Raw genomic sequence first — 275,500 nt, 5'->3', positions numbered from 1 at the left:
CCAAATATGGACACACAAAGCAAGGAAATAAAAAATTACACCTTTGACTTTTTACTTTCAAGTCTGTTCTGAGTTTTGGCTGCTGTTTATTCTCATGGCAGCACATTGCTGTACTTCTTCACACACCCTTCATGAGACTGGACTATTGTTGATTTACATATATTGGCAGGAAGGCCAGGTAGACCCCTCTTGGTCTCACCTCCCTGCTGATGCACCTATTTCTCCATGTTTCCCAACCAAGATTCTCCAAATCCTTTTTTTCTGGAATTCAGTGGGGCACTAGCCCCACTAGTTATTTCTGGTAACTTTTCCTCTAAGTGAAGGCTCATACTTCAGCTCAAGGTGTAATATAGCAGTTGGCACTTCTGCCTAATTTTTCAACAAAACATTTCTTGTAATGGTAATAATTCTGGTATTGGAATGAAAAGCTTGTTCAGGATTTTAATAAATGGTGTCTATGAAAATGGCTAAAGCACATGATGACTTTTATTGGTAAAATCAGATTCCCTAAAGATATCTTGTTTTTGTTAGTTTCTGAAGATCCACTCAACAGATGATGTTGCCTGTAACCAGTGTGGGTAGTACATGCTTGTCTCTTGTAAGAGGTAGTCAGGACAGCTATTCTGAGGGCAAGGACAACATCCTGCTCCTGTCAGCCAGAGTCACTCTTTCTCAGAGAGTGCAAGAGCACAGCATCTCTGATGGATACCTGGCAGTATCTTCTGACTGAACCATGCTGTTGTAGATAGTGCAGGTTTGTCCAGCCTCAACAGCTACAGGGGGTATATTTGGGTTTACAATTGCCCCTCCTGCCTTCCTCGCCATGGGTTGCATCCTGCCTCTCTCTCCCCAGCAGCAGCCAGCCCTCTCCCTGAGGCAGTACAGCAGTGCCTCCAGACTTTCCACACTGCACCAGCAATGAGGAACTGCACAGGCCCCATGGATGCTGGGTAGAATCCCTTGGACATCTGCCCCTCAGTAACAACTAATTCTGCCCCAAAAACACACACTTCCTGTCAACAGCAGCAGTGTTTTGGCTCTGTGTTGGAGGACAGGTTCAGCTGCTGGAATGTGCAGTTGTAGCTCAAACAGCAGTTCCCCAGCTCCTCCAGGGAAGAAGCTGGAGGGTTGGATGGATCAGAGCAGAAGCCTGGAGCTGGTCTTCAGGCCACCAGGTGGACCACATAGAACACTTGCAGCTCACATGTCTGATGGTGCCAAGGCAGTGCAAGGCTACCTCTTCAACTGAGGGCTTGTAACCACATCTGTAACACACACACAGCATCTAGTCAGACTTTATAAATTAGGCTTTTATTACAAAGTTCTGTTTATGAAGCTATTCTGATCCTTTTTTTCCAGGGAGAGGTTTTAAAGTTTTGCCTTTTCACACAGTGAAGAAAGGAATTATTCTCCCCTCTCCCCCTTCTTTCTGGCACTGCTTTTCCATTAACTCTTCTGCACAGCTGTGTCTGTCTGTTTGCATTAACTATTCTCTCAATCTTTCTCTCTTCCTGAATAATCAAAAAATTGTTCTGGAGAAAACCAGATTTGAACTGAAGTCAACAGAAAAGCATCAGTTCTGGGATCATGCATCAGTTTGAAGCTATCTGCCTAAGACTTATTCTAATTCCTTGGAGCAGACCTACTGATCGCCAAGACCAAATATTAATTTTCATCCTAGTGCTATGCATATTTATTACTCTTTTTTTTTAAATAGAAATTACTGTGAAGAAAAAGCAAAGCATACAGCAAAGATCACAATTACAGCAAATAATTAACCACTCGGAATTTAATACACCTCTCTGCAAATGTTTCTCTCATATAAAGCCCTTTGGCACACTGACAAGTGAGGTAAATAAAACAGCAAAATAGTTTGGTCATTACAAGGTGGGGGAAGAGGATTCAGCTGAGATGTAAATTCCAACTTCAAACTAAGGAACACTTTCTCTCAGCCTTGTAACATCACATAGCATATTTTAATAATCTGAAACACCCTAAAAGGCATGATTTTGCAACATCATCTGTTGAGTGGATCTTCAAGAACTAACAAAAACAAGATATCTTTAGGGAATCTGACTTTGCCAATAAAAGTCATCACATGCTTTAGCCATTTTCATAGACACCATTTATTAAAATCCTGAAAAAGCTTTTCATTCCAATACCAGAATTATTACTATTATAAGAAATGTTTTCCTGAAAAAATAGGCAGAAGCACCAACTGCTATATTACACCTTGAGCTGAAGTATGAGCCTTCACTTAGAGGAAAAGTTACCAGGAATTTTCAGACTTCTAGCAAGGTGATACTCTGAAATTCTTCTCAGTTTTAACACACTTCCATTATTGTAGAATAGTTCCAATATATTCTTTTGTTAATGATTGGACACTTTAAAATTGCTCCTTAACTATATAAAGAAATTTTTTTATATCTCCTCCTCTCCTTTTTGCCCCCATTCCAGTGGTTTTGCCATTGCTTGTATTGCTGATTGAGCCTTTTTAAGCACTTTGACCACACATTTGGCTCTTTACTTGATCTCTCCCACATCAGAACATACTGCTTTGGCTTTCAAACACAATTTGCTAGAAACTAAAATGGCTTAAAATATATATGGCTGCAAAGCATTAGATTAATACTGGCGTACAGGAAATCAGAAAGTTAAGTCTAATGAGTTAGCAGATGGTTCATGATCATGATAAATTTCTTACTTTAGTTGACACATTTTCAAATCTTAATGTCCTCTAGAGGAAATAACTGTATTGTAATGACTGGAATAATGGCTTCAAAGGTGAGCATTTGCCTTATTATTGTTTCAAACTCTGGCACTCAATGTACATAGGTGATAGGCTACGCACTTTACAAAAAGGAAATAATTATCACCGCATAGTGAAAAAAGACAAGGTTTACAGAAAAGAGGCTGTGAAGATCTTACTCATGGAAAGAACCTCCTTCATCAGTGTGAAGCAATAGCTAATCAAGTACTGTACATAACATAGCAGACAGGCACTTGCAGGCATCCCAAGAGCCACAAAACTCTTCAGATAATTGCAGCAAGTGTCTTGGTGGTTGTATGGCTTCGGCAGAAGTAAAACTCCTGTACTCTGCTTCCTCTGTCCCACCCTTTCCCCTCTACACTCACTGTGAACTGGTTTGCCCAGGGAAAGGAACGCAGTCAGACTGCACAAAAGAAACAAGGAAGAGGAAAGTTGTGCTCTACATTCAGTCTCATGGCAGACAGTAACCAATGCAAGACAGGCATGCACTGAGAAACAAGGACAGTTTAAAGAATTTCCATTTTTGGATTGCAACAAAGGATTTGGATTTTTTGTCTTGTGAACCATGGGATTACAGGTCAGGGCGGTATCTCCACACTTTGCCTTAATTCTCCCACATTCTCTGCTCACAAACATGAACACTCTCAAGTACTGAAGTCTAAACCAGCCTAAACTCTTGCACAACACTGAGAATACCACTACTCCTGCAGAGCCAGCAACATTCCCTAGACTTCTTTTTTGTGGGTATACACTTCCCCTCCAGGTATTTTCTCAATACCCAAAAGTTGCCATGCACAACCATAAAGTAGCATTCCCCTCTAAGGAGGCTGTTCTACTTGTCAATCCAAGTGGAAATAACCCAGTTTGCACCTAGTGATGATCCCACGGTTACAAATACATCCTTCTGTCCCCTTTACAGTGTCTTGTGTTTTCAATGTCATAATAATTTACGCCTTCCCAAGAAGGACAGAATCATCTGCTGAACAGCAGTCATGGCCTTATTTGCTCAGCTATTGCGTAATCTTACCTTTGCCCCCATAACATTTCTTTTAAAGTGTCCTCTGTCAAGAGTCACTCTGCAATCAACATTGCTGACCATGTGTTATTAATTAAGTAATTTTACAAAATTAGAAATACAAATCACATTGTTTTCAACCAAAATAATGACCTACCAATTATTCTGCCAACAGAAATGACTTGTAGCTTTTGGCAGGTCTTTTCCCTTTGGCCATTGTTTTCTTAGTTATTAACAAGGTTACAGTTGGTCCTTTTGATTAAAAAGCCTTTTGGCCAGAATCACTGGTATGGGAAAACAAAACCTGAAATTCAATATGCTTCTAGAATTCTTTTGAAATTCGATCTCAGTACCAATGGGGGAGGAAGGTGAGGAGGCCACAGGGGACATATTTTGTTAAAAAAAAAAAAAAAAAAGAGAGAGTATTTTGTGTTCACTAGTCTTCCTGTAAGGCACACACCATATTACTTAGGAGCTGATTGCAACAGCTTCAAACATCTAAAAAGTATAAATTAGGTTCATGGAGTTTACAAGCTGGGATAAGGCTACATAGTGAGATGTATCTTCATGACTCATTCAAGCTGCATTATCCATACAGACCTAGAAGATTCTTTCAGTTACTATAAAGGTAAATAAAATTCAGGACAACAGAATCCATGGCCTTCTTGAACCAGAAAAGAATTTATAAACATATACAATAAGCTATCATTTAAAAATTATTATTTTTAATATGACCAAAACAACAACATAATTTAAGAACTTAATTTCAACACAACACCTGATTCTGCTAAACATATCTACAAAATCTATCCTTATCCTTTAACATTTAGCACTAAGGGTGCTGTGCAAGTAATTTCATCTTAGAAAGATTACTTAGAAGGTAAAGTGTGTGCAACAGGGTAGTTCTGTACTCGCATGGGTAGAGCTTAGTCTCTAGGCCTCCAGCAAAATTCAACTTCTCTGCATATGAGAGCCTGCAGAAGTAAGGATGGGCTTCACCTTCTGTGCAATACTGCAATGAATTAAAAATTAAAAAAAAATTTAAAAAGCATAAGACCTGTACTTTGCCTGCCCCTTTCAAAAGGGGTTATTAATGCTGTAATGCTGTGAGGGTCAGCATCATAGAGAGGGACAGAAATATGCAGGAGCAGAAACACACAAAAGCATAAAGAGCATTTTCAGGTTTCTCTATCAACTGGCTTGTTCCAGGAACCTCAGATTTTGTGTTTAAGCAAGTGTGTTAGGCACTTCAAGCTTGGCAGATTTTAAGGTTTGTGTATAATTGACTAAACAATTCAGAAAATGGTGCACAGGGGTATCAGCTTCGCATATCAGCAAAGAACCTGCCTTTCTCCATTGTTTTGCTTTCTTTCCCAGAGAGAGCAAGTGCAAATAAAATATCCAAAGAGTAACCACATGAAAACATAATTTTCAAGAAATAACAGACTAAATCTTTAACAAGATAAACTAAAGGGGGTTGGGTATTATTTTTCCCTTTTAAATTTCTCCAACATTTGCACTCAGTGATTTACCCCAACTAAACATCTGACACTGAAAAAGAACATAGCACTATTTGTTGCAATTAGAGCTCTAGCAAACAGCACATTCCTGTATGCAAGTTACTTCAACAGCTTTCGTACCTCAACCTTTGCAGTATCCCACTAATAGTCCTGGTAAAGCTACTGTTAGCCATCTGAGAATTTTTCCCATCCTCAGTCATGCAGTTAGAATAAATGCCACCTCTTCTGCACTGACACAGTGCAAAGGCCTGGGAGTGAACCTAAAAATTCCTAACAAAACACTCTTCCAGAGCCAATTCACTCATGCCATTCTTGGCTGGGGATGGGGGGGAGGGGAGAGGGGGAGATGGAGGGAAACAAGAAAAAGCAAAACAAAACAAAACAATGCAATAAAACAATGAAGCCCTTCAAAATTAAGCCTTCAGAAGAAGACACTGAACAGCCAGTGTTGAATGTTACCATTCTGACTGCAGAGACAGCAAGGCTAAAATTAAGTTATGGTGTAGTCTTGCTTGACCGTAGAAGAGAAAGATCATGCATTTCAAAACTTCTCACTATTAGTAAGATTTATGCAATTCTGCACCAGTGACACTCACAGAATGTGCATTATGCTTGGCAATAGGCCTGCAATCCAGCTATTACTTCATCACGTGTTATAACATAGAAACAGAGTCACACCTGCAAGGCCTATGACAAATGACATTTCATTAACTTTGAAGACTGCTGGATCACTTTCCCAGGTTACATGTCAGCCAGGCTGTAATAGTCCTTTCAACAGTCTATCATGAATAGAAAGTCACTAAAATGTCCCAAATATTTCAGGGAGTAAATACTTGTCAATTTGTTAATGATGAAGTTCTATGTCAATTAGATGTAATGGGATAAAAGCCTATCATTAGAGGTCCTAGACCACACAAATTTAGAATGGTATTTCCCACTGCTTGTTTTGCCATTTCCCTACCACACTCTCTCTCATATTTATTAATTTTTTTACTGTTTCAAGTGACTAGCAGAGTGATCCAGTACATTTCCCACTATCTGTTTTCATGGCAAAGTCTTTTCTGGTGTTTCAGTCCCCTGATGATTTTGTGGGATCAACAAATCAAACTGTGAGGTTTTACAAACTTGAAAATGTCAACAGAAGAACATAGGATATAACACCTCAGATGCTTTCTTTCCAAATAAAATAATTTCCCCTCCAGTCTGTTTCAGCTTAGTTACAACAACCAAGCCCCATTTGAATCATACATATTACAGGTGTACATGGACACCAGTCTGTGCTGCCAATAGAGAAGGGATTATAAAACAGCTCTTTGTAGAACATATGTCCATGTTTCACTCACTATGGCTTTTGCTGTCCTGGGTAATTGCACTTCTCTCTGCTGGAAGGAGAGGTGGGGGTTACTCACATGTTGGAAGCTCAGCACATCTTTAGCAGCTCTGCTACACAAAGGCTCAAGACTTTGACCCAGACTTCCTTGTGAAACTCCATACAGCTCAGACCATGGCCTGCATTGGATCCCACAAGTGTGCAAGGTTCTGCAGGCAGCAGATCCAGGTGAAATTCAGCTCCTGAGGGCATTAACTGCACCCCACTGGTCTCACAAAAGCCTAGGGAGGAAGACAGCATTCACCCCAGTCCTACAATTATTTCTCCAGCACCTGAGGATCACAAGTCCTAGGGCACTCCTAGTGTGGGGAAACACTTATAATAAATAGGCAGGTCCCCCTTTTGCTTAGCCAGAAGCAGAACCTGCCTGGACACCTGCAAAGAGTCTCTTTGCAGGTCTTTGGTCTTTATGTGGACACACTAGTCCATCAATCTCCACTTGGGCTTATCCTGAAGAAGTTACCAGGAACACCACAACCCTTCACAGTTTAACTGTCCATTCTGAATGATATCCAGATGCACATCAGATCACAGGGTATACAGAACACTGTCAGAAACCACCTGTAGATCCTTCCACAGAAGGCAGGCTGGCCCTCTATGCCATCCCATTATACATTTAGATATCAGAGCCTGACCCTTGCTCTGGGCCTTGCTCAGCCGCAGAGGAATTCAATTAGGATTAAGCTGCATGAGCTGCAAAGTCAGAGGGCTGCCAGGTCTCTGTCGGTGCCTGTTGGCTTCTCAAGGAATCATGCTGGCACCATTTATAATTGTAATGAAAACCTATTTGCATCTTGAAAGCAAGAAGCAAAAAAAAAAATTAATATTCCCTAACTACAACCTCTGGGGCCAACTGAGGACATATTTCTCTTATGAGCACTCTGATTTTGAAGACACGAATGAATTTGACAAAATGTAAACAACTCATTTCTAGAGTACAGAAACAAAGAAATGCTGGTGATAATGTGTCAACATTATGTTGCTCTTCCCTAAGGAAAGCAAACTCCATGGGTAAAAGCACAGCTTTGCAATTGTAAATACACCTACACCTAAGATTCATACTGCCTACATTGCTCTGTGAGCTGCAAGTTACATCTCATAGCATTTGGAAAAAAATATCTGAAAGCAGCCTGTTATGTACAGATGGCCCATAAAAATTAGTCTTACATATTGTGCTGAGTTACTTAAAACAGGCTGTACTATTTTGGATTGGCTCTGAATGTTCTGCATCAAACACCATCACAATGATATAAACTAGGTATTGATTGATTGATGTCCTTTTACCTTAAAACATACTATGTCAGGCTTCATCCATTAATTTTGTTCTGTTTAGGAGTTTAGATTTGTGTGTGTCTGTATTACTACTGTATTTCAGCTACATATCCTACAGTAAATAATCTTAATGATCAAATGACAGCCTTCATATCTTTCTGAGCAGAGTTCATCTGATTTATTAAAGTGACACCAGACATTTACTCAAGGAGTAAACAGAGCTGACATTATAAGATGATCTCTGAGGGAAACACTCCAAGGTAAATACTGAGGAGAAAGAGGGGTTATGCATTCCATTCCTTTGTATTTCTTGCCTAATTTTTTACTTTGTTATTTTTGATGTTCTTAGTATCTTTTGTGATCTTCAGGCAACCATCTGCAAAAGGAAGCCCTTTTAAATAGTTTTAACTGTCAGCTTTAAACAGAAAAAGAGTAACTGAATCTGGAGAAGAATCTGAAAAAAACCATCTGGAGAAGCCCAATGCCTCTTTGTCTGAAATCATAGTCTCAGTTAACCTGTGACTACTTGCTCTGCAGTGGGATCCTGCCTTTACAAGGGAATCATTGAGGAATGCTGGCTGAACCTCCTCATCTCTAGTGACTACTTAAAAATAGGATTGTTGACTTTCATCCCCTCAAAACATCAGCCAGATTTCCTTGTTAGGATCCTGTATTTGTATTTGTTAATAAGAACAAAGGCAAACAAAAGGAAAAAGAGGGAAAATATATATTAAAACTGATAAGTCTTCCAGTCTAACCACAAGTCCAGAATTTTCTCTTATGACACAGACAAAATGACACGTGGATTGGAATGACCCGACCCAGCAATCCTGTCCCTTCTGTGAATGACAGTAAGAGGCTCTGTAGCTCACTTTGAGCAGCCAATTAAATTAAAAATTAAGATAAATACTCTGTTATTTGCACGCAAAATAAGCCTTACCCTCTTCAAATCTGAGACAACATATTCTGTTTCAAGGCCCTACTGTGGTGACCATGTATCCCTGCCCTCGAGAGCCTGACACTCGTAGAAGCAAAATGATCTTCTATACTCCCTAACCAAAGCCAACACAAAAGGAAATGCATGACTGTTGATTTTTAAATCACAAGCAAGAGCACAAAAGAGTAAGATGTATCTGAAGAGGGGAAACAAAACATCACGGCCAAGAAGGCCACAAAGAACTTCTTTACAGCTTTCAGTTTTACAGTGATGATGATCTGGTGACAGCAGGGAGAAGACAGACCCTCAGACAATTAAACAATACCCACAGGCAGTACAAAAGGCCAGGTCTGGCATAAGGCACAGAGCTGGAGAGGCAAGAGCACTGAGAAGGCAACTCTAGGTGGTCTAGCAGCATACAAGTATTACCTTCACTCACCTTTTTCCAGACATGCTTTGACAGTCCTTGAACAAAGCTGAAGCAATGCCAAACAGCTCTCACTCTGTCAAAAAGAAAACCCTTCACACTTGTACACAGAGAAGGGAGAAGCCCTTGAAAGTGCTTTATCTTTTCAGCTAAAATTTGGCTAAAAACCTGCTGAAAACCATAACTTTGCCTTTCAAGATTGTTCCATCTTGCAACATGGAGGTCCACATCTGCAGCTGGCATAATTCAAAATAATGCTCCTTCAGCCAGTAGTGATGTGAAGAGCACTTATGGCTTCAAACTTAAAGGCCTCACTGCCATAAACACTAAAGGCAACTAGAAAATTATATTTCACTATAACCAGCAAGTTAACCTGATTCTGTCATGAAAAATGTCTGTTTCCTTGACTCATCCATCATCAAGGCATAATAAACTTATAATCAAAATTATATCAGTTTAAATTATTCTGCCAATCTTTCCTTAATGGATTTAACATAATAAAATTTTAAAAATTTTCCATGCCTGCCTATAGTAGACAACAATAGTAACAATGGATTCACAGGGACTGTGGGAAAAAAAACCCAACCTCTTCCCCCATGGCAAAGTGCTGTGTGTATGAGTTGCTGCTGGGGAAGCATAGAGGGACTTATCCCCACAGGACAGAACTGAGCTTACCTGCCCTTTTAGGGAAGTGCAGGGAAAAGAGTTGACATATTCTTTTCCCAGTCCTATTTTCTCTGCAATTGGCTGGAATATAAGCCCGGGAGGTTTGTTTGCTGCTGTTTGAGGGGAGTTTGAGGAGTTAAAAAGGGTTAGGTCTCTGCACCTGTAAATAACATTGCAAAGTCACGAGCTGGCAAATGGCTGTTCCCCTTTGGCAATTTGCCTCATTAAAAAAAAAAAAAAAAAGAAAAATTTAATCTTTAATATCCTCCCTTCTTCCAATCATTCATGACGACGGGCACAACCCAGTGCTGACTGAAATTTTGGGCCTCCTGCTGAGCTTGAGAAAACTAATTACTTCTTTCCCTAGAAAATAGCACCAACATTAGAAGCTCTCATTAGTAGAAAGATAAATTAAGTTCTGCATTCATGGCAGAGATTCACCTCCAGATCCAGAAGACAGAAGGAAACTTATAATGGCAAAACCTAAGCCAAAGTCACTGGGAAATTTGCTTGGGACTTGAGATCAGAGTGCTAGTATGGTAGTTTCAGCACCTACAGACAGGTTTCTACCAGTTGTAGTCCTACTCCCTCCATCACAAAGCAAACCTATGAATAACAAAAATTGTAATGGATCAAAACCAGAAAAAAATCACTTCAGTTGGAGCAAAACTGGGTTTTCAATTTAAACTAAAGCAGTAGTTACACACAGGAACAAATGGCTTGTAAGTTGCACATGGGCACATTTTGGTTTGAAATAAGAAAGCTATCACTAAACCAACAGCTTCAGGAATACAGTTATGGAGCAACTTTCTGGGAGCCAATAAACCTAATTAGTTAGGGATGTTGACAGGATTTTTTAACAGAACTAGGCAACTCTAATGAAGTGCAGAAACCATGGTTGCCTGATGGAGGACTTCATGTGCCTGTCTTAAAATCCATCTTAATTGTTACACTGATGCCCTTTATGGTGATACTCAGGAGTGTTATAAGCAGAACAAGTCTAGACACATCATTTAAGAAGAAAAGGGAGGAGGAGAAAGAGTAAAAGCTCTTTTTTTCTCAATGGATTTGCATAAGAGTGTTTTCCCTTCTAAAAAGATATAAGGAAAACCACAAAAAAAAAGGGCTAAAGAGTTTGGCAGATTTATTCTTTACAGGGTTTCTTCTGGAAGCTGAGTATTTTGCATTCACTCTCCAAGATTCAAACAGGGAACTCATCTTGGAATTCAGCCAGAATAATCTTATACCAATAGGTTGATTCAGGAGCAAAATCTTCAAAGGGACTCCAACTGCTAAAATTCTGGACAGAAAAAGAGAAAAACCAATGTGCAGATAACTACATGGGTCAGTGGGCTGTGACTGAACTCAAAGGACTTGATTTTGCATTCCTCCTAAACTCAGCGAGCAATCTTGGGCAGGAGAAGTGAATCACCAAAACGTTTGCCTGTGGAATGTAAAACAGAACTCAAGCTCTATTGCCCCCATCAGGATTTCACAACCACATAACACCAGTGATTTCACTAGAGTCATACCTGATTTATTAAAAAACAGAATCAAATTTTAGGTTTAAGGAAACCCTTAAAATAAGTAATTATTAATATCTTAATATTTTTGTAGTGTAAATCCACAGGAATCAGTTAGGCTACCCAGGATTTATACAGAGGTATAAGTTAAAGCAAGATTTCAAACTTAACATAGAAGTTTCTCGGATCCATGCTGTGCTTATTTGCAAGTTTAGGCACAGGCATGAAAATAATTAGTGGCTAGAAGCTAAGCAGGGAATAAAACCCACGAAAATTAGACCTTGCCTCAAAAAGTCTTTCCCAGATAAAGTCTTAAAAAAAAAAAAGGTATTTGGGGCTACCATTCTGTGCTGGTGAAACTCAACACCATTCCATTACGAGAAGACCATCTATTTTTGCTGGCCAAGCCCTTGATCATCTTTTCCCATCCAGTGGGAAAGACACAGCTTTAATCTGGAGAGGGACAGATGTGCTCACCTCAAATATGCCCAGTGTGATACATCAGGCCAGCAGTAACCACCAAACACAAGGCAACACCTGCTTAGCCCTTCTGATAAAATCATTCCTTTCCCAAAGAAATGCAAAGCTTTTAGAGCCCCCAGATCACCATCTGGGGTCCTGTTCTCCAGTCTGCAGTGGAGAAAAGCTGCCCTTTTCCATTCAATATTTGCCATATGTCAGGATCCAAAGAATAAAGGACCTAATCTACTTCTTGCTTATACCACTGTAAATCAGGAGCAAAGCTATCCACATTAGCAGCCTTCCATGAGTATAAAACAGGTGTAAGTGAAAGTAGAAACAGGTCTATATACTCAGCTGAATTTAGAAGCCAGTGTATTACTTTCCAATTTTGCAGAGATAACATTACATTATGTGTGTACATAAACACACACATATACACACACCATCTTTAAAACCTCTCCAGGAAATCAGACAAACTAAGCAGAACATATGGAAATTTAACTGGTTGCTCATAAAAAGCTGCTAATATCTGCCAAAGTCAGAAGACATGGAGCTTGTTATAAAGAGGAAAGGTAAAAAACCCCAGCATTTTAAACTAGACTACCCGACGGGTGGAGTAGCAGTTTCACTCGTCTCAGAAATGCAGTATTTTTGCATTTTTAAAGACTTTCAGAGCTTGGTTTTTGGAGTTGGTTGGTTTTGTTGTGGGTTTTTCTTCTTTCTTTTTTTTTTGGGGGGGGGGGGGGGGTCGCGGGGGGGTCTGTATGGGGTCTTTTTTTTTTTCCCCACAGAACAGCGGGAGGAGATTTCTGTGACTAAAGCGCTTCTCGCCGCTGCCTCTTTGATGCTCCTTTGCTGCCACCACGTGGGAAAGAAACAGGGTGACAAAAACGTGCCGAAAGCGCCTGAAGCTGAAGCCAAAGGGCTCATTCTGCTGTCCCAGTTATCCTCTCAGCCACTGCCTCCTCCGGGGTTATCTGCAGGGATGGGGAGGTGACCAGGGCCAGGGTCACCGCCGGCAATGCCACCCCGAGCAGCCTCCACAGCACTCCATTCACGGGAAAAACTGGGGACACATAAAAAGATACTGTCACAATAACAAATACATGATAGCACTACACAGCACCTCTAATAGACACTGTAAGGAAGGGACTCCTCAGGGATTAAATGTATTTCCTCCGTAACGAGTCCCCACTTTGCTGCTCCTCCACTAAGGGACGCAGGTGTGCTTAATGTAGATATAAATGCAAGGAAAAGTAGATGTTTTACTTGCACTCTTTCTTGTAGAGGAAATTAAGTACTGGTCAACAAGTGCTGGGAAGTAAACAGCATATGAGAGGACTGCTCAGGTGAGGGGAGGTGCCCCTTAAGGTAGCACCACTAACCTCTTCTGCTGATGAGATGGATGAAGAGGTTAAAGGAACAAACATCTGTTTCATTGTATTGTGAACAGATGATTTTGGGGCTGTCCATAATAGAGGGGTGCATAGGACACTGTGGAGGCTGCTGAGGGAGACAGATGAAGATGCTCTCAAGGAGTACAGCAGTTCATACTGGTTTCCAGTGATGTTCACTGTTCACTTTTGCTTTTAACTTAAACTAATTTAACATACTATAAGATATTCTCCCCATCTTGTTTTTGTAGTAATTACTGTCTTTTAGGTAACACCACAGAGATGAGCTCAAAGAGCAGACAGTTGTGAGGAGCCCTGAAGAATTTCTGGCAGTATTTCTTTCATTCAATCTAATTTCAGAGGCAGACATAGAGCCACACAGTTGAATTATGTTGAAGGTGAATATAGAAAGGCAGCTGAAAGACTGAAAAAGAGATTAAATGGCCTTTAAGCACTAACATAATTAAACATGAGAATTTGCCTGCCTTCTCTGTTGTGCCATAATCAAACTGGAAAAAAACCCAACAACTTATGACTTACACAAGTAAGTTAAACTACTAAAATAAAGAAGTACAAGATATACTAGATAGAGAAAAATTACAAACTTCTAAGCTCATGATTGACTGTTACATTTTCTAGGTGCTTTTCAAAACCTAAGCTCTGTGCTCTGCAGTTATGTCAAAAAAATATTCAGATATTTTAGCAACATGGAGGTCACAAATGTGTTAACAAACACACACTGCCAGCAAAGTCACTGTAGGTAATAGCTGAGAATCAGCTTTCAGATTTTTGTTGTTTTTTTTCCCTGTTGTTGGTGGAATGCTTGAGTAGGGTAAATCATTACTAATCTTTGCCAGCTGAGGTACTGACTACTGAAGCTCCTGAAGCCAGCCAGCTACCCTGTGAAGGCTTTGTCTTAAATGACTTAGAACCTCAAATTCTCTTTGGACCAGATGAACTTACCATTATGCATTAACTGAAGGCTTGGCTCAATTATATCTTACCTTTTTGCCATGAGAATCTAAGCACCAGATAATTCTGCAAGTCAGAAGTCACTGCAGCTAATATCAGAATCTGGCCTTCTGCATTCTGAAAACTTGTGCAAGAAAATACATGGGCAAAATCTGGTCCTTAATTTTTCCCATAGTATAACCTCACCCAGCTGGCAAAAGACAAACAAAACAAAACAATAAGGTTTTTCCAAGCCTATTTTCTTCCTGTTAAATTGTGTAAGTGAGTAAAAAGTGTGCAAAGTGCATAAGTCTCAGTCTGGGCAGTTTGCCCTGGTTTGGGGAAAAAGTACAGGTACACCTAGAAATACCAACCTATGCCCAGAAATTACTCACTTACCTACCAAAGGTCTTCTGTGTAATTCTATCTATAAGGCATGAGGTCGAATTCTTAGTCTTTAATGATCTGAGTATCTTCCAAAAAAATAAGATACTTCATTCTACACACCACAAGAACATCTATTAAAAAGAATACTTTAAATGGACTAGTCTTCATTTTACCAGCTCAAGCAAGGAACAGCTCCCACAGCTTCAAAATGCACCTCCTTTTACAAAACAAATAAACTCAGAATGACAACTGTAACCCTTCTTTATGGTCTGAGATGAGACAAAATCAAAATTTCAGATTTTTAATACATTCAACACACTTAAACAGTGAAAAGAGGCATCCTTACACTGGAGTTACCACTTAGGGAGATGCCACATGTGAGTTAATTCCATCTTAGTTTAACTGGTACAAAACTAAATCCCAGCATGATCGTAATGTAAATCAATTAGATACATAAAAGAGCATCTGCGGTCTACATTAGGTATTTTAAAATCTGAAATAAATAAAGCTACATTAAAACAACACCATTAAAAATGGCAAAGTTTTACTAGAGCTGCAATTCTTCAAATATACTATGTTACAGAGCCCCGTCATCATTTGAGATATCGTGAACTTTAATTTTCAAGCCCACATTCCTCCCTCCGCAATTTGTGGCTTCAGAACTGTGCCGTGAGCTTCTCGTGCATGGCAAAACCAGAACACGAGCAGACTAAGGGCCAGTACCTACCAAGCAGTTTGTGAGGCTCCCCAGAGCCCTTATTTGGATAAATTTTCACTGAGATAACTTTTCCTTTTAATTTCCTAACAATTCATTTCGAATTTTCACCTCAGTGAAGGAGAGCTACAATCTTTAGAAAAACATAGTTGGAAATTTTGAGCTGACATTCCAATGTGGCCTGTACTTTACACACCATGTTCTTCAGCAACTGTAAGAACTACTCAATCTTCCTGGCTTTTGGGGAATTCACTCATGGCAGAGACCAAACATGAAAAAGTCCAATACAAGTAGTTAAAAGTTGGCAAAATTACAGACATCTGGGAACATATTACCATAGGAAGTTGAGGCACTGTGTGGGAGTACAAATAGTAAGCCCTGTATACACTAAAAGTTAAACAAAACTTAACAAATACTGTCAAAGTAGGGAGGGAGTTTAACAGACAAATAAATTTCACTGAAAGTAAGTATCTTAGTGCTGGTTTTGTTACATAAAGACATTCATACCTACATAAAGCCAAATTCTCAGTTCTTTTGTACTGGATTTTTGCTACTGTGACCTTAAAGAAATCAAGAGCTAAACTGACTTAAAGCAAAGAGAATTAAGCTTGTGATGTTATACAGAGTCTCCAACAATAGCATTTCAGTAACATGCACTTCATATTGTTGAACACTGAACTTCTGGACAACCAAGTGATCTAGAACACACAGGTGAATGTGTAATGTGTACATCCTCAGACAGCAGCACACCATGTGATTAACTGCCTTAAGGAATTGCTCTCTCCATGGAAACTTCACAGGAGAAAATGTTTTGTCTTGTGTCTGAGTTGGGGAGTAGGTCTATCAGCCCAGCGCAACAAATTAAAAAAATTGCTGATGCTATCCAACTTGTCAGTGTTTGTTACTAGGCATTTCTCCTTCTCACCTTTCAATAATGGAGACAGAAATTTTTTTACTTTAAACAATGACTCATTTGTTCCCATGGGGGCAAAAAACACTCAGGAGACAACGAAAAAAATCATTCTAGAAAACAAATGCTACACCATATTCACGGAAATATTCACACCATGTGAGAGAATATCAAAGACTAATTTTTCGCTTGCAGAACTCAGCAGTTGCTCATTTACTTTAACAGACTCTGCTGCCAAACTGCAGCTAAGAATTTACCCCTAGAATTAGTGCTCTAATAAGGCACATTTGCAACCACATTTGAGTTTTATTTCTTTCCTGTCTGTTCTGGATCATTGTTATGCAAGATATAGCACCATAAATTGGAGGTGATCCTTCACTTAAAAATTAGTTTGTGGTTCATGTACTCTTTGGATATGCTCTCTAGGTACCTTTGACACCAAGACAGTCTTGATGTAAAGTTGGAACAATATAAGCTGAATTAAATCCATTTTCTATCACTTAGACTTTAAATTTGTCAGTGGAATGTGTCCACACTAGACTCAGAAGAAGCCTCTTGGCAATACTGAATTATCATACTGAATTACTTCCATCAATTTGCTGGAGCCTGCCAAATTGAAATGATACATGTCAAGGCAACTCTACACTGAAAAGTAAAAGATAGCCTCTTAAATGTTCCATTTATAAAACTTTTTATTCACAGTCAAATTTACTATCCCTTCTGAAATATATCACTTTACAAATTGATACCTTGCCATTACAATATTTCCATGCCATATTCACTCAGCTTAGTAATAAAAACAAGCTTTTGCTATTTCCCCTTTGATATCGCTGATGAAAATGGTGCAGTTCAAGGTCTCCTTCTTAGATCACCAGCACTAAATATTCCATAGATCTGTAATCTTCTGCTACAGGAAAGGTTAAAAGTCAGCAAAAAGATACACTGTTGGTTTTATCAATAAAATATTACAAGTGTAGCCCACTGAAAAGCAGAAATTGAAGAAAAAAAAACCCAAACAATCACTAATGCTAAGTTGCTAAGAGTGCTCTACAAAACAAAAGCATTCATGTGGACTTTCTGAAACTTTGTGTAAGAAATACTACTCAAAGCAGATTAGGAGAAAGAAAATTACACCGTCCCACTGCAGAATATAAATGCATTTTTTAACAAATATGTATCATGTGTGATTCTAAAATGACAAATTGTATTTATTTTCTGTAACTGATGTAGCTTAACACTTTTTTTTTAGTCACTAGCAAGTGAATGTCTAAGAAAGAGAAATAATAACATAAACTAATAATGCCCTGTTTTGACATCTTTACATCTCAGTTTATGAGAAACTAATAACATGTGTACATTTGGGGTGCAACGACTTTCAATTATTTTGCCACTTCTAAGTTGGAAATCTCGTGCCACAGGAGCCACTTCCACTAATGCAACTCTACCCATGTTTCCAGTTACGGACTAGAACTTATTGTTGATGACTCCCAAAAGCTGATACAAATCTTGATCTAGGTAACCAAGGTCTCTCCCTCTAGTGCTGCAGAAACAGGTCACCATCACTTCCTGGGTAATGTATGTCATTTACTATGAAAACTAGGATTTCCCTTTACATTTGTAATATTCCCAGCCCTGCAGTTAAAAACTGAGTATCAGTCCACCCTCTTAAACCCAAGAAAGTTCCTAATCCTGAGAGAATTTTGTTTGCTTAGCTTTTATTATTCCAGATAAATATGTCTGAGGAGATTTTCAATATAACTGCAACACTGACAGTCTTTGACAAAGCTCTATGCTAGCATTGATTTTCAAAGCCAGGAAAAATAAGATGACTTAATAAAAAACAAACTCTTAGCAATGCAGTTCTCCAGGAATAAAAATACTGAAGGAGTAGAAATGAGCCTCATTGATATGTTGACTTCCCAAGTCATATGGCAAGCACTTTTAAGGCTGGAAATTTAAGCCCTAGGAAAATTCCCCTTTTGTTCACAGCCACAGTAAACTCTCTGTCAGAGAAATGTTTTCTAGGAGTAGATCTGTGGAAACTTCACACAGCTCAGAGAACAACTCATTTCTCATGTCAGATAGTCATTTTGTTACAGTAAAAATCTCCTTAATTGCTAGGACAGGTAATGCCAAATTGCTATTTTTATGTAGTTATTTGCCACTAACACAAGTGGGATTTAACACCCTGAGGTGCATTTTCACTTCTCTTTTGAAATATATTTTTGTGAACTTGGAAAATTCCTCATGCGACCTGACACCAAATTCTAGTGCCAGCCGCTAACTTCATATGCCGTCATGAACCTCACCACTTCCTTGGTGCAAAGAAAGAAAAGTTCCAAGAATTCATTAAATGTCTGAATCAAAACAAAATCTTTAACAAAGTAATCACTTCAATGATATAAAAACCACTTAGCATTCATAATCATGATTTCAAGCTTCTTTCAAATAGGGCTGTTCATGAATAATAAGCACAGGGTGAGGATTCTTAGTCTGTAGGGTATTTGTCTGTGTTGTGTTGTGTCAGAAAACCAAAGCTGCAATCCACACCATTAACAGCTGTACTGAATGATGCAAGGCTTTAAAAAAAATACAAAATTGCACATGCTATATCTATTTAAACTGTCCTATTACAAATGTCAAATACCTGCACATAATTAATTATGCCAGATGGACTTCTACCTCCGTAAGTCTCAGCTAATAGCCTTGCATTACTCTTGTTTAAATATTTACCAATGAAACCTGTGTACTTTACTGGACAATGAATAATGATCCTTTTCAGAAATTATCCTTTTAAAACAAAACCTATAATTGAAGCTTAAGAGGAAAATAATGTAATGGAAACGTCCTCCAATCCCCCTTTAATTAACAGCGCTGCACATAAGTACAAGCTGAGCTGCTCATTTCCTCAAGACGATGCCTCTCAAAGCAGAGATGCTATCTCCCAGAAAATTTCTCTATTAAAGTGCTCTGGTTTGTGCTACTTCAGACCACTTCTATCCTCCAACCGCCTTCCCCACTAGTCCAAAGAACACGTGACCTTTTTTCTTTTTTTTTAGATCAGTGGGTCTGTAATTAACATTTTGAACCTCATGCATGAGGTACATGCAGACCTCAACACTCACACCTAGTCCATAAGTCTATTTAAACAGTCTAACACTGCCATCTGCAGTGTCAGGTTGAAAGGGGTACAAGACAGGGCACACAGCCTTCCAAGCAAACACCATCCAGACCTATTTAGAAGAACTGCTTCACATAAATGTGTTACTTTTGGTCAAGGACACACTTTGGGTCTTTCAAATTTTAAACCTTAACTAAACAAAAAAAAACCAAACCCAAAAACAAACAAACAAACAAACAAACAAACAAACAAAACAAAAAAACTCTCCTAGTTTCTTGGACTCCCAAGTCCAATAGCTCTTTCATTTGACACAACCATGACATTAACCTGAAGAAACAAAGCACCGTCATTTTAGTTTTTTATAGGCCTTTGACATGTATACTCACATAAGCAGTCCTGTGGATCTGAGGCAGCAAGGTTAGGTACCCACATCTAAATAGTTCTCTTGTTAGATGGATTGAAGGCATTGCTATTTACCTGAAGAGCTTATTGTAAACAAAAATATGTAAATTCATACCAGTCACTAAAAAAGTTTCTAGACATGTAATGAGTTTAATAAACTTGTCAATGCATTGAATTTTTCCTTTCAAATGTGTATTTTTATATAACAATTAGGGAAAAACCTAATTTTTAGGGAATTAGGGAAACAATTAGGGAAAAAATTTTTAGATAACAATTAGGGAAAAACCTTCATTTTAATACCTAATTCAGTTTAGTTCACACTCTGCATTGCCTGCTGCAGTACAATGCCAAGGACAGCAACCATCCACTGAACATCATTCAGCTTGCAATACCAGAGCTTTGTTCTTATCATTTTATACTAACAACATTTCCCAAAGACTTGAATGAACTGCTACCCATACTGCATTTTTTTGAGCTAAATCTTCTATTTTTCCTTTGTAATTGTTAATTCCTTGCTAATTGTTAAATAGCTTTTGGGCAGATAACTGAGCTTTGCATTGCAGAATACTGAAAACTGAACCCACCTAACACCCCACCCTTCCTAAACAACTAATCTTCACATTTTGAGGAAAAATACAGTATTTCCAAGACAGAGCAGTAGCTTTTTTTGCACCTGAGGATGCTTTCCCTAATGAAGACTTGAGAAACACCAATAGATGGCCACACTCTTACCACCCCAGAGCACATTTCTCCCAGCATTAGCACTAAGGGAGGAGCACTGCAGCCAAAATTCGATCAAGCTCCTGCATGTGCTGTTTCCTAATACCCATCCCCAGCCTGCTCCTTTTCTTTCGACCCCACAAATTGCCTTAGGGGATATGTAACTTTTTCACTGACTAGACACAAGGGCTTAGAGCAGAATCCAGGGTGTTTGCTTGTGACCCTTGAAGCCCTGCTTTCTCAGAGGCAACAGAAGTAAGGAAATATTGCACACCTTCAAGTTGAAAAGAGTTTAATACAATGAATAAGGCTTACAAAACTCTAAAACTAAGGCATTTCACACAATGCTCTTTCATAAACACCACAGACTGGATAGCAGTGTTCGAAACTTTTTAATATTGAGGAGATTGATTGACAAAAAAGTGTCAACAAATCATTTAAAAATTGAATTCATAGGCATTATAAACAAAACATCACTAGTATTTATTACCAGCAAGTATATGTCAGGTTATTATCATGTGAGTAATGAAATGTCCAATGTGCATCAAATGGCACTTTTAGATACACATTAAATGTGATCACCGCAGTGACAAATGTTCTGGACAAAATACAATCCTGTAAAATTTGTAAGTATAAATTAATCTGTTATACAGCTCTTCTATGAGATGCATGCAGTATGCAAAACATTTCCAAGTAAGTTCTAGGTGTCCACAATTCTTATGAGGGGAAAAATAGATTTAGTCCTTTTGTCTCTTTTTTCCTTTAACAGGAGATTTGGAAGTATATTCATTTTCTGCATTTGGTTCCCAGAGCGCATTTTTTACAAATCTAGAAGCAGCTCCTTTATCAAGTTTGGATGCCTTTTTCTTGTCTGCTATTTCCTTGACCTTGTTCATGTATGTTCTTATTCTCTCCTAGGGAGAAAAAAAAAGGAAAAGTATTTCAAACCATTCTCCCAAGATTACTGCTAAAATGAATCGATGAGTAGAAGTTCTTCACACTATACACTTCTAGAACTATAATACCTAGAAGAATAGTATTACTTAAATAAATATACCAGGCCCTTTGCAAACTTGAGACTTTCCTTTAGCATATTTTCCATCACAGGTACCTACCACACATCTGCATGACACCCACTATAACAGGAACACAAAGTCCTACAGACATGCAGACTCTGCATTTAATTTGCAGAGATATGGGAACTGTCCTTGCAAGCAAAGTTAGAAAATAAAATACTGAACTCAGTTTGGAGTTTGACCTACATAAAGATGCCAAAATAATATTTAGGTATTTGACATATTTATGGATGCATTATACTACCTAACTACTGTCCACAAAAAAAAACAGAATCAGCAAGTCCAAGCAAAGCTAAAAAGGCATCTTACACAAAATCAAAGATGGTACAAGCATCACACATGTCTGTACCCCAGAAGTTTAGGGCTTAAGTTCCTGAAATGGTCAAGAGGTCTTATTAAAGAACTTATTTAGGGCAACCTGATGAATTTCCAGCCATATCAGAAGTTCATTTTATGGCCATAAATAACAATACAGGCTATTTCCAGGGAAAAGGGCATGCCTATATGACATATCTTAGCCTATCAATTATTTGGTGTTTATGGGGGGTTTTTTGACCAAACCACAACTTGGACTCAGCCCCACAGAAGTATACCCTCCCAGCTTAACAATCTCATTTATGTGCCTACTCATCCTCATCTGCTCCTGCAACAAATAAAGAAAATTACTTTGAGAGGGTAGTAAGCAGCTTTAAGATGATAGGAATCTCCCTCTGATAAGTGCCTGCTTCTCTTCACTGACAAGGGAGTACACTTACAGTAACTCTGCAAAATATTTAACAATTTGGTTTACAGATTTCAAGTCTACATATTTAGCCTAATATAGCCTTTAACTGTAGGGCCTTTGGATGTTATGGTCATACAAACAACAGTAATATATATACACATATATGTAGTGCTCTGATACCTGAATTATGAATGTGGATTAACAGAATATGTGTGGATGTTGCTAAAATAAATTTTGATATTTCTCACATTTCTCACAGCCATTGCCACCTCTTTGAATCTGGAACAAAAGTTACAAGACTTACACTACAGAACCGATTTTCAACTCTTCAGTGATCATTTTAAGCGACTGTCAAAAACTTGGCCACTCCTTCTGTATCAAAAACACAGCTTTAACAAGGAGGGCTTTAGAGGGTCTGAAATCATGATCGGACATAATATTTCTTTGGTGACTGAGATGGCTAATGAGAACAGATGGCAAACCTACATGTATTAACATGGGAAAAAGGAGCTGGAAAATGTCAACTTGACAAAAGAAATTAATTCTGATAGCCTGAGTGTGAGTTTTATTAATACAGTTTGAATACCTGTATGTACACAAGGAGAGCAATTCTACAAACAAAATAATCATGACAGAAAGTCTTTTTTAATTCCCTTTCCACATGAATAAGAACATCACAATGTCTTAGAAGGAAGAAATGTGCATTCATTCAACCTTGATACTTGCAAAAGGAAAAGAGATCTGAGTAACAAACAAGGCTATGAAAATATTCAATCTTTCTTCAGAGCTAAAACAGCAGTTGTGAAGCAAAATACAAAATACATAAAATACCCACAGCAGAAGAGATAAAAGTTCATAGTATCACTAAATTAACATGATATTCAAACACTACATGATATAGGAGGAACAAAAAACTGACACAAAGCTCACAAAGTATTAACTGATGCATTTTTTAATATGATACAGTCTAGACTACTGAAAACCTCGCAAATTTTAAAATAGAAGTATTCTTGTTATTCAGGCTAGCTTTCTACATTTTTAGTCCTCTCTCCCATTCCACTGGTAATGCAAGGATTATATTTAAGCTAACTATTTCACATCTGCTGAGATTTAATATTTTCATTTATTCAGGAATTAAAATGAGTAGTGAGAAGTTTGGATTTCTATTTTTTCTTCAGGCTAAATGATTCAGATTTTTAAGTCAGCAGAATTTTCAAGATAGCTGGCTTTCTTTACTGTAGTCATGCATCAAAATGGAATATAAAGACAAAACTAAAGATTTATTATAGGTCGTAAATATGTCACTAATGCAGAATTACTGGACAATACACATACAACTGGTGCCAAAAAAGCTTTTAGCTTTGTTGCGGAACTGGATTCTTTACTGCTGAGAAAATGAATTATTGAAGGGCTTGGAAGGGGGAGGGGGGCACTTTCCCGTCTTCACTAGTAAATCAACCACACTGTACTTTTAGAGTCATACAAAAGTAAGAAAAGGCAGCCTCAGAGATTAACATGATTCCAAGTATTTATAAGGAAAAAAATGCCATACTGGAAGTTATAAATTATTATCAGGCCTGTAACACTTTTCCATTTAACAGATACAAGTGAAAAGTTGCTCTGCACAGAATCCAATTCTCGACCAAAGGTGGAAAAAAAGAAAAGATAAGATGATATCATTCATCATCCTTTTATAATTTCAGCAGACTCTACAACTTTATTTTAAACAGTACTGTTTAAAAGTAAAAAAATTACTTTCTTAATTTAAAGAGCCCAGCAGGGCATATAAGTAGTTTATAACACCATGTAGCATATGCATGCTATTAGAGCAATGTATCATTTTGAAATGTAGATATAAACATTTTTAAACTTCCATTTGGGCTAACCATCCTACACAAGTAGGACACGTGTAGTGTACGCAACTCACCAGCTCTTGTTTCACTGGATGTTCCTTTGGATTGATTCCCTGGGTAGCCAAGTATACTACAAGAAAAAAAACAAGCTTGTTTTGAAATTGAAAGCTATCTATGACTGAAGACCCTATCAAGCAGTCACATAGGAAAACCAAGGCTTCCACATAAAATCATTAGTAAGAATTGTTAACAGTGTCATTAAGTATCTGACAAACTATTATTATTAAATATTGCAGCTAAAATACCCCCAACAACTAAAATGGTTAAAATTTAACAACTAAAATGGTTAAACTTTCAGTCCTTTAAAGAACAGAAAAGACTGCCACAAAGGAACCAGAAACATACTCACGCATGTACAAAATTAGCTTTTCTAAATATAGATTTTTGATTCAGAATTTCAACATCATTTACCCTATGGTTGGCAATAATGTGGGTACTCAGGGTAATTACAAGTTTTTAATTATTTGGCTATGAGATATGATTATTTAGTGTTTGTGGCTGTCTAGATGTTTGACTGCTAATCATAAATACTACGTTTTTCTTTACACCACATACTTACCCCAGAACATAGAATTTAATGTGTACACCGAAACCAGATCCAGCTTTGCTTGCTCAAGAGGATCTAACTAGAATGAAAAAAAAACCATTATATTTGAAGATTTTTAAGCAAGATATGCACAGATTGTGGTAATGTGCACATTTTATAATTGCAAATGTATTCATAAAAGAATACACACTGAAGGAGCATGTTTTTGCATCACAAGTTCACTGAGACTGTGTTTATGCCTTATTTCCATGCCATCACAGGACCATTCATTCTCTCCTCTCCAAGTATTCGTGTAATTCTCCCAGTCTGAAGTTAAACACCACAGTGCCATACACCAAAAGCACAATCCCTTAGCATGTATCTCTTAAGACTACTGTTCCCATAGTCAGAAATAAAGTCCCTTTTTTTCCACAGAAACTTAATTCAAAATAGTTGTTGCTATCAATGGAAGGGGAAAAAAAGTTTAAAAGTTGCTGAAACACAAACATCAATATACAATCAATGAATGTTAACATGACACATGGCAGACCGTGTCTTCAACGCATGTCAGAATACTTATGGATATAAAGCAAAGGAAGGATAAAGGTAATGAAAGGGTTTTTGTTTCCCTTGACTGTCTAAGTCAATTTATTATTTTAGTCCTACACGACTTCCAGAAACTCTAATAATATCATTGTAGAGCTCACTATTCTAACATGGATACTGTAAAAAGATCTGTGTTGTCAAGACCGTTTTCTTCATAATTTATTTGTGTAAGAAATCCTCACAGGATAAAGAAGTTCCCTCATGTGTTGCCTTTTTCTTGCCCTACAGAAATAAATTACACATTAGGCTTTAAATGTTATAAGACAGAGACGCTTATATGAAATTCTCAGGCACTACCTTGCTCTAAAAAAAGTCACATTTTGCAGACTTATAGCATAGCTAGAGGAGAGAGCTCAGGTTCTGCAAGTCTAGACTTCTGGAATCAGATCAATTCTCACTTCTGCCAGTTCACCTTCACATCCTGCTGGGTACATCAGTTCCATTCAGTTTGCTGTGAAGAAGTCTCAATCAAAAATGTGAGTGACCTCTCCATTATGGACAAGCATGTTAAGGAAGGTCAGGAATAAGCTATAATGTCCCTGAGCTAAATGTCTCACTGGTGTCGCGGTGAGGGAAACTTGGACGCTCAATATGAGTGTTTAGCAAGCTTCGTTTATTGAAGAGAGCATCATCAGACTTTTATGCACAACAAGTAATAAGCTCATACATATTCTGCAAGCTAAGCAATCTATTGGCTATACTACAATATCAGCTCTTCCTCATACCTTAGGGGTTACATCTTTCTTTTCTCATGTCTCTCTCACTACTTGTTATTGTACCACAGCTATGGTCAAGGACACAGTGTTTTGCAGGTGCAGGGACCCAGATTAGCTGCATCCTCCCGATTCTTGGTCCAGAACGTGGCCTCTGTCACGTAGCCGTTCTTCCACACACTGGTAAAGTTATCACTTATCAGCTTGGAAGAGCATGTGTTGCATTGTTGAGCTTGTAAGACCATCTAGATTTCTTAGAAATGTAAGGACTTAACAGTAAGTGTCAAGCGTAGGAGTGTCACTTTTGTTATTTCTCAGCGCAGTGGTTGGCCTAACAGACCCTGTTATTTCAGTTCAGGCTCTCAAGTATTTGTGTATTAACAAGGAAAAGAGTTTAAAAAGGAAGATAACTTACCTTTTGCAAAAGCTCACTCCTAGAAACTGACATCATTGTCTTCAGCATCTCATCTACAGAACCAAGAGACTTTTCAAATGCTGTGAGATAATCATGAATTTCAGTGGGGTATTCTTCCATGTTATTATCATCTTCTGACATTTCCATCTGGAAAGTGGAAACAAAAATAATAATCATTTCATTAAGTACCTACAGACTGTAGGTACTTTAAAGACTGCAATTTACAACACAAAGCATTAGCATTCATTCATTAAACATTATAAGAAATGCCTACATGTGAAGAGTTTCTTGCAGATAATGCCAGCAGCAACATTGTAAAAGGTTCTGCCATTTCAGGGATATCTCCTAACTCCTGTGCAAAATGGCATGACGGATCATTACAATTTGCACAACTTTAGTGCCTATTCTTGCAACGGTTCTAAAACAGTATTTAGCTTTTATAATCTGTGATAGAAAGAAATTATTTGCATGTTTAAAAGAGGTGTTCTATAAATCACACTATATAAAGAGCTACACCAAGCAGCAGGCAGGATACCAGGAAAAACAAAACCAAAACTATCTAACTAACAAAAAAAAACCCCAAACTACAAACCAAACCAATGGAGATACAGTCTCTCTTAGAAAGAGACATTACTTCAGCACCAGTTATGTCATGGTCAGTTCATTTAGCAGTAGATCCAAAAAATTCTTCTTGTGAACCCTGTATCCAGCTTTCTGAAGTCCCTATGGGGTATTATAATCCCCAATATAACTCTACCTGTAGCAAAGCTGAGTTGATTTTGGGATTTCAGAATACTCTTGCAATCTTGTCAACACATCAGTGCAACTAGGAAATAAGATGTGAAAAATCCCAAAGCACCCTTTTTTTGTTCCCAGAATTCACAGTACCATGGTATGGCTACTGCCAAGCCATCTGGCTGCTAGTTTATAATCAATATCTTTAATTCCTCTCGTATCATAAATCAGGTATTATCTTGGGGAGTAAATGTTACTTAGAGCTACGTTATTTTCTACAATATCTACTGAGCACCAACTTTTCGAATGTTCTAAGGAAAAAAGAGAAGAAATATGTTATTTTTCCTGCCTATTTGGTGAGCTGAATCAAGAAAAGTGGGAACACCTGGATCACTGCAGACTTTTCTTGGACTAAAGTGTGATAATCCCACTCTCCAGGTGCTGAGTACAGAGAGAAGGAACAGAAATCAAAGAGACTGCACTTTATCAATGAACACCAAGCCACACAGTCAGTACAAACAGCAAGAGCTGTCACATCACTGCAGTTTGTTTTAGATAATGATTTGATCTTTCCCTTTCCCTGGCAAGAGCAGGGATGTGTGAGAGAGGTTTATTTTTATTTATATTGTCTCTTGGAGGTCAAAAAGGAAGACAATTGGGAGAAAAAATGGTGTGGAGCTACTCAAGCTTGCCTGCAACTTCAGTTTTAACCACACCACGTGATTTCAGAAATATGATCAGGCAGTTAACAAGCCCAGTTGCACTGCTATTGTTTGCACAGTTAAGAATTATAATCCTACTCAGCTGCATGACTGCTCATCCTGGTCAGAGCTGGTTTTCACACTGAGTACAGAATCACAATGCCAGCCATGGTAAAGGTCCCCTCCCCACCCCAGCATGTAAGCCACACACCACATACATAAGTATTACTTCTGTCAGCTGTGGCAGACCCAAGGAAGAAAGCTGAGCTGGATCCACAAGATGCTGCCCACAGAAAGGCAAAATACCAATACAATTATTTCTGACATTCACAATAACACTTCTTGTGTTTCGTTCTACTCTCCTAACCACCTGCTTTATAATCTGCCATGTTAGGTTGATTAAAAGGGTTCAGAAACAATGTTTGTTATTAACTTTTGGTCATATAATACAGCATTAAAAACCCCTCAAAATTACAAAAGAAACTATATTTTCCTAGTTGTTAATACAGCCAAGTTTGGTAAGAAGGTGTCTGTCAACACATGTTACCTACACTTACACAAACAGGAAGAGGGGTAATCCAATCCAACAATCACTTACAGATCTTTCCATCACTGCAATACTTAACCTACTATGGTCTTGATTTGACAGGCAGGCATGAACACAGTGATAAATTCCAACTTCTCTCTCTCCCTTAATCAGTGTATCCAGCACCAGCAAGAACAAAAAAGAGAACTAACAAAAGCCTATAGCAAGTATGTGTTACCAAAATTAACTGGAGCTGGTTTACAAGGATAAGCAGTCACATATTTGAAATTCTTTTCAGTATACCAAGTTAGAATTAAGGAATAAGACAGAAGCAGAATAGGAGCATAGAAGGAAAAGATAACAAATACAGTCTGAAATACATTTTGCTATCATTGCTGTCTCACGAACCAGAAAGAATTATGCTTATCCTCATATTTACTGAATATTTATTTACTCAACACTATTAGCCAGGAAAGGGAAAAATCTGTCTTGGTTTGAAAGGCAGGTGTTTGCCAATGAAGGCAGGAACCTCCCTTGGAATGGAAAAATATGACCCACTTCCCTCCAAATTATTATAAATTTGAAATTAAGGGGATTTCAGGCAAAGATATGGGAAAGGAATAATAGACCTTTACTAGTATGTATACGGATAAGAAGGCAAACAAAAACAACAATGGCAGAACACAAAAACACCAAACAGAACCACAAACCCAGTTGGAGCCTCTCTCGGCTGTCGGGCACTTTCCCCTTCGGTGCAGTTCCAGCCACAGCCGGCAGGGGCGCTGGTGGCTCCCGGCCGGGCACGGCGGATCCCCGCGCCGGCAGGGGGCGCTGCGGCGCGAGCTCAGCCGCGTCTCCCTCACGTGGTAATGGCGGGCGGGCTGGATGGCGAAGAGGGCTGCAGCAGGAACCTCGGAGCGGCGGCTGGGACTGTAGAGGCAGGCACACCCGGGGGCAAAAGAAAATGTAACGGAAAACCCCGCAGCTTTAGCAGGAGCTTCGGGGAGGTCGGCTGGACACGGGGTGCTAGGTAAAAGTGTAGCAAAAAAGCCCGAGGCAGCGTCAGAAAACGGAGAGTCTGGGCAGCAGCAGCCGGGCTCCTCTGCAGCAGCTGCCACACGCAGCGGGGAGACGCGCCCTCCGGGAAGGGGGAGAGGGTCGGGTCCGGGTTTTCCCCTGAGGTACCCCAGTAGATGGTGAGGGTCCTTTCCAGCCGGATCGGGTGTTAATCAGGTCCCAGTTCATCAGCTGCTCTTACGAGCAAAGGCTGACCTGAGGTAGGAGAAGCAGTGGGAGGACAAAAGCTCTGTAGTGGCAGCAAATCCTCCGGGCAGCGACCACAGACCGACTGTTCCTCTGTCCCTCCTCCGATGCCGAGAGAGAGAGAGCCGGGGCGAAGCCCAGCCCCTCACGCCCCAGCCAGAATCTCACCATATCTCTGCCCTTCCCAAGAAAAAGCCCCTCAGGTAAGAGAATAGGCAGCCGCACCCTTCCCCCACCTTGGCCATTTCTTTTGTCTCCCATAAGTATCGGTTGTTATTGTCTCTTACAACAAATGGGACAAAATTCCATGAAAGAAAAAAGAAAGAAAAGGAAAAATCTTAACCTCCAACAACCGAACTTCAATGGAAGAAGGCTGCCCTTTAGCCTGTGTAAAGAACCATTCACTGATAAGTCTGCTGCTTCTGCCTGGGGAGCGGGAAGAAATTATTAAACTTGTGTTTTCTGTTCACTTCAACAGGAACTAGCAAGTTCCTACTCCTGCTGTGTAGAGACCTCTGTCTGTATTTCCGTTACACTGTTGTTTCAGCATAAGTAATCTCTAAACATGCCAACAATGAGGCAAGTCAACAGCCTTAAATAATTTTGAGCAAACTACATTAAAAACGTGTACACTAGAAACTCCAAAAAACTGTTTCTGCCAAAGTCAACACATGGGTTGTGTACTCACACCTGCACAATGACAAAGCCAAAGATAGCAGGGAACTCCATGACTCTCTAAACATACACCCAAAAGCTATACTGCCCTCAGTAGTTATGTTTCAGTTATTAAATAACAAACAAAATTTTCCTCAAAGTTCTTCAAGTGTTTATTTTTGTATTTTGAATAAGCAAAAACTTAAGTCAGTCCCTGAAGACAATGTTAATTAGACAGATTTTCTTATTTGAATTTATTGACTTTCAACCAGATTTTATTTGGGACTGAGTTCTCACTTTAAAAATTAAGGATAGTAGAAATATTCAGATAAGAGAAGTAATGAAAAATTCTAGCTAGGTAAGGCAAACAATGGGGAATTCTAAAGGAAATAAGATAGAATTTTCATTATCAAGCAATAAGACCTATGATGCATAACACATAACCTGTGGTTGTGCAATGGTAACACTTTAAAATTTTGAGAATGCAAAGAAAGGTTCATAACCCATAAACATAAATACAAAAGAAATTGACTACTTTGATTAAGGACACAGAGGCAAAAAAACTGATGAAAAATGTTGTACAACTTCCTAACACAAACTGACCAGAAACAAACTTCCTTTTTAATAACCCTGAGCTGCCATGTCGTTTTTGGGGAAAAACCCCATAAGAATATGTATTTGAGGAAGAAAAGGACTTTAGATTGCAAAAGTAAACGAATTTCATGAGAAAATTTATGCATTGCATTTAGGTCTGTTTAAAAAAAAATGTTTGTTAGTTTCCATAGGTACAAGATTTCTGAATATTCTGAAATTTCTGAAAAATTCTGAATAAATTCTCATTTATTCAGAAAGATGACTGCATTTTCTGCTTAGAACACAAGGAACACCTTGTTCTCTTTGCAGTCAACATATCAATATACTATAAACCAAAGTAGGTAATACAAACTGCAGAAAGGGAGGGAAATATCAGACATTATTAATGAACCACAGAAAAGACACAAATATGAAAAGGAGAAAGAGAAAATATGTCATCTTCTGCAGACTCGATAAAAACAACTACACAAGTGACAATCAAAAGCAGTTTGCTGTAGTGTTAACATGGCTATTAATCTAAGATACCTTCATATGGCATTTAACTTGGTTGTATTTTAAATAAAAACAAACAGAATACAGATGGTTGTGGACAATACTACTAGCAAACAGTAGTCAATTTTCAGGTGGCTTTTATGAATAATCTTTTAATATATCTAGAGGTGATTTAACACAAGCCTTAGAAAGCAATTGCCAGCTGCTTAGAAAGCAAAACCAAACTTCCCTCCCTGCTCACACCCCCCCCTCTGCCCCCCGCAAAGCCCCATACTGAAAGATATAAACTCTAATTAGGCCATAAGTACCTCTATGAGAGATTTTACTGAAGATACTCGGTGAACATAGTAGAAGCTACATGCATCTGTCAACATGGTAATAAGAAACCACTCGAGCAGAAATGAAAAATGCTCAGTGTTAGCATCATGCATGTGGTTTTCAAGTGGAATTAAAACTGCAAGTTTGGGATATTTCGTAACATGTAAACAGAAGACAAAAAGCGATTTAGCATTCTGCTAAATATTGCAATTTACTCATCATGTTAATTCTTGCCTATTCCTTAAACACTAAAAGGCCTTTTCTTCATACTTAGCTCAGATCCTTTATTTTTTCAGATTTTTCACCTAATAAAAATCAGATTAGGTAATTAAATTATTTCTTCTTTTCATGGATATTTACTGATTGCATGGAGGAAAAAAACAAACTAGAGAAAACAAAAACAAACCCAAAACCTTTCAGTCAGGACATATAAAACCGCTCTGAAATTCAAAATAAACACATGAACGTCATCGATATGACAAACCATCTCTGTCAGCTCCTGAAAACTGGCACTGTCCTCCCTCTCGTGTGTTCTGACTCACAACCTGCAGTGAATGCAGCTGATGTGCAGGTGCAGCAAAGTGTGTAACTTCTCTAACACTGTAGTTTACTGCTGTGGCTGTAGGGCAACAGAACAATGAGCATTTTAAATTTAAAGCTACCAGAGATGAGAATTAAGTTCTTTGGCCACAAACCTCCTTAGGGCAGAGAAATCCATGTTTGCAAAGTTCTGAGTCCAAAAGGCTGTAATCTGTGACAGACACGTATTATTGCTCATAATAAATAATTACTTGCCCACTAGTCATCACTGTGCCCACAGGCCTGCTTTGCTTTGTCCTTTCAAGCCTGCTTGGGGCAGCTGGAGAGCAAATCTCTACAATTAGAGAACTCTTGCAATGCAAACTCACAGTTCTGTTTGCAAGAAAGATTTCCATTGCAAAAGTAAAAAAGCCTACAATTAAATATCATGTATACACTAGTAGGCTTATCTTGATCCCCTTAAAAATATCCCAACTCAAGCCACGGTAGTTATGTGGGGCATAATTTGCACTATAGTACAACTGGTAAACAGCCCTCAAGAAATCCCTGCCTTCAAATCCAGGCTCCAGCCACCAAAAAATCCTGCACAGAGCCATCCTACAAAACAGCTCACACTTGTCAATCTTTTGCTGATGCCACTGAGTCACTTGAGCTTCAGCAGATTTGCAAAGTTTATTCTAATCTGTTTTAAAAGATTAAAATTTTAAGGGAGAGAATAGTATTATAGGCTCATTTATACTTCAGCCAATAGTGGATATCCTATGGGAAAACAGCTTGGATTAAACATCCCTCATTCACCACAGCCCCATCTATATCCACTCATGTAAAACTTCACTCCATCTGCAAAATTCATAAAACACTTTTACTCTGTAATCAATTGTCCCAAATTCCACATCTTGGATGACACAGTGGCTTAGTGGCTTCTTTTTATGAACAAATCCAATATAACCTGTTTCTTGTTCATCTCCAACCCATCAGTACAACCAGCATAGGTACAATTAAAAAAACAGCTTTCTTCAGGTATGTGCAGAACACTTCTTCATGAGAGGTTTTCATAAAAGCTCCCACACTCAGATATGCTGCCACACTTCAGTTCATGTTCACTCTAAAGTGACACTAAATTTGTGTCTCTAAACTGGTCTTTAAAACATATCCTTTTCTTGGCACTGAACCTACCAGGAACTTCTTGTGCAGCTAAAGACTGTCTCCTTGGACAAATCAGTTTACACACAGTGGGGACAACAATCAATAATGAATACTTCTGTCCTACCAAATTTCCAGCAAACAGGAAATTACCTGCCTGCAGTTTGCACCTCCCGTATACTTGTAAACTATGGAGAGTTTACTACTTCTTAAACCTGCTGCCACTCTCCACTGGTATCAGCACCATTATTATGAATATCCAGAATTAAAGCCAAGAGGTTTTTCCAATCCTTTCAAACTGCTGACCTAGTTTCCTTTAGCCACTGGTTCCACAATACATGTAAAAGCACTTCCCTTTACTAAAATGCCATTTTCTGTATTTGCAATTTGTGTAGTGCCTCTCTGTACCATTTTGAACAGCAATTCAAAATGTATTTTTGACTGGTTCTTATTTGGCAGTGCTATTATTTTTATTTGGCTGTTCACTATTAGAAGCATGTTTACCCATTTTTTGGTTCAATATAATTTAGTAATTGTGAGATGTTTGTGTTCTTAGCATCAATTTTACTGATGCGGGAAAAAACATCTACCTGGAGCTATGGTGGCCAGTCCATTCTGGTGTACTGTTTATTTATTTAGAGGAAAAGCAGATCACAAATGAAAAAACAATGCTAAAAATCTTAGGCCACTTCAAAGAGAAAGGCACTTATCATAAAGGTTTGTGTAACTTGTACACTGCTTTTGTGACATGAAGCCTGAAAATTCTACCAACTTCAAGTTTCTCACACTCTGGAGAAGAGCCTTGGGTTGAGTGTTTTCTCATTTCCTTACCAATGGTCATACTGCCACAGGATTAGCAATAGCCAGGTATTTTAGATTTGGCGTGGGTTTTTTTATACTTTTAAAACCAAGAAATGAGCCAGACACATTTCAGTGTTGATTCTAAAGTCCAGTTCTTCCATTTTTGTTTGTCTCAAAATGAGGCCTTTTAATTGGCAGCATTTAAAGTTTAATTTGCTAGTGGAAGTCCATTCCACAATGCTGGCAGCAACTAAGCTTGTGGTCAGAAAGCTGTGGCAAAGTGACAAGGAAGGGGACATTTTCACCTTAGCAGCAACATAAGAGCTACAGAAATTTCATTACAAAATACTCATAACTTTAAATACTACCTGCCCTTCGTTAGGTGCTGCTTAACTGTGCTCACGGCCGGTATATGCATGCTGTACCTTCTTTTTGAAAAACTTAGCAAAGTTCTCAAGGCTCCTCAAGTTCCAACACTATTTTCCCAATTTTTAACAGGAATGTAACTGTTTACTGCCTACAGAACGTCCATCCTCAAAAAATGCAAAAAAAGCCTGCAGTCCATGTTCTTCTTCTCACGTACACGTGAGCAAGTCGTAAACATGTCATATATTAAACATTCAAGGCCAGGCCGGATGGAGCTCTAAGCAACCTCGCCTAGTGGAAGGTGTCCCTGTCCATAGCAGAGGGGTTGGAACGACACGATCTTTAAAATCCCTTCCACCCCAAACCACGCTGTGATTCCATAAACCTCGTTTATAATGCTCACCAGCAACGCCTGCAGCGCCCACGACGCACGCACAGCCTCCCGACAGCACGCTTCCCCGCTTCCCAAGGCCTCGGGAAAGGCCTAAAGCCACAGGAAGTCGCCAGGGGCACAGCTGGGGGGTGGCCGCTCTTCCCTGCGGGCGGGCGGGCGGCCGAGCACCGCGTGCGGCTCCCGGGCACGGCAACGGTGGGGCGGGACCCGCGCCCGCCACCGGCGGTGACGTCAGGGAGCGGAGCGGGATGCGGAAGTGGCGGTCCGGCGAGCCAGCCTTAAGGGGAAGCGATTCCAATCTCGTAAATGCGCTTGGTCGAAAGGGAGCCAGGCAATAGGGCCCGCAAACAACCGGAAGATTTGATTAGGAAATCATGCACTCGGCATAGGAGTTGGTGTAAGTTAGTCCCGGACATGCACGAAAAGCGCACGGCAGGGGGTTTTGCAGAAAGGGGAAGGGGCACAGGGAAGAGAGAAAGGAAGAATTAAAGGGGAAAGAGAGAGAGAAAGAGAAAGGGATCCAACTAATGTTCAGGGCAGGGATACCTTTTTATGGATAGGTTTCCCTGCCCTGAAGACTCATTTCTCTCTTTCTATGTAAATTAGTTCTCATGCAGTCTGTTCTATCAAGGGTCTTGATCCCTCCTACAGCCCATGCCCGTCTTGGCCTCATTCCTCTGCTTGCATTGTGGTTTGTTGTGCTTATCTCCAAGAACTTAAGCAAGGATATTTATCTGAGAAAAGTGGTACCCTACCTCCTCATGACCCCCTTCTCCAGTCACAACTTGTTCTTCTTCACAGTGTGTTAATACCAACAGTCTTTTGCTATTACCAAGAATTCTTGTCTGATGGGATTCCTATCTGATTCATTGGTTTCACAGCCATCCAGTTATCAGCGTTTGAGACATACATTGGACCCTTATCTTCTGGGATTCTACAGTGGGGAGGGAGATGCTCTTTTAAAGCAGAAACTTGCTTTCCAGCGGCTGGCTCCTCTGAGTGGAGAAGGTAAACAGCCAGCATGACATATCTCCAGCTGTTCCCAAGCTCTTGCAGTTGCTTCCTGGAAAAAAGGAGACACAAACTGTGTATAGAGATGGTCTCCAAAAGCCAGAGATTGCATGGAGTCATCCCAGGGGATCGGCACTGGTTCCTGCCTGACACTGCACATCTTCACCTCACCCTCAAGTGAGAGTTGGTTTCCAGTTGTGTTATTGGCTGTGTTTTCCACTGTGTTTCTCCACAAGTCCGGACGAGGCTACCACAGGGATTGGAAAGACAGAGCACCTCTTCTACGAGGGAATTGATTGTTCAGCCTGGAAAAGTGGCTTAGGGGTGATCTATTTGCTGCCTCCAGTTCCTGAAGGGAACCCACAAGAAAGAGCGGGACATTTTACAAGGACATGTGATGACAGGACAAGAGGGAATGGATCCAAAGCAAGCATAGTTTTAGATTAGGTATTAGGAAAAAATTCTTGACCTGTGCGGGTGGTGAGGCACTGGAGCAGGTTGTTCAGAGAAGCGAATGTCCCATCCCTTGAAGTGTTCCAGGCCCGGCTGGAGGGGCTCTAAGCAGCCTGGTCCAGTGGAAGGTATCCCTGCCAATGGCAGGGGATTGGAACTAGAGGATCCCTAAGGTCCCTTCCAACCCAAGCTATTCTAGGATTCTATAAGATTTCAGCAAATAAATCTAGGTTCAAAATGCAGTGGATTAATATTTCTCCACTGCAAGAGCTCACTGACTGGAAGATTGTACCAACACATCTGTGGCTCCAAAAGATAAGATCCACATTTTACAGATTTACATTCTGATAAATAGTAAAGCAGAAGTCAGTATCTGCATCAACAGTATTGCCATTACTTGCCAAAGACCTCTTTTTGCCTCCTGTTCAGAAGCTCATCTGGAGATTATTGTAAATTACGTTTTGCAGCCTATCCCCTCCAAGATAAGATCACTGGAGTCCTTCATCATAGTCGAAGAGGGCCTCCTCTCAGCTGTAGGTTACCAGGAGCCTGCATATGGCTGACTAAGGTTTGGCTGGTTGCTTGAAGGAAATGTGCTGAGCTGGCTTGCTTAACAACAGAGTGTCTAGAGGAAGAGAAAAACAGGTCCTATCTGGAGAAGGACAAGTTCAAGGCTGGGGAAAGTAGAGTTATATCTCTAGGGGAAGCAGGAGTAGAACTTGGGGATCTTACCTAGCTTCGGTGCACTTCCCTGCACCTTCAATACTTTAAAAAATACCACAAAAGTGAGCTTCCTTTTAATAAGCTGGTTTACATCATCTAAGTGCTATACTGTGTCAATTCTAACTAGATCAGTGTGTACTGCAAATGAGAGTCTTTCTCCCTAGTCCCAGTTGGAAGCATATCTAAAAATCTTCAGATGACATTGTTACTTGTTTACATCTTGCCTCCTTTTCCTGCAAGAGATTTGAAAGTTTAACTTCTCAGTTTCAATCAAAAGTGGCTGCAAATGAGTATTATAAAAGCAGCAAACACAGGGATTATTTAAGAGCCTTTCAGCCATATGTGGGACACATACAGGTAGTAGAATCACTGGGGTAGAGAATGGTATCCCTACTGTATGCAAATATTTTGTTGTAATAATAAAATTTTTCACTGCATTTTCGTAGACATTTCTTATTTTCAAAAAACACAGTCTTAATTATTTCCTCATGCTCATTTTTACTAGTACAAGCACAAAAATATGCACTGTAAATAAAAGAGAATTTAGGGGAGTTTTCTTTTAAAAATATTCAAAAATGGAACAGTCTGAAGGGTAACAGAGAATTAGCAAGACCTGCACTCCTAAACAGAATAATACTTTGCAATTCTAGTATGCCAAATGTCTACAAGGAGGTTAGAGCACTTAATATATGTTTAGTTCATTCTTACCTCAGTATTCACATGTCACAGACCAGGAAATACAGATAGGGGATTTGATTGATAGACTAATTGATTTGCCAAATGTTGGGTAGAAATTGTTGCCAGGGTCTTATTTCCTAAACACAATATTTTGTTTCAATTACAAGATCAAAGGAAAATGCAACATGTGCTGATCAATGTTCAGATTCAGCCAACTCTGTTTGTAGAAGATTGTAACCATGTAGAGCATTAATGCAGTACAGATTGTGCTCTGCATTCCCATACAATGTGGCTCTGTCTCCTTCTACTGGTTTACATTTGTTGTAGATTTGCTCCTACTGGCTCTGGACAGATTTATACTTTTGTTCAGTTAACTGGAGTTCCTCCACTGAGTGCTTACATTGAGTGCCAAGTCTTGGAATTTCTTGAGCCAATTCAGACTCAGGAGATTATTAGGTATAAAAGCATTCATTTTCTGCTTAAAATGGCTGCACTACTTGTTTGGTTTTCTGGAGCAGTGAGTGAGGAGTTAAGAATTCACATTTATCCCAGCCAAAATCTGATTGAGATACAGCTCATATAATGCAAATGGTTTATGCTGGTGCCACTCTGAAAATATACTATTATTTTATATATGGATATCTATAGACAAGTCTATCCACAAAAAGCTGTACTGGCATCTGGTACTTAATGGAAACCATTTAATTTGAGAGGCTTATGAATGATTATTGATTTTTCTCGATCATTCCCAAAACAAGAGCAAACAACCCTGAATATTTTTGCTGAAGTAGTCAAAGTGACAAGCATCTTTAAAATAATTACTGCATTATTATGATGCATCTCATCCACTGCACATACAACGTAATGATTCCTGCAAAGTCAATGTTCTTTGTGGAGCAAAGTGGAGGCCAAATCCTGTAGTCTTGCCTCACTGGACTCACTATACAGCCTGGGTCATGCAAAGAACCAGAGCCTGATGTACAGACCAGCCATGGCAACTCCATCTCCCTGAAACAACACCACTGAAAAAGCTTTGGGAGATGTCATGCAGAAGAAAATGTAAATGAAAAAATTTAGCCTAGATTCTTCTGCTGTGAATCTGGTGTGAATATAACAAAGACTACTAGAAGCTACTTGTAACAAAAAGGTTAATAAACCATTGGCAGGATAAAAATACAGACTCTAAAATCAGACTAAAAATCTGACAAGCAGGCCAGTTTGGGAGATGTTCATGTGTCTAGTACACGTGTCTGAAGGGCACCTTGGGTCTTTTGGAATAGACATTTTGTTATTGTGAGGCCCACTTCTTGGCAGTGTAATCTAATGAATTTGCAATCTAATGAATTTGCAGTGTAATCTAATAAATCTGCAATCCCATGTGTGGGCAGACAGCAAGTTACCAGAAGAGGGTGTAGCAGGAATAAACTGAAGCACAAACATCCATCTGCTTGCCAGTATCACCTGACGTGCACTTGTTCCTTGGTGGATGAAGGGTGAGTACCCAATGTTTCCTCTGGTAAATCAGAAGACAGACATTCCTAAAAGGACAGTGACAGGCAGCTACCTGTCAATGCCCTGTTTATGGGAAATTGTCTCTGCCTGAATTCTTCTGAGACCAGATGTATGCAGGGAAGGAGGCACAGTTAGAGATTTTACAGTGATTTATTACAATGCACATGGTGAGACCAGAGAGACCAAGTATCTATCTGGCTGCCAAATTTGTTTTTCTTACTTGTTAGATGGGATGAGAAGGGGAAGAGAGTCTTGAGGCTAACCCACGTTTTCAGCAACTAAAAATCCTATAGTGGTGACATTAGCACAGTGGAAAAGAAATGCAACCTCCAAAATTTTCCATGTTCTGTTACACTTTGCTGAACTTAGGGGCAGCATGTGTGGCAGCCTGAGCCCAAGTGAACTTAGACTCACCTTTCAGTTAAAATGCCCTGGAAATGCCTTTTTTCTGCACTCAGATTGAATTAGAATGGCTTTAAATCTACTAAACACAGACTCTTTTCTCTTTTGAAAACATAAGATTTCTAATCAAAATATAGATGCAAAAGTACACAGAAAGAAGGAAACTGAGATTGATGTATCTTTGGTTTAGGGAGGAAAAATAATATAATTCAATAAGACTAGCTTAAGCCCTCTAATTACAGTTTTTTTAGCACAACAGATAGGGAGTATGAGATCTACACTAAGATAGTGATAGTTGCTACAGATCAGAAGAGCTTGTGTTCATACCAGCTAGATTAAATTACAGGATGTGGTGAAGTACCGGGTTACTTTACACACAAAGGCTGCTTATTTACTGAATGTATATATATATATATTAGCTTAAATACATTTCTATATGGAAACTGTAGAAATAAATTGAAAGCATTCTATCATGTCTAGAATATTTGTTCTGATACTATTCTAAGATTGCATTTATTCCAATTAGTATTGGAATAAATTACAGTAAAACTGTAATTTTTTTACACTATCTCTCTTTTACTAAGATTGGAAGCAAATTGTATTAGAAATTGAGGTTTATTTTTAAATGCATTAGAATTCCACCTGTCTCACTTGTTAGCTTTTGTGCCTAAATCCAATAGAATCATATATTTTATACTCTCTTTTAGCAGAAAGCCTAAGACAACTTTAGGAGTAAATTAAACTTAGGACCCAAATTGTAGTTGTCATTTTAAAGTGTTTTAAAATATTTATTTATCTGCACATGCCCCCTGAAGAAGCAGGATAGAAGTCTTTGGCCTAATCCAGTGTGGCTGCTGCTATGTTCCTTATGCACTCTGCAACAGCAGGATGTGGGAGGAAGGGAATGCAAATGTCAGGAAGGGAAAACACTGCTGGATATAAAGATGCCACAGGCCTATGCTATCACAGTCTTCTGCAAGGCAGGAGTGACTGTCCCTCACATCTGCCAAACAGGCCACAAAGTCCTGCCTGGTTGAGCTGTGCTAGAAAGAAACAAGGAGAGTTTCTGTCATCTCTGCAGGAAGACTGATGACCTTAAAAATGAAAGGTTTAGCATGGGAGGCAACTGAACTGGTTTCATTAGCTGCATCTACCTGAATTTTGCCAGTGGTGGGTTTTACTGTAAGTAGACACTCCAAAAGCAGCTGGGACTTAGGGAGCTAACTAGGAATTTACTTGAAGGAAAGAGTAATTTCAGCTGCAAAGCTGTAACAGTCAATCTAATAGTGAGCAACTGCTACAATGTAATCTGGTGAACAGGCTGAGCTACTATTTCTGATCCCCCGTCACATGAAAAGGTCCCATCATGTCTCAATTGCTGTGCAGTTCTGTGGGTTTTTACTGCTGTTCTGCAACCCACACGTCCTCTCACTTCAGAATGTTTTCAATGTTTCATAACCTTAAAATCACAAGCAACCTAGGAGAGCTTGCTTGTGCTTATTTATGCTGCTGATGGACTTTTCATAGTGATGAAAAATATTCAGCTTCACTGTCATTCTGAAGAACCATATAATCATACCATTGTTTGGAAAGGAATCCTTAGGAAAGATCATCAAGTTAACCCAGCACTGCCAAGCCCACTAGTAAACCATGTCTCTAAGTGCCACATCTACATGGTCCTTTTAAATACCACTAGGGATGGTGACTTCACCATTTTCCTGGGCAGGCTTTTCCAAAGCTTGATTACCATGTCTTCACCACAGCAAAGAAAGTTTTCCAAATATCCACTCTGAACCTTTCCTGGCCCCAGCTGAGGCCATTTCCTTATCCTGTTGCTTGTTACCTAGAATTTGCCAACTCTCATCTGGCTACAATCTCCTTTCAGAGCAATAAGGTCTCCCTTGGGCCTTCTTTTCTCCAGAGCTGGGGCTAGACAACCCCAGCTCCTTCAGCTGCTTCTTGTAAGACTTGTGGTCTTCTACTCAGGACTGAGGCAAACAAGGCAATAAGTACCTCAGCCTTTACTTTCATCCTTTGTCACTGTGTTTCCTCTGGCATCCAATAAAGGATGGAGATTCTCCTTAGCCCTCCATTTGTTGCTGATTTATTTAAGAAGGATTTTTTTATTGTGTGGTAGTTGACAGGTAAAGTTATATCTGGGCTTTGGCCCTTCTAATTTTCGCCAGCCATAAAACTTCATGACATTCCTGTCCTCCTGAGTTTCCTGCCCCTTCTTCCACAGGTCATAAACTCTCTTTTTTTCCCAAGTTCCAGCCAACACTCTCTGTTGAGCTGCACACTTCAGGAACCTTCTCAACTGCTTTCTCTCTGCTGTTTTTGGAGACATCTGTTAAGTTGAAGTCCCCCACAAGAACAAGGACTAGCAATTGTGAAATGCTCAGCTGCTTATAGAGTCTTTCATCTGCCTCTTCACCCTGGATGGTGAGCTCTAACAGATTTCCACCAAGTTATCTGACTTGTTGGCCTACCCCCCTGATTTTCACCTATAAAGGCTCAACCTTTCTGACACCATCATTAAGCTCTAGAAAATAAAAACACTCCTTAACATACATGGCTACTCCAGAAGGAAGTCAGGGTGTGAAGCAGAGAGTGTCAGCCTTGGATGGCCACCTGCACATTGAGAAGAGTGGAAAGAGACATTGTTCTGGGAAGGGAAACTCAATCCGTACATTCTGCACAGGCTATTTTTACTGCCAGGCATAACAGAAGAGGGAACTTACATGTGCCCTTACATGGTTTTGCACCTCAGCTCCCTCTGCAAATCCCCAGACATGGAGATGGTGACAGAAGATTTAACTAAGATTGTGGAGGCAGGAGAGTACAGGCAGGAGAAGGGGAGATCTCTTGGAAAGAGAGAAAGTACTCTTTGAAGAGAAATCTGTCCCAGAGGCTGTAGTTGTACTAAGCTAAACATCAGTGGGCTCACTCTTTGGCTCAGAGACTGACTGATTGATAAAATGTGCGACCATACTGTGAAATTGAGCTAGTCTCCAAAGCAGGGCTGCCACACACATATTGCTATTAGAAGCAGCTCCTGCTCATGCTATAGTCCTGAATCACACCAGCAAAGTATTGGGCCAGTTGGCCCAGATCAACCATGTAAGAATGTAATACTGAAGAATACTATTGGGAAGAGATGCCCTGGTGTGATCACCTTTCCTGCAGGATCCTGCAAAACTTTCGTGACAATTGTCTTATTGGTGGCTGAGGAGGAAACAGACCAGAATGTGGGGCAGCTACTCAGTGCCCTTGAGATTCTGGATACTCTTGCAGCCATCAGGAAACAATAATCCACGGTGTCCTCTGTGGGTCAGTGTTGTGCAACTCCCAAGGCAGACTGTGCTGTGGAAAGCAGGTCCTCCCAAAAAGGCCAGAAGTAATGGAAACATGTCACAGCCAAGTCTAGAACTGGTCACCATCACCAAATCACCGAATAGCTCTGGCCTAGATCCACAGAAATCCCATCTAGTCTTTCCTCTGGGCTGAACCTGCACTGCCAGAGGCAGTCCCACAGCCATGCTTGGCGCTGCACTCCAAGCACAGCTCTTGGCTCCTACCTGAGTCAACAGCTGCCCTTGCCCAATGTACAGGGATTTGAGTTTGCTGCTACACAATATTTGACATGTATAAAGGCTTTAAATACATGCTAGACCTACAGACTGTGGTCTGAACATTTTTGAGGAGTGGGCAGTTCTGTTTAAAGTAAATGCTACTGAAAATTCAACAGTAACAGCATCACGAGCAAGAAAATGCAGGATTAATAATGGGGTAAAAAAGCAATAAATCAGTGTATTTTCCTGGTGCTTTGTCAATACCAACTTTAGACAACTTTATTACAGAGTTGAATATGCAGGCCACAAGCCTCTTACAGATCAGTCAGCTTAACCAAAAATCCCTCTCTGCTATCAAATCTATTTGAAAGGAATAATTTGGGGAAGATGAACTGAACTGTATTGACAAGCTGTGTCTGCTATCTCTGAAGGAATCACTGAAGAGCACGTCTTTCTTTATTTTTCTGTGCAATTCCCAATCTTCCTTCTTTGTACCAATTCCATGATGTCCCTTACAGAATTAGTGGTTTTGAAGAGGCGAGAGCATAGCATTGTAGCTTCCCACACAGGGTTACAACCTGCCTTACATTGCTTAAAATTTGGTCCAAATCATGCTTCAACTGTAAATTACCATTTTTTTTTGTGATGAAAACTATATATTGTATGCAAATACTGACACCATGCATGGAAATCTTGGAGGGCTGTAATCTCCAAGGACCTGTATAAATGGTAAAATTCAAAAGAACTATACTGGTGTGAAACAGAAGACCCAAACCTGATTGATGAGGATCTGGGCAGCATCTCATTAAAAAAACACAAAGCACAAACCCAAAAGTGTGTAATATGTCCCCATACATGGGCTGCAGTCATGCCTGTAAACAGATTTTTTCTTCCATGAGCACACACGGATGGTTTGCACAGGAAGCAAGTGAGAGCTGCTAGGCAGATACACTTGTTAAATGTAGTCACTCCAAATTTGGGAGCACATTCCATTTCTGGGCCTTGGGTGAGGCAGGGGTTTTCCAGAGCACTCCTCGGAGCTGCGTCAGAGAGCATTTGGTCTGGGCATGACATCTCAGATGCACTGATTTTATTTAGAACACACTTCAGCTCTGCAGGCTGCAGAGGCAAGGTGCCACACTTCAGCAAGAAGGGGAAGGACTATAAATAGAGCAGGCTGGGCTGCCACAGGCAGCTTTTCCTGGTTTAGCCTTGAAGAAGCAGAAATCCAATCTGCTGAGGAGATGATGCACAGTACAGGCACAAGCAAGAGCTCTTCTCTCCAGACAGTAACTGCCTTTCATTTTGCAGGTACATAGGTACAGCCACTTACCTTTTAAGGAACAAGGACACACCACCTTCCATCTGTGCTTTCCTCCAGCTCTCAGTTTTTTGCAAGCTCCTTATATGCAAATTGTCATGTTTTCATGAAACTATGTGTTGCCCTCTACTCATGAGGGGAACACATTCCTTCATTTACAAAACAAGGAATAGCACAGAGGTAACATACATTTCATATTTTTGAGGCCTATGGAGCTTTAAGAATTGTTGTTTAATAGTTCTTGCTCTAAGTTGTATCCCATTAGGAGATCTCCCCAGAATTGTTTGAATTAAAAAGGGACATTTTTGCTGCAGGACAAGTACATAAAAATAGCACCAAGAGCCCAGTCCTATGCTCAGGAGATTTTTGTTTTCCCTTGCAGGTACCTACACTGAGAGTTTTTTCTTACGTCACTCTCTGGTTGATTCGGTTACTGTTAAAGAGAGAAAACTTATTTCTACCTATTTCCACAGCCTTTCACACCTTTCAGTGAGTATATTTTATTTACAGCACAAAGCTAATGGAAGCCGTCTTTGAACAGTGCATTTTAGACTCAAAGCACTTGAATTCTTTGAATTCCACACTCCCAAAGCTGCAGCCAAGAGTGCAGAGTAATGGTTCCCTCCTGCTGGAATGCACCCTAAGAAGGACAACATTTGAAATAATTTCAGAATATGCTCTCAATATTACACCATGCACAAAAGGAGATGGGGTTACTTGGGTCAAAAAATTCAGATACTAAATATTACACTTGAAAGCAAACCATCAAGTCTTAGGGAAGACAAATGAATCTCATAAATCTTTGTCTTCCACAAAATATTTAGCCTACATTGCCTGTGTTTTCATCCCTGCTGGCCCTTGCTAAATATGAAATACAAGAACCTAAGTTTGTAGAGGAGAGTATCAGTGACCTACTAAAACCAAGGACTTCCACAGACACACCTTGCTTATGGTCTACTGTAATGTTCCTCCTGCCCACCCTCTGCTACAGAGGCATGAAGGATTTCTCCATTCCACAAAGTTTAGGGTTTATTAGCCTGTTAGGTTTTTCTATACATTACTTCTCTAAATCTCTGGATGTTTGAATAATATACTTTGTTCATATTAAGAAAACACTACACAATTTTATTTGTAGAATATCAAGTTGAAAACAGATATAAAAGCAACAGAACATAAACTTAACAGGAAACCCAACTAAAATAATAAAACAGTGCATTTTACTCGATAGTTTAATTTCAGTATGATTTTCAATAAAAACCTTACTCCTTTAAACCTGAGTACTTTAGCCTTTGTTATGCTTTCTCCATTGTAGTAAAGAATCCTAAGTCACTTAAACAAACATTCTAATTAATAAATCCAGTAACACAACAAGTTTCTGTAGTGGTTCCCACTGCATGAATGCACATGGACAACACTATATCAAATAAAGCCAAACCATTTAACAAGCGTGAAGAGATTTGCAATATGAATAAACTGAACACAAACCCAAGTGAACTCTGCAATTACAGAGCTGTGTTAACACAAAGGCACATTTTATTTTCATTGTAAATTCACATTTCTAGAAGGTTAAATTTTGTGCCCAGGCAACTTCAAGTCATGACAGCACAATCAGCCAAACAACTCTGATTGCACGTATCTGATCTTTCAATAGAAAAATCTGGCTTCTATTTCTTTAATCTAGTTTTATTAAAGAAGAAATTAAATTAGAAATAGAAGGGCTCCCCCTCCCATACTTACAGACTGCAAACTATATTGCTTTCTCATCAGAAATTCTAGTTTTCTTGTCAAATTTTGTTAAGCTTTGTAACTATCAGCACCCTCACAGTTTGGTCAAAAGCCCCACAGACACAAAGTCCCTTTTTGTCAGGGCTCCAGTCCAGGCTAGAGATGGGCTGTGTTGACAGAGTCACATTCTGCAAGAGACTAAGAGACCCTGCCACGCCCATCTCAGATCCTTCTGAATCTTTCTTCGAGCGCTGGGCTGGGTACTCACTGCCAATGAGAAAATTAAACAAAAACAGCTACTTAGAAATGTATTGATACAAATACATCATCATCGTCTTTATTTCCTGCTTTACAGATAAGGCAAATAAATGTCTTAAAAGTAATGAATAATCATATCCAGCTATATCTACACTGCATACTTTAGTAGACATTTCATGAAAGAAAAAAGGATGTGGGAAATTTTGAATCCTGACACCCCTATCCTACAGATCTTCATTTTCTAACTGGTTGGCTTTTACCACAGCCAACTTTCATCACAACTGTGCTTCTGAAACTTAATGCACCAACTCATTGCATTTAAGACTATTAAATTATTTTTCCATGTAATGTAAAAAAATGTAAATATAAGAATGATTAAGTCAAGGCTTTCAATATTTTTCTCAGATGTAACTGCTACCATATTAGAATTTCAAGAAACCCATTTTTTTCCATTTTTCACCTTGTTAACCAAGGATACAATTAGATCTTCATTACATGAAGACAACAAGGGCAAGATTCACCTGTGCTGTAACATTCTTTTAGGGATTAATTCAAGATTCCAGATCAAGTACTGACACTGAAATCACCCTTTCTTCGGCATTTGTAAGCAATAATTTTAACCAGATATTCTGAGATTGGAAGCAGGACCCCACTCATCATTTTCAGGAAGATTCTTTCTTAAAACATTAAATGGTTGATTTCTTAGTCCTGGATGGAGAAGTGATCACTTACTATTTCCAGAGATGAAGGCTCCCAGATCCTCCACTTGTCATAAATATATCTCTGTTCTGTGGCAGGTGCCGAACCTGCCAAATTGTAGATTTTTGTGCCTAACAAAAGGAAATCAGCACTGTACAGAAGTCATTTGGAGATGAACTTCATTGGAAAGGACACAGAATCTTAAAACAGAGATCACTTGTATGAAAAGAGGCCAGCCTTCCCATAGTGGATGGTTAATTTCATTGTATGATATCTCTTAAAATCATTACTGGAAGGGACTATATTACACTGTGCAAACAAAACACACAGTCAACAACTCAAACCTCAGCCAGGGAACTAAGATCATATAGCAACAGAAATCACTTTGGGAAAAACCCCAACATGTCCTCTGACTTAATGTATATCTGTCTGCAAATGTCCACAAGGAAAAGCTTAAATGCGCTAAATGAACAACAAATTCTATTTTCACATTTTATTACAAAATTATTTATAAATAAGTAAGTTAAATTTATTGTTTCATTCTCTAAAAAAATTCTTTGATTCAGAATCAAGTACCTCCAACACCTTATCTGCTCTGAATGATAGCATAGAAAATACTAAGAGATACTAAGTTGAAAGTCAGCCTTTTCTAAAAAAGGGAAGTCCTAAAGAACTTCACCATAAAAGTGCCTTTTCTTGAATTACCACCAGATCTTGTTCACTAAGAAAACCAAACAAACAAAAAAAACCCAAATAAAAACCCAAAAACAAAAAAATAAGAAAACCACCACAAAAAAACCTGAAAAAATTCACAAAAAACCAAACCAAACAAAAACAAAAAAAAAACAAAAACAAAACAAAACAAAAAAAACACCAAAAAAAGCAACACCAACCAAACAAAACAAAACAAAACAATTATGAAGTAACCTGGGCATTTCTTACCTATTTGTACTACACCTGTAGTAATTTGACAGCATGAATTTAGAAAGTTTGTCTCTTATTAAGAAATTCTCAGTCTCCCCATACCTTCTCTGAAACAGAAGCAAAACCTTTGGTTGGATGCTGAGTTCTCATATCAAAAACATGGAATTTTCCCTCAAGTGATGTGGCCACCAGCTTATTCATATTTATATCTTTTCTGTCAAACTCCACACTGCAAACCTGGATATAGAACAAGATAAATTCAGTCTTGTAATTTAGTCACTGTTAAAAAAAATGGGTGTTTTGTGATTTGTAAATATGTATTAATCATTGCTTAATTCCACAATAATTTCATCATCAAACAGGAAATAAACACGTTGATCTGAAAGCATTAATCCACTGAAAAATGTCCTCATCAAGAATGTGAGGGGTACAACATGCTGAACCTAAAGAAAATTATTCCTTGGTACAATCTCAGCAGAAACATCTTCTGGGTAAGTTTCACACAGACAGAGTCCTTTTAATTTTTCCATCCTTCATAGGAGCTGGAATGAAAAATACTTTTGTGATTTCCTTACCCCATTCTTAATGTTGGTCTCCCATCGTAGTGACATGGTTTTTAAGTCAAACAATTTAATGTCCCCATTGTCATATCCGGCACATACAACACGTTCCTCTTGATTGTAAGCATTACCTGGACACAGAGAGAGAATTTACCAGAAAACACAAAACCTCTTTAGCCTGTAAATTTCAGAAGTTCCAGGCCTGCAGTTTCAACTTCCATTTATACAACAACAACAAAAAGTTGTTGGGATATTAAGATGTGCTGAACTGGATGATTTTCAAACCTGAAGGGTCTAGCAAAATCTTGTGTAGGACACAAGCAACTTTGCTCTCTCCAAAGAAAAATGCAGAGCTGACATCAAGCATTGCTGTTTTCTTTAACTTGCTCTTAAGCTTCAAGGGACTTCTCTTAAATTAACTCCTTAATGCTTGGTAGCTGCAACTACACTACAACAGTGGTGAGTTCCCGGTACATGGCAACATTTACACTCCTTCCGGACCACACAGCTAAATACACTATTTTTACATTTCTAGACACATAAATAAAGCTTGTGCAGCTTATCTGTGAAACCACAGAATCGTCAAATCATTTAGGTTGGAAAAGACCTTCAAGATGATCAAGTCCAACTACAAACAGTGACCAAAAGTGATTAGAGAATGAATCCAAAACCCACCTATCACAAACCCACAAAACTGATTTATTTTGAAGAAAAAAACCCACACATAAATTTAACAGTGTGGAAAAGTAAAACCTGCTACTTATGCATCCATGCAAAATAAAGTATTCCATAACATCCTGAAATACATTGACAATCATCAAAACACAATCATGTGAGAGGGAGGAATGGTCATAATCTGATCAATTACCAAATGCCACAGTCCAGCAGTCTCTTTTGCTCTCCCCCTGTACAGGTTCCATATTAGCCACAGGAGTGTCATTCTGCCTTGGGTCCCACACCTTCACAGTTCCTGGGAAAGACAACAGATTTTGTATTAGGAATACACTGTCATACTGTGTTCCCCTTCCCAGGAAAGCCCTTTGCTTTTCATCTTAATCATTCAAAAGACAGGAGCAACTCTTTCAATTCTAGCAAGCCGCGCTGTGTTTTGTGGACATAAGAAAGAACAACAAAACCAAACAGAAACAGAGTGAAAGCATTTGTTAAAGATGTATTTTCTCGAGCTGATATTTTGCATTTATCATGGTTTGTGTTCCTTCTGTCTCGTGTCCAGTGACAACTGTACCTTTTGCTTATCTGTGGCTTCTAGAAGAACTAGAGAAAATCGGTCCCAAGAAAGATTCAAAAGACAGTGTACAAAGAACTAGTTGCAACAGCTTGTAACTAGTTCAGATGGCAGACTATGCCCTGCCATCAAGAGCTTGCAGGCTCACACGTCGAACTGGGAAGACTTGCAGAGTTCACTAACTCACCATCTCGACTGCCAGTCACAATTTCTGGTGCACCTTCCCCAATTCCTAAGCCACCTACACCATCTATACTGTTTATGATTTCCTTATGACCTTTCACAGAATACACTGGTATTTCAGGAGCTTCTAAATTCCTAGGCAAGAAAGAAAAAGAACAGAAAACATGGCATTTTTCCTTGACACTCAGGATTTGTAAAAAAATGAAAGGAAACTTGAGCACAAATCATGAAAGCTCAGATTAATGGTGAGAACAAATATGGATATCATCATAAGAACCATGAGTCTTTGTTTGATTCCTTCTTTGGCTACTGCTTTGGACTTCTCCAAAATATTTGGCTCTGTTCTGGACCTCCCTGTTTGTAAAGGCAGTTGTGAGATTCACCACAGCAACCACTCAGACCCAGTTTTACACGCTGGGCTCAAAAATGAATCACACTACAGATCAAGATACTCCAAGTATCTTTACTTTCAGTAGGTCTATAAAATAATTTGATTCATTGATCCCCACCTAGCTCTGACTACTGCTAGAGTTTCATGGTTTCATGGTTCTTTCCCACTGATTCCAATTCTTTGAGAATCCTTCGGAATTTTATTTTACATTTCAACTAGTAGCTGTCTATGTAAGTCTTGCTATTCCAACAAGAACCAGTAGCTCCTTGACACAGGGCAATATAATAATGATAATAAAAAAAATCCCTTTTGACACTACTACTTTATTTGATCATAAATTTACCCAGACATTAATTATACCAGTAATTCAGGGACATAGAGGAAATATTTGAAATGTCAAGATTAAAAATATATATTTAATCTAGACATGAAATTTAGGTTGAGCACAACCTCTTGTTTGTACTCATGCATCCATTCAAAAGCCTCTATCAGAGGATAACCTCACAGAACTTCAACAGGTTTTTGTAGCTGCACACAGAAGATGGGAGTGAAGCAGCACTGAATTAAACACGGCGCAGAATTCTGTGCTGTTTCTACAAAACAGGCATGGTCCAAATACAACAGCCAGTGAAGCCTGCACTAGGTCCTAACCAAGCAATGGGCAGCATGGAGAGCATCTCATGCAAAATCCACAAACAGAAACCTCTGTTCAGACAGACATGGACAACATCAAGTGAAAATGCTTCCAGAAAATATCTGTGCTTACCATATGTTAAGGTTTCCATCGAAATCTCCTGTTGCTAAGTATCTTTGCTGCAGAGATGTAGCACCAAAAGTTCCACATTTTATAGGTTTGGGCTTTTTGATCTTTTAAAGAAAGGAAATGTCTGTGTCAGCACATGGAAAAGGCAAACACACCCACAGGCCACACAGTTCTCAGGAGTGCACACGGGCAAGGGTCAGCGAAACACACATGGGATATTTGGTGCAAAATACTACCAAAATGTTATTGAAGGCAAGCTGCACTTTGAGTTCAGTCCTTGTGCACAGAAAAGCAGAGGGTCGAGGTTACTGGTCTGGAAGAAAACACTCTGCTTGTGGCCTAGTAGGGCCTTATGCACCTGAGGAACTGCTACGTCTCAGAAGAAGTGAACACTCAAAGGTCAATCTGAGAGAAAAAACCAACCAAACAAAAAAGCAAAAAACCAACCAACCAGCCAAAAAACCCCAAAACCCAACCAACCAACCTAAACCGCCCCCCCCAAAAAAAAACCCCAAACAAACGAAATAACACCCCCAAAAAAGCCAAACACAGGCAGAAACCAGAAACCCATAACACAACACATGAAAACAACGTACAAAACACAGCAGTAAACAAAATCACAGAATCACAGCCTCAGTTAGGTTGAAAAAGACCTCTGAGATGGTCGAGTCCAACCTATGACCGGCCACTACGTTGTCAACTAAACCATGGCACTGAGTGCCAAATCCAGTCTTCCCTTAAACATCTCCAGGGACGGTGACTGCATCACCTCCCTGGGCAGCCCATTTCAATGTCTAATCACCCTTTCTGTGAGGAAATTCCTCCTAAGGTCGAATCAAAACCTCAGCAGCTTAAGTTCTGTCAGTAGTTGCCTGGGAAAAGAGAGACTCCCACCCGGCTACAACCTTTCAGGGAATTGTGGTGAGCGTTTCTTTTCAAGAAACGACAGGGTATCAGTGAATCAGCACATTTAACATGCAAATCAGCTCCTGTTTTTTATCGCCGGGCTCTGGACAAACGTCCCGGCAGCTGTTCCCGAGGGGACCGCGCTCACCTCCCGCAGCACCTCCAGACGGGCTCCGTGCAGCTCGTACAGCTGGATGACACCGGTGCCGCGGGCGGCGCTGCCCAGGCACATCAGGCGGGCGCTGCGGGGCACCCACTTGCAATCGAACACGGTGTAGCTCAGCGTCTGCTGGACGTGCGACACCACCTGCGGCCGCTCCGGACCCAGCACCGCAAACATTCCGCCCCACTCCTTCCCCCGCCCCGGCGGCTGCGGCGGAAGCGCCCGCCGGCCCCTTCCGGCGAGAGCCGTACCACGTGTGCTCCGCGGCCAGCATGGAGACCGAGGCGGCCGTGAGCGGCGGCTTCACCAGCGTCGTGTCCCGGCGGAGCCGGAGGAAGCGGCGGGCGGGCGGCGAGGAGCCGGCGGCGGGAGCTGCCATGGACACGGCGGAACCGCGGCCCAGCAAGAGGCCGGCGTTCCCACCCGTGGCCGCCGAGGCGCTCGGGGTACGTGGGGTGCCGGGGAAATGCCGCTCCCGGATGTCCGCTATCCCCCGCCTCACGGCCTGCTGCATCTCGCCCCCGGTAGGTTGGGAAAGGTGAGCTGAGGAAGATCCCAGTGCCGGCCAACAGGTACACGCCGCTTAAGGAGAACTGGATGAAGATATTCACGCCCATTGTGGAGCATCTGCAGCTTCAAATCAGGTTCAACTTGAAAACGAGAAATGTTGAGATCAAGGTAAGGGAAGCAACTTCTTGGGCCTTCCCCGGTAAGTGAAGGTTGTGTGCAGACCTCGTAGCACCTTCCAGTGTCTGAAGGGGCCTCCAAGGAAGCTGGAGAGGGGCTCTTTGTCAGGAACTGTAGTGACAGGACAAGGAGTTACGTTTACAAATTGAAAGAAGGAAGATTGAGTTTGGATGTTGGGAAGGATTTTTTTACTGTGAGAGTAGTGAGACACTGGAAGAGGTTGGCCGGGGCTACCCCAACCCTGGCAGTGTTCAAAGCAGGTTGGATAAGGCCTTGAGCAGCCTGGTTTAGTGACAGATGTCCCTGCCTGTGGCAGGGGGGTTGGGACTAGATGATCTTATGGTCCACTCCAACCCCTTACCGTTCTATGATTCTGCCTCCTGAAAAGCAGGGCCTCTCCTCATGGGTGTTCTTGGTCCACAGATTTAAGACTAGAGAAGTCGTAAATCCCATATAATGCTTGGAAAAATGGAAACCGTGTGGTGTCATCTCCCCAGGGATCACATCTGGCAATTGTTGCTTAGAACAAGTAATTACTGCAAGTAAAATCCAAAACTACAGATCTGTTCCAGAAGGAGCCAGCAGAAGCTGGGGGAGTGTTCAGTTTTTGTAGGAGAAAGTTATGTACTATAGAAAGTTATGTACATTAAGGAAGAATTTTCATCCATGCCTTAGATACGATTTTGTAATTCAATGGTTTATGGCTATTTAAGGTTACCAAATACTGACGTGACAGTAAACAGTATCTTTTAAGGGGGCGCTGAATCTCCTAATGCCTTTGTTTGTGGCAGATGATAAGGGCCCATAGTTTAATAGCATGTGATTTTTCTTTAATGGATTGCAATGGAATACCTTAGGGCACAGACACCAGTATAAACCTATAATTCTTGTAGATACTCATTCTTTATCCTTATTCCTCTTGAGGAATGTTCACATCAGGAATTTTTAAGGGCATATCTAAAGTTTTGACATACAACTCACTGTATTAGCACCACTGACATGACAGATCTTCCAATGTAATAGTGAAAATACAACAGAATTTTGCTTCCTAACCATGAAATGTTATCACAAGTTTGATGGCAGGAATTGGAGGAAAGGTGACAGAATTATCCCTTTACTTTACTTCCTAGAAATAACCTCATGGGAAAGGTAGGGAGGAGCAGGAACTCCTGCAGTTTCACTCCATAACTGTGCAGGAGAAAACCCTGGGATTTTAACACCTCCTTTTGATATGAAATGATGTCTGGTGAAAAGCAAGGTAGTTTTGTTCTTAATCAAGGTAATTTTATTTTGCCCATATCCATTATCAATATAAAACTTTGAAATTCATTTCATTCATCTGCTAAGGTATATTTAGAATATTGTCATTAGAATAACTCTCCTGACATCACCATCCTTCTCTTTTTCCTGCTGTTTGCTGTTACAGTTTAGTTGGTGGTATTTTTGGGTTTTCTCCACTAATAGGGTTCTACTCAGTCAGTGGTGGTGCAGATTTTCAGCAGCTTTTCTCTTCTCTCCCCTCCGAGCACAGGCTGATCTTTAAAGTTCTGATCCTAACTTGCCTGGTCTTAATTTGCAAACATAACTTCTTGTCTTGCAGACTTGTCAAGAGACAAAGGATCTCAGTGCTCTGACAAAAGCAGCTGATTTTGTGAAAGCCTTTATACTTGGATTTCAAGTAGAGGTGAGTCTCCCAACAACCAGATTGTGAGATTGCTCCAGTTTACTGGTCTGTTCCTGGCTTCTCTGCAAATTACAAAGAGAAAAATTACAGAGAGAAAAATCCTTAGCTGGTTTTCTAGAAATCAATGTTTTCTAGAAATTGTGACAGGAGTAGACATCCAGTTTCTTAAGATAATGCTGGATAAAAAAGTAGCCTACAAACAGCACATAAACAGAAAACATAGGTTGTGTGAGACAAGCATAAAGGAATAATCTCTCTCTGAGGTCCCCTGCACTGGTAGAGACTGCTCATTTTTCTTAAGCCCAAGCCAATAACCTCCAGTCTGTGCAAAACTCACAGAATCACAGAATTAACGAGGTCAGAAAAGACCTTTGACATCATCAAGTCCAACCTATGACTTTATCAACTAAACCATGGCACTGAGTGCCACATCCAGTCATTTTTTAAATACCTCCAGGGATGGTGACTCTACCAGCTCCCTGGGAAGTGCATTCTAGTGCCCAATCACTCCTTCTGTGAAGAACTTACTCCTAATATCCAGCCTAAACTTCCCCTGGTGCAGCTTAAGACTGTGTTCTCTTGTCCTATCACTGGTTGCCTGGGAGGTGAGACCAACCCCCACCTGGCTACACCTTCCTTTCAGGCAGTTGTAGAGAGTGATGAGGTTTCCCCTGAGCCTCCTTTTCTCCAGGCTGAGCCCCTCCAGCTCCCTCGACCACTTCTCATGGGACTTTTGTTCCAGACCCTTCATCAGACTTGCTGCTCTTCTCTGGGCACATTCGAGCATCTGAAAGTTCTTCTTAAATTGAGGTGCCCAAAACAGTAGGGGACATAATAGTCAAGGTATGGCCTAACCAGTGCAAAGTCCAGGGGAAGAATGACTTCCCTGGTCCTGCTGGCCACACTGTTCCTGATACAGGCCAGGATGCCATTTGCTTTTTTGGTCGTGTCGGTACACTGCTGTATTCAGCCAGCTGTCAGCTGAACCCCCAGGTTCCTTTCTACCTGGTTGCTGTTGTGGCCAAAGTGTAGAACCCGGCACATGGACTTACTAAACCTCATATTAATGGATTTGGCCCATCTATCCAGCCTGTTCAGATCCTTCTGCAGAGCCCTCCTAGCCTCCAGCAGATCGCCACTTGGGCTTGCAGCTTGGTGTCATCTGCAAATTTGCTAAAGGTGGACTACTCATCCAGATTATCAGTAGATACTAAATTGGACTGGGCCTGTTGGAGCAAACAAACCCACTTTTTTCAGTGTTGTAGGGGCTGCTCCTTGCTCTAGACCTGTACTGGATCCACTAGCACTGGGGAGGCAGGGCTGAATGCAGGGGCATCCAAACCTGTGTAGGATTCTCTAGATGGAAATATTTGTATTGCTGTTAAAAAAAGGTGGATTTAACTTTAGTTGTTATTTGCTAGGTTGTGTGTATAAAGAGAACAGCAGCTTTCAGCTGTGTTACTGGAACAAAATAACTGCTGATAACAGATCTCCTGCTCTTTTAGGATGCCCTTGCTCTCATCAGATTAGATGATCTTTTTCTAGAGTCATTTGAAGTTACAGATGGTAAGTATTTTTTGATGCAGCATTCAAGAAGTCATGTGTGCATCCTGCTACTATGGATTTGTTTTTTCTTTCCCTCTGCTCCACTTTTATCGCTTGCCCTCACGGATCAGGAAAGTCAGAAACATCTAATTTTATGTAGTACTGGGATTGAGCAGGATCTAAACCTGATCTACTTCATTTCTACCAGTGTTAGCTTGGTGCACTTTGATTCCATTTCCTCAACACAAAGTGCAGTGCCTTTCTCTGCAGTTCTAAAGGAGACTTCTGCGAGCCAGAAACCCCATGTCAGCACTGGCTGCAGTGTGCACTACTAGTCAAAAAAAAGCTGAAATCCAGATGGATCTGTGTTGACCAGTGAAGTTGGTTTTGTAGTACTTGGCACAAGTTGTTTCCAGGAATACACACCACTGCTGTTACCCTGGTCATGCTATTCTCATTTCAGTCAAACCTTTGAAAGGAGATCATCTGTCAAGAGCAATAGGGAGAATAGCAGGGAAAGGTGGAAAAACCAAATTTACCATAGAAAATGTGACCAGGACACGCATCGTTCTTGCTGACACGTAAGTACAGACTGACTTCCTCCTAGGCAAAGCACAACCCCTCAGCTAATCCATGTCCTATACCAGAAACAAAGATAACTTAAATTTTATGAAACTGTTATAGAGTAGTAGTAAGAAAAAATATTTAAGAGAATATTTTAATGAATACAAGTTATTTCACCTTTTATTATGAGAATGATGGTGTCACCAGTGCATCTAGAATTCAGTCACTCCCCACAGCATAAGAATTCCTTATTATGAATAATCAAAGTTGAACTCACCAACACAGCAGTGTTTTCCTCCTGAAGCTGCTACACTGTTAAATTTGCAAATGGTAAAATCTATTTTTAAAGGATTTAAAAGAGCACAAGTCTTATGTTGTAGGTTTTGCTGGTTTCGGCTGGGTTTTTTTTGTTTACAAGCGTAGAAAAGAAACTAGGACACTGATACAAAATTCCACATTTATCTCTAACTTCCAGTTCTCTATTAACTGTGCAATCTCTTAAGTTACTGTTAACTACTGCTACTTTTCTTTTACAGAAAAATTCATATTTTGGGATCTTTTCAGAACATTAAAATGGCACGAACAGCAATTTGCAATCTAATTTTAGGTAAGTCCTCTTATCTAATTTTCACTACATATAAATCTTGCAGTTTGAGAAACTGCTTTGTGGCTCTCACCTTCTTCCCTGTCCTGTCCACACCTATATTTGGAGAAAATAGCTTGCTGGCAGTTGGCTTGTTGCTCTTAAGAGAAAAATCTGGGGGAGAAGCAGGGAATCCAAGACTTGCTTTCTGGCTCCAAAACCCTCACCACATTGCAGAAAGATGTTCTGCATTTCGATTTAGCTGCAGCATTCCCTAAGGGGTCTCAAAAGACAGAGGGAGCAACCCACTCTGAAAGCAGAAGCTGAGCTCTGCACTTGCAGTAAGATGGTGACTGACCTTACCCATCCTTCTCTCCCTTTGGGTTAGTTCTCCACTTTTAACACAGGTATGAGCACAACACATCCATTTTTGTGACAGATTACATTTCTTGAGTAGATTTGTGCCTTTTTCTGCAGGAAGTCCTCCATCCAAAGTTTATGGCAATATTAGGGCAGTGGCCAGCAGAGCAGCTGAGAGGTTCTGAGCTGCACCACCGAGGACTGGGGCTGGAAGTCCAGGTTCCTGAACACAGGAGAAGCCAAGAGCTACAGAAGCCATCAGTTTTCTGCTGGATTTGGAAGCTCAGAAAAAAAACACAACTGTTCGTGCAGTCTGATTGACTTTGGCCATGTGGTCTGACTTGAACACACCTAATGTTTCTGTCTAGTCATTAAAAGAGGTTTTAAATTGTGTTTATGTCAAAAGTCCATGATTTTGCTTGAACAGCCTCAAACAAAAACCTGCTTCATTACGGATTTTCTGAATATCAGACTTAAGACGCTGCTTCTTCAGAAAGCCTTGGTGTTTAATGTTTCAAGCCTGAAGGAATTGGCAGAGTTAAGCATTTATAAGCACACATCATGTGTGCTGTATCTTCCTGAAAGAAGAAGGAGTCAACTGGAATGCAGGCTGTCGACTGAGTGCTGCTGCTGAATAATGCATCACATGAAAAGAGTATGAAGGGGTAAATAACATATTTGAACTGAATCTGACTGCACACATATAGATTTCTTAATTCCTACATATGATCTGTAAGGACAGCCTAGTGAAGCCAAGAGCCACAAGGTTAAGTATGTTCCAGTGTACCAGAGCACAAACAACTGTAAGGTCCTGTGTGTCTCCTTAAAATGCTACATAAGTAGCATAATGCAGCAAAAGTAGGGGCAGAAATTAGAGTGACCACTCCCAGTAAGATTTAAAAATGGACCCTCTTCTCCTAAACCTGCCAGGTAACCTTCTCCAAAATGTCTTGCAAAATAAATAAGTCAGGCTTAGGAATGAAAACAGAAATAAGATTATCAAACACACAAGCAAATTAAGTATTTAGGTCAATGTCCAAGTTTCCAGAATAGTGCTTCACAGTATGAGATTGTCACTACAGCCAAATTGATTCAAGCCTTCAGTTGTGAATAGATGTAAGACTTGCTGGAGTACCTTGAGCACACACAGTTTAGCAGTCTGAGCGATACAGGGGACAGTGTGTGCATTCTGAGCAACTCCAGGCACATGTACCTGCTCACTACGTTTTCTGTTCCATGGCTGCTTATGTCATTTATTTCAATTAGCTTCAAAGATAAAGGAGAGTGATGCAAGAGCACACAAAACTGATGTTTATCCTAAATTAGGTGCATACCTACACTGACCCAAAGCAGCAGAAGGGAAAGGGCAGCACACAATGTCTAAACACCTGCACCTCAAAGAGCACAGCACAGAGCTGCTGTGAAAGGTATACCTGTGCAAGAAGGGCTGGTGTCATCAATACAAAGCTCAGACATTTTCTGAGACATGAACTGCCTTTTATTCTCCACCTGCATTAATGTTAGGGGGGTGGTTGGTTTTTTTTTTAAAACCACTTTCCACTGGGATTTCAAACAAAGTAGGTTATCCACGTTGAACATTTAGCAAAGAGAACCAGATGTGCCATTAAACAACCTCAACATGTCTTGAAACACTGAAATGACCCCTGGTTGTTTTCAGCAGACTGCACCCTGTGGAGTTTTTCAGTAAATCTTAATAATCAAGGAGTGGACAAAAAAATATGAACAAGTTTTCTTCAGAGCAAGGTGCAGAGCTGCTTTAAGGTGAACAGGAAAGGTACTGAGCACCCCAGCTAAGGTTCAAATATTTTATTTTGTATTCATACAGTATGAAGGTTCTTATAGTTCCCACAATATACGATGTAGCATGCAGAGAAAAACTAAACATTCAACATAAATCTTTTTTCCCCACACAAACTGAAAAAAAACCTCAACCCTCCCCTTCCAGTCCCCCATAGGAAGTAACATTAGCACTAATTCCTATAATGCCAGCCAAGATATGCACAAGCAAGAAAAACTGAAAGCATTTGCTAAAATGTTTGTAACAAATACTTATGTACAAAAAATTCACAAAAGACTAATTCCCCCCCTGAAGCAGAGCACATGGCAGTTGACACTGGAACAGATACAACCACTGGCTGGGATTATAAACCACGTACTGATCCAGAAGAAGAAAAAAGTTACATGTAGTGGAGATTTTTGTTTTGAACATTAACATTTACCAAAGTTTGGCAACATTATCTTTTTAATTATGCAAATTATGTAAACAAGAGGAACATTTCAAATCGATCTACATGCAAAACTTCATGTCATGCAAGGACACTAAGCACCTGGATTTCTCTCTTACAGACAGAGCCCATGATGTGCAGCACTCAGTTGAAGGAACAGCTATGGCAGACAGGTGCTTGATTGAAGAGGTTCAGACAACCTGTACTTTCCACCACTCATTATAAAACTTTTTTTTAAAATAGAAAAACTACTATACAGGAAAGATGTACTGTCCTAAAAAATCTAGCAAATGTTTTTCTTCCAGCCAATAGTACCACTGCAGAAAAGGGAAGGGATGATACAAAGTTGTAAAACATGGCTCGCTACTTTTATGTCACACAAACAGATCAAGTTACCTTCCATTACAAATTATGATATGGACAAATTTAGAAAAGAAAAAAAAAATTCTCCAGGAAAAGGACTGGAGAACTGCAAGAGGTATAAATTTAGATAGTGTGAAGTTTTCCTCCTCTATGGCATACATTAACAAGATTCCCCCCCTGTATGAATCATATATACATATATATATAAAATATTACCAGTTATTTAGCTACCTGTAGTATTTTTTAAATGCAAGGGGGGAAACTATCATGGGTGAAACAACAGAATTTAAGTGGCAAGAACATTTTATAATCTAAGTACTGTATAAAATAAGTAGATGGGAATCCCGCATAGTTATGTTGATCCTAATTTCATTAAGCTAAGCACAAGAGAAAATTGTATATGCATCTACCACCTTAAGCAGCTGTATCTAAATTGAACCCAGAACAGCAGAGTTGTCTTGGCTTCAGGACAGCTGTAACTACTGCTCCCAGTTCCTAGCTGATGGAATCTAACAGCCATCAATGCATTCCACAGTCACTCTATGTACATGAGGACTACTTCTTGGCAGTAGCATTTAACTATATTCTCATATTAAGTAGAACTGAACTAAGTTATTTAGCAAAGAGACACGGTCCCTGGTAATATATTAACAGGTAAAAAGAAACTTAGTCTCCTGTGTTACAAAAAAACCAGTAATTAAGGTGATTTAATAAGAAGCAATGCTTTGTCAGCCATTCAATATATAGAAACATCTGAACAGTCACAGGAAAAGAGTTGACCTAAGACCCAGTTAAAACTTTACATTCTCCTATTATATATATAAAACTGTGTGAAATAAAAGTAAGGATGTATATCCACATATTGAACTGTTAATATTCTGCTTGGCACTTTGTACTCTAGTTTGTTTCTGAATCAAGTATATTAAATTAAAGCCCACCTAGCTACTACATATAGAAAGCTACATATATATCTATATATAAATACACACACACATATATATATATAGATAGATAGATATTTCCTTGTTATAAAAGATGAAGAAAAATAAATTAAAAAGCCAACCCCTTCCCTTTCTCCGCCACATTGATATGCTCTTTCCATCTTTGCTGTCCTTCAGACTTTAAAGTGCTACACTGAGTTATTGAGAGAATAAAAGTTCAATAACACTTAGTTGGCTTCATGAGGCTCATGTTGGAAAATGTGGCTTCACAGAGAAAAATACTTCCATTTAAATACACAGAGAGCATTGCTGGACGTCTTGAGCAGATCTTCAGAGATGGAGAAGAAAGCAAAAGTGTTGGGTTGTGCCCTACAGAGTCACACATCTACAACCATCTTTTTGTGGATATCTAGGCCTCCTACAACCTGAGAGAAAAAACAAGGTTCAGAAACACGAGAATTGAAAATTAGCAAAGTGCAAAGAACACACTCAATAGATGCACTGAGGTCAATCATAAAGGCAAGTACTTCCCTGGCCGCTCCAAACTGATTTACATTTCACAAGTACTGTGAGAGATTAAATTAATTATGTACAAACCAAGGTAGTTCAGTACAATTAGTACAACTTACACGCTTAAAGGCCTGAAAACCAGTGCAAATAACACCATTCTGGCATTCCTCTCTATCTCATATTATGACCTTGTATGTTTGTGCAGGTTAAATAAAATGGTGACTTCTAAAACACCCTGTAAAACTGTGAACCTTCCCAGGAAAAAGAAAGTACTTTAGGAACAGCAGCAGGATTTCTGACAGAACACACACTCAGGAAAGAACTACCAGTTTTCACAGGTGTGTGACCCATGCAGAGCAGAAGGAAAAGGAAAGGTGCCATGTCAGAGGAACATTTCATAATGCAGGAACAAAATTTAAAGGCCAAAGGGTATGTGCCAAAGACAACAAATTAAAACTCATTTTTGTAGATACATGGCACCAGATTCAGAGAGGGTAAAATGCAAGAATAAGAATAAGATGTGTAGAACTAAAAAGTGTCTTGTCATGAGGTCAACAAAAACTGAAGAAATTCAAAGTAAAGAAGAGGAAAATCCCTCAATAGCAGAAGGAAAGAAGCCTGGGCAGAAGCCCAAAGACAAAAGAAGAGGCAACATCACATTTGATGGATGGCTGGAAGATGACAGCCCAGTACAAGAAAAACAACTAATGCAGTAATCCAGGCATTTGCAGGCTGTAGCTCTAACTTCTTTGCAGACAATATGTTTTTTACATGATATCACAAAAATAATTAAACTTAAAAGAAAAATCCCCAAAATGAAAACAATAGAATCTTTTCACTTTAGTAGCTGGCAGCAAGGCAGATTTCCATCACCCTCCCTCCCCCTCTTTTTTTTAGAACTCACATATTTTTTGAGTATGAATAAGTTATGTTTGAACTGAAGTTGTAAATTCAAAGATTAGGGAAAAAAAGCAATGCCCAAACCATGCTATCAAGTGTATCTTCCTTAATATACCATTTAAAAATCAATGTGTAAACACTCATTATTGCAATTTTCAAAGGATCAAGATTCAATGTGTCATTTACTTTTTTTGAGAAAGAATTTAAAACTTTCTGTCAACTAATTAAACAAATATATCACATGGGTTAAAATCAACCCCTCCAAGTGTTAAATGCTACTTTAAGCATTCTGTTCAGTAAACCTCTAAGTTCATAAAAATGCACCTTTTAACTGTTTACTCTTTTTCCAGAGTAGCACTTCAGAGGTTTTTTTCTTTTCCTCTCTCTGTAAATGACCCAATTTTTCTTTAGAAGTTACTTACAGCACAAAATTCTTCAAAGGATATTCTTCCATCACCATCCTTATCTGCATTAATTATGGTTTTATCTACAATTTGCTGTAACTGAGTGTCTTTGAGATTGTTCCCAACCATCATCTTCAGGACCTGGAAGAGCTCTCCATTTGAGATATAGCCATCTTTGTCCATATCATAAATGCGAAAAGCAACTGTAGAAATTAAAAAAAAAATCAAACATAAATAAACCAACCATTTGGTAGCAACTGTGGCTGGAAAACAATATATAGTCACTTTAGAAAACACCTGAAATTGTTCTAACAGCAGCAGTAAAAGCATTCTGTGAACACCAAAAAAGAAAATCTTCCCCACCACAAGTAAAGCACTCAGCCAGCAAAAAAATTACAACCTCCCAGGAAACAGATGATTCAAAATCCCATCTGGTTACTTTGCTGCAAACAACTTGTCATCAAGACTGAATATATTTTTAAACATTTCAGGCTTAGTTATTTGGAAGCTACATCCATAACTGAACCTTGTCTCTTTTCTACTCCTAAAGCCAAGGTCTGGAGATGCAGTTCTGAAACAAGAATTTAATGCTTTCCTACTGTAATAGCAAATAATTGAGTATTATTCTTAGGCCCTGTAAGTTCACAGAACTATATAGCAAGCTGTTCTTAAATGAACTTACTTTTTTAAAAAAACAGAAAGCAACTGAAAATTCTTCAGCAAGCAACCAAATCTCCTCCAACCTTCCCTGCAGAAAAGAGTGCTACCAAATGTTCACAACAAATAAAGGACAAAATGTGCAAAAAGCTTACAATCTACTTTCATTATTTTCCACTCTTTACAACAATTTGAATTTGCCAATTTCTTAATCTTAACTTACAAAAGTGTATGTCTGAGGATCTGAAATTTTTTGTTAAGGAAAATCAAAATACTTACATCTCAACTTCTGTTCTTTATCTCCTTTGACACTGAACTGGGAGACTCCTTCTATAAATTCTACACAATGCAAGGAAAACATGTATAAAACCCACATTTTTTAATAAACAAAGAAGTCAACATTCAGAAAATTTTAGAAACTGTAAAAGCAATCTAATCTTTAAAATATTGCCTACTTTGTGATACCTAAATGTCTGTGTACTTTGATATTTAATGTTCTTCAGTGGGAGGAACCCCAAATCCAATGCAGCACTCACTAAACAAGACTATGTCACACCAGCATTTAAGTAATTTTGTTGCTGGACACCTTCACAAGAACCTGACAGAAAACTAAGATCTTTACTAAAGTTACTCCAGTTGAGACTCCAAATGTACAACTCCTCTCAATACTGGTTTCTCAATGTAAAGAATTACATTGAAACTGAAAACTGCTTTTGAAGAAATTCTAAAATATTTTTCTATAAAAGAAAATTGCTTTTGCCAACTTCCTGTTCCCTTCCAAGAGGTACAACTCTTGATAAGTGTTATTAATCACAGCTCAGTGTCACAGACAACATGATCATCATTGCTCATGACTATCTATTTTTTACAAGGGAATTTTGAATAGTTCCATGCAACAATTACTACTTCTGATCAAAACTCAACGTTCTGGTTGTACTGTAGATATCCCTATAGACATTAAATAGGTTTTGCAGAGGTTACCAGCTCTTGTATATTAATATCTTATTTAAAATGTCAGTCTCAGTATAAATAAGATTTAAGTACTTTCTCCAATTTAAAAAAATGCAAGACTGATTAACCTTCTTCAGTCATAAGAAATACTAAGTTTTACCTTGAACAGAAGTTACAAACATTATAATTTCAGACACTGTTTTAAGATGAATTAACGAGGAAGATTTTAATCATGGCCCTTTTAATCATGGCCCTTTTAATCATGGCCCTTTTAATCATTGAGAAATGTACTAAATCAAATCTTCTGTGTTGTTTGGATTTTTTTTTTCTTCAAGTGTCAATCTAAGATGTACCTAAAAATAACCCCATAAAAGAAGTATCAACAGAAAAACCTGGGCTCCTTCCTATTTTCTAAATACTCCAAAGGAGAGATTTCATTTGGACAAATACAACTTATGCAGAAACACATCACTTAGCCTACCACAACTTTCTTCAGTCTCTCCTCAGCATCAAAATTAAGAGTCTAAATTGGTGTACTTTAAGAGATATTTAACGAGTAGTCCTCAGTCAGCCTGACCTTAAAAGCTATTACTAAACAATTTGGTCCTTTAAACACACAGACGTGCCCTAATGCAGAGAAACTAATTTTACTGGTATTTAGTTCCACTAGGATTTAGCACCTTATTTTAACATACCTTCTTCACCTCTCCTGTGTCAGATGAAGAAAAACCCGAATTCTAAAGCTCTAGGAATTCTGAAGTACCACCACCTATCACAGAACACTGTGCCTTACCTTTAAAATCCACTTCTCCATTGCCATCTGTGTCAAATATATCTATTACTCGCTGTACTAACGGGTTCTGTTGCAATTCAGGTAAAGACATGAACTCTTCCACGCTCAGAGAACCAGAGTTGTCCAAATCAAGCTTCTTAAATCTCTTTCCTAGTCTTTTTATCTCATCAGCATCAACTGAAATGAAAAACAACCCCATACTTACTCTCAGAAAGGCTTCAGTAAACCCTTTGCAGTTAAACACAAGGCACATTTCATTGCTTTACTACAAGATTTTCTCCTACTTTATTTTAACTATGAAACACCTATAACAATAATATGAAATTCTGAAGACAAACACAATTTTATTTTAAATAAGACTTACCTTTTTTCCTCCCTGCACCTGCCATAATATAGTTATTAGCACTGTGACTCACTGAATACCACATGCTGACACAACATTTTGAAGGATTGAGGATGCTTAGCTAGCTACTTAGTCAGCTCTTACAAATACCAGATATGAAGAATTTGAGGAAAAGACCAAGTGTTCTCTGAAGGAAACAGCATTATGTTTACACTGGACTAACATAGTATGTCAGAAAGACAATTATATTCAACTTATTAGCAAAATTAGTGCTTTTTCAGCACACCGAACATGAGATCTCCTGGGATATGAGTCAAGTTAAGCAGGTTAACAGTCCTACCGGTAACCAGTTATCTCTCACCTACTTAAAACACCCCTCTTACTGACCTAAGATCATTTTTCCTTTCCATCTCAGATGGGAAACAGACACACATGTAGCCACAACTTGTATACAGCTTTTTTTTTGTCCCAGAAATTAAAGTAGATTCAGGTTCTGCAGCAGCACCTCTTCATCTAATCTGTTCAAATTTATAGAGAATCTCAATTAAAGCATATACCTAGTACCCTATTTTACACATCTGATTATGCCAAGAATAGCCTAAACCTGTGAATCTATAAAAACAATTAAAAGCAATCATGTACTTTGCTACTGCTGAAAAGCTTGAAAAATTTCTCCATAACAACCTGGAAATACCCTGTCAGCAGCCTCATTTACAAGATCCAAGTCTGTTCACATGTTGCTCACCCTTTTTAGCTACAAAGGAGCAACTGAGGTTCTTAGGAAGCCTAGAAGGGCCTCAGTACAGAACAAACCACAGCAAACATACCCTGCAGAACCTAAGACTGCAAACTCACCCACCAACCTTCTCCTTAACATGTGCAGGTCCCTCAGTATTTCTTAGCTCCATTTAGTAGTGTGTTTGCTCTAATAGTAATAGAAATTTTATCATATCTTCTACAAGGCACATACATCCACCTGATCCATTTCGCATCACATCAGTACCTTAGGCTTTTGTAAAAGTGCAGCATAAAATGGAACAGCTTTGAGTCTTTCCAATACATAAGGTCAGTCAACCTTCAGAGCTTGATGTCTTGAAATTGTAGCTAACTCAGAGACCTAATCCTCTACCAACAGTAACCAACTGCCACTTCAGTTTCTTGATATCCTTGTCTAAAAACCAGTAAGACACAAATAGAGAGTCCTCAGGACTGCACTATTTCAGAATGAAAGAGACCCTGACAGAAGTCCAAAGGCACAAAATTATTTTCTGCCATTCTGCAGTCTCAGTTACTGCTTGCAACTGCAGAGGCAAAGGGCAAAAACCAGTCTGCAGTCCCAGAATAATCTTCTCTTTGCTGTGCCAGAAAGGGACGGACCTGATTCTGCCTCTAGGGCTAAAAAAGTGAGACTAAATATAATTCACTTTCTTCAGTTTCTAGTAAGCAGTGTGGTATTTCACATAATTAACCTCTCAACTGCACTGAAATATTCCTTTTACCCCAGTTGGTGCAGAAGCCTTGACCGTAACTGGAGGTGTGCCCTGAACAGCACAACAGCACTGCAGTGGCAGCAGCACATTGCACACCTACCCAGGAACTCCTCCAGATGACACAGAAGGAGACAGAGCACCATATAGTAACCTGGATGTAGAACATCATCATGGGACTAGAAGAATACAGTATTAAAAAGGAATGGCAAAGCAGAGCTCCATGGGCAATTTTATGAGTTCTATCAGCACAAAATGCTGCTTCTCTCCCCAGTACACTGAAAGGTATTTGCCAACTTTTGCTTCTGTGCACAGAAACTCTTTTGCCCCCACTTCCAGTCCTGCCACTGGACAATTACTGGGCCCAGCCCATTTTAATGAAGACGGCACCTTGGCAAGCTGCAAATGTGGGAACTTCATTTTAGTGCAAGTTCTACTTCCGACTCCCATAGAAAGAACTCATACCCTCAAAAAAGCCTCACAGCACAAGCATTTGAAAAAGCATAAAAATAGCAAGGGTGACTTATCACACTACCTTACATAAGCACATTTCCCCTTGTAAAATAAGTACATGAATTGACATAATTTATACCTGCATTACTTCACTTTAAAACAACTAAACAGCAAACTAAAAATATTGTCTATGGTGTATCTAATGCACTGTCAGCTTCTTACCAGATCAGTGGAATCACACTTCCAGTATTAATAGAAAGACTAATCTTTCCATTTTGGTCAGTTCTAAAGCCTCCCAAACAACCTGAAATACTTCATAGTTCTGCAACTTCACAAAATCACAATGTGATTTTAAGAAGCATTAACACAGCTGGACTTCTTCTCCCTTGCCACAAAAATTAATGAGTTAATGAACGGCAAGTTCTATAACATTTCTAAGTAACATGTAAGAAACTCCTAAGTACCAAAACACAGCAATGACATTTTCACAAATTAGGACAGAAACATGGAGCTGCCTGAAGCAGGACTACAGACCTCTGATCATTAGGTAACACCATTTTCTCATAACCCAGAGGTCCCATTAAAGAAAGTCTTATTTCATTACTTCAGTTCCATTTCCTGGTTTGGGAGCTCAAGTCCATGCCATTTTTCCTCACAAATACACGAGCAAAGACTGAAAGTGACACCCAGAGTTCTGTCAATGCTCTGCTATGAAGTGGAGTTAATTAATTACCACATACACAAGTCACTCACACACGGCTACATAGCTTGAATTGGCACAAGCTGGCACAAAAGACCAGACAAGATTGTCTCTGCCATTGCTAAGAAATGTGCTAAGAAAACAAACTGTTGTCAGAAAAGTATTTTATCTCAAGTTAATATATCTCTAGCAGAACTACCAATATGAACTATAAAAAAGAACATTTTCTTGCAGCATTCAAAAACTGATCTACTGGACACATTGCTTGTGTTAACAAGCAATGCTGTTCTGTCATCATCTGCTGGGCACAAGAACCACTGCTGGGTTAACTAGCCTCACATCTGCAGTTAACAAGGTCCTTGCATTATAAAACTAGCAAGCGTAAGAGAAGAAATTTTTTTTTGTTTTGTTTTAAAGATGGTGGACAAGGAGGTCAGGATTATGGGTGATAAAGGTACGAATCAGATCACAGGAAGGGGAGGAGGTTGCAATGGGATATAAGAGTATTTCTCAACAATATTCATGTTTTGCTGAACTGTAACAAAGCAACAGCTGCCGCAATTATGAAATTAAGGATTTTGAAAAATGTTAATTACTCTTTCTCCACATATACACACATCCCATTTCATAGCTCATACCAGCTCAACTTCAATGCAGAGTCCAAATACAAATATCTGGCAGCAGTTTCTACTTAGAAATGGGATTAAAATTTCTCATTCCAAACCTTGAAACATTCAAGCAAATCTCCAGCCTGCACTGGAGATCTGAGAGAGGTTCTTTTCTTAACAGGAGTCAAAACAAATTAAAAAACAGTACTGAAAAAAATTAGCATCTCTGCCAAAAGCTGACCAAATAGCAAACTCTTCCTATATTTTGTTTCTGGCAAATGATACAGCACAAACAACAGTACTTGGAGGAGGAAATAATGAAAAAGCAAAGTAAATGCAGGGCTAAGAAAATTTTCTTTAATAGCTCATCAGCATATAAACCTCGTTCCTAACGAACATATCTGGATAAACATGAGATCACTGTGTTCATAACTGACTGTATGAGAATCTAATATCAGAATTACATTATTTTTCCTTAAATATATTGCAGGCACCTCACCTACCATTAAATCCTTTCCACAAGCTGAGTTTTAAAAAGCTTGAAAAAAATTTGTATTTCAGTAGTATCTTTGTCTTCATAGAACAGCTTTAAGAAATAAGAATACAAATATAAAATAAGGGATGAATACATCACAGTATAATATGTCTTAGATTGGCGTACCTTCTGTCTATTCTTTCTTCACAAGTCTTCATTTCTGGTGACTCTCCCTGCCTATGCTGAATTTACCTAAAAACTATGCAGGTTTTCTGGAGCTTAATGTTTGTTTCTTGGTTATCCGTTGGATTTTTTAAAGGAGAACAGCATACATTTATGTATAACAGCAGATTTCAATAATATCTTAGTAATTTTTTGCTTTATCTCCCAAAATGCACATACACAACAGTTCCTATCTAAGATGGATGCTCCCCTTTTTTACACGTCTGTATTTTCCTTGTCCTTATCAACAGACTTTCTTAAAATTCCACATAGCTCTCACTGACAAAACAGAGCACTGAAATTAATTCTCAGTGTCTGAACAAAAAATATGACTTCGTGCCCACATAAACTCTCCTAAGTTCTGCTGGAAATGCAAGGCACAAGATAGTTCAGCTCAAGGGAAAGCTGAGCTGAAAGGACTGATGGTGGCAGTAGCCAACAGAATTTCAGACCAGCTCAGGAGACCAGGCCAGATAAAAACACTAGGAACTCCTAGGAAGTCCAAGTCCATAGTAGTGTAAAAAGGGCAATACCACCACTAAGGAAAATCAGGACTGAGCTTTGTTTACACTGTTTGAAGCAGAGTTTGCCTGTGACTCATCACCACACTCCCAGCAACCCTGAGCATTCAGATCCAAATTAGCCTTTTGTGCTATGCTCCCCAGCTGACAGGGGGCTCTGTGCTTCCCATGCTTTTCGGCAGAACCAGACAGTGTCCCCTCACCTTGGCACTGATGTCTGAGCTCACAAACTTACAAACTGGCTGGAAATAGTAACTGCTAAGTGCTTTTCTTTAAAATGCTTATTGGCAGCCCTGCTCAAACATCAAATTCTGCACTGTTTTAAAACACTTAGAATTATTTACGTTTATTTCATAATCCATTCTGGATTTTGTTCCCCTTGTAATTAACATAAGGCAAGTGTTAAGTAGTTCTGGTACTACGGATTTTTTTGTTAAAGAACTATCAGTACTTTCAAAAGACTCCTCTTCTATCCAAGTATTAAAATTCTTAGGGCCAACACCTGCTTCATCTCTTGAATTCATTTGCATACATCTCAAAATATGATGAAACAGGTTAAAATGCTTCCAAGAAACTACATGCAAATGCTTTGCCTCACTCCCATTTTATTGCAGGAGTCTTATCTCAGTTGCTCACTTTCTAATATGCTAATCCACACTGCTGAGTTCCTCACTTCTGCCCCTCAACACAGCAGTACAGGATCATCCATTAGATTTTAAAACAATTCTGTTTCAAATTGTTATGCATGCAACTGATGCTCAGAAAAGATTGTAAAAACTATTCAAGTGGCAACTCAAAAAATTTAATTAGAAGCCAATTTCAGAGTGCTTTATGTTGAAAACAGTAATTTCAGAAAAAAAATTAAGTATATTTTTTACAGTTAACATAAACGTACACGGCTAACTTTTTATTAATCTAAGAGCCAAAAGTAAAGAATGCCCTAAAACCACAGATTTCTGAAATTCACTACATTCAGTGACAGGATAACTGCATATGCATTAAGAAGCATGGTACATCCATTGCTGCAGAGCACACAGTATACACACAGGCATCTGCAAAGGGTACAGACCTTAGAAAAGCTGTACATCTCTTAGCAATTCAGTGCTGAGCACTTGTGAAATCTAAATGTTTACCCCTGCATTTAAAAGATTGGCTTTTCAGATACTCTTAGAATACTGGTTCAAAGGTTTAACTAACAAAAGCCAGAACAGAGTGTGGTCACGGAGAGCCCTATTTCCACTAACTTTTTAAACACGAAATCATTATAGACAAGAATATTGCAAAGGTATTAGGAAAAATTTTGCAAATCAAACATGTTCTGAAATGAATTTTAAATGTTTCCAGACTAAGTTTCCCCCAGAAGAATGTATTGCAGAGATCTCAAAATAAAACAGACCTTCAGCAAAATTTGCACCTCTACCTACAGCCTCATCTGATTCACGAATATAACATTTCAGAGTAGCAACCACGTCAGCCATTTCAGTTTTGGAGATCAGATTTCAAAAAGATGATATCCTTGAGAACACATTCAACCACTCATCTTGTATATGCTTACACACAGCTGGCCTAATCCTTTTTATGACTTCAGATGTGTCAATTACAATTTCCTAAGTTAGGAAAGAGATACTAGTCTTCTTAGCTTAAAATCCAAACACGCTACAAAAGAGTGTTTATAAATTATTCTTTACTCTATTACAAAATAGTCTTCTCTACATGTTTTTGCAATAATAAAATTTTCTTATGGACAATTTGACAGATTCTGGCTGACATCAAATTTTCACTATGGAAAGCAGTGGTAGGTTTTCAGTAATTTCTGGCACAGCATAGCTGAGAAACAAAACCAAACCATTTTAAGGAATCCAACAACACTAATTCACCCACTGAGAAGAACTAATGTTCTAAAATGAAAGGTTAAAAGAAGATGCTTGACTATCTAATGGTGTGCATCCTCTCTGTGGTAGCCTGAATTTGCCTCGTGTAACTGCCTACTTTAACACAAAACTCTTCTTATGAGACACCAAAGTAGCAACTGTAGCACCAAGCAGAGGTTATGACCCAATGTCTCCATGCAAACAGCATTAATACATTATTACTAACTGGCAATCTCCAAAAGGTGAAAATTCAAAATCTGTATGCCCTAGATTGCAAGGCAATGTGTGTATTCTATTTGCCATCTGTTAGAGGTGTGGCAGTTATCTTCTGTTAATTAGGCAGTTTTCTTTATCTCTTCCACAAACGAATCCTCCCTCCGGGGAGACATCTGCTGTTAATGGGATATTGAGTGTCACTGCATGGCTGATAAAAATTACAGCATCCCACTGTGAGATGCTCTGCCCAGAGGGAGGAGCCAAGCATTCGTAACTGGATAGAATCTGAGATTTTGAGACACCAGAACAGCCTTTCCACCGGATTCCCAGAGGAACAGCTGCCTTTTCCACTGGATCTTCAGAAGAAGACTAAACCCTTCTACAGGATCACTGCTCCAACAGAACCACACCTGCCACTCCAGGAGGACTGCTACCAACACCCTGACCAACAGGGCGTCAGGTCATATTCTGATTCTGTCAGTGTTGTTTTGTGTTACTGCATTGCTAATTTTATTTTTTATTTTCTTTCCTAATAAAGAACTGTTATTCCTGCTTCCATATCTCTGCTTGAGAGGCCCCCTTAATTTCAAATTTGTAACAATTCGGAGGGAGGGGGTTTACAGTTTCCAGTTCAGGGAAGGCTCCTGAGTTCCTTAGCAGACACCTGTCTTTTCAAACCAAGACACTGTATCAGATGATCTACAAAGATATTGTCTAGCCTTGCCTTGAAAACTTTAGACCTGTCAGTGCAATTTCTGGAAGCAGGAGGGACAATTTAACACTTAAAGAACAATGTGAACATCTACTTGCAAGCTTGCTTCCAGACATGCAGCTGTGCACACCTGTGCCCAAAACCCCTGACTTTCAGAATACTGAGGCACTCAGGATCTTTAAGCATAGCACTATCATTGCAGTGGCTGGGCCCATCCAAGCAAAGGGACATTTTCCTGGTGTGTTATGCTGCCCAGGATACAGCCAACCTTCTGCTGTGAGAAAGGCCATCAGAGCAGAAGAACCTTTAATCATAGAAAACTTCACATTTAAACAACAGCAGCCTCAACGTATCGTTTAACCACAGAATATTATGCAAAAATCCTCACTTTCTCTGCAATAAAAATGAGCAAAAAAGTGTAATAATAAACCTTTAGGCTGCCCATTGCTATCAATTAATATAGTTTGTCCTAGAATCAGAAGTTAAGGATGGCAACACACTGCTTACAACTCTGACACTGACACGACTAGCTAAAAAAATAATTCTTCAGAAACCAGTTTGTCCATAACAAAACACTGACCAATGGAGCAGCAATTTAAGATTGAGATATATATATGATTCAGGAAAACACTACTGAAGTCTTCATCAAGTACAAAACTCCAACCATGTATTTGCATTTAAGAAAATATACTGAGAGCATTACACAGCTATGCACTGCTGTGGATGATATTCCCAAGTGTTTGCGAATTTATGACTCAAATTAGAATCCACGTAGATGTTCCCATTAGGCACACAGGACTTGCAAATTACCAGGTAAAGTCTCATTTCTCTGAAAAAACATATTTAGACAAAGATTTCTCCATGACCATTTATTTTCTATTACAGTTTGAGTTACAAGAGCCATAGGCCAGCACAAGCACATGACAAGCACTGTGAAAGGGATCTAGAAAGATCTGATTCACCCAAGATAAGGAATTTTATCAAGTGGTTCAGAAGACACATGCACATGTCTACACACACTTCAGGGCTGAAGAAAATAATTGAATAGAAAACACAACTAAGAATAGCTACACTTAGCACAACACCACAAGGACATTTCACAAGATAACCCTTTCTCTGGTCAGCTTTAAGCGAAAAGATCATCTGATACTTTGTCATTTTTACAGGGCAGACCAACCCCATGAGATAGAGCAATGAATTTTATTCTCACATGGCCAAAAGTAAGTAACACCAAGTGGGTTCTCACCTAACTGCTTGGCTGTACAAGGGGAAAAAAAAGCTCATTTAGTCCCAAACCTCTCCTTTCCTCTGAAGGCACAAAGCCAGTTTAAGCAATATACTTCACTCCTAACACAGCACAGACTTCACCATGACTGATCCACACCCCTAAGGAACTGGCATCAGGACTGATGGAAAAGCCCCACTGGTTGAACTACACTTCACCCTACAGACATCAAGACTATCATAAGTTTTTTTTTAATATATTCTGATGGAAGACTCAAAGAAAACCCTCAAACCTTTAACTGATTTCTATTTTAAAGATAGACTGGGTTTTGATTTTACAATCTAACAGCAAAAGCTGTATCATTTCCAAAGGTAATTTTTAACATTTTATTCTTTTAGTTAATATATAAACTACATAACATACATGAAACCTGTCCATATCAATCCCCAAACAAAATTGACTTCTGTAACAATACAGTGTAGCAATTAAGAAAAACTTACAGTGCGAGCACATTTCCAAAGGGTAGCTTGCCTCATTTCCCTGAAACACAACAAGAAAAAAAGAACAAAGTTGCAATTACTCCCAGATAAGCTTTAAGTAACTGTTTAAATTTCAGCACTGTAAAAATCTCTGGTAATACAAGTTACATTGTTATTTAAAAATATATAATTCAGACCCAACAATCATAGACTGTGTTTTATTTGGATAGATCTATGTTACCAAAACATACAAAGAAATATAAAACCATTAAGAGGTCTCCTTAAATAAGAACTCCCATGAAAACATCAGTTCACATAATTATGACAAGAACTTCAATCCCGTATTCTAAACTCAGAAAAACAAACTCACTACTTATATATTGAGCAAATGTTACTTTTCAAGTTAAAAATATTTAATTTCGAAACTTCACAAAACCTGCTTTACCATTTTATTTCATAAGCAGAAACAGACATGTCCTTATAAATTCCGATGACAAATCTTATTCAATTTGCATAAGAAAACTGTTTTCTCCCCTGAACCACCTGCCCAATCCCCCCAAAAAGGATTCACACAGCAAGAATTATGCAAAAGAAGAATTTTACATGACCAGAAACTCAGACATAACAGCTTTACATTTAAATATTTTTGTAATGTACTATGTTAATATGTTCCTGCTTTGTAACTGAATGGTAAGTCAAACTAAGACTTTAAATCCTTGCTACACAACAACAGAGTAACAGCACAAAAAACTTAAAACTTTGAGGGTATCAACAATTTAAATGTGTACTCAAGGAAATCAGCATGAACTACTGCAATATGAACGCCAGAAAACACTTAAACTTGGTATTTTCCCCCAGATGCCCCACTTAGAGCCAGAGATCACAATACACACATGCTTAATGACTTTTCTGAATCCATTAGCAAAGGAGCAGCCAGATAACTGAAGAGATGTATAACCACATTCAAAACAAATATTTTAAGGGAGTGTATTCCACAAGAAAACAAAACATATTTCAGATGAATCTAAGATATTCTATTCAGCAGCAATTCTCATATGGTGTGGAGCATAAGGGATTCACAGCTGAGCACTTGCAAAGAAAGGCTCATCAAAATGATATAAAATCAAACAGAAATAGAGAGATTACTTGACAGAAGGGGAAAAAAAAGAAAGAACTACGTTTAGCCTAAAAGCTAAAATGTGACTGCATTTCCTAATTAGAGCAGAAAGGAGCAGAACAAACATCAATCTAAACATGTCCAAGAGGAGACATGTTGTTGTTGTTCAGCGGAGTTGTTTGCATTTTTTTTATCTCAGGAACTTTTCACTTTGCTTATCATCCCCCACAACCCACAGGCTCTCTTGGTTCTTTAAAAAACGTTCACGCATTTGCTTTCTAAGTAGGGCAGCAAAAGGCACAGCCTTAATGTCTTCTCCAATGTCTACTTAGACCAAGACAAAGCAGCAGAACAGAAATGTAGATGAGGACAATCAGGCCATTAAAACCTCAAAAGCACATCAGGGATGTTCTTCAGACAAACTAACTGCACTGTGGCAGGGAATCCAGGAGAGTAGTGCCACATGGAAAATACTGCATGGAACCCAACCAAAGTCTCAGGATAAATAGCAAAGACCAAAATAGGTAGCAAAAGGCTAGTGTATGCATATGAATATAAAAGGGTAGGGGATCTAAAATGGGAGAAAGCAGAATTTTGAAACAAGAAGAAACAGGAACCAGGGGATCCAGCTAGGCTGCTCAAGACACGAGGTCATGAAGAGGCAAGAAAAACACCAGACTGGAAGGCTGCAAATTAAAGGAGAAAGTTGAATTAAAACCAGTGCATTTATGCACATGCACACAAATATACAATCTTAACTACTACTGTTCTGAGCATTTACATCCTTGTTCAGGTCTTGGAAGAAAATTAATTTCTGTTACAGGCTACCAAAATCAATCTGCCTAAAGACGCATAAAATGCTTCTGAAAACTGAGCAGGACAAAACAAAAAAAAATGGGAGTAACTGTTTTCAGTTCATGAATTGAGTAAGTGTAATGTTTATAATGAACCTTACTATGCATTTAGATGCACATGCTAAGTCATGAGTAAGTTATCTAATTGGAGTAGCCTACAAAATTATTTGGAGATCAGGCAAAAAAGTGAATAAACTTCAGCTTAGCTTTTCTTTGAAAGTGCTACTGCTAAAAAAAAAAATTGTTCAGAATACTTACCTATCCAGTACTGGATCTTGGATATCTAAAAGGGTAGAAAAATGTAGTAAATGACAATGTAAAAATTACAAGATTATTCAATATTTTCCATATAGTATTTAAGTAAAGTATTTTAAAAAGCACTTACCTGCTATTGATGCGTTGAATATTCATCTTCACAGGAGATCCAAAATTCTTGTAAGATTTAAAAGGATGTTGGTAGGGAGGGGGCTTTTTGGTACAAATAAACATCTGAATTACTCATGCCAAAATTCCTGTTTACACTGCTGTGACCCAGACAAACACAAAGATGGTACTCTATATGAAAGCTTAAGCTATATCAAAGATTAAGAGGAATGCTTTGGTCTGAGGAGCAGGCATTTTTAATCATATTCCACATGCGGCAGTACAAGTTTACTTACTTGTCCCCAAATACAATCAGAATGTGTATATGCTCTATGAGACAGGAGATAAACCCTGAAACACAATCGCTAAGTAGGCTGAATACTCTTCTTGCTTAAGAAGCAAGGATTGTTTAATAGACAGGCAGTAAGTAAAATGGAGAGTCTAGAGCTATATCCACATTTATATGCTCAGTAAAAAAGCAGGGAGCAAAGCACAGCTATGAGACATCATTAAGTATCAAATAAACCCTCTAAGAAAAGGGAAAGAAACTGGATACACATTTTCATCTGTACAGTTTTAATGCAAAGAATTACCTAATTTTAACACCAGATGAGGAAGCATTCTAAAGAATGCTGGAAAATATTCTTTGTGATTGAGTGCATAACAGAAAATTTGAGTTACTGAAAAAGATAATTATAATTATACCCCTTATTCATTAAAATAATGCTGCATTTACACTTTAGTTTATAGTTTTAAATTATACTAATCAATAAAGACCAAAGCCAGTGTAAAACTCCAAAGATATAATTTCATCTCTGATAAAAAAGTTCATTCATACAAATGCATCTATAGAGTAACAAGGTTCTGACACAGCATAAGACTGTCAATTTAAAAACCTCATTATAATCTTAGTATCTCCTGCCAGATATATACTTAGCATACCTCACAAAAAGTCCGAGTATCTGCTCATATACACTATATCAACACATTTAGAAACCAGTGACATGTGGTTTGTTGAGGAAACGCATCTTTTACAAAGTCAACACTCCACAAGAGATTTACTTGCACCTACGCCCAGTGGAAAACATGCCTTCCCCAGCTGCATCTGGGTATCACTACCAGGCTGCTGGAACTCTGTTCTCTCTCAAGCTGCACCAGTAGAAAAAGAAGCTGAAATATTACAGATACTTTGAATATCCTTATCCTTTTAGAACAGTCTTGAAATTTTCTTGAATGCTGTTAGGAGGCTATAGGTTAATTCCTAGTTAAACAGGCACAAAATTATGACTTGTTGACAGAAATAATTACAGATAAGGGAAAAGTCCAAAATCTACTAACTGAAGGTTGACCCAATTCTGAATACTGCAGAAATGCCAGTTTCCTAGAGAAAAGTCAAAACACATCAGTAAAGGAGTTGACATGACATGTAATGTGTTCCTTTAAGAACAAAAATGGGTTTTGCAATTTTCTACTGAGTATTCTTTTGTCTTTCAGCAGCTGTGCCTTTTTACTAGGTAAGGATAACCTCTTCATGGACTTCAGTAATTTTATCTTCTGTAAATTTTAAAAAAAGAAAAAAGTCTTTCCTGATTTTTTTTTCCCCTGGCAGTTATTTCAAATACTAATGACTCTTTAGTCTTAAGATCAGTTTTGTACATGCTGCTCCAAGGTACAATAGTTGAGGCAATTATCTTGACAAATGTCCTCTTAGTGAAAGACATGAAGATCTGTGGATAGAAAGTAAAAAAGGAAATTAGCAATTAGCAAAATTAGTAACAGAATTTCAATTCTTATCTGCATTTGTTTATACAAAACAGCTTGTACACAGACATCACACTGCAAAGCAGTTCTTCAGCATATATTAGTAGAACACTGTTTCTAGGTCTGATTATGCATAACTTTTCTGCATGGAGTGCATCTTTTTGTAAATAGTTCAGAGAGCTAAATTACAGCATCAGCCCTCAATTAGTTTTCTGCTTTTATAAAAAGAGAAAATGTGTTTAAATGTCAGCAGGCCACAATTTCATCCTAGGACTAATCTCAAATTTAGTCCTTCAAAGGGGGTGGGGGGTGTGTGAGTCACTAGAAATGAAAATTAATCCCTGGACAGTTTAAAACATAAGGTTCTTTCCACAGACAGGCAATTAATTCAGCAAGGGGCAAGAGTGGTCTCCTGATCTGTTTAGTACATGTACAGGAGTGGTTGTCCAAGATTTGCAACCTTCTGCAGCAGCATACAAAAGCAATGTAAGATGTTCATCCTTGTAAATGGCCTTAAAAATGCAAACCACCTTGTCACAGCCCTGGCTGCTCCAGCTCTGCACTAGATGTTCCTGCATTTGTGTTGTTGATGCAAGGGCACCTCCCGGGGTGCTGGCAACACAATATATGTTGTGCTTCTTACATCTTCTCCTGTACCTTCTACACTTCTAATTATCACTGTTAACAAAACCAAGAAACTTCAGCAGGCAAGTGAAACAGTCCAAGCCATGTCAGCTGGGGACCAGAATGAGGCATTATCAAGATAGTCAATTAAATTCTTAAATTACACAAAAAGCTGTTTTCCATCATCCCCTACCACAGCTTTAAAGAATGGGAGTATTAAAAAGAAAGATGGAAGCAGCTGGCGGCTCACATTTAGGAAGAGCCTACACGTAAGACCCTTCTCCCTGTTCCACAAACACAGAAAATGCTTCTCTTGTCTTTTCTCATTCTTCTCCACACCACCAAAATTAATACTGATGACAATTACCTGTTGCAGAGAATTCTTCCTCCTCCTTCGAGTTCATTTTCCACGTATTGTCACTTTCATAAAGCTTTAACAGTGAAGAACTGCTTGGTGAAAAGAAGTTTGATTTGGGTGGGGTTTTTTTTGGCTGTCAGAGGTTCATATTCCTCATCAAAAAACAGCAGGCAAGTAGTCAAACTAAAAATGATGGTATGTGTTTTCAAGGCTCTAAAAACTTCTGCATGACTAGAACATGCCACATAGACATAACTACAGTGGTTTAAAATAAATTTCACACAAAGCCCAGGAAGCTTTAAGCCATGTTAATATTTGAATTTCTGAATTAAATGTTGGTCACAAAAATATGCAAGATCTCACCTATTGTAATTTATACATTTTGTGAGGAACATATCAGAGAATTAAACACTAAAAGGAGTTTATCAAAGTGCAGATGAAAGACATACACAAAGTTTCTGCAGACACCACAAAAAATACGGCTTAAAACAAGAAAAGTAAGAACAAGATTTCAGTGCAAAAAAGCAGCAAGAAAAATACTTTAATCTACCCTGTTCAGAAAGAGTATGAATATACTTCTATTTGGCCTTTTCTGTTAAATTCTATGAGAAGAAAAAACCCTCAAAACCCCTTGAACAAACTACTCAACACAGTAATGTTGTTGTCAGTCCAAGAGGAATCTATGAATCAAGAAACAAAGTCACTCATTATCTTCTATTTAACAGGAATATCCAATTTATACACTGCAAAAGGAAACTTGTATAGGAAATGTAATAGATAAGATCACCAGGGAATTTGGCATTTGTGTTTTGACTTGGAGTATTTAAGTAACCTTTTAGGCTTTTTATCGCAGGCAGTGAACAAATCCACCTAAAATTTGAATATCCAAATATAGTTACCTGAAAGCAAGACATAACCGAAGAACTGATAAAATTGCAGACTAACTGCCAAAATTTAGAAAGTACCATTTAAAACAACTTGGTGACTTCTGCATTGTTTTATACAAACCAGCTACTAAGTATGTGCTTTGCTTGAAAGGATTCCAGGCAGAGAGAGTGCAACTCTCCTAAATACTTCCTCGAATTAGCAGTTCTTCAACACAAGACTTCCACTTAAAGAAAATAAATCCACCTCTGAGATTCTTACATTCATACTAATGTTGAGTTAGATTTTGTGATGCAAAAATTAAGCAAAGCCAAGAAATTAGAAGACACTGAATAAGAAGGCTTGTGGAAGTTCATGAAACTTATCAGCAGTGACAGTTTCACTGCTGATCCCAAATTATCTTCTTTTCTAAGATCATGTCCTAAAGAAGGAATTAAAGAAATACATAAAAATTCATGTGAGGTGACACCCACCTCACATTCAGTAAGATCCAAAATTAAATATCTCTTAGCAGTGAGCTAGACTACACTCGCCAATCTTGCATTATGTTTTCAGGTCACCAACAAGTCCAGTCTATCCTGAAGCTGGGACAGCATGACAGTGGTTTAAGATCCAAGACTTCCAAGCTGAATCCAGCTCAAATGACAATTCATTGAATCTTGAGGACTACACTACAATTTTCCCCTCCTCAGCTCTGCTTATGTTCCATTCATTGTTGTAACCAAAGCCCACGACATTCCATAGTTATTACCTTGGCTATCCAAAAATCCAATATATTTTCTGGCACTGGACTGTCCTATCTGGGCACCTGGTTACCCCTTTGGTGTGAGCTTTCCACATGTACAACAGAAAGAATTAAAGAGGGTACAAACGAGCACCAAATTCTTACAGGTTATACAGAAAAGTCATGGATTAAAGTAAAGTAAATAAGTAAGGAAAGACAGGAAAACAGAGAAGCAACAATAATGGTACCAGGTAAGTAGTACTGGCAAGAAGTATGACAGTAAAGGACTTGGGCACTCCACTGGTATGTAAGAGTTGCACTTCAAGTAAAACTTGCCATCAAAATCAGTAACTCTTGTTATGAACATAACTCAAATAGCTAGAACTAGCAACATATATTGAACTCACAGAATGGCACAAGTCATGAAAGAAATCTGTTTTGGTATTTCTTAACCAAATAAATCTTTCAATGCTCTGTATGGAAAAGAATTAACAGTATTCTTATGGAAGAGTATCCACCACTTTTTCTTTAATTCTTTAGTCAACCAGCAACAAGATGCATATTGCAGCAATATATTATAGTTATTTTCTCCTGGACCCCTGAGGATATAGCTACAAAACCAAGCCATGAAATTTATGAACTGACCTTAAATGCCAGTATTTAGATTATCTTGGGTATAATCACACAGTGCATGCAGGACAACAAGAGCAATCAGTGTCTTTATCAGTCTCAGTCAGCCTGGGTTCTTGCACGGCAGGCCCAGCTTGACCAATCTCCTCTCCTTCTATGGCAAGGTGTCCCACTGAGCACATGAAGGCAAGGTTGTGGATGTCGTTTACCTGCACTTCAGGAAAGCCTTTGACACTTGTCTCCCACAGCATTCTCTTGGAGGAACTGTCTGCACATGGCTCAGGTGGGCCAGGAGTTCACTGGGTAAAAGAACTCCCTGGATGGGCAAGCCAAGAGTGGTGGTGAATGGTGTTGCATTCAGCTGCAGGCCTGTCAGCAGCTCCCCAGGGCTCAGTTTTGAGGCAGGTCATATTCAATACCTTTGTCGATGATATGGACAAGAGGATCAAGGGTACTCTCAGTCATTCTGCAGATGACACCATGGTAGTTGTGTTCTGCTGGAGGGTAGAAGGCCCTGAGAGGGATCTGGACAGGCTGGATCAATGGGCCAAGGCCAATGGTATGAGTTCAACAAGGTGAAGTGCCAGGTCCTGCCCTGGGGTCACAAGCCCAGACAGCACCACAGGCTGGGGGAAAAGTAGCTGGAAAGTGTCCCAGCAGAAAATGACATGGTGGTGTTGACTGACAGCAGCTGGACACAAGCCAATGTGTGCCGAGGTGGCCAAGAAGGCCAATGGTATCCTGTCTGGATCAGGAATAACATGGCCAGCAGAACCAGGAACCTCATTCTTCCCCTGTACTTGGCACTGGAGACACCTCAAAACCTATATCCAGTTCTGGGTCCCTCACTTCAAAAAGGACATAGAGGTTCTGAAGCAAGTCCAGAGAAGGTTTGGAATCTAGGTCCCTGCTGAGGGAGCTGGGGAAAAAGGAGGTTCAGAGGGGACTTTATCTCGCTATTCATTTGAGATTAAAAAGAAATCTTACAGTTACATTTAGTTCGCACACTGCTGTCCAACTAATTTAAGGTTGCTTTTAAATTGGTAGAGGATTTATTGGCAGGCACAATTTCAAAGAGGCCACAACTATCTAGCATAATACATCCACAACTCCCTAACATCTCTGTTACAATTCCACCCAGTAGTTTAAAACCAGTGATGCAAGCCAGTCAACATATTCTTCCATTCCACCTTCGTGTTTGGAAATAACTTCCATTTAGATACATAAACTGTGTTCTCCCCTACAACTGCCTACCATCATCCATTGAAACTTTATAGTAACTTTTTCTGGGCGCATTCAGATACATTTCTTGTAAAGGTTACCAGAAATCTGATAAACAATTGAACTTGTATCAGCGCTCAGCTTTTATGTATGATCTTAAAGGTGAAACCATAAAGGTACAACAGACAGGTCTTACTGTTGTTAACAGGTCTTATTGTTGTTGTCAGCTGTTGTTTATATTCTAACTCAATACCTCACCTGTGAATACTAATCAACAGCAAACATCAAGGAAGGCTGTAAGCATTTTACATAGAGAAAAGAGAACACCTCAGGGGAAAAAAATCATAAACAAAACCACAAAACCAAACACAGCTTCTTTTAACTTACCTTGGAAAGAAGATTTCAAGTTTTAAATGTGTTACTCCTGAAGCAGCCTAAACTTTTAATCCTGCCTCTAAATAAAATACTCTGTGACCTTCAGTACTGAAGGAACTCAAAAAAAGATTAATACCTACTTCTTCAACATATTTAAATTGCCGACATCAGAGATAATGAACCAAGGCAAAGGGGATTGGTGGATTTGGGATTACAGTAGAGATCAAGTCAGGTTAAAGCTGTTACAGCATTCTGGCATTGCTTCTTTCAAGTATGCTGAGTGTTATAATTCCCTTTGCCACAATAAAAAAAAAGTCTTATTTAAAAAACCAACCAAACAAACAAAAAAAGCAAAAAAACACCCAAACACCACCAACTTATTTTAAGTAAGTGATGATTCCTTAGAAGAGTCTCCCCTTTTGCATGTATGTCAGGTTCTACCACATTCCCTTTCTGGATACAACAGGCAAGAAAAACTGTCCAAGTCTTAGGAAAAGCCCACGGTTTACTCCTTAGTCACCATCTAATCCAGTCATGTCTCTGCTCAAGCTTCATCAGTCATTTTAAGGGAAGACACTTGTCCCCTGGCTGGCAGTTGGCCAGTAACTTCTGCTATGCTTTATTTAAATCCTTCACTGTCCATGGGTCTCTTCCAATGTGAGATATTAATGGCTTAAGGCCATCACAGTCAAGTAACTATTCTAGGATATCACAGGGAAGCCCTAAACCAATGAAGCACAAAGCAAAACCAACATTAGTGATGGCTCCTGTTGCCAAAGCCTCTAGCAGACAGAAAAATTAAAGGAATCAAGAGTGTAACTTAGAAGAGGATTCAGCCTTTAATACACCATCTGGCTTTTTTAAGGGAAACATAACAATAAAAAATGCATCTACTCAAAAAGGATAACACCAACTTTTAAAATTTTCATGTTTTGAATTTCAAGTGTTCAGGACTGAAAAGCAATCTATGAAGTCTGTACACTCACAGCAGGGATTATATGATATATATTCATATACATCAATCCTATAGCATTCCCTATCTGAACTCCATTACACTTGCTCAGCTTCCAGCAAAAATCTAGACTTGCATGATATTGAAGGTATGATTAAGTAGTTGGTTTAATCATAGATCTCTACATGCAGACACAAACAATAATTACTCACCTGCAGCATCTCCCAGAAAAAAAAGTCACCCAAGACAGAATGAGACATACAGACCCAGCAGAAACAACAAAGAGCAGTTTGCTGAATTGGTTAATAAGAAAGAATGACCAAAGATAAAAGCAGTTTTACTGCAAAGTTCTTTTCCTGAATTTGGAGGACAAAAGAAGCCATGAGGTCAGAGCCTATACTGATAATATCATTTACTAGGTATGTATGTATTGCCCTAAATTACCTCACACAACTTTGATGCAGACATAATAAAAACCTAAATGATAACTAGATTACTATAAACTTAACTCAATTGTCCCATCTGTAATATGTGAGACAACTTATATCTTCTTTTCCATTTTATGATCTCCCTAATAGAGCTTGCAGTATGTCAGATAGATAATAAAAAGTGCTGGAAACAAACATAGTGAGTTTTTAAAACTAGGTAAGGCAGAGAATAGATTGTGCCACATTTAGAAAACTAACAAATTAATCTTGTTATTTGAAGGAGAAAAGCAAAACCTCATACGTATGAAAAACCACAGAAAACAGTAAGAGCTCTCATTGTAAAAACATAGCAATCTGTAAATAAAACTTGAGAGAAAAATAGTGACAGAACAAAAGTGTTAACTTTATGAGCTAAGGTACATTTCACAATTTCATTTCTGGCAGTTCCCAGCTGCTACTCTTTAGCAGCAACCACCCAATCTGCTTATCCAATCACTTCAAAGCTCACATTTCTTAAGCTTGCATCACTCTGAAAAATTCTCAGAACCCTGCAATTTTAAGTGCATAAATGAATAATGAACTCTCAAAAAGCCAATGAAAGGAGTTTCCCAGAAGGATTCTGAAGCAACACAACCTTTAGTAGGGGAACAATAAAATTCTGCCACTACTAAATGAAGTCCTGATGCAATTAAGAGTTCACGATGAGAAGGCTTTGGGATTAACAGTTTGTTCCTCCACTGCTTCTGAAGGAGTCACAGAAAAATTTGCAAGATAATAATTTATTTGTTCCACTTAGGTTAATATACTGGTTTCACCTACAAAACTTCTTTCTACTTTTACAACACAAAGTGAAGTTTATTCAATTCCCTTAGCTAAAGAGCAGACCATGGCAACTGGTCCTTTTCAGCTTTAAAGACAATCGCAGTAAAGTTTCTCAATCAATCCACCCCATGTGCTGTTACATGGACTAACCCACAGCTAGTCAAAATGAAACCGAGACCATACCGTCCAGAACATTTGTGATCCAAGCACAAAACTAGGTAGAAAATGCAAATGACTGCAAAAGAATAGACACATCATATACTTTGGAAGTACACAGTGCAAAAGCTTCTCTAAGGAGTATGAAAGGAAACATTAAGTGGGACTGAAGACTTTATCAAGTGACTGAGGTGTCCTGGGATTTTCAGAGTTAGGAGCAAACATCTTAAAAGAAATTGCATTAATTTACATTTAACAAGATATTAAAGAGAAACAAAAAACCAAAGCATATCACACTGATCTTGTTTTTTGGGACAGTGATGGATATAAACTGGATATCAGACACTTAGGAACACCAATTTAATCACCTCATTAGTAGGAAGGACCGTTTCCCCCTTTGTTGGTGAATATGAACACAGAAAATCCAAGCAACTGCAAACAATAAATTGTGTCACATTCATGTGAAAGAACAACTTCAGATTTGGAAAAGTAAACTAACACAGAGGAAAAAGGAACAAAACTTCATTCAAAACCTTAGGGCAAAACATGTAAGCATCACCAAGAACCTGGAGGAACTACCGAGTCCCACAATTTTCGCCAGAAATTAAGATTATACCCAAGCTGCTATTTAGCATATCATACTCTGTCAAATGAAGAAAAGACAAAACTACCCAGAAGAGTCAAAACACTCATTTTTGAAGGTAAAATACTCACTAGGTAATTAAAGCTCTTTCAGCTTCTCTCCTGCTCCAGAACAATTTGAAGATAAAATCAATTTTCCCAGAAAACTGACACTGCTCCAAACTTCTACTTCAACACAAAGCAATAATGACCTCATCACTGGCTGACCTACATATAAATAGGTACAGAACAATTACTTTACAAGAAGATATTAACTTGATCTAAGCCATATTGAAATACAATTTGCTATCTATATTCTCATGAGGCTGCTTTTAATTAGGCCAATTTAATTCTCAGCATTTCCAGTGACTATAAAATGAAAAAAAACCAAACTAGGAAGCTTCAGCAAGCAGCTCTACAGAGTAAGCCCCGTAAAAACTCTACCAAGTTAACTGGTATTCCAATATCCCTCCAAAATTAATAGTCAAAGAATTATATTCTCTGTAATACTTCCAAGTCAAGCACTCTTGCTACTGGATTAATGAGGAGTGTGAAACACAGGCTTTCTTTTCTCCGCACTGTTTTTCAACCATGTCTAGTAGATTGTGGAAATCACAGTCACTTAAGGTATAGGACTTGCTTGCAAATTTAAACTTCTTTTTGAGTAATCTTCAAAAACCCAAAGGCTATCAATATCTATAGAATCAAAAGTTACCTCTTAAAAATATGAGTTGTGATACTCCAAATACAAAAAATGAGTAAATTAAAGGATAGCTCAGTCTTCTGAATTTTCTGAACTTCTGGATTGGCTTGTACAAAGATGACATTTAACTCCAAAAGCCTGAACTCTACAGACAGGAAAAAGCCCAATATCCATTAGATCAGTTTCGTACTACTACACTTCAGCAATGCAGCGAGGATTAAAAAGGAGTAAGAACATTTCTCTTTGCAGAGGGTTTTTCCAAAAAGCAGAAAAGGAGCTACAGCAGTCACAGAACCCCAAGCAAAGAAAAAAAATCTCAACCCTAATTTCTGCAAGAAATGACTACAGATCCTCATGCCTGATTAGGCTGAGACAAATATGAAAGATAAGAATTTAGCTAGAACTGAAATGTAGCATGATGTCCTCTGACAGCAAGTAACGAACATACAAATTACTGTATTTGTTAATATATAATTCTGTAACTAGTTATATATATCCATTAATGTCACATCATTAATGTGTTTCTTCCTCCTGTAGCTAGCAAAGGTCCCTTGCCACAAACTGTTAACAAACTTGAGCAAGGAAAGTATGGAAGATCACTATCAGTTACAAAATAAGTTTAGGTGGCTTCTTTTTCTAGGGGAGTTTAGACAGTAGATTCACTGCAAGTGGTATTTATAGAGGGCAAAGAAAACACCAAAGATATATTAACAGATTATACTGCATCATATAACAGCATTATGATACTTAACATAAAAGACTCTACTGCAGTTCAACATATGTCCCTATTCACAGAAACAGTGAGGTTAGAAACAGTCAAGAACAACATGACCTGCATATCTTTCTCTACCAATTGATTTTCCTAAGTTTTTACATTTCAATAGTGTATTCAGTCATGTGTTAACCGTAAAGGGAAAGGCTTTAGGAACAGTTGCACAGGTTTATAAATTAATCTGAAAAGGCCTGAAGCAAAAAAACAAGATGATGCAGCTCTACTGCATACAACAGTTTAGTGGCAGTTTTAACAAACGCCCTTGAGCAGCAAAGTCTAAGTACCAATTCGGAAAGTATCAGTAATTCACAAGACTCTACCACAAGGTGTTAGAACAGAGTCAGGAAAGTCACACAGAGTCAGGAAAGTCAGCACTGCACAGAAACAGGCTGCACAAGCAGATGCTGTCACCAGCCTTTCTTCCCATGTAAAAACAGTTCAATACCACTTGGGAAGTCAAAAAGGGAAATCTAAGTTTGAAAGGAGATAAACATCTTACAGCCCAACAGCTGCCCAGCAAGAAGAGAGAAAGAGGAAACAGGATGATTAAAAAAAAGATGACAAAGCAGGCAAAATGTCATTCAGGCTCCATCACAAAAGAGACTGAAGAACATTGTGAAGAATTTTGAAAATGACACATACCTCAAAAGAAAAAGACAGTTCAAAAATGGGATTTGATTTCACAAACTGACATGAACAAAAAACAATCAAGGAGGCAAAGATGCAGAACTGAGCAAGATGTGCAAATCAAAGGAAGAACCAGTTTGTGCTGAAGGGGAACTGTTGCATAGAAACAGAATCTGAAATACAAAGATTTTTTGTATTCTCAACCTGTTAGCACTAATCTAGTTTTGTCTTTTGCTTTTTTACTAAAGGAGAATAACCAGAGCTTGCAGCTGTCAGCTAATAAATGGGAACATTTTAACAAGTTCTGGTTTAGTTTATGCTATTCAAGGATTCACAAAGAATAAAAATTAATCATATGATTTGAAAACAGGCCCTACCAACACTATGATCCAAAACAGAGGGATCAAATCCACTGTAATTATCAAAAAATTTACAAAACATTAAGCAAGTCTTTTTGGCATCACCAGCTTTTATTCTAAAGTGAATACTTAATTTCCAGCACTCAAGAATTTTCCACAAATTAGAAATTGGTGTTCTGAAGATGCATTATAAATTTCCAAAGTCTTCCAATTATCACAGATTTCCCAATAAAATTAAAGCAAAATGGAACATAATAAAACACAACCCCCCCCCAAACAAACAAACAAAACCAAAACAAAACAAAAAAACCAAACCAAAACAAAACCACAAGTGCTTTTTCAATTAAGGTTTTCTCCACTATGGAATATTTGAAACCTTCAAACAAGTTTTCTTTTTATGAAATGTGTCATAGAGAAAGTACTGACTATTTTTAGTCATAACACTGAGGTGATGTCCATTCAGGAGTTTGTTATATTAAGTAATACTCAAATGCTATTTAGAAGAATATTTTAGGTTAAGTTCTTCAGGACAGGAACTGGTTTATTTCTTACAAACAGGAATGCAAATATTGAGTATCACTTTTCCTATAAGCTAGTAATAGGGTACTCAAAGGATTACATTAGAAGTCCAAACCAATTTCAGTAGCTTATAAACATTCATGTCAAATGTTTGAAGAATTATCCAAAATCTCATTACCAGAATAGTTCTAAGATATCTAAACTAAAAATTCATAGCACTTGCTAAAGATTGCTTGATCTTGACAGAACTCAAGGCTTATTAATTGCTGTAATTGACAATACAACCATAAACAGCTGTCCTGAAGAGCCATAAATTTTCGTAAGTAGTGAATGTACATGAAGTTGTAAATGTATGTAAAAGCAAGCACAAGAGTACACACAGTGCAGGAGTAGAAAAATTACTGGTATTTATAGGGTCTACAGGTTCCAAAAGAAGTCCAGCAGATGCACCTCTGCAGAGCCCCAGGGAGCTCCAGTCATAATTACCAGTTGCTCACAATCAAGAATGCAGTCCACAGCACCATGGAAAGACTGACACAATTGTGCATGTAATCACAACCTGTCCACAGAACCACAGGCCACCATTTTTCTGCTATTCACCATCTTATCTCTTCATGTGCCATACTTTTAAAAATTTGCAGTTTGCAAGCATTAAAGGCAGTATATAATGCATATACATTTGCATACTAGTCTGTAATACAAACTGCAAATCAAAGAACGCTTGTAACTTTAAACAAAGCGGTTTAGCAGCTCTTTGTGAAACACTGGGCAACAAGATTTGACTTGACACAACATTTACTGCACTGCACAGATGCTACACAATACCTCTGAGAAAGTAGGTAAAACTAATAGTAAAACCCATCCTTTCTCCAAAACAAATTTTTCTGGAATCTTTAGTTGTTCTGCCCCCTGCTATAGACCAGTACACTATTACTTATGTCATTACATAAAAATGCCTACATCTAAACTCACCATTCTGCTCCATTTCAGACCCCTTTACTCACATGATTTGTTTTCTCACCACTAAAGGGCATCTGGCCACCTTTTAACTCATCATCCCATTTTTTCAAGGCCTCTCAAAAGAGGATTTTTCAGAACTGACCTTCAGCAAAACTCAGCTGCATCACTAGAGCTGCACTATAATATTCAAGAGTACACAAGATTCAAACTTACTAACCTTTCATATTTTACAAATTACATTTATCTGATTTTTCAATGCATTTTAATCAAATTTGTTTGTCTGAAAACAAATAAACAAACAATCAAAACACCTGACACCAGTGGTACCTCCTGCAAATGCCTTAGTCTAATTAATAAAATAAACAGTGTTTTGAGTAAAATATTTCAGGAAAACTAACACTGCTTTTATAACAATAACTCGACAAATTTAATAGGTGGCAAACAGGTATTTTAGTTGATACCTCTGAGAAGAAAAGTTATTAGAGTGCCAAGATAGTCTACTTGAGTCAAATATAAAAATCAAGTCTATTTATTCATCTGACATTTTTACTACTGCTGCTTAGAAGTTCTCTTATTTATCATAGATTTTTTCCTAGACTTTTTAGTAGATCTACATGCAATCAAGCTTTAATCTAAAAAAAAAAAAAAAAATCTGTGAAGTGTCACTTTAGCATTATCAACAAAACTAACCGATGACTGCTCAAATACCACAGTGCTCAAATACCACCTGTTAGCAGTGGCTCAATACTAAATTAAACTTCCCAAGGGAACATTTTATATACACAAAACTGAAAAGCTGTTCAGTCATCATGCCTACAAAATACATGAGTTCTCCTTCACAAGCTCAGGTCTGAAGCATAGCCATGGAGTTTATTGAAAAAGAAACCCCAACAACAAACCAAACTAAACTCCTTTTAAATCCTCTCTGCTAGCCATAGTGTCATTCAGCAGAGGGAATTCCAGTGACATTTTTCAACTTCAGTAATGCTATTCAGAACCTACAGAGTCAGCAGTGAAACAAGTTGGTTTAGTCCTTTACCACTTATTACAAAAAAACCCCTAAAACATCTCATAAATGCACACAGAGGAGACACTCACAGGGTAACAACAGAGAAGCGGTAGAAGAAGAGTCCTGTAGTTTCCAGCTGATGAAAATAAGGGGCAAAAATCTCCATATTTGTCACAAATACATCAGAGGAAGAAAATGTTCCACAGCATTTAAAGATGATACTAGGGTTGTATTCTAGTGAGAATCAAGCTGAATCCACTTTTCCAGTAGCATTGTTTCTTCCCAGAACATATCAACCCTGGGCTTCATTTCAGGGCTTCCTATCTGTTGTCCCATTCCTTCCTCTCTGCCACTCACAAATTCTGACTGAATTGCTTCCATAAATGTCTTACTACATTTTTTTTTAATTCCTACCTTACCTAAGTTAGGAACTATTGTAACTTTAAGCTGAATCAAGCTTCAGTTCTGTGCCTTAAGTTTGCTTTAAAATGTTCATCAACACAGACTTTGCAAATATTCACTGACACAACCTGTTTACAGCTCGAAAGATTTTTAATGGCAGTTCCTAAGAAATGCTGCCTTTAATCCAACACATTTAACAGGTTTCCAAGACTTCTGTAATGCAGTTAAGGATTATTTATATCACTAGATTTCTTCCTTAATTGTGGAAAGGAGTATCAACAGCAGGGCCAAATGACTGTCAAGTTACAAGTGCATCAGATATGGTCTCCAGCCTGTTTTGTATCATCAACACAGTTGCCCAAACAGTTAAAGTGCTTGTAGCAACATATAAAACACTGTCTATATGGAAAAAGCCTAATAAAGTATAGCTATCATATTAAAATTTTCAAGCTACACAAAATGTCACAATTAAGAAGAAATGACACTCCAGAAATTACTTCGCTTGAAAGACGGTGTTTATTCTTAGACACACCTGAAATTTAAAAAAAACCCAACTCTCCACAGACTTCTGCCATTCAAATTATATATGTAAGACCTGAATAGAGAGACAAGACATAATTTAGGCTTAGCCCTCGTTAAAATAATCTCAATATTACTAAATACATTATTTCATCCACTGACCAAAAAAATCTAGCCACATCATTGCATTGCATGCACAAATTGTATGCACAAATTCTACCCCAAGTAGAATATGCTGCTTCTAGTCCTGGACTTTCCCAGAATACCTGAACTGGTGTATCAAAAGATCTATCACAGATTAAAAGATGTTGGTGCATGTCCAAGACTTTCCCACTTCATTCAGCACATTAAAGCAATCTCTGCAGCTGATCTTTCTGACACTGCTAGTGTCAAGATTACTTGAGGCCACTGACAACTAAGAAACAGAGTAGCTTTTGCAAGATATTAAAGGCCTATCTCCAGCTCTAATCTCAAAAAGCAGTCACTTTAAGTGGCTAAACACTGTTACAATGTTGGAAGAAGGCAGCCAGTAACTACTGAACACCATCACATGCCTTAAGCCAAATGGGACAATGCACACAGCACATTGTCTAGTGGCTGCATTTCAACTCCAAATCCCAAGACCCCTAAATTTGTAACAGTTGGATTTAGATATATTTATTTTCAAAGCTACAAACGCACATTGCCAGTACCACATACTAATGCTAACTTCTAAACAATAACAAGGACCTAGGATAAGTTTATTACCCTGCCATGACCTCGACCTGTTCCATCTACAGAACAAGGCCAATATTTCCAGCTTCACAAGAGCATAGCAAGTTAAATTCTCACCGTCTTTGGGAAAGAAAGAACATATTTAAGTAACTTATATAATCATGTCAGCCAATAAAATTCCAACTGTTTCAAGAGTTCCAACTTTTCTATACTTCAATTAACATAGGCCTGAGAGTCAAACAAGATGCTTATTTTCTAATGGTATCCTGCTCAGAGGTTCCAGCTGTGTAACCTTTAAGCACAAGCACATTCTACTCCTCTTTTTATGCCGACATATTCCTCTCATCATTCCTTCCCCACCATCTCAATTTTTACTCCCCCATCCTCACAGTGCCCACTCCTCCAGCAGCAGAAGACTTGGATCATGACAAGTAGCAAGATCATCACACAGTAGCAATTTCTCTGTTTCTGCTGATTCTGGCAAAGAAATAGCATGTAGGAAGTATGGAAACAGCCAGTCCCCTTTACCCCCATGGTCCTTCTGTAAGGAACATACAGGAATAAACAAGGTCAGGAAAACAGAAAAATATATAGTCCAGAAGAAAATAACAATGGAAAACTGGAAAATGTGTCACTATATGAACTGGCTGCCAATGAACAAAGAACTGTTCTAATTTTTTATTAATCTGTCTCCTAATTACAACTTGACAAATGATATTACACAGAGAAAGGAAAACAGGCTTGGCAAGGAAGAGGAGGGGCAAGGAAATCGAGAGCAAATTGTTTTCAAGAAGTCACATATTAGCTCAAGTTACAAAAAATGTTTTTTCATGAAAACCATTTTTCATCATCATTTCATATAGTTACACCAAAGTCTTTGGAATCATGGAATTAGTCAGGTTGGAAAAGACTTCTGAGATCACTGAGTCCAACCTACAGAACTTTATGCTCAACTACCATTCAGATTTAAAATGTTTTAGGAGAGGATACAATTTTCTGTAGTGAAACACTGCTAAATACAGGCAGCAAAAATGGGGAGGGAACGCAAAACAATTCTTCAAACTAGAAGAATAAAAATCATAGCAATGTAAAAAATCTTATGCAAGATTAATTCATGAATTACAGTAGAAGAACACTATTAAGGACACCTACAATTAAAAAAAGCTATTTCTTCTATACCACTGCCAGGTAAGCACCAAATCAGCACCCAGATTAAGGGGCTGGAGTATCTCTCTTAGAAGGAAAGGCTGAGGGAGCCAGGACCTAATCAATGTGTATCAGTAACTGAAGGGAGTTTTCCAGAAGGATGGACCAGGCTCTGTGTGGTAGTACTGAGCAATAGGACAAGAGCAATGGGCAGAAACTGATGCACAGAAGTTTCACCTGAACATGAGGAAGAATTTTTTACTGTGTAGTGATCCTGCACTGGAACAGAACACCCAGAGAGGGTGTGGAGTCTCCCTCCCCAGAGATATTCCAGAACCATCTGGGTACAATCCTGTGCAATGCACTCCAGGACAACCCTGCTTGAGCAGAGAGGTTGAACCAGGTGACCCATTGTGGACCTTCCAACCTGACCCATTCTATGAGGAGGTACAAGCAGACAAAGAGAAATGGTCTGGCATAAAAATGTGCATTTCTGCCTCATCTCAGATGAGGTATCTGGTATTTCCTCAGAAATACCAGAATTACTGAATTCTCTTTTTCTGGCACTGATAGACAGAGGACAGTCCCATCTACTTTAAGATATGAGCAAACCCCACAATTTAGGTGTTATTAATCCACTCCCTTAAAATTTTCCTTTCGCCTGCTAAGCCAGATGCCTTAGGTGATGAATATACTGAAGCTTCTGAGGTATGCCCACCACAAACTATTTTCCCTTCAACTATTCAACTGTCATTCTCCCTATTGTTAAACTAATAGTTAAGCCATATAAAAACAGAATTCTACTTCTACCACAGGAATGGTGAAAAAATATCATTACTTTTTAAAAAGTCTTTTTCCCTCTCTACCAACAGGCTCTATCTTCCTGTTTAGGAATAACTAGCTTTTTGTTCAGCTAATAAGCAAAGCATGTAACATCCTCCCTGCTAAATAGTAAAGAATTGTTTAAGATGGTCTTCCGGGGTTGTTTTTTTCATTTTATTAAAAAACTGCTTAGGAGGTTCTTTACTCCAATAATGTAGAACCAGTGTTAGATCAGTTCCGGAAAATGCACCAGAGGCTCTAGTATTCAAGTGAAGTGAGTCAAAACAACTGAGTAAGAGACTAGTTAAGACAGATGCACGATGTAACATGTTTTGGGTGATTCCTGTAGAATTCTGGGGTTTCTGTACTACATCTATGAAGTTCAAGATCTGGATATGAACCAGAACACAGACCATCCCAAGAAGACAGAATTTATCTAAAACTAAGATCATTTAATACCTTTATCTGTGCTGTTTACCTTTTCCTAGAAAACACTACTCATAGGAAAAACTTGCTAAGTCAACTCTGACAAAAATAGCTTATCAACATTACTTCCAGCATTATGTAATGGACTCGTCATTGTATGCTCTGACAGATTATTTTAGAACCGGCTATACCTAAACATCCAGAAGAACATTCTTTGACGCACTAGATGTTTTTGTTTTATCTCAAGCTACCTACTACAACCACAACAATACATCCACCTCTTTTTTCATGATTACTGTCAGCTCTCTCATTCTGCAAGAGCATAAAAGAAATGTTGTTCTAGACTGTGAAAAATGAATTTCTCTAATACCATAAGGGTTGAAACAAGATGTACTCTGTTAAAACTGAACTCTTTCAATGAAAACATCCGCCGACTAATGACAAAAAAAATAACAGCAACTTAAATGCTGGGTGTGGGTTTTTTTGTTAATGTATCATTTTATATTGATTTTCAGACTAAAAGGCACCTAAGATCAGGTGGTACCAGAACCAGTGTAGTGATATAGCTACAGTAGTGCTCTGCTTACTTGAGAAAACAAGCACCTCTACGGGCAGAGATAACATTCATAACATAACATCTTTTTTCCCCACCATATATATTTCTACATTGCAATACATCATACAGAAATACTATTCAGGAAGCAATGAAGTAATGATCAACATGATTACATCATCAAAAGATCATAAGAAAGCTTTAATTACAACAGAATGGATGAAAAAAATAATGAACATAATAATACATGAAAGTTAAGTTCATTAAAGGCTCCTGACATGCATATGGGCATCATAGTTAAATAATATTTCTTTCCTTTTATACATGTTAGCGTGTCACATATGGCAGGTATTTGAGAACAAAATTTTCACAGACGATCCAACTACTGGCAGGATGAGCACAACTGTCGAGTGGAAAAGATCGCTGTTCAGGATGATCTATACATTCAAAGTAATTACCAGTACTGCAACCATGGCATAAGTGATAATAATTTTTTTAAGCCTCAAATTCATTAATATCTTGTTCGCAAAATATGAACTTTTCTTTTCCCCCCCAGTATAGATGTGCTCCCAACTGAAACCAAAGCTTTGTACACTTCAAAACACTTCTCCAAATGCACATCTATTAAAGTGAACACAAAAAACCAGCCTGAGCATGGCACATTAGATTCTGCCACAACTTTATTTTTTAAAGGAAAGACTGCAATGCCTGCTTAAAAACAAAAGGAACCCCATTTTTGACTTCCAGGCCCTGTGAGGTCTAACGTGCATTGTGATAACCAGCTGGCCTCGCTCTGAAAAGGTTAAAAACAACAACAAAAAAATTTAAATTACTTGTATTTCTCCAGCGGTAAAACCAAAATATTGCCAGGTCTTCCTGCAGCCAGGGTACTGGATAATTTAGGTTAAAATAAATGTTTATTAAAAAACAGGGCGTTGATTTCTTGGCAGCGGTGAAAAGCAGCAGACACCCCTAGTGTCGACGTAAAATACTACACGACTCCATACTGTATCTCCAGGTTAATTTTACAGCAGAAAAAAGGAAATTTAAATCTGTCATGATTGAAAAAACAGAGCGACTCTCGCGCACACACACACCTGGACACATCGCACTCCCGCAGCCTCAGACCCCGAGTACCCATCGTATGTGAAATGTCAGCTTTACCGCCCCAGCCCAGTTACAGCGCACATTATCCCGTCCATTGGGCTACGTGCATTACAGCTTTCCGGTCCGCATACGAACAGCTATTGCTGCTGCACCGGGGGCGGGGGGAGAACCCCGCGGAGCTGCGAAACAACCCCCGCACGGCAGCGCCGCCGAAATCGCCGGAGTTTCGTTTGGAAACGGCTCCGGGGACCGATAGTGCCTCCATGGAACAGACGAGGCGCAGCACGGGCGACGCGAATCCCCAGACCGCGGGTAGGGTCGGGTGGGGGTGAGGTGAGAGGGTGCTGGGGAAGGGAAGGGCCGAGCCCGACTAGCGCTCCCAAGGCGGTGGAGGGAGGAGGCGGAGAGCCAGCGGGGTTCCGTGGGCGGCGGAGGAGAGCGGGGGATGCAGCCGCCGCCGGGGAGAGCCGAGAAGGAAGCCCAAAGAGGCGCTCGCCCGCGGGAGGACGTGGACTGCCCGGGGGCGGGAGGAGCCGGGTCAGGGGCAGGGCAGCGCCGAGGCGGAGCGGTGGTGGGGCCGCGGGGGTGGGGGACCCGGCCCGGTCTGGAATATTCCAGAGGGAGGGGAGCAGGGAAGGGAGCTAGGGAGTGGAAGCGAGGGAGGGTCCTCACCATGGCGGCGGGTGGGTGTCAGGCGTCTCCCCCGCTGATGAATCCGCCGACCCCGGCCTCGCTGTGCGTTGTCCGGCGTCGCCGCCGCCGTTGACACTCCCAGTCCGCTCCTGATCCTGATGCCGATCCCGCTCCCGTCACTGCGGCAAAGGCTCCGCTGACCCGCGCACGGAGCGAGCAAGCGAGGGAGGGGGCGCGAGCGGCGCTAGCGCGGGGCGGAGGGGGTGGGGCTTTCACATCCGGGGACTCCTCTGAGCCGGGGGGTGGGGCGAGGTCATGACATCATCGGCGGGGTGGGGAGCTGCGAACGCGAAATGGCGGTGGGGCGGTTGTGAGGTTGTTGGGTTGTCAGGGGCGGAAGTGATTTTTGAGGTCGTTGAGTCCAACCGTCAGCCTGGCGCTGCTACTGTAACTCTAATCTCTAAACCACTAAACTACATCACCCAGCACCAAGTCCAGGCGCCTCTTAAACACCTCCAGGGTTGGTGACTCCACCACCTCCATCGGCAGTCCTTTCCAATGTCTGGCCACCAGAACAGTGAAAAAAATCTTTTTTCCTACTATCTAATCCCAATCTCCCCTGTCGAAGTTTGAGGCTGTTTTCTCAGGTCCCCTCACTGCAGGCAGGGCAGAAGAGGCTGGACTTCAGTTACTCGGAGAGAGCAATGAGGTCCCCCCTTGAGCCTCCTCCAGGCTAAGCTACCCCAGGTCCCTCAGCTGCTCCTCACAAGCATGTGGGGAAAAGGGGATTTTTGGGGCTGCCCGAAGGTCCCTTTTAGTAGACCTTTTGTGTTAAGTGTTAACTACAAGACACAACTGTTTTTCTTTTTGCTACTAAACCAGGACTGATCAGGCTGATGGCATACACTTTTTTTTTCCCCCTTGTATGATTTGACAGATGAATGTGTGATCATTTTCAGTGCTGGGCCTGGCTAAGTGTGACTCTGGGTCTGCAGTGAATGCCTTGAAATGTCTTGAAAAGGACTCCAAAGATGCAGATTTCCTGACCTGGGCAGCAGATATAAGTACAAAAATACCTTAATAACTCAAAGTTTATTGCTGCTACAGCTACTGGTGCTAACAATTGTTATCTTTGCTCGTTCAGGCCTCTGCCCAGGGAAAGGTTCCCTCAGGAAAACTGCCAGAGCTGCTGGTTGTCCTTGTTCTCCCAAACACCCTCTGCTTAGGCTGGTCTCCTTCAGCTGTAAACTGTATATATGTATATTATTATATGCATAATTATTTTATATATATGTATGCGTGCGTGTGTGTATGTATGTATTTTTATAAGCTTTGCTGCTTGAACTTCCTCATGTGACTTCTGTGTTCTGCAAAAGGGGAAAAAAAATCCACAGGAGGAAGCTCTGTGCAAGGAGGCATTTGAAAGCAAGCCTTTGAGAGGTGGCTGCTCTCTTTTTGTTCTGGCTGTTATTTTCCTCAGGTTTTTAATATTGTATTGCAAGAGGCTATCAAGGCTCAAAACTGCTTGGTAAAGAATCAGAGAGTATTTAGTGTTGGAAGGGGTCTCTAGAGATCATCTAGTCCAACCCCCATATTTAATAGATTTTTAGAGTATGGTGTTTCAATACTGTTAATAGTTAATGTTACAAAACTAAATAAATTGTGCAGTGATGAGATAATCCTTAAAAGTCTATGCATGTATCTTTGTTTCATGCCAGCTTTGTACCCTGCATAGTCTACAAAATAAAATGACTGAGTTGAATGCAAACTCAGATGAAGGATGTAGTCTCAGTAACTACTTTGAGGCAAGATTTAGGGCAATGCAACTGCTTGCATAAGTAAGGCTGACCCTCAGGGAGTGATCCCTATATATTGTGAAGTTTTAAGTAGGCCAGATGACACCTTTAAAAACCTCTGTAAAGGGTAAAATAAAATAGTTAATAAAGAGGGTGTGGTTCCACATTTCCTTTGGTGTTTTTGCCTTTCTCTGCTAAATGGGTTTATTTTGGACTGCCATGACACAGCACATAACACTGTAACAAATGAGACGGTGATGAGAAAATAGTAATTATGTATAGTTGTGTTGATACTGCCAAAGAGAAGACTTGGTACCATGTTGATGTTTTTCACGCGTTTGTTCCTTGGCTCTCAATAGCTAGACACTTTGGCAGGGAAATGCAAATTAATTCTGTCAAATTCAAGGTGAATGGTGAGCTAATTCATAGGAGAAGGGAAGACTGGATTGTTGCTTTAAAACCAGGTTATTTTTTTTAGGACCACAGCTGAGAGCATGAGCTTTCCAGTCTAAAATGGAATATCCTCTCCCTTCAGCTCCTTCTGGAAGAGGAACTGCCTCATCGCTGTTGCCCTATTAGTGGGAGTCTGAGCTGATCTAAGATTAGCAAAGATTACCTTTAGAGTGCATGGAGAAACCTGGAATCTTGAAATTAAATGCACAAATGCTAAGAGGAATGGGAATCTCCCATAGGGAGGTCTGCTCAGGGACCTACATAAATGAAGGGTGACTGTGGAGTTCAAAATAGATCAAAAGCTGTTCTGTTCTAGAAGACTGAAGCAAAGCAGAACAATAAATGTGCAGTTCTTAGAAACTGTTCATGACTGATGAATGTTCTGTTCCCAAACTGATATGCAGCAAGGGGGAAGCTTTAGCAGGAAGAACCAAGAGTGGGTCAGGCAGATTGCACAGAAAAGCCTGGCAAAAGTAACTAAGTGAAAGTGGTGGTGATGAGTGAAACTGAATGGTGGTGATTTGCACCAGAAGAAAACAAAACAAGCACTAAAACATAAGTGCAAGACGTGGGTTAATAACAAATCAGCAAAACAGGCTGGTAAGAACCTGGGCCTGGCCACAGTGGGAGGTTATACACCAGAAAATGGTCTGGTCCAGGGAAGGAATTTTCTGCCTGTTTTTATTAACAAATACAGATGGTTAGGATGTCTCTTCTTTTAAGGGGAAAAAAACCCTAATTGATAGGATGTCTAGGGATAAAATATTCCTAGATTTCACTAAAAGCTAGCATTAAAATTGATTGGCCTCTAGCCAAAAAATAATAACTTGAGATCTCCAAAAGGAAAAGGAATTCTGATATAAGTCTTGCTCCTTGCATCTCTGTCATTGCAGCTGTATCTAGCAGATGTAAATATGGAGTAAAAAAATCAGCTAAATGAAATAGAAGGAAGCTAGAATTTCTATTGAATAATATAATGAGATTAAAATAAACAGAAATGAGGAACATAATACCTTATTTGTTACTTTTTTGAGTTCCACGTAGACAGAGCCAAGAACTTAGGAAAATACAATTTTAATCTCGTAATGCAGTTATGTCACTGCTAATAGTTTTGAACCTCTAGATGCAGTACAAAGAAGAACTAGTGCACTTTTAATTCCCTTCTTTTGTTTGAATGTGTCCAAGTTGCTTTTCTTTTCTATCTAACTTCTAAAAGGAGTTAAAAATGAAAGATGGTGTTTATTAGTGTGTAGGTAAGAGTCTGTAGAAAACCATGACTTGCATTTGATGCTTTGCATTATGGTACCTGTATTTCTGACTAATATTTTTTAAAATATTGATATGTGATATTTTTTTTAGAGTAAGAGTCAGACATCTCTTTGTCATTTTTTGCTGGAAGTAAAGCTCAGCTGCAGCATAATTACAACCATTCAAACTAGGATCATAGCATCATGGAATCATTTGGATTGGAAGGGACCTTTAGGGACCACTTAGTCCAGCCAAGGGGCCACCTATGTCCACCATAAGCAGGGAAATCTTCAACTGTACCAGGTTGTTTAGGGCCTGGTCAAATCTGACCTTGAATGTTCCTAGGGATGGGCCTTCCACCACCCCTCTGGGCCACCTGTTCCAGGGTCTTACCACCCTCACTGTAAAAAACATTTAGATGGAAATGGATGTAGATGGAAACTGATAAGGCTACAGATAGGTAAATATGTAAACTCTGGATCTGTTTGGGATCTTCAATGTTGTTAACCATTGTGATGTGGCTTGCACAGTGCTTGACCTAATGCCTAGAAAACAGTTTCTGTGCTGCTGCTTATGTGTCTGAGCTCTAGCTCATTTCATAGCATGTTTCTTTGAAAGTGCTATTTGTGATGCTCTAACTGTCTCAAGGTTTTGAGGATTTTTTAATATCACATGTGTCTTTGATGTCCTGAGCATATTCCTCTTTGTCTTGCCTTGCGGTACTCTTCATATAAAAATTCCTGACTCACAAACCTTGCTAGATGTAATTTGTCAGCATTCTCCTCTCTGTTATCCCAGAGTTAGGGCTGCCACCTAATTAAATAATCTTCTATCCTGACCCTTAACAGACTGTAAGCAGCTTTCCCAGCAAGGCAGGTAAACTCTTGGGACTGAGTGCAATAAAGCTTGAAATACAGTATTTTTAAGCATGTTTGTGTGTTCATATGTAGTAGTGTTTTATAAAAATCAATCATCTCTTGTTCTTCTGTAGTTCTGTAAAAGGAAGAAAGGAAAGCAACTTATGAACTGGCTTTGAGAGAAAGTGCTTTCAGTTACTGTGGGCAAGGGAGAATGTACTTTATCAGCAAAAGAGGAAGCCTTTTCAGATAGAAATTAAAACTGTCCTTTCTCAGCATGTTTGAATTGCCCTGTTAGTGCAGGTCCTGAGCTCTTAATATCTGTAAAACCAATGCACCATATTGATTTATCATTTTAATTGCAATAAACCAATAATAAGCACTTCTAAAGATACAAAACTGACTAGAACTGACAAATGGTTGGAAGGATAATGTGCTTCTCATCGATCTCTCTTACTCCTACATTTGTCTTTTCAGGTGAAAGAAATCGAAGGGAACCTATCCTTATTTTCTGGCATTTTTGTGAGAGCATGTATAAAGTACCAAGACTTGAGAGGAAAGGGAGATGATACTTTTCAGATTCAGTAAGGCACAGCTGAAAAAACTATCTAATGAAAGACTGGAATAATGCTGTGGGGCACAGAAGCTTGTGAAGCTGTAGGTCATAGGGTGAGTTTTAGTTACCAGTTGGTTTATTTTGTGTCACTGTGGGATGCTGGATTTCAAATTGCTAGAAGGGATGGAGATGTATGGTTGTCTCTTGCATACGTGCATTTACTGAAACAGTGCTTGTTAATGCTTCTGATCTGTGGATCTTGCTGCCCTAGGTGCTGTGAATTAGATGACTTGATAGTAGGATTATTTGTTTTCAACTTTTGTTTGTCATTAACATGAATTGGCTGACTGCTCAAAGACCTTGCAACAAATAGAAGCAAGTGCTGGAGTAGTGTTTGATATTTTGTTTTCACTTATGTGCTTGTTTACAACCTTTTCAAAGTCTTACTTATTTTGTTTAATTCTGCTAGAGATTTATGTGTGTCAGTCTGACTTATGAAGTTCTTACCTTCCTGCAGTAACTAACAAAGGCTGTAGAGACTGCCTGGCACAGATTGTTAGTGAGCTATTAATGTACATAACTCCAATATTGCAGAAACAATCTCTTGAATTACTGTTTTATCACTGGTCATGTATTGGCTGACTGGTTCAGGTTTGGGCCAGTGCAAATTCTGAAGGTGATGACTCAGGCAGTAAACTAGACCAATGATTTAATGGCAAAACAACAATCTGAACTGAAACTATGCCAAAAGGTCTTTGTTCATTGTCTTTCTTGTAGCAAAGAGAAAACTAGGGAACTGCTTTGTTGCTGATCCTCTAAGTTTGAGTTGGGGACAAATTTTGAATATCTGTTAGTAACCTGACACTTTCAAAACTAATTAACATAACACTATCAAAACTAATCAACATACATATTTTCCTGTGGAGTACCTTTTAGCATATCAGTATGTGTTGTAAGGAGTTAGTTAGTGCAAGGTTCTGTGTCCATGATCCACTTTTTGTTGTCATGGAGGACAAAAATAATGGCATTAACAAATGCTGTCTGTGGTGTGATATGTTAAATTGCATCTAGCTTAGTTGAGGATTTATTCTACAGCTTGTACTGCCATGATCTTTTTGCTCATGTAGTCTGTTTTTGTTTGCAGTGCTGTCAGCAGTATGAAAAATTAAGTAGCATGTTAGAGTGTTCAAGGAAAACATGATGCAGCATGATCACATATATTAATGTAAATGTTCAGAGCCCTTTAGCTGAGGCAATGAGACCACACTAAGAGTCACTTGTGTGTGGAATTCTCTGCTCAGGGCTGCTGTTCCATGCAGAGACTCTTGGAAGTGCAGGTTGAGGACTGTGTCATTTGTCACTGAGGCAGTATAACCCCCTATGCCAATAAGATATGTTTGCCACAGGATGGGATTTTTTTCTTTCCCAGGGAATTCAGAAGGTGATATTCTTTTCTCAAGGTGCAAAGCACCTGGCCTATCAACTGTGCCTGTCTGTCAGTGTTTGGATCAACATTGGATACCACGTTTTTCTTTTAATGGTAGTACTCAGGTATTTTGCACCTGCAGCACAGCACTAGAAAATCCCCTCAGCTCTTTAATGGTGTGTGGAAATTTCAGTAGAAAGTGAAATTGCACTCAAGCTGCTTGGATGGGACTTCTGTGTTCACATAAAGCAGGTTCAGGTCCTGAATCCCAAGCATTTAGACTTCCTAGGCTTTATGCTTGCTCTTTGTGCTTGTAACATGGTATAGTTAACCTAAGGAATCATAAATAGGTTTAGCTTCCTGGCATCCTCTTCCTCCTTAGAGGTAAGTAATAGACTGCAGGTAACAGACTGCAACATTTTTGCAATGTGTGTGTGTCACCAAAGCTACTGGGAGCTCTTGCTTTGCACTGAAGTCAAAGAATCTATTTACAGGAATTAAAAATTGGCGGGACTTGCTGTTAATCTCTGTTAATCTACAGATTTTGAGTGATTTAAGTCTTTGGGCCTTCATCTCACAGAAGACTGTCTAATTAAAAGGAGCACTTGCCAGGGATGGTGTGCAGCTTGTTACCCTGGAATGGTGTTAAGTCATGGTGCTGCTGCCTCCTACTTATTTGGCAAAGTACCATCAAGTTTCTGGTGTGGAATTGATTTATAACTTCAGTACATATAATATCAGCTTCTGATCCATCCTGCTGTTTCTGAACTCTCCCACAAGAAAAAAATAGAAATTTTCCTTTCCTGAAAGGACCTGCAATGTTTCTGGAGGAGATTTCAACAGTCAGAATAAAGACATTTTCTCTTATTTTCCTATCAAAATTCCCCCCAGTTTTGTCTCCCTGCAGACAAAATGTATGCATAATGACAGTGAGGTTCCTAAATAAATACTATGAATTTTTGGGTGTCTTAGTCATACAGTGCTATTTTTCTTTCCTCTGTCAATAGGGAAGAATACTGCTCTCTGAAAATTGTGCATTTTATTTTGCAGCCTGCTTTGCAGGCTGAAAACAATTTTCTGGTTTTGTACTGTAAAGTACCACCACTGGAATTTTGCTGAAGCCCAAACAATTTTCCACTGGATGATAATATCCTTAAATGTACTGTCCCTAGTTTATGCAGCATATATTATACAAGAAGAGATACTCCAGGCTGTCCTCAATATGAAATCTAGTTTCAAAAACCCCACTTCTGTAAGCCTTGTCTGTGGCAGGAACAATAAGACCAGTAATGATTCTAATGCTTTTCAGCTGGTGAGGAATGCAATGGAACATTTTGGATGTTCCATGACCTTGGATCATGTATTTATGCATAAATAACTTAAAAGAGGCTTAAGAGAACAATGTCAGAAAAAAAAAAAAGATAGTGCAGATTTAGTTATCAGGATAGTACTAATGAGATGAGACTGTGTTGGAAAAATGGTATTATCTTTTAAAGAACTTCAGGTTTGTCTTCTCCCATTCAGTTGAAGTTGTCATACGACTCCTTCTGCAGATTTAGGAACAGCTGGTAAATTTGCAGAGGAGAGTTAATGCCCAGGAAAGTAAGATATACACTTAAACCTCACAATGCCATGAGACCTTTGTACTGCATGTAAATCTTGGTATTAAAAAAAAAATGGAAACTTGTTCAGTGTTGTAATAAGCATGTTACTAATGCTATGACTCCATGGGTTAGAATTGAAAACATTTACTGAAGTCCAGTTCTGCTGGACCCCTGGGACCCAGTGTTCCCAGGGTAAGCACAGCCTGTGGATGAGGCACTACTGCCGTTCTGACAAACCTCAGTGGAATTGCAGTCAGTGTATTTTTCCTGATATAGCTCACACCAATTTTGGACTAGAAGAAACAGCACTGTAGTGGCTTTTTGGTCAACATAATTTGCAGTTTTCTCGCTGACTTGTGCTCACAGGAGTATTTTGCTACCTCCCCAGAGCTAAAAGTGTAGGATGTGTCTGGGAAATGTTTATGTTGTGTCCCTCTTGCAAATAGAAACCATTCTGAGCAACAGCATCATAGCACAGTGAGGCAACATGCTACTTCCCGATTCTGACATCTGTAGCAAAGAATAAACGCAGGTTATCAATACTCTCTTGTGCTGCTGGATATGATCTCTCCAGTGCTAGCAGTAGTTAAACCAAGACCTCAGGAGCAGGCAGCTGAAAGCTTTCATTCTCTGTGTCTGCATCCTGTAATCATACTCTGGGATGTAAGGGACTAATTAATGCCTGAATACCAGGGAATACATACCCAGTCTTTTGCTGATCAAATGCAGCAGCAGTTAGCACTGGATTTAGCCTAAAGTCAGGGAAAAGAGAAGGGATGCTGTTAGGGTGAAGGAGTAATCTGTAATCCTCTTGGTGGTGAAACCCAATCTGCCTCTCCTGAACAGGTCAGTCTATATGGGTAGCAGACCAGGTATGCCCACATCTGGTACAGTGAGAGAATTTCTCTGGTGTGTATGAAGGATTCCACTTTTTCTCACATGTGTAAATGAAGATCTACATTTAATGTTGAACAACTGCAGCCCTTCTTGTGTGGGCTGTTAGCTTTAAGCACTGCTGTTCTGAGTGCAATAAATAGAGCATATTTTAGATTAATTCTACAGAGAAATAAATTTCAGCATAACCTGGTTTTCAACACTCAAAAACCTTTGGGTATACCCTAAAGCTGTCGCAAACCCTGGGAGGTAAGAGCCTTTGAAATAGCTTTGTGGAGTAAGCAGTGTTTTAAAAACAAAACAAACACATGCATCATTGAAGCAGTTAGGATTCCCCCTTTAAGAGTATATCTTGTTTTTACAGTGTTCAATTATGTATCTAGTTTGTATAATCATTAAGAACTAGCCTCACAGTGTAAATCCTTTGGTTTTTCAGTAACAGACAGCACACATTTTACTGCTCAAATGGTTAATTTGTTAGTGATGATTGTTCTTTATCTTGTTCTGAACATGTGGGTGGTCATTCTGACTGAATGCATACACATGTAGATGTATGTTGTAGGATAAGATGAAAGCTTACAGTACTCAGTTCTTGGCATCATAGTAGCCAGTTTAAGTGTTTGCTCAAGATCTACATTCATGCGTAGCCAGCTTTGAGGGTTCTCCTGTGTATCTCATGATAGTTTTGGGATATTTCTATTTTGAGAGAGTTTGAATTGAGGTGACTCTGAAGATAATCTCCAGTTAAGATATAAAACCAGTTTCCCAGGAATTTCACTGGGAGTGAGTCTAGTTTCACTGAGCAGTGAGGCTGAGCTGGAAGCATGCTGCATCCCTGAGGAGACCAGTGAAAAGCTGTTGCTGTGGGCAGCCCCTCTTGCTCAGTCCCTTAGAGCTAATGTGTAGGCTCCACAGCATCCTTAATTGTCCCTAGGTGGTATGTGGTCTTGTTCGTGAATCACACCTTGATCAATGGTGTCCTCAACTGTAGCAAAGTACTCTGGCCTGCTGCTGTTGTGCTGAAGACCAGAGAACAGGTCCAGACATTGTTATCTGCACAAGGTTTAGCTTCCACCCTGTTATTTCTCTTCTGGTTTATGGGATCACTAAGCGCTTGAGTATTAAGTTTCTTGTGGAGCTTGGGATGCCAAATCTTGGTCATGACCACAGTGATTTTTTGCTACAACTATGAACAAATCCATTAGTTAAACATCAGTGAGGTTGGTAAGTGGTAATCCTGATGTCTAAGACAAGTGTTCTAGTGCACATGCTCTTCTGGATGTCATTTTGGGAACACCTCCACAAATACTCAGTTTACACCAGTGAGCTGAAATAGAGGATTTTTAACAGATTTGTCATTCATTTTCTATGTGACCTTACACAGTAGGTATCTCAGATGGATGTGTAGACTTTAGGCCTCTTTTGAAATGTCCTTTTTGAAATGCAATAGGCGGAAGATTCAGAAATTCTCATACAAATTCATAGTGTATTTATATGTCCATTGTTATTTACATAGTATAATCTATATTTAACTTACTGAAAAGTACATGATATTAAAATATGGTAAATTCGACCTTCCTTGATATGTCCAGCCTAAATACTTTTTTGTAGAGGAAAAATGGAAAGAACAAAAGGATTCTTAATGACTTATAAAAGTTTCAAAATGCAATGTCATCAGTCTTAGCTAAACTTCTGTATCTGATTAGAAGAAATAAACAGACCAGCTCACTCATGATATTTCAGGTCTTAAAAGCATGACGAATCTTAAAAGCTGCTCCTTCTTTGCCTTTTTTTTCTTTTTTTTTTTTTTTGTGCTACAGCTTAAATTGACAGTGGTTCCAGTAAAGGTATTCAACTAAATTCTTTACTGTCTTTACTGTTTCATGTTTAAATGAAAACAGGATCCTTAAGACTGTGTGCCATAGAAGTTGGAAACAACTCAAAATATTAAAGGTATTGATAAAAGAACCCCCACTTTGAAATTGCTTTGCTGCATAATAGTCAATTTATCTGCTATTTATCTGGCACAACCAACAGCTCTAGTGTCTGTGTTTGGGGATGTCTGGTTCCTTGCTGTGGATTATCTTGTAAATGTAAATTAATGTTTTGTGAATTAATAATAACACATCTTTTTAATGATAAAAGAACATTTAGTTTGACTTAATTATCTAGTTACTGCCTTTTGCAATAACACACTGCTTCCTGCAGCTAAACACTCAATTGAAAAAAAGATAGCTTATATAAATATGTAACTGTTTATCACTTAGAACTCTCTTGATGCTAAAGCTGTAAACCTTGGTGTTTGAGAAGGTATTTTAAAATTTGGGCGGTTTCTGAAGAGATAATCAGATTCTAAGCTGAGTTTCTTCCCTCAAATACCTGCATTGTCTTCAGTAATACATTTGCATGCAAACTGGAGGAAGGCGTTTGGCCTATTCTTAGAGCAAGTCAAAATTATGTTCTGCTTCTTCATGATCAGCTGTACATCTTCCCTTTATATCTTGCGTGTCAACAAGTGCAGGGCACTGAAGAAGCTCTTTGCCTTGGAGGAACTTACAGCCTACATGTTAAGGATAACTAAATGTTATTCTATGAGTTTATTAGGGTTAGAAACTCACTATTCCTTACCAGTAGGTTGTAGTGTGTGGGTAGATAGCAGGTGTGTGTATTGGCTCCTGCCATGCTGCAGGAAAAGGGAATATACCATTGGTTTTGCCCTCCTTATTGGGAGTTTTCCATGTATGATCTGCTTGTATGAACCTGCACAGGTGTGCTTCCTCACTCAGTTCTTAAAATTTTATCCCTCTTAGCTTAAACACTTCATGTAGTTGAAGTTTTTCTAAAGTTAATTTATCAAGCAGTTGGGCTGGGGAGAGAATACACATGCAGTTAAGTTGGCAGACCGGAAAATGATTAAAAATTTCTGCTAAAAAGAAAAGAGCTGTATTAGGTGCTAGAGCTGTATTAGGGACTAGAAGCCTCTTTAGTTGCCCACTGTCACCAAAAGCCCATCTCTAACCACCAGTCAGTCATTGATGCCTGTTGCAGTGTGTCACCATTTCCTGTCCCACCTATGCCATCCCCCTCAAGCATGCCAACCTTTCCCATCCCCCTGTGCCCTCCTGCCTGCACCTTCCAGCAAGGCGTCGTGTGATTGGCAGATGCCCCCCCAGGCCTGGGCTCGTTGGTTTGTCCCAGCGTCCACATCCCCTGAGCCTTCCCCTGCTCACACCTGGTTGGCCCTCACCTGTCCCTCCCCTCCCCCTGTCCCTGTCCCCGGGGCTTAAAAGGACACGAGACCATGCAGTTGGGGTTCTGTCTCTGCCGTTCTGCCTGTCTGCCTGGAGCTGTTGCCAGATTCAGAAATCTACCATGCTACAATAAAACTCTGGATCTAAGCTCCTTGGCAGAACCCGCTTCTTTTCTCTTCACTGTTGCCTGAGCCTTTTCCACCAAAGGTAACTGAGTTCCTGTTTTGCCTGGACTTGTTCTGAGCGCCCAGCTGCAGCACCCAGCCAGCCACAGGCATCTCTGGGGTGAAAAACGCCAAAGCTGCCGCCTTTGGTCCAGCAGCGAGGCCAGACGAAGCCAGGCAGGACACACCCCGAAACATTTGGGGACTAATATTTAATAGATGCCCATTGGGTGGATAAAGCTTGATTTCATTATCACACTTGAGACCAGGGTTGGAACTGGGTCAGGCTGAGAGAGGAGTGTAGTGTGTATGGATAGGCGAGAGCTGGTAACGGTTTCCCTAGTGGGAAGAAAGAGACAGCTCACCAGCTGGCAATATTTCTACTGCATTTTGTCAATTATTTGTTTTTCTTTGTGGAAGAACTCTGTGTTTGGTTAAGTTTTGTTGTTATTTTTTTTGTAGTTATTGATCCTAGGAAATCATCTTGTCTATTCTGAACTTAGTATTCCTTAAATTTAAGGCCATTTTATATCCTAAGTAATATGATTAGTGCTCACATTTTAGGACTGTATTTTCTTAATCAAAAAAAAACCCCTCAAGTTACACATAAATATTTTGGTAAAGGGTTCTCCAAAACTGTGAGCAGAATATTCATCTTTGTGGCAGATGGTTCTACAGTAATTGCTGATTCATAGTCTTTTGAAAAAGGAAGTAAGCTACCTATGATTTTATGGACTAAGCATTTTGACTAAATGAACTTGTTTATATCAGCATATGGCTTTTGCAGTAAGCTTAGAGTTAGAAAATACTGCTTATATTTTACAAGTAGGATTGACTTAATTTAGTGATTGCATGGATTAAAAGGATTCATACATAGTTTTTCATTCAGTAAGTATTTTTTAGGTTTTGTTAAGCAAGAAGATAGTTTTATTATTCATCACTGTTTTTCTTAAGCAAAACCCTCAAATGTTTAAAACCAAGCATTAGCTTATTTTGTAGGGCATTTACAGTGTAGTTTTGAGATGGGTTTCTCATAGACTAATTTTTCTCTTTTTTTTGTAGTTCTTGTTATAGACTTAAGTTTTCATTAGCTCGTGGATGAATAGTAGTGATTCTTAAGCTTTAAAATTTAAATTTGTTTTTATATCTATTTAATTTTAAAAATATGAGTAGCTGCCTGTGAGGACGACTGCTTTCTTGAAGGGATAATTTAACTAATTATGTATAAACATTTATTCCATGCTTATCACCATAGTAACTGACTCCTTAAGTCAGTGTGCTTCGCTGAGCAGTGTTGCAAATGCTGTAGTGAGCCAAGGCCTGAACTTCTGTGTGAAAATAGGGTTTCACATTTCACTGAGGCACAGCTAATCCCTGCTACACCTTTTTGACCTCGTGCCATTATTTGTATTCCCAGGGCTGCAAGCATGGTGGAAACCTGGGAGTTAATGTGTCTGAAAATTAACCTCCCTGAAAATTAGTGTGCACCAAATCATCCTTCTGATCTGCTCAAGCATGTCATTGTATGGCCACTAGTAAGGCACTGGGCAGAGTCAGGAACATGTGATTGTGATAAGTATGGAGAGACAGCTACAAATTAAGCTGATTACAAAGCTGCTCTGGAAGCCACTTGTTTAGGGCCTGACTATGCTGTAGCTGAATTTGTTGAAAAATTGTTGGGTTGGGAGTTAAGCCAGTTTAAGTGAGGAAATTATCTAACTGATATTAATTTGAAGTGCTTTTCGTGACTTTGGAAGTATATCCCTGAGCCAAGAATCTACTTAGTGCTGTTTTGAGAATGGAAGATGCTGTCAGGATTGACTTTTGATGTCTCTTCCATATGCTGACCTCTGACAGCTGGCCACGGAATTTCATCAGAATGTTCACTTCAGAGATTCTGTTGCAATTAACTTAATTGCATCTCTTTATTTTCACCTTCTTTTTATATGTACTAGACAATTGCTGTCAGAGAAACCTCATCTTTTTACTTCAGCTTTCATTTTAACAGTAGCAAGGGCAGTACTAGCTATTTCTGTAGCCTGTTTGTAAGTAAATCTCATGCATATTCATGCTTCTGATGCTCCCTCCATCTTATAAAACACGGCAATGTGTTTTATAACTACAAAGCTTTAGAAACTCAGACTTTAAAACTCAGAAAGACTTAAAAACATTTATCCTAAAAACTTGATGAAGGTTTTTAATTTTTATCTGTTACATTAACCAGGCCATCACTTTGAGCCTTAAAAATTACACTGCCATTGTATTTTTCCAGTGCACTTTAGATCATCACTTCGCCATCCAAGGTCCTGATCCCATGGAGACTTGCACACTTGTTTAATAATGCATCTTTCAAACAATACTACTGATTTATTACTCTTCATTTACTGTTACCTGATTTGGAGACAATCAGATACTGGGGCATCAGCATTAATTCTGTAGTATTTGCGAACAGAGAAATGATTTGCAGGTGTAGCACAGCACAGCAGTTAAGCACACTTGCAAACTGCAGTGTGAAGTGTGATATTGTATAGCCATTTATAGCCTGAATTTTTAAGAGCTGTAACTCTGCTTTTGGCTTGGCTAACTTCCATGGCTGTTGTAGATTACATTTGCAATCAAGTTGTTGCCAAACTTCCACTCTATGTTGGGGTCATGTTTACTACTGCGCAGCTGCATGGTGAAGAGTTGCAGTAAAAACAAAATAAACTTAAGACTATTTGAGGAGCAGTTCCCTGTGGGACTGGAGAGCAAGTGGATGTTGGGCAAAAGCTCAAATTGACTGTAGACCAAAGCCAAATATTTTTGGCAGCATTTAAATTTTACTGTTTCATTATAGCTGATGTGTTCTTGTCTGCAGCTCTAATAAAAACAACTTGTGCATGTTCTGAGTACTGTTTAAAACGAACATAGATGTAAGAAAACTGGAGTCTGCTGCTCTCCACATGTGGTGTTAGAATGGTGCAAGGTTTTCATCTGTTAGCCAGAGTAAGGAGCCTCCTAAAAGCCCCATGCACATTAAATTTCTGGAACAACTCATGAGAAGAGTGCTGTTGGAACTCTGGAGGACCTGGCTAAAGGCTAAATGTGGTCCTCCCAGATGAGGCTTAAAGTATACTACAAACTGTAATGGAGCTTTCATTATGATTTAGCTGTTTGGGATAAGACACCCACACCTATATCCCCCTTTTTTTTGTTTTAAAATTGTGTAGATAGATGCGTTTTTGCTGGTGTGAATTCCAGTAACTCTTTGAGCTTAAAAAACCCCCAAACCCAAAAACCATGGTTACTGCCACTGACATTTTGACAAGCCGTTTCTAGCTTGCTTTAAGTGATGAGGTATATGCAGTGATGATCAGCTGCATTTTACAAGCAAAATTCTCCAAAATACTACATTTTCTGTGTGAAAACAGACTACAGAGCAGAGGAGAAGGATTTTTATATTACATGTACTCCTTACATGAGGAAAGAGATAGGTTTATATCTTTTCTTAAACACCAAAAATCCATAGAGGACCAACACCTTATTGTCCCACTTGTATAAAAGCTTCAGCTGGAATTCTCAACTTTTTTAAGATTGGTCAATCAAATACAGAATATTAGTGTGCAGGAAACCAAATTTCTTTATTTCTGGTAATATAAACATTTTTTTCCTTTTCTGAAAAGTTGATTTTGATGCTGGTATTTGGGGATATGATCATAGTAGCTTTGTGAGGTATTGCAAATACACGTGCAAAAGTTCACAGAACACTGTTAGAATTGGAAATGTAATTGAGTTTTGGCCTGACTCAGTATGGGCTGTGTGCTCTCAAATCTCAGTGAACCTGGGTGGGGTCTGAAACCTTTTTCTCATACCTGGAGTCAGTTCTTTTTTCTACTGTAAATTTTTGCTGATCTATTTTTGTTTTAGTATTATTTCTCTTTATAGACATGATGACAACTAATTGAAATAATTCTTATTGTGATGAGTTTAGTCTGGCTGAACACCAGGTGCCCACCAAAATTCTATTTACAGCCCTCCTCAGCTGGACAGAGGAGAGAAAAATATAACCAGAGGCTCATGGATTGTGATAAGGACAGAAAGAGATCACTCACCAGTTACTGCCATGGGGAAAAAGACTCAACTTGGGGAAAGCAATTTAATTTATTAGCAATTGAATCAGAGTAGGATGATGAGAAATAAAAAATGTTAAAACACCTTCCCACACACACTCCCTTTTCCCAGGCTTAACTTTTCTCACAAACTCCCAAGATGCCGCAGTTTTGCAGTCTCCTGCTCCTATTTGCTGTACTCAGTAGTATTGAAAGTATGAACACTTTTGTGTCCATTCTATTTCAGACTCAAATTACTCAGAAATGGCAGTGCATCACATAGACTGTTATAAGTCTCTTTTACCAGACAGGCCAAATACCTTAAGGAAAGCCATTTTGGATTGTAAAACTCTTAAAATTATTTAATGAATTTGGTAAAGCTGAATGTATGTTGCAATAATATCCAGGGATCATATGAGTATTTCATTTTCCATGGCAGTGAGCTTCCAAAACAATGTGTTTGTTTTGTTTCTGAGATGGAGGCGCTGTAGTTGCCCAAGTTCAGGTTTCAACTTCAAACAGAAATCTAACTGAAGCAGAAGAGTCCTCATACCATTCTGTTTTTCTGTGCTTGCTTCTTGTATTTGTTTTGCCACGTACGCATGTCCTCTGTAGACTGTGGTTCAACTCTCCAGTCAAAATCCTGATATGCCTCCTATGCAAGAGTAGCACAAAAAGGAACCATACTGGGATAAAAGATCTGGGACACATTAATGTTCAGGTTTAAGTAGATATGTAGTTTAGGAAGGATTGTACCCTACAGTTTATTTTCACTAATTGGAATAAGAAAGGGTTGAGGCAAATCAAATCTTAGAGAGCCAAATGATTATTTTAGCCCTTCATCTTGTTAGAAAGTAATACTTTGAAGGAAAAAAAATCACACTTGATGTATATCACTTATGTCTGTGAGCCATAGTAACTTTACAGGTATGATAGAGGTAAATAGTTTATATAATTTACTTAGTTATACACAGTCTTAGTTATTAAATACTACTTACAGAGCTCTTCAATCAAAACAGGTTTTCATAGAAAAAAATTTTGTCACAAAATTTCCATCTTCTAGATCAAACAAATTAAGCATCCCAAAATTCCAGCTGACTCTTTGTGTGTATATATATTTCATTTTCATTAGATCTGCTTGAAAATGAAAAAGTTTTTTGGTTAAGGTTTTCGTTGGTGTCTGTTTTTCTAGTCTTTTTTTGAAAAGTAATTTTTGAAGAATCTTTCTTATCAGGTAATGCTTTAAATAGCAAGAGACAATTTTCCTTTTTCAGAATGCTCCAAATTTTTCCTGTCTCTTACAGCTTCTAATATTCTTTTTTCTTTCAAGTCAAGTAAAGCAGTTAGATGCTTAGCAACTCTGAAATTCAAACTATATATCTGGGTATCTAGTTTTGGTTAAAACATTGTGGATCAGTTTATAATATTGGAATTTAAGTGAAACCAAGTAATTCTTGTTTCCCAGACAAGTTCTAATTAGCTACTTTATACTCTGTCCTTTGCCTTTTTATCTTTGAGTAGACTCTAGCATTTTGTGTTTCTCAGTTGCAGTTTCAAGTTGTAAGAAAATTACTGTTTTCAGAATCTTCAAAAACTTAATAATTTCTTTTCAAATGCAGAGAACAACAACAACAACAAAACCCCAAACAATCAAAACCCCAACTTAAAGAAAGAAAACAGAAGTCATAGAATGAATGTAATTATTGCCATTAGGTGACTACAGTCCTACTGGAAAACTTGATGTCAAGTTCACTTTAAGTCCTTGCAGTCCCAGTTAGTCAAGTGAGTGCTGATACACATTGTCCCTCAGTAAAGTTTTTACTGGACCTAAGAAGATTTTCCAAGATGATATTGGCTATCTTTCAAAATGTATCACTGAGGATGCTTTTTAATCTACTTTCTATGTCCAAGCTTTATCTGTATTCACCCTGAACTTTGAAAAGACTCCTCAGACATTTAATTGCATGGAACATCAGCAACAGATGTAATTACGATGACAAAAAAGGGACGGCTAAGGTGGCTTTACACAGCTGTCCCATTTCCCTCTGGGACTTATTAATGTTAAACAAACAAGATTCTGGTTGCCTTTTCAAACTATGCTATCTGGCCTGTATTGTTTCATTATTATTATTTGTTTTTTAGATTTACATTTACCATATAGCATGATAATTTTGCAGGGTTAATTACAGGTGAATAGGAACAGTTTTGCTCTGAAAAATTACCTCAAGCATAGAGTGTGACCTGATGTGATCTGTAGATTGCAGATATTTTAGATAAGGCTTTGATTAATGAAAATTCAACATTACAAAGTTATCTGTCAGAGCTGGCTTTTCTGACTTGACGTTTAGCCTTCTGTGGAGCTGACCACAGCTTGCAGCTGAATCTGTTTTCACTAGGTGTTGATTATGTGTAAGCCAAAACACAGTCTGCATGATTATATCATAGTTTGCTATGAAATGGTAGCAAGCATTTGAAGACAAGGAAGATTTGTAATATTGTTTTTCACTTATGACTTTAATAGGAGGAAGGGGTTCTGAGCAGCATGGAAGACCTTTGGAACAGAAGTTGTATTTTGTCTAATCCTTTCCATCTCATTTTGCTCCACAGGGCTTTGATCTGGGATTAGATCTGTGTGTATAGATCTGTGTATATATAGCAATTGCTTAATTAGGGCAGAATGGTTTCTTGAAGTTCCTGCAAACCTGGAAACAGGGTGGGTAGGGTGTCTCTAGTTCTCTGAGTGTGCAAAGCCATAATACACTCTTCAACACAGAAAATGATGCCCAGACTTATTACCTATCACATATGTTTCCCCTGATAATTTGAAGTTTGATACTACAAGAGGCCTCAAGGACTCCTTGTCCCCTTTGTGTACTTGTGTTATTCCCACTGTCAACGATAGGAGTTAGCTATACACATCAGGAGGATTTACCCATTGGACTAAACTTAGACAGCAAGGAGTATGAAATTCTCTCTTCTCTAAAACTGGACAGCTTAAGCATCACTCTTATCTCTGCATTTTGTGATTTTTTTTTTGCTAAGGAAACAGTTGTGGAAGTAGCAGCTGGGAAATGTGATGATAGCACAGTGTTACCTTGATGGAAATTGCAGCTCAGAGCTGTTTTTCTGGAAAAAGTAGCCATTAAGGTTGACCCCAGTAAAAGCTAACTGTCACTTATTGGCTTCATAAATAGTTGACCAAAGAGAGGATTCCTTCTTTTTGTGTTATATAAGATATATTTTCAAGTATTCAAATATTATGTTCAGTGATTAGGCCAGATGTTAAGTTCTCCATATTATTGTGATTTTTTGTCCTCTTATACTACTATCTGGATAGCTGATACTTTTAGTGACATTTATATATCAGATACATCTAGACATAAATGGTGTTGGATTTGATGTGTGCTCAGGTTTTTCCACTAAGTAATTGCATCAGGGGATAGTAATAGTGTGATATAAATAAGGGTGCAAGAAGGGTTTAGCTTATAAATGCTTAATCTTTCATTTTATGGGGGGGGGAGGGGGTTGTTTGTTTGTTTGTGGTTTTTTTTTTCTTTTCCAGTTTTTGAATCTTCTGTGGTAATCCTGTGTGGAAGCTGTCAGGCGTGGGGCACTCCAGCATGTTTAGAGCTCCTACGCGTTTCCAAATTGAGAGCTGCGACAGACTGTCATCTTAGCAAGAGAAAAGCTCCCTCCTGTGGAAGACATGAACCTCTGCTGTGACAAGGAGCAACCATAAGGGCATCACACCGTGATTTTAAATTAGCAGGAAAAAGGGTTACAAGCACTGTGGGACTTTGCAAATATTGGAATGAAAAACCCTGCTCCCTGTTATTTTTTTTCTCAAAGTAATTTTTTCATCTTTTGTATGATTTATAACTGAGATACGGTTTTAGAAATAACTGTTTGCTGTAAGTAAAACTGGATCATTTAAATACTATAATGTGGCCACAATGGACTCTTTAATGTTAAAGGGATCTAAAGCAGCTGATATTTTTTCAGATTTTACTTTCTGTAGCTCTCTGCTGAAAAACCATTGTATTTTGGACATTTCTGTCAATTTGAGTTTGTAGAGCTTACTTGTAAAAAAATTGTTTCCTTTTTCCTTTTTTTTAAAGTTTGATAATCTGTATATCTCAATGATCTGTATTAAAATGATTTTGACTGTTGCTGTGATTGGTGGTCCTTGGTAGAAGGTTCTGCTGAGCTCAAAGCCCTGTGTGATTTGGAAAAGAAAACTGCATAGAAGGCATAAAGATGAAATTGTGATGGAGGGGCTGGAAGTAGAACTTGATATAAAGTTCCTGCTAGAAACAGTACTTTTACCTTTGAGCTGAATATGATTCATGCTTATGATCTGAAGGTAGAAGGCTCTAGCTCATTAGCACATTAATAAAACCCTGAGGCATTTACTTCCATAAGTGCTAATGTTATTCCCCTGAGAATGAAGCACTTTTGGGGAAGGGGAGATGGATCTTCAGTTCTCTAGTGGAGTTTTAATTTTGCCAATTCCAATTCATTGCCAACTAGAGTGGACTGAGATAGCACCGAGTGCTCTGACCTGCTGCAAAAAACTGTTGTGTTGAGATTGGGTATTGGGATCCTGTCCATTGGCCAAATGGTAAATTGTCATCTTGTTCAGAGAGAGCTGGGGTTCTAGCTTATGGCACACAGTAGCTTAAGTTTGGTTACAAAAGCATGGGATTAGCAATGGTATGTAATGATGAAGTGAGATTTAGTTCTGTCTTTAGAAATGTTATGGTGTACCTGCTTATTTTGATAGAGTTTGGAGTCGTCTTTGAAGTAGGGAATGGTTGCTGTGTTAAGGTAGTATTATCTTTATTTATGAGAACTGTTAAGATGTTATAGTTTGGGTGAGCAGTCCTAATGATTGTGCTTTCAAAGAAATGCAAGCTCCCAAACTTGTGGGCAAGCAGAAATTCTCATGAGGCTGCATATTACAAAGGCTCAAGTCAGGGTCATGAGAGATGTTGGCAGAAGTGCCTTATCAGTGAGGTTCAGTGCTGTGTGAGCTCCCTTGGATCTCTCTGATCTCCTTCTGGACCACAGAGCACTCGCTGGCTGCTGCTCTTCAGGTGCCAGTTTGGATTTAAAAAAATCAGCAATAACAAAGGGGAGTCCCTCTCACATAGAAGTACTTGCACTGGGTTCTGCAAGGCTGGAGTGTTTGTGTGGGAGGGGAAGTGGTCTGTGCAGCTCAAATGGGGATGGGGAGGCTTTTACATATGGCTTACAGCTCACTAATGGCTCCTAGGATTGAAAGTTGCTTCCTGGTACATATGAGTCACCATGCCTGGAGGGATTAAGATGTGTAGACATGGCATTTGGGGACATGGTTCAGCGGTGCACTTGGCAGAGTTAACAATTGGACTGGATGATCTTAAACATCTTTTATAACCTAACTAATTCTACAGTTCTATATTTCCTGTTAGTAGCTCCCATCTATCGATTGGCTGGAGTATTTCTGATTGCTGCTTTTTTTCCTATGGCAATTTTTCTCTGGTTTCTTAAGAAATTGAAGCTTGTATTGAGCACACTTTGTCTTGCTCTTCTCCTTTCTCTGCACCCCTCCACTCCCAATATTAGACTTTTTTTTATGAAACGTTTTTTTATGAGTGTCCTTAGTTTATGAAATTACAAATCTGAACACAGTACACTGGATGAAATTAGTTTCCCTAATGATAGAGAGGCTGCATCATGAGTTGAACTCTAATGTTATAACACCAGGGAATCCACAGGAGATGGACAGGAAATTAGTCTCTGTAAGTCCTATGGTTCACCATGACACACTAAGAGAATAAAAATAAATTTTTACTGTTTTTAGTATTCATATGGCAGTGATTTCTGCAAAGCAACTGTGACCTGGAAGAAATGGCTTTAACTCTGAATCCTCAGCAGTTAATTTTCTTTTCTGGACCTGTGGGAATTGAAATAATGATAAAAATACAGAGGAGAAAACTTACCAGAGCTGGACATTTACTCTTGACCAGAATGACTACTAATTTGCACCTGCTCATTTTAAATGAAGCAGTTTGAAAACTTGTAGACTATGGTGGAAACAATTTCAGAGATGTTCTGGTATTTTTGAAGTAATTTAAAGCGCTGGTTTGTATCATCTATTGTAGATTGCATCAAAGCCTTTTCCTCCTTCCAGGAATTCTGCATTAAAGGGTCTAAACAACAGGTAGCTCAGAGCTGGTCTGAGATTTGACAGTCAGCCTACTTTTTCCACTGCATCCTGAAGACCATTGTCTCATTTAATTTTTCATTTCTATGAGATTTTAAAAAAGGCCAAGGTGGTAAGAAGGAGGTGGGCTAAAACTGATTCCACCCTTTTTTCTCCTCAATTGAAATTTTTTTTTAAGTAGTATAAAACCAGCTTGAATGTTGTTCAGTAATATGAGCAGCATGCTTGGCCTGGCTGAGCTGTGCCAACTTCTACTTGGAGTACTTCCTCTAATGTTTTGAGGAGAGCTGCTCCACAGGGTACTGATGTACTCAGTTGCTATGCCCTCTGTGTTGGAGGTATAAGGGCTTCCTTGCTCATTCCATACTATGGAATATAGTGCTGCTTCTTGTATTATTACATTAAAAGTTCCTGAATGACTGAGGGCCCTGTACTTTGGAAATTGCCATTTACTCCAGAGCCTTCAAGGAAAATGAGTGATAGATTGAACAGCAAATGCTGAGAGAAGAGAAAGGCTTTTCTGTCTCTCCGTTATGGATGAAAGATAAGAGAGAGGGGATGTAGATAAGCAATGACAGGATGTGAAACTTGAGAAGCTTGAGATTAGTATGAAATCTATGGAAAGTTACTGACATTGAGCTTAATGAGCCAGAAGCTTAAAGCTACTTACCAGTAAAAACCACGGGGAGTTTAGTAGGAGATTTTGAGTTAGGAACCGTCTTTCTAGCAGAACTGAGAAGAAGTATTAAAGGTGACTAAGATGGAGACTACCAAAAGAGATTTTTGAGAGTTCTCTGCTAGTGTTATATTTTCATATGGAGACTCCTAGTGACTGTTTCCCCCCATGCCTGTGGGTCAAAAGCACACTCTGAGATTCTCCTGTCTCTTTCTTGTACCATGACTCCAAGCCCATGCCCCTCCAATGTTTTCCCTTTAGATATCTGGATGGAAGCTGATGTCTCTGATTAAGGCATGGTTCCTCGTGGATTTGTAGAATGGAGTATAAGGAAAAAATTGTGTACTTAGCTGTCCTAGTCATGGTTGTCCAAGAATAAAGGCTATAGGCAGACTGCAAGGTGGCAAATAATCTCCCTTTCTTGTGCTGTTTGGAATATCTCTCAGTTCTGGAGCTAAGTATATGGTAGCATTCCTTCTTTGCTTACTTAGCTGTGTTTGAGGGCTGCTGCTGGATTTGCAGGGCTGAAGCAGAAAGAAGTCAAAATTGATAGCTACTTTTATTAAGAGAAAAAGACGCAACCCTTCAAAAAATTTCCAGCTTGTAAGTTCATTGTACAATTGATTCTGTACCTGTTTCCAGGTGCAAAATGTTAGTTCCTGCTTCCTGGAGAAAAAGAAATATATTTTCTAAGATAGGGTAAATGATCTGTAGAGGAAATCTTTTCACTGTATTTATAGCCAACAACCTCCCTGGAAGTGTTTCCTCAACTTCTTTAAGTTATACTTAATCTGTATTAAAATGATTAGGTCTAAATTCTTACAGTTCTGTTTTAAGCAAGGGAAGTTCATTCACATTTTAGCATATTAGGGCAAATTTGTCTTTCACGTTTACTCCATATGTTTTGGTGGAACTTTGTAGCAGTAGTGCATTTGGGACTTTTGTTTTCTTAACCATCTACCTCCTACCCCCTTAAGGTAAGCAAAGCTCAGTGTAAACATTGTGAATTTAATTCATTGTGTAACCAGCACATTTATATCTGGCTAGTACCTTGTCCTGATACACAAAATGCTGCCAGATTTGAACAGAGTAGATGCACGATACTTTTTCATTTGTTTGTTTTAATGCTTTTCAAATCTTTGGAGGGCAGTCATATAGTTTCCATACAGAACAGGGATGACTGCAGTTGTATTTTCATACCCTGGTGTTTCCTACATTTGCTCAGCTTACCTGTAGCATAGTATTTAGCCAGAGATGTCTCAGAAGCCAGAAGTGAAAGTATACACTTAATTTAAAAACTCCAACACGCAGCAAATTAAAAAAAGGCACCAATTCAGACTATATATTCTATGCACAGAATTGGCCACAGCTTGTTCTCTCCGGTAAGTCCACAGCTTGTTCTCTCCAGTAAGTCTGAAATGTGGGAAGTGCCTGAGGTGAATCTGTTGGCATAGCAACTTAGTGAGCAGGAGAATGCCATCCATCACAATCAGAAGAATGTATGTTGTGATATTGCACTACTGTCACTTGTTTGCAGACCCTCTTTATAAGTTATTAAACTCATAAAGATTCAGTTCAAACTTCTGAGAACATTTGGTCCCTGTAGCACATATACTGTAGTTTCATGTGGATATTACTGACAATGTTGTCACAGTCACTCCTGTAACAGCAGGCTCCCAACCTTGTCTTTACTGTGCTGAGAATGAGCAGAAGGTCCAGTTAACCATCAGGACAGTCATGTAGTTCTTGCCTTCATCATCATGCACTAATAGTTTGCAATTTCTTCTCCCAGGATTGTTCAAAGGCTGCAGATCCTAGATGGGATACAGCTTCTCACTATTGGAATAAAGGAAGTAGGAGTGCCTGTTCTCTGGGGGAAGGAAACAAAGGTGTTACAGAGAGCATGCAAAGCACTGGTACATGGATTGCAGCATCAAGACTCAAGTTTGTCTGAGTGAGGACAAACAGAATATCAGAGCCTTGCACCTGGTCAATGCAGACATGCTGCCATGAATTGTTTCTTAAAATTTAATATTTTTCAGCATATTAATGCTAAAAAGAGAGGCTGTCTGTCATTGCTTTTAAGCCACGTCTCCAATGGAGATCTGTTTGTCTATGTGCTCATAGTGCAATTCACTGTGTGTCAAAAGGTAACAAACTTCAATGACTGCAGTGGGATAACTCACAAAACCTTACAGTAGTCACAGAGAAACAATGCAGAGAGAACTGGTTTGTCTCTCCCTAGCTTGATGCCACCTTGTCTTCCTAATGCTGAAAGCTAAGGCTCATAGGGATTTGAAGCCTTAAATCTTGCTATCAGAGAGAGGGGGAAAAGGAAGCAGTCCAAGAAATGCTGGTGACAGCTGCCAAGCATGCAGCAGGGAAGGCCTATGGGCAGGAGTGGGTGTCTCTCCTGGCCAAAGGTCTGGATCAGCTACACTAAAGAGGACTTTGCAAGTCATTGCTTGTGAGCTTTGTAGAGTTAAGGGAAAACATGAATGTTGAAGGACTTGTTTTTCTGCTGCTTTGTGCTTCAGGGTTGACGTAGCTATTAAAGCAATGCTCACTGCTTTGAATTTTGAAAGTCATTGCATTTGTTTCAGATCTCAGAAAGTGGTTAGCATTTACAACATGCCACATCCTTATTTAATCAAAGCTTTGAATGAGGCTTTAGAAGAATGGAGCACACTGCACATACATTAAAATTTTACATAGCAAGTGAGGGCAGTGCTCTTAACCAAGTGAAAAAAAGAACCTCTCCTGGCATGCAAAAGCCTTGTATTACAAAACTTACACCTTTATTGTACAGAAGTTCTGTTCACATCTTTTATACAAAGAATTACATAAATGAGGTCCTCTGATTCTTTGCTAGTCTGGAATCAGTAAGGGTCACTGCATTTGCAAACCAATGGACAGAGCTTCAGCTGAAGCCAGTAAAACCTCTTTACCATGTGAAAGTAGAGCATTGAGACTTGAGGTGTATTACTTCTGTTTCATACACAGTCAGATTGTAGGAGATACCAAAGTCTGTAGTAGCTGCACTAAACACAAAGTGTTGTGCAAAATCTAATGATCTAATACAAAGCCCTATGCAGGATCACTACTGTAATAGTCATGACTAATAACTTGCTTTTGAATCCTGTTACTCAGCAGGATCAAAGAGCTATCTGCTACCTCTAAATATAGATGAAAAAGTGACACAAAGATTTGGAATGTTCATTTCATTTTTCTTATGAAAATGACAGCTGGACATTTCATGACAAATATCTTGAAGTCTCTTATTTATAAAAACTCCAGCTATGAGTGCTTTCTGGTTTCAGCTGGATTGACACATTGTCAGCATTTTCTGACATATATATTTGATCCTAGTGTACTGTGTCCTGAATTATAGTACTGAGTTCTGTATAAAAATGGAAATATTAATTAGAAAAAGCTGTGTAAAGAACAAACTTGTCCAGAGATTTAAATGCTGCTGACTGAATAATGCATCCAACTGTCACAGCAGCAGTTTTGTAGTGACTCAAATTCTATGAATATTCAACAGAGTTGTCCTGGATGAAAGCAATGAAAAACATTACTTTCAGGAAACGGCTGAAATCTTGGGTCTCCTTTATTAGGAGCAAATGTTTATTTTGTTAGCAAAGCACTTGATGAGCAAGAGGAAGTTGATGGGACTATTTTGCTTTACATGTGTGGAGTATCAGAGATGGTGGTATGGATACTCAACCAACATCACATGAATAATCTTCTATTTAAGAATAATGCAAATCACATTTCTGTATGCTTAAACCTCACCTAGGGGAGGACATAAGAGCTGATAAATGCCATTTACATCTTCCACAGAGAAGTGATTAACCAGTTCTCATCCTTTCTATCCCTGATGCTGTCTATGAAAAGGGCGCTGCAATCCTCGGCAGCAATGTTCAGTCTTAGAATATGGGACCTGTACAACAGTTGCTCTTGCTGATCTCTCCTTTCTTTTAAAAGCAACTCGCTCCATCTGCAGCCTTTTTCTTGAGCATCCTCTCAACTGAATTGCTACAGGACCTGCTAGGTTGTAAGTGAAAATATTCCCTATTTGGCATTAATGTGGGCATGAAAATTTGCCTTAGGAAGAGTATACTTCCAGCTGGCTGAGAATAACAATCCTCCTGTGCCAGGATTGGCTGGATTTATTCATTGCAGCATTTTTTAAATGCTGGAGAGCTAGGACACTGTGGATCTTACATATTTTTTACTAGGACAGAAGTCTGTGAATTTATGTGTCATGTATTGTGTGCCAGTGTACATATGTGTTCGTATGTAGAAACAAAATGAACCAAAGTATGCAAATTATTGGAGAATAAAATCACTTTTCTAACAATGTAGAAACAGAACTGATTCACAGCTGGAAGTCTAGAATAATTAAAGCATGTTATCTGGAAACTTCTGCTAAAATGCTGGCAGTAGTACTTCTGCCTGAAGTGCAGATTTCAATTTGTTCAGTTTTCTCATTTTGAAGAATCCCTGCTAAGAAAAGTCTAGGAAAGAAGTTAATGGAGAAGATTATTTCTAGATTTTCATTTCAGTAAAATTTGCCCATATAATGTTGCCTTAGAATGGAGATGCAGCTGACTAGCTCACCATTACACAGCTGGATTACATCAGTGCCACTGTCAGTTCTTTTGGCTGTAGAAATCTAGTAAAGCTAGAAAACTAGTAAAGCCTTTTGATTAATAACTCAGTGGAAGAAAATATTTCTTTGCTAATTAAATTCTGTCCTAAGTCTTTACTTTTCACACTATATTACTGAAACTAATTGCATATTAATAAGCTCTTCTGAGTGTTATCACATTAACCATCTGCATTTTGGCACACTGGATCTGTGTTTCCTAGAAACAGTAGCTTTGAGTGAAGAACAGAAGGTGCTTTGGACTGCATTCTCAGAAAGCACTGGCTGCATACGACCTACCGTCTGATTCTCTAAAACCACTGCTTCTTTAAATACAATGTTTTCAGCTCATTTAGATGGCCATAGTAGAGAAGAAATTGTTTACATCCTTTATTACAAAGATCAAAAGTCATGTTTACCATTTACATATACAATTTACAAAGTATTCACAAAGGGAATAACAGATATGCAGGAACTGACAGCTTACTTCAACCCAAGCTGGGGACAGGACAAGTGTAGTTGTTTCCTTCCTTCCCTGTCTTTACAGAAATAAAAGATACATCTGTTTTGTGTTGTCTGTTTGTGTTAAACACTGATCTAGTGTTTATGAAGCACCTTTAGTTATAACTATGCAAATGCTTGCATGCTTATCTTTATTTGAAAGACTGCAGTGCATGTATAAACATGTCCTGGGATCTGCACCTTCACACTACTGAGTGCTTGTTGGTCAGAAATCTTGTCAATAAATACAGTGGTCAGGCTTGAAAATGTTGATTTGTAAGATTTAACTAATCTCATCAATGTGCCATTAAAATAAAAATGGAGTTCAATATCAGAACACTTACTCTAGGAAATAAATTAGGTATGGCTGCTGTATCTCTCAAGGATACTATATGATCTTAAGATAGGTCTTAGCCATGTTGTTAGATGTCTTGGATAACACAATGGACTTATTGCTTTTCCTTCATCATGTTTTATACCATTTCCTAATGCTATTTCAAAGACTGGAAAACTTAACAAAAAATAATCCTCTTTAGGAGATTTGGTAAATTAGCAAACTTCACAGAATATCTTACAGCACTTAACAAAAGGGAGAATGAGTTCCCAAATCCCTTGGTATGAAAGCATAATACCAACAGTGCACTAGCTGCCATTCAGCTAAACCTACAAGTAACCATATTTTTAATTTTTGGTGTCCACTGGGAAGACAGTACAACCAAATGCTTGAAGGAACACACTGATTTTGGAGCAAGCACAAATGTAAATACAGAAATCACCAATGTGATGTTAATCCAAATTCTAAGCAATGAAGCAAAACACTTCACAAAAGTTGTTACATCTAGTCAGAATAATCCAAATACTTACAACAGTATTATGATATGACTTCCTACCAAGCTATCAGATAATCCTTTACCATGAACCTTTCAGTATTCTCAGGACGACAGATAAAGAATGTTGCAGATGCCATGGTAAACTTAAAATACAGTAATAGGCAAATATTTTAGTGGCACCACCTGTATATACAATATAGTTGCTGGAACCTTATGGACAAAGCAGTGTTACAGTATGCCTTTATTAAGGCTTCTTGCTGGTTTAAAAAGGTAGATTTTTTTTTTAGGGAGATTGTCCAGCCGTATTGGTTTCACATCTCTTCAGTGGAAGGTCTCTTTATTGATCCACATGAGACTGCGTGTTTCATTTGGTTTGCATTCGTACTCAATACTGCCAAAGCTGTTTCCCCACTGGCAATGATCCCGTTTGTGGTAGTTGTAGAATTTGACTTGCCAGACTGTCTCAAAAACTCCAATGTCATTAAACTGTGAGGAAGAAGGAATACCAGTGTTAGTGAGCTAATTATTTTGTTGGTTTCTCTCTCATCCTGAGAAATAACACTTATGAAGCTGCAGAACATAAAACACCTGGTATAAGGATCATTGTTCCTCAGATCAATAAATTGAAGACCTGTAAAACCTGCTCTAGCAATCAGAAAGTCTTTTATATGTAGCCATACATACTACATAAAGGATCAGATCCTGCATGTACTGTCCTCTTGCACTCACATCTGGGATAGGCGAGGGAGTAAAAATATTCAAGTTGCCACATGGATAAACGTTACTAACACAAGAATCAAAACCATAATCTTTCTTAAGATGACACAGCTTGTATATACTGTAGATCATGTAGTAGTGATCTGCAGTGATACAGACTATCACTTTACCTCTATACCATACCTAGTGACTGCAGTTGGGAAAGATTCTTCTTTTCCTCAGTCTGAAACTTTTAATGTATCTGCATTTTGGAGTCTTGTATTTGTATGTATTGACTGAGATGTGCTGCTCTTGCACACCACTTACTACTTTCCTGGGATTTTATTCCACATTTTAAATGAGACTGGAGCAAGAGAATTTCTGTGTGCATATCTGTAACTGTTAGTTGGACTGTGATAGTGCAGCTGAGTAATAGGAGCTAATAAAAAGATAATCTGCCTGTTTAGCAGATAAGTGTCTAAAACAGTGAAGAAGTGAGAACTGACTTTAAATTCTCTGTGCATGCAGCTTTGAAGTGAATGAGACTGTGGCCTCATTCATGAGAAATAAAAGTGTGGCCTCATGAGAAATAAAAGTTCTATGGCTATAATAAAAAAGTTCTGTAAAATAAAGTTGTTTGTTATTTTTATTTTCTTTAAGTCACTCCTAGACACCTGTACAACATCAGAAAAACCTCAGTGAAGCTTTCAAGCATAAATTATGATTTCAGTCTTAATGGTAATGGAAAATTTGAGTTCCTATGCCTTGAGACATTGCAGAGAATCTCAAGTGTGGATGTGAAGCCTGTATGTATTGCCATTGGCCTTAAGCCAGTATGGCTTGTTGATTGTGTTATGTTGTTAGAAGATACTAGATAGTGAATTAAGTGCTACTGAATGGCACTATTCTTCAGTATTTTTTCCCTTTCAGTATTTCCATCACTCACTTTAATGACAGCTTCTTCACTTGACTGTTTTCCATTCCTATCATGTGCCTCGGAGCTGATCTTTGATCATCTGCCTGCTATAATCACACTTGCAAAGTCAGTATGAAAGCCCTTTTACAGAGAAATTGTTCCTGATTTACAAGCAGAGTCTTCTGTATCCAGATTTTTCAGGACACATTTGTCGTTGTTTTTTTGAAATTAAAAATGTGGTTTGTAAGGTGCTGCTGTGTAACAGACATTACTTTAAACCTTCTCTCCGCCCACCCTGGTAAGTTAAATTTAGCCTTGACAATAGCAGAAGCTGCTGTGTGCTGTAAGTGGAGGGGTTTTATTCGGCTCCAGTTACAAGTGTTACCTTGAAGGAGTAACAGAAACATTTCTGCCACTTCCTTTGACTAAGAAAGAATCAGATGTACAGGCTATTTTATCTCTCCCAGTAACTAAAACCTTAATTAAGGACTTTTTTTTAATCAATCATCTTTGATAGTGGTCCCGTTACACTTATAATGCAAGACAGTAAAGGTTAAGCACATTGGATATTGCTGTGCACAGTCCACAAAACTTGTCAGAGAGGAGAATCGGGCACCCTCACTGTGGAAACTAAGGAAGAAAAGGCATTTCTAGTAACATTTTTAGAAGGTGATATGACACAAGAGCATAATTTCATTTCATTAATGTATGAAGGATCTGAATTTCAAAAAGATAGATGAAGAAAGCAAATTTACTTTTCCTTAATGACCCAGTTTGCTGAGCTACCCTGAGTAGTTTGACTGCTCTGGGTTTTCAGGAGAAGGAAAAAATTAATTGCAGAGCTTTCCTACTACCATGTGCCTCCCTCAGCCTGGTACTCAGCACATGCAGAAGCTCTGTGGCATAATGAACATTCTGCATCCTTAGGGCTCCCCTGAATTCCCATGGCTCCTACAGCTGAATCCTGGCTACTCCACTGAGCTTATATATGGGCATCCCCAGGGAGGGAGAATAGCCCTGCTCTTTGCAGGTCAGGCTTCATATTAAGTATATTTCCCTGTCTGCTCTTCTCTATCATCTGGTGCTGTAGGAGTAAATAGTTATTTAATCAGTCCCTCTACATTTGCATGCTGAGATGATTTTGTAGTTATTACTGTGAATACAGTTCTAGCTTCTTTATTCAATCTTAGACTAGTCTGATCAAGAATAAAATGAGGCCCAAAGGCAGGCTTCTAACTTAGTTTACACCATTTGCTAGACAGTTTAGCAGTTTCTGGATAGTCTGCATGATTGACCAATCAGGTAACAGAAACATAGATTCTGGAATTCAGAAACAGGATTGCTGTTCAACGTGTATAAACTCTGGCTATCATGAGTCAGATTTAACTAGCCAGTTAAAGCAGCAACACAAGAATTATTTGTTAAAAGTTTCAAAGCAGGTAGGAAAGAAGTTCTTATGGATCTTAATGGACCTTAAGTCATTCGGACACTAGATTGGCTATTCCAGACTTGTTTTTGATTGCAGGACTGATCTCACAATCTATTTCTAATGTGAATTCAGTTTTTATGCCTAAAATAGTGTCCTTATCACCATAGGATGCATCAGGATTCTGTCTGTTTTAGAAAAGGAAGTGGAGGCAGAAGTTCCTCATAGTTGAAGGAAATAGGAAAATCTAAAGCTCTCTGCAATAAGCTCAGTTTTGAAGGTTGAGGAAGTAGGTATCCAAAGCAGTTTTCAGACTGGGGTATCTGAGGCTTGTTCCCTAAATCTACTACAGCTCCATTTAGCTAAGCAGCTAAATGATGAGTTAAACATATAAACCCCTGTTATCTATATTTAATACTTAAAAGTATCATTTGTGGGTATCTAAGTCTGTACTGATGAACCTATCTATCAAGATCAGTTCCTAAAAGGAATTAAAGACTTGCTTAATGCTTGCAAATCCTATTAGCTTCATGGTTAATATCCCAGGATCTGATCTGTAAAAGCAGCTCTTTGGGAAAATATTGTGGCTTCTCATTCTGATGCTGCAACAAACCATGTCAGAGCTTGTCACTGAAAGTCAGAACCTCCTTATATTTCACCTGTGATTTGACTTGGTTCTCTCCAAAGGAAAAGTTAAATTTCTAGATTTTCAGAGTTCACATCAGTGCTGCACTTAAGGGTAAAAGTAACCAGCAAAACAGGGATGCCTGAGTCAAAGCAGATGGTGTTTTGGGAATGCTGTCCTTTCTCCTCCTGGTGTAAGGTGAAATATAACTACAATGATCAACAGTAGCATCCAGCAGCTATGTTCAGCTTTTTGTGAAATAATACTATGTTTGGTTTTCCTGGGTGGTGGCTGTATATAAAAGTGATTAACATAATACTCCATATTAGTCTTAATAACCTACGATTATGAAATAGTAATGTGATGTGGATCTCCAAAATTAAGTTTGGCACATTGTAATTATTAGAAACACCAAATGGTTAATGATGTTACAGTTCTTATTCAGAAGAGGATTACCCTACTGAACTATGATTCCAGAAAAAAAATACTGAAGAGCAATATGAAATCTTGTGTGCAGTAAGAAAACATCATAAAATTCTGAAATTTGGTGGGCTTGTTTAAGCTGGAACAGACTCTTAAGAGAGCTTCAGATGAAGATGGCTTACTGCCTTGATTCCTTTTTTTTTGGTGGAGAAGACATGGAATAAACAGCAGGAATCCCTCACAGCTATAATCAGGAGAAGAAAAAAAACCGCCAAAACTGAGCATACCACCCAATGAGTGCTGTGGAAATCTGCCTGTCTTCATGTTTTCTGTTAGCTCTGCTGCCTTGTGGGCTGGAGCTTTTGTCATCTCACTTTGGGGCCATGGAGCCTCTCTTTAAGACTGGGGTGAGGAGCCACTTAAATATGAATTTAGGTTTGTGGGTGCAGATAATGGAAACATATGGGAAAAGAGAGAAGACAGCCTTGGGTGTTCTCCTGCATGCTTCTAGTCTCTAGCAAGTCCTCAGGCATGCTGAAGGTGACAGATTAAAGGGGAGAGCAGTCACCCCTTGCTTGGCATGCTCTGTGCCAAAAAAAATGGTGCTACCTGGCAAAAGAGGGTCCCCTGTATGCCAAGGGATTGGATCTCTAGCCAAGAACCTCAGTGGGAGCTGCCTGATATGTATAGTATGTCCTATAGAAGGGGCGGGATGTTCCGCACACAATTCTTTCTGCTGCAGCACCCCAAAGGGTTTTGCAGGTCTCTAGAAAACCTTATACTTCCTCCTGGCCCTTGCTGTTTTCTTGGGAGAGAAGGCAGCAGGATTTGTATTTTCCAGCTATGTTCTGGCCAGCAACCTTAGTGACACAAAGCAAAGAGGAAGGCAGTAGCTGCAACTAGGCTTTGCCCTGGAATATTTCACCACACTCTCTCTGGGAGTCAACCCCCTGCTGCCCTCCCTCATCCTCTCATGCCAGGCTTGGGGAACCACATACCTGCATGTTGACTTGGATGGGCTGTCTCTCCCCACTTTTGGTATGGGGCACCCCCTCGGTGTCATAGATCCCTGTGTAAGAGGCTACTTGTGCATCACGTGATTTTTCTTCCAGTGGGACATTAACACCGCCGATGCCCATGGTCCTACAAAAAGACAGGATCCAGCCTTTCACAGCCCTGAATTCCCCTTCCTTGGTAGCTTGAAGCCAGCACATGGGTTTGCAGCTTGGTAGCCTCTGTACTGGGAAAAAGCTTCAGGCATTTTAGCAGACCTGCATGTGCTGCTGACTCATTGGGGCTCCTGAAATATGCCAGGGCTCTGCAGTCACCCAGGGAAGGAGTAGAAAGGAGTGGCAGGCGGGATCTGATTTCGAATGGATCGGGAGAGGTTAGTCGAATCTCTTCGGCGGGGCCGCCCCTCCACCCAGAGCTGGTTCCCCATCTGGTCCCTGTCTCTGCTTTGCCACGCCGCAGCGAGGCTTGGGCATTGTGTAGGAGGGACTTCTTCCTCCAGCGAAAGCCGTGAGGAAGGAAGGAGAAAAGAAGCTGGGCTTGAAAAATCTCCGGGAGAAGGTGGGGAGGGAGAGGGAAGGCAGCGATTCCCAAACGTGGCCCCCCCCCAGGCCAGCCCGGCGGAGCACAGGGAACAGCTGGCGAGGGACTCAGAAACGGGGCCACCAAAGTAAAAGGGCGGGGAGGGAGAAATCACGGAAACCCCGCGCTGACAGCCTGCCAGGGAAAAAACATTAAACGTCTAAAAATAAAGCAGCAGGGAGGGAGCGGAGGGCCGGGGGAGCCGCCCTGAGGAGAACGGCCTCACTTACGTGGCCTGGACGGTGCCGGGTCGGAGGGACACCTCGATTTTGTACTTGGCCCCGGTCAGCAGCTTGATGGTGCGGTTCTGACCGAAGCGCTGCCCGTCCACCTTGAAATACACGGCCCCGTCGTTGGGCTGGATTTTGAGGGAGACGCTGATTTTCACGAGTCCGGGGATGTCGCCCATCTCTTGCGGCCAGAGGGGCCTGTGGGCTCTGCGCGCGTCTCGCCCCCTCCGAGGAAAGGCGGCTGGCCGGGAGCGAGGGAGAGGAAGAGGAGGAGGGAGAAGGAAGAGGAGGGGCTGCCGGATCCCAGCCAGCCCAGCCCTTCCCAAAAGAAGCGGATGAGATACTTGATTATTTATTTTCCCTCCCATTAATCACGGCGTAGCATCTGGCGGTTGATGTCTTTTCCCCTCTTCTTCTCCCCCGCCTCCACTTCATCACCTCGCCCCATGTCCTGGTTTGGGGGACATTTGCAGCTGCTCAGATTGCTGCCGGTTTCCAGGGAGTTAATCCGGCCCCGATTACTGCAGCCTTAATCCCGCAGTTCGTCCCGGAGGAAGCGGGACGGCCTTGGCTGGGCTCCGCCGGTTCAGCACCACAGGCGCGGACAGCGGCAAGGGCAGGGAGCGCCCCGCGGGCTCTCCGTGGGGTCCCGGCCGAGGGGAGCCCCCTAAACCACCCTCCACCCCCTCGCCTGGGGGGAGACCCCCAAATCACCCTCCGATCTCCCACCCGGGAAAGGCCTCCCGAGGGTTGATCGAGCCCTCTGGGTTGGGCTGAAACATCTGTGTGGTGGCACGGAGGAGCCAAAGCTGCCTGAGAGAGAGGGGAGGGCGGGCAGCAAAGACGTGGTTTTCTGGTTCTTCTGTCTCCCGGTGCAGCAAAAGGTTTTGTTGAGTCACCATGCCTGGACTGAGGGTCACTTCCTTGACTGTCAGAGTCACCATGCCTGGACTGAGGGTCACTGTCTTGCTCCCTGAGGTCAACAGTCAACATCAGCAGGCCAAGGTTTCTCTTGGGATTATTTCAATCACTTCATTGCAATCCTCTTATTTAAATAATAAAAAAAAACCCCTACTCTCTAACTGCACTGTAAGATCAGAATGTTTTGTCTTGAAGTCTAATACTACTCTCTACATATGGCTGGTGCTCTTTGTTCTTAAACAAAGATCCTTGAAACTGAACAATTTACCATAATTCAACTCAGCCTGTCTCATTCCCATCTCTAAGGAGATTACTTTTAACCCAGGCAGGTTTGTGCCTATTTTCCATTCTTTTTTATTTTTTCTTGTTTGCTGTTAAAACTGTAGCACCCTTATGTCTGACACAAGCTTTGGGCCACAAATATACTTTTTGCTTGGACATTATGGCAGAGTTAATGGTTTTGTTAGGAGAATTTCATAGGTCCATGTTGCACTGTACTAACCTGTTCTTTGTTTCTCTAAGGCTGGGATATACATGTAGTGGTGCAATGTGAAAAAAGCCAAATTGTAGATACAGCATTGCCCAGCTGCATTTTCTTATGCATGCAAGTTTCAGTGATTTAATTTTATTAGGAACTTTAAGCAAAATAATACATTCTGTTGAAAACCTCTGCGAAAAAAAAACCCCAAAACCCCAAAATCCTACTGAATATCCCTTGCTTAGAGTCCAGCTAAACACAGCCTTCATAATGTGTTCAGCCATTCAGGTTTCCACAAATACAGGGGCAGGATATGATCCCTGCTTCTCAGAACTGTGTATCTCTGCAAAAATACTAAACAAACAAACCAAAAATAAACAAACAACACCCACTCCTGGTGCATTTCTCCTTATCTCTTTTCATCACTGAAAGAGAAATCTCATTTTGCATTGCATTCTGCAGAAACTGCTGCATTTTGTAGCTTGTTGGAAGTTTTGCTGGCAGTAAATGCCCTTTCTGTAACTTTAAATGTAATTCCGTATGAAATCACAGAGGCCTAACCTGTGGAGAATGTGACTCTATCACTTAAAGTGGTGTGTGAAGAGTAATGGCCAGAGATCAGATTTACTTGCTTCATGGGCCAGACGTGACATGTTGTAGTAAATTGTGTGTAGCTGAAGCCATTGATTGCAATTAGCTTCCTAAGTACATGAGAGGTCAGATCTATAACGAGGGGTTTTTTTCCCTCATTATTTCTGCCTGAATGATTATCTTTCTATGGACACAGCTCAGACTGGGACTTTATCCCTGAACAGTATTAGGCAAACATGAGAGATAACTAAAAAAGCATCATATTATGGAATGTGTATGCATAGTAACTGTCTTACCATATGCAAGTGTAACATGGTGAGAGTAGAACATTTCTGAAGAAGAAATTCTTAATTTAGGCAATGACCTTCTTTTGATTGATCTAATAATTTCACTTGTGTTAATACATTTACTTATCTGATCCAACCAGATGCCCTTTATCAGTATAGATCAAGGGAAGGAGTTGCCTTTGCTAAGCCCTTCTGGGAGATTAGTTTTGTTGCTGCCCACCTTAATGGCCCTGACCAACGTCACCTGAGGCTGCCCACATTTAGTTTTGGTTCCCATGCCCTTCCTGAATTATGCTTAGGACAGCTGTTCTCCAGCTCCACCACTGACATCTCCAGCCATGGATGCCCTTGACCTCACCCTGCATGTTGAGTACCTGGCTTAACCTCAGCCCAAGGATGGAGGTGCTTGATGCTGTGGAATGGGCCCTGGCTAGAGAAACCAGGCCCTTCCAGTCCCCATGGGGATTTTCTATGGGTCCCAGATCTCAGGCTCCTACATTACCTGATGTTAATAGCGTGATATTCTGTAGGGAGCAAAATATCTGAAGGAAGAAGAGTCGGTGTGGTTTTTCCAGGAGCACAGAGTAAACATGCCGACATTTACAAGATTCAAAGCTAAATAAATAATCATAGACTTAGGACAAAGTCCTATTTCTCTAAGCCACAGCAGCAATTTGTTTCTGGGAACAAAAGGATAAAGTTGTGTCAATTCCTCCATTTTCTACACCTACATTTGAAGGGTGGGCTACAATATTTAATGTCTTTCTAAACTGCAAAACTGTTTTTTCTATTTGTTTGTTTGTTTGTTTGTTTTGAGGGGGTCATTTGGGTTTTGTGTGTGTGTGTGTCTGTGTTTTCATTTGGTTCTTTTCAGTCCTTCAAATCTACTTTTCATTCCCCTGGCAGCTGAGGCTTCCCAGTCTGTTCTGTGGAGTCAGCAAGGTACATTAAGCTATATCCCTTCCCCTTCGGTATGAAGATTGGAGCATTCATCTGTGCCCTGGCAAATGCCTCAGTGCTTTTGAAAGGAGTGGTAAATGAGTTGTACCCAGCAGTTCTATACCTCTTTTTCTTCCTAAGACTATGAAAGTTTCATACATCCTACAAGATGTGTGAACTACATACAAACTGCATCCTCCAAGACCTCTTTATTGTGCATAGATCTTCCCTGCTGCACCAGCATAACCCACATGTATTACTGATGGGGAGCTACTGTATGGGAGAGGTGAGGGTGGATGTGTTCAATGAAAGCTAAGAGATAACATGCAGATGAACCATGACCTATACTTTAAGCAGGTCTGAATTATCTAGAAAACATTCTGGAGAGATGTTTTCAGTCTTTTGATTGCACATACTCAATATGATCTCTCTAGGCATGATATGTCAATTGCATAAGCTTTCAAGTATTAACATTTATGCAGACCTTCTCACTAATGCTCTAATCCTGCTGCAAAGCTCAACAATCATTAAATATATAAAATGTACCTCGAGGCACAAAAAGATAGTTCATTTAAGATGGCCAAACCACAGCATTTAGATTCTAAGGTGCCATGTGATACCTGTATTAGCCTTTTTATGCTTGTCCCTCTTTGATTAATTTCTTAACACAGTGCTAAATTTGGAAATGTTGTGGTTTGGGGTTTCTTTTCAAGAAGGGCATGCAAAGCCACAATCTCTCATGCTCTAAAAATAGCCATATGTGTGATTCTGTATGTAGGGAATTGTGCTAAGGCTTGCACCTGCCAGCTCTCAATTTAAAATTTTGATTCTTTTAAGCCCTCTGCCTCTGTGCAGAATTAGAGTGTTTTTTTAACTGAAAAATCAGCTGGACAGTCTTTATCTTGTTTGGAAATCACTTCAGTGTATCATCTTTCCCATAGAGACAATAATTTTGAACATATAACATTTGTTATAATTTCCCCTGCAAATGAAGCTTGATTTGCTGTAGTGACATATACTTATGGATAGGTCATGTGTTTTCCTGCAGATTAGGTGGGTTTGTGGCATTTACAGTGCAGCAAACATGTTAGAACCATCTCTGCAAGGGCTTGTGGAGCAGTGGAGCGGGTGTAACTGAGAATGTTGCCTTCCTTGCAGCTGCTGTATGGTTCCAATTTTTGGTATAAACACATCTTAGTCCCACTTGCTTAAATAAATGTGGTTGATCTTTTTTTCCCAGTGTTTGCAGGAACTTGTATTCTGAAGTAGCAGAAATAAAGAAGAATTTTCTGAAGAAATACAGCAGTAACTTCTCCTGTACAAGAAGAGTAAACTGAGCTAACATATTCAGTTCTGCTGCAGATCATGATATTGTGACAAATTCTGCTCATCTGACATCATGCACCTTTATGTACTTGAGACAGAAATGGAGAGGACATAGTAAATTATAGCAGATTTCCACATTGCAGGTTATCTTCTCTTTCTGACAAAACTCTTCCTCCCCTTTGTGGAGAGGTAAAAGAAATGCAGCTCTTCCTCTCTCTTATGCCTGATGCTGCTCTTTAGGAATGGCTGGACAAAGAAGACCCACATCCACAGTCCATACTCCCTTGCACCTGCCACAGCTACTGTGTGTTTAAGGACTATTTTGCCTCACATGAATGATTCAGCTACATCAGCATGTTTCTGTCTGGGGTGGGGGGGGATGAAGTGCTGATTTCCCTGCAGTAGTGTGTGGTAAATGAAACCAAACCTCAGCATTAAAGAACAGGATTGCACCAGACTTGTAAAGTGGAACAGCAAAAGGACCAGCTGAGCTTTAAAGATGAAATAGAAACAATATAGAGAAGTGTTATAAAAGTGGTTGCCTTCAGCTAACATTAGATGGAAGTTATTTTGTGTTTTGACACTGAGTTGCATAAGTAGTAATGGTAAATTCTGGAGCGTTTGACTAGGTGCCACTGTGTTTAGACTTACATTTCATACCTCCAAAGGCTTTTCACACAGATAAGTGAGAAGAAGGAGTTTTTGTGAAATTGTGGAGTCACCATCCCTTTCTGTTTTCATTAAACCACTTTTTAGTATAGGGATATATAGATATTCTATTGAGGAGTACCTATCCCTGGTCATCTCATATCACCAATTTATTGTGCAGGGCCCTGTCATCCTGATTCAGCACAAACACTGAGTCAGCAGGAGCAGGTAAGCAGGAAAACCTGCACAAAGGATGCCTGCACAGAGCAAAATACTGGCAGGTTCTTTTGTCTTTGCTCCCCATAAAGCCTTTCAGCTCGGGAGGGGGCTTCCTTTTCTCAGACCTGAGGTGGGGGAAGCAAAGTAGGGACAGAAGGAAGAGCTAACTGTGATCCTGTTCTCGGTCTTTAATCATAGCTCCATGCTCTGAAGCATCATGTCCTCAAGGCAGGTAATAAAGGGATAATTTGGCTTCCAAATTACACTTCGAGACTTACTGTTGTCTGTGACCGGTATTTTTGGTTTATCTAATTGGAAAAAGGAAAAAAAGTATCTTTTTCTGAAGATAAAACCACAGAATGAAAGGGAAGAGAAGGAAACAATTCACCTTTGTAGAAGGATTCTTGGCAGAACAAGGGCATGCTATTCTCCTACAAGAATTGGACAACCCTGACCTGCAGATTACAGAGTTATTTTGAAGATCATGTACTGTCTTTGGAACAAGAGAGACCATGTACCGTCCTTGGAACAAGATAGACCATGTACCGTGCTCAAATAGATACAAGAAAGAAAAATGAGCATTGTGCCAGGACGAGGCCAGATGCCAGGCATGTTGTGGGAACTGCTAATTTAGCACACCTTAGCTAAAATGCTTATAGCATGACAACCAATCAGCAAATAACATGTATGTATGAATGCAGCCACTTAACCAATGAACATTAAGCATTAGTGGTGTGAGACAGTGTATAGAGAAAGATAAATATGCCAAAGTTGCTTAATAAAGTAGAAGGACATGTAGCCCCATTGGTGTGATTGTCATTACTCGGCTGACTCCGTGGTACCCTCTTCACGCCTTCTTAAAGCAAAAAGAATTAGTGACCAAGAAAGACATTATACAGGAGGATTCTACAAGCTCCTCAGTCCATCAAACATCCTTTTAAAACTTCTGGGGAAAGAAGAGAACCTTCACAGAAATATAACTCAGAAGTCCCATTAGATCATCTCTGCTCTGGGAATCCAGGGCATCTTCAGTTCATTCCAAGTCCTAGACCTGATGGGCAAATTTTCTATTGTAAATGTTAGACAAGGTTTTTGATCACTTTTTAGTGGTAAATTTTTACTTTTAGTTCCAAGGACCATGAAGTTTTATTAGGTCTGTTTGAGCTTCTGTCTCTAATAATTTTAAAATCTATTTGTTGAATTCAAGTATGCTTCACAGCTAGAGAATACATGGAGTCTTTTATTTGAAAACTGATGGATGATTTTCTTCATCAGCAACTAGTGCCTCTAATAGCAATAAGATCCTTACAACAGTATGACTTACATGAGCAAAGGAACAATGTACTGGGACTGCAGGTTTTAGAAACCCCAAACAATATAGTGATAGATTAAATCATCACAAAAAGGTATGCTTTGGACAGAATGCACCATGACATAACCAGAATGTTTCAGGTTAAAGTGTTTAACCTGAAAAAGATGGTACAGACAGGTGCTCTGCCTGCACAGAGACTGGATGTGTCATTTGAGCAGCAACTCATTAGGAAAGACCTGGAAAAGGAAAATCTCTATTCAGACATTGAGGAAAAACACCCAGCACCCAGCAGCTGGGATAGATACAGATAACCAAGGAAGGAGTGGAGTCCCGTTTGTGAGAATACCACTAAATAGGCATCAGTGAGGAATGTCTAGGAAAGGTCTCTGAAGGCTCTGCTAACCTTCTGGTCCCCTATCACAGACCTTGTCAGACTTCTGAGTAAGACTTCCTTTGGAGTAAAGGCTGAGACAGAGAGTCATATGGAGAACAGGAATTTCTGTCTGTGAAAAAAGTCCCTGTTTAGGAATTTTTAGCTTGGCAGACGTGACAGATGGAGTCACTCTGGGCTCAATCAACACTTATCTGAATGAGGTTAGCTGCAAAAGTGACCTGGAATCTTGTGCTTGAAAGAACACAAGAGGCTGCTTCAAGACACCATGAAGCAGCCTCTTATTGCTTCCCATATACCCCCACTTTTTTCTATATGGGGAAGAGGGATTGTGACTCTGGTATGTATAAAAAACTATGGGTTTGCCTTGTCTTTTCCCAAATAAAGCCAAACAAGCTCTGCAGCAAGTAAAAGATGATTGTAGAAAGCATTTTGTGGTCAGTGCTCTATGTAATGCACAGGTCTAATCCATTTGTGCCTATTTGACAGCTGACATCTTTGAGAGGCCTCAGCACCAAAATCCAAATCCTGATTAAGTCTGGTAAACAAATTTCTTATGTCAGCAGAGGGCGCATCCTTGTTAACGAAATGAGGGTCCTCCACCTTCCTGCCAACTTCACATGCTTGCCCTCATGGAGCCAGGTTTGGAAGCAGGGTGAAGTGAAAGCATTGATGCATTGAAAACCTGTCTCTGAAATCATTTGGCACACGCCAGGCAGCAGCAGCACCATGCCCTGTGTGTTATGGTAGAGCTCATGTATTTGCAGAGCAGGCCCAGTTTCTTGTGACTGAGCAATGAAGTGCTTATTTAACTTCCCAGGACTCTGTCATCAAGGCTGGCTGTATTTGAGATGATGGAGTGTTTTGTCAGGCTGTTGTCTGTGCTGTCAGAGACAGACTATAAATACACACGTACTTCTGCATTTCACTATCTCTCACTTTGTAAGAGGAAATGGGCTTGCGATTAGCATTGAGAGGAACTTGTGAAATGACACAGTTGTACTGTAAAAACACCATCCCACAGACTTTGCTGCCAGAGGAACTCGACAGCCAGCACTGATAGAGCTGAGAGCAGGATTGCCCAAGCCATGGAGCGAGAGCCAATGCGCATAAGGGAGGGCTACTTGGTTAAGAAGGTAAGTGGGGTAGTTTGGGATTGAGTGGAAGAGAAAACTAACTCTGAACAGGTTGGGAAGATGCAGGGAAACATACTGTGGAATCTTGGCAAAGAGGCAACAGGAAATAGCCACAGCCTACTCAGTTGCACTTAATTGGGTTAAACATCAAGGAAGAATAGTGAGATTAAAGAAATCACATCACCTTGCCTCAAGACAGTGTGTGGGGCCACAGGCACATCCAATCTTTGGGAAGGTGTTTGCCACTCCACAGCAACCTCTTCTTCGGAGTCTTTTGTAGTACAGCCCATAGGATAAAGCCTTTACTTTTATTTAAATCCACAGTGACCTCCACTGGCAGAGCAACTACAAGGGGAAATAAATGGTGGTCAGAAAAATAACAATATTTAACTGCATAGTCAGATGGGTGAGGCTGTGGCATGTTCTCCTTGAAACACAAACTGTAGTTATTTTAGCATCAATCAGGCACTCCCTGGAAGCTCATATCTTCCTTGGGTATCACATGAAGAGTGTTTCATTGAACATAATTTGTGATTTATTGATGCAGGGCAGCATGTTTAATACCTGGAAGCCAATGTGGGTTGTGCTCTTAGAAGATGGAATTGAATTCTACAAGCGGAAGGCTGATAACAGTCCCAAAGGGATGATCCCACTAAAAGGAAGTACTATTCACAGCCCATGCCAAGATTTTGGCAAAAGAATGGTACGTACTTTTTTTACAAAAAGAATTGACAGTATACTTATACTTCTGGAAGCACTGAAAAGGCAAAAGGGTGATGGTTGCAAATTCCTGGCACTCATCCTAGCGGAGATTCTTACTTGCCTTAGGAGGTCACAAGCAGGCTTGGAATTGTGCGCTATTTGAATTCAGGACACTTCAAGAGGAATAATTCAAAAAGCACTTGGGGGTTGGTTGGTTGGTTTTTAGTAAACTTCTGAATCTCTCAGAGAGCAGAACTAAATTTTATTGGTGTGAGGATGTTTTGCAGCTGAATGGCAACAACTCCTGTATAAAATGTAAATCTAAGTGCCACAGAAAAATGGTAGTGGGAAAGTATTTTGTGAGCAGGAGAAACATTTATTTTTTGTCAAGGAACAAATTACTTGCTCAGACAGGAAGGAGATAAAGGCTGTGACACATATATTTTTAGGTTACAGGGTTACAGGGTTCCTGAAAAATAGTTGGTAAAACGGGATTTCTCATATGAGCAAAGAAATATATCATTAGTAATTTATCATTTTGTCCACTCAATTTCATCAAATAGGCATGATATCCCCATGAATTCCTCTGACAAAGGGGTGCCCCAGAATCTGGAACATTATTCCACCACAGTTAAAAAAAATTTACCACAGGGATACCTGACTAAAGATAGAAGTCTCTGTGAGAGTATTAGAAAAATGGAAAGTGTGAGACACAGCTGAGTTGGTGAACTTTACTTTTTCATATGAGTAAAGTGAGGATACTTAAACCTGTCCTTAGGTTTGGGAGTAAGTGGAATCAGGATCCCTTGTGTCAGATTTGGACCTGCTGGCTTTGCTTTTTCCTTCTTTTCTTTCTTCAGCATTCTTTCTTTCCTTTTCTTTTTTTTTTTTTTGGGGGGGGGGGGGGGCTGTGGTGTTGTTGTATTTTTGTTGTTGTTGTTGCAGAACCCATATTTATATGAAAAAAACCCACCCTGATCCTTACTAAGTCTTTTTAGACTTACATCTGTCAAGAGAAAGGGCCTGTTAACTTCCAAGCTGTCTTTAAGACAGTATAGAAAAAGGATGAGGCAGAGAATAAAGATTGCTGTTAATCCTGTGCTGATTATCTTATTAACAAGCCTCACCACAACACTCCTTACTCTATACATGAGGTATGAAGGGTACTATGCAAGAGTATCACCGACCTAGATTATAATGGTAAAAATTAAGTTTTTCTCACGAAGCATTCTTCTTCAAACAGTTTTGTGTTGGGTTTTGGCTTTTTCCTTTAATTTATTAACTCTCAAAAAGGCACTGCCATCAACATTGTTTCACAGTAGTTGCTTGAAAATGTCAGTAACATACAAAACATATGTGCATTCAACAAAGCAGGCACAGACGTCTGAAGTATCTGATGTCTGCTGAAGACAGAGTGAGAGAGAGCCTCACCTGCCCAAAGCTATCCTTTGGCATGCACCAGTCTCCAGAAGATGCATTGTATCTTTATGGAAGGGTGACAGTCTCTGAAGATCATTCCTTTGGCTGCACTGGGTTTTCTGTTATGCTTCATTTTACATTGGGTGTTTACATAATGAGCTTTACATAATGTTTCATTTTAGTTCCTGGGGCCTTTTCTGAGGGATAATAAAGACAAAGAAAGACCCAGGGGTTGAGGCATCCAAAATAGCTTTTCACAAATGAGATATGCTGCAGGGTTTGCTGAAGTCAGTGGAAACAATCCAAATTACTTCAGCAGGCATTGGAGCAGATCCTTCATATTGAGGTGGTGAGATTGTTCTGCAAGTCCACAAACCAGTAGCCCCGGAGATGGATTTTCTCTTAAAATTTCAAATAGTCAAAAATTGAACATGTTTATTCATATGAGCAAAGCTATCACCAGGATTGTTCTTACAAGTACTGCCTAATATGATTATACCTAGGTTCCTACATGTATTCCTTGAAAACGTAGTATCTTTATTTTTACATCTTACATTTTACAGCTTTACAGTACTGCTGAATTCAATGTTTCTGCATTCTGCTCTGGCTTCTCACTAGTTACACGTCAAAGCATACGGTTATTCCTCTAATGGGAATTACTCTGGTTCTTAAGTTTATATGGCTAGAAATGAAAGTATATTTTTAGGACAGGAATTCTGTATGGTGAATAGTGGGATAATTCTCATTGGGTCTGTTTTAAGTATAGTGTCATCTGTCTGGGCCCAGTTTGGAACAGGGACTATTGGGCCACAAACAAACTTCCATATTTCTCTGGTTAAGTTTTTAAATCAGCTTGTGTATCTGCACCAGGACTTCATTTGAAAGCTCAGAGCACATCACCAACATGCTTTGTTTACTACATCAATTGCAAATTGCAGGTGCTGAGGGGAAAAGAACCAATCTTGGATTTGTTAAGCACAGGTAAAGGCTGTTCAGAAGGGGCTGCAACTGCATATTTTGAGATTATATTTCAAAATGCATTCACTGCTGTCTGCTGTCCTTGATTTAAAGTTTGATCATTGTTTAATGTAACATAAATTCTGATATTCTTCAGCTTTTTCCATTTCCCCCATGGTTTTCTTGTGAACAGCATTATCCTGTTTGGTTGCTCATAGTAAGATTCATCTCTCCCAATTTAAGTACGTAAAATGTTGGTATTTAGTTTAGTCGAATGGTCTAATTTTCTCAAAAACACAACCCGATATACATCATCAGAGGGAGGCTTGGTCATATCTAGGACTGGAGAATCAACCTCTACCAATTTCAGAGGAAGCCTGGAAGTCCATCTAACTTACTAGCTTAACTTTGTAAATGCTAAAAAGAAATGGCTTTGCCAGTCTTTTCTGTGTGCTGGAAGTGAAAACCCTTCTTGGCATTTCACTCTAGGTTCCTTCTCAGCTCTTTGAAAAGGCTATTTTTTTCCTTTGGTAATAAATTTCATCAATGCTTTGGTATTTCATTCTATTAATCTGGGGTGTTAGCTTGACTGTTGAATATTGGGATTTGGATACATCTGTCTGTTTACTTTTGTCATACATTGTGCATTGATTTTTAGTGTGTAAGTCTTTCCTGCATAACAGAAAAGGTGAGTATTGCTGGAAATATGAACAGTATCAGATAAGAAAAGGCTACTTTTCTATCTGAGATGGACTTTGATGACTTGTTGCTTTATAAGTTTGAAATGTATCTTCCATGAAATTCAGTTGGACTTTGCACAATTTCAGGGTGTCAGATTTTTTCCTATTGGCCATTGTTTGGAAAATGCTTGTGAGGGATGTTCAGAAATGTATCATTTACAAACGTGGGCTTCAGCAGACTCGTTCAGAGTGCTGATTTCACTGATGTAAATTTACTGCTCTTTGACAGAGGCCTTTGCTTTCCTTGCAAGTCGTGCTGTTAGCTTGTGGCTTAGCTTGGCATTTTTAGACACATGCTGAGTCAGAATCTGTGATATTTATTATAATACAACTACAGAACAAATTAGTGTCACTCATGAGGAGCTATATTTTAGAGGAAGTGGAAACCTGAATAATTAGATCCTGATTTTCCATCCAGAAGATCACTGGATGGAAATTAGTTCAAACAGTGTGAACTTTGTTGGATGGTTTTGGGGTTTGTTTTTTTTGTTTTGGTTTGGGTTTTCTTCAGCTTATTGTTATTTTTTCTGTTTACAACTACCTCTAGGTGATCTATTCTCATTTTTTGGGAAACACAGTCTTTCCATTGTTGCTAGTGTGTTTGGATAGGTGATCCTAAGGTGTAGCCAAGGGTTGGAGGTATCATCTCCCTACTAAGCCATTAAAGTTTACTAGGCTGCAAATATACTCAGGTAATCTCTAGTGTATGACCTTTTCTCCCCTTGTGAGACAGTAGCTGAATATGATGTGAGGTATTTTTCCTTCTTCAGACTGCTCATGTGTCTCTAAATATTAAAAAAATTTACATCCACTGTAAGCCTGCAGGGGCTGGGTGCTTCTGATGCCTTAGGGTTTTAATTTTTATCTTTTTCAAATCCAAGTGTATAACTGTAAAACTCCATATAAAGTGTTAGCTATTGCTTCACATTTTGGTCAGACAAAATGATTCTCTAGGCCTGAAGCCCAAAGACACCTCATTGTTCCAGGCCCTGAAAGTATAAATAAAAGTGAGTTGGGGGAAAGAAACTGGGGGTACATGACTTCATTTCCTGAAGCTGTAATCGGAATATTAACTTCTGATATGTAAATGGACCAAACTTATATCTGTCTGAAAAACTCATGACCATTGTCCATCTTGGGTGTAACCCCTCAAAGGCCTCTGACTGTCCAAAGTGTACCTATTGAAGGCCTTTAATAAATACCCACTTTTATTCTCTTAATCTTGTCTAGCCTCTGTTCCAGGTAGCCACTCCAAGGAATCACTTCAGCCTTTCAGCTGTGTTGAACTTCTCAGCAAAAGTTAGAATCAGTAGCTGTACTGGTCCCACATACTGTTGCTATTGGGTCAGAAACAACACAGATAAACAAGTGCCACACTCCATGCATTCACAGAAGACTAAATAATTTTATTAAGAAACCCATTCCTTTTATACTCTAGTTCACTACAGGTGGACTTGATTGGTCCTTTAATTAAAACACCGTCACCATCAGCTAATTAAGAAACCACCCTTTTGGAAAACATATCTCCATAACACATTCCACATATTCACAACACCAGGTGCAGCAAGTTAAGATAAGAATTGCTTATAATTCTTCTCTCGGAGCTTCTTACAGCCTTTCCCAGAACAATGCCTGGGAAAGTTGTCTGTTTCTCTCTGTGACTAAAGAGCTGCCTCACAGAAGACTTTGGATGTGCTGATGTCAGCATCAGTGATGGTGAAGTAACAAAAGGATTCAGTTACATGCAGTGCTTGTTCATGGTTTTCTTCAGAGTTTCTATCATTTTACTGTGTCTCTAAGGCACTTTCTATAGTCCTTAGGCATAGGTAGGCTGTATGCTGTGGCAGCTTAATTGTGCCCAACTAGCTACACAAAAGCAACTTTTAAAAAAACCTCCTGTAATTTATTATTCCAGTTTGTCTTCAAGCTCACTGTGGCCAAGCAGCAGGACCACTTTTTTCAAGCTGCCTACCTGGAGGAGAGAGATGCCTGGGTGCGGGATATCAAGAAAGCAATTCATTGCATAGATGGAGGCCAAAGATTTGCCAGAAAATCCACAAGGAAGTCCATCAGATTGCCTGAAACAATCAATCTGAGGTTTGTTCTCATGGCTCTGCTCTCCCATTTACTTCCATCTGCAGTCAGTGTGTCAGACATGTAACCTTGGCCAGGAAGAACAATGAGCCTGTCTGTCCATGGATTCTCTCACAGCCCCTTCTGCATGACTAAAAACTTCAGTTTGTACCATGTGTCAGAAATGACCTGTCAATCAGAACTGGAAAGATCTTTTTGAATATACTATCATTTACCAAAACATGCTTGTTTATCAAAGATTTTTTGCTGATAAAGAGATTCCTGGGCATAATGGAGTGCAAGAGGATGTGCCAGCCAAAGTGTGACTCTTCCAGGAGAAGCATTTTATACAATAAATCATTTATTACAAAAAATATTTTAGACCTTTTGTTTGCTCTCCATCTTCTCTTCTTCTGATGTTGGCCTAGTTTTTGGATGGTGAGGGGACTGTGGTGCCTGTCAAAGAACATGAAACTGGCAAAGGGAGAAGAAGAGATAAAGGGAAGCAATCTGTTAGTACTTTTCAAAATCAAGGATGACTTGTTTTCTGCCTCAGAGCTGTAAATACCAAGATAAAGATGAGCCTGAAGTGTTCTTATAAGACAGTAAAACTGCACACAGGGTGAAGATCATCTGAGAGCATGCAGGCTTTGGGACAGGGACAGGTTTTCTGCTCAGCCCAGGAGCTTTGGGTGAACACAGAGCACAGCAGTGAACCCTCTTGCTGAGTCTGTGGGGCCCTGTGAAGGTCTCTCAGCAGTGGGTGTTCCTCTCTTCATGCTATAGTCACCACAAGTAGTTGCATTCTCAAAATAGGGAGATGTGGTGAGCCCTTTGTGCACTCTGCCCTCTGCTCCCACAGCTGTGAAGTAATGTAGTGAGACCTCTAGGCTTTTGCAACTTGAATTTTTCAGAAGATGCAAGAGATGAAACTAAGCCATGTTACAGCTCTGCAGAGAGCTGAACATGATGACAATGATATTGTTGTACAAACTGGCAAAACCTTTTTATTTGCTAACAGTTTCTGTGGTTCTTTTTATGCACAGTGCTTTGTACCTCTCAATGAAAGATCCTGAAAAGGGAATAAAGGAATTGAAGCTGGAAAAAGATAAAAGAGTGTTTAATCACTGCTTTACAGGTAAGGAGCTCCTGTCCCTCTATTCTATACAATAAAGGGAGCACAGAGTTGAAAAACTAAAGAGGTGAAACAGCTCTAAGCTCTGTAGAGCACATAGAAGTTTGATTTTTTTCTTGACTAATCCAGGAGATGCTCAAAGGATATATCTTGGAAAAGTGTTCAGTTATGGCCATGGTAAACAAAGGAGAATGATGAAATTTTACTAGTGTCAGAAAGATTAAAGTAATCTTTTGAGCAGATTGTAGTGTGAAACACTTAAATACAGAAGAATTACTCCATTCTGGATTTTTCATCACCAAATGGTGTCCCATTGTAATTCCCGTTTCACTCAAAGTCAAATCTGTATTTGTGCTCAAAAACACATAGATGTAGCACTTGAGGACATTGCTTATGGGGGGACATGCCAGTGTTGGGTTAATGGTTGGACTGATGATCTTGGAGGTATTTTCCAACCTTGGTGATTTCCAACAGCATTAAGTTAGTAGCATAGCAGCCTGGATCCAGGCTTGGCTATCCTCCGTACATCCCCAGTCTCTGCCTTTGAGGCTTCCCAGCTCAGCCCTGTGTCCCCTCCCAGCTCTCTTCTCCATCAGGAATGGTGTTTGAGAGTCGTCCCGGCCCCTGCCATCAGCTGGAAAGGCTGTACCTCGTTGGATGGCCAGGAACCTCCCTAGATTAACTCCCCATATTGTTGCTAAGAACATTGTTCAGGAGATTGATGAATACATGGAGTAGGCTTGTTTCCTGTGTACTTTTAGGCTTTTTCATGTCTCTCTTGGTTTGTGGCTGATATTTTGTTCCTTTGTAACCAGGCACATGTGTGATTGACTGGCTGGTGTCCAGCAGCTCCATCCGAAATCGCAAAGAAGGTCTCCTGCTTGCCTCTTCCCTCTTGAGTGAAGGCTATCTACAGCCTGCTGGGGACACATCCAAGGCAGCTGCAGAGGGACTGTCAGACACCCCCTTCCTGGATCTCAGTGATGCCTACTATTACTTTGTGAGCATTGATTCTGGTTTTTATTGTCTCACTTACTGATGCTCTGCTTTTCTCATGCTTCTTGTTCGGCTTCTTAAATCCTGGAGGAAAGATTGTACAGAAGTGGAGAAATATGTCTTAATTGTCTTTTTCCTGTGATGCTCAGAATGAGCCTGCTCACGTTAATAGTTGTAACCAGGATAGACTTTTTTTTTTTCTGGCACCTTCTAAGTGTGAATTGAGTGCTGAGACTAAGTGTGGGAAATGAATTTTTAGAGCATTCTCAAAGCGTGATAGAAGGCTCCCATAGTATGCATCTTTAGGCTGGGTTCTTTTTAACTTAGACTTTGTTCCTGGTAATTGTACTGGTGACCAGAATTTAACCATCTGTTTCCCTGTTGATTCAGTGGAAGAGAAGAGAGTAAATCATTCTCACAGGGCCTCAAAGAGTGGCAGAAGCTACAAATCCATTTTTGTGCAGAGCCATCAAGTCTGACTCAGCGTGAGTGTGCACACACACAGCTTGCCCGTGAGCAAAGAAGTAAAAGTTTTTAATATCCCCCAGTAACCTGTCCTGGGTGTCATACCCAGCCTTCTCCATTTATTACTTCATATTGTGTGGCCTGATTTGGAGAACTTGAAATATCCCAGTCAAATACTGTTTGAAAGATATTTGGCTTATGGACTTATGCTAACAAAAAAGTATGCCTTCTATAAAGTGGAAAAAGTAAATTGGTATTACAATTCTGTTTATATTTACCACATGGAATCACTTCGCTTCAGCAGAATGACTCTCCCACTACTCATTTGTTTTCCTAAATATGTTTGTGCTAGGGAGACTTTACCTGTTAGCAGAGACACTCCTGGTAAAGGCAGCCTTGTGGCCTCCTGGGTGCTTCTTGTAGCAGCCCATGTGTGACCTGCTTGCTTTTGGATTATTTTTAGATTGATTCAATGCCAGTGTGGTGTGAGGAGGCCATAGAAAGTCAATGTCTTGATTTGGTATCTTAGAAGTGTGGTTCCACCTCTCACTGAAATGTGCCCATGGTGATTTGGAGAGCTCCTCAACTTCACTGGGAGGCTCTTCCAGTAAAAGGTTCGAGTATTTAACAATAACCATAACAACAACAACAACAATAATAATATCTTCTTTGGGGTGGCAAAAAACAGCACGGAGGGAAGCAAAAAGATGCCAGCTTGGTACAAGTACATAAGCATGCAGCAGCTGTGTAACTTCTGTAACATTTCTCTTGTGGTCTTGCAGCCAGACAGTGGATTTTTCTGTGAGGGATATTCCAGTGATGATGACGTGGTCCTAAAAGAAGAATTCAGAGGCACAATTGTCAAACAAGGATGTTTGCTGAAACAGGTCAGTGCTGCCTGTCACTAGGATGATGTTCCATGGGTGCAAGATTACTCTTCTACACTTAAAAGCTTTAGATAAGAGCGAAACTACCCTATGGCATCTCCACACTTGGCAGGTTTCTTCTCTGTCTCTCCTGCCTTTGCACAAGGAACACTTGCTGCAGCACAGCAGCAGGACTCTGGACAAATATTGCAAGGTTAATTGCTCTTACCACAAAAGAAAACAGTTGATAGCTCTAATTAGGAAAGAGTCCTACAGAAGATGTGACAAGTCATTGGTACAATGCAAAACTGAACTCAGGTAAAAAAGCTGTCACTCTGTGTCCCTCTGGACACAAAACTGGATTCAGTTGCCAGTTTTCATGGACTTTTTCAGCATGCTTGAGCAAAGGAGTTGTTTCGGTCACTAATATTTGACGTGTAAGACAGAAGATAACAGAATACCTTCATTTCCAGCAAAACTTTAAGCAATACAGTGAATGTCATGTTTCCAAGGCCATTGCAAGCAGATATCAGTGAACTGAAGGCAAAATCAGGATTCTTCAATGAATAAAATGGATCAGGTGGGAGGGACCTGCAACAATCCTCTGGTCCAACCACCTGACTGCTTCAGGGCTGACCAAGGGTTAAAGCACATTGTTAAGGGTTTTGTTGTCCAAAAGCTTCTTACACATTGACAGACATGGTGAATTGATCAACACTCTAGGTAGCCTGTTGCAGTATTTGACCACCCTCTCTCTAAAGAAATGCTTCCTAATATTGAGTCTGAACCTGCACTGTTAAAATAGTCTTTGAGGGCCTAAGAACTTTTTGGTGGTGCTAACAAGTATTTCTCTTGTTTAATCAGTTTACTCAATGGAAGAAATTAGACCCACGCCTTGCTGCTCTTTTACTCTGTCACGTTCTTACCAACCTAGTTAGTAAGAGCTTCCATGCAAACAGGAGGTAATTGAGAAACTTGTATTTTGAAATGCCAGAGGAAGTGATTCATGACAATCTTCCACCAGTGTTAGTCTGCACTTGGTCAGCCTCAGTGAGTTGTGGGTCATTGCTTGGGAGGGTCACTGCTTCTGCTGAAAATGCTTCCATACCCATCCTTTTCAGTCATGAAAATGGGCCATGAGGCACTTATGTCCATATGTCTACCTGAGCTTCTCAGCCATGAGCCCTCCAGGGTGTTTAAGCCAGATAAGCATTTTTTTTGTTGTTATCTTTGCAGGGACAGAAAGACTTTCAGCTCATCCATGCCAATAATTCAAGGTACCTTCCTGCAAGGCACTTTGCAGCCATGTCTCTAGCAAGTAGTTATTAAACCCAGTTCTTATAGAACTCATGTGCATGTCATAACTACCAGACTGTGTGATATGTTTAGAGGAATCTCCCATGTTGAAGCTCCTCTGTTTTGCACAAAAAAAAAAAAAAAGAAAAAAAAAGAAGAGAGAGAGAGAGATAAAGCAGTTTGATAGCCCAGTTCTTGTGCAAAAGATTGGAATGTAGAAAAGGCAGATTTAATTCCTACTCCAGTGAGTATTTCCTGTCCAGAATATTCAGGTTTTTTCCCTTTTGTGTTTGCCTGTCCTCTCACACGTGGGTAAGATTTGCATGCAGGCCAAGCAGCTCTGTGACACTCCTGGTTTTGAATTTTCCTAGGGACATCGGAGGAAGAACTGGAAAGTGAGAAAGTTCATTTTAAGAGATGATCCTGCATATCTTCACTATTATGATCCTGCTGGAGTAAGAGAGATTCGGTTTATTTCCCTGTTTGTTTTGAATCCAGTGCACTGTAGAAGTACTTGAAAGTAGTATTTGCATGAGAATGTGACAGGGAAGATCAGGCAGGACAGTGGGACTGTTCTTCCATGGCCTAGCCATCCTCTGGAAAAGGAGAGTGAAGGATAGTTTCTGGGGCTGTAAAGTCAGGGTGGCAAGTGCCACCCAGACCTGGGAATAAGTAACACTAGTCTGTATTTCACCTCTTATTTGTGATTAATTGGAATTAATGTGTACTCTCACTTGATCAAAACAAATTAGGTCCTAAGTGCAAATGAACACAATGCAGTAATTTTGCAGTTTATATTTGAGGTATTTGCCGTGCTAGGCTGAGACATGGCATCCTATTTCTTGTGTATTTCTAATGGGCCCATTCCCATACTACATACTCTGCAGATCCTGAATTCTAAATCACAAGAGATTCCCTATTTATTTAGGGTATTTAACCACACCCCTAACCCTCCATGTTGACACCAACTGAAAATTTTCTGTTCTCTCAGGTGAGACATACTAAGTAATCAAATGGTTTTGTCTCCATTCTGGAAACGTAGCCATATGTTAGCATGCTACTGGCTTCAGAAGTGTTGCATTTCATTTTGATTTCATGTCCTCCCCAGGGAGAAGAACCACTGGGAGCAATTCACTTGAGGGGCTGCGTGGTGACAGCAGTGGAAGATATGCCAGACAGTAAGGAACCATATTGAATGAGCTCTCTAATACATTTTTGGTACAAACCCCTCCTTTCAATCTGCCTAAAATCACAAGTGTTTTTTATTCCAAAGCAATCTATGTACAATAATTCAGTAATTCTAATAACTGATCTCTCTCTTTCTGTCTGAATTACTGGGGAAGGGCACTGTGGTAAAAGTAGCAATAGGGAATCTTGTATATTGTCAGCACTTTGGGGAAGACTGATCAAAAGGATGACACACACCCTGTGTTAGGAGAACTGGCCTTTAGGCAAAGTAAACTGAGTTTGATCTCTTTAGTTAATGAATTTGGGATGGAAGCTTCATGTTAGAAATTGTTATGCCAAAAAATTGTTACTGTCCATCTTCTCTTCCTTCCCAAAGCTAGAAGTTGTGGGAACAGAAAAGGTGCTGCTGCAAGGACCAAGAAACATTAATTTCATGCATTGTCCTCTCTCCACATGAGAGGCTGGCTATCATATCCAGCAAGAGAGTTTGTTGGCATCTCAGAAAAGAAACAGATATGACAAACTCAAACATCTTATTTTTGTAGCTGGCAAGGCATGGGATGGTTTGGGGAATAGGATCTGTCTGCAGGATTGCAGATCCATTCATGATTTGAGACCAACAAACCTGTGACTCCTGAAAGTGAAATGTGCAGAATTCATGAGTGGTTTCGCTGAGAGAGAGAGACTCATGTCTTGGACCCAATGTTTGTGAAGGCCTGATCAGGCTCAGCTGTAAAAAAAAAGGAGATCCCCTTACAGTGTGTAAAGGAGGAAATATTCAAAGTACAAGACTTTTTTCTCTCATACCTGACTTTCTTATTTTTTCCCTGTAGCCAAGAAGTATGATGCTGACAACATCCTCTTTGAAATCATCACAGCAAATGAAATCCACTATTACTTGCAAGCAGCCTCATCCACAGAGCGTACAGAATGGATCAAAGCAATCCAGTCAGTTTCTAGGACTGGTAAATGAGGACGATCTTCCAACAAGACAGACAAATTAAATTAGTTACTCAAAGCAAAATTTAGCATTTCCCTAAGAGAAAGCAGTATCATCCCAAAGGGCTTGTAACTTGGAGTTGAGGACTGGGTAGAAGTTTCAATTTTATAGTGGGCACTAACAAACTAACATTTTTTCCACTTGTGTTATGGTAATATTTTACTAAATTATAACATAGAATATGCCATATTAGTGTGTTGCTTAGAGTAATCAGTTGACCTTGACAAGGTTGTACCTGTTACCACAGCTGATTCTGCGAATCTCACCCTTAACAGGGAACACAGTCATGTCACTGACAGAGAGTACCTCAATTAATCACTCTCTTCAGCCCGTGATGTGTTTCAGGATTTTCATTGTCTTCTCCAGACAAGTTTTACACTTTCTTCTTTACCACATCTTGTTGCTGCTTGTTCACTTATACAAATAATGCCATAGATATAAGGAAAAGAAGTCAACTCATTTGGAAACCTGATCCACTCCTTTCCAATCTGTAAGCATTAAGGGAGGGAAGAATGTATAGCTATGGAAACACCATAGTATAACTCCATGGAGTTATATGCTATGGAACCAAGTATAACTCCATGACAACAATATGAGGAAAAGTCTCTTCCCACAGTATTTCAAACACAAAGGAATCTCACTCCAAACTCCGTATCACCCAATTTTAAACATTGCCAAACTTCTCCACAAGAATCTGCCCCGGGACCATTGTTTCCTTTTATTTAGGTCTACAAAGCAGATGCTGGGTTGTTAGGTACAGCACTCTATTTGAATTAAGAATCTTGCAGGAAAAGGGCAAGGATGCATGGGTTGGTTATTTGAACTATTGATTGAAGTGGTTTCAATTAGGTTTTCCTTTTTTAACCTCCAGCAACATACTCAGTCCTTGATTCTGTGCCTTAGCAATATAAGAGAAACCTTGTGCTTGTAACTCAAATAAATATTTTTATTTGATAATCAGTTCACCTGATTAATCCTTGCATTTTTGTCTGACTGTATATCAAACAAATTTCTAAGTCTTAAAATCTAAGGAGGAGTTGAAAATCAAGTTAATGTCAGATGGTGCATGTAGTCTGTTCCTGGTACAGACTGATGTTTGAGTGAAGGAGACTTCAAAATCTTTAAAACTCTGTTCATAGATCTAATAAGGTACCTTATACTTAAGAATTCTTATTGGGATCTCTTCCATATAAAAATAAATGCAGAGCTAAAGCTTCTCTCCAGTTGTGCTTAATTGTACCTGTAGCTGAGCTAATGAGCCTGAAGCCCTCTTGCCTTGCATTTCTTATCCCAAAGAAAACACAATCTTGCAGGAGCAGCAGGCTGAGACACTGCATCATCATGTCCACTTCAGTTGGCCAGCAGAAATCAGTTTCTGGCAGGCATTTCCTGTCTCTCATGCAAGCTATCGGGATCGTTGAAGTCTGATGTGTCATTCTGAGGAAGGAAGACTCATGGTAAAAAGACCCACTTTTTGCTCAGCCTGCTTTCTTGATAATTGCTGCTTGTTGCTGCTTATTTTGCTTTCAGAGCTCACTAACCCAAAAATACCCAAGGGCACAGGAAAAGAGACAAAAACACGCCACACAACCACATCACAGGAACTTGTCCAGCTTACCAAAGGAGAGACATGACTGCCAAAATTTAATAAAACTAAAATGTTTTACCAGTCCATGACCTTATCATTTTAACTTGTGCTCAGTCCAAGGTATGGCTGTCCACCTATAAATGGTGTTTTCTTAGGCAGAGAATGATAGTCAGTGTATTTATGGGAGAGCTCTTATTTGTACCATCCTATATTGATGGGGTCTGTGATCTCATAGCTGGTGCTTCAGAAGACACAGTTCAATGGTTTGTAGGTGCCTCTGCTTCTTGGCAGCAGTGAGATCTTGTCCAAGGGAATTTAGAACTAAAAAGCAGCTACATGTCTATCAGAGATGAGAAGGCCAGCTCAGTAACTCAGAAGGCATGGAAGAGGCACAGATCATAATTACCGGCACAAAGAAGAGAGAGACAGCTTTGTGCAAGGAACTACCAAACAAAAAGGAGGAAACAGAAGAGCAGACCTACATGTGTCATGCTTCCTCTAACTTTCACCCTCTAAATATTTAAATCACACTTCTACCACACCCTCAGCAATTACTACATTAACATTGGTTTATTTTTTACTATAAGAAAGACCTAGTCTAAAGGACAACAAAATAAAGAACCCATTGTAGATAAGGATTGTATTTATTATCTTCAGTCTGAAAGACTTGTATAATATAATCTTATATAAATATCCTCTTAAGTTCATATTTGTCTTGCCACAACCTGCACTGAGCAATTTTCTCTCCCCTGGAACACTGCCTACGTGCTTACTACAGTCAGAGTCAGATTTTTGGTAATGTTGCCTAACCATGCACTCATAAAAACACCCACACAGACACAGCGCTCCTACTTCCATTTTAAAATGAAGTTTAAAAGAAAATGGTATGAAGCAAACCACAAACACAGATGCTGAAAAAATAATAACTTCAGCCCAACAAGCTTTTAGTTTGAGTCAGTGTTAGTACTTCTTATAATCCAACAGACAACACATATGGATGTAGTTTGGACTCAGTATGTCTCTAGCATTTTTTTCAAAGAGCTGTTTACTTTCTCTGCCCCACAGCTTTCTTCTGAAGGGTAAGGTGATATAATTTGTTGATAAGTGTAGTTTTTTTTGGTGCTTTTTTTGCAGTGTGCTGTCTTTGCTTTTTATTTGAAAGAACAGTTAACAGAAAGTGTGAAATGTCTACTGAAAAGGTGTTTTAGTAATAGAACAGTTTACTTAGTAATATTTAATCAAAGTTGTTTCATAAAGACAAAAAACTCATTAAGACCTCTGAGGTATCTAACTTTTACTGTCAAACCTCTCTTTTAGAAAAGTTTTTATTTTTATTTCTTCTCGCAATATTACCTATGACTCTTCAATGTAGTAGTACCTCTTCTGTCTTTGGCTTAGAGTTCACTTTACTACAAACATTAAACACCTATTTTTCCCCCCTAATTTGTTCTCAAATATTTGAGAAGTTATTTTAAGTTCAAACTACTTGCTTCACAGGGCTCTTGATAAGTGCTTTTCTCTTTTTGAAGTGTTTCTCCATTTGTTCTGAGTTCAAGCTTGGGCAACACTGAAATCCAGAAAAAATTCCCTAAATAATCTTTTTGGTCGGGGGCCAGAAACATTTAAGTAGGGTGGGACTTTTTGGGAGGAGGGCAGTGGGGTGGGAATGGGTTGGGTTTTTCAGTTGTTCTTTTTCAGTTTGTACCTTTTAAAACTGTAGGAGACTGTAGGAGGAACTTGAAAAAGGAAATGAGTAGATAAGAGTCCTCTGCAGGTTGTTGGTATTTCTGTGGATGCCTTCAGTTTGTGTTTTGAAAAGTGTAAGTAATTTTTTTTGTGAGCGGTGATCTTCTTGGTGATGTATAGAGATTTTTCTATGCTCAAAGTGAACTCTGACTGAAAACAAAGTTCTTCTTTTGTTGTTACTCATCAGACTTCTTGAAATAGAACTTCTTTTTTTTGCTTCAAAATAAGCTTGGGAGGAGGGCTTTGATTAGAACATAGCACTTCCTGCTTTGCATTTAGAACGAAAACTGCGGCTTTCCACACTTTGTTTCTGGTTCTTGTAGATTGCTTAATCTTTTTTTCCTTCCAGTGCAGTAAAAGGGAGACTTAGACTGTAAGAAAAGTGAATAAAATGCTGCTTTTCATGCTTCATTGGCCATGTTAAATTTTTTGGGCTTCATTAAACCTCTTTGCTTTCCTGCATGGACTCTGCCTTTGTTTTAAGATGACAATGTCTTTCCCTCCTTTTCTTCAACTCATTAAAAGATGACTGAGCAGGCGGGAGGAAAATAATCAAAAGGAAATAAAATAATAAATAAAATAAAACTAATGGAACTTTGCTTCTAGCACTTGAAAGGGAGAGACATGATGTTAGTGTTGTTTAAAATTTGCCTTCAGTACGTTTTTCACCACAATTTTGAATATTAATAAACGGGATCAAGGGAGAGGAAAAAGACCTGGGGACTGACTAGTTCAATTAAAAAATCCCAAACAACTAGACATCCTAATCTTCCTACATTCTCAAACTCTGATATAAAAAGGACATTGAGAACTCTCAGAGTATTGCCATTAGCCTCTCTCTCTATCAAATATACTAGAACAGCCTATTGCAGACTAATAGAGTATCAATTATGTAAATCAGTGTATGATCATGTATAAATCATAATCATAAATCAGTGTATGTCTTTTCATGTACCTGCTTCCATATCATAAGGAAAAGTCTGAAAATCCTTTCTTAATCTCCGAAGTATATCAAAAGAAAATCAAGAAACCATCTCTTTTGTCCTCTATTGCTTCTGCTATATGTGTATGTAGGTATCTTGCTTTTGAAAGCTTAAGTTGCTGTGTTTCCCAAGTACATGATGGTTATAGTACAGTAACAAAATGATTGCACATGTGTGAGACATTTTTGAATAATAGGAAGAGTTATTTAGATCAGGCTTTTAACACTCTTATGTAGCTTTTTGCTACAAGGAAGTCTTTAATGATTCTGGTGTACAAGTGATAAAATAAGATTGGCTTGTTGGTTTGGGTTTTTCTCAATTAATATCTTTTACTTAAGGAAACAGTTTATTTCCCAAGTTACATCTTCATTTTTCCCTTTCTTCTCTTCTGCCCTCCCCCATATCCTTCTTCTTATAGGTATTTTGACTTAGACATGCTAAAAGGTAGCTTGTGTTTCTGCTTTTAGGCATCATAGAGTGGATCTTGGATGAGAAAACATAAATGCCTAGTGTCATTTCAGAATTGCTACAACATAACATGTGTTCTTTAATCACCCCCTTAAAACAGTAAAAACTTCCTCTCTTCTCCTCATACTTGTGGGCTGTACATACACATGTAACTCCTTTATGAGTATTGGGTCCCTGTTTGAGCAGGTCCCTGGTGTTGTTATCTCTAAGTACACACGTTGATGAGCTGCATGTTAAAATTACTTTAAAGAGAAGTGTAATTTAGTGAAACAAACTGTCTAGAGACCAGTGGTGTTCAAAAATAAAGGTGCATTAGAAAAGCCAATTTATTCTGGTCAGCCATAGTGGGTGACTTTTGGCACGTTTTTGTCATTGGCTATGCTGTTAAATGTCTATATAGCGTACCTGGTGAAACCTAGGTGTTAGGATATCCCACATATATTTGTTCAGTAGCAATGTGTTCTTTAGCAATGGGATGGAAAAGTAGTGGAAACTATTGAAAATATTCCTTCAATGGAACAGACAAGTAAAGCTCTTATGGGGTATTGTAATATTTCATTTATTAGTTGCTAGATACTGCTGCTGCAAAAAAACCACTTTGTCTTTCTCGACTTTTCCTTTTCCCCATACAGGATTAAAGGCTTAAGGTGGCTGGTTTGTTTGACTGAAGTTTTCTCTCTGCTCCCAGCTTGCTCAACCTACACCTTCAGTTCAAGTCTTCAAGCTGAATCTTCCAATAGGTAGCTGAGAGCATCTTTTGGTTTTGGCATTCTGAGACCATGGAAATGTTTAAAAATATTTGGTGCTATGAGTGATACATTACCTCATGGCCACTGGTGTCCTGTGGCATCTGGAGAAGCCTTTGTGCATAGCTCTGGTATCTCAGCAACAAAACAGCTCATGCAGTCAGCACCCCTGGATTGACAAAAAGCAACTCCTTTGCCCCTTAAGGTTTTTAAAGTTTTTAAAAATGCAGCTTTAACAACATTTTTTAAATGTGAGCTGGGGGAGACTGCATCAAACTGTGCCAGTACATAGAGTTATCCTCTTAGGTTTCATCTTGGTAGGTTATCCAGGATCTCTGAGTCTGCAGCCCATCACCTCACTCCTTCCCTTTCAATCCACGGTTGTAGCTTGGGTTTTTTGGTTTACCAGAATGGCAGAAGTGGGTCTAGCCCTTCATACTGAGGTCTCAACCCCTCCCGGTCCCCTACACTCAATTCTTAGCATTGTGCTGATCAGAAGCTGCTGCTGACTTAAGGTGTTAAATGCAGCAGGTTATTTCTTCTGTGGTTTTGGAGATGGACTTTTCTAAACAAGCAATATGGTGAAAAACAGCTGTCAAGTGTCAACGTGCTCTTGGGAGCCCAATATACCTCATCTCAAGTTCATTTGGAGGGAAAATAAAAAAATAACACCGCCACCACCTAAGCCCTCCTAGCTGTATCCTGTCAGCTCTGGTGGACTGAAACAATTGATCCCAGTCCTGAACTCAACTGTTCTGCCTTCAGTTGGGATAACTTTGTCACTGGGTACCTTCCAAAGATGATCAGGATAAAGACATGACTATCTGCACGTGTCTGCCTATTGGCAGAAACACTTGACAAAATTAGCCTTGAAATTTGAGTGGTCTGATTAAAAGTCTGTGGTGATTAAATATCTCATGCATACTTTTTCATTTAGTCAGTTAATGGTGATGGCCCAAAGCCACATCCTGCACCATGATGAAATAAAGCCACGCTGTCAGCTAGTCATTTCAAAAATGGAGCACTGCAACAATGAGTAGTTGCAAAGAAGGTTCTAATGCCAACAGGTGTTATTAAAAACACCACAGGTGGTTTTGGAGATGCAGAAATGAAAAGTTGACCTGGGGGGCCCTACAGTTGAGCTTCAGTGCTGGTCTTTTTGATATCTAGCTGTGCAGCACCTCAGAGGGTTTCATGCAGGAGAGAAGACTTTTTTCCTCACAGAAGCCTGGCTGGTTTAAGGCCTTGTTGCGTAGTTGAGTTGTGTGGGCAGAAAACATGTGCAAGCAGCTCTGCACACAAAAACTTCACGTGCTTTCTCCAAAGGGCTCTGTATCCAGGGAAAACCAGGTGGGTAGGATGATGAATTGCAGGAAGGCCAGCCTTGTGAAGGCTGACCTAGAACAGAGACTAGATGGAGCTAAAGAATAAAGTACATATTTATTAGAAGGCCTCAATGGATACACCTTGGGCAGCACAAGAGCCCAGCCAGAACTACACCCAAGATGAACTCAAAATGGTCACAAAATGGACGACCAGTCAGGGGGTCTCACACTTTTATAAGCTCTGGTCCTTAGCATATTGGAGCTAATTGTCCAATTATAGCTTTAGGTTATGAAGTCCCATCCTTATTTTTCTCTCTTCAGTCCACTGCTGTTTATGCTTTTGGGCCTGAAATTTGGATCATGTGTCCTTGGTCTTCATCTGGAGAAGGAATTGTTTTGTCTACCTACTCTGTGAAGAGAGCCTACTATCCCCTAATATGAAGCTCAGAAGTACACTCTAAAGCAGTATAGAATTGGAAAAATATAAAAGCTAAAACCTGAGGCATCACAGGTGGCTAATGGAAAGCCTAGGTGATGGACACCTTCGGCACCTTTCTGCAGCTGACACCTTCCAAGTGTCAGAGGCATAAAAATGGCATGACAATGGAAGGTCAGTGGGGTTTGCAAAAGTAGAACTTTGCACTTCAGCAAAAACGTGTGGGTAAGAGGCAAGCACTGGAGCAGAAAAAGGTCTTCACCAGCCAAGGTGTGAGGGCAGCTAATGTGTGCCCCAGGTGGTGTGGGCTTTACATGTGTGGTTTTAGCTGCTGAGCATGCTCTCTGGGGAAGGACACCCACATACGAATGCTAATTTAGGCATTGGTACAATCTTCCGAATTCTGGCATTTCAGTGGCTTCTGTTGGCAGACAGAAGGGGCAAGAGATGAGCCCAAACCAGATGGTGCAAGGAGTGCACCACTGGATGCTGCTGGGATGTCCTTAAAGGGAAAGGAACACATCCATCCTGCAGCAGAGATGGGAGGCTGAGTAGATGGTGCAGGGGCAGAGACGAGTAGAATAGATGACCAGAACTGATGTAATGAAATCTCCAGGCCGAATTAAAACCCTTAAAGGAAGGAGTCAGAGTAGGTAGAGGAAGAAGACTTTGTTTTTATGTGGATTTGTACTTAAATGTATTTTTTCTCACTAATAGATTTTTCACAAGAAATATACACCACTGTTACTCTAGCTTTAGAGATGCAGGCCTTGTGTATTGCATAGCTGCATGTTTAATTCCTTGTTTTTAAAGAGGCACAGCTATCTGATCTGAATAGAGGCAGAGACACAACAGATACTGGGGATTCTTAATGCTCATTCGAGAGTGGGGAAAAGCTACAGCCAAGTGCACAGTGAAGTAACTGTTTTAGGATTCATACCTGAATATTATTCTATTTACAAACTGTATCCTGAGACAAATACATGAGAACTTACAGCATAAGGGCATGAAAGGAGCAGGAATAGGGGATAAATGTCAGGGAGTTACAGACTAGAGGTAACAGTGAAGGCTGGATGAGAAAAGTGAGGAACTAGATCCATTATTGAGCAGTTTCCCTCTGCTATGATTAAAAAAACTGGGCAAATTTGAGGTGATGAGAATGTACTGCTAGTATTGTTTTCATCTTGATTAACTTAGATGCACTTTTTGCACTTCTAGCTGTCTTAAGTCAGGGTAAAATGTGCTGTGAGCAGGGAGTGAAGCAGTACCCTCAATGTGCTTGGGTATGCCTTTTTGTGGGTTTTTTTTTTTTTTTTAATTTGAGCTAACTAGATACAATCTTGGAGCAGAACAGCTAACAACAGTGGAAGCAGTGTTTGCAATTCATTGATTTTTCTGCTACATCCTCTATATTTAGGAATGCTCTTTACTCTGAGTTACACTTGTTGGAGGTTAGGATTTTTCTTTTTTTTTTCCTTCTCCTTTTTTCCTCAGGGAATTTTTTCCCATCTGTTGCCTAAGAAATGATAACGATGGTATTTAAGAGAGACAAAACATGTAGCCAAGAGGGAGGGGGAGCAGCTGGCTGCAGTCTCATAGGTGAGGGGTTTTTTTTCCTTGGAAAGGGCAGAGGTACAGCGAGGGGGTGAGGGGCTGGGTCGCTCTCTCTCTCTCACTTTCGGCTCGGAGGGGAACGGAGTGTTGCTGCCCAGAGGATTCTTTCTGGTGTCTGGATTTGTCCCATCCCCAGCCTTCCTTTGTGGGCTCTTATGTGCTGCTAATACGATACACTTCATGTTGAAAGGTCAAACACACCTTGGGGTTTTTTGGGGGTTGGTTAGGGTTTTTTTCCGTGTTTTTTTTTGGTTGGGTTTTTTTTGTTTTGTTTTTTTTGGGGTTTTTTTTTTTTTTTGTTTGGTTGTTTTAATATAAAAATTATCTCTTCCAAAACAAAAAGTGCAAACTGAAATTATAATCGGCATATTTTTGACAGTGCAGTAGAACATTACAAGTATAAATATAAATTACAGCTGAATATTTAGTTGTTTTTAGAATTTTACATAAAATTAATACAGTAAAATGCAAATTAAAAAAAGACATCCATAACGTTTTTTTGGAGAAGTTTTCATCATAAATTCATAATCAGTTCAAAACCAGTTTCACAACTGCTGAACAGTGTGTCTGCTATTGGCAAAAGCTATCTCAGCTGCAAGAATCAGCACTGGTTTATCATCTCTCAAGTTCTGCTTCCAAGATTTCTCCCCACGTGTCGACATCCATTGGATACATGCTTTTCTCTGGCAAACTGAATTGTGAAGGAATGTTGCTGTATTTCCCACTAAGCCATTGTTGCTTCACTTTGCTTTTCCAGTAGTTTCTCAACAATGTAATCTGGTGGAAAAACATATAGTCAGATCTCGGAAAGGAACCAATTTAAATTGCATTCAATATAACAAGTTTACACTAGAAGAGTAGTGCTAGAAAAGGGATTTGGAATGTGCCTTTGGATATCTAGACATTAAATCCAGGAAAGGGCAATGCTGCCAAGAAGCAGACCTTTTCTGTTCCTGCCTCAATTCTTTGGTGGTCAAGATGAAAAACCCAAACCAGGAATTTGTCTTACGGCTTAAAAAAGGCACCTTCCACTTTCTATTTAGGCTGTGACCTTTCTTTTGTTCGGAGGCTGTCTGGGTTCTTCTCTTCTACTAGCCTTTAAGGGCAAGAAAATGAAGACTTGGTGTGTTTGTAGCTTCTATTTCAAATCCCTTCCAGATAAAACAGATAATCAGTCCCGGGAGCTTTGGAAATTGCTGTGCAAGAGTAGCAAGATCTACACACTGAAAGGGTAACCACTATCTGCTCACGGCTGTGCCTCACACTGCAGAAACTTTACTGAAATGTCAGAGTCCAGCGGCTGCTTTTGTTTCTTTTGCTGCTGCTTCTCTCTTTTCACCCCTCCAGTGCTCTTAAATACACCAGCTAAAATAAGGTGGGAGACTACCCTATAGCTGGCCCAGAGTAATCTGTGGAACCACCTATCTGGTCTACCTGATCGGGTCCTGATCTATCTCAACTTCCAGGCTGAGTTCAACAGTGAGAGATCATTCTGCAGGTTCTGGAGCTAAACCTGCTAAAACTCCTCAGAGCAGTCTGTGTGTGGGGAGAGTTTCTAAACAGTTTATAAAAGCTCCTGCTCATTTCCTTTTTTATTCCCCATTTTTTTTCCTCCTGAATGTGTGTCACTTGAGGTGTATTGAGACAACACTATCCAGCATGATTTTTCAGGAAGACATTCCTAACCAGCAGATCTATTCCCACAAAATACAACCAGAGCGCACACATCACCTATCGGAGTTCTGTTATCTAGTCCCTATCGGCGGGAACGTGGGTTTTGTCTCGTGTTAGGGCTTGTGTATGACGAAGGTCAGCGCTGAGGCTGTGCGGGGCAGCAGGAGGACTAATGCCGAGCCGGACAGGTTGTGTCTTGGGTAGGAAAAGGGACAGCTTTGCTTTATCTCCCAGTGTATTTTACCAGATGTCCGTCTGCCACGCTGTCACCGCAGTCGTCCCCCCTCACAACCATGGGATGGGTGTGACAGATGTCATTTCCTTACATTTTTCTATTGGCCCCCAGCATTCTCGTTTATGTCACTGCCGCTGTTCAGCCGCTGGAGGTGGATTTACCTTCCAGGAATAGCCATTCCCTCGGTCGCAGTCGATTTCCCGCTGGCAGACGGCGCGCACGGCCAGGCAGTGGTGCCGCCACAGCCGCTCGTTGCTGTCGATGACGCGGTGCCAGCCCTTGCACGTCACGGACGCGTGGCACAAACTCTCGACATCCAGCCCACTGAAAATCCGGGAGATGATCTCGGGAGGAAGGGCAGACACGAAGTCACCCAGTCCTCCTCTTCCTCCCTCGGCGCTGTCCCGGCCGGCAGCGCGCTCCGCGTCCATCCCCGCGGCCTCGGGGTTGGGAGGCGTCACTGCGGCCTCTCTGTGTGCGGGCGGCCGCCGCCGGCAGCGCTCTGGGCTGGGTGCCTGCCTGCCGCCATGTCCCTGTCGCCCGCCCGCTGCGGGTGTGCGCGTGGGGCACTGGTTTCGGGGCCAAGCTCCGCAGTTTCGGGACCGCGGAGGAGGCGCCGCCGCGCGGCCCAGGGAAGTTGCGCGTCACGGGGCGGCCGCGCGTCATCAGGCAGCGGCGGTTCCTGCCGGGCTCGGCACCACCTCCGTCCCTGTCCCGGCGGCTCCGGCAACCTCGAGGTGAGGCCGGCCCAGCCTCGCACAGCCGCGGGCCCGAGGGAGCGGCCCCCGCTCCCAGGGCCGGGTTGGTTCGTGTCCGCAGCCTTGCGGTTCAAGGAGGAGCGTTGTAGCCCCGCGACGGCTCTGCCGTGGGTGGAAGGGGCGGGGAAAGCTCGGCTCCAGCGGGAGAGTGGAGCATCTCTCGTAGGAGGAAAGGCTGGGGGAGCTGGGTCTGATCAGCTTCGAGAAGAGACGGCTGAGAGGAGACCTCATTCATGAGTATAAGTATCTAAAAGAAGAGTGCCGAAAGGATGGACCAGCCTGTGCCCACTGGTGCAGAATTATAGGACAGGAGGCAATGGGCAGAAACTGATGCATAGAAGTTCCCCCTGACTATAAGGAAGAACTTCTTTACTGTGCCATGGCTGCACATGGAGTAGGTTGCCGAGAGTGGTTGAGGAGTGTCCCTCAGTGGGGATATTCCAGAACCATTTGGATGCCATCCTGTGCCATGTGTTCTAGGATGACCCTTCTTGAGCAGGGAGCTGGAGCTAGATGACCTCCCGTGGTCCCACTGAACCTCCCCCATCCTGGGATTTTGTGAGCCCCTGAAGAGCTGAAGGGGTGAGTGCAGAGCTTAGCCTTTGGTGTTTCTCTTCCCAGGGTGACAGAGAGAAACTTCAGCTGGTCAGTGTGCTATCTCTGCAGTGCAGAAAGTTCTGGAAGGGTTGGCAGAGACTCCCCAGTGATTCTGTGCAGGGAATACTCCAGCTCTTGGACTTGTTTTTCCCTGATTATTTGTGCTGGTGAATTGAGTAGTGAAAAGACAATGTGTTGAAGGAAAAACAGTTACAGTTTGGGTGTGCTTTCATAACCTAAAAAGCTTTTTAGATGTAGTGACTCTGGACTGTGGCTTTTGAATCTAGCACCTGCGTATCTAGTGTCACTTCGGTGCTGCAGGCTTATAGCCTGTAGTGAGAACTTGCTGGGAAGTGCTTGATTCATTTGGCATCTGATCCTGAAAACTGCATCTTAAAATTGTTGCCTGACTTTTAAAGTAGGATCAGATTTTGAGGAGTTGTGCAGATTTACCATAAAGCAAATTCTAAGATGGAGTTTCAGCTTTCTCAAAGTTTTGTCATGGCAGCAACCAGTGTAAATTATGTACTTAAGCCCCAAAACAGCACAGTCATGGTCAGCAGTTATTAGAGAGTCTATTGTTCAAAACCCTTTAGGTATGAGGTAAAAAGGAAGGTGCATTTATTCCCTCTGTAAGCTGATGTTAAGATGATGTTGACGATCAGTTTCAAACTGCATTTGTTAATGGCAAGCATTCAGACCAACTTTTGTGTTTGAGTCAAAAGTGCATGTTTATATTTGTAGTGTGTGAGTAGATAAAATTGATTTTGTTTTGTCAGAAAAAAATCAGGAGGCTGATGAAAAAGCACCAACTGTTCATGCTGTTGAGATGTCCTGTATTCCATTGTTAACGGAACCAGCATGTTCCTGCTCTGAGGTACAGGGAGCCACAAAAACAAGGAATAATGATGCTACTTCCAGATTTTTGGTGGGTGTTTAAGTTTTTAATGAAGTTTAATATTTGTAAGCATGTGTTGAAAGTTAAGGAGGTGTTATGTTCTCTATACAAATGAAATGTCAGCCTTTGCTGTAGTTGAGATCCCTGGGGTGGACTGGCTCAGGAAATTCAAAATGATAGTGTTGTTTTCGGTAAATAATTAATGTGACTTTGGTGTTTTTGCATTGTTTTTACAGAGATTTAGAGTCTGGTTACTTTCTGGGGAAATAAATTGTAGGAATTTAAGAAAGACTTTTATGTTTGCAAGGGTTTGTTTTTTTTTTTTCTTGGACATATTTGTTAATGTTAATTTGACTTTTGTTAAACTTGCTCTTTCTGTTATATCTATGTAGGGAAACTCTAGAGCAAGGTGGTCGTAAAGCTCTTCTATGAATCTTTCAGTTTGTAGCCTTTTAGATATTTATTCCAAAGATCTAAGAAGTTCTGTTTTATTTTGTTTTGTTTTTACTGCATGAAGGTTCCTATAAATGTTGTTTTTCTGAGTGGGTGGAAACTGCAAAAAAAATTAAAATATTTGAGCAATGGTCCCCATACAAGAAGTAGGTGGTTACCCAGACTGCTTTTGAAGGGCATAACTGAGTACAAACTATGGTCTAGTTTCCCCCCACTCTTCTGTGCCTGGATAAAGGAACTAAACAGTAAATGTTCTTTCAGGTTCCTCTTTCTGACAATAATGAAAGCAAAGAGTCAAAATCTATTCAAAGAAAGAGAGTGCTTCCATCTTGGATGCTGGAAAGAGATCTTCTGGTGCAGAGGGTTTCCAAGCCTGTTACGACAGGAGGTAGGTTTGCAGTGTGATAATGATTGCATTCCAATATGCATTTCTGTGCTTTGATATACTTTTAAAAATTATAATGGTGGTGGTAGGAAGTATTAATTTGCTACTTCTCTTTCCATGCTCTGTGTGGGGCCAGCTGACAAAGACTGACTTCTGTTGTCTCCTTTGTCATCAGTCTTATGGGTGTGATAGAGCTCTTTTTCATCAGTTAATTTTCTTTCTGTTCTTTTTGTTTTTGATGCTAGATAATAAACTCTGTACAGCTGAGCGTTGGACGTTCAGGAGCCCTTTGCTATAAACTTTCCTATTTTGTATGTAAATTCTAAGTAGTTTCTGTCTCTTTAATTCCTAGAGTTCTCCACACTTAAGTCACTGATGTTTTGCCCTTCTAAATTTAGATTCTTAATTTCACAGGTTTTAAAGGCAGAAGGGTTTGGGTGGTGTTGCATGTTAGTTTTTTAATCGTAACTGAATCAAACTTGGTTATTTAGTCCAAAGTTAATTCCTAGGAGGAGCAGTTCATTACAGTCTGATAGATTCTTACCAACAGAAGGCTAAAATAGTGTTGCATTTCCTCCTGTTCTTGTGGGAAAAGAAATTGCTGGATGTGTTATGTGCTGCTGCTGCCTAGCAGCAGTGACAGCAGCAGAAGGCTGTTTTCAGTCACTGTCAGTGGGACACACGAGGTGCCTATGCATTGGCACAAGCTCAAGAAGACTTTATAACATGTCTGCCTTTGGTCCTGGGAGCTGTTAAAATGCCATTAGACAAACTTTCTACATGGCATTTATTGCCCTTGTGACTTCTATTGATGGAACAGGAGGGCCAAAGAAGTGAGGGGGAGAAAGTATTTCTGTCACTCCCTGTGCTGAACACAGCACACCCCACCCTGTTTGCCCTTCTGTGGGGAGATGTGAAGTGGTTTGGGGGCAAACTTGAGTTTCCTTTGCTGATCAGTCCAAGTATATGAACTGTGACTGGTGAGTGTGTGTCTGCTCCCATGTGCAGCAGCTCTACTCTAGTGACTCTTTTCAGCTGCTCTTTCTACTGAGATGCTGTTATGGATTTGGCTCTAAATATCCAAGCAAGCCCACAGGAGTATGTTAAATGCAGTGTCTGGCCAGTTGCTTCTTCCCTCCTGTTGTAAATACAGGTGTCTGTGTGCACTGATGAGGGCAACTGTGGCTTTAAAAACCTCAATCATGTGCCATCCACCACACTACCTATTCTTTTCCACAAAAGCTAGTTTGGAAAAAAATTATAAGATGACAAAGAAAATCTGTGTTTCCGTATTTTTTCTTTCATCTCCCTTCTAAATCTAGACTGTTCCTTCCTGCCATATTTATATAAAAATTGCATGGTGTTGAGTCCTGTACTGGTGTAATAGTTTTCTTATGTTTGTGCTTTTGTTTTGTATTTTTGGGGGGGGTGGGGTTTGTTTGTCTATTTGTTTGTTTCTCTGCCAGTACTATAACATTTGCTATATGTGTGAATATAATGTTTATTTCAAAGACTGAATGTTTTGATTTTGTCAGTGTTGAGATTAGGAGCTGTGTGGGTGAGTATCTCAAGCCCTGATATTGGGGGAACTGGGGATACATGCAAACATTGGAACTGTTTAAAAAGTCTTTTTCACAACTGCTGCCATTTCTCATGCCGTGTGCCCAGTGTTCTGCTTTAATAATTTCTAGTGTCAGGATTTCACTAAAAAATTGCATTCCAAAAGTACCCTTTTTTTTAAGGTAGTAGAAAGAAAAAAGGCCAAGGAAGGGGAGAAGATCTTACAGAGTCATTAAAATCAGAATTACATGTACAGCAGAAAAAAAGATTACCTTCTGAAGAAACTATAGAGGATTTTGAAGGTGGAGAGCAAGATCAAGGGAAAAGGAGCTGCCTTGCAATCCCTGTTCCTTTATCTCAGGTAACTTTTTGGCTCAGGGCGCAACCATGATATTGCAAAAAATGAGAATGTAGTTGGCATTGTCATGTTGAAGGTTAGGTCTACAACATAGCTTTTTGTTCTCTGTGTTCTGATCATGATTTGTTGTTTTGAAATACCAGTCTTTTGGATAGCTCTGTAGCAAGACTCATGGAAGCCTCAGAGATTTGGTTTTCTGCATTTCCTTCAAAGGATCTGGGACATGGGCCCCAAATGTCCCATGGAAGTACCAGACTGAGAACTTCACAGCAAGAAGCAGGAGCACATGGGCCAGAGCACTGCTCCTAGGAGTGGCTGGTGCATGTGGCTTCTTTTTCTGAGAACCTCTGGGGATAGATGATGGTGTGAAACTGATGCAATGCAACACTGGGCTTTGCCCAAGCTATTGCCATTCTGGTAGGTTTATGGTCAGATGAGGATGGTGTGTGGCTCAGCAACTGCTGTTTCAAAGGAAGGTAGCATGGAGTGTGCTTATGCCACCATCTCAAAATCTGAGTCAAAAAAAGGAAAACAAAGTAACCTGAAACCTAAAACTATTTGTGGCAATGAGTGAACAGACCCTTTGGTCCAGCAGGTCAAGTCTCTCTGTGACCTCACAGTACAGCTGCATTTATAGGCAGTTAAATCCTTGCTAACAACATCCTGCAAGTGGTGAGAAGGATCATTGCTAAAGTCAAAGAAAGCATATTCTGGTGAGAGCAAACAGAATTTCACTGACTTGTTTTCTTTAAGTGAACCACTCTGGAAGGTGTTTTTAATGACTGGCATTAAAATTGCCTGGGTGTGTTCCAGGATCTGATAAAATACTTAAAATGCTTCTGACACTGAAAATTATTGGGGTTTTGGTTTTAAGGTTAATCGAAACAAAATGTGCATGGAGAGCAAGTAGTAGTAGTTTTGGTATAACAGTGGTCCACTATGTCCATTAATAACAGCTGCTATTTTCTCTTTTCCTGGTTATAAAATGAGTGACTATGTAATTAATTATTCAATTTTGCAATTTGTACGTAGGAAGCCTTACTTGTTTTCACCTAATAATTTCATAAATCATTTTAATTTCAAGTACAGTTTAAGAAATTGCTTTCAGGACTTTGCAGAGAAACTGATGTATTAGGGCAAGCAAGAGTAGTAACCATAGAGAGCTCTGAAAGACTGTAATTTGGATAGCAGAGCCTAAATCGTGGTCCTGCTGTCGTGTTTAGGGCGATTGAGAAAATGTTCTGTAGGGAAGAAAGCAAAAATATCTGAATTGTTGTGGCTGGCAGCAGCCACCAGAGGCTGTCCCAGTGCTGAGTGCTGGTGGCTTTTGGTTTCCCTGGATCACAGCCTGGTGTGTAACCAGGGAATTAGTGTGAGCTTCTGTCTCCTTATGTACAGTACAGGCAAGGGGTGGAAATACATGGTAGAGAACTCAAAAGTGGTGTTGGCAAATAATAGTAATTTATGCTTTCTTTTGCAAAGAAAGGCTTATTTCCTTAATTGCAGTTGATTGCTGAGCTGTATTTTAAGAGTTGTCTTTGTCTCCTAGTTGAGTCACTAAATGTGCTTCTGTCAGGATCATCTGATGTTAATCCTGACTTTCCCTTTCTTAATCAAGTTGCTGCTCAAATGTAGTTGGTTTTGGATAACATTTCATGGGACTTGCTTGGAAAGGAACAAAATCCAGTAGGAAATCACTGGTTGATTTTCAAGCTCTGCAAAACACACCTGTGTAAATTAAGTATAAATTTACTGGAGGGGAAACATAGATAATAATCTTTAGAAAGCACAGACATTTGAATAGTTCTATGATGTATCAAAGTAGTTCAGCCTTGAATGTAATATGCTTCCAGGTGATGTCTCAATTGTCAGGACAGTGTTTTTTCCTCAGTTGTGTATCTCAGATTCTTTTTTTAAGGAACACATTTCTTATTTTAAATGTACATTTTTTTTCCAAAATTTAAAATGCAGTTAGTGTCAAAACTGAAATATTTGCTTAATGGTGTCTATGACAGACTGTTGTGATTTAGAGTCATGAGCTGAAGCATTTAAGATGTATCAGTGTGGGATTAACCTCAGGGTATGTGTCCTGAGTTCCCATATATCTTCTATATAGATAAATACAAATATACTCCATGTATCTGGGTGCTTAAATTATTAAGAAACTCATTAAATTAGTAAGTGATTCCTTAATAATTTACATTGATTCATGGGTAGGAGTCTGTCCGAATTACATTCTTCTACAGTCTACTACATCTTCACCTGTATAATCCCCATTAATTTTTCAGGAGCAGTAGTTTAAATTGTAAGTCAATTTAAATTAGTTCTTGGACTGTTCACAAACTGAGGTGATGAGAGAACAGGTCATGTGAGGGAACTGAAGCTGAGGAAGGAAGCTGTTAGATAAGTTTTTCTTTTAAGTTTTTCTTTTAAGATAAGTTTTTCTCTTTGTGTTTTCTGAACTTGAGGTTTTCATTCAGCAGCTGTGTTTAGCAGTGAACTTGAGTTTAGGAAGTGGAGTAGAAGATTTTTTAAGTCTAGAGCAGATGAACTTTCAAGATCCTTTCTAAATCAGGCTCTTCTGTGACTGATTTTGAAAGCAGGGATGATGAGGCACAGTTTTACTTCAAAGCTTTTCATTCTGAGGAGTGTAAATTTTCAGGTTCTTCAAAATGTAACCTTGTTCCACAGAATACATCTGGATTTCCTCTTGAAACTACCATGAGAGATATGGAAGCAAGTGGCAAGACTGAAACAACAAACCCTGGAAATTCTCTGGAAAAAAATGATAGGCAGCTGCATAGCAAATGGTCTAAAAGAGAAGGTCAGATCTCCATTAAAGACAACAGAATTGAGGAAACAGAAAACAAAGAGCGCATTGCTGGCTCTACAAGCCGACAAGCTCACTGGGGCAGGACTTCCCAATATCTTGGTGCTCAGGAAAGGATTCTTGAGCCTGATGCAAATCTGGACTACAACCCTGAGATTTCTGATTCAGCTAGAAGTGCATATGCTTCAGAAAGCTCCAAACTAATGCGCCATAAGAGGACACCTTGCAAGTATGGAAGTGGCTGTTACAGGTAAAGCAAAATCAATACTAGCTTGGTCTAGCCTGTTATTCAGAAATAACGTATTAGCTATGGAAGAGAAAACTGTAAAGTTGTTATAAGCTTTGATTTGGAAAAAAATCTTTTGTTGAACAGGGATCTGATGAGAAATAAATAGCAGAACACTAATTTTAGAAGGATAAAAGGAGGAGCTGGGATGTCTTGCTAACTCCTAATACAACCCAAACAAGGGATGAAGTATTTGAGCAAACTAAAAGATGAAGTGTTGCAGGAAATAAAATATAAAGGTCCATTATAAAGGGAAAAGAAATAAAAGACCTGTGTGTATGGTATGAGGTTCTAGTAGGGAGAAGAGGTGTAAAAGGTTCAAATGCCCAACACTGACCCTGTAGGTTTGTTTTTTTAGCAGATGAGACTTATATGAAAGATTACTGTATTTATTGAAGTTACTGCCTGCTTTGTGATCTGAATGTTTAAAATACTTACTCTTTGTCATCCATAAATAATCAAGAATTTATCTTATTATAACTTGATGTTTCTGCAATTTTTAAAAAGCTTTCAGTCACCCCTAAAACCAGAACAAAGCATACTTAGAATTTGAGGTTAACTCTTATCTGGACAGTCTTTAGAAATACTGCAAGTGAGGAATAACAGGGGCTTTTCCTCTTCTTTTCACTCATATCCTTTCAAGATGGACATGGTAGAAGATTTGTCATACCAGAGAAGTTCCAAAAGTTCCAAGTTCCATACCAGTGCTGGGTGCCTGGCTTCCTGCTAGTTCTTTCTGCCCAGAAAAGATCTGTGGTGTTCTGTCATGTTACATTAAATGGAAGGCTGAAATCTAGAGGTGCTCTTGAGTCTAGAAAATGCCCACTGACCTGTGAACTACATTTAGGAGAAGGTTTTGAGCTCTAGATAATCCCTATAATGTAATTTTTTTGTAAATTCAAAAGGCTAATCCAGGAAACAGCAGATCCTGTGACTTTTTTTATCTTCCCCCAAGGGGCTTCAACAATAATAAAAGCAGTGAGTTTGGTTAGGAACTAAACAAGCACAAGTGACTGGCTTCCTGTATGTTTGGTGAGCCTGATGCTGAGATAACTGAATATCAAAATTGTAAAGCTGTTGTGTTCATGAGCACATCACATGTTGATTTTCATGTAACTTTGACATATCTCATTTTTTCCCCTTAATGATTATGACAAAAGTATGTCTTATTAGACAGTTCTGTTGATGCAGTGGTGCAAATGCAGCCTCTGGTTTGCTCCAGCTACTTTGAATATTGCTGAGACAGGTTTTGCCCTGTGTGGGTATTAAGGAGATTCAATGCTCTGCTTTGAAGAAATATTCTTATCTTTAGGAAGGCAAATCTTAGGTACTGGTAGTAGGGAGTAGGAGTCTATATGTGCACGTTTCTTCCTGGGTCTCTTGATTGTGAGACATTTGGCAGCAGTACTTTTGGAAAGTATTGCTTTATAAAAAGAAAAGAATGTTCTGAAATTACAAATAGCAGTCTTTGTCAGATAGGGAGAAAAAATAGGGAGAATTTTGTAAATAGGTAGAATCAAAATGTTAGCTTTGATCTTCAGGAAATATTATGAAACTCAACTTGTTTGCTTGCAGCAAAAGAAATGTGCTTTGTAGTCTATCTTTGTATTTGCTTTTAGTTCAAGGCCCCTAAGTAGTTGTTTCAGTGTGGTGGCAAAAGTGTGTTAGAGCAAAGATTAAATGTTAGATCTAGTTATTTGACTACATTTCTATTAGCCTGTAGCGAACATTTAGCAAGTAAATTTATAACCCATAGTTTTGTTTCTTCATTTATGAATTTGAAAACACTGCTTTTGAAAGAGTTAAACTTGCACACCTCTTGCACCAAGGAGTCTTCTTGTCACCTTCATTCAGTGTCACTTTCTGAGGTGGCCAAATTCAAAGGAGTTGCTGTTATCATCAGGAGACAAAGTGCTCTGTGTATGTTGTAGCTGCCTTTATTTGTTATCGAGGAACTCACCCTCTGAATGCTGTCACATGTTTTTGTCTGCTTCTTGCTTTTCTGAAGTTAGCAGAGTAGGGAATTAAAATAAATCTACCACCACCACCCTTTTTAAGGGCCACCATAGAAGAGGTATAGTAGACCTGAACTCTCATGTCTGAAACAGTGTCGTGGTTTGAAAAGGAAGTGAGTTTTTTTGGGATGCTGTGGTAAACCAATAGGTACTCAGATTTGAATATTGGCACCTTGTGTGGCCACTGAGGACACGGTTATGCCTCTGAGGATACAGGGGGTTAAAAGCAGAGAACTCCCAGGAAAACTTTCTCTTGGTTCTGGTCAGGGAAAGGTTCAGGCCTCTCCTCTGCCCAGCTGCTGCAGCTGGCGGGGGAGGGGAAGACATGTGGCCAAGCGAGGTAGGCCAGGCCCTGAGGATGGAAGGGTGGAGGGAGCACCAAGAGACATCGGGCAGCCACCCTCCCCGCAGGAGAGAGAGAGAGAGAGAGAGAGCGAGCTGGTATCTATGCCTGGGCCAACTTGGAATTTCATAGCGGGCCGGCTGAGAAGGAGAAGGGGGAGTTGCGGCAAGAAGGTGCCAGCAGGGCAGCCGTGGGAGTTCTGGACAGGCAGAGCCTGAGATTTTTTTAATGCTTTTTTTGGATGATGGAAACCTTACAAATGCTGATCCTCTTGGAGTTGAATGAGAAGAGGGATAGAAATGAGATAAGAGGAAATGGGCCATGAGAGAAGTTGAGAAGAATCTTGATGGCATGGATGATGGAGTGGCCTTTGGCTGGACTTTTCTTGTATAGCCATGGACAGAACCATTTTTTCCTGTGACACAGAGACTGCATTTAGGGGGAGGCAATGGCTTGGAGCCAAGAGAGTGCAGTGATGTTATGTGAAGGAGTGCGTGAACAGAGACGACGGGTGAAGAGGATGGTGGTGCCCTCTGTCCTCAGGGAAGAAGAAGACCTCTGTTCTCGAGACCCCTCAGCCCCAGGGGGTGAAATTTGGGGGAGACTGGTGTCCCAAAAGTGAGAGGACTGTGCTTTTTTTTGGAACTGGGCAAAGCATCCTTAAAAGGGGCTCCCTTTTAAGTTGGAGCCTGCTTTGCTCTATTCCTGGTCACATCTCACAGCAGACACCAGGGAACATATATTTTCATGGGCCACTGGCATCGTGCCAGTGTCAAACTGTGACACATGGCAACCTTGATGCTTTATGTATCTTGATGTAGGAGTAAGAATTAAAATTAAATCAAGGAATATCAGTTGCTGCTGTATCTCTTTCAGAAGATAAATTGTATTTCATGTGACTGAGAATTCTTGCTATTACTGCAAGTATGTTAGTTCTGTGCATTAAGAAAACAAAGTGGCAAACGGCCTCTAAATGATTTGGTTTCATCCCATTTATTTTAATGGGGAAACAAGTAGGCAGCCAGTCTGAATTTGCCTCAAGAAGTGATGTTTTATGAGAATTTGTTATAGAATAAAAGACTGCAACCCTGCAATAGTTTCTAGTGAAACGTTATTCAATTGTCCTACAGTTTGTAGAAGCAACAAAAGACCAGGACAAGAAGCCTATCACCTATGTAACTAGATCCAAGGCATACTGGATCTTTGGTAAGTGGCTTATGGAAGAGTTTATCTGTAGCTTGCTTGTGGAGTTTCCTCAGTGAAACATACCTAGCAAATGGAGATTTAAAGAATTAATACTAAATAGCTGGTATTTCTCAAATGCTAAAAGGAAGCCTGAATGGCCAGCAGAGCTCACAGTGTTTAAGTCATCCTTTTGTGAAAGCTGTAACAAATTCTCTTTTGTTATAGTGGTAGTTGAAATGCTGAAATGAATATTGACTTTCCTCTGTGAAGTTCAGAACAGGTACTTGTGAGTTTAAAGGAGTTTCTCTGATCAGTGAGGAAGTTGCTGTGTATGGAAGTGGCTGCACACATCCTTGGTGTGTTCCATACCTGCTTCTAAATGCAGCTGTAGCAAGTCCAAGCTAAAGCAGTAACTACTCTGTAGCTGAAAGTTGCTATTCTTCCTGCTTGAGGCAGGCAGCTCACTTTTATAATTTGCACAAACACACTAGAGATTATGTACTCTGGGAATGATTGAGGTAATCAGTAAAGTATTTTGCAGATGTCTTTTGGAAAATAATTTATTTAAACATCTCACATTTCTTGCTTCTCAGTATTACACTTGGAAAAAAAGCCTACAGGAAACTATAGGGAAAAAATAGATTTGCTTTTGCTACTATTATGTTAATTTTGATGTAATTTTTTTAGCCTGTTTTGATCTGTCACATGAATTTCTCCTGAAGTGGGAACTTGATTTTCTGTGTTCTTCTTAATTCCACTTACAACAGTTCTAGAAGGAAGAAACTCTTCTTTAAGTGATGTTTATGACTGCCTAGTCTTGAGTGGTGTGTGTACAAAGCTCTTGCCTAGAAGTGGTAGAAATGTTCTTTCAGTGATGCATAAATTTATGTTCCCTACTTGTTCACCTCAGATTAAAGTGTTGTAGAGCAAGAAGTTGTGGATGATGGTCTTGTGCTGTCCTCACTAACATTGGTGTGACTCAGCTACACATGAAGTTGTTAATGTCTTATGGTACAACTTCATGTCAGCATGCTAGTTTGTAATTCAAATAAAGCCTTTTGTACATGTGTTGGAGGTCTGAAACTTAAAGCTGATGGGAAATAGGAAAATTCCTGGTTTAACTTCTGTTGCAGCAGGTGCTAAGACAAAATTTCATCTGTTGTCCTGAAAGTAGGTCATACAGTCTGCATCAAGTTAAACATTTAAAGCTCCTCTTCATGTAACCACAGAAAAATGAGCTGTCAATGATTCAGTAACATGTTTTACATGTCCTCTCTTGTGTTGAAATGGAATAGTCAGTTTCAGTGCATATTTGTCTTTTGCAGGAAGAATCCCATTCACTTCCAGCAATTCAGTCATCCTAATGATGATGACTATCACAACATGAAGATGGTGGCTCAGGATGATGATGACAGCCGGCCTGAGTGTCCATATGGAACAGCTTGTTATAGGTGAGAAACATGTGCACAGTGGCTCTTCTTGTGTCAGGTTAAGAATGTTCTCCTCTGCAGTTGCAGAAGGACAGTAGAATAATGACTAATTCTTGATGTATACATTGGCTGTAGCCTTCCGAAATTTACTGCAGTCAGACTTCTACCCTTAAAGCACCCAAGTCTGTGCATATTTTTAACACTGACACAGTAAAAATCACTATTTTGGTAATTATGTCAGTTCTCAGAGCTGAAAACTTGACTGCTCAAAGAGCCTATTCAGTGACCTGGAGATCAACACTGTATCTCTTTTCAACATTCAGTAAATTGTTCTTTTATATAAGCAATTTATTGTTACATGTTGTTCTTGATCTGTAACTTTTATTTAAATTTTGGTAATGTATTTGTTGTGATTTTGCAAAAAAACTATTTTAGTCAGTACTTGATTTATTACAAAGCATAATTGAGGTAACAGCAATAAAATCCAGTTTATGGCTGACTGATGTTTCTTTTAAGCACTGTTGATTTTCTTCAAAATATTGTTGTATTCCATTGTTTTTCAGTATCTTGGGTTTACATATTTAGCAGACTGCATAATTATCACAATGGACAAGAAGATATATTTTGAGGCAATAGGATTTCTATGGGAGCATATTGAAACTGGTGGCTGCTGTTAAAGATTGTTTCTGCCCATAAACACTTTCTCCTGGAAAGTGTGGTTGTCCTAAAAAGCATGATCTCCATGAAATGTAACAAAATGAGGGCAGCTCTTAGGAAAAAGCCTTGGTGATACTCAGCTAATGCAGAAAAAGTGGCTCTCTTAAAAACATGTATGAGATGAATTTTCTATCTCAGGCTGAGCGATACAGACTTGTATCAGTAATGAAATTGCCAACATGCTTCTCAGGAGTACAACGGATGCTTTATCTAAACCCCAAACTGGCTCTCCTTCCAGATGAGACAACCTCTGTGTTGCATGAGTTAGTAATTTCTTAATCTGTGTTTCATTATTTGGGGATAGAGGAAAGGAGGCACCCATGAAAAATTGATCATTCTTTTGATGAAGCAACAGATATAATTTGAAGGGGTTTTGTGTTAATTTTTTTGTCCTTATCTGTTGGCTATTACCTGACTGATCTAAATGCTGTGCCTTGAAAATTATCCATAAAATACCAGGGAATTCTGCACTTGTGAAATGTGATGGAATCAAGCTTTTACTGTTCTTTGCAGGAAGAACCCCCAGCACAAACTGGAATACAAGCACAGTGCACCTCCAGGTAGGCCAATTTATTCAATATTACAGAATGACAGAAAATTCTGAATTGGAAGGGACCCACAAGGACAATCATGTCTATCTCATTAAAATGCTTTAATCTCCCTTTAGGAAATAAAATTGCATTTATAGCTCCCTCTGTATTAGGATTTTTTTTTCTAGGATTTTTTAAATCAGAAATTCTCAGGTAAGATAAAATGTTAAAATATTCTGATGCTCTAAACAAAATACTGCAACCATATCTGTCATCTTTTCGTGCTGGGTTTTTTTCACCAGTGATTTTCTTACTGTGAGAATTAATTTTTGCATGTATGTTCTCTTGAGGCCTGGAGGGAAGATAACTAAAACTGAATTTGAGTTCCTAATCTAACACTTTGTAGTCTTTTCATATTCCAGTAACTTGATTTGGTGAAGAAACACAGGGGAATGTGCTGTTTACATTTTGTTTGCTCTTAAAGAATTGAAAGAGATACTTCTTGGTTTTATTTTTTTGTGGTGCTTTCTCTTGATTATTGGATTGGAGCTTTTCCACGTGAAATCCCAATGCTAGAAACAGTAGTTTAGAGCAGAACACTTAGGGATCTGTCATGATAATGCATTTTGCTTTGAAGATTCAGGGCTATGACATTATTAAGTTAGAATAGCATTTATGGAAACAGTAGTGTAAAATATTTAAATGCCCTAAAATATTCCAATTTCCTGCTTAAAAACTCCCAGTCAGATTTGATGACATTTGTCTACCGATGGCAAGGGTAATAATTTTAAGAACAGTTTATCTGGGTAATCTCTTGGGAATGATTCAAGACAAAAATGGTATTTTTGAGGCATCAGAGTAGCTTTTATACCTGTAAGTACAGCACAACCATTTCAGCATTTGTTTAATAGGTCAGTTTCCTGTTGTAGCAGCTCTAAGAATAACCCTTATGGCAGGGTTCCCTCTGTCCTGACTGACAACTTCCCTTTCTTTAGTAACTGGAAGAGGAACACGACAACGAGCTTCAAGCAATGGTGAGTGTATTCTGTAGTTATGAGTGGGCACATCAACCTGGGACACCATTGGTCTGCTGTGGCTCTTTTGGCATTTAATAGTGCTGGAGATGCTTGATAATACTTAGCTGAGGAGAAAATAGTCATTATTTTAGTAAAATCCTTGTTTTCTTACAAGTAATAGTCCTTCAGTTGTATTTGTGCCAGTCTTCCTGGATAATCACACCTGTATTTTCCTAGAAGCAGACAAGAAAACAAACATATTTTAAGGAGAGACACACATGGCTAAATGGTGTCTTCCATCTTCACTCCTTACACAGCAGCCATAATAGGATTAAAGGAATCCAGTATTTCATGCGCAGCTAGTTAAGGTTGCCTTATAAGGAGTGATTGCTCCTGCAACATGGAGATACTCCCTCTGACCTTTAACTAACTTCCAGGTGATAATCTGTGCATGTGCTGATGAACTTGCTTACTCTTACAGTGAGGTACTGAAATTTCAGGGCTTGTTAGGATCAAAGTATAGAAGTTTATGTATGTTGGGGGCACATAGACTCAAGTTTTAAACATGTTGTCTTGGTTTGAAAAGACAGGTGTCTTCTAAAGAAGGCAGGAGCCTCCCTTGAAATGGAAAATGTAAACCTGCTCCTTCCGAAATATAATTTTGAAATTAAAAGGCTCTCAGGCAAAGACATGGGGATAGGAATAACAGTTTTTTACTAGGAAAACTAAAAATACAAATGCAATAGTACAAACAAACAAACAAAAAAAACCCCCACTGACAGAGTCAGAATGCAACCTGACACCCTGTTGGTGAGGGTGGCAGCAGTACAATTGAAATGGTGGCTGTAGTCCTCCTGGAGTGACAGGTGTGGTTCTGTTGAAGCAGTGATCCTGTAGAAAGGTGTAGTTTTCCTCTGAGGACCCAGTGGTGGTGTAGATGGGCTTTGTCTTCCTCTGGGAATCTAGTGGAGAAGAAAGCTGCTCCTCTGGGAATCCAGTGGGAAAGGGCTGCCTACGGTGTTCCAAATCTCAAATTATGTCCAGGTAGGAATGTTTGGCTCCTCCCCCCCCGGAGGAGCTTCTCACAATAGGATGATGTAATTTTATCAGTCATGTGGTGACACTCAATGGCCCACTAACAGAAGATATTTCCTGGAGAGAGGAATGGTTGTGGAACAGATAAAGAAAACTGCCCAAATAACAGAAGATAACTGTCCCACCTCTAACAGATAGGAATAGAATACTCACATATCTTACAACCCAGGACACATGCTTAGGTCTGCTTCCAGGATTCTTTTTTGTCTCGTCTTCCAAATGTGAAGCTTCCTATGTTTTCTAAAATTAAAAGTGAGCTTTGAAGAGCAGTCTGAAAGTCTGATGCTGTGCAGTCTTCGCTTTCAGTGACCAGAGTAAGGCAGGAGGGTGTAGAACTGTTTCATTTTGAGTGGGAGTGGGAAGTGGCTTGCCTTCTTTGAGATCACCAAGGAGAGGCTGGGAATTTCCTAAAGAAATCTTCAAAATAGATTTGCTTTCTACAGAAAGTAAATAAAAGTGCAAATAGTTGTAGTTAGCTTTCTAGGCAAAGTGTTTTGACCTCTATTTCTGTTCTGTATGAATGCAGGAGGTTGTTTTAAACTTTCCACTGAGAAATTTCTTTGCCATATCATTTTCTTATCCAGTTTGTGTGCACTTTGACTATCACCAATATTTGCTATGCTTATATCTGTGCACCAGCATATTTTGAGGCATGTTTGTTACCTGTGTGTTTTAGTGTATCCTGTGATACAAGTACCAGCCCCTGTCGTGATCAGAGGTCCGTGGTAGAAATTTGTGTTGCAGAGTGTTGAGGCATGCACTGAGTGTTGAAGATTTTAATATGAAGCAGGCTGGGCTGTGTGCATATCTAAAAGTCCAAATCTATTCTTGAAGGTTTTAAATTGCAGCTCTGCCTCTCATAAGAGCACGTTCCTTATCCCAATAGTAGGGTGTACGCTACCCCTTGTGTGTGCAGCTAATGGTCAGGCAGGGGTGACTCTGAAGGAAGAAGTGCTGCTCTTGTAGCATGTAAAACTTGCACACAGAAGTGAAATTCAGTCTGTCAAATTCAACTCTTCTTACTAAGAACAAACTGTGGAAGAGTTGATATTCTGCACACACAGGAAAGAAGGGAATTAATTTATTAAGTTCTGTTTATATTTACTATTAAAAAAATTGTAATGTTTTGTTGACTGGTTTACTTAGCTCTGTGGAGGGCAAAGCTTATAAAAGGTGGTGCTCAGCAAGTTCACACCTGAGGCCATTATACCACATCCTGCAGGGTCAGATAGACAGTAAGAGCTCCATTAACCTTTATTTTGTCATATTTGGCACAACTGCACCATTAGACACAGCAGGATTAAATTCCCTACAAGTGTATTTAAATTCCACCAGCCAAGAGAAGAGGGGAACCCTCTACATGACAGTTAACATGTTTAGCTTTCAAGTCTAATTGCTGCCAGAATTGCCTGTAGAGAATGTCTGAAAAATAAGCTGAGGCAAATTATTGAGGAATAATTGTAGGGAAGGATTAAAAAAAAATGTCAGAGTTATGCTGTTGTTAAATTGTCACTACCAAACGACTTCTTTAGGTTGTTGCTACTGAGATGAATAACACCCTGTAGCCATGGATTCTCCTACATACTTTTGTATAGGTTTTCTAGAAAGCTGATAAGCTCACTTCAAAATAGAATGTTTTGGAAGGAGCAGTCAGCAAGCTTTTTTTCCCACATCAAGGAGATACTTCCATAGAAAGTTTCAAGATCATCTTTATAGATAGACTACTAGAGAAAAGGCCGAATTAAGCTTAATCGTCAGCCTTAGGGGCTGCAGGGCTAAATTAAACTACAGCAGAAAGAAATGGAGAGGAAAGGCATAAAAGGAAGTGCATCACTCACTGCTGAAATCAAAGTGTTGATATATGAGGAGGGAGAACAGAGTATGCACTTCTTACATTTTTAAGAAGAATATGAAAGTTATCAGTATTTTGCCAGCATTCCTGCTTCTGTTGTAAAATACCACTCACAGTGCTGTGAAAGTGGCAAAGGGCTTTTCTTTGATAAACAGCTCTTGGGCTTATTATTCTCATAACCTTAGTCTGAGAAGGGGGATTTTGTTCTTACTTTATTCAGCATCTTCATTTTGACCCCTCCCCTCCAATTCTGCAAGGACTATAGTCTGTCATTCTGCTGAGAAATTCTGCTGGTTATGGGCTAACACAGTGTCTTGGTTTGAGACAAACTGGGAGGAAACATCCTGAAATGAATATGCCCTCCCAATTATGGCATGATTAATTTCCTGTGAAGTCTCTTAAACAATAATGCATAATAAGGAAGGTAATTCTGGAACAGGAGTGTTCCCAGTCACAGAAGAGTTTGACTGAAAGAGGCTGTAGTCTGGCTATGTGAGGTACTGGTGGTGGTGTTTATGCCTGGAGGTTTCAAGAGTTTGCTGAAAATTGTTTATGGTTAATTTAAAGAGTTAGGATTTGGGGGTGGTCTGTAGTTAAAGAAAAAAACCCTCATATTCATAGTTCCATATGAAAGCTGGTGACAACTGCTCAACAGATAAGTTAGCTAGACTGATTACCATTGCGTGGTTATTTCTAGATAAGGTAAGAATGCAAAACTGGGAGGGAAGCTGAGGAATGAACATGATTTTACTCAGAGATATGACTTAAAGGTAGAATAAGACATGATTGGAATATTAACAGGCCATAGCTAGTTAGAAATTTTGGAAATTTAAGATAAGAGGTGTCACAGATATTGAGAGAAAGGTTGAAATACATCTGCCAAAATGCATTTCTGAACGAAATGACTTTCAGAAGGGAAACACAGACTATCCAGCATGAAGGCAAGTGGAGAACATAGGAGGTGAGTGATCTAAAAGATTTTATTCTCTCATGTGAACGAAGCTTTTAGCTTCCAAAGACTAAGAATACAAAGGATGGATGGATGGGATGGGATGGGATGGATGGATGGATGGATGGATGGATGGATGGATGGATGGATGGATGGGTGGATGGAGGCAGAAAATTTAGGTCATTCTCTCTTGTGAGGAGAGATGCTTTACTATCTGGGCTCTGGGAGTGATCTTGAACTCTACATTTATTGGTCATGAATACATGACATTTTTGTCCCTACAGGAAAAAGGGCTGTGAAGAAGGATGGTGTCAATGATGGTGAAGCCAATGAATATGACCTCAATGACCACTTTATAGATGAGGAGGAGGAGTGCGAACCTACTGATGAAGTCTCAGACTGGGAACCAAGTTCAGAAGAAAAGGATAATGAAGATGTTGACACACTTGTGCAAGAAACATGTAGATTTGTTAGGATCAAGAAATAGCTGCTGAGAACAGCCTTATAAATGTCCAGTGCGGTTGTGTTAAAACATGGTTGCACAGAGGAGAGGAATTGGTTTGAAAATTTTTTTCTCCATGATGTAGGCAGTACAGGAAGATAATAATAGGGGTGAGGGGATTCTGCAATGCCTTTCTTATCCGTATGTATTATTTTGAGGGTGGTGTGGTGTTTGGTTTTTTGTTTTTTTAAGTTGTGGACCCAGAGGATAGAGCTCTTAAATTTTTGGTTTTTTCTTTTTTCTCTCCTTTTTTTTTTTTTTTTTTTTTTTGCAATGCCATTGGTATCTTGTATTTTGAAATACAGTTTTAAAGGTTGTTAAAACTTCATCTTCCTGTGCTTGAAAGAAATATTGGTAGGAAAGCCTAAGCCATTTTTATTGTTGAGTTAGTGCAGTTTTAAACTTTGTTATTCTGCCTCCATCTTTTCCAGATGTTGTTTTGTTGATTCTCTTAAGGTACAGTAGTTAAATACAGGTTGTCTAAATCACTTGAGAGCAGGATCTCAGTGTATTGAAGCATTTGACTGGCTCAACAACAAGTATTATTTGCTCTGATTATGACATCACTGGAACTGTTTCTAGTTTTCAGCAAAGTCTTGATGACTGTATTTTTGCACAGTTAAACTTGTAACATACAGTGGGAAAAGCATGTAACTGTTTCTCTGATTTCTAAAGACGTTGGAAGATCTTGCCTTCAGTGTGTTCATCACTCCCCTGAGCTTCCTGGAAAGCAAGTTAAAAGGTTTTGCTATATTTTGGGACAGATGACTGGAGCCCTGTGAATTTGGCACCTTTTTTGGTCAAAGTCCTGAAGTTCAGCAAGAGAAGCATTCTAGTATAGCTTCAAGTAGGCATCCACATACACACCAGCTGGTTTTACGGGACTTTTCAGGAGGACTTTGTGGATGTGCCCTCTACAACTCTAATGCCCTGGTTTTTGACTGAGCTTGTGTGTTTGTCTTGTTGTGAAGAGGCTCCTCTTACAGGAAAAACTGCCAAGGGGGAATCAAACCAAGCATTGCCCAGGCCTTGCCACTGCTGTGTTGAGCTGTGTGCAGACTCAGCTCTCAGCAGCCCTCAGATCTCCTGCTCCCATCACACTGGGGCTGTCTTGGGCAGGGAAATTGCCCTGTGAAGGAAGCTGCTGGCCTCAGGGGAAGCTGCCCTGATGGCCAGGAGGCAGGAGAGCACAGACCTGGCTTGAGCTGGGCTGTGTCACAGCGGAACTGTCTCAGTCCTGCCCAGGAGGCACGTCTACAAGCAGGTGCATCCAGCTGCCACAGGCTGGAGCAGCGCTCCCTGGAGAAGAGGAGGAGGGGGAGCCAGCCTTATGTTGAGGTGTTGGCAGAGGAAGAAGCCACTTTCCTCTGGGGCACAGGAGAGGTGTGCTCCAGGCTATGGGATGCAAGATGGGGCTGAGCAGCCTCAAGTCCCAGCAGTTCAGAGGTTAGGCACTGGGGATGGACCTTGTGAACCTCAGCTGCTGCCCATTTCTACCTCAAAAAACCTCATTATACACACCCCCTTGGCACTTGGAAACTTTCATTCTTGGAGGGTCATCTTGGTCCTTACAGATTCTGCTGAAAGGGGAAGCATTCTTTTTGACACATTTCTCAGATAAAAATAAAGCACCGATGTGGCGATATTATATCTGAGAACTGTTTCTTGGTAAAGAAAGAATATGGACTCAACTAGTGTGGGATAGAAAAGAGAGCAGAGAGGGAGAAAGAGAGACAGAGGAAGAAATAGAAGACAGGGACAGCATCACTGCCAGGACACAGGGGCATCCCGCCATAAGACATAAATTTCTCATGGATTAATTTTCCTGACACCTCCATTTTTTGCCTCCTTATCACATGGTCCATGTTAAGGTTCCCAGCATGTCTAACAGCCCCTATAGTAATTTTTCACCCTGTGTATAACATATGTTGAGACAAAAAAAAGTCAAATTGGTTCCTTTCAGGTCCCTTCCCTCTGCCAAAAGGGAGGGCATTCCCACGAGGTGAATTTACTCAGTAGGGCAAAGGGATTCCTGTCTGCCTCTTAGGTACAGTGCCATGTCAGGGCCTTGTGGTGGCACCTGGCATTGGGGAAAAGCTGCCATGGGATTTGTGCTGCTTGTGTGTCTCTTGTTTGTTGGGCACACAGGGAGGGTGAGGTGAGAGTGACCAGAAAAGCACAGATGCTGATCCTGAGTGAAACAGGAGCTCTCCAGGTCATTTGAAGGGGCCACCATGTATCTTGGCCACAGAGGGCCTAGTGTGAGTTGCAGGTTGCTTCAAAGGCTGAGAAGTGGGTTGTGCATTACAGTATGTACTGTACCATGTGGTATTTACTGTATTTTTTTGTTAGGAAAATTAATCCACAATGCCAGAGGTTTATATTCTAAAAGGAGACAGAGTCCTTCAACTTTATTCAAATAAAGGGAGAGGCCATGGGACATTTCCCATGAGGTCTCTCAAATTGCTGGAGGATGGAGCTTCTCTTTATCCTCATTTCCCTGCTTCATTTTCCTCTTCCCCTTGGCTGAGGTACTTGAGAGGTACAGACTTCCTGAATAGCCTAATACAGAACCCCTTCTAATGTGTACCCTCCCACCCCGTTCCCCCGTTTTTCTTTGTATTGCTGTTCTTTTTCTCTAAGTCCAGGAATTTAGCACAATCTTGGATGAGCAACTGAGTCTATGTCAGTTAGGGGGATTCCTTGGAATTTATGGTTCCTTCCATTGTTTCTTTCATCTATCAGTATCTGGCTTTATCTGCAAGCAGACCCACGGTTTGTTCGTAAAGACACATCCCTCTCATTCCTTTCATTATGGTCCTAGATGTGTTGTGTGCTGTCATTCATGTTTATTGTAGTTTACATATTTTGAATGTATTGCAGAGTATGTACTGCATTATATCATGGTTTCTTGTATAGCTATTGTAGCATATGGTACAGTATTGTATTGTATTCTGCTCTGTATGCATTGTAGGGTTTTATTGTCTTGTGCTCATTATTACCCTGCAGGAGCCAGTTCTTTGCCACTCATAGGAGCCTCTTTCCCTTGTCAACCTTCATGGTGCCATTTCTCAGGAGCCCTTTAGCCTGCAGCCCCACAGGAGCCCTTTTCCTTGTCAAGCCTGAGGATCCCTTTGAGCGACATTGAGTGACTTTATGCTCAGTTATGTTTCTTACTATCCATGAGTATTTGGTGACTTTTATACTGGGATTTGTTCCACATTCTTTTGTTCTAGCTGGTTTTACGAAGGTCAGTTTTGAAGCTGCAGGAATTCCTGCCTTGTCAGTGGTTTTGAGGAACAGCTGAGGGAGTTGGGTGTGTTTGGCCTGGAGAAGATGGGACTCAGGGATGACGTTATCAGTCTTTACAACTACCTGAAAGGAGGTTGTAGCCACGTGGGGGTTAGTCTCTTCTCCCAGGAAACAGGAAAAGAGGACATAGTCTTAAGCTGCACCAGGGGAGGTTCTGGTTGGACATTAGGAGGAATTTCCTTCAAAAAAAGGGTTAGACATTAGAATAGAGGTGGTGGAGTCACTGTGTCTGGAGGTGTTTCAGGAAAGACTGGCACTCAGTGCCATGGTCTAGTTGATATGGTGGTGTTTGGCCAAAGGCTGGACTCAAGGATCTCAGAGGTCTTTTCCAACATAATTGGGTCTGTGAGTTAGGGCTTATCCTGGCAATGTGGGTTATAGTGCAGCCAATAGGACAGGATCCTAACAGAGTGTATGAGAGAGCAAGATCTCGGTGAGTCTGAGGGACAAGTGTCGATCTTGCCTCAATTCTGCTTTTTTCTGCTCAATGGTGTGTGCTTTTCTGCACTGGTGGTGCAGAATACTTAGAAAGGGGACAGCCCAAGCATCCAGCATCTGTCACAGCCAACACAGGGAGAGGGAGAATGCAGACACTACAAGCATTGGATAAGTGCCTGGGTACCCAGCTGTCAAAAGCTGAAGCATCTGTTGCTACTTGTTGAAGTCACAGGAATCCTGGGAATACCTACTTGACACCATTCCCATGGTGTTTGATGTGAGCTGATGCAGTTTGTGGTGACACTGTGCTGCAGAGGCAGCAGCTGGAGGGTGCTGTTGCCACGGCAAGGGCTCAAAGAAGAAGGATCACAGCAAAGTCTTAACTCATGAATGAGTCAGTCAGTCTCTAGGGAAATTTTCTGTGCTGGCTACTTTGATGTATGCTGGCCTGGGATCTTGCAGGTCATCCCCCTTTTGTAGACGGACAATTGCTTTAATGACATAGCCTTTGTTTTCTCGGTTCCTGTTGCTGAGAATAACTGCTTTTTCTTCTCCTAATGCTCTCTTTCAGGTCACTGTTTTAGCTTCCAGGTGCACCCGGCTTTATGTTTTTCAGCATGAAGGAGCAGAGACTGCATTTTACTCTCAAGTTATTTCTGGAGAAACTGCTGTAGAAGGAAGTGAGGCTATGGTTTTGGAGCTGTGCTGCAGGAGGACAGCTGAGCAGTGATCTGGTGTGGTAGCACCAGTTTTGCATTTGGCAGCAAAAATTTGAGCTAGCATAACCGAGACATGTATCTGGTTGATTCACTGCATGGAGATCTAAACGCTGCCAAAGGATCTCAGGTCCCACCCACTCCTCATCCATGACACATGGCACAATTCTTGCCATGTGGAGCCCTTATTGCAGCTGTTCCCCTACAGCTTCCAGTAGGCAGCTTCCAGTAGGCAGGAGTTGTGCTGGAAAGGCACAACTTTCTCCTCTGAGACAGATGCTGCCTTCTTCCCAGCTTGTGCTTGTTTTTCTCTGTTTACAAGCAGAGCTCCAAATAGGTGCAGTCCATATTCAATTCCCTCTCTAAATGTTGTCCTTTAGTAAGTTGTGAGGGTACAAAAAAAGTCTTTTTGTTCTTTTCTTCCCTGCACAGCTCACATAAGCCCTAGGGAATGTGGGGTCTGGTCCTCTCTCTCAGACCCTTCCCTGCCTGCTCCCCCCTTGCCTGAGGGTGCCACTTGAGTCACAGCCTGTTCCCACTGCCTGCACACTTCAGGAGTATTCGCAATAGTTTTTAAGTGACTTTTGGTCCCCCTGCAAAGCATTGGGCCTCTTCTTGCTGGAGCTCAGTTTGGGAGCAAATACTGTCTCTGAAAGTGCCCTGTTTTGGGCTGTTTGGAGTTGGTGCCAACACAGGCTAAGGATAATGTGACTGCTTTGGTTTTGGATCAGGGAACAGAACTGTCATCCTTCCTCAATGGGAGTACCCCTCTCTCTGTGGATGCAGCTCACAACAAATGCAGTTGAGGGCAAAGCATGACTTCTGCACTATCCAGAGGTTCAGGCAGCAACAGTGCTTTGCTGCTTGGAGGACTTCAAAATGTCAAAAATGCAGCAGTCCCAAAACCTAAATCCTCAGCAGGGGCTGTGGAGGATGCTGCATTAATATCCTAATTCACAGGAATGAGAACAGTAGTTAGGCCAGACCACAAGAGCTCTCTTGGAGCTCTCAGAGTGATTTCCTGTGTCTTAAAGCAATTATTTGCCCCAGATTTTGTTCAATACTATATTTCTTGATGGGAATTGGGTTTTTTTATTAACTCGGCCTTAGATAGATTTCCCTAGTGTGGAAATTGTCAGTTGAATTTGTTGCACCAAAACCATGCAGGGAAAACAGGTGGAAGGAGTATCACACACTCTAATAACAGGCAGTAATGTTAGCTAATCCCTTACAACTAGGGCAGGTTTCAGAAGAAACCATGAGATTTCAGGTGAGATTACAAGATTAAGCCTTTTGATAGTGAAATACTTAAACTCTCCGGTCCTTTAAATTTCTGTGGCAGGCTGGAAAACAAATGAATTTAGTATTTACCCCTGTTTAAAACTGACATTTTGAAGGATGATTTCAGTCATTATTTTGCCTAACAGCAAACGATGTATATTTAAGAGCATATATTTAAGAGCAGCTTTGACCATTTTAATGGATTTGAATATCCTTTTGCCCTTTAATTGGTCAATTTTTCTTCAGCAGCAATGGGATCATTCACATTACTCAGTTGGGTAAGAAAGTGATGGCTAAGAGAAGACAAAAAATAATTCAGAATGCTTATACTGAGGTCATATTTTATTTGCTGCTCACTTTAAATTCTCAAATAGACAAGTTATTTACCAAAACCATTGACTCCAAAAGTAAGCACAACCACATACGCATTTGTCATCACAACAGAAAAGATTTTATTACTATACACAGAAGTCTGTTATATCTTATGTGTAGTTGAAATGAGTATGTATTACTGTCACCTGCTTTGTCACAATTATCATTTTAGAAACATCCAAACTGGAGTTGCACTAAATCAGAACAGTAAAAGAGGCACTGCAGAAGGAAAAGCAGAATTCATCTGGAGTTGAGTCATATCTGAGCAGACAATAAGCTTCTCAACTCAACCAGAGGCTGGGTTGCTGAAGCCTAAGCCTGTCTTGCTCCCAGAAAGATGGATGGATCATCTCGGGATCTCCTTGATATTTTGGTGTTGCTTATCCTTTATCGTGAAGGTGCACACAGACTTGGTAAGATGTCTGGTTGGATTTTACCCACCACCATGCTGTAGGTTTATATGGATCCCACTGACAAGCAAGGTAAAACACATGAAACTCCATCTGAATGTAAGAAAACACTTTTTCACTGAGTGAGAGCTGTTGAGCACTGACACTGGTGATCCACAGAGACTGTCAGCATTCCCTGGAGTCAGTCAAAGCCTAGCTGGACACAATCCTGGCTAACATGTGCAGAAGGATGGGCTAGACAATGTGGAGATGTTATTCCCAAGTCCTACAGTTCTGTGATTGATTCTGTGAGGAGCTCAGCATCTCAAGGCAGCAGAAGCTGGCCACAGGGTGCCTGGAGGTGAGGGAGTAGATCCTTTTCATATATATCTGTGGCATTTCCAAATGCATAACAGAGTTAAAACTCTCCATAAAAATAAAGAGTGGAATATTGATAAAGCATTCTTAAACAAGGTGTAACAGGAAGAAACTTGAGGTTTTCACTTGACTGTGAAGCAGATTTTAGCTTTCAGAGCATGTGCCTTTCATAAGAGCATGCTGTGCGTATTGTCCAATGACAATAGAAAGCTGGTGGTCTGTAGACTTCAAGAAGCTTCATCAGGAAAGGTAAACGGAGAGGTTAAAAAGTGACTGGAAGCAAAATGGGCTTTCTTGGCATCCTTTCTCTTCTGAGCAGAAAGAAAAGGACACCAAATAGCTTAAAGGTACAAGTCATAAGCTCAAAGGTGTTAAGAGGTTTCTCTTAGGAAACAAAGAAGCATCACTGCTAGGGTCAGCACTCAACTTTTCCATCATTGTAGTACACTCTAATGTATTCATAGACTTCTTTGTTCTTATTAAACAACTATAAAATTAGTGTCTACATCCCAAATTGACAGATGTATGAACTGAAGCACAGCATCTTTTCAAGTGTAAGGATTATCCAGCAGACCAGTGAAAAGAATTCTGGTGGGAATGCAAAGTAGGCTGCTTTTTTGAGGGCTCTCACCAGTGAGAGGGTATTCCCACAGTCAAGGAAGAAGCTTCTGACAAGGTATTATTTCCTCTTTGCCCCCTCTCCAAAAAAGGTGAGATTAGAACCTCAGAAAATTTATTGTAGTTTTATGCAGTCTACTTCCTCTGTGATTGCACTTGTTCTCAGGTCCAAATCTATGCTAGATTTGCTTCCCTTATACGTTGACCTCCATCTGAGTAGCATGATCTTCTTGAAGTACTTCATAGTTTTGTTTTTCACGGTTATGAAACATATGGTGTTTATCATGCTGTTACTCATGGTGATGCACCTGACTATGTAAAAGGCAGTAAGATAATGCTTCTCTTTCACCAAAAGGGTGGGGAAGAAGTCCCGGACAATTGTGAAGCCATAGAAAGGTGCCCAGCAGAGAACATAGGCAGTCAGAATGCATATTAGTACCATAACAGTTTTCCTTCTGCACTGAAGCCTCTTTCTGATTTGTTTCGTCTGAAATCCTGGGACAGTTTTAAACCAAAGCTCCTGAGAGATCCTGGCGTAACACAAGGTCATTGTAATCACAGGTGCTACAAATTCAATGCCAAAGATGAAGAGAAAGTATGATTTATAGTACATCTGCTGGTCAACTGGCCAAATTTGGCCACAAAAAAATTTCTTCTGGTTTTTAACTATAAACAACACAGTTTCAGTAGCAAAGTATGCAGATGGAATAGCTACAAGTATGGAGATGACCCAGACCAAGGCAATGAGGAAGGTTGCTGTTTGATAATTCATGCGTGGTTTCAGTGGGTGAACAATGGCCAAATACCTAGAACAGAAAAATATATTCAAAATGAAGTCTGAAAACACTGGTCAGAACACACTTCAGAATACAAGCAAACAGAATTGGGCAGGAGGAAATTGCTGTTATTCCTGAGGGGAGAGCCTGAACATACTTGTCTGTAAGGACATAATCATCTGTAAGAACATGTTGTGAAGTAGCAGCCTGGAGCTGAGTTACAATTTTGTATCACAACTTTTCCTTTTAAACAGGAGTAAGAGTTAGAAAAATGCAGTATTACACATCTAGTCAGGTCCAGGGAAGAAAACACAAACATGTAGAATCAGGAAAATGTTTTCCCTAGGCCGAGAGCTACTTAAATAGCTCTTTTTACAAAGAGGTGAAATATAAATCACAATGTTTTTCTTATTTCTGTGGTTATTCTGTGGGTTGCAAAGACCTGAAGGTGATGCTAATGTATGGTTACAGGTGAACATGATTTTAAGCCACCAATAGAATGTGTATCTATTTTCTGCCCATGCAAATACTTTTTAAGTGTATTCTGGAGGTGACTATTGCTTATTCATCTTAAATAGGCAGTATTAAGTAATACGGCAAAGCAGAAAACTTGAGTTAGATATTTGCACTGCTGTAAAGCTGCAAGGTTGTAGTATTCCTGCTAGGGGGAGATTTTTATCAGAGATCCCAGTACAACTGTATTTAACCCAAAGTATTGTTTCAAAAAGTGGAATTTCTCATTCCTTTGGAGTCTATTACCTCTATATACATTCAGTATATAGAATAGCATCCCTAAGATATATTTATTCTGAAGTAAAATGGAAAGTCAGCAGCACTTTTCATCAGCCAGTTATTGGAAGCAGATAAATTGTTCATGGCTCTTAATAGTGCAGGGTAAATGTCAGGGGACAGCAAAATGAGTCAGCGTCCTTGTGAAGCAGAAGGTTAACATTTTTAGATCAGGTTCCAGGGAAGTAAGTTGTGGCATAATGTATGTGTATGTATTCATAAATGTGCATATCTGCTCAGCAGAACATTTGACTGGATGGGACTGATCTGTCCAATAGATTCTGGAGGAAGCTTTTGTGGTGGATTTTCTGATTGTCCTTGCTTACCACGGCTGTTACTGTGCAGCGGTTCTGCAGTTCACAAACTGAATTCAGATGAAACTGTCCTGGAAGCTGTGCTCCTAAAGTGTACATAAAACACACCAAATGCCAATGGGTGTTTGGTCCAGGGGACCCAGCTAAATATTTGCAGTGTGGATATTAGACCCTTACCACGCACTCTTCTTCTTCAAATGTTGCATTTTTGTAGTGTAGGTGTGGCCTTAAAAATGTGAAATTTCTATTTTTTCATGTGAATAGACATGGATGAAGAAGAAAGAGAGCCCTCCCTAAAGAAAGTCCGCAGTGGGACAGGCTTACTCACTTTACACAGCCGATTCCTTTTAAATGATCTAAACATGGGAAGACTTTTGTTAGGAGTCTGATCCTTTTAGAGACTGAAGTCAACAATCCACATGACATAACATGAAATAGGTGATTGTTAAACAATGGGGTTTCTCTCTGTTTACCAAACCAATAGCTTGCAAAAAAAAAAAAAGAAAAATAAAAAAGAAAAGCCATGAAACCAAAACATGGTGTTCTTACATCAAGCTTCAGTGATTAATCTTGTTAATCAGGCCTGTTTTTAAAGATGTGTGGGAAGATATGCTATAAATCTGATTTCTTAGCAGACATAAGGGCGCCATGACCCGTTAGTTCATCAGCCTGGGATGCACTGGCAGAGCTTTCCAAGAAAACCTTGTTAAAGCTGAAAAACTGATAGAAAATGGTAATGCATACATGATAGTGTTTAGAAGCTTTACCCTGAGTCCTCAGCTGCTGTTGAAAGCCTATTCTGTTAGATGCTTGTTAAGGATTTGTTTTGTAGGAGCTGATCGTCCCTTTGCCCACACCAAGGAAAACACCTCTGAACTTCTCCAGAGTCTCTTCACAGACTTCCATGCACACCAGGAACAGCTGAATCAGCCATACACAAGCTGTATCTGTACAGCCCTCAGCAGGGCTAACTACTCCTGAGCTGACTTTTGCATCAGGGACTGAAAACTGCAACACTACACTAAAGTTTGAAATGGCACATGAGAGAAATTGGGGAAAAGAAGAGGAAGTGGGAATCACATATGTATGTGCATAGGGTCTACAGAGATTTGTATTGTGTTTGAACATGAAAGAGATCTTGTTATGATGGCCTTTCTGTAAAGAGTTTACTGAGCCAGCCTCTGGCTGTGAGTCAGTCATGTCAGACTTAGGTCAGCACCAGACTGATGCTCAGTGTCTTGGTCTGTCAGACTCCGTGGTGCACGAGGCTGAGAAGAGTCTTGAGAAAGGATACAATTAAATTAAATTGTTAAAATTCCTGGAGTAAAAGGCAGGCAGTCTCTCAGGACTGCAGCACAATTAGAAAAAAATTATTCACTGAATGAGTGGTCAGGCATCAAAACATTCTACCCACGGAATAGTTCACAAAAAATGTGGATGTGACACTTGAGGACATGGTTTAGAACTTTGGAAGCTGTGGCTACATCTTTGTGCAGTCATAGCATCCCACTTACCTGTCAACAGCTATAGCCAGGAGAGCATTGGTCGAAACATAGAGGGAGACAGTTCGTAGGTAGTTGACTGAGGCGCAGAGGACATGGCCGTGCTCCCAGGACAGCTGCTGCACCACATAGTAGTCCATCTCAAAGGGGCAGCACACAATAGCCACGATGAAGTCTGAGATGGCCAGGTTGGCAATCAGCAGGTTGGTGAGGTTTCGCAGCTTCTTGTAGCGGGCAAGAGCAGCAATGAAGATGAAGTTGCCAATGCCACAAACCAGCATGATGCCAACCAGAGCAACCCCAATCACAATTTTGGCTGTGAAGAAGGTGTGGGTTTTGGTTATGTCTTCTTCACTGTCCAGTGGCAGGTCATAATCACTGTAAGTGAAATTGAAAGGGAAAGAGAAGTTTCTCAAAGAGGTGAAATCCCCATTATGGATGTTGTAGATTGAAGCAAAATTGAGGTGCGCAGTAGCATTTAGGTTGCGTTCAGTTTGCTCCATGGCCATGTCTGTCTTCTTTTGGCATGTGCAGCTTGGCTGGCACTCAGTGTTGTGTTAGCCCAGTGTGGCAGGGCACAAGAGTGGCAGGTGAGAGACCTCACCCAAAGCTTCCTTTTGAGCAGTGAGTAACCTTGTCTTTGTCCCAGAAGATTATAGGACAACAGCCTCATTTATCTCCTTCTGTGGGAACAAAAAGAGGAAAATGTTTCCTGAAAGGAAATTACAGCAAAAGTACTCATCTTGAAGGAAAGCAATAGCCACCTCATTGCCCCACAGATCTGTTGCGGCATGTGCACAGAAGGAAGAAATACCCTGTGAAGGGATGCTTCTCACAAAATAAATGCTTCTAGTTGCTTCATGCACTGTTTGTTACAGCAGTTACAGTTTTATTTACCAACAATGAAATTTTCACCTGGCAGTGAAATGACAGTCTAGGAGGAATGTAAAATCGAGTTTAAAACTCTACCAGCCCGCAAGCCCATGGTGCTGTCATCATCGTGCAAGGTAAAAGACACTAAAGTGACAACTCAGTGTGCTGTAAAGCATTTTATGTGCCTTTTGGACAAAGTTTATGCTTTATTCTCATTGTTTCACAGGGATGTGGTAGAGGACAATGAGAAGAGAACTGATGCTCTTGCTTCTAAATACATTTCTTAAGTAGAGTAAGAGTTGAAGTAAGAGTTGCAAAGGCCCAAGAAAATACTAAATCCAGCACTTCCCTTTTGGCAACCATTAATTGAGTACAGGACAAAATTTTTCCACCAGCATAATCCATTATCACTTCTGTCAAACAGGTTTGGCAGAACTCTGCCAATTTGCAAAGACAATAATTTTGTCCCATGAACTTGTAGAGCTTAGCTGTGAAGGCAAATCTGCCATTCACAGGGAAAGTGTTTCCACAGAGAGTGAAAGGTGAAAGATAAAATCTTCTGTAAGCAAGACAGAGTACCTTGCATTTTTGATGCTGGGGAGGAACAGGCTCCCCTCTTTGTACTGCCAGTTGTACCAAATATAAAAATTTTTTTTTTTTTTTTTCCCACACAGATGGGAAAAAAACCATTTCATCTACTCCTTATTTTTGCCTCTCTGCATCAAAATGCTGAGAGGGCATCTTCTTGTATCTTCCCATGGTCCATCTAGGAATCTTCACACCAGACTCTTAGCTGTCAGGACAGTCTCACCTCATCCAAGCAGAGGATCAGGGAGCATTACTGCTTTTTCTGCCCTGAAGCAGTAAGTCCTCGGGGTGTGAAATGCTACTGAACGAAGCAAGTCACGGCTACAAAGAGTAATCTGCATAGTGGAGCTGCTGCTCCCTTCTTTCCCTGGAACCACGCTCAGACCCTGATGTACTGACACTTAACAAATATCTGTCAGAAACTCTGTTTTACAGCTTTGGTCACCACATTGTTTTTTAAACTGAGCATTGCAGAACAGAATAACAAAAAGCCAAAGCCTGAAATGAAACAGTTCTGACAAGGGACTGCTTCAGGAGACACCTCCACAGCTGCCTGGAAAGGTAAACATTCATTTAAGAGAAGTGCTAAATAAACTCTCGGATGCAAAATCTGTTGGCCAAAGGAAGGGGCAGTATCTGTGTCAGATTCCACTGCTAAATACCAAAAGATCTGTAAAATAAATACAGACAACACAACCATCTACAAACTGACATAACACTATCAGCAAAGTGTACCTGCAGTTGTGCTCATCATCTTGGAGGTCTCAGGCATCCTGAGAGAGAGCCAGGTTTCTTCTCTGGTGAGAGCGCCGCCAGGTTTCTCCTCTGCATGTGCTGCTGTTACTGGAGGAGAGAAAGGATCACTGGAAGTAGCGCAAGGACTCCACTGAGTGCTGCTTTCTCTCCCATTAGGTTAGCCCTGTGCTCAGGGGAGGATGGCTCCTCTGCCTCTGTGCCTGCATCCAAAGCCTTTGCTCAGTGGGAGGCACCTTGGAGCTGTCCGTGCATTTCTGATTTTAAAGAGGCAGCACGATCTGAAGACAATAGACCACAGCCCTTTTGGGGTTCCTCTGCCTTAAACCCCCTGAAATGCAGGAATGGAATTGGCAGAGTGTCTTTGTTAGCAAGCCTGAGCATGGGACATATAAACCCTGGTCTGCCCTTGCTCTTTGGGTTTTGCCTGTGCTAAGCAGTAGCAGCCTGCACATGATGTCCCACAGAAACAAAATACAAACCTCCCCCTGGAAAGTAGGGGGAGAAAGGAGGGTGATGTGCTTTCCTGGGAGCCTTTCTCTGTGTGTCTCTGGCTATTGTCTTTTGGAGTGCAGCTGCAGTAGCTCCAGCAGGAGAGACACACAGTGAATAGCTGTAAATCAGAGGACCCCTGACAGCTTTCCTTGCCCTCTCAGGGAATTACTCAGAGCAGAAAAGTGGCAGTGAATCCTTAAAGACTTGGTGTCCTTTGCTAACGCTGTCTCCTCACTGCTCTAAATCACGCACACTTGAGGGAGCAGTTCTTTTGCTTTCTAGTTCTCCAGAAGGAAAGGAAATGTGTGGCACATCACCAGTCGTCTTCACCTCCAAACTTGTTCACTTAGCTGACATTTTCCAAGGTGCATAGACACCTTGGGGACACATTACACAGTCCCCAGCAGATGAGACCATCAGAGGCTGTCAAAGGTCATGAAGGGTGTAGGAGGTTTGCAGAAAACTTAGACTGTGTGTCCCGATGCACATTCACAAGGCTCTTGTGAGCTAGTGGACACTTAGCTCTGGAAAAAGAAGGTTAAGGAAAGAAACCTGTGAATATAAAACATGTCTGGGGTAAAAGAGCCACTACTGTGGCATTCCTTTCAGAAAACTTGAAAAATATTGGAAAGTCCCCAATGTCTGCAGATAGCAGAGAGCATTAAGAATTTCACAACAAATACTTTGCTTGGTTTTGTTTTGAACAGCCAGTTTAATATTTGAAAATACACTAAGGGATTTTTAATGTCCTAAAAGGGTGCAACCAGATGAACAATGAGGAAATCAGATCCAGTGCACCTGTTAAATTCTGTCACAAAAAATGTAAATATAGTAAGTATGGAGAAAGAGGCAAAGGAAACTGTGTACATCAGAGCCGCGTTAAAATGATCCCTAAAATGGGCCACATAAACCATAAATGCCCCTGAAGAAAAGCTGATACGCTAAAGGGAGCTTTGCATTCAGAATGTTCATGATCTCTTTAAGACTTTGTTCAGCTATTTCACATGAAGTTATCTAGTGAGCTAATCAAGCAATATGATATCCAGATATTTATATTCCTTTAGGCCAAAACCTCATCTGCTGCAGAACTCTCTCCCAATTGACTCAAAGCAAGTTCACATCAGAACCCTGATAACTCCAGATGTGCACTGCGTGCTCAGTGAGAGCTTCTGTACAGCAATAGTTCATCTCCTGTGCTCCAAGGAATTGTGCTATATGTGTCAAATTGTTTCTCAGAGAACACCAGTAGCACTGTGAACCAATGTGATTTACATGTGCTGTGCAAGGCAGTGCTTTGTAGCTGTTGACTGGGAGTCACTGAATAGAGAACAAAACCAGTGGTGCTGGGAACTGTTCTTGGGCAGGGTGGAAGTTCAGGGGTGAGTCTAGAGCCTCAATGACTGTCCCAGCACCCTGCCCCACTGCAACAAGGGGTAGTGTGGTAGTCTAAGGGGTCTAAAGCCATGGGGTAAATGCAGCAAGTGTATGCATATGATTTGGGTATACGATTTCTGCAGAGGACCAGGTTTCTCCTTAATAACATTAATTGATGATTTCCCAATGGTGTCACAAAATCAACACAGTATCACAAGGCATTTCCTGGGACCAGTGTTACCAGTGTGATACATTCAGGCTGAGAAAGAAAAGTTGCTACTGAAAACTAGAATGGAAAATACTGTGTTGGTTTTGTATGGTCTAGTTTTTGGTAGCGGGGGGGGGGGGGCACAGAGATAGCTTCTGTGAGAAGCTGCTGGAAGCTTCCACCATGTCCAGCAGAGCCAATCCCTGATGGCTCTGAAGATGGACATGCTGCTGTCCAAGGCTGGGCCAAATAGAAATGATTGTAACGGCTCTGTGATAACACATTTAAGAAAATCAAAGCAACAGGGGACATAGTTTTTGGTTTTTTTTTTTTCCTAGCCAAAGAAGAGGAGGATCTTCCTCTGAGAATATGTGAAGGAAACAACATGGAGACACCAAGGTCAGTGGAGAAGGAGGGGGAGGAGGTGCTGCTCCAGGTGCCAGACCCAAGATTCCTCTGCAGGCTGTGGTGAGACCTGGTGAAACATGGTGAAAGCCATGGTGAGACAGCTGTGCCCCTGCAGCCCGCAGGGATCCCTGGGGGATGCAGAGATTCACCCACAGCCCATGGGGATCCATGGGGATCTGCAGGAGATGCAGAGATCCACCCACAGCCTGTGGGGATCTATGGGGAATGCAAAGATCCACCCACAGCCCATGGGGATCTATGGGGAATGCAAAGATCCACCCACAGCCCATGGGGATCCATGGGGGATGCAGAGATCCACCCACAGCCCATGGGGTTCCATGGGGGATGCAGAGATCTGCCCACAGCCCATGAGGATCCATGGGGGATGCAAAAATCCACCCACAATGCATGGGGGAGGTGCCCATGCGAGAACAGGTGGGTGACTGGAAGAGGCTGTGATCCAGTGGGAGACCCAGTGGAGGGAGAGGGCCCTGCTCCCTGGTTGGAGCAGCCTGTGCTTGGAGTACTGCACCCCATGGGAGGAGAACCATGTTGCAGCAGTTTTGGGAGGACTGCTGCTTGTGAGATTGGGCCCATATCAGAGAGGTTTGTGGAGATGTGTCTCCTGTGGGAGGGACCTCAGAGTCTCAGGGAAGGACTCCTCTCCTGGAGCAGCAGAAGAAAATCTTGGGTGACAAACTTACCAAACTGGAAACTGCCGTTTCTCCCTGCATTGTCAGTGGGAAGAAGTGAGGGTTTGGGGAAAGAAAATATGGTTTTAAGGGCTTATTTTACTCCTCATTATCTTCCTCTGATTTTGTAAGTAATAAATTCACTTTGTACCTCTAGGCTGATCCTGTTTTGCCCTTGGAGTGTTTTCTCCCAGTCCTTATCTCAATTCATGAAGCCTTCATTAAACTTTTCTCTTTCCTCTACCCAGCTGAGGCAGGGGAGGCTGAGTGAGTGATTTTCATGGGTGTCTGGAATTGGGCCAGCATCAAATCACGACAAAGATTCACTTTCCTGTTTATTTGTTTTGATCATTAGTATGCTCACAGGTTGAATAGGGAGGTTATTTGGAGGCTGAATGATGCAAAAACAATTGCAGTGCAAAGTACTTGTTTGGAGACTTTGAAATCATAAAGTACTAAATCCAGCATTTAGCCTGGGAGCAGACCTGAGGACTCAGGCCCTTCACTTCAAAACAGCAAACTCAGGTACTGTCTAATTTTTCCTAATTGCTAAATAAATTGGACTCTGAGTGAAGTAATTAATCTTACCTAAGCTTTGCATAAAGCATAGCTGGGGTTTTCCAAAGGTTACTAATTTAAATCAGGCAGTGAAGTGAGACAAAGCATCACACTTGTGATTTTCTGGGAAAACAAGCAAACAGATGATGCAGGCACACATGGATTACAACCATGTGTATTTTTGCTCAGTATTCCCACCATTTGGCCCAGAGGCTTTACTCAGTCTGAGAGTCTGCAACTGATGTTAATGAACCCTACATTTGCCTGGAGAATGTCAGGTATATATATATATTTTTTTTAATATATGGAAATGTGCCTTGTGGCACAAGAGGAAAGTGACTTTTGGATACAGTTTGGCAAAAATACTTGGCACACCGAAGGAATCCTACCCTACTCAGCTGTTCCAATGGTAACTTGGGATGCGGAAATGTCCTGGAAAGGAGTGAGTAAAGAAGAATTTGGACTTTTTTACTGGATTATGTCACCATGTTAGTTTCCTTTTATCACTTCTGCTTCCTTAGTGAGTGTATATCACTTTGTGGCTTGGGAAAAGGCATAAAGCATGTGAAGGAACCATAAAGCAGGCTGTCAACACCACAATGACACACTACCAGGATGGTTGTCAGCACTGCAGGAACAGCAGAAGTGGCACTTTCATCCAAAAGGTCTTCTCCTTTCAGAGCAGCAGAGGTTCTGTGGACAAGGCCATTCAGGTGGCTCTCACAGCCGAATGACACAAGATTTAGCTAGTCTGCTCAGGGCTCACTTCATGTGCAAGGTGACACAGGGGCAATCAGCAGCTCTTTTTCAAGTAGAAGCTTCTTTGTTTTCACTTCTCTGGGTTTTTTTCCCCTACTTTATAATTTTCTGACAGTATCTATTTCCTGCTTTCTTCATCTTTGTTCAGGCTTTTGTGATTGTGTAGGAAAATTGTGTTTATTTTGCTCATTTCAGCTTAGCATGGAATTTTGCGAGAAGCACCTCCTGCCCTCAACAACAGTGTATGAAATATGTAGAAATAGCTCTAAGAAGCTGATGTTCTGACTATTGCTTGTCACCCTCACTAGAGAAGCAAACAGTATTTGGGACAGGGTAGGAAACAAGGACCAGCCCAGGGACTGTGCATGAGTCTCGATGCCACAGTATATGACATGAGTGACCACAAGAAAAATATTTCAGTCTTTAAACATTCCACTTTTTGTTTAATTATTAACTATTCCTTTGAGGGTTTTGAAAGTATTTTTTAGGCTTTGTGTGTTTATTTTTTTTTTTAATCTTCCTGCCTTAGAACAAATGTCTGTTAGCACAAACCCTTCTCTTGAGCAGGCAGCCTCTGCAAGGCAAATGTTAAGAAATCTCAGGATTATTGTCTAATCTGTACTGCTGTTCCTGGGCTGTGTTACATATACACAAATGTTGGGGTTTGGGATTCTTCCTCTTGTAGTATATGGTAGAGATAATTCATGCTATTTATGTACAAAATATTGTAAAATCCAAGCTATGTCTTTGACCACCCGGCTGGGAGCAGAGACTTATGTTTATTGAATTAGTTCCCGGACAACTTTAGGATAATATCAAGTCTGTTAATGTATGAATGAAACCTTCTCGGGCCATGATTGCTGACTTCCCTGGAATGTCAGAGACACTCACGAGGGACCTGCACCTGGGAGATTGCATCTACCACACTCAAGCACCTGCACCACTCTGCTACATGTGAATACAGACTGTTCCTCTTCCGAAGTGTTCAGACAACCATCTAGACACCTGGACTCACTTTTGTCTATTCCTGCACATGTATGGCCCCAGTTCTACATGTGAAGGGACACAAAGGAACATTCGGTCATTTCTGCCTCAGGCAGAATAAACTGTATGTAAACTTGCTGCATGAAGCAGTCGGGGTGAACCACTGGGGAGATGCTGACACTGTCGGTTGGATCCAGGTTCACCCAGAACCGACACCCGGGGTTGACGCTGCCTTGGCTGTGGTGGTTTTTTTCTCAGAATTCTATTTTGTTAATGATCTAATAAATAATTGCTAAATTTTCTTATAAATTTGGTTTCTGATTTGATCACTTATAACACTCTTGCTTCTTTCTCTCAGGGAATTTTCCCCCATATGTATTGCTAGGAGACAATAATAACCAGGAACTTAAGAGAGATAAAAGCAGTTGCCAACCTCAGAGGAAGAGGGCACTGGCTGCACTCCTCTTGTCTGAGGGTTTCTCTTGGAGGGGCAGAGATACCAAAGAATTTGGGTGGGGAAAAGGGGGCTGGCGCAGGTGCTAGGGGGCATTCCTTCTTGGTCTCTCAGCATTCAGAGGGGAAGGAGGCTGCAGTCGCTGTAGGAAGAACTCACCACCACTGTGGGGTTCTGTCTTCTGCTGCCTTCTACCATGAGTAGAGCTCTGCTCATAAGAGCGGCCGATGCACTAGGACCTTATTAACACCTGACCTCACTAAACAAAGGACCTGTCACCATCTCCCTGGGTGCCTTAGGGGACATCCTGGGATCTCCAAGCCCCTTCACCCTCCACACGAGTCTCTGCTGGCCCTGTTTGGGAGCCAGGCAGCCACTGCCCAGACCCCACTGTTTCTCTGCCACTTCTCTGAGGTTTTTTTGCTGCACTGTAACCACTCACCTCCTGCCCTGCCAGGACCTCTCTGATATATCTCACCGACCACTCTGGGACTTTGCTCATCCCTGCCTTCTCAGCTTGCTACTCCAAGGTTCCTGCTACAGCTCCTTTTGCTATCCCAAGGGGGCATCAGGATCGGCTCCCCCTGTGAGTTCGTAAAGGAAGCCTTTTCTCCATCCGTTCCTGCCGGCTGCGGCCATCATCATCACTGCGCGCAGAGACACGACCGAAACTCGTGTCACAGCGCCCCCTGCAGGCGCAGAGGAATCATCGCACCCGCCCTGCCTGGCCGGGAGCCACCAGCGCCCCTGCCGGCTGTGAGTGGAACTGCACAAAAGGGGAAAGTGCCTGCAGCCCAGAGAAAGCTGGGACAGGGTTTGTGGTTCTGCTGCCACAGCTACTGTTGTTGTTTGTTTGCCTTGTTATACATACTGGTAGAGAACTTGTTTTCATTTTCTCATATCTTTGCCTGAACGCCCCTTAATTTCAGAATTATAATAATTTGGAGGGAAGGGGGCCATATCTTCCATTCCAAATGAGGCTCCTATCTTCCTTAGCCGACACCTGTCTTTCAAACTAAGACAACAAATAATCTTTGAAAAATGCTGTCCTGGCCTAATGGCAGGTAAGTTTTTTAATGTAGAGCTTATATCTTCTGTATGAAACTCTTAAATGTTTCTTAGCTGCTCCAGATAGAATTCTAGTGGTCCTATTTTAAATTCCTTATTTTACTATATCTGATCCATATCTGAAGTGTGCATTTGGCCTCTTCTTCAAGGTTTATACAGGTTTATAAAGCCTTTGAATTTAGAAATATCCAAAAGGAACTAAATATGTCCTATATCTCATTCGGGCTTGTCATTCCTTTGGATTTTCAGTCTTTATTGACTTTGGATCTTACTCAGAGACACACTTGGTTTCTCTTCTCTTTTAGTGGGTGCTTGGAGCTGTGGAATGTTTTTGGAAATGAACCAGCTTTTTAATTGAAGTGTCTCAGTAGGAGATAGATCCTTCCAAAAACCTGCCAATTCCTTTGGTGGTCTAGGTAGGAAAAATTGGATGCTGCATTAATTAAAAAATTAAGTGTTATTCATTCCAGCTACAATCTCAAATTTAAGCTCAATTATCAGCACTTTGCCATTGCTGTTCTCTGTTAACAAAGTGATTATCATCACTGCAGCATCTTTATTCTGCTCTTTGTATTCAGTGATCATTACTTTCTGTGTATTTGCTGTGGACAGAATCCTGCTCCTTCACGTCTCCTCTTTGGAATATTGTGGTGGATTTGCCAATGCTATTTGTCACTGACAATTTGGTATTTCACCATGGCAGGCAGAATGGTTCCAAGATTTTCTTGAATTCTAATTCAACAGAATTATGCTTAATGGTGGTTTCATTTGAAGCTACCCAGAGCACAAAAACACAATCTTGGTGTCAGGATGAGTCATGAAAAGATGGTGTCACCTAATTTCTAACATAAAAAAGGCCTTGTGGTACTTCTGATATGGTGTCAAAAGTGCAGGGCTTCATCAGCTTCCTTCTCCTCATATTTTTGAAGTCTGAGAGAAGCATTGTAGAAGGGACAGGAGATAAAAGGCATGCCCATGCTCCCCAGACTAGGTGGAGATTAGGAAAATCCATGCCAGAAGATGTCCATCCATGTTTTGTGATGCAGTCTGTGTCCGCCCAGGCACTCCAGGGCTGACTGCTGACCATGTCGCTGGCAGAGTGGTAGAACAGGCTCTTGTTCAGGGCTCTGTGGAATATGGGTTATTTATGGTCAAAAGAAGACAGATACTGGTTTGTCTGAGCGTACAGCTCAGGGGCATGAATGTTAGAGCCAAGGGCTCAGCACCTGCCTTTTGGTGTGACACATAGACTGATGTAATACTTTGGGGCAGGAATGACCAAGGCCCCACATTGCAAAGGGAACCACTTTACCATTTGTTAGTGGTGAGGAGGAAAATCCTCCCTTCTCTCTGCTGGTGGTCACAGTTGTCAGGCAATTATACTCCCATGTTTCTTGTCTTTAAAAGTGTAGCCACACGTTCTTGTGTAAAAAATCCTTTTTGTTCAGTAGTAGGATTGATGAGTAGGATTTGAGAAAATCCTGTTAAAGCTCAAAACACTAAAGTGGGCAAACCTTCCTATGGATGTCCGTCAGGATGATGTGCTTGGAGACCTGTTGAATAAGGTGCAGCTCAGAGGTTCCGCCTGAGTCAGGTAAGATTATCCATGCTCTCCTTTTTGTCATATTAGCTGTAATAAAAGGCATTTTAGGTGATAATGTACAAAGTTTGAATGCCTTGCTTACTGGAATAACAATGAATTAGCACCTCCTTGTTCAAAACAGTGGTGGTATTTTCCCCAGAATATTTAGAAATGCTCTGGACAAATTAGAGGCAATAGGAGAATGTGGCATGGCTAGAGCTGTGTGGGAATGGGTATCCCTCAATTCCTGAATTGAAAGCTCCTGAGGAATAAAATGCATGGTAAGTCCCAGCCTTTTCTAAGGGACTTATTTATAAATTGTTTCTATTTGGTAGAGACCAAAATCAGCAGGGAATTGCCCTTTTGAAATCAGACCCCATTAATTGTGATCTTAAAAAAAACCCAGGGGCTATGGCACAGTGCTACAAAACTAGCTCAGGAGGAATGAGCTGTTCAGCCCAAAGTCACATCTCTCAGCATTGGGGATGTCGTGGTTTAACTCCAGCTGGCAATAAAGCCCCATGCAGACACTCACTTACTGCCTGCCCCCTCCCAGATGGATGGGGAGAAGAATCAGAAAGAAAATTTAAAAAACTCTAGTGGGTTTTTTTAAGAACAGTTTAATAATGGAAGCAAACTTAAATATAATAACAACAACAACAAGAATAGATAACTAAATACCAAGAAATACAGCTACTCACCACTTGCTGACCAAAGCCCATCCAGTCATTGGGCAGTGGTCAGCCCCTCTCATCCAACTGCCCCCAGTTTATGTACTGGACATGAAGCTCTGTGGTATGGAATATCCCTTTGGCCAGTTCTGGTCAGCTGTCCTGGCCATGCTCCCTCACTTGTGCTGCTCCTCACTGGCTGAGCAGGAGACACTGAGAAGTCCTTGACTTAGTGCAAGCAATGCTCAGCAACAACCAAAACAGTGTGTTATCAACATTATTCTCATCCCAATCCAAAACAGAGCCGTGTACCAGGTGCTAAGATGAAAATGAGCTCTATCCCAGCCAAAAGCAGGATAATGGATCAATCGGCTAGAATACAATCTCCAGATTTTTTTAGGAAGAAATTTAGCTGTTCAGAGGTCATTTGTATCTCCCCTTCCCCTCCCCTCCCCTCCCCTCCCCTCCCCTCCCCTCCCCTCCCCTCCCCTCCCCTCCCCTCCCCTCCCCTCCCTTGGAAAAAGTCATCCCATGGCATATAATGCCCAAAGGCCAGGATAGTGGATCTTATGCTGTTTGTGAACTAGAGCATAATTGAACTGCTGTGAGAGACACCTTGGGGGTGTTTCTGTCCACATGACTGCAGAAGGAGGCAAGGGAGATTATCCCTTCCAGACTGGTAGTTAGCTCCCAGGCCATGGGATGCAGTAGGATGGCCTGCTCTTTCCCACTATTCTGAGCAAACTTGTATTTAAATGAGCTTGGAATTTTAAGACCAAAATTCTCCCAGAAGAAATACTTAATCAGAGCCCAACTGGCTTTTTAAAATGAAATTCTTTATTAACTGATTTGTTGTCATTAGTCATCAGGAAATGCACTTGTACAGACACCAGATTAAAAAAAATATGGTTTCCCAGTACTCTAATTTAGTGTACCTTAATTTAGGTAATTTTGCTGTAGGGAGTTCACTTGGAAGACAAAAGGATGACTGACCCATATATTTGCTATATGAGTATATTTGATTTATGAGGATATTTGACTACTATTCAGAAGGTTTTTTTCTCACTTCTCATGCAAATGCAATCTGAAATCGTGTCAGATTCTTTTCTATCTAATAGCTGATCCATTACTTTACTCCACTGGAGATTTTTACCATTTTACTATTTTCTTTTGCAGCTTGTGGAGCCAGCTGCATCTCCACGATCTGTAGCCCCTGTTGAACCTGAGACAGCCTTTAAAGAAAGGTAATGATGAAAAGTCACCCACTTCCTAGTACTCACAGACATTACACAATGCTCTTTCTGCCAGGGCAAATGGATTTTTTTGAGCTTTCTGCATTGGTTTCTTGGGCAAAGGAACATTTTTTGCTTGGGTTTTGTTCTGTTTGGCTGATTAAGAGGTTATTTGCTAAAGCCCACAGAAAGCTAACACATGTGTAAATTTATTTTAGCCCACTTAGTGAGAAAGATACCAACATGTTGGTGTGAAAGGCTACCTTTGGGATACAAGGAATCTGCTTGTGTCCCCTGCTAAGAAAGGGCAATTCCAAAACACGCTCTGAAACTCAAAGAACCAGTGCTACCCAGAAGACTTTGTCTGTTGTCTTCAGGGTGTGCATTTTTTTACAGTAAGACACAGCATCCTCCAGCCACTGCACACTTGACTAAAGAGATTTACGTATACCTTTGGGATACAAGGAATCTGCTTGTGTCCCCTGCTAAGAAAGGGCAATTCCAAAACACGCTCTGAAACTCAAAGAACCAGTGCTACCCAGAAGACTTTGTCTGTTGTCTTCAGGGTGTGCATTTTTTTACAGTAAGACACAGCATCCTCCAGCCACTGTACACTTGACTAAAGAGATTTACGTCAGTAAATTTAACACCAGGCAGATGGAAGTGTGCCAAGTCTGCTCTCTGGAATGGAAGCACCTCCTCAGCTGTATTTGTATCAGCCATCGGAAAGTCTGCAGGTACAGCTGGCAAGGCAGCAGGAGATGACAAGAAAATATTGAGAACCCTTAGCTCTACCGATAACAGGTCTTAAAACCAGAGCCACTCCTTATTCTTTAGGTATGTTCAGAACACACTGCAACAGGTTCCCCAGGGAAGTGGTCACAGCACCAAGACTGACAGAGTTCAAGGAGCATTTGGAACACCACTCTCAGGCACAGGGTTGGATTGTTGGGACTGAAGTGCAGAGCCAGGATCGGGGACTTTGAAAATCCCTGTGGATCCTTCCAACTCAGGAAATTGCTTGTATGATTCTAAATGTTTCAGGTATTTTTCCCTCTAAAATTATTTTGCCTGGGATAATAACACAGTATTCTGTCCTTGAGATTGAGCTCAGTTCCCACAATATGCAGAAGTAACTGCTTTTTCTTTTGAAAGACTGTGGAAGGAAATCTGCATAAGCTGTTTTCTTTAAGTTCTTCATGGCCCTTCAAAGCTTTAAATGATATTTTTCTATTGAAATAGCTCTTGAAAGAAATTTCTTAAGGGAACTATGAGTGACTTCTGCAATGAGCCTAAATGAGCTGTGAAGAAATGACAGGATACTTTTAGAGGAAACATTGTTCAACCCCTGGTAGCATGACAAGTTGATGAGATTCTCTGACGTAAATGCCAGTGATTTGACAACATAATTCTAGAACAATTATTGGAGAAGACAACAACGAAGTGAATTAAAAGTCAGGGCTGAAAACGTGGCACAAGGACATACTGATCTAGAAGAATATGGTTCAACTGTATTGCCCACACATAAGATAATCTCCCCCCACCCCCCCGCCAAACCCCTGATTAATCTTTTTAAAGCTTCACATGAAGCTTTAAAAAATACTATAGAAATTAAATTACTTGTCTGCAAAAGAGCTATAGGAATTTGGCTGACAGGAGAGCTACAGCTGTTCTGAGGAGAAAACTGAGCAAACAGGAGCTAGTGGGGCCAAATTCTGTTCTGAATTTTACACTTGTCTGAGTTTGAGAGACAATTTAAATGAGAACATTGGAATGAGTGTCATCTCCTCTACAGGGTTCTAATAATCCCTTTCCACCAATAGGAAAAGAATACCAACAAATGACAATGAAAAAACCCCAATGCTTTATTACGAAACAGAATGCTCACAAGCCAAGAGAAAAAAAAAAGGCAAATAACCATTAGATATTAAGCTGTCAGACCTTACCCCACATGTGAACACTTGGGAAAAAGACCCAAAAGGCCAGAGAAATACCTGCTCACAACACATGGTACAAGATGGGGCCTTTCTCTCAAGGAAAGGAAAAAACCAACCAGGGGCTATGACAAAGCAGATGTAAGCCCAGTGTTGATCTCTTCCCCATGGCAAGGCTCCACAGAAATAGCTGGGCTGAAGGCTCAGTGTGTTTTCTTGGCCCGCTTGCAGGGCTTTGGACCAGAGAGGTGCCGCTTTGCTCCTGCCTGGACAGAGTCCCAAGTCTCCTACACAGCAGCTGCTCTGTTCACCTCAGGGCAGTTTAAGGCTCGCCACTGCAGCCTCTGTGCATCAAGGCAAGGAAAAGCTTGGGCCAAAAAAAAAACTTTTCAGTCAAGCAAAACATACGTTGCCCAGAGACATTAAATACCTGGGGCAGTGATGCTTCAAAAGGCACTCCCTGGCCCCACACACAGTGGTCCCTGGCCTTAAAGATACAACAAACATTTTTTGGGCACAAAGCAGATGGTTATGGAATACACTATCCAAGAATACACGGAATCATGGAATACAGTCACTCCAAAACAACACTTCATATTAATTTACTCACGGTAAGAAAAATGCCTTTCCAAAATGTGTTGCTGTGCTTTCATATTTCAGACTGTGAGAAATGATACTCCCTTTCAAAAAATTTAAAAGGTTTATTAAAACCTCATCAAAAATACAATAGAAGACTGAATAAAGAAAATATTATGTTGCTGGGAACAAAGGATTTTTCCCACCATGTGCTCATCCCCACAATGGATATTCCACCTTTTAACTCTTTGGCCCCTCCTAAGGTTCTGTCCATCGACTCCTTCTTTGCTGTCCAGTGGTGGCGATCACTTCCTGACATCTTGATTGGAGGTCAGGTGTTGCCATAGTAATGAGCCAACCCTCCCAAATGCCCTAGATTCCCCAGCCATCCCATGAGAACAATGCAAAAGGGGGAAACATAACTATAAATCTATAAAACTTCTCTTAGCATATAGATAATATTTGCCCTTTAATTATGAGAATCAACTATTTCATTACTCATTTATCACAAGACCTTAATTCTTTGTTGGGTTTTCTTTTCTTTTGGGGAAAAAGTATTGACAGAAAATTATTTTTATTTAGGGGGGAGAAAAAAAAGCAAGCTGTGCATTTCAGAGTTTCATCTTATGCTTTTTATCAGGTAAAGAACTTAAGCTAAAAATGTTTTCAGCAGCCATTCAGTCAATTAAAAAACCCAAAAACAGTATGGCAGCTTCTGTAATTGTCAGGAAAATCCACAAACACCAGAGATATATGTCTAAAAAGGAGACAGAGGAGTCCTTTATTCGAATAAAGGGAGAGTCCACCAGGCCAATGCCCACGGACTTTTCTCTCTCAGGGTTTGGGAGGGCGCAGCCTCCTTCTATCCTAAACTCCCGAACCACCTATCACATATCCCCCCTGAACCTACTGTTTTATCCCAAAGTTTAGCCTTGTGCAGACCCCCCTACCTGTTTCAGGAGCCAAGATATCTGGGCTCTCTAACAAACCTGCTGCCCAAAGTCAGCAGAGACATTAGGACCCATTTCAAAGATGTAACAACCATACCTTCACGCATCAATGTATTTGTAGACATTAGCACACATCTGTCCTCTGGACTGCCAAACAAGCAAAATTATAGGTGATTGTAAAAGGCTTCATTGGAGCCAGGCAGCCAAAAAATATGAATACATGGAAGAAATTCAGTCATCTGCTTTTGTTGGGAGCAGGTAGACAGAAAGTTGTTTAACCATCACTAATATTAAAGTGTGATTTGTTAGTAGTAGGTGTATTGCAATATTGCAAGGAATTCTTACAGTGCCCATGTGTGGACTCCATAAAATTAAGATAATACTGATAGATAATGGTATTTAACCCCTCATCATTATTTTGGTCTTTTAAAATACTTTGCTTCTCTCCAACCTAAATTACCTTCAGATTCTGGCATCAATACGCTTTGACTCTGAACATGCAGCAGTGATTACGAATGTTGTAGGAGGGCTTGGCTGATTGAAATAGTTGGTATAGACATATGGAAATAAGGGGAGCATTCACTGTACTGAAGATCTGACCTTCCTTTGCCTATTTCAGAAAGAAGGGTTAAAATTCTCTTACTACTAAAAGAGGTTAGGGTATGCATAAATGCCAGCTCAGAAAGCTTCATGAAGGTCAAAGCAAATGAGGTGTCTTGGGTTACAATGTAACTAAAAGTACATATTCTATTGCTACCTACATGAGCTGTGGACCAGTATTCTTTACTTTTTGTATGACTCAGCCCTGATAACTCCCTCTGGGCAAGCAGCAGCCAACCTGGGGGGACCATCTCTGCTAATGGGCCATCAAGGCTTCCCAGAATTTCTCACAAAATTGTATCATCCCATTGTGAGATGCCCTGCCCTGGGAGAGGAATCAAACATTCCTACCTGTATATAATCTGGGGCTTGGGACACCACAATACCACCACTGGAGGAGAAGAGCTCTCAATAACCGCCACTGCACCTCCAGAGAAGGACCAGACCTTTCTACAGAATCACCACTTCAACAGGACCACATCCATCACTCCAACAGGACTGCTGCGACCACCGTGACCAACAGGGTGTTGGGTCATATTCTGATTTTGTTGGTATAAGCCACTGTTTCTGTGCTATTGCCTTTATTGTAATTTTCCTATTAAATTTTAGTTCTGACTTGGCATCTCTCACAATATATTTGTGCAGAGTTAATTCCTCCTGCTGGTTTGCCATCAAACCAGTTCATGAGGATAAACAGAAAATAAGATTTGTGCTCTTTTGATAACATGATTTCATGAAGTGCTTTCCATACTGCTTAGACATCTGGCTGGCTTGTGATGACCATGTGTCCTGATTGTGACTGTGGTGCTCTTACTGGCATCTGGCTGTGCAGATGTGTGTGTCTTTTCCTCCTGGCTGAAAAGCTTGCTGCTCTCATCCCTGCCTCAGCTTCATCAGTACACTTGTGCTGCAGTTCACTTCAGGCTACACTTGGATCCTTCTAAAGATAAATCTTGAAAGAGAATATGGCTGTTCTTAACACACTGTCAGACAGCAAGAGCTCTGTCATATTGACTGACTTGATGCTGAGGAGTTCCAGACGGATGTTCCAGGTGCCTTTACCTCTATTTGCACTTAGACACTGCTCATTTTCTGGCCTGGGAATAGAATTTGAGTAGATACTCCCTTTATTTTTAAGAGAAATGCCACTGGAAAGGAAATCTCCATGAACCTCTTTTGAACTTGGCATTTATTCCCATAGCACAGCCAAACTAGTCACTCAGCAGAGTTGTGGGTGGAAGCACCACCGATTTTTTGAGATTCAGTCTGTACAAGAACAGACATTGCCACAGTACCTGGACAGATCTGATGGCCTTGGTCACCTCTGTGACCATTTGCATTAAATGATGGATATTTTTTGTTGCCGTTGTCCTTTCACCAAAGTATGAGCCAGTTAAGACTGTGCCATGAACACACAACTGGCAGAGAAAGTGTGCAGGGGAAATTTTGCATTGAGAAATTGTGGAAAAATTGCCCCAGCAAGTCCTTTGAAACCCATGCCAATCTTCTCTAGTTTGAAAAGAGCAGGACTTCTTATCAGGGAAGTGTCCATTATGTCAGAAAAGCTACTACAAAAAGGAAGCCGGGTATGTGGGTTACATATTTCCATATAGTTTCAGTTCTTTCACATAGGCTGTAATTTGTTGGAGTCTGGCTGAAAGCGCAGTTCCAAATCATGTCCATTTAGTGTCTTCTGTCAGAAGGAAAGAAGCAAGGGCAGAACCTCCTTGGGAAGAGAAGCCTTTCTGGAGCTCCCAGCTGTGCTGAGACCATGTGTTCTCCCACATGCTTTCCCAGGATCAGCACTTGCTCTCCCTCATCTCTCCTGAGGGTTTGTGTTCACAAGATCCCTGTGAGGAAATTCTGGGTCCTTTGGCTGTGTGAAATGAGGCATTATGTGGAATGTTTGATTGTGCTATTGTTTTTCACTGTGAATCTAAGAAACTTAACCTTCATCCCTGTGTGGTGCCTATGCCAGTCTTCATAAAAAGCCTCAGTCATCTTCCTTAACAAAAATGTGTAATTTGCTGCCAAGTAATCACACCTCTTGTTATATACTGAGGATGACACTGCTTTAATCTGTGAAAATGCCACTTTGGAAAGCACGTGTCAATGGATGAACTCACTGAACTTCTAATTCTCTGAAATCCCCTTTATAACCTCTTTTAAATCTGATTTAGTGGATTGTTTGTGAAAGGCACATTTCAGTTTCCAAGGGCCCGGTGCTGTGATTTCATTGCCTGTCTGTTCATTCTGCATCCACACAAGTGCTCTCAGGGAATGTTCATGTAATCAGTACAGCCATTTCATGCAGGATGGATCTTGGAGGATCTTGTGAGTTTCGTTACATGTACAAATAAACTACTCAGCCTCTGACTTCGGCTTTCCATTCAGTAATGCACTGTGTATAGTAAACGTGCCACTGCTTTGAGTTTAGTCAAGCACCTGTAACACCTCTGGTAACAATAAAGTAGGATAATTAGTCTAAAATTTAGTGTTTATTCCTGCTGTAAAAAAAGCAGTGGCTCATCTCCTGATAGACAGATCTCTGTATTTGTTACCTCTCAACTGTTTGCAAAAGTGTATGTCAAGTTTTTTTCAAAACTTAATCAGAGGAAACACTTTTCTTTCTATTTATTTAGTGTCTTAGAACAGCTGCTCTCATAGATTACATGATAGTCAATCAAAGCTGAGGCTAACATTTCAAATCCAGATGGTTTTGGCAGCAAATGCTAGTGGGTCGTTAAATGCTCTTACCCTGGGTTTCATATGCCTGAAAGCAGTCCTATTTGATCATGGAGGAAACAGTTTTCAAGTCTGCATTTACCTTGTGTTTATCATTACTCTTGCTTAGACATTTGAGCTCTCAGAGATTTGCAGTGCCCAGCTGTTTGCAGCATGCAAGGTAGAGAAAGAGGGATAAATCTTCAAGTGGTGTAAAACTGTGTTGATTTGTTCAGTTTGCAAAGTCAAATCTGTCCACTCTTACCAAAACATATGGGTTTTATTACTGCTACTTTTTTTGTAAGGGATTCCTGAAAATATGAACAGTGGAACAGGGCTCTGGTTTTCCCTTGAGGTTCAGGATTTTCACACTAAAACATGGTATCTTTTTATTAGAGATGTGTCACTTAATGCAAGAAAATCTATTAAATGGAATAAAACTTTAGCTTTTTAGCAAGGAGAATATGGGCTGGGTTTCATCATGCAATAATTTCTAGCCTTTGGGGGTGGTGAGGCTTAGCTTGGTCACCTTCTACCTAGGCTTTTGGAGGTGCTACGTTAACACCATTGCTGTGCAGAAATATTCTCCATCATCTGCCAGGGGAGAAAACCCAACAGTGGGACAATCTTCCTTGGTTTCCCATGTTTTTATAGCTTTGCCTTCCTGTATTGCTAAAATTTCTTACTGATCTTGTTCCTGAACCTCAATGCATAGGCTGGAAGCTAGACATAACAGTAAAAATCCTTTCTGGCTTTTCTGCATCTGTGATAGAAAATGTCATGTTCAGCTGGTAATGCTTCAAATTATTAGAGTAAGAAGCTGTAAAATAGATCCTTGGTAATGCATCTGTGTGAATTTAATGACTATGAGTAGATTAACCTTGATCCAAAAGAGGTGACAACCTTGTCTTGATTTATAACAAGCAGTTATGTTACCAAAGAGAGATAATTTGAACATTCTCCTTTATAGTGTAAACATCAAGTAGCCTCCAAAACAGATAGCTGGCTCCATTTAAGTCTCAGTATTTATCTCACATGGGAATATCTGATACAGGTGTTTGATAACTGCTCACTGTCTATCTTCCTCAATAAAAGGAAGCTCTATACATTCAGCAAGAAGTTGTATCTATTCAGGGCAATTATGTTGTGTTAGCACTATTGTGACCTGGCTCTGAAGGAATCTTACTTGGAAATTCTAACTCTTTGATTACGCAAAATACTGTAGCTACACAAGCAGTATAGAGGGAATATATTTGTTAGTAATAAATACTCATGAAAGAGTGTAGGAATGTGCTCCCTGTTACAGAGTGAAAAAACTATCCCTTGTCCCCTTAAAAAGGAAATAAGCCCAGAAGTTTCTCTCCTCGATTAGGTGAAAAAGGCATCTCATAGGCCTGGGGGCCTTCACCTAAAACTTAAGGATAGCTAATTGGACAGGAGCCAAAAAGTTCCACCTGGGCAATTTACTAGAAAAAGAAGAGAACAATGAAACTAATCTCTTTTGTGAGGTGTTTTGCCAGGGGCAGGAGGGCCTCTTGCACCTGGATCAGTTTTTATCTGTAAAGAGTTTGTTATTTTGCCTTTTATTAAAACTTTTTTTGTTTCCAACGCTGCAACAGAAGCAATCCTGCTGATTTTATCCTGCCTCCAAAGGTAGCTGAACTATCTTGGGTGTGAAATAGACCTCCAAGAGCTTATGAGACCTGGCTCGAGGAGGCTCCTATTTCAAAAGAGAGCATTGAAACCAGACATAAGCACTAGAGAGCAGATCTGTTAACACTGAGCTTTACAAGTGTCAGAAGGCACCTGACAGTACTAGTGCTGCATGGCAGCTTATATGCTTAGTGACCTCTAGTTTTAAGTGGATTTATGAGTTTAGAGGCTAAAATAATTTCATTGGACTAAATGGGCTATGCTTTGAAACAAAATGTTAGTGCCTGTCTTGCCATATCTTTACAATTGGGAACTGCTAATGGCTTCCATGTCCTCATGTCATTTTCTTTAATTCTGCATGTTGAGAGGAATAGCAATAATGGGAGAATATCTTGGGCTCCTGGATAAGAGATGAGAAGCTGTTATTAATCTCTCTTAATAGCTGTGTTTTCAAAGCTCTCATTTGTTGAAGTTCAGTGAAGGACCAATTGCTTTAAAATGGTAGGAAACAATTAGAAATACAATCTTTATTGAAAGAAATAACTGGTGATAGATTATTTCAGTGTTCTGTTTTTACACCCTAAACTTATAATACAGATGTTATAGCCTTGCTCAAATTGAAAGGACAAAACAGCATGTTTGGAGTTTAGCTTTGAGTGTTGTTCCATATTACCTGAAAATAAAATCAAAGATCTGCACTTCAGACAAGCTCTCATTGAAATTTCCATCTCTTCTGCATAGCAGATTCCTTGGCGAGAGGAGTTTGAAGTTGCTAATTAGGTTTGAAACTTGGCTTTCCACTGCCAAATAGATACAGTAGGGCTGAAATTCTATGCCTACACTGTCACTCCTACAGGATGTGGGAAGGAGCAGTGTCCTGGATTGTCAAGCAAATTGTATTCTATTTGCCATCTGTATGGCAGTTGTCTTCTGTTAAGTGGACAGTTTTCTTTATCTCTTCCACAACCACTCTCCCTCCGGGGAGACATCTGCTGATAACAGGCTATTGAATGTCACTGCATGGCTGATAAGAAGTATAGCATCCCATTGTGAGATGTTCCGCAGAGAGGGGAGAGCCAAGCATTCTACTCAGATATAATCCTGAGATTCCGGAACACAGCATGGCTTTCCCCACTGGATTTTCCAGAGGAACAGATGCCTCTTCCACTGGATCTTCAGAGGAAGACTACACCTTTCTACAGGATCACTGCTCCAACAGAACCACACCTGACACTCCAGGAGGACTGCAGCCACAATTCCAGTTGGACTGCTACCAACACCCTGACCAACAGGGTGTCAGGTTATGTTCTGACTCTGTCAGTGTTGTTTTAGTTTACTGCATTGTTTATTTTATCTTTTTATTTTCTTCCCTAGTAAAGAACTGTTATTCCTGCTCCCATATGTTTTGCCTGAGAGCCCCTTAATTTAAAATTTATAGCAATTTGGAGGGAGGAGCTTTACATTTTCCATTTTAGGGGAGGCTCCTGCCTTCCTTAGCAGACACCTGTCTTTTGAAACCAAGACAAGCAGGAATGGAATATCTGGAAAGCTGGATTGTGATTTTGCCCCCAAATTTTAAGGATCGGCATGTGAGAGGCTTGCATTTGTGAGTCTGTTGATGAAAGGTCATTAAAGAGAAGTGCATTCCTCAGTTTCCTGCATGACCACAGGAGACTCCCAGTAACACCTGTTTCTAACTCCTAAATTCTCTTATCCAGAGTCTCTCAGAGGCCATCTGGCAGGAAGACAAAGGATTCACCAGCTTCGTCTCAACACTGGTCATAGCTGAGCTACTTTTTAACTGGCTCTGAAATAAGGTCTTTGTACCTTAGTTCTTCTTATCTGTACGCCAACACATCTTCCTATGGATGGCTGGCCAGTAGTTGTATTTTAATAGCTTAATGTTTATGATCTTACTGGTTATTAGTTATAAATCTATATATCATGAAGTTTTTTGCTCTTCTCTATCTGCTTCACAGTTGGCACCGTATCTACCAAAGAAGTAGTCTTAGGTGGAAATGCAGCACTGCATTTTTGCACTGCTGCAGAGATGTAGTGCAGAAAACTAAATTAACTTCACCACTTCTCCTTCTGCAGCCTCGTTGCTAAAGGCCTCCCTGGCAGGGATTGAATTCAGCGCAGAGAAGTGACGGCTCAGGGTGATGCCTAATGATTTTTGTCTTTTTTTTAATATATTCTCTGTATTCTTCACACATATATTTGTAGCTTTTTAGGCTATTATTGCACTCATAGCTAGATTTCCTAGTACTTTTCCCTACCCTGATATGCAGAAAGACAAAACATTCCAAAGCCTCTATCCTGTCTTGGTTCTCCTTAGCAACCAAGGCGAAAAACCAGCTTTTTGAGATACATTTTCATCAAGAATATTTAGGTCTATCTGAGGGGGGAGGATTTAGAAGGGACTTGGACTGGCAGGGGAAATTACATCACCACTTGTGTTCCTAATTGGTGATTTTTGTCAAATATGCAAATTTCCCAAACCTATAAAACTGTATTCGCCCCTGTGGGGGTGGGCTTTTGCGGACATTTTTCATATCTACCCCTGGAAGCCTCCAATAAAGATCAACCTTTATATTACCTCTTATACTAACATTATCTTGAAAGTGTGTGTTGTTTCATTGTTAGGTTCTTAAGGCTTCATGGGCATTGTGATTGTTGGGCACCAGCACTCAAGGCAGACCTAAGTTTTCTGAGCCTTCTTGTTTTTTTTGGAAAACAGATTTATCTGTGATATAAAAGAGAATATTGGAGCTTAGCCAGATCTTTAGACACAAAGGGCACAAGTCTTCCTTATTCTGCAGTTATTTAAGAAGATTTTGGGTTTACTGGTAATGCAGATGACTTGCAGAACATCGCTTTTCAATAGCACTTGTCCTGCCAGTGAGTCTCTGTCATTCATCAAAATAGCAGGAAAGAAGTTCTCTGTCTTTGGTAATGCTTAAGCTACAAACTAGAGGGGAAATAAAATTGCAGGCAAACTGCATGTTAGAAGGGTTATTTTTATGAACAGCTTTGATAGTAGTTTAGAATCTGCTTTTCTTCTGATGTGGAAAATTGCAAAGGATGTGCAGATGGAACCTTTTCACAGCTGGATGTAGGCACAGCACACTCTGTTAGCATTTCTGTCATCTGTGCAGCCTGCAGGATAGCTCCTGTGTCCGTGGTCAGGGCGCTGCTGCAGCTTTGACTGGCTGACATGCCCTGCAGTAGGAATGGGGGGAATCCTTGCATCCTGACCTAGGAATCACATGGGTACTTGGGAGGTGGCATCAGCACAGGCTCTTTGAGCCTCTTCTAAGTAATTGCCACTTGGCTGAGCAGAGCAATGAACATCTCATGCTCCAAAGCATCATTTTGTGATAAAAATAATTAAAATAAATTGAAATTTGCCTACTGTGCAGTTGTCTGGTTGCAAGAAAATCACCATTCATTTGTTGGCATATATGAAGGCATTCATAAAGATGTTCTTTGAAGCCCAATGATCTGGATTGCTTGTGCTTTAGGCATGGAAAGCCCTGCAAATTACCTGGTTTTGAAACTGAAGGGGTAATAAATTTATGAAAACCGGTTAATGTGGCCTAAGATAGTTAATGTTGGAGCAAGTGTGTTTCACCAGTATTCCCATTTTTCTGCTAGGATCTGTGAATTTAACTAGGATATTGTTGAAAGAGGCGGTAATTCAATCTGTTGACAACTTTCTCAATAACACTTTTTCCATGCTTGGTTTCTCTGTCTGCTATATTCACTAGTCCAGTTACTGCTGATGGGATTGCAAGGTATGAGGAGAAATCTGGCTATTTGAGGGAGCAGAAGTAGTGTTATGGGAAGAGAAAGGCAGCACTCACATTAGCATTATAACTGTGGATGTATGAGTGCCACTGGAGTAGCAGAACACCTGCCTCACAGGCATTGCATCAATGGTTTCTTCTGTCTTTCCCTTACTGTCAAAACCCCAGGAACTGGCCTTTGTTTTGGCATTTTTAACTGGATGACATTTCTAACTGTTGCCAAGTGTATGCTCTGCAAAACTTGAGAAAAAAAAAGTGAATCGCTAGGGTCAGTTTCCTGGTAAAAGAAACAATCATGTGGCTGTAGAAATGTGAGGTTTTAGTCAGTGAAGAAATCTGTTTAGTAGTGAAAACCATGATAGTTTAGTATTCTTAAGTTTCAGAAATAATTTTGCCCTGATCAAATAAGAACTCAATTATTCAGTCATAAGTTTAAAAAAACAACATAAAATCCGTGCTGGCTGCATGGTCCATATTGGACCATGAATAATAGATAATTATTCTGAAAATTGTCTCAAAAGTCTAAGAGCTGAAGGCTTATGACTAGAATATACTTAATTATATGAAGATACATTATTTAATAGATACTCCAGGAGTTTATTTGCCACTCTTGTCTCCAAAGAATTGTGCAGAAAGGACAAGTTGGTATTCAGTGTTTACTCCTCTTTAATCCATACAAATATTGTATATTGGTGGTGAATAATTTGTTTTCATACAGAAAACACCCCAAATGAATGGTAACATGTCTTTGTTTTTCCTGGGGAGGCTGAAGCTCAGCACTTCCTATTTACCCAGCCCACTTTCTTGTACTGATCTGATTGCTGTCATTACTTGTGATTGTCACGAAGGATGCAAATACAAATAACTATAACCTGTGCATTTGGAAAAGACATCTGTTTTTCCCTGAGGTGAGAACAGATGCTTAAATTTTAACATAATCTGATACTCAGAAGCAGAGAGCCTTGAAGTTATGCCTGTGCCAGACAAATTGGCATTTGTCTTTTGAGATTTGTATATACTGTGGACAGAAGCACGAGGAGGATGAGCTGTCTAATGAGGGAGACTGGGAGGAATTGTGAGTTTCCTGTGGGTTCTCTTCTTCCTAGGGGAAGGGAAAGATGTTTTCAAATATACCCTTAAACCCTTGAAATTTTGAGCTTTCATATTTTTGTTTAGGACTCTTTCGCGGGTGTTATAGGGGTGTTGCATAATAGCTATGAGTAGCTTTCCCTGGAAAAAAACTAGAAATACACCTGGCTGAAATGCTCCAAGTTGCTGGGATGTTATTGTGCCTCACAGACTGTTGTCAGTCAGATCCTGTGCCCTGAGGAGCCTCTTCTGTGGACCACAGAATACTCTCCATGGATCCTGACTTTGACAAAAAAGACATTTCAGATCTTGCTCATCGGAAATTCAGACATGAGGATTTTCTAAGCAGCAAAGTCTGCCATGGTGCACATTCAGTCTTAAAAGCTATTTTCTTTTTTCTTAGTTAGGAAGAAAGCAAAGAAAATATTCTCAGTCCTGAGGAAACTCTTCTTCCTAGGAATGCCTAAGAAAATCCAGTGGTACAATGTAACTCCCAGTGACTTTCTAATTATTAGCAAAATTTTGATTTTAAACCTGAGAATTGCTGGTGTTACAGACAATTTTTTTTTTTTTTTAATTATTCCCACAATAGTTTTTCTCTTCAGTCCCCACATTGTATTGTCATTAGTGAGGACAGACTGGAAGGAGTGTATCACAAGCTTTTGTCTGGATTTATAGGGTGCTTGTATTCAACACACTGAAGCACCTCAATCTGAAACTCATACAATTTGGAATGAATAATGTCGGAATTATGCATGAGCTTCATGGTAGATGTCCTGCTATTTCCAAGAATTTCAGTCTTAATGTCCTTTTTATTGAGAATGATATAATGCAGTTATTTGACTGCATAATTAATGTTCTTTTATCATCACGACAAAGAGTTACCATTGGACAATGCTGAGAAGATTTAAGGTTATTTTATTGACGTTTTTGTCTTCTCTGCAGTTCATGACTGTGAAACACACATGAACTTCAGGAGCACTTGCATCCTGCATTTAGATGAAGACAACTTATGCCCTCTGTTCAGCTCACGAGTTTTTAGACTCAAGCTGGATGATAGATGCAGGAGGAGGGTGGGAAGCAGAGAGGAAGCAGAAATTCAGGGGAAAAAATACAGGTTCAAAGCAGTTTCATTTCTCAGCAGACACTTTTATTGACAACACCTGAGGGGTTTTGACAGCATGGAGTTCTTTACAGAGGAGGAGTCCAAATTATAGCTTGACAAATGTGTCATTGTAAAGTGGAGCCAGGGAATCCTACTCTTCTGATAAAGTCTTTCTGTACCATCTTTATGTGGATAAGGTCTGTACAGAAAAATCATGGGCAAGGTCTGTTTCTGATGTCTTCAGCTGCCATTACAGCTACTTTGTGGGAGATCAGTTAGAGGGGGTTGTGCTGAAGAAGGACAAACCTTGGTGGAGTTTTTATTGTGGCAGAGGTACACATGTGAACACATGAATGTGTGGTTTTATTTGTTTGGGATTTTTTCATTGAATAGCTGCTATGAAAAGCCCCTCAGGGCAGGAGCTGTTCTAGTGTAGATGGAGAAAGGCTGATGGTTTCTGGGGGGCACCCCTATAATAGGGCAATAATAATGTGCACAATTCAGGAATTTTTAAAACGATGAATGAGATATGGCAAACTTCAGTGCAGACCACATGAATTGCATGGTGTTTACCCAGTCTAGTATTTTTTCTCCCATAAACTATCTAGTTTTGCATTATTGCTCAAGTATGTTGAATGATCATCTAATTACATAGCGAGATGCCATTTAGAAATAATGCTACAGCAGACCATTAAAAGTCAACTTGATGTCCTTTTTTCCACTGTAAACACTAATTGTTGGCATTGTTTTTCTCACTACCACCTCCACTGTCTGAGTGACAGCAGTACAACTCACCATTTTCATTATTTCTCTTCTGTCTATATAGAAGAAATGCTGGAAAAAGCCACCTGTTATTTTAAAATCAGCATTGAGGAGTTCCTACTGTGCACATATGGAATTAGAGCAGAAAAACTGTAAAGGACAACACAGCTGAAGACAGGTCCAGAGCAAACACTCAGTGCCAAGCAGTCACTCAAGAAACAGTTGTGGGAAGCACTGAAACAAGAGACTTTGCAGGCAAGATTATTGGCATAGCCTTTGAAAAGAAGGTAAGATTATTTGGTTGGGGTGTCTTTGCCCTTTCAGCAAATAATTTATTGTACCCTGAAGTGCCTGTATTTCCAGCAAAAAATACAAGCATGGTTCTAATGAGTAATGAAGGTGTTCAATGATGTGTTAATGTTGTTTTACAAAAAATTCCTCAAATCTCAACAAAAAAAAAAGTAATTTCCAGGTGTCTAGGCCAAAACACTTGGTACTTCTCATTTACTGGAGTTTTCTAGTAGTGTGAGGGTTCTTTATACATGATACTGAAATGTACTGAAACAGGAATGGTTTTTCCCCCTTTACTTTGTAATTGCCATTACTTATGTACTAGTAGTCTTCAATTTGTTTGACGAGTCAGCATTTTAAGGCTGAGTGTATTTAAAGGGGGAAATCTGTAAGATGTTTATCAAAGAAGCACCAACCAAAATTTTGATTCATCCTCATTTCAGCCAGTGTGAAGTATTGCAATAATACATACAGAGATGTAAAAGTGGATATGAGATACATTGTCAGGCTTTACTTGTACATCAAAAGGGAAGTAAAGGCCTTTTCCATGTGCTGGTGGCAGGGTGAATAGATTTTATCTAAGCGCTTCCAAGTCTGCACATCTGACATAGGCTGTACCTTTTTTCTCTCCAAGACTTGATATTTTATATTGTGAGTTATCAGATAGATTGACTGAATTTATTTCTACTTTCAAGTGAAAGAATAATAGTTTTAGCAAAAGATTTGAGAATATAATTGTGAATAGAATGCTTATATAGAAATGCTAATTACACTTTTTAAATTAACATCCGTGTGAAAAAAAGAAATTCTTTCTGTAAGTGTTTCTAGTAACAGCAGCACATGGATTTTGTGAAAGTGGATATAAAGGGTGTTGTTTATACAAGTGTTTCTCTGAGGTGAGAAAAGGTAAAATACTGCTTCTGTTTGTATTCTTGTATCCCTTCAGCAACGTATCTAAGATAACTCTTACAAGTTAGGTTTAAACCATCTTGATTTGGCTAGTGGATTGATCTGATGTCCCTTCCAACATAAATTATCCTGTGATTCTTACATTTATGTGACGTTCCATCCCAATCGCGGGAGACGATCGGCACACGCACCAGGAGCGGCTCGTGCCCCACCTCTGCTGCCGGCAGGCAGGATCGCAGTTCGGCCACTGGCTGGGGTTCTGGATGGCCAGGAATGGCCGATAAATGTGGACCTACGCTGAAGGATCAGGATAAAGGAAAATGAAGGACTATTTGCTTGCTTCTTTGAGCTACTTTATTTCTTTCCCGCACAGGAGCAGTGCCAGGGCGGCGCCGCAGGGAATCGGTGGCTCCACATGGGTATTATTCTTTCCCACAGCAGGAGCAGCGCCGAAGCAAGGCAGGTGACACAACACCAAGTGGGCAGTGCCTGCGCCAGTACCGGCAGTGGCAGCAGTAGCGGCAGTGCAGGTGATCTTCCTGTGGCAGGAGCCATGCGGGCAGCAGCAGGAGAGAGGCAGCTGATGCTACGCCACATGAGTGTTTGCTGAGGATGCAAACTGCTGAGCTGCAGCGCAAAGGTGCCAGTGGGATGTGGGGGCTGGTGGCTCAAAGAGGTGGCAGTGGCAAAGAGCAAAAAACAGAGAAAAACAGCGGCTTTTATGGAGGGGGGGTGGAATCCTGGGAGGAGATTGTCTAACAAATCAATGGCTAGATAGGAGCGGTCTAGGGGGACAAATGTAAACATAACAAGTAGTGGGAAAGTCACATACCAGTGGCAGAAAGGAAAAATCATAACTGACAGTGAATTTTCTGGGTAAAAGGGTGTAACAAATCATGACAGACAAGCCACAGGGGCAGGATTTTTGAGGATATACAGGGAAAAATCTGAAGTTATTATAACTGCCACGGAGAGGCAGGTGGTAAACAACTTTAGACATAGACTAAACATATGATCTTCAAATCCCCACTGCTATAGGCAGGGAGAGACTAAACCTCTTCAAATCCCCACTTCCACAATTCCCCCTTTTTTGTTTAATTTTTATGATAGCGTTAAGGGGATGATGGCAGTGGCAGTTAATTAAACTTCAGATTCTTCCCACTATCGCTGAGGGGGAGAGGTTTTTGGCTGGAGTTGGTAACACTTTTAACAGTTTTTTACAAACACCAGTAACAACAGAAATTAAAAACAGAATTAAAACAACCAAACAAATGTCTTTGATGACAGATGACATCCATCCGGACAAACCCCAGTTTTTTCTACATGTTGTCCGGTACAGATGTCACTTGAACATAAAAGAAGGAAAACATATTAGGGAAACTTAACAATAACTTTCATCAGGGAATAAAGAAAAGAAATATGGAGTTCTGAGTCTTCTTGTTCCTTTTTCTTCTTTCAGTTGGTGGCTACAGCCACATCAGCTGGGTCCTCCAATGGCGATGGGGTGATAGTGTGGTGGTCTTTTTCTTTCTCTGCTAACAGGTACAGCCTGACCCACTTGTGCGGGATCCCCTTTGTACCAGAGGATGTGGACACGCAAGTGTACCCACTCCCTCAAGTGATCAGGTTGAAGGGCCCTTGGATTTGCTGCGACTCGGGACCTTTTATTAACACTGGCGGTTTTTCTTTGAACTCTAACATGTGGTTTTGGTTAAAGTGTCTCACTACTGGCAGGTTTAGACTTTCAAAGGAACAGTTCGAGAAGCTGAGGCTGAACAGTGCCTTTGAAAGCCTGAGCTGGGGGGATAATACTTTGGCATCAGCCTTCTGGTGTTCTAGGGTTTGTTTCAGGTTCTGATGAGTTCTCTCTATTATTGCTTGGACGCTGGGGGAGTATGGAATTCCAGTTCGATGTTCAATTCCCCATTCAAGCAGGAAATTACCGAATGCTCTGGAGACATAGGCTGGCCCATTGTCATTCTTAATGACTTTTGGAACCCTCAACATGGAGAAGGCCTATATTAGGTGTTTCTGTGCATCCAGTGCCTTCTACCATGTGTGGGCTGAGGCATAGACTGCACCAGAAAAGGTACCCACACTAACATGAATATATTTAGATCTGCCAAATTGGGGCACATGGGTTACATCAATCTGCCAAATTTCACAATTTTGGAGACCTCTGGCGTTTACCCCTGCCTCCAGTGATGGTAATGCGGGCCTCCTGGCATTGTGGGCATGTGGCCACAATCGCTCTGGCCTGGTCACGCAGTAGATGGAATTAGCGGACCAAACCAGGTACATTCTGATGAACTGCTGATGGCTAAGTTTGGCCTGATGGAAGGTGTTGCCTTGGCCAGCCAACTGCAACGGTGCAGGCCAAGGCATCAGCTCTGTGGTTGTCCTCTGCAATGAAACCTGGGAGATCAGAGTGTGATCTCACATGCATGATGTAAAAAGGTTGCTCTCAGTGGAAACCAGCTGTACTAATCTTGAGAGCAACTTGTAAATCACCAGGTTAGAGACTTCTTTGAGCACCGCATGCTCGGCCCTAAACACCACCCCTGCCACATCGGCCGAATCAGTTATGCTGTTAATAGGTTCGGGAAATTTTTCAAAGACTCTAATGACAATGTCCAACTCAGCTACATGAGGAGAGCCTTCAATGATCTTGACATCGGCTTCCCACTACTGAGTCTGGGGGTCCTTCCAAGTCATTACAGACTTGTGGGAACCCCCGGACGTGTGGGTGAAAATGGTTAGAGCCTTAAGTAGCTTACGACTTTGAATTTCTTTTGGCACTAGATGGAATTCACTATTAAACAGTTTATGACCAGGTTGGAGAATAGTCAATTTCCAGGGTAACTTCTAGGGCAAACTGGAGGTTCTCATTCTCTTTCAGTAGGTGTTTCAAAGTCTCATTATTTAATCTTCCGGTGGACAGCCAAATTGGTACATGAATGCACGCAAAATCAGACCCCGCAAGAAACCGCACGCGTGCCCTAGCCTTACAAACCAGTTGGACCATCAGTTCTTGCGGCCAAGTGATGCTTTTGGACAGACTGAGGCCAAGGAACACCCACTCTATGATCAAGAGGGGGTCCCTCTGACCTTTGTCTCACTGAAAAATCAACACATGCAAGTGCGGCCATTTCCCTAAAATGATGAAATTGAAAGGGAGTTCAGGCTGGCAGCGGCGGGCCTGCCAATTTTCCAATGCTAATTGGATCCTTTCTAATGCAGCTCGTGCCTCCTGGATTAATGTCCTCAGGGCATCCATCTCCTCCCCTCCTTTTAACAAATTGAAGAGGAGATAGATCATCCGTGGTTAGGCCCAACCAAGGCCTCACCCAGTTTAAGGTTCCACACAGCTACTGGAGATGTCGCAGGGTTTTGGGCTGATCTTTGATCACCAGCTGCTGTGGTGTTATCGTGCGGTTGGTGATTTCAAGGCCTAAATATCTCCAGGGCAGCAGCATCTGCACTTTTTCATGATTTAACTCAAATCCTGCCACTGACAAAGCAGTAACAGTATCATCAAGAACCTGTGTGTGTTGTCATCGAGGGCACATACAAGTACATCATCCATGTAATGATAGATGATGCATTCTTCTGCTTTGGCATGCACTGGGGCGACATACCATTGGCAGATGGTTGGTGAGTTCTTCATTCCTTGTAGAAGAACACACAAATGGTAGCGTCACACTGGGGCCTCTCAGTTGATGGAAGGAACCGAGAAGGCAAAATGTGGCACACCGACTGGGTGTAGGGGAATTTGGAAAAAGCAATCTTTGATGTCAATGACTGCCAATTGTCAATTTTGAGGGAGCATTGATGGGGATAGCATACCCGGCTGGAGACACCCCATGTCTTCAATTATATCATTAATTTTTCTCAAGTCATGAAGGACCTGCCACTTGTCCTTCCCCAGCTTTTTGATAACGAATACCAGGAAGTTCCAAGCACTGTTGGTCTCTACAATGTGTCCTTTGACCAACTGTTCCTCCACATGTTGATTGAGCACTTTTAATTTCTGTTTATTGAGTGGCCACTGATCTACCCAGACTGGTGTTTCAGTTGGCCAATTTAACTTCTGAGTAGGGTGCTCTTTCTCAGTGGCCACTGTTAAAAACCCTGAGGGGTCGACAGTTTTAATTTGGCCCCCTCAATGGGACATGCAGTTTCTCTGCCATAGGGTAAACTTGGTGTTCAATACAAATAGGCATATATTTGCTAATTGCCCATTGGGCCCCATAATTTCCATGATGCTCTTTGATTGTTTTGCAAATTGTGTGTCCCCTACACCTAAAACTTGCAGTCTATGTCCTGCAGTTCCCACTGTGATGGCCATTTGTGCAGTGGAATGACCATCACGACTGCCCCACTGTTTATCATCCCTTGAAGTTGGACGTCGTGCCCCTTGCTTTTAAAGCTGCACCATATAAGGGGCTTCTCCTCTCCTACCACTTCAGTATAGTAAACTGAAAGGTCCTAGTCATCCCATAAACATTGTGGCACTGGAATGGCCAGGGTGTTGACCTGGCCCTTTGGTAGGAAGAGGAGGGGATGGACACAGCATGCCATGAGAACGAGACACACCAGGATAGGTGGTAGAAGTCCTGGTGCAATCTCAATCTCACAGGGTGTATGCTTTGTGTCCCCTACAACAAGGTACTCACATCCCTGCCCATAGCGAGACTGGACCTGTTTGCAGAATGTGATTTCCAGCTCCTTGTCCACGTAAAGTTCTTTCCAGTTTGCGTTGGTAAAAGTCACAGATTGGGTAAGGTATAGCCTAAAAGGCTCGGTCACGTCCTGGGTGGAAAACAAGCCAAAGGGGCTATTAATATTATATTGTTCACAATCATCATCCCCACGCCCTGCCCCATTTATTTTATTGCACGGAGCAGTACTGCGCTCACGCACTAGTTTTTTTGTTGGCTATTTTCCTCATGCTCGTTTCCTTTCCCCCTTCTTGGTGGAATTGGGGGGGCTTTACCCAGATAGGGACAGTCCCTTATAAAATGTCCCTTCTGCTTGCAGTGAAAGCAGGGATATAGTCTTGACACTCGTGGTGAGATGGGAGGTAGTTGAGCGTCTGCTACTGCTGTCGCCCATTCTTGGATGGTGACTTTTCAGCGCTTCTACTTAAGGAAGTCTCGCCCTCCTGGTGCATTCTTCCGTCATTAAGTATAGTGAAGGAAGGAAGGCTGAGGATGACTCTTTTGCAGTCTTCACATGCACCTTTCATTACAAGGTCTATGGTGATGTCATCTTGGGCGTTTGATCTAGGAATTCTCCTTCCTACAACTTCTCTGACCCTGTCTACAAAATCTAGAAATACTTAATTGGGTCTCTGTTTTAAAGAGACAAGACTGGGCAAAGGATCTTTAGTGGGTTGGAGGTTAAAAGTTTTTTCTGCTTCTTCTTTAATTATTTCTAAGACTGCTTTAGGAATTTTTTCAGCCTGAGTTGTCAGTTGCTCCCACTCACCCTCCCCCACAAGATGTCCTATACAAAGAGGTTTGTCATCTTTGTCATTTGCTGTTTCTTCATTGCTCCATAAAGTCAGAAGGAGGTTGACAAGCTGTTCCCGCCAGGCTTTCATCCACAGCCTATATTCTGATGGACCACATAGGCTGGAAAATATTTCTTTCAGATCCCCAGGAACTTGGATGTTTGCTGAAAGGGTGGTCCTTAGAAAGCCTTTAAAATATTCACTTGACCGACCAACCTCCTTTGAATAATTCTTTGATGTTGTTGTAGGGAAAAAGTGCCCATTTGGGCACTGTAAGAAACAGGTGCTGCAAAGATGACTGGGTTGCTGTTGTCCAACATCTGGTCTTCCACTTTGTCCTTCCTTTTTTCCACAGTACTATGGGAACTGGAAGGAGGAGTGTGGGAAACTGGAAGTAGGAGGGATGGCCCCGAAGGGTGAGGGGCAGAGCCAAGGCAGGGAGCAGAAGCATCGATAGGGGCAGTGGTTTGATAAGGGGGAGAAGCAGAGGGAGATACAGGGGCAATGCTAGGGTATTTTGAGGATGGGAAGAGGAAAAGCCAGAGCACAATTGAGGGTTTTGGGACGGGGGAAGGAACAAGGGAGAAAGGGATTATGGAAAGTAGAGGGAGAACCACAAGATGGGAACAAGCCATGTGGTTTCCACCATTTTGAGATTCTAGGTAAGGAGGAAGGGAGCAAGGGAGAAAGGGATTATGGAAATGTTGCACGCTATGCCTCGCCTAATCTGTGGGAGTGCCTCCACCCGACACCCAGGGTACCCCAGTTGGATCCTTCCCAGCCACTGGAATATTCGCAAAACCAAAGACTCCTGGAAATGAAAGTCTCGGAGGTGGTCCCCTATCCAGGGGAAAGTTCCCCTCATGTCTGGAACCGGAACGGAGCGGGTTAACTTTCCTGCCCACCAGGAGCCGCAGCAACCAAAATGTGCACGGTTTTGCTGGCGGCACTTGACGGTCCACGAACTTCACAGGGGCAGCCGCACACCCTGGAGACAGCTCTTTCCGTGAGGTCTTGCTCTCTCTGCCCTCACGTTGGACACCAAGTTAATACTGTGTCCCAATCGTGGGAGACCATCGGCACAGGTGTCAGGACTGGCCACACCCCACCTCTGCCACCGGCAGGCAGGATCACGGTTCAGCCACTGGCTGGGGTCCTGGACCACCAGGAACAGCTGATAAACTTGGCATTAGGATACTTGGATGGCAGCACTGTAATGATACTGAATTTATTAGGTCACTCTGAGGCTTCCTTGCAATCAGTATTATGCCACATGAAGAAAATTTCTGTGACCTTAATAGAAGTCACTAAATTGTTTATTTGCTATGGATTTCCTTTCATTCCTCTGATTAGAGAATATTATTTCATAGAAACAAGTTCTTCATATTCCTTCTCAGTCTTCTGCATTCTTGTTTCAAAAAAAACCCAAAATAAACCAAAAACCCCAAAACCCCAACAACAGCAACAAGAAAACAGGAAAATGTCCCAAGACCCAAGACACCAAAACTAAAACAAAGCCAAAAAAACCACCACCAACAACATAAATCAAAGGATGGTGTAATTCTGATTTATATCAAAGAAAAGGAAAAAAAAAATTACCAAGTTGTCCGTGCTGCTCTGTGTACATCACTTGGGAGCAAATCCAGTTATAAAATATGTGCTGTTTCATAATTACCCTTTCTGCCATAGGGCCAGCTCTGACCCCTGCAGGCTTAGCACAGTTTGGGTGATGTGTAACAGCTAGGTTATCTGCCCTAGCATTTTTTCCCTTTGGAATAAGGTGTGGCCAGTAGATAATTTGCCTGAATCTACCACTAGTAGATTCTTTTGCCAAGTGTTGACACTATGTTGCTCTTTTCAGTCATATGGCCTTGCCTGACTGCTCACTGGATGTGGGAGGAGTTCTGAAAGCTGAATAAAACTCAGGTAGTACCATTCCATGTAATCCTTTATTCAAGTAAAAAGACAAATTATTTATATGATTAATAATTTAAGAAAATATATTCATTATCCTTCTTCAAAAGCTTATATGAAAATACTACTTCAATGATGAATTCTCAAAAAAACATAGCCTGTAGGGCCATAGCATATTTTAGACTAAAGACAACCCCGTGACACTTAAGTTCACAAATATTAAATTTTCCATTGTTGAACACGTCCCCTTGCCAAAATCAAGTTTTCTCCAATTCTGCTCTCAACTGTCACATATATATCAAGACTACGTGTCAGTTCTTAAAAATATTCAGGCACCTCAGTAGCTTTTCTGATCAAAACCCATAAGCAGGATGGACAGCTGTAGGCTGATGATGGTTTTATTTTTACTCAGCCCTGCTATCTCTGTACACTTGGATGATAAAAAAAGATGTTGGCACTTGAGGGGATTTTGTGCTTATTTGTATGTGCATGGCATCTGATTCTCAGGCCCTAGGGACTCTGCTACTACAGTATTATAAGAGGCCTTTATAAATTACTACCTCATTTTGATGGATTGCCATAAAAAGGCTAGGTTGTAAAGGTGAATCAATTTTGTTCTGCTGTTAGTGGGATTAAGTTGCTATAAATAAAAGAGAATCTTGTCTTATCTTCAAATTTGTGTAGTCATTAAGAAGGATTTTGGTTTGTTTGTTTTTTGGGTTTTTTTTTTACTGCTGAGAATGGATTCTCACAGCCTCTACCATAGCAGCCCACATCCTGCAGTCCTCTGCCTTTTGCTGGGCCTGTGCAGTTCTTTGAAAAAGTAATTTTCTAGCACAGAGGATTCGGAAAATAGTTGAATCAAGTTTGGGAAACTCAGTGTGGTAACCCCTGCTTTCTAGATATCCAAAGCCTGTGCTCACAACTGAATATGCCTTGTCCTGCAGAGAAGATAGGAAAGTGTATGCAGTGGTGGTACCAGTTACTACTCAAAATTGGCTTTGAGTGGTCTTGTGTGTTGCAGAATTTCTTCCCATCCTTGTGCTCTGTTGGTCGTGGTTAGGACCAGTGTTTGGCTTTTGGGATGTTACTGAGTGGACACTGTTAAACTGAAGGGGTTAAGTGGAGGAATCCTTCAGACTAGCTGGCAAAATATGGGATGAAAAAGCAAACCAGCTGAAGTTTATTTCTATTTGGATAAAGTTGCCACCCCTGCAAACAGGCTAAGGATTGGAAACCGGATTGCAAAAAGGCAAAAAAAAATGTTGCTATCAGCTGGTTGTTGGCAGTTACATGAACCTTTGAGTGTCTGTAGAACGTGCTTTTCTATATGGTTGGAATCAGCCTTTATTTTTAGTGAAAACAACTTACAAGTACTGTAGTTATTTTCTTATTATCCTGATCAATGCTTCTCCCTGGGATCACTTCCCTGGTTTCTGCTGTGTCAGCTTGACTGCTGCTAGGTTAAACCTGAGTCCCTACACTCCAAATTTGCAAATTTGGGGGTTTTTTGTTGTTTTTTGTTTTTTTAAATGCATACTGAGACAAATTTAATTGCAGAGCAATGCAGAATGATAACCACTGAACACCTCCCTGAACAAAGAGAACCCCAGAAATCCAAAGCCCAGCAATGTTGTTTTAGCAATTTCTGACATACCTGAGAGAATAAACTACATTTACTGAGATACGTGTAAAGGAGTCGAATTTCTCTTTTGTCCTGAACTTAATGACATGAACAGTCACCACTCAGTATAGCAGATACAGAGAGTGAAGTAAAAACAAGCAATCAACTTCAGGCAATAAATATTTTTCGTTTTTTCAGTAATTTTATGCATTTGATCTTTATTTTCTAAACATTCTTTCATGCTGATATTAAACATATGTTCACTTCTTATGTTTGCACCAAAGCACCTCTGTTACTATTTTATATGAATTAAAATCTTTAAACCTTTACATTTGCAAAACTGATCCAACATTTTGTATGGCTAAGATACAGATCTATTTACAACATATTATTTTATCTATTCATATACAATGTTTTTTTTTTTAAAGAGAGAAATATTTATTCAAGGCTTTTTGTATACTTCAGAAGATGTTGTTTTGAGCCTTGTATTGACATCAGGGAGCTCATTTTCATTTTCATCATAACAACAGTGATAACAGTGATAACCACTTTATGTCTAATAACAACAGCTGACCAGAGTGTTTTGTAAGTATTCAAATTTTTTTTAAAAGCGAGTACAGAACAATGATTTTCATAGACTTTTCATTGATTTTTGTCATCTTTCAGACAGCATTTCAGTTCATTTCATTCACATTTGTCAATTCTTAATTTTGGAGAAAGGAAAACAGTGACATTCACTGTTATGGATGTAATGAGCTGACTCTCGGAGAACCAGCACATCAGAGCTGCTCTGGGGGAGCTATGCAAATTCTTCTGAGCATCATCATCCATCAACAAAAGTCAAAACAATCCTGATTTTTGAAGACTTTGTTTCTATACTCCCTGATTTCACAAATTTCACACACAAACATGTTGCAGTGTTTTAACTGCTGATTGTTCTCTCAACTTTGGAGTTTTATCAACAATCAACAAAAACTGCTGACTGCATAATTTTAATCTACTTTGTGGAGATGTTTAGCAACTTTTGGAAGAAAACATTATTGTTTGGGCTGAATGCATGTTTACTTAAACAAACTGACAGCTGCATTGCCAGAGTGAAGCCATTCCTCCAGAATGCAAAGTGCACTTAAACAGGCAGGAGGTTTCCTCCTGCATGAATACTGTCCTAATCTCCTTCAAATCAAAACCTTTTTTTGATATGTTACTCTGGATTCAGGCACTTTGAAATTACCTTGTTTTAGAAGCCACTTCAGAGCTGAAGTATCAGCACCTTAAATCTTAATAGTCAACTTTACTCCCATTCTTTATTCTGTATATTTCAACTGTATTGTTGAAGGACTTCCTTATACAAAGCTCTGCATGGACCAAATGTCACTCAGTTCATGGAAGTTGCCCATGCCACATTGTGCTTGTGAGGAATTCTGTGTCTTTCATCAGCACCACAGTGGAAGATACCCGTGAAAGCTCAGGACAAGAACATCAGTACTCTTTGGCAAAATAACCCAGAAGTAAAGATGTTTTGATCCTGTGTCCTGGTTTGAAAAGGAAGTGAGTTTTTTGGGATGCTGTGGTCAAACCAATAGGTGCTCAGATTTGAATATTGGCACCTGGTGTGGCCACTGAGGACATGGATACGCCTCTGAGAACACAGGGGGTTAAAAGCAGAGAACTCCCAGGGGGAAGCTCTCTTGGGTTCTGTCAGTGAAAGAGGTCAGAGCTCCCGTGCTGGCTGTGGGCTGGGTGGGGGAGGGGAAGCCATGCGGCTGGGTGAGGTAGGCCGGGGCCTTGGACAGAGAAGGGGGGTGAAGGCCCCAGCGGGATGGAAGGGTGGAGGAGCACTGAGACCCATCGGGCAGCCACCACCCCCCTCCCAGGGGTGGGGGAGAGGGTGGGGAGCGGGAGAGAGCGAGAGCGAAAGCGAGAGCGAGAGCGAGAGCGAGAGAGAGAGACGAGAGAGAGACGAGAGAGAGACGAGAGAGAGAAGGGGAGGGTGCAGCAAGAAGGTGCCCATCAGGGCAGCCCTGGGAGTTCTGGACAGGCAGAGCCTGAGATTTTTAATCCTTTTCTTGGATGATGGAAACTTTCAAATGCTGATCCTCCTGGAGTTGAATAAGAGGAGAGATAGAGATGAGATAAGAGGAAATGGGCCATGAGAGAAGTTGAGAAGAATCTTAGGTGAGAGGGATGATGGAGTGGCCTTTGGCTGGACTTTTCTTGTATAGCCATGGACAGAAGCATTTTTTCCTGTGACACAGAGACTGCATTTAGGGGGAGGCAATGGCTTGGAGCCAAGAGAGTGCAGTGATGTTATGTGAAGGAGTGCGTGAACAGAGACGACGGGTGAGAAGGGTGGTGGTGCCCTCCGTCCTCAGGGAAGAAGAAGACCTCTGTTCTCGAGACCCCTCAGCCCCAGGGGGTGAATTTGGGGGGGACCGGTGTCCCAAAAGTGAGAGGACTGTGCTTTTTTTTGGTGCTGGGCAAAGCATCCTTAAAAGGGGAGCCCTAGAAGCAGCTCTGGTCCATGCGCAGTGGTGAGAGCCACTGGGCATGGAAGGAAGATGTTACAATGGCAAATGATCTCCGAGCAGTGCCACATGTAACATGGAAACACAAGAGGTTTCAACCATGTTTCTGGGGGAAGCCTATGGTACAAGAGGGACTCCTCTCTCCTTGATGAACTGAGAATTGATTATCTAAAGGGTGGTTATGGACTGAGAGTTGATGATCTGAGGGGTGGAGGTATTGGAAATTTGGTGGGGGGACGAGGAATGTTTTTGGAAGGTTTCCATTCTGAGTTCTGTGTGTGTTTCTTTTGATATATAGTTGTAGGTTAATAAAGTTTCTCTTCTTTATTTTAAGTTGGAGCCTGCTTTGCTCTATTCCTGGTCACATCTCACAGCAGACACCAGGGAGCATATATTTTCATGGGGGCGCTGGCATTGTGCCAGTGTCAAACCGTGACATCCTGATAGTTCTAATCATCCTGATCTTTATCCATGGTCATGTTTTGGGAGTTTACTTCTGAAAAATTGCTTTTTATAAAACTTCATGTTCTAGAACTGAAACTTTCCTTGGAGGGTTTCCCAGAAGACCTCAGGGGTCAGTATGGAACATTTCCCTCATTTTATGGAAAAATTCAGGTGACTTATGCTGACTTCCTGTAGTTCCTTGTGATAGGGCAGTGACAGAAATCAGATTTCTGCACTTTTACTGTCCATTCACCACAGACCTGACCTTTCCTTAAGGCAATGATCTTGACATTATTTCCTTACGCATGAATATTAGGAGAGAAGAAAAAAGGAGTAGTGGAATGGTGGAAGATAAAAAAAAATAATTTTCTGGAAAAATATTCTAAGGAGAAAGGTTTAACCGGGATGGTCTTTCTTGGGAGCAATGAACCAGCAGCACAACAGCAAGTGTCTTTCAAGTCCATAGTCAATAAACACAAGAGATGACAGTTTGGAAGAAGTAATTTCAGCTCTTTGGGCACCTTACTGTGTGTTCCATTGATGGCAATATAACAATATTTGCAGTATTAGTGGCTCCTTAGCTGGGAAGGCTGGTCACGCAGGCAGCAGCCATCGAAAAGCAACAACGTAAGAGGATGCTTGCAGGGTGGGAGGAAGATAGCAGAGATGTAATGACCTGAAAGTAAAATATTTGAAATATAATTACATGAAGAATATTAGTTTTTCCCCCTTGGATTACGTGTGAATAATGAGGACTGTAGCATCTGCAAAAGAACTGAAAAGTAAATAGCAGCCAGGGATTTGTTTTCTTTAGTCTCAAGAAGGAACATGATTTGAAATGCAGTATTTGATTTAAATGGTGTTGCTCTGAATTTGAGAAGTAAGGAAATAAACTGAAATGTGTTTACGTCAGGGGAACCAAATCTCTTGTTGGTGCCTTCATAGACGTACTTCTAGTTCATTTCAAAGCAGTTGTTTTGATTCATTCCAGCTGTGTTATGCAGGAGTCCCAGAAGCACTGGGCTATCTCACCTTCATGTTGGGCATGATTTTTAGTAAACCACCCTCACGCATCTCCAGTGAGGGAGTGATATTTACCCTGTGGCATTTGGACCCAGGCTGCCTCACTGAGAGCAGAGAAAGCCCACATGGTCAGGAAAGGATGCATTTTACAGGTTTCTTCTCTGGCTCAAAGCACCATCACCAAGCACAGTCTAAGCAAAGAGCACCTTTTGAATAAGGTGCTGATTGCCCAGGGACTGCTGTGGTGCACAGCTAGTCTGGAATTTGCTGTAAGATTGGTTTAATTATATAAAGTATGCTATTCTGATATACTAGGGTTGCTAAAAGACAAAATTCCCAGAAGATAAGTTGGTCTTTAAAGTGAATGACTGAAACCAGCAATTTAATTAAAACTTTAGTACTTCTGGGAAGGTTTTTTGATGTAGGCAGAAGGACTAAATTTACTTTGTTCTGATCATTTTCCCCTAAACACTGTCTTGCTGGGACTGGTGGCAGCTGAATACCCTCTGCATCCCACACAAATTTCCTTCAGTTGTCCTGCTCATGTCCCAGCTATGTCCTGAAAATAAATGTATAGCATAGATCCCTTTCATTTCTAAGGAGGATATTGCTTTTTCCTGAGGAGCCATGAAGCTGCAATAGATTTATTGCTTTTTCCTAGGGAGCCATGAAGCTGAAATAGATTATGTAGCAGGCACAGGGCCTGCAAGGCCTCTCTGGCAGCCAGTTGTTTAAGATAAGAAATGCCTGGTCACGATGACTGGACCTAAGAAACCTCTCTTCTGCCCTCAGGCCCTTGTTGTCTCTCTGTAAAACTATAGGTAATTTTCACCTTGACCCTTACTATTGGACTGTTTCCCAAAACTCCTATACCCTATATAAACTCCTATTTCTGCCCAGTTCGGCAGAAGAGCTGTCATTGGGACCCTTCACAGAAGATACCAATAAAGACATCTCTGTGGAACCTCATACAGGGCTTTTCCTCTCTGTCCCCGTGTCTCCCAAGGCACATAGCAAGCAAAGAGCTGAAATCAGTAATGAGCTGAAAAATCACAAAAGAGCCGATCTCAAGAGCTGAGGAGCTTGCTAAGATTGCCTGTGGCTCTGGAGCCTGCCTGAGGGCCCCAGACAGGTTATGCTTAACTGGACTTCGCTGTCTGGGACACCCATGGCAGCTGGTGTCGGGGAGAGCCCGAAAACCGCGGAGCTGCATTAAGATTATTTTAAAACTAAAGCATTTTCATCCTCAGTCTGCTCCTAGGTGCCACTCAAATACAAAAGGCAGAAAGTGTGACATGCAAGTTGTCCAAAAATGCCACCTTTAAAACCTCTCAATCTGTTTAATACTCAAAGGCTATCCTGCCATTTGACTGCAACTCACAGTGGTGCTTCAAGACTGAATATTTTTTTTAAATTCCAACCTCTTCCCCAGCAGACCCAGGAAAGCTTTTAACCACTGTAATTGAGGCTAGTGGCAAAAATGATAACTACAATTTTCTGGCAATGTACACATTCCTTAACTTTACTTTCTAGTGTATCAGTAACTTTCACCCATTCTTCTGGGCCAGTTCAGGATCTTGACATGCTCAGTCTTTTGCAAGAAAGTGAACTTGATTGTACTATGGCTTAATACAAAATAATGAGCTTTACTGGTCTTATCCAGCCTTGCCACAGGTTTTTGTGCTAGAAATTTCACTAGATTGGAGTGAGAGGGTTTTCTGCCTGAATGCACCTAAATGGGTATCCACCCCAACATTTGCTTCCTGTGTCTTTTTCTGTCAACTCTGTTTTGTTATAATTTTGCAAAAATGCAGAGGAAGAAACTTTAGATCCAACAGATTAAATCAATAAGGATTTCAGCGTAGAAACGCTTGTAGCTAGAATTTAATACAGGGCTCAGATCACAATGACTAAAAAGAAAGGCATGGAAGGGATTTTTTGGAGGCTGGAATGTGTCCGTTTCTGGAGCTTCTTATTCTGTGTAAAAAATTTAATCATGATAATTATACAACTACAGTACTACAGCTAATGATAACATATAAGAATATCTAATGAAATTATACTAATGATATTTGAAGGCAGCTTAGGGGCTCTTTTCTGCTTTCCTTATGCAGAAAGGTACATCTAAACTCTGCAAACCTTCTGTTAATCGTGTTAAGAGGGCCTAGAACAAAGCAAACTCCTTTGCTATAACAGTAAAAACTGCTGAACATCTCTGTTTCTGTGATGGATATCTTGCAAGGTCAACAAGGGTTAGTCAGGTCCATTTTGCACTCAGTCCAGTCTGGCAGATCACACAGGCCTCAGGGTACCATGGTGCTGGATTTCTTCTGCCCAACTAGCTCCCGACACTGTCAGTGAGAGTGGGCGGCCCCCCAGATAGCTGTCAAATCTGGGGTGCAGCTGTAGGGCACAGCTGCTCTAGGGCACAGGTGGACTGAGTTGGGGATAGAACTTTGCTGAGGGTAGGGACAAGGAACAGGGAGAAGTTTTCTGTATGTTTTCCAAAGATATTTACTCTCCAGAGGATCAGGGACAGAAAGATACTGACTCAAAGGCATACACCAACTTATAAACAGGAGAGATCCCAGGGGCGGATAGAATCTTTAGCCAATTGGGAGAAACTGGGGGGGAATACAAGGCGGGGAATACAATATTTAAACCAATAGAGGACTACAGGGGAAGAGAACAACTTAAACAAACCAATGGGGTTTCAAAGGATACAAAATTTATAGAAAAGTTTCTAAAGAAAGGGGCAGGCTTGGGGAGGGACTTACATTCAATGGGAGGAGGAACAGGAACTGAAGGGCATGTCTTTGGGGAGATGGATGACTAGGGCAAAACCAACAACACAGGGAGGAAAGGAACAACCCATTGGTAATAAAATATGCTATAACAATACAAAATGGGGGGAGGGTTATAAAACTGACTACTAGGACCGAATTACAATCAAAAACATGCACCCCAACATCAGGGCATTTAGAGCTCTTGCAATAAAGGGTCGTATACCTCCTTATCTCCTGCATAATGTCCTTAATCTCTCTTCACCAAATAAATGCCATTGCTCTACTTCCCACCAATCTCATGCAGCAAAAACCCTTGACCATTGCTGGGGAAGCAGTTCATATGACAGTAAGAAAACAACTGTGCATTCTGTGGTCTTGCATTTCTTTCCCTTTGAGAAATTAAACAATTTTGGTTTCAAAACACATTTAAAATATTTCAATTAGAAAAAAATCTTTTTCTGACTTATAAGCACACAATGAATATATACTTACTGCAGCCCTGCTTGATACCTAGCTGCAGAGGATCAAGAAAAAAATTACATTAGTACTCATCCACTGAATAGCTAGAATATCCTCTGCTCAGCTAAAGCTGACCTTAGAGTCTAACTTTTTTTTTAGTGGCACATTTCTATGTTGTTTATATCAGTGTGTTCTTTGGGTGTGGCCTATCCTGGACAAGTCCCCAAGACTGTTATGAATGGCATATGACCAGCTCTAGTGATTTCAGCTTTATTGGAAACAGTCTAGGTAGGGGACCCATGGGGGTGTTTGCACACCACTGCTGCTCCCAAGATAGCGTGGAGGAGGAGGATGTCAGCTCTGTCCAGCGGAGCTGGGTCTTCTCTCCTCATGAGAGTCTCTCAGTAGATGCCATTTGGTTTCAGGTTCATAGTCTTTATACTCCTCTTGGCTCGCTCTGGTTAGAGTGATGAAGGTGAAAAGTTCTGACCAGGGTCTTAATGTTGTCTGATGTTTTCTCTGGTCAGAGGTGTTAGTTTAATTCTTTATTTGCATGGTGGTTCGTTATTCTAGGGGTTTTTGCTAGGTAACCTTTTCTGCTAAGTATTATAGGAGTTTCATATTTGCTTATTAGGTGACATAATCTTCTTCTTTATGGTCTCGGGTGGTTTGCCATTTTAGATAACAGTGGGAGCAGCGGGGGAAATACCCAACGGTAAGGGGGATTCACATAACTACAAAACATCTAACAAGCAAAACATCTAACAAACAATACAACTACAGAATATTCAATAAACAACTAAGGGGGATTTACATAACTATAGAACATTAACTAACATTGGAACTTTATATTAACTCTTTTAACAATGACCTTTTTATCAACTCCTTTAACAATGTATTCTCTACAGTACTTTTGGTTTCCACCAGTGAAGAGTTCCACGACTATTAGGACATGCAAGAACTAGGGAATGGATTCTGGAGAAGCCACTTTAACCCTCTGATTACACATTAAAGTCTGCTGGATGGAATAGGCCCTGATGTCCCAGAAGACAATAGCACCATGATTTTCGACAGAACAGACTGTGACATTAAACAGGTACCTGGGAATGGAAAGATCAGACAATGTCTTGCAGCTGGACTGCTGGGTGCTGAAGTACCTTTTAAATTGCAACCCATGCTTGAGTAAAGTATATCTTTTTCCATAAGTAGAACTGAAAGTTCTTTGCCAGAGTGGAAAATGCCAGGGCTGCTGAAAATCTTAACTCCAGTTCTTGTTTCACTCTCAGGGTAAGGTTTGGGGTCTTACATCCTCCAGAGATCAGGGCACTGAGGTCAGGCACCGAAGCTCTCCTTCTTGAGAAGGAGAGGTGTTTTCTAATGCCTCTCCACAGTTAGCATTTCCTATGGACTGCTGATAAGCCTGTAGCTCCTCCACTTTGTGTGAATTGCAGACAGAGACTCCAAATTTCTGGAGGTATATATAGACCAGGATCTCCACTCTGGGTTGTGGTAATGTGGATTTAAAGAGTGTTTTAAGGGTTAAATGCTAGCAAAAAACAAAAAAAAAAAAAAAGGGGGGGGGGATTGCAATTTGCAAAACTAATGTCACCATTGTACTAAGCAGATCAACACTAGCAGATGAAAGTGAAAAAAACCAACTGTTTATTGACAAACAGAGTGCCAACACGGCATGGGAAAAAAATTGTGAAAAAATGCTGGATATTGAATTGTCATACCTTGCCCTCCTGTGGTAGGTTCAGTGCTGACCAAATCATCAGTGCACCCACTGGAATTATTTACTCATTTCCTGCTGTGAGAAAGGTTTAGGAGGAAGGCAAAGCAGGATCAAACTTTGAAGGGTATAAAGAAAACTTTTTTAACAGAATTAAAAGAAAAATGGTAAGAAATCAGCATAAGCCTGTCAAAGACTTCTCCTCCCCCCCACACCGTCTTTTCTTTCCTACTGATAACATAAAGAGACAAAACCTAGGACTTTCAGTCAGTTTACCACCTCTAAAATTGTCTTTCTTCAGTTTCTTAGGGAGAGGAGTCTCTTTTGCTATGCCATGAAGACTTCTCCACAAGAAAAAGTTTTTTTGTGACTTTTAATTTCCACAAATAGCAGCCGCCTGGAAATCTGCAATTGTGAAGTCCCCCTCCCATCTCATGCAGCCTTCCCAAAGGTGCATTCACAGGCCATGTCAAACTTATGGGGTACTATTTTAAGGATGAGCTGTTCAAATGCAAAGGTTCTCTTCATCAGTCTCTGAGATCATCTTCATCTCTGGGAAGAGAGATTTTCTTCTTTCCCTGGGGTCAAAGGGTCTTCACTCTTACTTCTCTCTCCCTTCAAACTTCTCATGGGATCACAGCTGCTTCAACATTTGCTTGCTTCAGCACAGATGCCATTGCTCATGTCTACAGTTTGAATACTCCATCCCCCATGGGGTTTTTTTATGAATTAAAGGGATATTCTAGTGTATCACAGTCTATCACCATGGCCTTACCAAAAGAATTTCAGTCTAAAACTAAGGCATGTCCTCATTCTCCTTCCATATGGGACTTGACTCCTTCTTTACTGACCTTGGTGTCTTCATGTTGTTTCTCTATGTGTCTTCCCTCTGACCTTTTCTTTCACTTGAAAGAGAATTGAGGTCTGCAGGTCTCATTTAAAGAGTTAATATCTTGCTCAGAGCCTGCAGATGGTCATATCATCCCTGACGAGCACTCACGGTGATAAATTTCAGGCCGCGTTGGGAGGAGAGTGGGGGAGGGCGGTGCCTGTGTCAGAATCTCAGGGGGCCTGGGCCAGAAGGACAACGGCTGCTCTGGCTGCATGGCTGGTCTTTTGTTTTCTGTTGTGCTCAATTTCAGCTATGGGCTGATGGCTTCTCCCTATTTCCGGCAGTTCCTGGTGAAACTCAGCAGTAGTAGAATTTCAGCCAAGCCACAGGCCGGTCTTGCCGCGCTAGGGGGGGAAGAGGACCGGCTTGGCAAGCGCTACATCAGAGCATGGCCTGGCCCTGCCAGGACAGAGCCTGGCATGCTCCCCGGGAAGGTGCCTGGCCCTGCTGGGTTGCACAGGCTGCAGAGCCGCCTCTGATTTCAGCTGCATGATTTCCTGCGGCGATGGGACAGCCCCTCGGCCAGATGACTCGGCATCTGGTGCTGGCGTTGTTCATGGCGGAGGGGTTTTTTCTGGCAGCCGTGCTGGGGAAGAGAGGGGTGGCAGTCAGGATCTCAGCGGCCGATGACCTTCCCTCCCCTTGCCGAGCAGCCGCTGAGGCCCGGCCCGGCCTGGCCCCTCCCTGCCGATCCGTGCAGGCTGCAGCCAAGCGGGCCCGGCCCTGACTGCATTTCGTCACCTGTTCAAGGCCGGAAGAAGAAAAGAACCTCCCGGCCTTTGTTCGCCTTTACATGTGTATTCACGAGGTACATCTGACTTTTTCAGTGGATTAATAATGTGTCAATATTCAAAACTAGCCACTGATTATTTTTGTCAGATCCAAAGGAAGCTGCTAAGGGAATCACTTTCGTAACTGATGGATTTTTTTTTTTTAACTAAAAACCAAGCTAAACAACAATACCTCCTCATAGACACACTCATACTCTAACAAAAGAAAACCTCAAAATGCCAGGGAAAGAGAAAAACAACATCTGACCATATGGTGGGGAGGAACAAAATGGCACCTGGCTTCTTCTCAGGGAAGAAAAAACCCAATAGGTTCACACAGTAGCTCAGGGAAGAAAAACCAAACAGATAGGAACCTGGTGAATCTCTGATGTTGGTCTCCTCCTCACAGTAGATTAAGCTGGTGTATTTGATGTAGTTTCTCTTGTGAGTTCAGCTTTTCTGAGGTCTGGTGCTAGGATGGAGCAGCTCCTTGGCTCCCTGCTAGTCCTCTGCTTCTCCCATCATCTCACTGATGTCAGACCAAAACCAAACTGAACAGTTCAGGAAAAAAAATAACAAAAAACTGTGGAAGGTTTGCTGTCAAAGCCTCCAAGGCCAGGGAAAGGAAAAAACACTTAGTGCCTAAGCTAACAAAAACCAAGCTAGCTAAGCAAAAAAGTCTGCCTGTCTGCAGGGAACCATGGATGCCCAGGAGTGAGGCTTTGATGAAAGCCTGCACAAGAGCCCCCAGGCTCAACCTTAGCCCCAGTGCTCAACCTCCACCCCCAGAACCACCTTAAAACTACATCAACAATTTCTGGGCATAGAGCAGATGATTAGGGAATAGAGTATCATCATAAAATCACCCCAAGACAGCATGGAGCAGGTAATGACCAGGCTGTTCCTTGTTGGGAACTGTCTTTGCCAATGCTTGGGCATCTGGGCATGCCTCTAGTGTAAATCCTTCATATTTATTTATTGTTTCCAAAGCATATCTGTTCTTCAGGCTCTTAATTGTTTTAAAGAACAGCAAAGCCATTAAGAAGTCCCAGAATGCACTGACAATCAGTGGGATTCAGGGTGTGCCTCTAATTCTGACAAGGACATCTGAGCTTCTTAATTGCCAAGCGTATCTGAATGACATATTGATTAGGTTGTCACTGAAGGATACCCTAGATATCTAGGCAGGGCAGGACTGAGACACTCTAAAGAGCCAACTCTGATAACGTGAAACATGCCTAGATTTTTAATGAAAACCCAAGAAATAAGTAAACCCATTATAAACCAACCAACAAAAATTGTACCACACACCCCATGCCCAAACAGTCCCAGCTGAATCCATCTTTAACTAATAAAGGAGTTGGTGAGCAAAGCATCTGTCAGCACAAGCTGGGAACTTTCTGTGCCCCAAGTCCTGCCTCTGGCTCTCAGAGCTGGTGCTGGTCTTCAGCAGACACCAGCATTTTGAGGCTAAAGAAGATGCTGTAGTGTTGCAGTGTGATTATTTCTGCCCCTGTGATGTATGGAGAACTAAGGCACAACTTGCATGGATGCACCAACCTGGGAATGTCCTCAGGTCTGCAGTGCTGCATAAAGGAGTTACCCAGTCAGATTAACAGCCTAGTGGGAAAAGTGTTTGTCACACTTGCAAATCTTGTTCTTCTGTGTCTCACTTAAAGACAAAAAATCATCCACAGTCTTGTGAGAGCAGCTGCCTGCACACCACCACCTCTGTGAATGGAGCTGAGCTGGTCTTTATAAAACCAGAATTTTAAAAAGTGGGAATTATTCCTAGCTGACTAATACTAGGTTTCAAAATTGTCACTTCATAGCTAATATCTGTAAGCTTTAGCCAGTCTTTTTAAAAGTCCTTTATTTTCCATTTCAAATTGATGTTTTTTATGAAATGCTTTCATCACTTCCTCCTCCCCACCATCTCCACAAATGGAAAGACAGATCTCTGGTTCATTGGAGACCAAATATCCGTCAATTCATATTTCACAAAGTATTTTGCATGTTTTAATGGAGTAGGTAGAAATATTTTTCTTGGTTTATGACATTTTAATTGAAGTGAAAATCCAGAGCTGAGCATTTTCATAAAATGAAAATTAAAAATATGTGCTAGGCTTGAAACATTTTACTTCTAATCTCTCTCATTTATTACACTTGCTTTCTCTTTTTTTAGAAAGTATTTCAAAGGCAAAAGGAAGCAGAGTACCAGAACTATGAAAAGAAGATACATAGCATAAAGCTCTAACAAGAAATTCCTCAAAACTGATTTCTACCATGATTATTTTACTAAAAATAAATCAACATCTTCCAGTAAAAACTTTATATTAAAGTGATTCTGACCAGAAAAAGTATCACAATTTGTTCCTGCATATAGTCTACTGTTTTCTAAAGGCCTCCGGAAAATTTTGTGTGTTGTTTTCCATGGGACTCATTCCATGCCTATTTCAGATGCATTTTTCCATTGATGCCGAATTGATTTTTGCCTTTATTTCATATATGTTCTCTGCATTCTTTACAGATGTATTTGTAGCCTATTAGTGCTATAAATAAAGTTAGCTTTTGTAGGTAGGGTTATGAATTGTTCATTATTGTAATAAATTCTTATACTTAATTTATGTAATAAGTTATGGAGTAATAAGTTATGGAGTTAAATGTGCTGTAATAGGAAGGTGTGCCCGCAAGAGGGGGGGTGGTGATATCTGGGCGAGGGAATTTTCTTGAAAACTACCTCATGAGATGATGACATTAATATGAAATATGATTGGAAGACTAACCAGCCAATGAAGCCTCAGAACTCTAGAATGATTGTCCAGAAATGCACCATCTTATGGACCAACTGATTGAGAGGGCATCAACCCTGTCACTTTAAGAGACTTTAAGACCCCTGGGTGCTGAGCACCTGGGTCTTTCTGCAGAGCTGGTGTCCAAGGAAACACTCCATGTAGCACAGTTTTGTTAGTTTGAAACTCTGACTTGCCGCATAGGCCCCAGGCTTACCCTGGGGTCTCGTCTTCATAACATTAGTGTACTCATTCTCCCAGTGCTTTTCCTTACCTTTTTGCCTGGACAGAAAGATAAAATATATTCCAGAGCCAACACAGGGTAAGAGGTACAGTTATTACTGGTTTTATATCTCTTCCAAATCATAGGATCATAGAATGGCTTTCATGGGAACGGCACCTTAAAGATTATCCTGTTCCAACCCCTCTGCCATGAGCAGGGATGCTTCTCACTAGACATAATTGCTCAGAGCCCCATCCAGCCTGGCCTTCAACACTTCCAGGGATGGATCGTCTAATACCTGGATAAGAAAGTTGTCCTCTACACGTTCCAGGAGTGCCCTTGGTTGCTTGCAGCCAGCTGTATTCCTTTCTCAGTAGATGTTGGTGAGGTAGGTGTTAAAGAATACATTCAGTGCAGGTAACTCGGGATACAGCTGCAGTACAAGATGCAGGTTGAGCTCTGGGGGGGGCAGGAGCCCAAGCCCAAGGCAAGAGGCCATGAACTACCCTTTGCATTACAAACGGCAAAGGGACCTGTGGGGCAGCCAGGGGACTCAGACACAGTAGGAGTTGATGAGCCCAGACCTTCATGACCTTATACAGTGAGGGGATAAAAGCACAGGAGTTTCTTTATTCAAGGTTCCTCCTCAGAGGTGCCAGCTTGAGTTGTTATTTTGTTATTTAGTTACTGAATCATGATTAAACTGTTTTGAGGATCTGGACATCTGAGACTCTGCTACGGGAAACCCAGGGTTAAGCAGGTAAGGAAACCTAGTCTGACTGCGTGAGAGTGAGGATACAGCTGCGAAAGCCTTTAGTCCCACATGAGGTGATGTGAGAGTGACTCCAGAGTGGCTCTTGGGTGGCTGGACAGGGAAGTTTCCTTAACACTTCCTAGCCTCTTGCTTCTGAAAAGCCCATAGCCCTCAGCTGCAGTGCAGTTGGGGAAGTGTCCCAGCTTGCTTCCATGATATCAATTTGATCATAGCTAGGTTTGGAAGGGACCTAAAAGCTCATCTGGTTCCAATGCCCCAGGGACATCTTCTACTAGACCATGTAGGTCAAAGCCCCATCAAGCCTGGCCTTCAACACTTCCAGGGATGGGGCAGCCACAACCTCTCTGGCCAACCTTTGCCAATGCCTCACCACTCTTATTGTCCAGCATTTCTTCCTAATATCCAGTAGAAACACCTTAAGGCTGTTACCCCTCTTCCCCTCTTCCGTGCGCTTGGAAAGAGGCTCTAAGAGCCTGTAAGAAGGCTGCCCTCCAGCCTTTTTATAGGCCCCTAGCAGGTACTGGAAGGGGCTCTAGAGGTTCTAAAAGGTCAACAACAGACAACAGCCACTGGTCACTTGCCGTGACCCTGGACAGTCATGAACCCAACATTCTGGAGTCTGGCAGTTAGAGGGATGGACCAATCAGCAGGCTCCAATCCAAGTGACATCACAATGACTGAAGAACACCTGAGGCAGTTGGAGGGGCAGAGCATCAGGAGGGCAATGCAGAGTGGGTTCCTGTCTTGCTTCCCTCTTGTCCCCTTTGGGTAGTGGTGTCATTCTCTGGAAGTTACCCAGGACCTTCTTGAGTCAGAAGAGGAATGCCTAAAGAAATGGGTAGAATTAGTCATTTGATAGACCTTCCCACCTGTGAACTCCACAGACTTGGAGAGATTGCAGACCTAGTGACTTCTGTTCGCCTCTCATGCATCCGTAAGCAAAAGCTAGCACTGGCCTTGAAGAACGAAGGCTATATTCCAAAGCTTCTACAGCTTTTCCAAGTCTGTGAGAGTGTAAAGAACACTGAAGGCTTGCATCTTCTGTTTGACATTGTGAGAGGAATTTTGTACCTGGACAAAGCCATTCTGTTTGAGGTGATGTTTTCTGATGAGTGTATTCTGGGTGTTGTTGGATGCCTTGAATATGATCCTTGTTTGGCTCAGCCAGGACGGCACAGGGAATTCTTAACCAAAACAGCAAAGCTTCAGGAGGTTATTCCTATCAGAGACCCTGAACTCAGGCAAAAAATCCGCCAGACGTCTAGGGCACATTACATTCACACCATCATCATGCCTAATCCATCGGATTTTGAAGCGGATTTTCTTTCTACCCTCAATTCCTTCATCAGCTGCAGCAAAGAGGAGATTTTACAGGCATTGCAGGTAAGTGTTTTTTAATGTGGCTTAGATGGGATCTGTAGAGATCCCTCTGGCTATAGTTTGGAAATGGTTAAAAGCTGGTGAACACTGTGTAAGTTAATCATAGGACAATGTTTTGAATGCTTTCTCTTTTTTCTGATACCTTGGATTTTTTGTATTTTCAAAATGATAAATTTCAGGTGAATATCTTAATACTTTTTATTGTCTGTAACAAAATAAAGTCCTTCTCTTTGATTGCCAAACAAACCTTTGGAGATGGTTTTGTATAAGTATTTAAGGAACATGCAAATTCCAGTATTTCATTCCAGGGACATTTATTACACTGTTTTCCATGTAAAGAGGTGCAGAGGAATGGGTGGACAGATATGGCAGAAAGTGCCAAAACACTTGAGAGATTATGATGTTCCTGGGTTTCTTGGAGTGTAGAGAATGAAATGCTTAACACAAAGTGTAGTGTTATCCTATATATCCTTAAATATCTTATACCAGTAGAGGATGTGAATCTGAAAAGCACATAATAGTCACAAAAGTTTCCCATCTTGGCAAAGCAGAGTGCCTGCATGTGGGAGAGCTGGTTTTGCTGATAGTAAGATTCAGGAGAATGTGGCTGCAGCCAAATTGCAATGGAGTCCTCCTCACAGAAATGGACTGAAAAGGTGCTTTGCAATGCTGCGGATCCAAAAGAGGGAAACTGATCCCCTTGGGATGTTCACAGTGTAGTATGAATGGTGCAGATACAGTAGGGCCAAAGCTTTCTCTTGGTTAACACTTTTTACATCAGAAGTGTTCCAGTTGCTTCCCTAGAAGTTGATGTGCAAAGTGCTCTGAGGGAGTCTGAAACAAATTAGGACTGTCCTTCTCTGTCCTTTTGATGTGTGTGTGGGTGTAGCAAATCCCACAGGGAGTCTGTGGGCTTTGGCAGAACTGCAAAGCATAGGGGTGGCACAGCAGAGAAAGAAAGGAAATATCACACTGTAGGGACAAATTTAGGGATCAGCTTTAGGGATCATCCCCTGTGCCCAGCTTTACCTGTGGCTCTGGTGTCCTGGAGATGCTTCAGCTGCACAGGAGGAGGTCTGAAAGTGCAGGAAATGATCCTGCTGGATGTGTACTCTAGTATTTGCCTTCTTTGTGATAAAAAATAAGGGCAGTGTGGGATCCTAGAAAGATCATATTTTCACTTTCCAGAAAGGCCCTGTGTAATTTGTGTTCTTTTTGCATGCTCCACAGAAAGATGAGGAATTTTTGCCTGAAGTTTTGGCACAATTAACAAATGAAGCTACTGCTGGTGAGCAACAATGTGAATTGGTAAGTCAGCAGTCTTGGTGGTTCCTCAAAGGCTTTAAATGAGAGGGATGAAGTAGAAAGCGAAACTGTCCTTAGAGTTCTGCAGTCTTAGAAGTATTTCTAAGAGGCAGTACAGCCTCCAGTACAAATTGTAACTGTTTCCTCCTTTCAGAGAGTTTTCTGACTCAAATACATAAGACTTTTTTTTTTTCCTGTGCACCAGATGAAGTTTTTCAAGGAATTCTGTGCCTTTTCTTTCACATTACCTGAGAAAAGAGATGAATTTCTTCAAACTTTGGCAAAGTTGGGATTTCTTCCAACTCTTGAAATGTTAATGGTAAGTGAAAACTTAGAACTGGTTTTAATAAAATGAGAAAAGTGAGAGAAGCCCACCCCACAGCCATGGAGCCTTTTCTTTTTTTTTTTTTTTTAATTTTTTTTTTATTATTATTTTTATCTGCTGAGCACCTTTTTGTAAGCCTGGTTGGAGAGTATTGCTCTGCTGAGAGTGGAGTTTTCTGGTAATGTCCAGAATCCAGAAGCTGCCCACAGTTCTGCTCTGGAGTAGCCTGGCTTCACTGCTCTTACTATTTTTACTTTTCAGACTTCATGATGAAAAAGTCTGAGGGCTGTGAAGTCCCTGTGACAAGGTAGTCAAAAGGTGAAAAAGACTTTTTCATGTGGAAGCTTGATTGTTGTTTTTTTTTAATCAGAGAAAATCACATCCCTCAAAGAAAGTTTTGGATTCTTGTTGCCTGTAAATGGGCACAGAAACTGTGATACACCTTGATTTGTACAGTTGGTCCTTTAGTATAAAATTAATAAATTGTGGATAGCAGGCATAGAATATCAATAAATTTAGATATTGAAGCAAGTAGGATGTTGTGAATGTTTCTAGCCTGAGTTAGGGCTCTCAAATACACAGAAAGCCTTGTGCCCTTTCTAAAGGAGGAAAGTAGTAGGGAAAGGATTTGCCTGGTTCCTTGTTGTTTTTCTGTAACTATATTATCATGTTTCTCATGAAAATTTTTTGTAACAAAATGTTCTCCAGTTTTTAAACTGTCTCCTCTTTGCAACTTCACGTGATAATAAGTACCAAACTTTATTTACTCTAACAAATTAATCTTTTTATTTTCCTTTGTGAGGGAATGGGTGATCTGCAAGTTAGAGCTGCTGCTACCGATATATTGTCTTATCTAGTAGAATTTAGTCCAGCCACCATCCAACAATTTGTAATGCAAGAGGCCCAGCAGAGTGAGAATGTAAGTAAAAGTGGTTTGGAGTTTGTTGAATATACCATTTCTAGGGCAAACAGGAAAATAATCAGAAAAATAAAACCTAAATTTCTGTGTTTTGTTTTAATTCTTATTTTAAAAAAATTGAAGTGGGGAACTCATTCTATTCTTGTGAGTAATTATTTTGTGATTTCTTTCTTTGGGTTTTTTTGCAGGATACCCAACTCATCACTGAGGTCATTGAGCAGATAATCTGGAGTCCAAACCCTGAGTTTGGAGGACATAATCAGTTAATGGAGATTTTGTGTGCTCTGATTGATCCAGAAAAAATGCTGGCCATAGCTAGTGTAAGAGAATGTGAATGGCAGAAAACACGATACTGTCTTGCTAAACTTAAAAGCCTGATATTCTCTATTGCTGTTATTGTGGGCAGAGGATAAAAAATTATAGGGTTTTTTAAATTGAGTGGAGTGTGGTCTGATAGAGACTTTAAATAAGCAAAAGATAAGCTAATTTTGCTGATGAAAGGTATGTGGGTCATCGAGCCAGTATTAAACCACACAATCCCACATGCCAGTGCCATAGCACTGTCTGACCATAGCTCTCTCATCTGGATGATAAATCCTTAAAGATTTTAATACATTGTTATGTACCAGAATACCTGTAAAATGGTTTACAGGTTCTTCTGAGCAAAACTACGTGCATTTCAGAATGGTTTAAGTACACTTTGTCAAGCACTTTGAGTCACTGATGTTTTTTCCAGTATATATTTGCATCCATGCTGGGAATTCTTCTAGTGATAGCTAGGTTGTTTGGAGACACAAGAAACAAAAGTTTGTCCCAAAATAAAGAAATTGATCTCATGTGAAGACAGTGCTGCAGATTCAAAGAACTCAGTAGAATTCCTTGTAGGATGTTTCTTCTGTTACTACTCTTTAATTTAAAAGGTTGTATGTGAATGCCAGTGTTTAATGAAGTTATTGTTGTTTTAGAATTTAGAAATATTTGAATTTCTCGATATCTTCTACGACCGTTACATCCATGTTCTTACAGTGCCGCTTCTGGCTGATACATCAGAAGAATGGTATGAAATAGGTAATGACAATTTAATTTTTTTTCCCTTTGAAGGGCCTTACAGTCCCGGTAACAGCCATAGACCTGTGATGCCTGCCTGCAAGCTGCTGTTCCTCCAGGGACAGGGATTCTGGGGGCAGGACTTTTCATAGCCCTTTCCTGAAGCTGTGAATGCTGATATAGCTTGATGGTCTACTTTGTAAAGATGCGCTTCCTTCATGTATATTGAGAATAATGCCATAGTTTTACTAGTCTAATTTTAAAGAATATTTACTGTAAAGGCAAAAAAGCCACAGTTGTGTTTGTTGTTTTGCTCTGACTCAGTGTCCTGCTTCCCAAAGCAATCCAGTAAAACAAAAAGTCCACTAAAAATATGTCAGGGACTGCAATAGCAACTGAGCTCAGTGTACTTTGATAGTACATTATTTATTTTTTTGTACAACTTATGGCATTACTTTTTCTTGTAGATAATTATCAAACAGCAGAAATACTTGCCTCAGTTTTGGAGCTGTTGTCTTTTTGTGTGGAACGGCACAAGTATCACATGAAGATTTTCATTATCAAGAAAGATCTCCTAAGAAGAACACTGGTCTTGATGAAATCCAAACACAAATTTCTGGCCTTGTGTGAGTACAGAACTGTCATGATTTCCTTTTTCAAGGCTTTGTGTGTCCTGTGTGGAAGGTGTACCAGTACCAATGTACACTTGAACTCAGAATTCCTGTTCATTTGCTGGGTTTTACAGACTACAATTAAGTAATTTAGGTAATTTGGAAAAAAATGAGGTAGCAGCTGTTAGTAAGCACAGACCAATGCAGTTTCTTGTGGGAAGAGGATTGTTGTCTCCTTTCAAATCTTCAAATCTCTACAGAGATCCTTTCAAATCTTCATGACAGGATCCTTTGTAATCAGATTTCAGTGGAAATTTTGTCCTTTCTTAATAATGTCCTAAATCTGGTTCTCCTTGTGGAGAGTGAATGAAATTCTGTGCACCAAGGTCTTTAAAGACTTAGGGCTTGTTCTGGGAGGGGAACAAGGACAAAAGCACAGTGGGGAGTTAATAGTTGAACTTTATGCATGCTGGAATGCATTGCTGCTGGACTTGAGAAAGAAATCCATGGTTCCTGAAAAGGTAACCAGTCAACAAATCTGCTTCTGCACTTTGGGGTGCATCTTCCTCTTGGGGTAACACCAGGTTTTTCAATTCTTCCACAATAAGGTGAGAGCCTGGCATGTGGTTGTTGAATGCTTGAATGTCTTTCTTCACACAGGTGCTCTTCGCTTTATGAGGAGGATAATTGGTCTGAAAGATGAACTTTATAACCATTACATCACTCTGGGAAACCTGTTTGAACCAGTTGTAAATGCTGTGTTGGACAACAGGAATAAGTGCAACCTGCTCAAGTCTGCTTCGATGGAGCTGTTTGAATTCATCCGAAAGGTGAGTTCACCAGCAGCCTTAGCACCAACACGTCCAGGACCTCGCAGGGCAAGAGGCAAAAGGCAGACTTTTCCAAGATAGCAAACATCCTGTTTTGCTAGAAGAGTCACAAATGGAACTGGGACATTGCTGAGTCTATCGTCTATTTCTAAGGGAAGTTTAATAATTCTTTCTAGATCTCAGCTTTTTTCCTAAGAATAAATCTGATTGCTTCCTGTTTGCTCTTGATAACAATATTTTGGTTCTGGACAAGGAAGCGGTTACTTTCCAAAATAAAAAGTTAAAAGCTTTCTGACTTTCTGTATGTGAACATTTGAGACTGAAACCCTGTATTGTTCTTATTCAGGAGAATATTCAGTTCCTTATTGCACATATAGTTGAGAACTTCTCTGATGCACTGGAATCTGTCAAATACATTCACACATTCCAGGAACTGAAGACAAAATATGAGCAAGAAAAATACCAGCAAAATGAGAAACTGAACAGGTATGGCCCAGTTTCTGTCTTATGAAGCTGCCAGTGACTGCCATTCTGCAGGCCTGCTGGTTAGTTTTTAATTTCCCAAAGAGCAGCAGAGGCAGGTGGCTGGGATTGGGGTTGGATTTCATTCTTGCTGAAAACTCCTCGAGTTAGAGTAAACCTCCATCTACCTTTCTTTGAGAAGAGCTGATGTGGTCAGTAGATTAAATGTTCTGTTCAGAAAACTCTCAGCTTTATGAAGAGCATAATCTTGCTTTGTTCTTCTGAGTCAGGATTCAGTCTGCCTCATTATCAGTCTGCCTGGATATTTGTGAAGCTTCTGGTGCGGGTAGAATCAGGGCTGGAGCTGGATTGCCTTCTCCAAGTCAATTAATTCTAAAGCTTTGGAAGCCATTTATGACCTGTCTGAGTCTGAAACATCAGGCAAAACTTCAATCACTTGTCCTATGTCTCTTGCAGTGTCTCCTTCATATTGCCTGGTGAGACATTTGTAAAAGAAGCAGCAGTCTCACAGGTGGATGAAGATGTGCAGTTCAGTGAAGGTGAAGAGAAGGCAGCTCCAACATCACCAGCAAGCTCCAATGGTTCCTATCCAACATATACAACCCTGACAAGAGTGGTGACAGCCCCCAAGGTAGGAGAGAATTTTTATGGAAGCTCCTGTCCTCACATAGAACAGTAGAGCAGCATCGTGGAGCTTTACTGGGTGTAATTGGAACAGTCAGCAATATCCTTGTACAGGGTACCTTAGTTAGGGACAAATTCACCCAAATCTCTGACTAGTTTCACTAAGAGTGAAACCCTGACTAGGTTGGGGTAAGGTTCAAGGAGGATAAGGTGGGACTGGGGTCTGTTGTTAATCTGGTGGGCACAGGTTAATTTTGCCTCTTCTGCATGATTGAACTGTTACTCCTTGACTTTCTTCCCTGCCCAGCTGGTGCCCTGTGTGTGTGATATACAGATAAGATTGCCTTTTTTTGGAATCTATCGCCCACCAGGGAATTTATAAGTGTTTTTAAGCAGACAAAATGCAGGAAGTGATACCTCTTTTGTGCCTTTTACAGCTGAGAATTATTTGAATCTTAGCTTCTGAGCAGCTACAGAAAACTGTGGCAAGAATTTTATTGCTCACTCTTAAGACTTGGGGGTAAAACAGATGTGCAGCGTATATTTTTTCAATGTGGGAATTTCATTTTATTACCTTTTTCTAATTATCAGAGAGGTCTATTTGAAGTATTTGGTTATCCTGATGATGAAGATGATGAGACATCGCCAAAGAAAAGAGCTCACCTGGATTCCTAAAGGAAACTGAAAATTTTAAATATGAACTTTTATTATGGGTTTTCCAGTGCTGCAACTGTTTAATGTTAAAATACGGAACCAGCTGCAATAGACCTTTCTTCTAATAGACAATCACATAGACCTTTCTTCTAATATATGTTATTATACAATATTAATGCAATGTAGTGGCAATATATGTTTATAATACTATACAATACAATACAATATAATATAACTAACATAAATAATATTACAAAATATAGTAGTAATATATAGTAACATATGTTAGCTCTATTTCTCATGGATTAGTTTAATGTGAAGCCATTCCTATGTTTTGAAGATTTAGTTAGTAGTTAGTTTAAGGTAGTGGCTAGTTTTAATTGTAGCTCTTGTTTGGAAAAAATTCCTTTCTGTATAGATATATGAAATAGTTTGTTCCATCAAACAAGTTTATTTTGTATTAAAGATCCCAATGTACTTGTTTTATGCCATTTGTAAATATATGGCAATATTAATGCTGAGCTGTAAAATTCAGGAATTACAATTGGACTCTGTAATTTTGTAAGATGTGTTATTTGTAAGTTATATTTTAATAAAAAGTTACATGAAACCTGACTGGGTGGGTTTGCTTCCTTTCCTGTGACTTACTGTTGTAGTCAGTGATGTCATGCCCTGTGCAAAGGGTAACCCCACTCTTGGCTTCACTTTCAATCTGTCAGGGCCAAGCCAGAACAGGGTTTTGAAAAGATTTCTACTCTTTTGAAACTGAATTGCAGGTGACATCTCAAACTTTGCAACTAAAGCAATTATTTTTGCCTAAAGTTGCTTTATTTTAGCAGATTTCAGTATCCGGTTGTCTATAGGGTCTCAAGAGTCTGAGGCCAGTTGTTGAACAAGTCTTCACTGCAGGGATGCTCAGCAGCCCTGCTGCTGAACACATCAGTGAGTTTCCAGCATTGACTTTCTGGGAAGTCAATGTCCATGTAATTTGAAATACTGATATATAAGTACTGAGCTGCTTGTCTGAAAATTCTGTAAAACTAAGTGTAAAATTAAAAAACAAATCCTTTTGCTTATTGATGGTGCAATTTATTCTCAAAACATCCATCTTTTCTTGGTGTCTGTGATGAGCTTCTCAAAACCAAGTTGCTTCCTTCCGACTACTTTGCCTTTGAACTGAAAGACACCCTGAATCAGGGTGAAGCCAGCTTGAGCTTCTCTAGCAGTGCACTATCTTCATGTTCTGTGCTTCCAACCCTCCCACTGACTTGGCTTTTCCATGGGAGGCAATTTGGCAGCTGATGGCAGCACCCACCCTTCCAAATGCCTTGTTCTTCTCATATGTATCAGCGTCATGTCTCTTCTGTTCCCTTGGCTGAGGGATACAGAGGAAGGATTTCATCATTTGAAAACTCCCAAAGAGGAAAAAAAGAACAGAGCAAATTTTTTACCTATGTAAAATTAGACTTTTCAAAAGAAAAATATTTTTTTCCCATTCAGCTGTGGGGAAAAAAAAATCCCTGAGATTGATGGGAGCCTAAACAGTAGGTCACAGATTAAGAGCTAAAAAGCATTTTAGCCATTCATTGGTTAAGTTATTGGTTATCACAGATGTAGCATTTATTCCCATTAAGTTGCAGCAATCCCCATTAATGTGACATTTCATCTTGCATCGATAGGGGCAGTGGTTTGATAAGGGGGAGAAGCAGAGGGAGATACAGGGGCAATGCTAGGGTATTTTGAGGATGGGAAGAGGAAAAGCCAGAGCACAATTGAGGGTTTTGGGACGGGGGAAGGAACAAGGGAGAAAGGGATTATGGAAAGTAGAGGGAGAACCACAAGATGGGAACAAGCCATGTGGTTTCCACCATTTTGAGATTCTAGGTAAGGAGGAAGGGAGCAAGGGAGAAAGGGATTATGGAAATGTTGCACGCTATGCCTCGCCTAATCTGTGGGAGTGCCTCCACCCGACACCCAGGGTACCCCAGTTGGATCCTTCCCAGCCACTGGAATATTCGCAAAACCAAAGACTCCTGGAAATGAAAGTCTCGGAGGTGGTCCCCTATCCAGGGGAAAGTTCCCCTCATGTCTGGAACCGGAACGGAGCGGGTTAACTTTCCTGCCCACCAGGAGCCGCAGCAACCAAAATGTGCACGGTTTTGCTGGCGGCACTTGACGGTCCACGAACTTCACAGGGGCAGCCGCACACCCTGGAGACAGCTCTTTCCGTGAGGTCTTGCTCTCTCTGCCCTCACGTTGGACACCAAGTTAATACTGTGTCCCAATCGTGGGAGACCATCGGCACAGGTGTCAGGACTGGCCACACCCCACCTCTGCCACCGGCAGGCAGGATCACGGTTCAGCCACTGGCTGGGGTCCTGGACCACCAGGAACAGCTGATAAACTTGGTATTAGGATACTTGGATGGCAGCACTGTAATGATACTGAATTTATTAGGTCACTCTGAGGCTTCCTTGCAATCAGTATTATGCCACATGAAGAAAATTTCTGTGACCTTAATAGAAGTCACTAAATTGTTTATTTGCTATGGATTTCCTTTCATTCCTCTGATTAGAGAATATTATTTCATAGAAACAAGTTCTTCATATTCCTTCTCAGTCTTCTGCATTCTTGTTTCAAAAAAAACCCAAAATAAACCAAAAACCCCAAAACCCCAACAACAGCAACAAGAAAACAGGAAAATGTCCCAAGACCCAAGACACCAAAACTAAAACAAAGCCAAAAAAACCACCACCAACAACATAAATCAAAGGATGGTGTAATTCTGATTTATAACAAAGAAAAGGAAAAAAAAATTACCAAGTTGTCCGTGCTGCTCTGTGTACATCACTTGGGAGCAAACCCAGTTATAAAATATGTGCTGTTTCATAATTACCCTTTCTGCCATAGGGCCAGCTCTGACCCCTGCAGGCTTAGCACAGTTTGGGTGATGTGTAACAGCTAGGTTATCTGCCCTAGCATTTTTCCCTTTGGAATAAGGTGTGGCCAGTAGATAATTTGCCTGAATCTACCACTAGTAGATTCTTTTGCCAAGTGTTGACACTATGTTGCTCTTTTCAGTCATATGGCCTTGCCTGACTGCTCACTGGATGTGGGAGGAGTTCTGAAAGCTGGCTAAAACTCAGGTAGTACCATTCCATGTAATCCTTTATTCAAGTAAAAAGACAAATTATTTATATGATTAATAATTTAAGAAAATATATTCATTATCCTTCTTCAAAAAGCTTATATGAAAATACTACTTCAATGGTGAATTCTCAAAAAACATAGCCTGTAGGGCCATAGCATATTTTAGACTAAAGACAACCCCGTGACACTTAAGTTCACAAATATTAAATTTTCCATTGTTGAACACGTCCCCTTGCCAAAATCAAGTTTTCTCCAATTCTGCTCTCAACTGTCACATATATATCAAGACTACGTGTCAGTTCTTAAAAATATTCAGGCACCTCAGTAGCTTTTCTGATCAAAACCCATAAGCAGGATGGACAGCTGTAGGCTGATGATGGTTTTATTTTTACTCAGTCCTGCTATCTCTGTACACTTGGATGATAAAAAAAGATGTTGGCACTTGAGGGGATTTTGTGCTTATTTGTATGTGCATGGCATCTGATTCTCAGGCCCTAGGGACTCTGCTACTACAGTATTATAAGAGGCCTTTATAAATTAGTACCTCATTTTGATGGATTGCCATAAAAAGGCTAGGTTGTAAAGGTGAATCAATTTTGTTCTGCTGTTAGTGGGATTAAGTTGCTATAAATAAAAGAGAATCTTGTCTTATCTTCAAATTTGTGTAGTCATTAAGAAGGATTTTGGTTTGTTTGTTTTTTGGGGTTTTTTTTACTGCTGAGAATGGATTCTCACAGCCTCTACCATAGCAGCCCACATCCTGCAGTCCTCTGCCTTTTGCTGGGCCTGTGCAGTTCTTTGAAAAAGTAATTTTCTAGCACAGAGGATTCGGAAAATAGTTGAATCAAGTTTGGGAAACTCAGTGTGGTAACCCCTGCTTTCTAGATATCCAAAGCCTGTGCTCACAACTGAATATGCCTTGTCCTGCAGAGAAGATAGGAAAGTGTATGCAGTGGTGGTACCAGTTACTACTCAAAATTGGCTTTGAGTGGTCTTGTGTGTTGCAGAATTTCTTCCTATCCTTGTGCTCTGTTGGTCGTGGTTAGGACCAGTGTTTGGCTTTTGGGATGTTACTGAGTGGACACTGTTAAACTGAAGGGGTTAAGTGGAGGAATCCTTCAGACTAGCTGGCAAAATATGGGATGAAAAAGCAAACCAGCTGAAGTTTATTTCTATTTGGATAAAGTTGCCACCCCTGCAAACAGGCTAAGGATTGGAAACCGGATTGCAAAAAGGCAAAAAAAAATGTTGCTATCAGCTGGTTGTTGGCAGTTACATGAACCTTTGAGTGTCTGTAGAACGTGCTTTTCTATATGGTTGGAATCAGCCTTTATTTTTAGTGAAAACAACTTACAAGTACTGTAGTTATTTTCTTATTATCCTGATCAATGCTTCTCCCTGGGATCACTTCCCTGGTTTCTGCTGTGCCAGCTTGACTGCTGCTAGGTTAAACCTGAGTCCCTACACTCCAAATTTGCAAATTTGGGGGTTTTTTGTTGTTTTTTGTTTTTTTAAATGCATACTGAGACAAATTTAATTGCAGAGCAATGCAGAATGATAACCACTGAACACCTCCCTGAACAAAGAGAACCCCAGAAATCCAAAGCCCAGCAATGTTGTTTTAGCAATTTCTGACATACCTGAGAGAATAAACTACATTTACTGAGATACGTGTAAAGGAGTCGAATTTCTCTTTTGTCCTGAACTTAATGACATGAACAGTCACCACTCAGTATAGCAGATACAGAGAGTGAAGTAAAAACAAGCAATCAACTTCAGGCAATAAATATTTTTCGTTTTTTCAGTAATTTTATGCATTTGATCTTTATTTTCTAAACATTCTTTCATGCTGATATTAAACATATGTTCACTTCTTATGTTTGCACCAAAGCACCTCTGTTACTATTTTATATGAATTAAAATCTTTAAACCTTTACATTTGCAAAACTGATCCAACATTTTGTATGGCTAAGATACAGATCTATTTACAACATATTATTTTATCTATTCATATACAATGTTTTTTTTTTTAAAGAGAGAAATATTTATTCAAGGCTTTTTGTATACTTCAGAAGATGTTGTTTTGAGCCTTGTATTGACATCAGGGAGCTCATTTTCATTTTCATCATAACAACAGTGATAACAGTGATAACCACTTTATGTCTAATAACAACAGCTGACCAGAGTGTTTTGTAAGTATTCAAATTTTTTTTAAAAGCGAGTACAGAACAATGATTTTCATAGACTTTTCATTGATTTTTGTCATCTTTCAGACAGCATTTCAGTTCATTTCATTCACATTTGTCAATTCTTAATTTTGGAGAAAGGAAAACAGTGACATTCACTGTTATGGATGTAATGAGCTGACTCTCGGAGAACCAGCACATCAGAGCTGCTCTGGGGGAGCTATGCAAATTCTTCTGAGCATCATCATCCATCAACAAAAGTCAAAACAATCCTGATTTTTGAAGACTTTGTTTCTATACTCCCTGATTTCACAAATTTCACACACAAACATGTTGCAGTGTTTTAACTGCTGATTGTTCTCTCAACTTTGGAGTTTTATCAACAATCAACAAAAACTGCTGACTGCATAATTTTAATCTACTTTGTGGAGATGTTTAGCAACTTTTGGAAGAAAACATTATTGTTTGGGCTGAATGCATGTTTACTTAAACAAACTGACAGCTGCATTGCCAGAGTGAAGCCATTCCTCCAGAATGCAAAGTGCACTTAAACAGGCAGGAGGTTTCCTCCTGCATGAATACTGTCCTAATCTCCTTCAAATCAAAACCTTTTTTTGATATGTTACTCTGGATTCAGGCACTTTGAAATTACCTTGTTTTAGAAGCCACTTCAGAGCTGAAGTATCAGCACCTTAAATCTTAATAGTCACCTTTATTCCCATTCTTTATTCTGTATATTTCAACTGTATTGTTGAAGGACTTCCTTATACAAAGCTCTGCATGGACCAAATGTCACTCAGTTCATGGAAGTTGCCCATGCCACATTGTGCTTGTGAGGAATTCTGTGTCTTTCATCAGCACCACAGTGGAAGATACCCATGAAAGCTCAGGACAAGAACATCAGTACTCTTTGGCAAAATAACCCAGAAGTAAAGACGTTTTGATCCTGTGTCCTGGTTTGAAAAGGAAGTGAGTTTTTTGGGATGCTGTGGTCAAACCAATAGGTGCTCAGATTTGAATATTGGCACCTGGTGTGGCCACTGAGGACATGGATACGCCTCTGAGAACACAGGGGGTTAAAAGCAGAGAACTCCCAGGGGGAAGCTCTCTTGGGCTCTGTCAGTGAAAGAGGTCAGAGCTCCCGTGCTGGCTGTGGGCTGGGTGGGGGAGGGGAAGCCATGCGGCTGGGTGAGGTAGGCCGGGGCCTTGGACAGAGAAGGGGGGTGAAGGCCCCAGCGGGATGGAAGGGTGGAGGAGCACTGAGACCCATCGGGCAGCCACCACCCCCCTCCCAGGGGTGGGGGAGAGGGTGGGGAGGGGGAGAGAGAGAGAGAGAGAGAGAGAGAGGGAGAGAGAGAGACGAGAGAGAGGAGAGAGAGAAGGGGAGGGTGCAGCAAGAAGGTGCCCATCAGGGCAGCCCTGGGAGTTCTGGACAGGCAGAGCCTGAGATTTTTAATCCTTTTCTTGGATGATGGAAACTTTCAAATGCTGATCCTCCTGGAGTTGAATAAGAGGAGAGATAGAGATGAGATAAGAGGAAATGGGCCATGAGAGAAGTTGAGAAGAATCTTAGGTGAGAGGGATGATGGAGTGGCCTTTGGCTGGACTTTTCTTGTATAGCCATGGACAGAACCATTTTTTCCTGTGACACAGAGACTGCATTTAGGGGGAGGCAATGGCTTGGAGCCAAGAGAGTGCAGTGATGTTATGTGAAGGAGTGCGTGAACAGAGACGACGGGTGAGAAGGGTGGTGGTGCCCTCCGTCCTCAGGGAAGAAGAAGACCTCTGTTCTCGAGACCCCTCAGCCCCAGGGGGTGAAATTTGGGGGAGACTGGTGTCCCAAAAGTGAGAGGACTGTGCTTTTTTTTGGAGCTGGGCAAAGCATCCTTAAAAGGGGAACCCTAGAAGCAGCTCTGGTCCATGCGCAGTGGTGAGAGCCACTGGGCATGGAAGGAAGATGTTACAATGGCAAATGATCTCCGAGCAGTGCCACATGTAACATGGAAACACAAGAGGTTTCAACCGTGTTTCCAGGGGAAGCCTATGGTACAAGAGGGACTCCTCTCTCCTTGATGAACTGAGAATTGATTATCTAAAGGGTGGTTATGGACTGAGAGTTGATGATCTGAGGGGTGGAGGTATTGGAAATTTGGTGGGGGGACGAGGAATGTTTTTGGAAGGTTTCCATTCTGAGTTCTGTGTGTGTTTCTTTTGATATATAGTTGTAGGTTAATAAAGTTTCTCTTCTTTATTTTAAGTTGGAGCCTGCTTTGCTCTATTCCTGGTCACATCTCACAGCAGACACCAGGGAGCATATATTTTCATGGGGGCGCTGGCATTGCGCCAGTGTCAAACCGTGACATCCTGATAGTTCTAATCATCCTGATCTCTATCCATGGTCATGTTTTGGGAGTTTACTTCTGAAAAATTGCTTTTTAAAAAAACTTCATGTTCTAGAACTGAAACTTTCCTTGGAGGGATTCCCAGAAGACCTCTGGGGTCAGTATGGAACATTTCCCTCATTTTATGGAAAAATTCAGGTGACTTATGCTGACTTCCTGTAGTTCCTTGTGATAGGGCAGTGACAGAAATCAGATTTCTGCACTTTTACTGTCCATTCACCACAGACCTGACCTTTCCTTAAGGCAATGATCTTGACATTATTTCCTTACGCATGAATATTAGGAGAGAAGAAAAAAGGAGTAGTGGAATGGTGGAAGATAAAAAAAAATAATTTTCTGGAAAAATATTCTAAGGAGAAAGGTTTAACCGGGATGGTCTTTCTTGGGAGCAATGAACCAGCAGCACAACAGCAAGTGTCTTTCAAGTCCATAGTCAATAAACACAAGAGATGACAGTTTGGAAGAAGTAATTTCAGCTCTTTGGGCACCTTACTGTGTGTTCCATTGATGGCAATATAACAATATTTGCAGTATTAGTGGCTCCTTAGCTGGGAAGGCTGGTCACGCAGGCAGCAGCCATCGAAAAGCAACAACGTAAGAGGATGCTTGCAGGGTGGGAGGAAGATAGCAGAGATGTAATGACCTGAAAGTAAAATATTTGAAATATAATTACATGAAGAATATTAGTTTTTCCCCCTTGGATTACGTGTGAATAATGAGGACTGTAGCATCTGCAAAAGAACTGAAAAGTAAATAGCAGCCAGGGATTTGTTTTCTTTAGTCTCAAGAAGGAACATGATTTGAAATGCAGTATTTGATTTAAATGGTGTTGCTCTGAATTTGAGAAGTAAGGAAATAAACTGAAATGTGTTTACGTCAGGGGAACCAAATCTCTTGTTGGTGCCTTCATAGACGTACTTCTAGTTCATTTCAAAGCAGTTGTTTTGATTCATTCCAGCTGTGTTATGCAGGAGTCCCAGAAGCACTGGGCTATCTCACCTTCATGTTGGGCATGATTTTTAGTAAACCACCCTCACGCATCTCCAGTGAGGGAGTGATATTTACCCTGTGGCATTTGGACCCAGGCTGCCTCACTGGGAGCAGAGAAAGCCCACATGGTCAGGAAAGGATGCATTTTACAGGTTTCTTCTCTGGCTCAAAGCACCATCACCAAGCACAGTCTAAGCAAAGAGCACCTTTTGAATAAGGTGCTGATTGCCCAGGGACTGCTGTGGTGCACAGCTAGTCTGGAATTTGCTGTAAGATTGGTTTAATTATATAAAGTATGCTATTCTGATATACTAGGGTTGCTAAAAGACAAAATTCCCAGAAGATAAGTTGGTCTTTAAAGTGAATGACTGAAACCAGCAATTTAATTAAAACTTTAGTACTTCTGGGAAGGTTTTTTGATGTAGGCAGAAGGACTAAATTTACTTTGTTCTGATCATTTTCCCCTAAACACTGTCTTGCTGGGACTGGTGGCAGCTGAATACCCTCTGCATCCCACACAAATTTCCTTCAGTTGTCCTGCTCATGTCCCAGCTATGTCCTGAAAATAAATGTATAGCATAGATCCCTTTCATTTCTAAGGAGGATATTGCTTTTTCCTGAGGAGCCATGAAGCTGAAATAGATTTATTGCTTTTTCCTAGGGAGCCATGAAGCTGAAATAGATTATGTAGCAGGCACAGGGCCTGCAAGGCCTCTCTGGCAGCCAGTTGTTTAAGATAAGAAATGCCTGGTCACGATGACTGGACCTAAGAAACCTCTCTTCTGCCCTCAGGCCCTTGTTGTCTCTCTGTAAAACTATAGGTAATTTTCACCTTGACCCTTACTATTGGACTGTTTCCCAAAACTCCTATACCCTATATAAACTCCTATTTCTGCCCAGTTCGGCAGAAGAGCTGTCATTGGGACCCTTCACAGAAGATACCAATAAAGACATCTCTGTGGAACCTCATACAGGGCTTTTCCTCTCTGTCCCCGTGTCTCCCAAGGCACATAGCAAGCAAAGAGCTGAAATCAGTAATGAGCTGAAAAATCACAAAAGAGCCGATCTCAAGAGCTGAGGAGCTTGCTAAGATTGCCTGTGGCTCTGGAGCCTGCCTGAGGGCCCCAGACAGGTTATGCTTAACTGGACTTCGCTGTCTGGGACACCCATGGCAGCTGGTGTCGGGGAGAGCCCGAAAACCCCGGAGCTGCATTAAGATTATTTTAAAACTAAAGCATTTTCATCCTCAGTCTGCTCCTAGGTGCCACTCAAATACAAAAGGCAGAAAGTGTGACATGCAAGTTGTCCAAAAATGCCACCTTTAAAACCTCTCAATCTGTTTAATACTCAAAGGCTATCCTGCCATTTGACTGCAACTCACAGTGGTGCTTCAAGACTGAATATTTTTTTTAAATTCCAACCTCTTCCCCAGCAGACCCAGGAAAGCTTTTAACCACTGTAATTGAGGCTAGTGGCAAAAATGATAACTACAATTTTCTGGCAATGTACACATTCCTTAACTTTACTTTCTAGTGTATCAGTAACTTTCACCCATTCTTCTGTGCCAGTTCAGGATCTTGACATGCTCAGTCTTTTGCAAGAAAGTGAACTTGATTGTACTATGGCTTAATACAAAATAATGAGCTTTACTGGTCTTATCCAGCCTTGCCACAGGTTTTTGTGCTAGAAATTTCACTAGATTGGAGTGAGAGGGTTTTCTGCCTGAATGCACCTAAATGGGTATCCACCCCAACATTTGCTTCCTGTGTCTTTTTCTGTCAACTCTGTTTTGTTATAATTTTGCAAAAATGCAGAGGAAGAAACTTTAGATCCAACAGATTAAATCAATAAGGATTTCAGCGTAGAAACGCTTGTAGCTAGAATTTAATACAGGGCTCAGATCACAATGACTAAAAAGAAAGGCATGGAAGGGATTTTTTGGAGGCTGGAATGTGTGCGTTTCTGGAGCTTCTTATTCTGTGTAAAAAATTTAATCATGATAATTATACAACTACAGTACTACAGCTAATGATAACATATAAGAATATCTAATGAAATTATACTAATGATATTTGAAGGCAGCTTAGGGGCTCTTTTCTGCTTTCCTTATGCAGAAAGGTACGTCTAAACTCTGCAAACCTTCTGTTAATCGTGTTAAGAGGGCCTAGAACAAAGCAAACTCCTTTGCTATAACAGTAAAAACTGCTGAACATCTCTGTTTCTGTGATGGATATCTTGCAAGGTCAACAAGGGTTAGTCAGGTCCATTTTGCACTCAGTCCAGTCTGGCAGATCACACAGGCCTCAGGGTACCATGGTGCTGGATTTCTTCTGCCCAACTAGCTCCCGACACTGTCAGTGAGAGTGGGCAGCCCCCCAGATAGCTGTCAAATCTGGGGTGCAGCTGTAGGGCACAGCTGCTCTAGGGCACAGGTGGACTGCGTTGGGGATAGAACTTTGCTGAGGGTAGGGACAAGGAACAGGGAGAAGTTTTCTGTATGTTTTCCAAAGATATTTACTCTCCAGAGGATCAGGGACAGAAAGATACTGACTCAAAGGCATACACCAACTTATAAACAGGAGAGATCCCAGGGGCGGATAGAATCTTTAGCCAATTGGGAGAAACTGGGGGGGAATACAAGGCGGGGAATACAATATTTAAACCAATAGAGGACTACAGGGGAAGAGAACAACTTAAACAAACCAATGGGGTTTCAAAGGATACAAAATTTATAGAGAAGTTTCTAAAGAAAGGGGCAGGCTTGGGGAGGGACTTACATTCAATGGGAGGAGGAACAGGAACTGAAGGGCATGTCTTTGGGGAGATGGATGACTAGGGCAAAACCAACAACACAGGGAGGAAAGGAACAACCCATTGGTAATAAAATATGCTATAACAATACAAAATGGGGGGAGGGTTATAAAACTGACTACTAGGACCGAATTACAATCAAAAACATGCACCCCAACATCAGGGCATTTAGAGCTCTTGCAATAAAGGGTCGTATACCTCCTTATCTCCTGCATAATGTCCTTAATCTCTCTTCACCAAATAAATGCCATTGCTCTACTTCCCACCAATCTCATGCAGCAAAAACCCTTGACCATTGCTGGGGAAGCAGTTCATATGACAGTAAGAAAACAACTGTGCATTCTGTGGTCTTGCATTTCTTTCCCTTTGAGAAATTAAACAATTTTGGTTTCAAAACACATTTAAAATATTTCAATTAGAAAAAAATCTTTTTCTGACTTATAAGCACACAATGAATATATACTTACTGCAGCCCTGCTTGATACCTAGCTGCAGAGGATCAAGAAAAAAATTACATTAGTACTCATCCACTGAATAGCTAGAATATCCTCTGCTCAGCTAAAGCTGACCTTAGAGTCTAACTTTTTTTTTAGTGGCACATTTCTATGTTGTTTATATCAGTGTGTTCTTTGGGTGTGGCCTATCCTGGACAGTCCCCAAGACTGTTATGAATGGCATATGACCAGCTCTAGTGATTTCAGCTTTATTGGAAACAGTCTAGGTAGGGGACCCATGGGGGTGTTTGCACACCACTGCTGCTCCCAAGATAGCGTGGAGGAGGAGGATGTCAGCTCTGTCCAGCGGAGCTGGGTCTTCTCTCCTCAGGAGAGTCTCTCAGTAGATGCCATTTGGTTTCAGGTTCATAGTCTTTATACTCCTCTTGGCTCGCTCTGGTTAGAGTGATGAAGGCGAAAAGTTCTGACCAGGGTCTTAATGTTGTCTGATGTTTTCTCTGGTCAGAGGTGTTAGTTTAATTCTTTATTTGCATGGTGGTTCGTTAATCTAGGGGTTTTTGCTAGGTAACCTTTTCTGCTAAGTATTATAGGAGTTTCATATTTGCTTATTAGGTGACATAATCTTCTTCTTTATGGTCTCGGGTGGTTTGCCATTTTAGATAACAGTGGGAGCAGCGGGGGAAATACCCAACGGTAAGGGGGATTCACATAACTACAAAACATCTAACAAGCAAGATATCTAACAAGCAAAACATCTAACAAACAATACAACTACAGAATATTCAATAAACAACTAAGGGGGATTTACATAACTATAGAACATTAACTAACATTGGAACTTTATATTAACTCTTTTAACAATGACCTTTTTATCAACTCCTTTAACAATGTATTCTCTACAGTACTTTTGGTTTCCACCAGTGAAGAGTTCCACGACTATTAGGACATGCAAGAACTAGGGAATGGATTCTGGAGAAGCCACTTTAACCCTCTGATTACACATTAAAGTCTGGTGGATGGAATAGGCCCTGATGTCCCAGAAGACAATAGCACCATGATTTTCGACAGAACAGACTGTGACATTAAACAGGTACCTGGGAATGGAAAGATCAGACAATGTCTTGCAGCTGGACTGCTGGGTGCTGAAGTACCTTTTAAATTGCAACCCATGCTTGAGTAAAGTATATCTTTTTCCATAAGTAGAACTGAAAGTTCTTTGCCAGAGTGGAAAATGCCAGGGCTGCTGAAAATCTTAACTCCAGTTCTTGTTTCACTCTCAGGGTAAGGTTTGGGGTCTTACATCCTCCAGAGATCAGGGCACTGAGGTCAGGCACCGAAGCTCTCCTTCTTGAGAAGGAGAGGTGTTTTCTAATGCCTCTCCACAGTTAGCATTTCCTATGGACTGCTGATAAGCCTGTAGCTCCTCCACTTTGTGTGAATTGCAGACAGAGACTCCAAATTTCTGGAGGTATATAAAACCTATATAGACCAGGATCTCCACTCTGGGTTGTGGTAATGTGGATTTAAACAGTGTTTTAAGGGTTAAATGCTGGCAAAAAACAAAAAAAAAAAAAGGGGGGGGGATTGCAATTTGCAAAACTAATGTCACCATTGTACTAAGCAGATCAACACTAGCAGATGAAAGTGAAAAAAACCAACTGTTTATTGACAAACAGAGTGCCAACACGGCATGGGAAAAAAATTGTGAAAAAATGCTGGATATTGAATTGTCATACCTTGCCCTCCTGTGGTAGGTTCAGTGCTGACCAAATCATCAGTGCACCCACTGGAATTATTTACTCATTTCCTGCTGTGAGAAAGGTTTAGGAGGAAGGCAAAGCAGGATCAAACTTTGAAGGGTATAAAGAAAACTTTTTTAACAGAATTAAAAGAAAAATGGTAAGAAATCAGCATAAGCCTGTCGAAGACTTCTCCTCCCCCCCACACCGTCTTTTCTTTCCTACTGATAACATAAAGAGACAAAACCTAGGACTTTCAGTCAGTTTACCACCTCTAAAATTGTCTTTCTTCAGTTTCTTAGGGAGAGGAGTCTCTTTTGCTATGCCATGAAGACTTCTCCACAAGAAAAAGTTTTTTTGTGACTTTTAATTTCCACAAATAGCAGCCGCCTGGAAATCTGCAATTGTGAAGTCCCCCTCCCATCTCATGCAGCCTTCCCAAAGGTGCATTCACAGGCCATGTCAAACTTATGGAGTACTATTTTAAGGATGAGCTGTTCAAATGCAAAGGTTCTCTTCATCAGTCTCTGAGATCATCTTCATCTCTGGGAAGAGAGATTTTCTTCTTTCCCTGGGGTCAAAGGGTCTTCACTCTTACTTCTCTCTCCGTTCAAACTTCTCATGGGATCACAGCTGCTTCAACATTTGCTTGCTTCAGCACAGATGCCATTTCTCATGTCTACAGTTTGAATACTCCATCCCCCATGGGGTTTTTTTATGAATTAAAGGGATATTCTAGTGTATCACAGTCCATCACCATGGCCTTACCAAAAGAATTTCAGTCTAAAACTAAGGCATGTCCTCATTCTCCTTCCATATGGGACTTGACTCCTTCTTTACTGACCTTGGTGTCTTCATGTTGTTTCTCTATGTGTCTTCCCTCTGACCTTTTCTTTCACTTGAAAGAGAATTGAGGTCTGCAGGTCTCATTTAAAGAGTTAATATCTTGCTCAGAGCCTGCAGATGGTCATATCATCCCTGACGAGCACTCACGGTGATAAATTTCAGGCCGCGTTGGGAGGAGAGTGGGGGAGGGCGGTGCCTGTGTCAGAATCTCAGGGGGCCTGGGCCAGAAGGACAACGGCTGCTCTGGCTGCATGGCTGGTCTTTTGTTTTCTGTTGTGCTCAATTTCAGCTATGGGCTGATGGCTTCTCCCTATTTCCGGCAGTTCCTGGTGAAACTCAGCAGTAGTAGAATTTCAGCCAAGCCACAGGCCGGTCTTGCCGCGCTAGGGGGGGAAGAGGACCGGCTTGGCAAGCGCTACATCAGAGCATGGCCTGGCCCTGCCAGGACAGAGCCTGGCATGCTCCCCGGGAAGGTGCCTGGCCCCGCTGGGTTGCACAGGCTGCAGAGCCGCCTCTGATTTCAGCTGCATGATTTCCTGCGGCGATGGGACAGCCCCTCGGCCAGATGACTCGGCATCTGGTGCTGGCGTTGTTCATGGCGGAGGGGTTTTTTCTGGCAGCCGTGCTGGGGAAGAGAGGGGTGGCAGTCAGGATCTCAGCGGCCGATGACCTTCCCTCCCCTTGCCGAGCAGCCGCTGAGGCCCGGCCCGGCCTGGCCCCTCCCTGCCGATCCGTGCAGGCTGCAGCCAAGCGGGCCCGGCCCTGACTGCATTTCGTCGCCTGTTCAAGGCCGGAAGAAGAAAAGAACCTCCCGGGCTTTGTTCGCCTTTACATGTGTATTCACGAGGTACATCTGACTTTTTCAGTGGATTAATAATGTGTCAATATTCAAAACTAGCCACTGATTATTTTTGTCAGATCCAAAGGAAGCTGCTAAGGTCCTTGCAGGGAATCACTTTCGTAACTGATGGATTTTTTTTTTTTTTACTAAAAACCAAGCTAAACAACAATACCTCCTCATAGACACACTCATACTCTAACAAAAGAAAACCTCAAAATGCCAGGGAAAGAGAAAAACAACATCTGACCATATGGTGGGGAGGAACAAAATGGCACCTGGCTTCTTCTCGGGGAAGAAAAAACCCAATAGGTTCACACAGTAGCTCAGGGAAGAAAAACCAAACAGATAGGAACCTGGTGAATCTCTGATGTTGGTCTCCTCCTCACAGTAGATTAAGCTGGTGTATTTGATGTAGTTTCTCTTGTGAGTTCAGCTTTTCTGAGGTCTGGTGCTAGGATGGAGCAGCTCCTTGGCTCCCTGCTAGTCCTCTGCTTCTCCCATCATCTCACTGATGTCAGACCAAAACCAAACTGAACAGTTCAGGAAAAAAAATAACAAAAAACTGTGGAAGGTTTGCTGTCAAAGCCTCCAAGGCCAGGGAAAGGAAAAAACACTTAGTGCCTAAGCTAACAAAAACCAAGCTAGCTAAGCAAAAAAGTCTGCCTGTCTGCAGGGAACCATGGATGCCCAGGAGTGAGGCTTTGATGAAAGCCTGCACAAGAGCCCCCAGGCTCAACCTTAGCCCCAGTGCTCAACCTCCACCCCCAGAACCACCTTAAAACTACATCAACAATTTCTGGGCATAGAGCAGATGATTAGGGAATAGAGTATCATCATAAAATCACCCCAAGACAGCATGGAGCAGGTAATGACCAGGCTGTTCCTTGTTGGGAACTGTCTTTGCCAATGCTTGGGCATCTGGGCATGCCTCTAGTGTAAATCCTTCATATTTATTTATTGTTTCCAAAGCATATCTGTTCTTCAGGCTCTTAATTGTTTTAAAGAACAGCAAAGCCATTAAGAAGTCCCAGAATGCACTGACAATCAGTGGGATTCAGGGTGTGCCTCTAATTCTGACAAGGACATCTGAGCTTCTTAATTGCCAAGCGTATCTGAATGACATATTGATTAGGTTGTCACTGAAGGATACCCTAGATATCTAGGCAGGGCAGGACTGAGACACTCTAAAGAGCCAACTCTGATAACGTGAAACATGCCTAGATTTTTAATGAAAACCCAAGAAATAAGTAAACCCATTATAAACCAACCAACAAAAATTGTACCACACACCCCATGCCCAAACAGTCCCAGCTGAATCCATCTTTTACTAATAAAGGAGTTGGTGAGCAAAGCATCTGTCAGCACAAGCTGGGAACTTTCTGTGCCCCAAGTCCTGCCTCTGGCTCTCAGAGCTGGTGCTGGTCTTCAGCAGACACCAGCATTTTGAGGCTAAAGAAGATGCTGTAGTGTTGCAGTGTGATTATTTCTGCCCCTGTGATGTATGGAGAACTAAGGCACAACTTGCATGGATGCACCAACCTGGGAATGTCCTCAGGTCTGCAGTGCTGCATAAAGGAGTTACCCAGTCAGATTAACAGCCTAGTGGGAAAAGTGTTTGTCACACTTGCAAATCTTGTTCTTCTGTGTCTCTCTTAAAGACAAAAAATCATCCACAGTCTTGTGAGAGCAGCTGCCTGCACACCACTACCTCTGTGAATGGAGCTGAGCTGGTCTTTATAAAACCAGAATTTTAAAAAGTGGGAATTATTCCTAGCTGACTAGATACTAGGTTTCAAAATTGTCACTTCATAGCTAATATCTGTAAGCTTTAGCCAGTCTTTTTAAAAGTCCTTTATTTTCCATTTCAAATTGATGTTTTTTATGAAATGCTTTCATCACTTCCTCCTCCCCACCATCTCCACAAATGGAAAGACAGATCTCTGGTTCATTGGAGACCAAATATCCGTCAATTCATATTTCACAAAGTATTTTGCATGTTTTAATGGAGTAGGTAGAAATATTTTTCTTGGTTTATGACATTTTAATTGAAGTGAAAATCCAGAGCTGAGCATTTTCATAAAATGAAAATTAAAAATATGTGCTAGGCTTGAAACATTTTACTTCTAATCTCTCTCATTTATTACACTTGCTTTCTCTTTTTTTAGAAAAGTATTTCAAAGGCAAAAGGAAGCAGAGTACCAGAACTATGAAAAGAAGATACATAGCATAAAGCTCTAACAAGAAATTCCTCAAAACTGACTTCTACCATGATTATTTTACTAAAAATAAATCAACATCTTCCAGTAAAAACTTTATATTAAAGTGATTCTGACCAGAAAAAGTATCACAATTTGTTCCTGCATATAGTCTACTGTTTTCTAAAGGCCTCCGGAAAATTTTGTGTGTTGTTTTCCATGGGACTCATTCCATGCCTATTTCAGATGCATTTTTCCATTGATGCCGAATTGATTTTTGCCTTTATTTCATATATGTTCTCTGCATTCTTTACAGATGTATTTGTAGTCTATTAGTGCTATAAATAAAGTTAGCTTTTGTAGGTAGGGTTATGAATTGTTCATTATTGTAATAAATTCTTATACTTAATTTATGTAATAAGTTATGGAGTAATAAGTTATGGAGTTAAATGTGCTGTAATAGGAAGGTGTGCCCGCAAGAGGGGGGGTGGTGATATCTGGGCGAGGGAATTTTCTTGAAAACTACCTCATGAGATGATGACATTAATATGAAATATGATTGGAAGACTAACCAGCCAATGAAGCCTCAGAACTCTAGAATGATTGTCCAGAAATGCACCATCTTATGGACCAACTGATTGAGAGGGCATCAACCCTGTCACTTTAAGAGACTTTAAGACCCCTGGGTGCTGAGCACCTGGGTCTTTCTGCAGAGCTGGTGTCCAAGGAAACACTCCATGTAGCACAGTTTTGTTAGTTTGAAACTCTGACTTGCCGCATAGGCCCCAGGCTTACCCTGGGGTCTCGTCTTCATAACATTAGTGTACTCATTCTCCCAGTGCTTTTCCTTACCTTTTTGCCTGGACAGAAAGATAAAATATATTCCAGAGCCAACACAGGGTAAGAGGTACAGTTATTACTGGTTTTATATCTCTTCCAAATCATAGGATCATAGAATGGCTTTCATGGGAAGGCACCTTAAAGATTATCCTGTTCCAACCCCTCTGCCATGAGCAGGGATGCTTCTCACTAGACATAATTGCTCAGAGCCCCATCCAGCCTGGCCTTCAACACTTCCAGGGATGGATCGTCTAATACCTGGATAAGAAAGTTGTCCTCTACACGTTCCAGGAGTGCCCTTGGTTGCTTGCAGCCAGCTGTATTCCTTTCTCAGTAGATGTTGGTGAGGTAGGTGTTAAAGAATACATTCAGTGCAGGTAACTCGGGATACAGCTGCAGTAC

General features: G+C 40.5%; 11 protein-coding genes and 3 long non-coding RNA genes across 17 annotated transcripts in view; 7 read left to right on the top strand and 7 right to left on the bottom strand.

Annotated features, from left to right (window-relative positions):
• Window positions 1-20,857: 20,857 nt before the first annotated feature.
• Window positions 20,858-35,286, bottom strand: C1D (C1D nuclear receptor corepressor). Of its 2 annotated transcripts, none has more exons than XM_036380758.2 (5): window positions 35,092-35,286; window positions 26,556-26,702; window positions 24,855-24,921; window positions 24,310-24,365; window positions 20,858-21,496 (listed from the first exon to the last, which is right to left on the bottom strand). In XM_036380758.2, the coding sequence occupies exons 2-5, from the start codon at window positions 26,700-26,702 to the stop codon at window positions 21,320-21,322; spliced, it is 447 nt and encodes a 148-aa protein (XP_036236651.1). In that variant the 5' UTR covers window positions 35,092-35,286; the 3' UTR covers window positions 20,858-21,319. The 2 variants fall into 2 exon arrangements, with proteins under 2 accessions (XP_036236651.1, XP_036236654.1); XM_036380761.2 differs by lacking the exon at window positions 35,092-35,286 and adding an exon at window positions 29,228-29,694.
• Window positions 35,287-35,373: 87 nt separating this feature from the next.
• LOC118685089 (uncharacterized) lies at window positions 35,374-37,706 on the top strand. The gene is made up of 2 exons (XR_004979921.2): window positions 35,374-35,479; window positions 35,964-37,706. It is a non-coding gene; the product is annotated as an uncharacterized LOC118685089 (long non-coding RNA).
• Window positions 37,707-45,858: 8,152 nt separating this feature from the next.
• DNAAF10 (dynein axonemal assembly factor 10) lies at window positions 45,859-52,781 on the bottom strand. Its single transcript, XM_036381176.1, has 8 exons — window positions 52,558-52,781; window positions 51,507-51,607; window positions 50,354-50,484; window positions 49,789-49,890; window positions 48,936-49,051; window positions 48,463-48,597; window positions 47,470-47,567; window positions 45,859-46,746 (listed from the first exon to the last, which is right to left on the bottom strand). Exons 1-8 carry the CDS (start codon window positions 52,747-52,749, stop codon window positions 46,539-46,541), a joined length of 1,083 nt encoding a protein of 360 aa, XP_036237069.1. The 5' UTR covers window positions 52,750-52,781; the 3' UTR covers window positions 45,859-46,538.
• Window positions 52,782-52,828: 47 nt separating this feature from the next.
• On the top strand, window positions 52,829-58,388 carry PNO1 (partner of NOB1 homolog). The gene is made up of 7 exons (XM_036381179.2): window positions 52,829-53,018; window positions 53,101-53,250; window positions 54,860-54,943; window positions 56,449-56,509; window positions 56,952-57,069; window positions 57,589-57,659; window positions 58,113-58,388. Exons 1-7 carry the CDS (start codon window positions 52,845-52,847, stop codon window positions 58,178-58,180), a joined length of 726 nt encoding a protein of 241 aa, XP_036237072.1. The 5' UTR covers window positions 52,829-52,844; the 3' UTR covers window positions 58,181-58,388.
• Window positions 58,389-59,807: 1,419 nt separating this feature from the next.
• Window positions 59,808-98,492, bottom strand: PPP3R1 (protein phosphatase 3 regulatory subunit B, alpha). Its single transcript, XM_036381180.2, has 6 exons — window positions 98,274-98,492; window positions 75,094-75,133; window positions 65,761-65,937; window positions 64,296-64,355; window positions 63,378-63,562; window positions 59,808-61,970 (listed from the first exon to the last, which is right to left on the bottom strand). Exons 1-6 carry the CDS (start codon window positions 98,274-98,276, stop codon window positions 61,923-61,925), a joined length of 513 nt encoding a protein of 170 aa, XP_036237073.1. The 5' UTR covers window positions 98,277-98,492; the 3' UTR covers window positions 59,808-61,922.
• LOC118685588 (uncharacterized) lies at window positions 75,135-84,711 on the bottom strand. The gene is made up of 2 exons (XR_004979996.1): window positions 77,302-84,711; window positions 75,135-76,875 (listed from the first exon to the last, which is right to left on the bottom strand). It is a non-coding gene; the product is annotated as an uncharacterized LOC118685588 (long non-coding RNA).
• LOC118685587 (uncharacterized) lies at window positions 97,819-118,740 on the top strand. The gene is made up of 2 exons (XR_004979995.2): window positions 97,819-97,913; window positions 118,134-118,740. It is a non-coding gene; the product is annotated as an uncharacterized LOC118685587 (long non-coding RNA).
• A 7,743-nt stretch (window positions 118,741-126,483) lies between these two features.
• CNRIP1 (cannabinoid receptor interacting protein 1) lies at window positions 126,484-133,609 on the bottom strand. Its single transcript, XM_036381181.2, has 3 exons — window positions 133,347-133,609; window positions 132,522-132,666; window positions 126,484-127,923 (listed from the first exon to the last, which is right to left on the bottom strand). The coding sequence occupies exons 1-3, from the start codon at window positions 133,523-133,525 to the stop codon at window positions 127,759-127,761; spliced, it is 489 nt and encodes a 162-aa protein (XP_036237074.1). The 5' UTR covers window positions 133,526-133,609; the 3' UTR covers window positions 126,484-127,758.
• A 7,897-nt stretch (window positions 133,610-141,506) lies between these two features.
• PLEK (pleckstrin) lies at window positions 141,507-155,388 on the top strand. Its single transcript, XM_036381177.2, has 9 exons — window positions 141,507-141,594; window positions 142,142-142,297; window positions 147,328-147,509; window positions 148,532-148,623; window positions 149,436-149,620; window positions 150,864-150,968; window positions 152,615-152,698; window positions 153,352-153,421; window positions 154,265-155,388. The coding sequence occupies exons 1-9, from the start codon at window positions 141,547-141,549 to the stop codon at window positions 154,402-154,404; spliced, it is 1,062 nt and encodes a 353-aa protein (XP_036237070.1). The 5' UTR covers window positions 141,507-141,546; the 3' UTR covers window positions 154,405-155,388.
• An 8,287-nt stretch (window positions 155,389-163,675) lies between these two features.
• On the bottom strand, window positions 163,676-165,877 carry FBXO48 (F-box protein 48). The gene is made up of 2 exons (XM_036381152.2): window positions 165,408-165,877; window positions 163,676-164,114 (listed from the first exon to the last, which is right to left on the bottom strand). The coding sequence occupies exons 1-2, from the start codon at window positions 165,675-165,677 to the stop codon at window positions 163,953-163,955; spliced, it is 432 nt and encodes a 143-aa protein (XP_036237045.1). The 5' UTR covers window positions 165,678-165,877; the 3' UTR covers window positions 163,676-163,952.
• A 28-nt stretch (window positions 165,878-165,905) lies between these two features.
• APLF (aprataxin and PNKP like factor) lies at window positions 165,906-185,252 on the top strand. 2 transcript variants are annotated; one of them, XM_054514413.1, is made up of 9 exons: window positions 165,906-165,983; window positions 167,381-167,529; window positions 168,214-168,344; window positions 170,084-170,258; window positions 172,947-173,335; window positions 178,240-178,365; window positions 179,575-179,621; window positions 180,587-180,625; window positions 184,788-185,252. In XM_054514413.1, exons 2-9 carry the CDS (start codon window positions 167,431-167,433, stop codon window positions 184,988-184,990), a joined length of 1,209 nt encoding a protein of 402 aa, XP_054370388.1. In that variant the 5' UTR covers window positions 165,906-165,983; window positions 167,381-167,430; the 3' UTR covers window positions 184,991-185,252. The 2 variants fall into 2 exon arrangements, with proteins under 2 accessions (XP_054370388.1, XP_054370387.1); XM_054514412.1 differs by lacking the exon at window positions 165,906-165,983 and adding an exon at window positions 166,141-166,586.
• Window positions 185,253-191,180: 5,928 nt separating this feature from the next.
• On the bottom strand, window positions 191,181-198,477 carry PROKR1 (prokineticin receptor 1). 2 transcript variants are annotated; one of them, XM_036381285.1, is made up of 3 exons: window positions 198,087-198,477; window positions 195,903-196,573; window positions 191,181-193,315 (listed from the first exon to the last, which is right to left on the bottom strand). In XM_036381285.1, exons 2-3 carry the CDS (start codon window positions 196,397-196,399, stop codon window positions 192,625-192,627), a joined length of 1,188 nt encoding a protein of 395 aa, XP_036237178.1. In that variant the 5' UTR covers window positions 196,400-196,573; window positions 198,087-198,477; the 3' UTR covers window positions 191,181-192,624. The 2 variants fall into 2 exon arrangements, with proteins under 2 accessions (XP_036237178.1, XP_036237179.1); XM_036381286.1 differs by having other exon boundaries at window positions 195,903-196,268.
• A 47,075-nt stretch (window positions 198,478-245,552) lies between these two features.
• LOC118685689 (serine/threonine-protein phosphatase 4 regulatory subunit 3B-like) lies at window positions 245,553-256,664 on the top strand. Its single transcript, XM_036381339.1, is given in 13 exon segments — window positions 245,553-245,561; window positions 249,238-249,289; window positions 249,292-249,848; window positions 251,076-251,153; window positions 251,356-251,469; window positions 252,278-252,394; window positions 252,583-252,714; window positions 253,360-253,462; window positions 253,909-254,067; window positions 254,713-254,882; window positions 255,229-255,368; window positions 255,822-255,996; window positions 256,581-256,664. Coding segments are annotated over 13 exon segments (1,890 nt in total).
• Window positions 256,665-272,919: 16,255 nt separating this feature from the next.
• LOC118685695 (serine/threonine-protein phosphatase 4 regulatory subunit 3B-like) overlaps window positions 272,920-275,500 on the top strand; it is an 11,113-nt gene continuing 8,532 nt past the window's right edge. Inside the window, 1 exon segment of the mRNA XM_036381347.1 lies at window positions 272,920-272,928. Coding sequence (XP_036237240.1) covers window positions 272,920-272,928 — 9 coding nt within the window.

Source organism: Molothrus ater, chromosome 3 (genome assembly GCF_012460135.2).
Source record: "Molothrus ater isolate BHLD 08-10-18 breed brown headed cowbird chromosome 3, BPBGC_Mater_1.1, whole genome shotgun sequence".
NCBI lineage: Eukaryota > Metazoa > Chordata > Aves > Passeriformes > Icteridae > Molothrus > Molothrus ater.
Note: the sequence above shows the minus strand (reverse complement) of the source record. Positions and strands in the feature narration are given on the sequence as shown.

Excerpts from the sequence above, each read along its gene's own strand:
- C1D (XM_036380758.2), bottom strand. The coding sequence starts at position 26,702 with ATGGAAATGTCAGAAGATGATAATAACATGGAAGAATACCCCACTGAA. Across the intron at positions 24,366-24,854 it reads ATTAAATTCTATGTTCTGGG|TATACTTGGCTACCCAGGGA; the intron begins GTAAGTATGTGG and ends TTTTTCTTGTAG. Across the intron at positions 21,497-24,309 it reads ATCCAGTGAAACAAGAGCTG|GAGAGAATAAGAACATACAT; the intron begins GTGAGTTGCGTA and ends TTTTCTCCCTAG.
- DNAAF10 (XM_036381176.1), bottom strand. The coding sequence starts at position 52,749 with ATGTTTGCGGTGCTGGGTCCGGAGCGGCCGCAGGTGGTGTCGCACGTC. Across the intron at positions 50,485-51,506 it reads GATGGAAACCTTAACATATG|GAATTTAGAAGCTCCTGAAA; the intron begins GTAAGCACAGAT and ends TTTCTTGCCTAG. Across the intron at positions 48,598-48,935 it reads AGACCAACATTAAGAATGGG|GTTTGCAGTGTGGAGTTTGA; the intron begins GTAAGGAAATCA and ends TTCTATATCCAG.
- PNO1 (XM_036381179.2), top strand. The coding sequence starts at position 52,845 with ATGGAGACCGAGGCGGCCGTGAGCGGCGGCTTCACCAGCGTCGTGTCC. Across the intron at positions 53,251-54,859 it reads CGAGAAATGTTGAGATCAAG|ACTTGTCAAGAGACAAAGGA; the intron begins GTAAGGGAAGCA and ends CTTGTCTTGCAG. Across the intron at positions 57,660-58,112 it reads AATTTGCAATCTAATTTTAG|GAAGTCCTCCATCCAAAGTT; the intron begins GTAAGTCCTCTT and ends CTTTTTCTGCAG.
- PPP3R1 (XM_036381180.2), bottom strand. Across the intron at positions 65,938-75,093 it reads TTTGGAAATGTGCTCGCACT|TTGATGCTGATGAGATAAAA; the intron begins GTAAGTTTTTCT and ends TTTTCATTTCAG. Across the intron at positions 64,356-65,760 it reads TGGAGAAGTGGATTTTAAAG|AATTTATAGAAGGAGTCTCC; the intron begins GTAAGGCACAGT and ends TGCATTGTGTAG.
- CNRIP1 (XM_036381181.2), bottom strand. The coding sequence starts at position 133,525 with ATGGGCGACATCCCCGGACTCGTGAAAATCAGCGTCTCCCTCAAAATC. Across the intron at positions 132,667-133,346 it reads CCCGGCACCGTCCAGGCCAC|GACCATGGGCATCGGCGGTG; the intron begins GTAAGTGAGGCC and ends GTCTTTTTGTAG. Across the intron at positions 127,924-132,521 it reads CCATCCAAGTCAACATGCAG|TTTAATGACATTGGAGTTTT; the intron begins GTATGTGGTTCC and ends TCTTCCTCACAG.
- PLEK (XM_036381177.2), top strand. The coding sequence starts at position 141,547 with ATGGAGCGAGAGCCAATGCGCATAAGGGAGGGCTACTTGGTTAAGAAG. Across the intron at positions 148,624-149,435 it reads GTTTAATCACTGCTTTACAG|GCACATGTGTGATTGACTGG; the intron begins GTAAGGAGCTCC and ends CTTTGTAACCAG. Across the intron at positions 150,969-152,614 it reads AAGGATGTTTGCTGAAACAG|GGACATCGGAGGAAGAACTG; the intron begins GTCAGTGCTGCC and ends GAATTTTCCTAG.
- FBXO48 (XM_036381152.2), bottom strand. The coding sequence starts at position 165,677 with ATGGACGCGGAGCGCGCTGCCGGCCGGGACAGCGCCGAGGGAGGAAGA. Across the intron at positions 164,115-165,407 it reads GGAATGGCTATTCCTGGAAG|ATTACATTGTTGAGAAACTA; the intron begins GTAAATCCACCT and ends TTTTTCCACCAG.
- APLF (XM_054514413.1), top strand. The coding sequence starts at position 167,431 with ATGTCCTGTATTCCATTGTTAACGGAACCAGCATGTTCCTGCTCTGAG. Across the intron at positions 173,336-178,239 it reads TATGGAAGTGGCTGTTACAG|GAAGAATCCCATTCACTTCC; the intron begins GTAAAGCAAAAT and ends TGTCTTTTGCAG. Across the intron at positions 178,366-179,574 it reads TATGGAACAGCTTGTTATAG|GAAGAACCCCCAGCACAAAC; the intron begins GTGAGAAACATG and ends TGTTCTTTGCAG.
- PROKR1 (XM_036381285.1), bottom strand. The coding sequence starts at position 196,399 with ATGGCCATGGAGCAAACTGAACGCAACCTAAATGCTACTGCGCACCTC. Across the intron at positions 193,316-195,902 it reads CTGGCTATAGCTGTTGACAG|GTATTTGGCCATTGTTCACC; the intron begins GTAAGTGGGATG and ends TTTCTGTTCTAG.